The sequence below is a fragment of the Callithrix jacchus genome, chromosome 4, assembly GCF_049354715.1.
Source record: "Callithrix jacchus isolate 240 chromosome 4, calJac240_pri, whole genome shotgun sequence".
Classification (NCBI taxonomy): Eukaryota; Metazoa; Chordata; class Mammalia; order Primates; family Cebidae; genus Callithrix; species Callithrix jacchus.
In genome coordinates this window covers 116,782,197-117,065,427 of record NC_133505.1, presented here as the reverse complement: position 1 = coordinate 117,065,427, position 283,231 = coordinate 116,782,197, and the positions used below count along the sequence as shown (strand labels likewise).

At 40.5% G+C, this 283,231-nt stretch overlaps 2 protein-coding genes, 2 non-coding genes and 7 pseudogenes across 11 annotated transcripts; 6 read left to right on the top strand and 5 right to left on the bottom strand.

Annotated features, from left to right (window-relative positions):
* Positions 1-4,037: 4,037 nt before the first annotated feature.
* Positions 4,038-5,162, bottom strand: LOC144582272 (ribosomal biogenesis factor-like). The gene is given in 3 exon segments (XM_078370528.1): positions 4,038-4,599; positions 5,056-5,127; positions 5,130-5,162. Coding segments are annotated over 3 exon segments (186 nt in total). The 3' UTR covers positions 4,038-4,518.
* Positions 5,163-8,261: 3,099 nt separating this feature from the next.
* Positions 8,262-10,276, bottom strand: LOC100400859 (calponin-2 pseudogene; annotated as a pseudogene).
* A 2,915-nt stretch (positions 10,277-13,191) lies between these two features.
* Positions 13,192-13,350, bottom strand: LOC118153420 (U1 spliceosomal RNA). Its single transcript, XR_004742649.3, has one exon. It is a non-coding gene; the product is annotated as a U1 spliceosomal RNA (small nuclear RNA).
* A 1,095-nt stretch (positions 13,351-14,445) lies between these two features.
* Positions 14,446-15,020, top strand: LOC100400138 (small ribosomal subunit protein eS7 pseudogene; annotated as a pseudogene).
* A 2,577-nt stretch (positions 15,021-17,597) lies between these two features.
* Positions 17,598-17,704, top strand: LOC118153304 (U6 spliceosomal RNA). Its single transcript, XR_004742559.3, has one exon. It is a non-coding gene; the product is annotated as a U6 spliceosomal RNA (small nuclear RNA).
* A 6,547-nt stretch (positions 17,705-24,251) lies between these two features.
* LOC100399775 (ornithine aminotransferase, mitochondrial pseudogene) lies at positions 24,252-25,328 on the top strand (annotated as a pseudogene).
* A 15,282-nt stretch (positions 25,329-40,610) lies between these two features.
* Positions 40,611-41,027, top strand: LOC100399410 (ATP synthase F(0) complex subunit C2, mitochondrial pseudogene; annotated as a pseudogene).
* Positions 41,028-61,586: 20,559 nt separating this feature from the next.
* Positions 61,587-63,816, bottom strand: LOC100411042 (nucleophosmin pseudogene; annotated as a pseudogene).
* Positions 63,817-69,972: 6,156 nt separating this feature from the next.
* On the top strand, positions 69,973-281,239 carry CDK19 (cyclin dependent kinase 19). Of its 8 annotated transcripts, none has more exons than XM_054254330.2 (14): positions 69,973-70,024; positions 117,117-117,178; positions 145,811-145,886; positions 215,465-215,575; positions 218,380-218,520; positions 252,409-252,466; positions 258,778-258,909; positions 265,391-265,534; positions 265,686-265,755; positions 268,980-269,052; positions 269,433-269,530; positions 270,258-270,336; positions 271,037-271,303; positions 276,571-281,239. In XM_054254330.2, exons 3-14 carry the CDS (start codon positions 145,863-145,865, stop codon positions 276,700-276,702), a joined length of 1,329 nt encoding a protein of 442 aa, XP_054110305.1. In that variant the 5' UTR covers positions 69,973-70,024; positions 117,117-117,178; positions 145,811-145,862; the 3' UTR covers positions 276,703-281,239. The 8 variants fall into 8 exon arrangements, with proteins under 8 accessions (XP_054110305.1, XP_035152409.1, XP_054110304.1 ...); XM_035296520.3 differs by lacking the exon at positions 69,973-70,024 and adding an exon at positions 70,035-70,441; XM_035296518.3 differs by lacking the exon at positions 117,117-117,178.
* LOC108591277 (S-phase kinase-associated protein 2 pseudogene) lies at positions 111,590-112,899 on the bottom strand (annotated as a pseudogene).
* Positions 168,965-169,062, top strand: LOC118153305 (U6 spliceosomal RNA; annotated as a pseudogene).
* Positions 281,240-283,231: the final 1,992 nt, after the last annotated feature.

The following is a 283,231-nucleotide window of genomic DNA, read 5'->3' as shown; positions in this document are numbered from 1 at the left end:
GCAAAGACAAGAGGACTGCGTTAAGCCCAGGAGTTCTAGACCAGCCTGGGCAACATACCGAGACCACCATCTCTATTTAAAATAGAAGAAAGAAAAAGAAAACATGGTTTTCTCTAATGTCAGTGCAAGTTTTACTGCCCAAGGCTGTTGTGGGACTTCGGAGATTATAAGTGAGAAAAGTGTTTTAGAAATTGTAAAACACCATGTAAAGATATGGTATTGGTACTGCAAAATACAGAAGAAACAGAAGCAAAAGTAATGAAGAAACAACACTGTAATGCCTCAGATTACATTGAATTACATTAATTTAAGTTTTAAATTAAACTGTGAACAAAAGTGCCTATATATAACCTGTCCCAAAAGCTGTTTGTCTTCTTTGGTGTAACTAGTGTGGATAGAGGAGATATACCAGAAATGAAAATACAATTTTATTTGATATGACTCTCCTCAATGTTCAGTATTGTGTTTCAGTTTATCAGACATAGGTGAAAGACAAGTAACAGAGGAAAGTGAAACTAATAAGAGAGAATAAAAGGCTCAGAATATAACACACTTAATAATAATGTTTCCTAGGATGAATTAAATATTTAACAGCAGATATATGATTAAAAATGAGAAAAGACAGGCCAGGTGTGGTGGCTCACACCTGTAATCCCAGCAGTTTGAGAGACCAAGGCAGAATGGTCACTTGAGGCCAGGAAATCAAGGCCAGCCTGGTCAACATAGCCAGACCCCGTCTCTATAAACAAACAATAAATAAGAAAAGATGAACAATGAACCTAATGGAAATGGACAAGGCCATTTATAAGCAGTGTGGTTGATGATTGTCCTGGCAAAATATGCCAATGTAATTTTCCATCAGCAATTACTCATTTTCATCAGTAATTAAATATTCAGTAAGCAAAGAATTTGTAAGTGCTGTTTGCAAATTTTATGTGGTTCATGAACACTTTCATTATTTCAACTTTAAAGTATTTAACCAGACAACCTCTATGAATGTTTTTAAATTTATTTTTTCTTTTGAATTTTTAAAATTGTTTTGGGAATTTTGCTTTTGTACTTACATTTTTTTTTGAGTCAGAGTCTCACTCTGTTGCCCAGACTGGAGTGCAGTGGCACAACCTTGGCTCACTGCAATCTCTTCCTCCCGGGTTCAAGCGATTCTCTAGCTTCAGCCTCTGGAGTAGCTGGGACTACAGGCACCAGCCGACATGCCGGGCTAATTTTTGTATTTTTAGTAGAGATGGGGTTTTGCCATGTTGGCCAAGCTGGTCTTGAACTACTGACCTCAAGTGATCCTCCCTCTCAGCCTCCCAAAGTACTGGGATTACAGGCATGAGCCCCAACACCTAGCCTATATTTACTTTTTATGTTAAATCTCAACTATGCTTATTCTGTTAGTTAAATGATTCAAGAGTAATTGGGCTGGCACGGTGGCTCATCCCAGCTACTTGGGAAGCTGAGGCAGGAGGATTGCTCAGAACCCAGGAATTTGAGGTTACAGTGAGCTATGATTGAGCCACTGTACTCCAGCCTGTGTAAGAGAACTAGACTGTTTCTAAAAAAAGGAAAGCAAAGGCCGGGCGCGGTGGCTCAAGCCCTTAATCCCAGCACTTTGGGAGGCCGAGGCAGGTGGATCACGAGGTCAAGAGATCGAGACCATCCTGGTCAACATGGTGAAACCCCGTCTCTACTAAAAATACAAAAAATTAGCTGGGCATGGTGGCGCGTGCCTGTAATCCCAGCTACTCAGGAGGCTGAGGCAGGAGAATTGCCTGAACCGAGGAGGCTCACCGAGGTTGCGGTGAGTGGAGATCAAGCCATTGCACTCCAGCCTGGGTAACTAAAGGGAAAAAAAAAAAAAAAAAGGAAAGCAAAAAGTAATTGTTTAGAAAGTGTTGTCAGAGGCCGGGCATGGTGGCACACACCTACAATCCCAACACTTTGGGAGGCCGAGGCGGATGGATCACCTGAGTTCAGGAGTTCAACCTGACAAAAATGGTGAAACCCTATGTCTACTAAAAATACAAACAAATTAGCTGGGCATGGTGGCAGGGGCCTGTAATCCCAGCTACTTGGGAGGCTGAGGCAGGAAAATAGCTTGAACCCAGGAGGCGGAGGTTGCAGTGAGCTGAGATTGCATCATTACACTCCAGCCTGAGCGACAAGGGCAAAACTCCGTCTCAAAAAAAAAAAAAGAAAATGAAAATGAAAGTGTTGGAGCTCAGAAACCAATACCACCATATATGGCTTGGTGAACTGAGGAAGTCTCAGGTCTCTCTGATTTACACCTCTCCCTACCCCCACTCTCTGTAAAATTGGAGTTCCTTTATCTTCCTGAGATCTAGACCATCAAAAAAAAAATTTTTTTTTCTTTCCCTGGAAGACCAGGAATGTAACTACACCAGAAAAGAACTTTTCACAGGATAATATACAATTTAATCTCTGCTCCCTAATCCATTCATTCTTCCTAGTAACAGAGTTCTTCTCCCTACTTCCCCAACCTGTTTTGCTAGCATGGTCTATAAGCTTCTGAACTACAATGAGGGTGGGCAATCACTCTGCAATTTTCCTCTGGTGCTCATCATGTAATCGTTAAATACATTTGTATGCCTGTTCTATTAAACTGCCTTATGACAGTGATTTTCAGTAAACCTTCAGAAGGCCTAGTGGAAGCCCTCCCTTTTCCCCTACAGTATATAAATACGAATTAAAGAGAATGTAAAGTTACATTTTATATTACATTTACATAAAGTTACATATTATAAAATAATCATGGAATTATTTTTAGATTAACCTCGATGATTATCTATTAAAACTTTAAAACAAACAATAAATGAACTAACATTTTTTAATTTTTATTTCATTTTATTTTTTTTCTTTAAGTTCTGACACTCAGTCCATATTTTATTTTTTTAAGACGGGGTTTCACCATGTTGGTCAGGCTGGTCTTGAACTCCCGACCTCAGGTGATCCACCTGCCTTGGCTCCAAAGTGCTTGGATTATAGGCGTAAGCCACCATGCCCGGCCATGAACTAAAGTTTAGTAACAAAACTTAAAATTAAAATTTTGTAGATAAGGCTAAAATTTTTTAATTTAATTTTTGAAAATGTAATGAAAACTAGGCATGACAGCTCACACCTATAATCCTAGCACTTTGGGAAGCCAAGGTGGACAGATCACCTGAGGTCAGGAGTTCAAGACCAGCCTAGCCAACATGGTGAAACATCATCTCTACTGAAAATACAAAAATTAGCTGGGCATGGTGGCAGGCGCCTGTAATCCCAATTACTCAGGGGGCTGAGGCAGGAAAATAGTTTTAACCCAGGAGGGAGAGGTTGCAGTGAGCCGAGATCATGCCACTACACTCCAACCTGGGCAACAGAGGAAGACTCAAAAAAAAAAAATCTGCAATTCTAACATTCCATGTCCCTTTTGCTACAAATGTAAAGAATCAGTATCACACTTTATTACATCTATACAAACATTTAAGAATAATATAAAAGTGCTCAGTTTTGCAAAATGTTCCTCAGCTACCCATCTGAAATTTCACCCTAATTTGAGTATGTCTGGTGTCCTAAGAGAAGCAAGAAAATGCTTGACACTAGGAAAAGATACCCTGTTAGGCTGAAAGCTATTGCATTCACACTGAGAGGAAGAATTTATTTGACAAGCGAATTATTTTGTCTTTTCTCTTATCTAACTGTTTCTGCTGTTCAGAAGCCTCCTCACATTCCAAAGCAAGGTCTTTCTCTTACTTCGACAGCAGCAGAAACCATTAAGCTTTATGGCATTTGTATTCGGTTGCCTTTTGTTTTGTAGACATAGAGCAAGTGATGTGAAGTGTTTCCCTGGGGTCTGGAATGGATATTTAAGTTTGTAAGTCACACAATGCTAGCCTGTATGCTGAATTCTAAGTAACAAAGGTGTCTGTGTGTTATTTAATAAATGCATTTTGGGGTCTGTGACATGCTGGGTTAAGGGCAGGGGCCCCTCTTGCTGGGTTTACAGGTCATGCTAGTTAGAGCTTACAAAATTATTTATTGACTATAGCTTCTTTTTTTTTTTTTTTTGAAGACGGGGTTTCACCATGTTGGTCAGGCTGGTCTTGAACTCCTGACCTCAGGTGATCACCTGCCTTGGCCTCCAAAGTGCTTGGATTACAGGCGTGAGCCACCACACCCAGCCTGACTATAGCTTCTAACAGCTTTTTATAGCTGTAGCTCGAAGTCCCCAAAACTCCCAATACTTCCCTAGTCTTTCTAGACCACTAAAAGACAAAGGTAGAAAGTTAAGAGGTCCCACTAATCACTATCATTGGGGTCCCACCTCATGATTGGGGTCTCATCAATCACTATCTCAAAACATAGGTCAAATTAAAATCTAAAAGCCCATGTTTTCTGAGGACAGATATTTATACAAATTCAGTTACTGAGTTTATTGCTCATGGTAAGTTTTTCAATAAAACATTTATAATTTATTGGTCTTATGGGGGAATTAGAGGCATCACCACTGTATTACAACTGAGCCATTAATTTTGTAGCTTTGTTGACACTAACTGGTTTACTTTCATGACACTGCTGAGGAATCAGTTCTTTCTGCAGAGGCTAAAACAAAGCCTTTTGAGAACTGTGCAAGTTCCTTTTGTATATTTACAAAAGCTTTATGTAGTCTGCTAATTTTTTCATCATTTACAATGTTCATCTTCTTAAAATTAGTGGTAACTCAGGCTGGGCGTGGTGGCTCAGCCCTATAATCCCAGCACTTTGGGAGGCCAATTTGGGCAGATCATCTGAGGTCAGGAGTTCAAGACCAACCTGGCCACCATGGTGAAACCTCATCTCTGTTAAAAATACAAAATTAGATAGGCATGGTAGTGCAAACCTATTCCTAACTACTTGGGAGGCTGAGGCAAGAGAATCGCTTGAACCCGGGAGGCAGAGGTTGCAGTAAGCCAAAATTACGCCATTGCACTCTAGCCTGGGTAACAAGAGTGAAACAACATCTCAAAAAAAAAAAAAAAAAAAAAAAAAAATATATATATATATATATACATTAGTGGTAACTGGTTTTGCTTTGTTTTTGGCCTTAACATTTTTTTGGCTGGTTGTATGAAACACATTCCTGGGGACTTCTGCCCTCTTCATTTGTTCTTGGCCATTGTCTCTCACCAGGCCTTCAATGAGCTTCTGACGCTCCAGGTTACACCATCTGCCTCGTGGTAAGTTTTTTTTTTTTTTGAGACAAAGTCTCACTCTGTTGCCAGGCTGGAGTGCAGTGGTGCAATTTCAGCTCACTGCAACCTCCGCCTCCCGGGTTCAAGCGATTCTCCTACCTTAGCTAGGACTATAGGCGCGCCATCGTGCCTGGCTAATTTTTGTATTTTTAGTAGAGATGGGTTTCACCATGTTGGCCAGAATGATCTCCATCTCTTAACCTGTGATCTGCCTGCCTTGGCCTCCGAAGTGCTGCATGGTAAGTTTTTAAGTCAAGAGTTATGGGAAGTAAGTTATTTAGAGTGTGTAATTTATAAATTCTTGGATAAATCAGCCCTATACACCCTACCTTCTCAAAATCTAATGTGTAACTACAGAAAACAGAATCAGGTCGGGCGTGGTGGCTCACGCCTGTAATCCCAGCATTTGGAGAGGCCGAGGCAAGCAAATCACCTGAGGTCTAGAGTTCAAGACCAGCTTGGCCAACTTGGTGAAACCCCATCTCTACTAAAAATACAAAAATTAACTAGGCATGGTGTCAAGCACCTGTAATCCCAGCTACTCGGGAGGCTGAGGCAGAAGAACTGCTTGAGCTCTGGAGGTGGAGGTTGCAGTGAACCGAGATGGCACCACTGCACTCCAGTTTGGGCAACAGAGACTCATTCTCAAAAAAAAAAAAAAAAAAAAAAGAGAAATCGAAGTAAATAGACCAAGTGCAGTGGCTCACGCCTGTATGTAATCCCAGCACTTTGGGAGGCCAAGGTGGGCAGATCACTTGAGGCCAGCCTGGCCGATATGATGAAACCCCATCTCTACTAAAAATACAAAAATTAGCCAGGCATGGTGGTACGTGCTAGTAATCCCAGCTACTCCGGAGGCTGAGGCAGGAGAATTGCTTGAACCAGGAGGTGGAGGTTGCAGTGAGCTGAAATCTCATCACTGCCCTCCAGTCTGGGCAACAAAGCAAGACTCTGTCTCAAAAACAAAAAAAAGTAAATAGGCAAAAAAAGAAACCAGAGGAAACAGAAATAATGCAGGAAGTAGACATAAACTTCCAAAGATAAAAGATAGCCATACTTCATCCAAATAAGAGAAAACACTCTATCCATAAAAACCAAACAGAACAATCACACAAAACCAGAACACTATGAATAAGGAGAATTCAAAGAACAAAAAAGAGTGCTAGGAAATTAAAGCTAGGATTGCTGAGATTTTTTAAAAATTGGAGACTGGCCAACATAATGAGACTCTCTCTCTACAAAATTACAAAAAAATTAGCAGATCATGGTGGCACCTGTGGGTAGTCCCAGCTACTCCAAAGGCTGAGGAGAGAAGATTGCTTGAATCTACAAGTTTGAGGCTGTGGTGAGTCATGATCACACCACTACACTCCAGCCTGGGTGACAGATCAAGACTGTCTCAAAAAAACCCCAGAAAATTTAAAGTGAGAGATAAATTTAAAGAACTTTCCAAGAAAGTTGGATAAGTCAGAGATGAAAAACAGGAGAAAAATGAAAGGAAAATTAGTCAACGAGTCCCCATATCCAGATAATAAGAGTTCAAGAAATGAAAAGAAAGGAAGTAATTTTCAAAGAAATAATACAATAAAAATTTCAGGCTGGGCGCGGTGGCTCACGCCTGTAATCCCAGCACTTTGGGAGGCCGAGGCGGGTGGATCACGAGGTCAAGAGATCGAGACCAGCCTGGTCACCAAGATGAAACCCCATCTCTACTAAAAATACAAAAATTAGCTGGGCAGGGTGGTGCGCTCCTGTAGTCCCAGCTACTTGGGAGGCTGAGGCAGGAGAATTGCTTGAACCCAGAAGGCGGAGGTTGCGGTGAGCCAAGATCGTGCCATTGCACTCCTGTCTGGGTAACAACAGCGAAACTCCGTCTCAAAAAAAAAAAAATTCAGAACAGAAGAACATAAGTTTCTGGCCAGGTACAGTGGCTCATACCTGTAATCCCAGCACTTTGAGAGGCTGAGGCAGGCAGATCACCTGAGGTCAGGAGTTCGAGACTAGCCTGGCCAGCATTGTGAAACCCATCTCTACTAAAAATACAAAAATTAGCAACAAAGTGAGACTCCGTCTTAAAAAACATTTTTTAAAAATTTTTAATAGGTCACAATAAAAGGATAAAGAATCAGAATGCATCGAACTTCTCAACAGCAACATTGGAAGCTTAAAGACAATGGAGCAACACCTTTAACATTTTGAGTAAAAATTTTTTTTATTTTTCAGTTAATTAAATTAATTTATTATTATTATTATTTTGCAATGGAGTCTTACTTTGTTGCAAGAGCAAGAGGCTGAAATGCAGTAGCATGATCTTGGCTCACCACAACTTCAGCCTCCCAGGTTCAAGTGATTCTCCTGACTCAGCCTCCCAAGTAGCTGGGATCACAGGCATGTACCAACACCATGCCTGGCTAATTTTTGTAATTTTAGTAAAGACGGGGTTTCACCATGTTGCTCTGGCTGGTCTCGAACTCCTTATCTCAGGTAATCCACCCACCCTGGCCTCCCAAAGTGATGGGATTACAGGCGTGAGCCACTGTACCTGGCCTATTTTATTTTATTTTGTGAGATGGAGTCTCACTCTGTTGCCCAGGCCGGAGTGCAATGGAGCGATCTTGGCTCACTGCAAGCTCCGCCTCCCAGGTTCAAGCGATTCTATTGCCTCAGCCTCCCAAGTAGCTGGAACTTATGGGTACATGCTGCCATGCCTGGCTCATTTTTGTATTTTTAGTAGAGACGGGGTTTCACCACGTTGGCCACACTGGTCTCAAACTCCTGACCTCAAGTGATTTGCTCCCAAAGTGCTGTGTTTTTTTAATCACGTAGAATGATATTGTTATTAGGGTAATAGAATGAAAATATTAAATAATTAGTTAACTTCTATTCATGGCTTATTCTACACTCATTTGAGAAGGAGAAAAACTGGAATAATTAGAACAATAAACTATGACTATAAATATATTTTCTCTGAGGATATTGGTTTTCTCCTTCTTACAAACAGGTTTTATTGGGTTTCGTCCGCAATTGTATTTCACATTATCTCATGGAGCAGGGACTCTGGGTGGGTGTCCCTGTGCAGTACTTGGCAGGGCATGTGGCCAGGAGAGACAGAGCAGTATAGCTAGTCAGGCCCAGAAGGGGAGAAGGCGGGCTGGGGGCTTCTTAAAACCTACTGAGGGGCTGGACGCAGTGTCTCACACCTGTAATTCCAGCACTTGGGGAGGCCAAGGCCAGAAGATCACCTGAGGACAGGAGTTTGAGACCAGCCTGACCAACATGGTGAAACCCCATCTCTACTAAAAATGCAAAACTTAGCCAGGCATGGTAGAGCACCTGTAGTCCCAGCTACTTGGGAGGCTGAGGCAGGAGAGTTGCTTGAGCCCAGGAGGTGGAGGCCAAGATCGGCCACTGCACTCTAGCCTGGACAACAACAACAAAAACCTACTGAGGCCACAGTTGGGGTTGGGGGTAGGAGGGCGTTAGAGTGGAGAAGGTCAGGCTTAGCCCCAACAACTCAGAATTCCACTTCCTTCCTTGTACATGCCTCACTTTCCCCACCCGGCCCGGGGCAGGTTGGAGGGTCTGAGGTCTGTTGGTCGGAGGGTCCTAGGGAAACCCAGCCACTTGGGAGCCTATTTAGCATCGTGTCCAGGTCCCCTTTCCCATGGGCCTCATTTCCCAGCACCGTCTCCACTGTCCCTGCCTCGTTCTTCGGGGAAAAAAATATATATTTTTCTTGTGTTAATACTTCCTGAAACTTTTGCGGATACAGAAACCACAAACTGATCAGCTGACAAAAGGGGGAAGAGGCAGGCAACCGGAAACCTTTGGGGACCAGTTCCCTCCAAGCCCAGGTTTCTTCTCCCCAGCACAGCTCGGCCCACAACGAGGACATGCCAGCAGAGACCCTTACCCTACACGTAACCGGATATGCCCTCGACCCCTTCCCGTACAGCCCTGAGTCCTGCGAAGGACCAAGGCAAGGGGAGCAAAGCTGCCACTCACAGACAGGTTGATTGGCAGCACTGAACAAGGTTAAGAAAAAAAAAAGATGAAAACACAGATAAACCCACAAACCCCGACGGGGAGACGATGTGCGGAGAGAGCGTGCTGGGAGCCTCAGTAACCCGCCTCCTCCTGGTAGTAAGGGGGATATTCAGGGACCTCCCGTAGTTGCTGGAGGGGGCCCAGCCAGCCACTGTGCCTTGCAGTCAGTACTTGGGATCATATACCTGCCAGCCCAGGCCAAGGACCTGACCGTTCTGGTTGGCACCCTGCATGTAGCCCATCTGCAAGGGACATGGAGGAGTTGTCACACTTGTTGGTTCCCAGCTTGGTGTTGTGGATGTGCCCCTGGGTCTCGGGAGCCATCATGCCTACCTGACTGGCACACTTGTTTGTATCCTTCCGGAGGCTGATGGTCCAGTGGTCCATGGGGACGGGTCGTAGAGATGCCTCCTTGCGTGGTAGGCGGTAGGAGGTCATGCCTGACTGGCTGGTGCATTTGTTGGTGTCCATCTGGAGCCCAGTGACTCGCTGGCCAGCCTTAAAGGCGGCTTCGTGGAAGTTTCGCTCCTGCTTCTCCGGGTACTTGATGCCAATGTCCACCCCGCGCTGCAGATCCTGAGTCTTGGCCTTCCCTCTCAGGGCGAGAAGAGACACCAGCACCTGTGTCGGGTTCCCACTCTCCAACAGGTTGCTGGCCTCGAATGGGTCCATGGGGTTCTTGCCGTAGTTGACCAGGGCCTTGATGAAGTTGGAGAGGTTTTCTAGCTGGCGCCAGTTCTGCATGGAGCAGTTGATCCTGGGGACTGAGCCCGGCTGTAGCTTGTTCATGAGCGTGCATAAGATAATTACGTCCTTCAGGCCCTTCCGGAAGTCGGGGCCGATGGAGAAGCTGGCAAGTTCCTCTATCCAGCTGCGAAGCTCTGCCTCCTTCTGGGGGTCATATTTGGACAGGAGCAGTTCTTGACCTCAGCCAACAGCTGGTACCAGCGGTCCTTGTTGAGCTGCGTGGAGCTTATGGCTGGGGAGCGCATCGGCGGGATGGGACCACCAGGCGGGCATGGGGCTGGGATGCGCTCCTCTCAGGAGATAGATAGATATACAGATATATATGGGGGCGGGAGAGAGAAGGGTTGTCACTCTGTCGCCCAGGCTGGAGTGGAGTGGCGTGATCTCGGCTCACTGCAACTTCTGACTTCCGGGTTCAAGTGATTCTCCTGCCTCAGCCTCCTGAATAGCTGGGATTACAGGCAGGCGATGCACAGCTAATATTTGTATTTTAGTAGAGTCGGGGTTTCACCATGTTGTTCCAGCTGGTCTCGAACATCTGACCTCAGGATCCGCCCGCCTCGGCCTTCCAAAGTGCTGGGATTACAGGCGTGAACCACTGCACTGGGCCCTTTCAGGATATTTTTATGTATTCTGGGCATGGTGGTTCACTGCTGTAATCCCAGCACTTTGGGATGCCAAGATGGGAGGATCACTTGAGTCCAGGAGTTTGAGACCAGCCTGGGCAACATAGCAAAACCAAGTCTCTACTAAAAAGAAAAAAAAAATTATTGGAGCATGGTGGCAAGCTCTTGTAATTCCAGCTACTTGGGAGGATGAGGCTGATGGATAGCTTGAGTACAGAAGTTCCACGCTATAGTGAGCTATGATCAGTCTACTGCGTTCCAGTCAGGGTGACAGAGTGAGAACCTATCTTTAACTCTATCTATCTATCTATCTATCTATCTATCTAGTATTTTTATGTGGAGCTTAAGAAGGTTTTCTGTTATCTGGTCACAGGTTTTAGTTGGTACTTAAAACTACCAATCATTCTAGAAGCTACAGGGGTAGTTGGGAACACTTAGCACCCACCCCAATTTTTTTTTCTACCAATGCACTGATCTAGGACCATTCCTTTTTTTTTTTCTTTCTTTCTTTTTTTTTTTTTTAAAGACAATCTCACTTTGTTGCCCAGGCTGGAATGCAGTGGCAGGCAATCTCAGCTCACTGCAACCTTCGCCTCCTGGCTTCAAGTAATTCTTCTGCTTCAGCCTCCTGAGTAGCTGCGACTACAGGCGTGTGCCACCATGCCCAACTAATTTTTGTATTTTTAGTAGAGACAGGGTTTCACCATGTTGGCCAGGATGGTCTTCATCTCTTGACCTCATGATCCACTCGCCTTGGCCTCCGACAGTGCTGGAATTAAAGGTGTGAGCCACCATGCAGGGCCATTTTTGTATTTTTAGTCGAGATAGGGTTTCACCGTGTTGGGCCAGGTTGGTCTTGAACTCCTCGCCTCAAGTGATCCACTCGCCTCAGCCTCCCAAAGTGTTGGGATTACAGGCGTGAGCCACTGAACTGGCCTAATCACATCATTCTTAAACTACCTGACCTTTTGGAACTAACAACTGCGGCTAGGAATTTTCTATTTTGCCTCTCTATCCACAATACTGCATTATCTACATAAAATTGCAGCTCTTCCATTATATTGTGGAATGGCTGTAAAGTAGCTCAAGTGTCATCTGATACCCCATAGCACAACTAAACCCATGTCACTTAGCAACATTTCCCTTCTCTGCTCTCCCAGCTCCTGTCGGGAAGCCTGCTCTGAAACTGTGGAACTTGGGAGGGGTGAAGGAAAATCCAGGAATTTTCAAAGGCGGTAGATGGCTTTTGGTTTTGAAGAGTGGTTTTTGTTTTTCTTTCTTCCTCTTTTTCTTTATTAATGGATTAGAATGTATAAATTAGTTTACTGCACAATGGAAGATTCAGAACACAAACACGTTTAACTAGAATAGTATCCTTTAGCACTGGTGGTGCCGCACCTTTATTGCTAAAGACTTGCTGTTGGGAAATGCGGATACTTCCCTTCTTACACTTCGGGTTACAGCCCTGTCCAGTTAAGCAATATGCTACTGCACACTGGAGACCTGAATTTAAATGAGTTACAACTAACTTTTATATAGGGCAGCAAGGTCCATGAAAAGAAAAATAAATGAGTACAAATGATAAAAGAATCACTCCTTTCTTTTTTTTTCTTTTTTTCTTGAGATGGAGTCTCACTCTGTCACCTAGGCTGGAATGCAGTGGTGCAATCTCTACTCACTGCTACCTCCACCTCCTGGGTTCAAGTGATTCTCTTGCTTCAGCCTCCTGAGTAGCTGAGATTACAGACACCCACCATTATCCCTGGCTAATTGTTGTATTTTTGTAGAGACAGGATTTCACCATCTTGGCCAGGCCGGTCTTGAATGCCTGACTTCAGGTGATCCACCCATCTCAGCCTTCCAAAGTGCTGGGATTACAGGTATGAGCCATGGTGCCCGGCTCTTTCTTTCTTTTTTGAGTCAGAGTCTCGGTCTTTCACTCAGACTGGAGTGAAGTGGGGCCATCTCGGTTCACTGCAACCTCCACCTCCCTAGTTCAAGAGAGCATCTCCTTTCTGTATAACATCTGGTATAATTATAATTCTGAGGGGATAAAGCAAATAAACACCAGCCTATTTGGACAAAGCTAAGCTAAAATTACTGCAACACCTTGTTCTCATAACTGAGTTCTTTAAAAAATTAAGCTATAAAATATCTGTTGGTTAATAATTAAAATAGAAATTATAACAAATAGTCATATGTAATTAAATTCATAGTAAAATACTTGAATTTTTTTTTTGAGACAGAGTCTCTCTCTGGTTGCCCAGGCTGGAGTGCAATGGCGTGATCTCAGCTCACCGCAACCTCCACTTCCTGGGTTCAAGTGACTCTCCTGAGTAGCTGAGATTATAGGTGCCTGCCACCACACCTGGCTAATTTCTGTGTTTTAGTAGAGATGGGTTTCACCATGTTGGTCAGGCTGGTCTCACACTGCTGACCTCAAGTGATCAGTCTATCTCGGCCTCCCAAAGTGTTGGGATTACAGGTGCGAGCCACTGCACCTGGCCGATACTTGAATTTTTTTTTTTTAATTCAGGGGAAAGCGAGAATGCAGTCCACACTACCACATGTTGTGCAGTCTAGTTTCCCACATTTGAAGTAATCGCGGGGGTCAACACATTGGAGTACAATGGATAAGCCTCGCCCTGGGAAAACCACTTTGTGATCACGGTATCTCCCTACCAGGTAACAATACTTGAATTTTTAACTGCTAAAGGCAGAAATGATTTATTTCCTTTTATCCAAAATGATTTTTATTTTTCATTTACCTTTTTTCAAAAGTATTTAATAATTGCAAACAGTGTTGGAAATAGATGCTCAGTGCCACAAAGAAAAATTAGCACTGAGAGGAAGGATCTTTCTGCAGTGGAATTCTTACTTCCTGGATGGCAGGAAGGGGACTCTCACTAGCCATCTTGCCGCAAGAGTACAAAGAACAAAAGGAATACACACAAACTTATTCCTTACCCATTTGGGGTCGTCTTTACTGTTGTGTCTGCTCTCCGTCAGCTGGAGTCAAACCTCACAATCTAAATTAAAATCCAATTAACTAACAACTTAAAACCTTTCTTTTTCTTTTTTTTTTTTTTTGAGATGGAGTTTGGCTCTTTTCACCCAGGCTGGAGTGCAATGGCACGATCTCGGCTCACCGCAACCTCTGCCTCCTGGGTTCAGGCAATTCTCCTGCCTCAGCCTCCTGAGTACCTGGGATTACAGGCACGCGCCACCATGCCCAGATAATTTTTTGTATTTTTAGTAGAGACGAGGTTTCACCATGTTGACCAGGATGATCTCGATCTCTTGACCTCGTGATCCACCCGCCTCGGCCTCCCAAAGTGCTGGGATTACAGGCTTGAGCCACCGTGCCTGGCCTTTAAAACTTTTCTAAACAGGTAAAAGCAATGGAGAGCTGGGACATATCTGCGAGCATGTCCAGCACAGATCTCTTGGTTAAAGTACAAGAACATAGAGTGTACTATGTACCGGTAAGCACAGCATGTCTAACAGCTACATAGGATAGGGCTTAACAAAGTTATTAGCATACTTATTATTTAACAAGAAAGAAAACTTTAAAAAGGAACTTTGCTACTTCTCACAACAGTATAGCCAATATCTATAAATAAATGCATGTTTTTATGATGTCAGGATGGATTTCAACATCATATTTTCTTTTTTCATACCTCCTTCACAGAAGAAAGTCATTTTTTAAAAAGCTACTTTAGGGATTTTGACGTGCTCTCGTGAGATTTGGGTCTTTTCCTAAGTTGGCGCTCACCAAGGAGAAAGCCATGTTCCGTTTGAGCACCAAGATCGTGAAACCCAATGGCGAGAAGCCAGACGAGTTCGAGTCCGGCATCTCCCAGGCTCTTCAGGAGCTGGAGATGAACTTGGACCTCAAGGCTCAGCCCAGGGAGCTGAATATTACAGCAGCCAAGGAAATTGAAGTGGGTGGTGGCTGGAAAGCTATCATAATCTTTGTTCCTGTTCTCAACTAAAATCTTTCCAGAAAATCCAAGTCCGGCTAATACACGAATTGGAGAAAAAGTTCAGTGGGAAGCATGTTGCCTTTATCACACAGAGGAGAATTCTGCCGAAGCCAACTCGAAAAAGCCGTATAAAAAATAAGCAAAAGCGTCCCAGGAGCCATACACTGACAGTCGTGCACGATGCAATCCTTGAGGACCTGGTCTTCCCAAGTGAAACTGGATGGCAGCTGGCTCAAAAGTGCTTCATTTGGACAAAGCACAGCATAACAATGTGGAACACAAGGTTGAAACTTTTTCTGGTGTCTGTAAGAAACTCACGGGCAAGGATGTTAATTTTGAATTCCCAGAGTTTCAATTGTAAACAGAATGACTAAATAAAAAATATATTCACAGGATAAAAAAAAAAAAAAAAAAAAAGGCTGGGCGCAGTGCCTCATGCCTGTAATCCTAGCACTTTGGGAGGCCGAGGTGGGTGGATCACCTGAGGTCAGGAGTTCAAGACCAGCCTGGCCATCATGGTGAAACCCCATCTTTAAAACGAAAAAAAAGCTGCTTTAAAAGTATATGTGTTGTGGCCGGGTGTGGTGGCTCATGCTGGTAATCCCAGCACTTTGGGAGGCTGAGGTGGATGTATCACCTGAGGTGAGAAGTTTGAGACCAGCCAGACCAACAAGGTAAAATCCTATCTCTACTAAAATAAAAAAATTAGCTGGGCATGGTGGCAGGTACCTGTAATCCCAGCAATTCTGGAGGCTGAAGCAGGAAAATCGCTTGAACCTGGGATGCAGGAGTTGCAGTGAGCCAAGATCATGCCATTGCACTCCAGCCAGGGCGATAGAGCAAGACTGTCTCGGAAAATAAAGTATGTGTTGTAATATGACCAGATACCAAAGTACCCACAATTTTCTGATATGTGCCCATTAAAAAAAGTTATCTTAGTGCTAAGGTATTGCCTAATTCCAGAAGAAAAAAAAGGTATCTACTTTTATACTGGTGACAATAGTGACATTCTCTTTAAATATTTGTAATTCTTGCATTCTGTGGAATAATACTCATTAGTTGAGTTTATATTGAAATGTAGAAATTCCTGTTTCAGAAATTTTACGTATTTAGTATTTGAAGGCTCCTGATTTTTGTGCTTTCTTATTACATCGTGTAAATACACAGTATATATGAGATTTTGCCAAGTTGAAAACTATAATTGTGGATTGCAAATAATGATAAACAAGTTAGGTGTAAAATGAGAAGGTTAGGTGTATTTATGAATATCTACTTGGGTAGATTCTGTTCACAGTCTCTAATTGCATGACTTAAAGTTCTCTCTCTCTCTCTCTTTTTTAATTGAGAAAAAGACAGGGCAGATGGGGGTATTACTATGTTGTCCAGGCTGTTCTTGAACTCCTGGCCTCAAGGGATCCTCCAGCCTTGGCCTCCCAAAGTGCTAGGACTACAAGCATGAGCTACCATGCCTGGCCTATGTCAGCTTTTTAAGAACCTTGAGATCAGGCCTGGCGTGGCGGCTCAAGCCTGTAATCCCAGCACTTTGGGAGGCTGAGGCAGGTGGATCACGAGGTCAAGAGATCGAGACCATCCTGGTCAACATGGTGAAACCCCATCTCTACTAAAAATACAAAAAATTAGCTGGGCATGGTGGTGTGTGCTTGTAATCCCAGGTACTCAGGAGGCTGAGGCAGGAGAATTGCCTGAACCCAGGAGGCGGAGGTTGTGATGAGCCGAGATCGCGCCATTGCACTCCAGCCTGGGTAACAAGAGCAAAACTCTGTCTCAAAATAAAAAAAGAAGCTTGAGATCAAAGAAATGAAAAATTTCTGAAAATTTTCATACTTAAATTGATGGTTAGAAACCTGCAACCAAGATTTAATAGCCTTGTTTTATAAAAATGTACCAAAACAATTAGAAAAACATATTTAACAGCTTTTAAACAAAACTTTCTCATAAATTATAGTTTAATATAATTATAAATTAATAAATGGCATTAAGTTACATAGATTATTCGTCACGTGACTGACCATCTGGTTTCTTCCAAAGGCTGCCACAACCGCTGCAGGCCAGGCTGAGGCGTGAAGAACCCCCGAATTCCTATATCTAGAAGGATTCGGTTGTCTCATCTAGGACATTTTAAGGAAACATATTCTCCCTATTTCCCTGCTCCTGACCAATTTACACAGATTGCAGGGAATCCATAGGATCTGGAGACTGAGAGAGAGGTGCTAAAAGGAAGAGTGACAAACATGGACTTTTAAAAACTGTTGAATCAGGTATTTTTTGGTTACAAGTAAAAGAAAGCTATCCTAACCCAATTTAAAAGGGGATGATCAGCCAGGGGCAGTGATGCATGCCTATAATTTCAACACTTTGAGAGGCCAAGGAGGGTGCATCACTTGAGTTCAGGAGTTGGAGACCAGGCCTGGCAACATAGCAAGACCCCAACTCCAAAAAAATTTAAAAATTAGTCAAGTGTGATAGTGCACACCCGTAGTCCCAGCTACTCTGGTGACTGAGGTAGAAGGATCATTTGAGCCTGGGAGGTTGATTACACTGAGCCATGATTACACCACTGCACTCCAGTCTGGGCCACAGAGCAAGACCTTGTCTCAAAAAATAAATAAAAATTAATTAATTAATTAAAAGAGGGTGGTAAGAAGTCCAGCGTGGAAGCTCACAGATCCCAAGTAGAAGTCTTAAATGTCAAAGTTGTCAGCTCACTACTCTCTCCACCTTTCTCTGGGATTGCATGGTTTTTGCATCTGTTGGCACATCCAGGCTATGGCTTATCTCTGATGACTGAATTTCTCCATTTACGAGCATATATACCAAAAAATGGCTGCCCCTCCTCACACTACCTGACTCTCCAGTTCTAGTGTCCTCCACTGAGCTACTGACTCAAAGTCGAAGTCTCTAGGTTCAAATTAGCAAGCAAAAGAATCGGATTGGTGTTCACGTAAGCAGCACATATACTAAAATTGGACCAATATGGAGAAGATTAACATAGTCACTGTGCAAGGATGACACCCAAATTTGTAAGGCATCCCATGTGAAGGGGGAAAAGCATCTGAATAGATTAGGTGTTCTTCTGTGATCAATCAGCTGTGGCTATGGAGACAAGGTCTAATGGTGGGTAGCATAACTGTCTCTGCCAGGGACTCTGTGATAGGACAAATTTTCTGAGATGGGGAAGTGGGTAGGGATAAGACATTTAGTATCTCAAATTCCTAGACATCAGATAAGTTGAAATGGACTTTCTGAGTTGGACTTTTTCAGGCTCTATTTCTCGAGTTGGAGGTTCACGCTCTGGAGGGAAGAAGGGTCAAACCACATCAGTTTATTCTCCTTATTCCAAAAAAAAAAAGGCGGGATTTTGGAGTGTGGCACATACAGCTTGGTTTATTAAAAATTAAAGTGGTCGCTGGGTGCAGTGGCTCACTCCTGTAATCCCAACAGTTTGGGAGGCCAAGGCAGGCAGATAATGAGGTTAGGAGTTCAAGACCAGCCTGGCCAACATAGTGAAACCCAGTCTCTACTAAAAATACAAAAAATTATCCAGGAATGGTGAGGCAGGAGAATTGCTTGAACCTGGGAGGTGGAGGTTGCAGTGAGCCAAGATCGAGCCATTGCACTCCATCCCAGGCGACAGAGCGAGACTCACTCACAAAAAAAAAAAAAAAATTGGAGTGATCTGGCCAGGCATGGTGGCTCATGCCTGTAATCTCAGCACTCTGGAGGGCCAAGGCAGGTGGATCACTTGAGGTCAGGAGTTCAAGAGCAGCCTGGCCAATATGGTGAAATCCCATCTGTACTAAAAATATAAAAATTAGCAGGGCATGGTGGGAGCACACATGTAATCCCAGCTACTCAGGAGGCTGAGGCAGGAGAAATGCTTGAACTCAGGAGGTGGAGGTTGCAGTGAGCCGAGATTGCGCCACTGCACTCCAGCCTGGTGACAGAGCGAGACTCCATCTTAAAACAAAACAAAACCAAAAATTAGCTGAATGTGGTGGTGCATGCCTCCTGTTTTCAAGCAGGAGAATTGCTTGAACCTGGGAGGTGGAGGTTGCAGTGAGTTGAGATCATACCACTGCACTCGAGCTTGGGTTGCAGAGTGAGACTGTCTCGAGAAAAACAAAAAAGAAAAGGAAAAATAGAAATGCTGTTATATACAAGCATACCTCTAATATATTGCAGATTCAATTTCAGACCACCCCACAATAAAGTGAATATTGCAATAAAGTGAATCAGACACACACTTAAAAAAAAAAAAAAAAAGATGTGCTTAATTAGCCAGCGATGCAAGTTCAAAAAAAGAGAAAGACTGATAAGGTTACTTATATCTGAATTTTTCTCGTTAGTCCCAACCACACCCCAGAATAAGCTTAGGTTTAGAACTAATTAATTAATTAATTAGTTAAAACATTTGCTCATTCAAAAAATATTCATTGAGAAATTATAAGGCAGAGTGTTAGGTCAAAGTATGAAAATCAACTCTTACACTGACATGAAATTTGCATAAGAAGTTTGGTGTAAAAATGAAAAAGTATGGAGATCAAAGCCAGCAATTCTTTGTATTTATTATTATTTTATTTTATTTCTAAGATAAGGCAAGAGAATGAGCCTTTATTTGATATGACTATGGGTTCCAAAACCGATATTTCCCAGTTGTTGAAGGAGGTGACCAGGAAGTCTAAACATGAGTAACTATGCAATACATATTAAAAATTCATTATGGGCCGGACATGGTGGCTCACGTCTGTAATCCCAGCACTTTGGGAGGCCGAGGTGGGTGGATCATGAGGTCAGGAGTTCAAGACCAGCCTGGCGAAGATGGTGAAACCCTGACTCTACTAAAAATACACACAAAAAATTAGACAGGCTGGGCGCGGTGGCACACGCCTGTAATCCCAGCACTTTGGGAGGCCGAGGCGGGTGGATCACAAAGTCGAGAGATCGAGACCATCCTGGTCAACATGGTGAAACCCTGTCTCTACTAAAAATACAAAAAAATTAGCTGGGCACGGTGGCGCGTGTCTGTAATCCCAGCCACTCAGGAGGCTGAGGCAGGAGAATTGCCTGAACCCAGGAGGTGAGGTTGCGGTGAGCCGTGATCGCGCCATTGCACTCCAGCCTGGGTAATGAGCGAAATTCCGCCTCAAAAAAAAAAAAAAAAAAAAAAAATCAGCCCTGTGTGGTGGCAGGCACCTGTAATCCCAGCTACTTAGGAGGCTGAGACAGAGAATTGCTTCAACCCCAGAGGTCGAGGTTGCACTGAGCTGAGATCGAGCCACTGAACTCCAGCCTGGTAGACAGAGCCAGACTCCCTCTCAAAACAACAACAACAAAAATCATTATGGGTCATGCCTGTAATCCCAGCACTTTGGCAGGCCAAGGTGGGCTGAGTTCTAGATAGCTAGAACTCAGAAGTTCAAGACCAGCCTGGGCAACATGGAGAGAGCACATCTCTGCCCAAATTATAAAAATTAGTCAGGCATAGGCCGAGCGTGGTGGCTTACACCTGTAATCCTAGCACTTTGGGAGGCAGAGGCGGGCGGATCTCCTGAAACTCTGACTCTAGAAAGATACAAAAAATTAGCCAGGATTTGTGGCATGTGCCTGTAGTCCCAGCAACTCAGGAGGCTGAGGCAGAATTGCTTGAACCCTGGAGGCGAAGGTTGTGGTGAGCCTAGATGGCGCCACTGCACTCCAGCCTGGGTGACAGAGTGAGACAGAGTGAGACTGGGCAACAGAGTGAGACTCCATCTCCAAAAACAAAAACGAATTAGCTAGGCCTAGTGGCACAGGCCTGTAGTCGGTAGGGAGGATCATCTGAGCCTGTAGGAGGTTGAGGATGCAGTGAGCCATGTTCCTGAAACTGCACTCCAGCCTGGGTAACAAGAGAGACCCTGTCTCAAAAAAAAAATCATTATATTATAGAAGATTGCAGGCCAGGTGCAGTGGCTCATGCCTGTAATCCCAACACTTTGGGAGGCCAAGGTGGGCAAATCACTTGAGGTCAAGAGTTCCAGACCAGCTGGCCAACATGGTGAACCCTTACTCTATTAAAAATGCAAAAATTATAAGAACTCTAAGAAGAAAAAAAACCAAAAACTCTAAGTAAAAAAAAAAAAGCAAAAATTACCTGGATATGGTGGTGGGTACCTGTAATCCCAGCTACTAGGGTGGTTGAGGCACAATAACCACTTGAACCCAGAGGAGGAGGTTGCAATGAGCTGAGATTGTGCCACTGCACTCCAGGGAACAAACAAAATCAGACTTCTAGAAAGGCACAGGGGCTCAAGCCTGCAATCTTAACATTTTGGGAGGCCAAGGTGAAAGAACTGCTTGAGGCAGGAGTTTGAGACCAGCCTGGGCAACAGAGTGAGATCCTGTTCTACAAAAATTATAAAATTAGCCAGGCATGACGACATGCTCCCTGATCCCTATTACTCAGGAGGATGAGACTGGAGGAGTTCGAGACTGCAGGGAGCTATGGTTGCACCACTGCACAATCCCAGCACTCTGGGAGGCCGAGGCGGGTGGATCACGAGGTCAAGAGATCGAGACCATCCTGGTCAACATGGTGAAACCTCGTCTGTACTAAAAATACAAAAAATTAGCTGGGCATGGTGGTATACGCCTGTAATCCCAGCTACTCAGGAGGTTGAGGCAGGAGAATTGCTTGAACCGTGGAGGCAGAGGTTGTGGTGAGCTGAGATCACGCCATTGCACTCCAGCCTGGGTAACAAGAGCAAAACTCCGTCTCAAAAAATAAATAAACAAACAAACAAATAAATAAATAAATAAAACTATCAAACGTCTCTCTATTGGATGAGGATGCAGGCAGACTAAGGAAGGGCTGCCTGCCTCCCCCTGATAGGGTATGAGAAGAGCCTGATTGATGCCTGTAGCAGTTTCTTCAGGCTGCTGTCACAAATTGCCACAAACTGGGTGGCTTATAACAACAGGAACTGATTAGCTCACAGTCCTGGAGGCCAGATGTCTGAAATCAAGATGTCTGGAGGCCGTGATCTCTCTGCAGCCCACAGGGGAGAATCCTTCTGTGCAGATTCCAGGTTCTGGTGTTGCCTGAAGGCCTCGGCAGTCCTTGCTTTATGGCAGCATGACTCAAATCTCTGTCTCCACATGACCGTCTTCCCTCTGCATCTGTGTAAACAAACTTCTGTCTTATTCCACAGACACTAGTCATAATGGATTTAGGGTCCACCCTAGTCCAGCATAACCTCATTTTAACTTGAGTACATTTGCAAATAGCCTATTCCAAAAACAGTCACATTCACAGGTTCCAGCTAAACATAAATGTTATGGGGACAGCATTTAACCCAGTGCTATGTCCAAACTTTGACTCTGTCACTGAATGAGGGTCCATCCTGAAAATGCCATTCAGTGGGAGTTGGAGGACATCTTTGATATCCATGGACAGGACTTACTTATTAATATTTTTCTTTCTTTGTTTAGCTTTTTTTTTTTTTTCTGAGACAGAGTCTGTACTCACAAGACGGAGTATAGTGGTATGATCTGGCTCACTGCAGCCTCCACCTTCTGGATTCAAGTGCTTTATTGTGCCTCAGCCTCCTGAGTAGCTGAGACTACAGGTGTGCACCACCACACCTGGCTATTTTTTGTATTTTTAATAGAGACGAGGTTTCCCATGTTTGGTCAGGCTGGTCTCGAACTTCTGGCCTCAAGTTATTTGCCCACCTTGGCCTCTCAATGTGCTGAGATTTCAGGTGTGAGCCACCAAACCCAGCCAATTTTTATCTTTTTTTTTTTTAAGACAGGAGTTTCCCTGTGTTGCCCTGGTCTCTAACTCCTGGGGTCAAGCATTTCTCCTGCTTCAGTTTCCCAAAGTGCTAAGATTATAGGCATGAGTCACTGTACCTTGCTCATGTTTTCTTTCTGCAAAGGAGGGTCTAACTACAAAAATGTTACTAGAACACTCCCTCTCCATCTTTTAGTGGTATCACTCTAATAACAAAAATATGTCATGGTAGAAAAATTTCAATCTTTAAAATAAGGCTAGTGTTTTCTGTTGACAAATTACAAGACTTTTTTATCGTCATTTTTAGTAGATCCTCTGTGGGAAAATATTGGATATCTTTAAAAAGATAATAAATACAATGTGCTACAAAACAAAAACAAAGTTGATTAGTCCCACTATCAAGCTGATGCTTATTTCACAATTTTCATTCAGAAAAGATATTATGTTTTTGTTTGAGAGTCTTGCCCTGTTGCCCAGGATGGAGTGCAGTGGCACAATCTCGGCTCACTGCAACCTTGCCTCCCATGTTCAAGTGATTCTCCTGCCTCAGCCTCCCGAGTAGCTTACACTACAGGCTCCTGCCACTATGCTGGCTAATTTGTATTTTTAGTAGGGAAGGGGTTTCACCATGTTGGTCAGGCTGGCCTTGAACTCCTGACCTCAAGTGATCCACCTGCCTTGTCCTCCCAAAGTGCTGGAATTACAAGTGTGAGCCACCATGCCCGGCCAGAAAAGAAATTTTGAAATGAAATATAAGATGATTAAAAAAAAGAGAGGCTGCCAGGTGTATTGGCTCATGCCTGTGATCTAAGCCCTTTGGGAGGCCAAGGCAGGAGGATTGCTTAAGCTCAGGAGTTCAAGACCAGCCTGGCCAACATGGTGAAATCCTGTCTCTACTAAAAACACAAAAATTAGCCGGGTGTGGTTAGGATGCTGAGGCAAGATAATCCCTTGAACCCTGGAGGCCAAGGTTGCAGTGAGCCAAGATGGGGCCATTGCACTTCAGCCTGGGCATCAGAGACTTCGTGTCCATAAAAAAAAAAAAAAAAGAACCAACTTTGGGCTGGACACGGTGGCTGATGCTTGTAATCTCAGCACTTTGGGAGGGTGTGGTGGACAAACCACTTGAGGTCAGGAGTTTGAGACAAGCCTGGCCAACATGGTGAAACTCTATCTCTACTAAAAATACAAAAATTAGCCAGGCGTGGTGGCACACGCCTGTAGTCCCAGCTACTCAGAAGGCTAAGGCAAGAGAATTGCTTGAATCCAAGAGGCAGATGTTGCAATGAGCTAAAATGCATTCCAGCCTTGGTGAAAGAGCAAAACCTTGTCTCAAAAACAAACAAACAAACAAAAGAACCAACTTTGAAATAAGAAAAAAACCAGGCTGTGCTTTGTAGCCGCCGTGTGTCCTGGGTGGTCAGGTGCTGTCATGAGATTTTGTACTCTCTGAAGACTGTCCCTGGATCTTGGGTTAAAAATCTGTATTCTAGGCCAGGCGCAGTGGCTCACATCTGTAATCTCAGCATTTTGGGAGGCCCAGGCAGGCAGATCACCTGATGTCAGGAGTCTGAGACCAACCTGACCAACATGAAGAAATCCTGTCTCTGCTAAAAATACAGAATTAGCTGGGCGTGGTGGCTCATGCCTGTAATCCCAGCTGCTCAGGAGAACCGCTTGAGTCTGGGAGGCAGAAGTTGCAGTGAGCGGAGATCGTGTCATTGTACTCTATCCTGGGCAACAAGAGAGAAACTCAGTCTCAAAAAAAAAAATCTGTATTCTAGTCTGAACTGTGGGAAGAAAAAATAGTCTTTACTTATGAGATGTAGAAGGCAGAAAATATTTTGACTTCCCAAGTTCTTACAGTGCTGTCAGCCGAGGGCATTGTTACCCCAAGATTGTGAATGCTCTAAAGAATCAAGTGGACAAACTGACCTTAACCTCTAGAGCTTTCTATAATAACATGCTTGGTGAATACGAAGAGAGTATTACTAAACTTTTCAAGTACCACACAGTTCTTCCTATGAATACAGGCATGGAAGCTGCAGAGACTGCCTGTAAACTAGCTCGTAGGTGGGGCTATACCATGAAGAGTATTTAGAAATACAAAGCAAAGGTTATTTTTGCAGTTGGAAACTTTTGGGGTAGGACGTTATTTGCTACGTCCAGTTTCACGGAGCTGACCAATTACGATGGTTTTGGACCGTTTATGCTGGGATTTGGCACCATTCCCCATACTGATCTGCCTGCCCTGGAGTGTCCTTTTCAGGTCCAATTCAGGGTGAAGCAAGTATTGTTGTTCCGGATCCAGGTTACCTAGTAGGGGTGCGAGAGCTCCATACCAGGCACCAGGTTCTGTTTATTGCCGATGAAATACTGATGAAATTGGCCGGAACTGGTAGGTGGCTGGCTGTTGGTCATGAAAATGTCGGACCTGATATAGTCTTCCTTGGAAAGGCCCTTCCTCGGGGCTTATCCCCTGTGTCTGCGGTGCTGTGTGATGATGACAATGCTGACCATTAAGCCAGGGGAACATGGGTCCACTTACGGTGGCAACTAACTAGGCCCTCGAGTGGCTATTGGAGCCCTTGAGATTTTGGAAGAAGAAAACTTTGCTGAAAATGCAGAAAAAATGGATATTGAGAAATGAACTCATGAAGCTACCTTCTGATTTTGTGAGTGCTGTAAGAGGAAAAGGATTATTAAATGCTATTGTTAAAGAAACCAAACCAAGATTGTGATGCTTGGAAGGTGTCTATGACTTTGAGATAATGGACTTCTGGCCAAGCCAACCCATGGCAGCATCACCAGCTTTGTGGCTCTGCTGTTGATCAAGGGCGATGAGATTCATGAGTCCACTGAAATCATTAACAAGACCATCTTGTCTTTCTGAGGGTAGCAGCTGTTTTCAGTAGTTCCGGGAGCCGGCTGGAGACAGGCAGTCCTATAAAAGCTCTGCTCTTAATGCGGGCACATTCTATTCCGGTGTGCCTTCAAAGACTTTTTTTTTGGGATATATATTTTTTTCAGTGGATATATAATAGGACAATGTTTATGAACCTACTGTTTACTTTGTAACTAAGAGAATGTAATGGCATCTATGTTCAGTGAAAATGTTTTGATGTGCATGTGTGCTTTCTTTTCTTTTTTGGAACAGTCTCTCTCTAGCTCAGGCTGGAGTGCAATGGCGTGATCTAGGTCACTGCAACCTCCGCCTCCCGGGTTCAAGCGATTCTCCTGCCTCAGCCTCCCAAGTAGCTGAGATTACAGGCATGCGCCATCATGCCCAGCTAATTTTGTATTTTTAGTAGAGATGGGGTTTCTCCATGTTGGTCAGGCTGGTCTCGAACTCCTGACCTCAGGTGATCTGTCTGTCTCAGCCTCCCAAAGTTCTGGGATTACAGACATGAGCCACCACACCAACTACATTACTTTTTAAGGACAAAATGAATAATTTCATATATCAGAATATAAAAGTGAGTTTGATTCTTTGGTTTTAATCTGTTTTCAACACCATGAAGTGAAATTAAATTTCACCTATATTTTTGCTGTGGTTTGAATGTGTCCCCCAAAGTTGTGTGTTGGAAACTTGTGGGGAGAAGGCCCCATAAGTGCTGAGGCAGGAGTCAGAAGCCTCAGCCCTTTCTTGAGGGAATGTGTTCTCTTTCCGGGTCCACGACAGGGCATAGATTTAAGGGCAAGAACTTTCTAGCACCACGCCCCGCTCCCATCTCTCTCCATCCGGGAGATTTAATGGTTTATGTTTGAATTTTGGGCGCGCAGGAAGAAACCAAGAGTCAATCACCCCAGGGAAAGTTTAAAGGAACCCCTTTCATCGGCCAGGGGTCTTAGAGAAGGTGGGGGGTTCCTCCCAGGTTAAAAGTCCCTTTCTTCCACACCCCTTCGGACTCCATGTTTGGATCCTCTTCCAGGAACACTCTCGTGGAAACTGTTTTTCTCTCTCCTGGATTTTCCCTCTGGAGTCCCCTTCCACACTCTCTTGTGGAAGCCTGTCTTCCTCTTCTGAACCCCAATATAGCATTTCCTCTCCTGGATTCTTTCTGGATTCTCTCACTCAGTGTGAGAGTTTTCCTTCTCTGGTTTTCCCTCTCTGGGAACCCTTTTCACTTAATGTGAGAGCGGCTTTTCTTGCTCTCACTCAGTGTGAGAGTTAGCTGTTTCTTTTTCTCTCCTTCTCTGGTTCTCTCTCTCTAAATAAATAAAATCACTTTTTATAACACTTCTTAAGTCCAGTATTTATTGCGCACTGCGCTGTGGTCTCCTCACCCATTCTAGGGGAGTGATTGACCAAGAACCTGGAGAAAAGTCCTCTCAGGGGAACTGAGGGGGCCTGAACTCCAATATTACATTCTCACATAAATAATGAAGAAGAAAATAACTAGAGATATAACCATAGTAGTTATTCATAGGTCATCTTATTCATATGTGATCTTAGTTACTCCTAGGTGATCTTAGTTCTTTTACTAATGCCTTTCAGGTCTCGAAGTGTGAACCTGGGGTGACATTGTGAAAGGAATGATCCTAAGGCAAGACACTTTAAGTCCTCTGCCACACCTGTGTAAGGGCTGCTGGAGGGCGCCTCGGCTGTGCAGCAGCACCAGTGCTGGGAAAGCCCCCGCTGTTTAGCCAGCCAGGGAAGGAGAAGTCCAAGATGGCTGAGACGTCGCCTTCCTAGGGGGAGTTGGGAGAAAACTCTGTTCCTCCAAGCTCTCACGATAAGCCTGACGGCTGTCAGGGACACCCACAGACACCCGGGGGCTTAATTGCCTCTATGCGACGCTGTGCTTCAGTGGTCGCGTTCCATGTCCACTCTCAGGTTCTGCTTCTGCACCTTGTTCCTTTTTTCTTAAAAGAGATAATCAGTAAAAGTAATACAAATCTTAATGTCTTTGGTCTTTCTTGACAAGTATGGAAAAGTGCTGATGCATTATGCTCCTTACCTCATCTCGGCTACTAGAAAGCCTTGGCCTCTACCTATATGCCACATGATGTACTTGACCCTACCGCTGACCACCAATGCCACGCCCTACCTACCCTGCTCCCAGTTCTGTACTCAATGAAAGTCAGAGTGTGCAGATACTCAGGGCCACTGCTGGACTCCAAGCTTTTGTTGGCAGTGGACCCCTGGGCCCAAACTCTCTTTTCTCTATCTCTGTGTCTTGTGTCTTTTATTTCTATAGTTTCTCTTCTCCACACCAGCAGAGAGGGGCTCAAAGGACCCTGTAGGGCTGAACCCTACAACTTTATGCCCCAAATCAATGCTGTTGGGAGGTTCACCTTCATGGGAAGTATTTGGGTCATAAGGGCACCACACTCAAGAATGGATTAATGCCGCTACTGTGGGAGTGGGTTCCTTATTATTTAAAAAATTTTTTTTTACCTCCTTCTCTCTGTCTCTCTCTTTCTCTCTCTCTCTCTGTCCCTCCCTCTCCCTCTCCCTGAGTCTCTCTCTCTCCCTCCCTCTCTCCCTCTCCCTGAGTCTCTCTCTCTCTCTCTCCCTCTCTCCCTCTCCGAGTCTCTCTCTCTCTCCCTCCCTCTCTCACTCTCCCTGAGTCTCTCTCTCCCTCCCTCTCTCCCTCTCCCTGAGTCTCTCTCTCTCCCTCTCCCTGAGTCTCTCTCTCTCTCTCTCTCTCTCCCCTACCTCTCCGAGTGTGGAAAAACTCAAATTGTTTTTTCTGTGTTCTCACACCACAACAATCATCAACACAGAAGACTTTTGTGATCAAATATGTGGAGGTTTTTTCCCACACATCAAGTAAGCAATCACGTTTGCAGCAGACACCATCTGGGTGTCCTCCGATTCAATTCGGATACTATCTGCTTGGAGATAGTTCAGATCCCACAAGTGAGGGCTCAGTCCCCAAGACTTCCCCCACTTCAGACACCCGTCACTAGCCTGGGCCTCCAGAACTTCTGACTGACCAGCTCTGGGCTCCCACAGCCCTCTCTTTGGGCATGATTAATCTGCTACAATGGCTCTCAGGACTCAGGGAGACACTTATGCTTACCAGTTTATTATAAAGAATATTACAAAGAATACAGACGGAGAGACACATGGATTGAGGTATTGGGGAAGGCGCACAGAGCCTCTGTCCCCTCCCTGAGTGCACTGCCCTCCAGGAACCTCTGTGTGTTCAGCTTTCCGGAAGCTCCGCGAACCCTGTCCTCTTGGACCTTTGTGGAAACTTCATTGGATAGCCATGATTGGCCACCATTTGGAAATGTGACTGGACAAAAAGTGTATGATCTAATGCTAACAGACTGAGGGACACTCAGCAAGGCCTGCCTGTTCAGATTCATCTTGCGGTCCCTGTGCAGCATTCCTTCCTCCAGGGTATGGAGCAGAACCCCTTCTGAACTGAGGGTATTATGACCTACAGGCAGACCAGGTAGGTCTGATAATTTCTTGACCAGCTTCAAGATAGAAAGGCAAGAGAAGAGTTCTGGCTTGGGGGGAGAAAGAAGTAAGTGAATGGAGGGCAACAGAAGGTGAGAGAGAGAGTGAGAGAGAGAGAGAGAGATTGATTCTGTTTTTGGAGGCCCAAAGTGCCTCAACATAATAACAAGAGTTATGGGAGTTATGAGCCAGGAGCTTTGTATGTATACCTATCTATTAATATATATAATATTACACTCCCACTCTTGCCCTTCCACTATGGAATGATGGAGCAGGAAACCTCTTGCCAAATGCCAGCCCCTCAATCTTGTACTTCCCAGCATCAGGGCTGTGGGCCAATAGATTTGTGTCCATGATGGGTTACCCAGTCTGTGGTATTATATTACAAGCAGCATAAAATATACCTTTTTTTTTTTTTTTTAAGAGATGGGGTTTCACTATGTTGCCTAGGTTGGAGTGCAGTGGCTATTCACAGGCTCGATCCCACTACTGATCAACACAGGAGTTTTGACCTGCTCCGTTTCCAACCTAGGCCGGTTCACCCCTCCTTAGGCAACCTGGTGATCCCCTACTCCCAGGAGGTCACCATACTGATGCAGAACTTAGTGCGGACACCTGATTGGCATAGCGCACTACAGCCCAGAACTCCTGGGCTCAAGTGATCCACGAGCCTCAGCCTCCCGAGTAGCTGGGACTACAGGCACGCGCCACCACACCCGGCAAAATATACTGTTAAACTTCCTTTTGTGAGTGGATTTTTCAGAGGGCAAAGGGAAAGTTTTCTGTTAGCCCCTACACAAGTCTCTCTTGAACCCCTGATAATAGACTTGTTTACCTTGATACCAAGAAGGTTGGGAAAGCACCAAAATCCACATGTGGCATGTGCCCAGGCTGACTTCCAGGGGCTCATAAAAGAACCTACAGTTCTTATGAGATTGTCTAAAACAAAAAGATGTAAGGAGGGCCAATGGTGGTTCCATGTGTGCTAAATGTCTAGTACAGGATCCAGCTTGTGTTCCTTATCAAGAAGCAGAAAATCATGAAGGTGTTGAGAGCACAGCACAGAGTTAGAAAGCTAAATTTAAAAAGCAAAGTTTTTTGAGTAATAAATCAAAAGGCTAAAAAAAATTATCAAACTTGTTCTAGCACAGTGAGAGATAAATCAACAATACCCATTATTCTTTTTTTTTTTTTTTGAGTCGGAGTCTCACTCTGTTGCCCAGGCTGTAGTGCAGTGGGATGATCTTGGCTCTCTACAACCTCTGCCTCCTGGGTTCAAGTGATTCTCATGCCGCAGCCTCCTGAGTAGCTGAGACTACAGGTGCACACCACCATGTCCAGCTTTTTTTTTTTTAGTAGTAACCAGGATGGTCTCCATCTCCTGACCTTGTGATCCACCCACCCTGGACTCCCAAAGTGCTGGGATTATAGGCATGAACCACTGCACCTGGCCAATATCCATTATTCTTTATACTCTTTTGTAATTAAAAAAGATTTATCAGCTAGGCAGACCCCTGTAATCCTAGCACTTTGGGAGGCTGAGGTGGGCAGATCACCTGAGGTCAGGAGATCAGGACCAGCCTGGCCAACATCGCAAAAGTCTGTCTCTACTAAAAATACAAAAAAATTAGCCGGGAGTGTTGTTGGGCACCTGTGATCCCAGCTACTTAGAGAGGCTGAGGCAAGAGAATCACTTGAACCTGGACGGTGGAGGTTGCAGAGGGCCAAGATTGTGCCACTGTACTCCAGCCTGGGTGACAGAACAAGACCCCGTCTCAAGAGAAAAAAAAAAAAAGATTTCTCAAAAAAGTACTTATGGCTTGGTATGGTGGTTCACACCTGTAATCCCAATATTTTGGGAGGCCAAGGCTGGACAATTGCTTGAACCCAGGAGTTTGAGACCTTCTTGGGCAACACAATGAGACCCCGTCTCTATTAAAAAAGAAAAGAAAATGCCTGGGCATGGTGGCTCATGTCTGTAATCCCAGCACTTTGGGAGGCTGAGGCAGCTGGATCACCTGAGGTCAGGAGTTCAAGATCAGCCTGGGCAACATGCTGAAATCCCGTCTCTACTAAAAAATACAATAATTAGCTGGGCATGGTGGTGGGCGCCTGTAATCCCAGCTACTTGGGAGGCTGAGGCAGGAGAATTGCTTGAATCTGAGAGGTGGAGGTTGCAGTAAATTAAGATCACATTACTGCACTCCAGCCTGGACAACAGAACTAGACTCCATCTCAAAAAATAAAGTATCTTCTAAATATGATATAACCTTGTATTATTTATAATGATCATATATTATGTCTGTATTTCAAAAATCATTTCTGAATATTTAAAAATTAATCTCAAGTAGAACTAGAACCAAGATGCCTTCTTTCCAAGTAATCACCACGCTCAATCCTCAGTCTAGGTTTCTGTGAACTAATCAAGCAAATACTTAGAGCCATCTCCAGCGGCTCCAGTTTGAACCTTAAACTCAGGATCTTTAGTCAAAGCCTTGTACTGGTAAAATTTGCCAGTCAGTGTTACATTGCATATTCCTTTAACAGTTCAATGCATTCCCACAAGTTTCCCGGGTTCCTGTTAATACCGACTTGCAAGATTTGGCAATTATTTTGGTATGTAAAGCCTTATCTATTTGGAACACATGTTTTAATTTTCTCCCCAGGGCACTCGGGGAGTGCACTGGTTTATGGAGGCAGGCAGGGATAGACTTCAGGAGAACAGGCGTCCCCTTGCAAGGATACGGCCTTGAGAGAGGTTTAAACAGGGAAACCAGTTTCCTGTGACAGTGAGGGAGTTCTGTTTCCACTGGCAAGGGAGGGTCAGAGGAACTTGGGGATATAAGATTCCCAGCTTCGCCTGAGTCCACGCAAATATCCCCAACCCACATCTAAGAGTTTACTTCCTTCCTGATACCCTCATCTTGACATGAAAGATTTGATGAAGTTGTGTGTTGTGTTGTAATTCTATAATCTGCAAAATTAAATTTGGAGCTTCGTCTGCCAGGCAGTTGGAAGAGAGCAGTTCTTCTTTTTTTTTTTTTAGTTTAATTTTATTGTAAATTAATGTTTTATGGTTGTATATATGAACAGATCAGTCCTTTTATGGTTATTGTGGAACTTCTCTGGGTCTCTATTCTTTGTGAGTTCAATTCACTGTCATTTTCTCCTCCTCCTCCTCCTCCTTCATCCTCCTCCTCCTCTTCCTCCTTCCTCCTCCTCCTTCCTCCTCCTCCTTCATCCTCCTCCTCCTCTTCCTCCTTCCTCCTCCTCCTTCCTCCTCCTCCTTCCTCCTCCTCCTTCCTCCTTCTCCTTCCTCCTCCTCCTCCTTCTTCTTTTGACAGTATTTTGCTCTGTCACCAGGCTAGAGTGTGGTGGCATGATCATGGGTCAGTCAACCTCAATCTCTCAGGCTCAAGCAATCCCCCCCACCTCAGTATCCCAAGTAGCTGGGACTACAGGTGAACCACTATGCCTGGCTAATATTTTAAATTTTTTGTAGAGATGGGGTCTTGCCATGTTTCCCAGGCTGGTCTTAAGCTCATGGGCTCAAGCAATCTTCTTGCCTTGGCCTCCCAACGTGCTAGGATTACAGGCATTAACCACAATGCTTGGCAGCATTTTCTTATTCTTACTGAAATAGTCTTCTATTCTCCAGTGCTACTAGAAGAAATCATCTTGTCTTTTTTTTTTTTTTTTTGAGACAGAGTCTCACTCTGTAGCCCAAGCTGGAGGGCAGTGGCACGATTTTGGCCCACTGCAACCTCTGCCTTCCGGGTTCAAGTGATTCTCCTGCCTCAGCATTCCAAGTAGCTAAGATTACAGGTGCTTGCCACCATGCCTGGCTAATTTTTGAATTTGTAGTAGAGGCAAGGACTTGCCATTTTGACCAGACTGGTCTCGAACCCCTGACCTCATAATCCACCCACCTCAGTCTCCAAGAGTGCCGGGTTACAGGCATCAGCCACTGCACCCAGCTGAAATCATCTTGTCTTTGGCTATCTTTATTATCACATCAGGCAAGTTCTTGAATTTTCAAAGCCTTGCCCTTTTCAAGCTCTTCATCCCAAACAACATAGCTCATATTTTCAGGAATCATAATGTCATCATCCTGTGCTGTAATGGTTAATTGTGTTGACTTCCTGAGCCTATAGTACCCAGTTTAATCAAACACTAATTTAGGTGTTGCTAGAAAAAAAATTGCTGAGGAGTTTTGTAGACAGGATAAGCATCTACAGTTGACTTCAAGTAAAGGTGATTATCATCCATTAATTATCTGGGTGGACTTTATTCAATTAGTTGAATGGCCTAAGAGCAAAATGGAAGTTTCTCTAAGGAAGGAGAAATTCTAACCTTGGGCTACAGTTTTAGCTTTTGCCTGAGTTTCCAGACTAAGCGCCTGCTCAAGGTTTCAGACTTGCTTAACCAGCCCCCACAATTATGAAAGGTAACAAACAATTCCTTGCAATAAATTTATAAACTTACACACCACACACACACACACACACACACACACACACACACACACACACACTACTGGTTCTTTTTCTGGTAGAATCCTGCTTGGTATGCATGCCATGCATTCAGAGATAGCTACATAATTTGCTTGGTGCATACAAAGTGAAAATGTAAGGATTGGCTGGGCAAGGTGGCTCATGCCTGTAATCCCAGCACTTTGGGAGGCTGAGGCGAGTGGATCACCTGAGGTCAGGAGTTTGAGACCAGCCTGGACAACACAATGAAAACCCATCTCTACTAAAAATACAAAAATTAGCTGGGCGTGGTGGCATGTGCCTGTAGTTTCAGCTATTCAGGAAGCTGAGTCAGGAGAATCGTTTAAACTTGGGAGGCAGAGGTTGCAGTGAGCCAAGATAGCACCACTGCACTCCAGCCTGACTGACCTGAGTGAGACTCCATCGAAAAAAAAAGAAAGAAAAGAAAATTTAAAAAAAACAGAAAAAAGAAAAGAAAATGTAAGGACTTTGTACAAAAAGCAATTTTTCTTTCTCTTTTCTTTTTTTTTGTTGAGACAGAGTCTCGTTTTATCACCCAGGCCGGAGTACAGTGGCATGATCTCGGCTCATTGAAACCTCTGCCTCTGAGTTCAAGCAATTCTCCTGCCTCAGTCTCCTGAGTAGCTGGGACTACAGGCACGCACCACCATGCCCAGCTAATTTTTGTATTTTTAGTAGAGACAGGGTTTCACCATGTTGGCCAGGCTGGTCTTGAACCCCTGACCTTGTGATTCACCCACCTCAGCCTCCCAAAGTGCTGGGATTATAGGTGTGAGCCGCCACGCCTGGCCAGCATTTTCTTTAAAAGTATTTTATTACTTATAAAACATAACCGGATAATTATGTGATAATTATACCTGACAAAAAATAAAAATTTATTGCAAAAACATATTTGGTGTCATAATTTTATAGAATAACAACAAATAATACTTTATTAATGTGATACCTTGATGTGATCATAAGATTTTTCTGGCTTGCTTTTCTTCAAATTCGCTCGTTAGGTCATCAAAATGTTTACTTTTAGCAACTTTAGTTTCAATCAATGTAATTGAAAGCAACCTCAACTCCAGCAAATGCAAGACTGTGAATAATTTTTAATAATTTTTATTTTATTTTATTTGTGAGATGGAGTCTCACTCTGTTGCCCAGGCTGGAGTACAGAGGCATAATCTTGGATCACTGCAATCTCCGCCTCCCGGTTCAAGCAATTTTCCTGCCTCAGCTTCCTGAGTAGCTGGGATTACAGGTACCAGCCTATGCCCAGCTAATTTTTTGTATTTTTAGTAGACACAGGGTTTCACTATGTTGGGCAGGTTAGTCTTGAACTCCTGACCTCAGGTGATTCACCAGCCTTGGCCTCCCAAAGTGCTGGGATTACAGGTGTGAGCCACCTCACCTGGCCATAATTTCTCTTTTTTTAAAAAATAATTTATTTATTTATTTTTTGAGACAGGGACTTACTCTGTTGCCCAGGGTGGAGTGCATTGGCACAATTATGGCTCACTGTAACCTCAACTTCCTGTGCTCAAGTGATCCTCCCACCTCAGCCTCCTGCCTTGTTGGGACTAAAGGCGAGCACCAGCAAGCCTGGCTAATTTTCGTATTTTTTGTAGAGACTAGGTTTCACCATGCTGCCCAGGCTGGTCTCAAACTCCTGGGCTTATGAGATCCTTCTACTTTGGACTCCCAAATTGCTGGGATTACAGGCATGAATCTCCGAGCCCACCGAAGTAGCCTTCACCTAGATATCATAAAAATACTAAACGTGGCTGGGCCATGTTGGCCTGGCTGGTCAGGAGTTTGAGACCAGCCAGGCCAACATGGCAAAACCACATCTCTACTAAAAATACACAGAATAGCTGGGCATAGTGGCACATGCCTGTAATCCTAGCTACTCAGTCTGAAAAAAAAAAAAAAAAAAAAGACTGTGTTTTTTTTTTTCTTTCTTTTTTTTAAGTAGAGACAGGGTCTGGCTATGTTGCCTAGACCAGTCTCAACCTCCTGGGCTCAAGTGATCCTCCCACCTCGGCCTCCCAAAGTGCTGGGATTACAGGCATGAGCCACTGCACCTGGGATTCTTGTATAGGTGGATTACTGCTTGTAGGAGGCAGAATAATGGACCCTCAAATATATCAATGTCCTAATCTTCAGAACCTGTAAATGTTGTGTTACACAGCTAAGGAGGATTTAGATTGCAGATGGAACTAAGAATGCTAATCAGCTGAATTTAGAGGGATTATTCTAGATTATCTGGGGAGGCCCTATATAATCACACAGGTTCTTAAAAGTGGAACAGGGGCCAGGAGCGGTGGCTCACACCTGTAATCGCAGCACTTTGGGAGGCCGAGGCAGGCAGACTGCTTGAGCTCATAAGTTTGAGACCAGTATGGGCCACATAGTGAGACCCCCATCGCTACAAAAAAAATACAAAAATTAGCCAGGTGTGGTGGTGCGCTCCTGTAGTCCGATACTCCGGAGGCTGAAGTGGAAGGATCCACCTGAGCCCGGTAGGTGGAAGCTACAGTGAGCTGAGATGGAGCTACTGCACTCCAGCCTGGGTGACAGAGAAACCTTATCTCAAAATGAATAAATAAATGTATTAAACATATTTATTTTATATTCTGTCTAAAATTCTCGTATCTGAAGTTTTTGAAACTGCTTCTAATTCATAGTACTTTATTTCCTTGTGTGCTTTTTTTTTTTCGAGATGGAGTTTCACTCTTGTTGCCCAGGCTGGAGTGCAGTGTGCCATCTCAGCTCACTGCAACCTCCGCCTCCTGGGTTCAAGCGATTCTCCTGCTTTAGCCTCCTGAGTAGCTGGGATTATAGGCCTGCACTACTAGGCCTCGCTAAGTTTTTTAGTAAAGACTGGGTTTCACCATGTCGGCAGGCTAGTCTTCAACTCCTGACCTCACAGGTCCACCTGACTTGGCCTTCCAAAGTGCTGTGATTACAGGCATGAGCCACTGTGCCCCAGCTGTTTTTTGACTTTTGGCTAAAAGTTTTGGTTCACTGGAATTGTTTGAGGTCTAGATTGAAGGGTGTTCTTCCAGAGAGGATTTTCTTTTCCTTATACTGGCTGTCTAGGGCACTACCAACCTAAGACCAACTTAATTTTCATCATAAAGTGTTTGGGACCACACAGACATTAAGAACTATGAAGAATCTGAGATTCTACTTTGGCAGAGTTAGCCTGCCACGTTGCTTGGATGTTGGCGGAAAACATGCTATTCTTTGGTCAGAGACAAAAGACAGTTTATTACTCAAAGCAATAGCAGTAGTCAGAGTGTCAGTGCTTGTGTTGGTTCCCCAAGTCCCAAATACAAAGTGGAGCAGGTGACATCTGCATATGCAGAGGGTTGCATTACAGGAAAGGATCCCCAAATTTAGGGAACGTGAATGTTTTATAATGGGCATTAAGTCTGCTGCCTTTTTCTCCCCAGCAGAGGTAACCATTATCCCTATCTTCCAATGCTATGAGCATATCTGCTCTCTGGTCTGGAGGTATATACCATCTTTATCTTCCAAGCCTGCTTACTACACAAATTGGTAAAAAGATAGTGTGGAGCAAAGGCAGTTAGTGCTGCTGCTCACCAGATGGGCAGAAACATGCGAGACTCCTGAACAGTTGTTTCCGATCAACAGGTAGTTTGAGTCTGGACCAGGAACCCAGGCTTGTATTTAAGCAAATGTTTTGCCAGGCTAGGTGGCTCATGCATATAATCCCAGCACTTTGGGAGGCTGAGGGTGGGCAGATCACTTGAGGTCAGAATGTCGAGACCAGCCTGGCCAATATGGTGAAAACCTGTCTTTACTAAAAATACAAAAATTAGCCAGGCATGTGGTGCACACCTGTAGTCCCAGCTACTTGGGAGGCTGAGGCAGGAGAACTGCTCCAGGCCGGGAGGCAGAGTTTGCAGTGAGTTGAGATCATGCCACTGTGCTACAGCCTAGATGACAGTGAGTCTCCATCTCAAAAAAAGTAAATAAAATAAATAAACAAATATTTTATGTAATATATCCAGCATTTTAGTTTTCTTTTTTTTTTAGTGGGGGCATGGGAAGTTTATTTCTTGTATCTAATCTGCCATGTTGCCAGAGTGGCCAAAATGAAGGAAGGCAATTATAATTGGAGCTTAGGGTATCCTGAGCCACCTGAATAAATGCTGAAGGCTGTTCAACCTTTTGTTCTTTATCAAGCAGGCTGTCAGGTTTGGAAAAGAATGTACTTAGCCAGCATGGCTGGGAAATGATATTTTTTTCAGTTAACTGGAACTTTTCCCTAAAAATTGGCTTGCTGTGGGATTAATATCACCCCACATAAGGCTACTATACACAGGAAGTAAGTCCTCAGGATTCTCTCTCTCTGTCTTTTTTTTTTTTTTTTTTTGAGACAGAGTTTTGCTCCTGTTGCTTAGGCTGGAATGCAATGTGTGATCCTGGCTCACTGCAACCTCCATCTCCTGGGTTCAAGTGATTCTCCTGCCTCAGCCTCCCGAGTAGCTGGGATTATAGGCATGCACCATCATGCCTGGCTAATTTTTTTTATTTAGTAGAGATGGGGTTTCACTGTGTTAGTCAGGCTGGTCTTGAACTCCTGACTTCATGTGATCCACCAGCGTCGGCCTTCCAAAGTGCTAGGAATACAGGCGTGTGCCACCACAATGAGCCGTTCTCAGGATTCTCTAAGTTGTTCATAGTTACACAGTTACATCGTTTTTTTCTTGGCAATTTTATTTATTTATTTGAAACAGGGTCTCAGTCTGTCACCCATCCTGGAGTGTAGTGGCATGATCATAGTTCACCACAGCATTGAACTCCTGGGCTGAAGTATTCCTCCCACCTCAGCCTCCTGAGTAGCTGGGACTACGGGTGTGCACCACCACGACTGGCTATGCTGGCAATCTCAGAAATGCTGCACATTTCCAATTTAATCACTAACACAGTAACTACCTGGATTCCTGCAGTTTAAAACTTGCTCATGGGCCCACAGTGTGGCCTATGGTCAGCAGTAGCAGCAGCACCTGGGTGCAGTTAGAAACGTATTCTACGGGCTGGGGCTGTGGTTCACACCTGTAATCCCAGCACTTTGGGAGGCCAAGGCAGGCAGATCACTTGAGGTCAATAGTTTGAGACCAGCGGGGCTAACATGGTGAAACCCTGTCTCTACTAAAAATATGAAAGTTAGCTGGGTGTGGTAGTGCATGCCAATAATCCCAGCTACTCAGGGGGCTGAGGCAGGAGAACAGTTTGAACCTGGGATGCAGGGATTGTAGTGAGCTGAAATCATACCTCTGCACTCCAGCCTGGGCTATGAAAAGAGACTGTGTCTCAAAAAATATATATATGCAGATGTCTGAATACTATTTCAATTGACCAGTGTTAGGTTTTTTTGTTTGTCTGTTTGTTTTTAGGTGGAATTTTACTCTTTTTGCCCAGGCTGGAGTGCAATGCAGCGATCTTGGCTCACTGCAACCTCTGCCTCCTGGGTTCAAGCGATTCTCCTGCCTCAGCCTCCCAAGTAGCTGAGATTATAGGCATGTGCCACCACACCTAGCTAATTTTTTTTTTGTAGTTTTAGTAGAGATGGGGTTTCTCCATGTTGGTCAGGCTGGTCTCGAACTCCTGACCTCAGGTGATCTGCCCACCTCAACCTCCCAAAGTGCTGGGATTACATGGGTGAGCCACTGCGCCTGGCCTCTTAGGTTTTACAATAGTGATGCTATCCATAGAGGCGATTGGGGAAGCTACAAAATCTCGTGCCCTCTGAAACAGTGGCTGAATTCTGCCTACATTTTAGCAGAATTCAGGATACTTTTGAATCTGCCATTGTGAAATTATAATGGAGCTGACCTAACCAACTCCATCTTGCTTGTAACCTCCAAACCGTCCTTGTTCATTCCTGCGCTTAGGTTGAACTAACTTTGGGAGGAACTTAGTTTATAGTTTAAAACGAAGATAATAACAGCCCTTTCCCAAAACAAACCTCCTTCTTGACTGGGAACTAGACTGCCTTTGTAGGACTAACAAATTAGCCACAAGATTAGAAGTTATGGTTTAGGAATCATGCAGCTGGAGCCTACAAGATTCTGACCCTCTCTTAACTGCTCCTAAGATCAGTGCTTGAGGTATTTTGCAGACCTTACACTTGATGTATCAAGTGGCACCACCCAGATGGATAAAATGGCTCATCTGATCTTGTGGCCAGAAACTGACTCAGAGCAATTCCCTACCTAACTAACTTCATCTCCTACCTAACCAATCAGCACTCCTGGCTCATTAGTTTCCACCCACCCACCAGGTGTCCTTAAAAACTCTGATCCCAGAATGCTCAGGGAGACTGATTTGAGTAATAATAAAACTCCTCCTGTCTCCCACACAGCCAGCACTGCATGAATTACTCTTTCTCTATTGCAATTCCCCTGTCTTGATAAATTGGCTCTGTTTAGGCAGCAGGCTCATAATCCTAATCTTGTGGCCTTTCACTAGTATTACAAAGGTGGTTTCAGTCCTTGAGCAAGGAGGGGGTTCATTATAGAGAGGGACTATTATCATCCTTGCTTCCAAGGTAAACTGTAAGCTAACCTCCTCCCATGGTTAGTTTGGCCTATGGGCAGGAATGAGTAGCCTATGAGTTAGAGGCAAGATGGAGTTAGCCATGCTAGTTTCTTCTCACTGTCCTAATCTTTGCAAAGGTGGTTTCAAAATCACATTTTGTTTTGTTTTTTTTTTGAGACAGAGTCCTGTTCTGTTGCCCAGGTTGGAGTGCAGTGGTATGATCGCAACTCACTGCAACCTCTGCCTCCCGGGTTCAAGCGATTTTCCTGCCTTGGGCTCCTGAGTAGCTGGGACTACAGGCATGCCACCACCATGCCCGGCTAATTTTTTGTATTTTCAGTAGAGACAGCGTTTCACTGTGTTAGCCAGGATGGTCTCAATCTCCTGACCTTGTGATCTGCCTGCCTCATCCTCCCAAAGTGCTGGGATTACAGGTGTGAACCACTGCCCCCAGCCCAAAATCATGGTTTTAAGAATCAGAATCTGAGGTCCACTCCTAAAAACAATGTGACCTTCAACAAGTCACTTTAACATTTCCAAACGTAGGATTCTTATTTTTCAAGATCGTTAAGGGAATAAAAGGAGACCTTATAAAAGAGTGCCTATGGATTCCAGCTGCTCCACCCCTCTCCATCTTCTCTGCACTGGGAGCAGTTCTCCTGCCATAGCCCCTCACTCTCTGAAAATGTTTGCCTTCTCCAAGTTAGTCTCCACTCCCTTCTTGGTCAAGAGCACCTCATGGCTGCTGAGCCGTCCGCTATCTGCAGTGGTGCTGAAACCACCAGAGACACTGACAGATGAGAGCCTCAGCAGCTTGGCAGTCTCACGCCCCCTTACCTCACCTGTCTCTAGCCACAGCTTCCAAGCCAGTGCCATTTCAAAGGACATCAACACGGCAGCCAAGTTCATTGGGGCTGGGGCTGCCACAGTTGGAGTGGTTGGCTCTGGGCTGGGATTGGGATTGGGACTGTGTTTGGGAATCATTGGTTACACTGGGAACCCTTCTCTGAAGCAGCAACTCTTCTGCGCCCTTCTGGGCATTGCGCTCTCAGAGGCCATGGGGCTCTTTTGCCTGATGGTGGCTAATTTTTTGTATTTTTAGCAGAGACAAGGTTTCACCATGTTGGCCAGGCTGGTCTTGAATCTCTGACCTCAGGTGATTTGCCCATCTTGGCCTCCCAAAGTGCTGGGATTATAGGCATGAGCCACTGTGTCTGGCCAGGAATATTTTATGTATCAGTTATGAACCTGGTAAAACTTTAGCCAGAATTATTGTAACCTGTATAGAAAGCATGTAGACAACTAGAAGAAAAAATATATATATATATATTTTTAAGTTTTAAATAGAGATGGGACTCTCACTTTGTTGCCCAGGCTGATTTCGAACTCCTGGGCTCATGTAATCTTCCCACCTCGACCTCCCAAAGTGCTAGAATGACAGGTATGAGGCTTTTTTCTTTTTTGGGGGGACAGTTTCTCAGACTGTAGCATAGTGGTGGTATTACAGCTCACTGTAGCATCAAACTCCTGGGCTCAAGCAATCTTACCGTCTCAGCTTCCCAGGTAGTTAGGACTACAGGCACTTGCCACCACATCCGGCCAAGTTTTTAGAAAAATTTTTGTAGAGACAAGGTCTTATTATGCTGCCCAGGCTGGTCTCGAACTCTTGAGCTCAAACCATCTTCCCTTCTCAGCATCTCAAAACATTGGGATTACAGGTGTGAGTCAAGGTGCCTAACCCGAGAACACTGTTTCATGTCTATCAACAGAGACCAACTCTTCACCAGCCTATAAATAATCTCAACTTGCTATTCCCACTAGGTTCATTTCCAGTAAAATAAATACAAGCATATTTAAAAACAAAACAAAGCAAACAACCTTGGTCAGGACAGAAAAAAGTACAAAAAGATTTTCTTAACTAAAAAAAAAAACAATTGAAAAACAAAAAAAAACCCCACAAAACTTAAGCCAATTGATGTCTTATGTTTTACTATGATTTTAGAAAGAAAATGTTAGCATTGAAGTTTCCTGTGAATTTCCTAAGAGCTTGAAACAAAAATAAACGATAAGAAATGTTTTGGAAATATTCTAAATGAAAATCTTTTGTCAAATTTTTTATACTCCAGTATTTAGTGATGCTATTATTTCTATACTATTCTGTAGTATTTTTTTAACTTCATAATATAAATGAACATCTTTCTCCATTGACACAAACTAGATGTACAACATTCTGTTACATGGTTCCAGTATAGTCCACTGAAAAGTTATATTATTATTTATTTAACCAATATTTAAATTGTTTCTATTTTTTGTGATAAAACAGTCATAGCCCACATCATACATATATATATTTTTAACATCTCCAAAAATGAGCATGGATTTTTTTGTTGTTGTTTATTATCTTTCCATGCTTGTCTAGTTACTTTAAGACTTCTAAAAAGTGGAATTGTTAGGCCAAAAGGGATACTTTTGGATTCCTATTGCCAGATTGCCTTCAGGAAAGATTACATTGGCTTATCTTCTGTTGAGAATGTATAACATTGTCCAATTTCCCAGTCTTTAGTGAAAACTGAGCTAGCTTCAGTGATTTTTTTTTGAGTCAGGGTCTTGGTCTTCTGCCCTGGCTGGAGTGCAGTGGCGTAATCACGGCTCACTGCAGCCTTGGCCTTCCTGGGCTCAAGTGATCCTCCTGCCTCAGCCTCCCAACTAGCTGGGACGGATTTTTTAAATAATAGAATTTGCCAAGATTTGGAAGATCTGCATAACTCAATGAAACAATATTTTCCAATGACAAATGTCTGATGCTACAAATTAAGAAAAAGATCCCCCGGGCACGGTGACTCAAGCCTGTAATCCCAGCACTTTGGGAGGATGAGGCGGGTGGATCATGAGGTCAAGAGATCGAGACCCACCTCGATCATGAAACCCTGTCAACATGAAACCCCGTCTCTACTAAAAATACAAAAAATTAGCTGGGCATGGTGGTGTGTGCCTGTAATCCCAGCTACTCGGGAGGCTGAGGCGGGAGAATTGCTTGAACCCAGGAGGCGGAGGTTGTGGTGAGCCGAGATCACGCCATTGCACTCCAGCCTGGGTAACAAGAGCGAAACTCCGTCTCAAATAAAGAAAAAAGAAAAGGAAAAAGATCCATTCAAAGTGCCAGATAGACCAATGGATTTTAAGGTAACTAAACATAAAAACTTCATTACTATAGTTTCAGATGCCACAATATAACTAACTTTTAGTAAACATACCACTTGTTGAGTTTTGAGGTAGTATCATATAATAGTATACACATAATTATCTGAAAAGGCTATTTAAATGCCCTTCCCTTTTTTAACTATATACTATGTAATGCCAGATTTTTTTCTTTTTTTTGTAGATATGGGGGTCTCACTGTGTTGCCCAGACTGATCTTGAACTCCTGAGCTCAAGCAGTCTTCCTGCCTTGGCCTTCCAAAGTGCTAGGAATAGAGGCATGAGCCCCCACACTCAGTGAGATTTAAAATATATATATACATACTTAACCAAAATGACATATTGCAATAGAATGATTGCAGAAACAGACAGGGAAATCTACCTGCAGTCTATAAATACAGAGATTTACAAACTGCAAAACGATGACATGCGTCTCATATTTTTATTTTTGTTTTGGAAAGCACAATTATTTTCATATAAACATGCTAGAATTATTATTTTTTTTAGGAGATGAGGTTTTACTCTGTCACTCAGGCTGGAGTGCAGTGGCATGATCATAGCTCACTGCAGCCTGGGACACCTGGGCACAAGTGATTCTCCCACCTCAGCCTCGCAATGTGCTGAGATTACAGGCATGAGTTACCATGTTTGGCTTTGTTATTTCTGAATAATTAATAATTAACCACAAAATTATCAACCAGCCTAGACAACAAAGTGAGACTTTGTCTCCTCAAAATAATCAAACAAATTAGCCAGGCATGGTCGCTGGTACCTATGGTCCCAGGTACACAGGAGGCTGAGGCAGGAGAATTACTTGAGCCCAGGAAGTTCAGGCTGTAGTGAGCCATGTTCACACCACTGCACTCTAGCCTGGGTGACAGTCTCAAAAAAAAAAAAAAAATTAATTGTTATTCTTCATACACAAAGTATTGATAACTATTACCCACATAAGCAAGAGTTCTTATGTTCCTCAACTCTTATTTATTTTATTTTAATTTTATTATTATTATTTTTATAGAGACAGGATCTCAGTATGTTGCCCAGGCTGGTCTTGAACTCCTGAACTCAAACAATCCTCCTCCCTCAGCCTCTCAAAGTGCTGGAATTATAGGCCTGAGCCTCTGTGCCCAGCTTTTGTTCTTCAATTTTTAAGAGGGTAAACAAATGCAAAGTCCAAAGAGTTTGCGAGGAGTTAGTATACTACATGAGTTTTGTTTTCAAAAATAATTTTAATCAAATTAATTTTTTTCTTCTTTAAAAAAAATTAGTTCTTTTTTCTTTATTTTATATGGAAGGATTGTTAGAAACTAAAATGAACTTTTATAAAAGTATATAGGTGTATATGCTAAGTTCTACTTATAGAGAAATAAATTATAAAGTCACTGAGAAGATTTTAAACTAAACTATTCCTGAGTATATTTAATAGGCACATTGCAGTTCTTTCTCCAGATTTACTTACTAACCACAGCTCTTAGTTTCTATTTCGGTTTAATTGGTTCTTGGAATTAGGCTACCTGAAGTGTTCTTTTTTTTCCCCTGGTACATACAATCATTTTTGTTTAATTTTTCTGGATGTATTTGCATCATCAAAACTAGTGCTATATCCCAATTCTATCATCACATTCTCTTCGCCATTGTAGAAGGTAAATCAGAGGAGAAAAATACTCTGGACAACTGAAGCATTCTTTTATTTCACAAATTATGAATTTCTATGGAGTACTATAAACTGCTAGGCACTATGCATTTCTTGGTGAATTAAATAGATACAGCCTTTGCCTTTATACTATGATTCTTGCTTCTGTTTAAAAATAGGTGAATTGGCCAGGCACAGTGACTCATGCCTATAATCCCAGCACTTTCGGAGGCTGAGGCAGGTGGATCACTTAGGCCAGGAGTTTGAGATTAGCCTAGCCAACATGGTGAAAACCCATCTCTACTGAAAATATAAAAATTAGCTGGGCGTGGTGGTGGATGCCTGTAATCCCAGTTACTTTGGAGGCTGAGGCAGGAGAATCACTTGAACCTGGGAGGCAGAGGTTGCAATGAGCCGAGATTGTGCCATTGCACTCCAGCCTGGGTGACAGAGTGAGACTCTGTCTCAAAAATCCCCAAAAACAGAAACAAAAAAAACCACCAGAAAACAAAAAGTGGATAGAACAAACACATCCTGTGTTTCTTAAGATATCACTGAAATAGATTCAGAAGTACAAAGAGGGGTAACCTAAGAGTGAGAACACTAGAGGATGAGATTTTAAAATATTACTGTTCTTATCAGTGATAAGTTAAAATTTAAAAAGTACATAAAAATAAAGAGAAATTATGTCTATAACACTGCTGATAGGTTTGTAATAGAGTATAGGCAGCTATAGGACTTGTCTACAAGGTTGGAGAGAGGCAGGTGGTTTGTCACAGACCCCTGAGAAGTTCTGGGGCTACCAGAGTTGACACAGGAGGGAGTGCAGCAATAGACTTCAAAGCTGGGATATCAATTGAAGAATTGCATATAGGCCAGGCATGGTGGCTCACGCCTATGATCTCAGCACGATGGGAGGCTGGGAGGCTGAGGTGGGAGGATTACTTGAGTCCAGGAGTTAGAGACCAGCCTTAGAAACATAATGAGACCTCATCTCTATAAAAAATTAGCCAGGCACGGGCCAAGCGCCATGGCTCATGCCTGTAATCCCAGAACTTTGAGAGGCTGAAGTGGGCAGATCATGGGGTCAGGAGTGAGAGACCAGCCTGGCCAATATGGTAAAACCCATCTCTGCTAAAAATACAAAAAAAATAGTCAGCTATGTGGTGTGCCTGTAGTCCCAGCTACTCAGGAGGCTGAGGCGGGAGAATCACTTGAACCAGGAGATGGAGGTTGAAGTGAGCTGAGATAGCACCACTTCACTCCAGCCTGGGCGACAGAGTGAGACTTCATCTCAAAATAACAATAAAAAAAAATTAGCCAGGCATGGTGGCTCATACCCGTAGTCTCAGCTACTTGGGAGGCTGAGATGGGAGGATCACTTGAGCCTGGGAGTTTGAGGCTGCAGTGAGCTGTGATCATGCCACTGCAATCCAACCTGGGTGACAAAGTGTACCCTGTCTAAAAAAAAAAATTAAATTAAAAAAATTGCATATAAAACAGTTGATTTTCTCTTATCCACTCCATTTCCCTTATGGGAAAAGTGTTGTCAAAGCAAAGCCATTAGACATTTAGCATCAGGCTGAAAACAGGAGTGGTGTTGTAAGACAAAAATGCTAAGGTTTCCAATGTAAACATTAGCTCCTGAGAGGAAAGTGAAAGATGAAATTGACAAGAGGCCTTAAGAATCAAAGAAGACCAACCTTTGACTAATGAGAGTCCTCAAGGCTGGGTATGGTGGTTCATGCCTATAATCTCAGCACTTTGGAAGGTGGAGGTGGGAGGATTGCTTGAGCCCAAGAGTTAGAGACCAGTCTGGGCAATGTAGTGAGACCCTGTGTCTATAAACAAAAAATAATAAAAATACATTTCAAAATAAAAACGGGAGTCCTTAAAAGAGTTGCAAAATTGAGTGGCAAAGTAATGATAATGGAGAGAAAGAAAGTAAATATCAGAGAAAATAACAGAGCAAAATGAATTAAAAATACCTGCACCCAGATGCATGCTTGTGAAACCTCCAAGATTAAAGAATAGATTAAAGATTAAATATTTAATTAAATCTCTAAGATTAAAGAATAGATCTTCAGTCTGGGCAACATAGTAAAACACCATCTCTACAAAAAAATTAAAAATAAAAATTAGCCAGGCATGGTAGTATGTGTCTGTAGTCTCAGCTACTGGGGAGGCTGAGTTGGGAGGATTGCTTGAGCCCAGGAGGTCAAGGCTGCAATGAACTACCATCAGGCAATGGTGATATAGAGCAGATGAGCCCCAAACGGGTGCTTAGCCTGGGAGGGTTCTTATCTTTGCCCAGGAAAGAATTCAAGGGCAAGCTGGTGGTGTTAGATGGCAACTTTTACTGAAGCAGCAACAAAAGTACTGCTCCTTGCAGAACAGGGCTACCCCATAGACAGTGCGCCTAGAATAGCAGCTCAGGGGCCGTTTTGCAGTCATATTTATACCTAGTTTTAATCACATGCAAATTAAGAAGCAGGTTTATTTAGAAATTTTCAGAAAAGTAACGGCAATGGTAAACTGCCATGGTGCTGGTGGGCATGTCTTATAGAGAAGTGCTGTTGGTACCTCTTCCCTGTTTCAGCTAGTCTTCCATCTGGACTGGAGTTGAGTCCTGACTCCAATCTCAATGGCACTCCAGCCTGAGCAGCAGAGTGAGATCCTGTCTCAAAACAAAGAAACAAAAATTTATCCTAAACTTTTTTTTTTTTTTTGAGACAGAGTTTCACTCTTGTTACCCAGGCTGGAGTGCAATGGCGTGATCTCGGCTCACCGCAACCTCTGCCTCCTGGGTTCAGGCAATTCTCCTGTCTCAGCCTCCCGAGTAGCTGGGACTACAGGCATGCACCACCATGCCCAGCTAATTTTTTATATTTTTAGTAGAGATGGTGTTTCACCATGTTGACCAGGATGGCCTCGATCTCTTGACCTCATGATCCGCCCGCCTTGGCCTCCCAAAGTGCTGGGATTACAGGCGTGAGCCACTGTGCCCGGCCTATCCTAAACATTTTTATGGGAAAAATAGGACACTTAAAAAGGACAATAAACAGATTTACAACACATCTGAACCACCGAATGTTAGAAAATACTGGAGTTAATGCCTTTAGGGTTCTGAGAAAAATTCTTTTTTTTTTTTGGTGCCATGACTCAGATGTTTTTTTTTTTAATTTTTTTTTTGAGACAGGGTCTCACTCTGTCATGCAGGCTAGAGTGCAGTGGCACAATAATAGCTCACTGTAGCCTCAACCTCCCAGGCTCAAGCCATTCTCCTGCCTCAGCCTCTCAAGTAGCTAGGACTACAGGCCCGCACCACCATGCCTGGTTAATTTTTGAGGTTTTTTCTTTTTTTTTTTTTTTGTTAAAGAGAGAGTTTTTCCACGTTGCCCAGGTTGGTTTCAAAGTTCTGGGCTCAAGGGATCAGCCCGCCTTGGCCTCCCAAAGTGTTGGGATTGCAGGTGTGAGCCACTGTGCTCAGCCGAAAATTCATTTTTAACTTAGAATTCTATACACAGTGCCAGGTGCTGTAGCTCATGCCTGTAATCGCAACACTCTGGGAGGCCGAGGTGGGTGGATCACGAGGTCAGGAGTTTGAGACCAGTCTAGCCAATCTGGTGAAACCCCGTCTCTACTAAAAATAAAAAAAATTAGCCAGGTGTGGTGGTGCATGTCTGTAGTCCCAGCTAATCAAGAGGCTAAGGCAGGATAATTGCTTGAACCCGGGAGGCAGAGGTTGCAGTAAGCCAAGATCAAGCTATTGCACTCCAGCCAGGGTGACAGAATGAGACTCTGTCTCAAAAAAAAAAGAATTCTATTCATAGGCCAGGCACAAGTGTAAAGAGATCAGTACAGGGTTTTAACAGCAGAATGGATAAAAGGCATTCAACCTAGTTGAGGAGAGGTAAGAGAAGACCTCCCGAAGGAGATGATCCTGGGTTAACCTTAAACCATGAGCAAACAGCTTGGTAAATCTCTTCAGTAAATTTCCCTGACCTATATTAGAATGTGGTAAGAGAAATTTTACCTCCAGATTCAAATTTGACTTCCAGATAGCTCATATACTTATCATGATGAAGGGCATAATCATTTAAAAATAGTCATCATTTTGCTTACCATTCCCATCACATATGCAGGGAACCTGACTTGGAAGATTTGCAGCTCAGTTCTCCTCATGACTAATCCATTGATGCTGGGCACACCCACCTTTCTTTTTAACTTGGAAAAACTGTTAAAAACATCACATTTTTCTTTAATTGCAGGTTTTCTTTCTTTTTCTGTTTTTTTTTTTGTTTGTTTGTTTGTTTTTTGTTTTTTTTGAGACGGGGTTTTGCTCTTGTCGCCCAGGCTGGAGTGCAATGGTGCGATCTCAGCTCACTGCAATCTCTTGTCTCCTGGGTTGAAGCAATTCTCCTGCCTCAGCCTCCTGAGTAGCTGGAATTACAGGTGCCTGCCACTATCCCCAGTTAATCTTTGTATTTTTAGCAGAGACAGGGTTTTGCTATGTTGGCCGGGCTGATCTTGAACTGCTGTCCTCAAGTGATCTGCCTGCCGTGGCCTCCCAAAGTATTGGAATTACAGATGTGAGCCACTACGCCTGCCCAGCCTCTCTTTTTAAAAATCATCCCATAGCCGGGCGCGGTGGCTCAAGCCTGTAATCCCAGCACTTTGGGAGGCCGAGGTGGGTGGATCATGAGGTCAAGAGATCGAGACCATCCTGGTCAACATGGTGAAACACCGTCTCTACTAAAAATATAAAAAATTAGCTGGGCATGGTGGCGCGTGCCTGTAATCCCAGCTACTCAGGAAGCTGAGGTAGGAGAATTGCCTGAACCCAGGAGGCGGAGGTTGCAGTGAGCCGAGATCACGCCATTGCACTCCAGACTGGGTAATAAGAGGGAAACTCCGTCTCAAAAAAAAAAAAAAACAAACAAAATCCCATAGTTCACATCAAAATCTCTTTTCTGAATGAAATTAAAATGTTCCACTCTGTGAAATAAGCATCAGCTTGACAGTGGGTTAATCAACTTTGATTTTGTTTTGTAGCACATTGTGTTTATTACATATTTGAAGACATCCAATGTTTTTTCACACAGAATCTACTAAAATATGACAATAAAAACAACAAAAGGTCTTGTAATCTGTTGACAGAAAACACTAGCTTAATGCTTAAGAATTAAATTTGTCTACCATCATATGTTTTTACCATCGGAGTAAAGCACTAAAAGATGGAGAAGGTGCGTTTTAGTAATATTCTTGCAGGTTTTTTTTTTTTTTTTGAGACAGTTTTGTTCTTGTCGCCCAGGCTGTAGCACAGTGGTATGATCTTGGCTCGCTATAACCTCCTTCTCCGAGGTTCATTCGATTCTCCTGCCTCAGCCTCCCAAAAAGCTGGGACTACAGGTGCCCACCACCTTGCCTGCCTAATTTCTGTATTTTTAATAGAGATGGGAGTTCACCATGTTGGCCAGGCTGGTCTTGAACTCCAGACCTCAGGTGATCCACCAACCTCAGCCTCCCAAAGTGTTGGAATTACAGGCATGAGCCACCCCACCCGGCCTCTGTAGTTAGACTCTCCTTTACAGAAAGAAAACATGAGGTCCAGGTACAGTGGCTTATGCCTGTAATCTTAGCACTTTGGAGGGCTGAAGTGGGAGGATTGCTTGAGCCCAGGAGTTAAGAGACAAGCTTGAGCAACGTGGTGAAACCCATCTTAAAAAACAAAAACAAACAAAAAAATCTGAAAAAGAAAAAAAGAAAAATATAAATAAGAATGTCCCGTTCATGGATATCAAAGATGCCCTCCAACTCCCACTGAATGGCATTTTCAGGATGGACCCTCATTCAGTGACAGAGTCAAAGTTTGGACATAGCACTGGGTTAAATGCTGTCCCCATAACATTTACATTTACCTGGAATCTGTGAATGTGACCTTTTTGGAATAGGCTATTTGCAAATGTACTCAAGTTAAAATGAGGTTATGCTGGACTAGGGTGGACCCTAAATCCATTATGACTAGTGTCTGTGGAATAAGACAGAAGTTTGTTTACACAGATGCAGAGGGAAGACGGTCATGTGGAGACAGAGATTTGAGTCATGCTGCCATAAAGCAAGGACTGCCGAGGCCTTCAGGCAACACCAGAACCTGAAATCTGCACAGAAGGATTCTCCCCTGTGGGCTGCAGAGAGATCACGGCCTCCAGACATCTTGATTTCAGACATCTGGCCTCCAGGACTGTGAGCTAATCAGTTCCTGTTGTTATAAGCCACCCAGTTTGTGGCAATTTGTGACAGCAGCCTGAAGAAACTGCTACAGGCATCAATCAGGCTCTTCTCATATCCTATCAGGGGGAGGCAGGCAGCCCTTCCTTAGTCTGCCTGCATCCTCATCCAATAGAGAGAAGTTTGATTTTTTGTTTTTTTTAAATGAGACAAGATGGGGATGGGTAGGGGGTGAAAAAAAATGAGACAAGGTCTTTGTTGCCCAGGCTGGAGTGCAGTAGTGCAATCATAGCTCCCTACAGCCTCTAACTCTTAGGCTAAAGTGATCCTCATGCCCTATCTTCCTGGGTAATAGGGATCGGGGGCATGTCACCATGCCTGGCTAATTTTATAGTTTTTTCGTAAAGACAGGGTCTTACTTGTTGCCCAGGCTTGTTACCCAGGTTTTGTTGCCCAGGGTCTTACTTGTTGCCCAGGTTTTGAACTCCTGTCTCAAGCAATTCTTACACGCTGGCCTCCCAAAATGTTGGGATTATAGGTGTGAGCCACTGTGCCTGGCTAGATATCTGATTCTTAATCCCACTGCCTCCCAGTCCTACCTCCTCAGCTGTCCTGACATCAGCTCTGTACTAAGTAGACCAGATCTGTTTTCTGAACACTCTTCAGGCCTAAATCATCCTTATTTAAGGAAGCTTTATTCTCAGACTTTTAGTCAATGTTTAAGTGGTCAGAATATCACTCCTAGAAGAGTAACAGGTTTTTTTTTGTTTTTGTTTTTTTTTTCTTATTTTTTTATTGCATTTTAGGTTTTGGGGTACATGTGCAGAGCATGCAATACAGTTGCATAGGTACATACATGGCAGTGTGTTCTGTTTGCTTTCACCCCTTCACCCACATTTGGCGTTTCTCCCCAGGCTATCCGTCCCCACCTCCCCCTCCCACTGGCCCTCCCCTTTTCCCCCCAATAGACCCCAGTGTTTAGTACTCCCCTCTCTGTGTCCATGTGTTCTCATTTTTCATCACCCGCCTATGAGTGAGAATATGCGGTGTTTCATTTTCTGTTCTTGTGTCAGTTTGCTGAGGATGATGTTCTCCAGATTCATCCATGTCCCTACAAACGACACAAACTCATCATTTCTGATTGCTGCATAATATTCCATGGTGTATATGTGCCACATTTTCCCAATCCAGTCTATCATCAATGGGCATTTGGGTTGATTCCAGGTCTTTGCTATTGTAAACAGTGCTGCAATAAACATTCATGTGCATGTGTCCTTATAGTAGAATGATTTATAGTCCTTTGGGTATATACCCAGTAATGGGATTGCTGGGTCAAATGGAATTTCTATTTCTAAGGCCTTGAGGAATCACCACACTGTCTTCCACAATGGTTGAACTAATTTACACTCCCACCAACAGTGTAAAAGTGTTCCTTTTTCTCCACATCCTCTCCAGCATCTGTTGTCTCCAGATTTTTTAATGATCGCCATTCTAACTGGCGTGAGATGGTATCTCAATGTGGTTTTGATTTGCATCTCTCTGATGACCAGTGACGATGAGCATTTTTTCATATGATTGTTGGCCTCATATATGTCTTCTTTCGTAAAGTGTCTGTTCATATCCTTTGCCCACTTTTGAATGGGCTTGTTTGTTTTTTTCCTGTAAATCTGTTTGAGTTCTTTGTAAATTCTGGATATCAGCCCTTTGTCAGATGGGTAAACTGCAAAAATTTTTTCCCATTCTGTTGGTTGCCGATGCACTCTAGTGACTGTTTCTTTTGCCGTGCAGAAGCTGTGGAGTTTGATTAGGTCCCATTTGTCTATTTTGGCTTTTGTTGCCAATGCTTTTGGTGTTTTGTTTATGAAGTCCTTGCCTACTCCTATGTCCTGGATGGTTTTGCCTAGATTTCCTTCTAGGGTTTTTATGGTGCCAGGTCTTATGTTTAAGTCTTTAATCCATCTGGAGTGAATTTTAGTGTAAGGTGTCAGGAAGGGGTCCAGTTTCTGCTTTCTGCACATGGCTAGCCAGTTTTCCCAACACCATTTGTTAAATAGGGAATCCTTTCCCCATTGCTTGTTTTTGTCAGGTTTATCAAAGATTGTATAGTTGTAGATAGGTTGTGTTGCCTCCGGTGCCTCTGTTTTGTTCCATTGGTCTATATCTCTGTTTTGGTACCAGTACCATGCTGTTTTGATTGCTGTAGCCTTGTAGTATAGTTTGAAATCTGGTAGTGTGATGCCCCCGGCTGTGTTCTTTTTGCTTAGAATTGATTTGGCTATGCGGGCTCTCTTTTGGTTCCATATGAAGTTCATGGTGGTTTTTTCCAGTTCTGTGAAGAAAGTCAATGGTAGCTTGATGGGGATAGCGTTGATTCTGTAAATTACTTTGGGCAGTATAGCCATTTTCACGATATTAATTCTTCCTAACCATGAACATGGAATGTTTCTCCACCACAGACTCCACAGAAATTCAAACCATCATCAGAAAATATTACAAACAACTCTATGCACATAAACTAGTAAACCTGGAAGAAATGGATAAATTCCTGGACTCCTGTGTCCTCCCAAGCCTAAACCAGGAGGAAGCTGAAACTATGAATAGACCAATAACAAGGTCAGAAGTCGAGGCAGCAATTAAGAGCCTACCACACAAAAAAAGCCCAGGTCCAGATGGGTTCACAGCCAAATTCTACCAGACACACAAAGAGGAGCTGGTACCATTCCTTCTAAAACTATTCCAAATAATCCAAAAAGAGGGAATCCTTCCCAAATCATTTTATGAGACCAACATCATCCTGATACCAAAACCCGGTAGAGACCCAACAAGAAAAGAAAGCTTCCGGCCAATATCCATGATGAATATAGATGCAAAAATCTTCAATAAAATATTGGCAAGCCGATTGCAACAGCAAATCAAAAAACGTATTCATCACGATCAAGTAGGATTCATCCCGGGGATGCAAGGCTGGTTCAACATACACAAGTCTATATACGTAATTCACCACATAAACAGAACCAAAAACAAAAGCCACATGATTATCTCAATTGACGCAGAGAAGGCATTTGACAAAATACAACAGCCCTTTATGCTAAAAACCCTCAATAAACTTGGTATCGATGAAACATATCTCAAAGTAATAAAAGCTATTTATGACAAACCAACAGCCAATATCATACTGAATGGGCAAAAACTGGAAGCATTCCCTTTGAAATCCGGCACTAGACAAGGATGCCCTCTCTCACCACTCCTATTCAATATAGTACTGGAAGTTCTAGCCAGAGCAATCAGGCAAGAAAAAGACATAAAGGGTATTCAAATAGGAAAGGTGGAAGCCAAATTGTCTATTTGCAGACGACATGATAGTATACCTAGAAGACGCCATCGCCTCAGCCCAAAAACTCCTGAAACTGATAAGCAACTTCAGCAAAGTCTCAGGATATAAAATCAATGTGCAAAAATCACAAGCATTCGTCTACACCAATAACAGACTTAAAGAAAGCCAAATCAAGAACGAACTGCCATTCACAATTGCTACAAAAAGAATAAAATACCTTGGAATACAACTCACAAGGAACGTAAGAGACCTCTTCAAGGAGAACTATAAGCCACTGCTCAACGAAATCAGAGAGGACACAAACAGATGGAGTAACAGGTTTTTACTTGGCAGCAAATTCTCTGAAATCTGATTGGCTAGATAACTGTTACTGGCAGAGTGGAAAGCACAAAGGCAAGGAAGGCTTCTTATACTTACTGAGGCAATGAACATGTCAATGGCAGTGGCAGTGGTACCTACACATTCTCTGCATTTCATAAGCCCCATGACTCTTGCATACACGGAGAAGGAGTAAAAATGACTATCAATCAAATATGGAAACAAAAGAACAGAGGTGGTAATTTTAACATATACAAAGTAAGATTTAAGACAAAGAGGAAAGAATATTTCAGTGGGATCATTTGACCTTGATAAATGGCAAAATTGATACAGTAGTCTCCTCTTATCCACAGTTTCGATTTCCATGGTTTCAATTATTCATGATACAGAATAGTAAGATGTTGAGAGAGAGAGAGAGATGAAGAAAGCGAGGACCACATTCATATAATTTCTCTTACAGAACATTGTGATAATTGTATTTTATTATCAGTTACTGTTATCTCTTTACCTAATTTATCAATTAAACCTTATTATCATAGGTATGTATGTATAGGAAAAAGCAGTGCGTGTGTATGTATTTGAAGTTCAGTACTATCTGGGCTTCAGGGGGCCTTGGAGGGTATTCCCCAAGGACCAGGGCATTGCAGTCTTTGTCCTCAATAGTCATACAGACCTGGGGTTAAATCCTATCATGGTCTAACTGTAAAACTACACAAATTTTCCTCCTGGAGCCTCAGTTTTCATATAGGCAAAAAGGAGATAAAATATACCTTCCTCACGGGGCAGCTATGAGGCTTATATTAGCTAAAGTATGCCTAGAATTCAGTGAAAGCTGTCATGTTCATTCTACTTACTTTCCAGGAAACATGCCAAAACCACTGTTTCTTTCCTCAAGCCCTCTGCCCTTATGTTCAGTATGCTTCTTTTTGTAACCAAAAACTTTATGCTCTTTTTTTTTTTTTAAGACGGGAGTTTCGCTGTTGTTATCCCGGCTGGAGTGCAATGGCGCGATCTCGGCTCACCGCAACCTCCGCCTTCTGGGTTCAAGCAATTCTCCTGCCTCAGCCTCCCGAGTAGCTGGGACTACAGGCGCGCACCACCATGCCCAGCTAATTTTTTTTTTTGTATTTTTAGTAGAGACGAGGTTTCACCTTGTTGACCAGGATGGTCTCCATCTCTCGACCTCGTGATCCACCCGCCTCGGCCTCCCAAAGTGCTGGGATTATAGGCGTGAGCCACCGCGCCCAGCCTATGCTCTTTTCACAAAATTTATTTTTTTGCCTGAAGCTATGACATTTGAATGTTACCAAAAACTTTAAATCCACCATTTATTGAAATGAATTTTGTTACATTAAATAACTTTTTAAAAAATATATATTTTTAAAATTTCAATAGTTTTTAGGATCCAAGTGGCTTTTGGTTACATGCATGAACAGTGTAGTGGAGACGTTTAAGGCTTTTGGTTACATGCGTGAATAGCGTAGGGGAGATGTTTAAGGCTTTTGGTTACATGCGTGAATAGCGTAGCGGAGATGTTTAAGGCTTTTGGTTACATGCGTGAATAGCGTAGTGGAGATGTTTAAGGCTTTTGGTTACATGCGTGAATAGCGTAGCGGAGATGTTTAAGGCTTTTGGTTACATGCGTGAATAGCGTAGCGGAGATGTTTAAGGCTTTTGGTTACATGCGTGAATAGTGTAGTGGAGATGTTTAAGGCTTTAGTGTGATAGTCACCCAAGTAGTATCCATTGTACCCAATATGTAGTTTTTTATCTCTTAATCCTCTCCCACCCTCCCCCTTCTGAGTCTCCAGTGTCCATTATACCACTCTGTATGCCTTTGTGGTGTACCCATAGCTTAGCTTCACTTTCAAGTGGGAATATACAGCATTTTGGTTTTCCATTCCTGAGTTACTTCACTTAGAATAATGGGCCCCAGTCCCATCCAAGTTTCTGCAAAAGACAGTATTTCAGGCTGAGAGCGGTGGCTCCCTCCTGTAATCCCAGAACTTTGGGAGGCTGAGGCAGGTGGATCATCTGAGGTCAGGAGTTCCAGATAGCCTGGCCGACATAGTGAAACCCCATCTCTACTAAAAAAACAGAAAATTAGCTGGGTGTGGTGGCACATGCCTGCAATCCCAGCTACTTGGGAGGCTGAGGCAGGAGAATCGCTTGAACTCAGAAGGTGGAGGTTGCAGTGAACCAAGATTACACCTTTGCACTCCAGCCTGGGCAACAAGAGCAAAACTTTGTTTCAGAAAAAAAAAAAAACAAAAAAAAAAACAAAAAAGAAGACAGTATTTTCTGACTGAGTGGTATTCCACAGAATATATATACCACCTTTTCTTATTCCATTCATTGGTTTGTTGATGGGCACTTTGGTTGATTCCATATCTTTGCAGTTGTGAATTGTGTTGGGATAAACATGGGCATGCAGGTGTCTTTTTGATATGCAGTAGAGGAATTGCTGGATTGAATGGTAGATTTACTTTTAGTTCTTTGAGGATTCTCCACACTTTTCCACAGAGGTTGTACTAATTTACATTCCCACAAGCAGTGTATAAACATTCCCTTTTCACCACATCATTTTCATTATCTTGATTCTTCTAATCCATGAACATGAGATATATTTCCATTTGTTGGGGTCATCTATGATTTATTTCAGCAGTGTTCTGTAGTTCTTTTGTTAGGATCTCTCACTTCCTTGGTTAAATATATTCCTATTTTATTTTTTTTAAATCAGGTATTGTAAAAGGGATTGAGTTCTTCTAGGAAAGAACTCAATAGGGAAAAGACACCCTATTAAATAGTTTAGGCATTGAATCCTTTTCTAAAACTCATCTCTAGCTCTCAAGGAACTAGAGATTCAAGAATAAACCAAACCCAAAGGTAACAAGAAAATTCTTTTCCTTGAGTTCTTGATTTGTTCTCAGCTTGATCATTGTTGCTGTATAGCAGTGGTACTGATTTGTGTACACTGATTTTGTAATTCATTTATCAAATCTAGGAGTCTTTTGGAGTTTTCTAGGTATACAATCAGATCAACAGCAAAGAGAGATAGTCTGACTTTCTGTTTTCCAATTTGGATACCCCTTATTTCTTTCTCTTGCCTGATGGATCTGGTTAGCACTTTTAGTACAATTGAGTTGGAGTAGAAGAGTATAATTGAGGAGAGTTGAGTAGAGTAGAAGTGAAAGTGGGCATTCGTGTCTTGTTTCAGCTCTCAGGGGAAATGCTTTCAACTCTTCCCCATTCGGTATGATGTTGGCTGTGGGTTTATCATATATGGCTTTATCTTTTAATTTTTATTATTATTTTTTTGAGATGGAGTTTTGCTCTTGTTGCCTAGGCTGGAGTGCAATGGTGCGATATCAGCTCATTCCACAACCTCTGCCTCCTGGGTTCAAGCAATTCTGCCTCAGCATCCAGAGTAGCTGGGATTACACGCATGTACTACCATGCCTGGCTAATTTTGTATTTTTAGTAGAGATGGGGGTTTCTCCATGTTGGTCAGGCTGGTCTGGAACTCCTGACTTCTGGTGATCTGCCCACCTTGGCCTTCCAAAGTGCTAGGATTACAGGCATAAGCCACTGTGTCCGGCACATCTATGGCATTTATTATTTTGCAGTATGTTCCTTCTATGCCTAGTTTGTTGCGGGTTTTTATCAAAAAGGAATGCTGGATTTTTTTTTTTTTTTAGATGAAATCTCACTCTGTCACCAGGCTGGAGTTCAGTGGCACCATCTCAGCTTACTGCAACCTCCATCTCTTGGGTTCAAGCGATTCTCCTGCCTCAGCCTCCTGAGTAGCTGGGATTACAGGTGCATGCCACTATGCCCAGGTAATTTTTGTGTTTTCAGTAGAGACAGGGTTTCACCATGTTGGCCAGGATGGTCTTGACTTCTTGACCTTGTGATCCACCTGCCTTGACCTCCCAAAGTGCTGGGATTACAGGCATGAGCCACCACGCCTGGCCAGGTGTTGGATTTTATAAAATGCTTTTTCTGCATCTTCTGAGATAATTGTATGGTTTTTGTTTTTAGTTCTGTTTATGCGGTGAATCACATTTATTGACTTGTGTATGTTGAACCATCCCAGCATCCCTGGGATGACACCCACTTGGTCATGAAGAATTATCTTTCTGATGTGCTGTTAGATTCAGTTTGCTATATGTTGTTGAGGATTTTTGCATCTAGTTTCATCAGGGACATTTGTATATAGATTTCTTTTTTTGTTATGTCCTTTCCTGGCTTCATAGAATGAGTTAGGGAGGATTCCTTTTTTCACAATCTTTTGGAATTGGTTCAGCAGAATTGGTATCAATTTTTCTTTGAATGTCTGCTAGAATTTGGCTGTGAATCCTCTGGCCTGGGTTTTTTTTTTTGTTGTTGTTGTTGTTTTTGCAATCTCACTGTTTGTTATTGGTCTGTTCAGGATTTCTATTTCTTTCTCATTCAAGGGGTTGTATAGTTCCAGGAATTTATCTATTGCCCCTATCTTTTCTAGTTTGTGTGCATAGAAGTGTTCATAGTAGTCTCAAATGATCTTTTGTATTTCCATGGTGTTGGTTGTAATGTCTCCATTTTCATTTCTAATTGAACTTATTTGAATCATTTATCTTCTTGGTTAATCTAGCTAATGGAATATCGATTTTGTTTATCTTTTCAAGGGACCACCTTTTTGTTTCATTGATCTTTTGTATTTTTCTTTTAATTTCATTTAGTTCTGCTGTGATCTTTGCTATCTCTTCTCTTCTATTAGCTTCGGGTTTGGCTTCTTCTTATTATTATTTTATTTTATTTTTTTATTTTTTTGAGATGGAGTTTCACTCTGTTGCCCAGGCTGGAGTGCAATGGCGTGATCTCAATTCACTGCAACCACTACCACCTGGGTTCAAGAGATTCTCCTGCCTCAGCCTCCCCAGTAGCTGGGATTACAGGCATGCGCCACTATGCCTGGCTAATTTTGTATTTTTAGTAGAGATGGGGTTTCTCCATGTTGGTCAGGCTGCTCTCAAACTCCTGACCTCAGATGATCTGCCCATCTTGGCCTCCCAAAGTGCTGGGATTACAGGTGTGGGCCACTGTGCCTGGCTGGTTTATTCTCGTAGTTCCTGAAGGTATGATGTTGTCAATTTGTGAGCTTTCAGACTTTTTGATGTAGGCATTTAGCACTAAAAACTTTCCTCTTAGAACTGTTTTTTGCCGTATCCCAAAGGTTTTGATAACTTGTGTAACTATTATCATTCATTTCAAATAATTTTATTTTGAGACAAGGTCTCACTTCATCGCCCACATCCACCTTTCCTATTTTCTTCTTCTTCTTTTTTTCTTTTTTTTTTGAGATAGAGTTTCACTCTTCTCGCCCATGCCAAGAATGCAATGGCATGATCTTGCTCACTGCAACCTCTGCCTCTTGGGTTAGAATGATTCTCCTGCCTCAGCCTCTTGAGAAGCTGGAATTACAGGCCCATGCCATAATGCCCAGCTACTTTATATATATATATTTGAGACATAGTCTTGCTCTGCTGCCCAGGCTGGAGTGCAGTGGCATGATCTTGGCTCACTTCATCATCTGCCTCCTGTGTTCAAGCAATTCTCCAGCCTCAGCCTCCTGAGTATCTGGGATTAAAGCCGCACACCACCATGCCCAGATAGTTTTTGTATTTATAGTAGAGATGGGGTTTTACCATGCTGGTCATGCTGGTCTGGAACTCCTAACCTCAAGTGATCTGCCCACCATGGCCTCCCAAAATGCTGGAATTATAGGTATGAGCTACTGTACCCAAGCCCTGGCTTCAAGTGATCTCCCCATCTTGGCCTCCAAAAGTATTGGGATTACACTGTGCCCAGCCTCTGTCTCTCTCTCTCTCTCTTTTTTTGGATGGAGTGCAGTGTTGCCCAGGCTGGAGTGCAATGGCACAATCTTGGCTCACCACAACCTCCATCTCCCCAGTTCAAGCAATTCTCCTGCCTTGGCCTCCTAAGTAGCTGGGACTACGGGCATGCACCACCATGCCTGGCTAATTTTTGTATTTTTAATACAGACGGGGTTTCACTATGTTGGCCATGCTACTCTCGAACTCCTGAACTCATGATCTGTGGACTTTGGCCTCCTAAAGTGCTGGGATTACTGGCAAGAGCCACTGTGCCCAGCCTTTTTTTCTTTTCTTTTCTTTTTTTTTTTTTTTTAAGATGGAGTCTCTCCCCATTACCCAGGCTGGAGTATAGTAGTGTGATCTCAGCTTACTGCAACCTTTGCCTCCTGGGTTCAAGCTATTCTCTTGCCCCAGCCTCCCAAGTAGCTGAGATTACCGGCACCTGGTATCATGCCCAGCCAATTTTTGGTAGAGATGGGGTTTCACCATGTTGACCAGGCTGGTCTCAAACTCCTGATCTCAGGTGATCTGCCTGCCTTAGGCTCCTAAAGTGCTGGGATTACAGGCATGAGCCACTGCATATGGCCAAAAAATTAAAAAATTTTAAAAAGAAAAAGTTTCAGGCTGGGCGAGGAGCAGGAAAAAAAGTTTCAGGCTGATGGGGAGTCCTTGAGCACAGTTGCCCATTAGAAGAATCCTGCATCTTACAGGAATGCGCCTTCCTAATATCTTGCTATGCTCAGTCATGGGCTAGGAACAGCTCATTGGAAGTGTCAACACAGCAGTGGATTCAGAGCTCAGCAGCTTCTCTCTGAAGGAGGAGAACTGAGAGGCTATTTTCACAGCCTTTATATTATTTTTAGGGCTGCATAATAATTAATTGATGGAAGTATCATACTTTATTTATTCAGTCCCCTCCCAATGAACATTATTGTTATTTCAAGTCCTTTCCTATTACAAATAAGGCTTACTGAATAACTTTGTTTTACATCATCTTGCATATTTGGAGAGAGTACCACAACTTGGGCTCCTGGGGAAGCGGACTCTGAGATGAAGATGAACATATAATTTTTTTTAACTTTATTAAAATACTGAGTTTTATTTCACATGTATATTTTTGTCTCCCCACCATTTCCATGTCTGACCACCGCTACTACTATGTCCTATCATAACGTTCCATACATACTTAAAACCAAGCAAGGGGTGGAATTCTATCTTTAAAAACTATAGGCATTTTGGACAACACATTCTTGGCAATGGAACCTGGACAATATTTATCAAACACGGTAGGGAAAGTTCTCACTCTACATTATAAAAAGGACAGCCAGATATCAACTGTTAGAGAAATGAAATAAGACAGAAAACTTTTAACAAATCGTTTAAACTATTTTCTTAAAGAGACTTCCTCCACTGCCAGAGATCTTGAATAGCCTGGTCAGTAATCCGGAAGCAATTCTTCACATAATTGATGAACCTGGCTTCCACTTTGAGAAGAGAACCACCTTTTTCTATACTTTCTTGCATTTTTGCTTTAATGTATTGTACAGAACTAGGTCCTTTTGGTGTTTTAGGAGTTTTTTCCTGTTTTTGTGAAGGATTTTTGTTCTTTTGATCGTGGTGTTGATGATGGTTTTGAGTCTTTTCCATTCTGATTTGACTTTTGTGCATTTTTAGCTGGAGTACTGCATATAGATTTCTTCACTGGTAGTTTTTCTTCAGTTTCCTCATCATCAAAATCATCATCATCATCTTCTTCATCAGCAGCAAGTTTTACTTTTTTCTGTGGAATCTTGCTACCACCTCCAGGGGCAGACCGCTTTCCAGATATGCTTAAGAGTTTCACATCCTCCTCCTCTTCGTCTTCTGACTCTGCATCTTCCTCCACAGCTACTAAGTGGTGTCCACTAGTATGTACTGACCCTGAACCACACTTCAAATGTAAGACCACTGGTGGTGTTATTTCAAAGCCCCCAAGGGAAATCGTAGGCTGTACAGACATTTTCAAAGTTGCCAGTGTTACTTTAATTGGACTGCCTTCGTAATTCATTGCCTTTGCTTCAACAATGTGCAATTCATCCTTTGCACCAGCCCCTAAACTGATCATTCTTAAAGATAACTGGTGCTCGTTTTCATCATTATCCACCTTGAAGTGATCATCTTTGTCGGCCTTTAGTTCACAACCAAAAAGATAGTTCTGGGGCCTCAGGGGGCTCATGTCCATGTCCATCGAATCTTCCATCGGGTGGTGGAACGCACTTAGGTAGAAGAGAAGGCGGGCAGAGATAAACGACCACTGCTCAAAAGAACAGCCGTGCAGGATGGAATCACACCAGGATAATCAGTTTATTAGGGTGTGTCCTTCAATATCTACTGAAGGGAAAGGAGGAAGGCAGGATTGGGGAGACTGAGAAATTGGTCTGCAACTTAATGATGGGCTCAATTAACCCCACAGGTCATTTGTAACCTAGTATCCCGTTTTTAAGCTTTGTTTGTTTTTTCCCCTGTTTTCCTTCTTTGGCCCTTTGTATTACTTTTCAGTAATGAAATAGTAACCTTTATACTCCTTCTTTCCACTAGGTACCCTTCACACTTATTTCAGACTAGTGTATTTACTATGTTTGCTTAAAAGTTCCAGAGACTAAATCTTGAAACAATACAGGCTTGGCCGGGCGCGGTGGCTCACGCCTATAATCCCAGCACTTTGGGAGGCCAAGGCGGGTGGATCACGAGGTCAAGAGATCGAGACCATCCTGGTCAATGAGGTGAAACCCGTCTCTACTAAAAATACAAAAATTAGCTGGGCATGGTGGCACATGCCTGTAATCCCAGCTACTCAGGAGGCTGAGGCAGAAGAATTGTCTGAACCGAGGAGGCGGAGGTTGCAGTGAGCCGAGATTGTGCCATTGCACTCCAGTCTGGGTAACAATAGCGAAACTCCATCTCAAAAAAATAAAATAAAATAAAATACAGGCAACTATGGAAATCGCCCCCACCAGGAAATTGCTTCATGGCTACTGGAGCCTAAGATGGCGCCTACCCATTCACCAGATAGAGAAATAACTCAAGTCAAGTCATGGGAACAAGTCACACTGACTTGCACTGCCTCTGACCCCTTGCATACCCTCCATGCCAAAACCTTCCCTTCCTAAACCCTTGCATTTCACTTGGAAATTTGAAGTGGTTTCACTGAGACAATAACCTGGATTGTATTCCCCACTGCTGGCTTTGGTTTATAATAAAGTCACTCACCTTCTACCATATCTTGATCTTGCTAATTTGTTTTTGTTTTTGAGACAGGGTCTTGCTCTATCTCCCAGGCTGGAATACACTGATGCAATTATGGATCACTGCAGCCTGGACTTCCTGGGCTCAACTGATCCTCTTGCCTCAGCCTCCCAAGTAGCTGGAACTACAGATGCATGCCATGCCTAGGGAATTTTTCTATTATTTGTAGACATGGAGTATCACTATATTGCCTAGGCTAGTCTCAAACTCCTTCAAGCAATCCTTCTGCCTTGGCCTCCCAAAGTGTTGATTACAGGTGTGAGCCACAGTGCCTGGCCAATCTTGTTGATTGGTTTTGCAAGCAGCAAGTGGCCAAACCCACATTTGGTAACAATTTCAGTCCAGAAATGGGGTGAGAAATCTGGGGTTTTATACCCTGCAGTGATCAGTCATTGGATATAGGTTGCTTTGGGGAAATGGCATGACCTTAGGTGAGGTGCCACTTTAGCCAGGCAATTCCTGAAGAGGGCTGACAGCTGAAAGGTGTCTATAGCAACACTCCCAGCAACATCTTGGGAGAATAATTTCTTCCTCCCCTTCCCCTTCCTTTCCCCCTTCTCTTCTCTCTTTCCCTTCTTTCTCCCCCCTTCCTGCTTTTTTCCTTCTTTTGGAGTCTTGCTATGTTGCTCAGGGTGGTCTTGAACATCCAGTCTCAAGCAATCCTCCTGCCTCAGCCTACCAAAGTGTTAGGATTATAGACATGAGCCACCCTGCCTGGCCTGAGAATACATTTTTCAGTCTTGAAGAGGGATCTGGGAGGCAAGTCATGGCACAAGGGGCATAATAGTAGAATAAATTCCTAGATGGTCTAGTAGGATAATAGGATAAATTCTTAGATGCTGGGTCTTAGCATATCTACATTTGTGAATTTAAAAGGTGTTGTCAAAATAAAAATATAATGTATATACTGTGTATATTTTTCCAATATATACTTCCATAGGCAATGCAGAAAAATATCTGTTTCCTCTTGCCCTTGGCCAAGATGTTCTCAATCTCCTGACCTTGTGATCTATCCGCTTCAGCCTCCCAAAGGGCTGGGATTACAGGTGTTATCCACCGTGCCCGGGCCACTTTTCCACTTCCTATTTACCCCCCAAGTACATATTCTTTAAACCCTGACTCTGCAATTTACTAGCTGACTCAGTGTGTTTACATGTGAAATGGGAAAAATAGAACATGTTGGGTCTCAGAAAACAATACTCCAAAATATAGCACTTTGGCATGGTGAACTAAAGCAGCCTCCAGCTGCTGCCTCCCTGCCGCCACCATTTCTCAATCCTCTGTCACTGTAATCTCAGTAGCTGGGATTACAGGCAAGCACCACCATGCCCTGATAATTTGTGTATTTTTAGTAGAGATAGGGTTTCAGGATGTTGGCCAGGCTGGTCTCGAACTCCTGACCCCAAGTGATCAGCTCACCTAGGCCTCCCAAAGTGCTGGGATTACAAGTGTGAGCCACTACACTTGGACCATTTAGTTTCTAATGAGAATCATTTACTAACCATTTTGTGAGCATTGGCCCACTCATTTCGCCTAAAAACTATTTACTACCTCTCAAAATTGTCGCATTTTCCCCATCTTCCTCTCTCCAATGAAGAAAGGTATTTTGAACCTGATTTGATTGTTGGGTAATCATTCTCCAGCAATTCCCCTTGTTTAGGCTCATAAGACAAATTTATATAGCCTTTTCTCCTATTAATCTGCCTACTGTCAGTACATTTTCAGGAAACCTTCAGAGGGCAGAGAAGCTTTCCCTCCACCCCTACAACATACCTTATACAAATATTTTGTCGCCAGGCACAGTGGCTCATGCTTGTAATCCCAGCACTTTGGGAGCACGAGGCAGGAGGATGCCAAGGTCAGGAGTTTGAGACCAGACTGACCAACATGGTGACATCCCATCTCTACTAAAAATACAAAAATTAGCTGGGTGTGGTGGTGGGCACCTGTAAACCCAGCTACTGAGGAGGCCGAAGCAGGAGAATTGCTTGAACCCAGGAGGTGGGGGTTGCAGTGAGCCAAGACCGTGCCACTGCACTCCAGCCTGAATGACAGAGTGAGACTCCATCTCAAAAAAAAAAAAAAAAAAAAAAAAAATTGGGAGTTTGATGACATAAAAATGCAAAACCCCATATTTATAAATAGCAGGCAACTAAAAATATTCTCCATATCTTACCATCATACACTGATGACTTCTAAATTTGTACATTTAGGCCAAATTTCTTATTGGCAAGTAAAAATATTCATCTGTTTACTGGTTATGTTACTGTAAAGAGGTTGCGATCCAAACCCCCAGAGAAGGTTCTTGGAGCTCACTCAAGAAAGAACTTGGGCAGGGCGTGGTGGCGCATGCCTGTAGTCCCAGCTACTCAGGAGGCTGGAGGATCTCTTGTGTCCAGGGGTTCTGGGCTGTAGTGTGCTATGCCAATCGGGTGTCTGCACTAAGTTCGGCATCAATATGGTGACTTCCCAAGAGTGGGGGACTACCAGGTTGCCTAAGGAGGGGTGAACCGGCCCAGGTCAGAAATGGAACAGGTCAAAACTCCCGTGCTGATCAGTAGTGGGATTGCACCTGTGAATAGCCACTGCACTCCAGCCTGGGCAATATAGCGAGACCCTGTCTTAAAAAAAAGAAAGAAAGAAAGAATTTGGGGCAGGATGTGGTGGCTCACGCCTGTAATCCCAGCATTTTGGGAGGCTGAGGCAGACAGATCACTTGAAGTCGGGGGTTCAAGACCAGCCTGACCAACATGGAGAAACCCTGTGTCTACCAAATAGATAAAAGTTAGCCAGGTGTGGTGGGGTGTGTATGTAATCCCAGCTTCTTGGGAGGCTGAGGCAGGAGAATTGCTTGAACCCGGGAGACAGAGATTGCAGTGAGCTGAGATTACACCATTGTACTCCAGCCTGGGCAACAAGAGTGAAACTCCACTTCAAAAAAAGAAAAAATTTGGGTGAGTCCATAAAGTGAAAGCAAGTTTACTGGAGAAGTAAACAAAAGAATGGTTGCTCCATAGGCAGAACAGAGATATGGGCTGCTCCACTGAGTATACTTATAGTTATTTCTTGATTACGTGATAAACAAGGGGTGGATTATTCACAAGTTGTCTGGGAAAGAGGTGAGGATTTCCTGGAAGAGCTCCTCCTCTTTTTAAACTTTATAGGGTAACTTCTGAAGTTACCATGGCATTTGTAAACCATCATCGCGCTGGTGGGAGTGTCTTTTAGCATGCTAATACATTATAACTAACATACAATGGGCAGCCAGGAGTGCAGAGGTCAGTGAGTAGACCAGAGGTCGGCATCCTGGTTTTGGTGGGTTTTGGCCAGCTTCTTTTTTTTTTTTTTTTTTTTTTTTTAATTTTTTATTGGATTGTAGGTTTTGGGGTACATGAGCAGAGCATGCAAGACAGTTGCGTAGGTACACACATGGCAGTGTGCTTTGCTTTTCTTGCATCTGGTTTTATCAGTGGAGTCTTTGTGATCTGTATCTTATGCTGGCTTCCTATCTCATCCTGTGACTAAGAATGCCTAACCTCCTGGGAATGCAGCCTAGCAGGTATCAGCCTTATTCTACCCTATTCAAGATGGAGTTGCTGTAGTTCAAATACCTGACAGTTATTTCTATCCTGATGCCCCTGTAGGCACTTTGAATTCAATATGCCCCAGCCAAGCTTATCTTTCTCTCAAAAATTGCTCCCATCCCTGAGTTTCCTAACTTTCCAATATTTCTACCTTATTGAGGTAAAATTTCTCAAAGTTATCTTGGATTCTTCCCTCTCTTTTAATCCAACATTTAATTAGTAATTACTAAGTCCTGTTAAATTTTATTCCTAAATAATTCTAGCATGTGCCTTTTTTCTCATAGTCAGCACTGTTCTTCTGTGGTTCAGATCCTTGTTTCCACCATACTATTGCAATAGCTTCTTTACTAGTCTCGCTTTCCTCTAATTGATCCTAAACACTTTTGTCACAGAATTTGTTTAATACACAAGGCTTATTATAGTTCTCCTTAGCTCAAAAGTCTTGAATAGCTCCCTCCCTCTAGTTTTCCAGCTTCTTTCTAAACCTAGCAGGCAATTCACTATTAACTTTCTTTATCTACCACTTCCTGTAGAATTGAGCTTTCCCAGCCAGGTGTGGTGGCTTGCGCCTGTAATCCCAGCACTTTGGGAGGCTGAGGCAGGTGGATCACAAGATCAGGAGTTTGAGACCAGCCTAGCCAATATGGTGAAACTCCCATCTCTACTAATAATAAAAAAAATTGCTGGCCGTGGCAGCGGGCACCTGTAGTCCCAGCTACTCGGGAGGCTGAGGCAGGAGAATCACTTGAACCCAGGAGGCGGAGGTTGCAGTGAGCCCACATCACGCCATTGCACTACACAGCCTGGGCAACAGCGCAAAACTCTGTCTTAAAAAAAAAAAAAAAAATTGACCTTTCCCATCTTTGTTCTCCTAATGAATGTGTTATGTCCTATCCTAGCACGAATCCTGTTTAAGTGTGTATCCCAAGCACTTGAGACACTAGGCCCACCACTACAGGGGAGGAAACCCTTCTAGATGCTTCAATATCTTGAAGAATCACAGTTAATTGATATGAGTCAAGTTACCAGAAGAAAAACAATTTTAATTACATATGTTTGCACAAGAGTCCCACAAAATGTGGGACTCAAAGAAGGGCCAGATGTTTGACACTTACATTACATCCTGACCTCAGGAAGTGGGACCCTGCATGGTGGCACAAACCTGTAATGCCTGCTACTCAGGAGTTTGAGGCAGGAGGATCCTTGAGCCCAGGAGCTGGAGGCCAGCCTGGGCAACAAGGCAAGGCCAGTCTCTCTTCAAAATAAAAGTAAGGCTTGGGGCTTTCAGGGGTGGTGGAGACAAGTTAAGGGAGAATAAGATGAGAAAATAGAAGGTGAATAAAGGTTGACGTTTATGCAGATAAAAGTACTCCAGATGATAAAAGTAAACTAGGAGCAGCTCTCTTTCTGGTACAGATTCCTTTAATTATGAAAATTTCCTTTAGAAATGTAAATTTCTCTTCACAAAAGGAGAGTTTTGTCCTTTATTTTGGGCAGTAGAGGGAAAAGTGAAGCATTTTCCTGTGTGGCTGGATCTTCATTTATTTTTGCTTAAAGAAATCAATATGCCCTAGTGGCATATTGTGGGGTGCATATTCTGGACTCCTTCAGTTATAATTTGGGGTGGTGTGTCCTGAGACCCAATATAATGAAATCAATCAACGTTCACCCTAACTAAAGGAGCGCTCTTAAACATTCTAGGAGAACCTCAGCATCATGCATAGGCTGGAAAAAATCCTTTACAAGTCAACCCAAAGGATCGTTTTAAAACGTGCTTCCTCCAGGCACTTTCAATTATTCTTAAACAGATGGCCAAAGCCTGGCTTCGGGAACCGCATATGCTAAGAGAAAATTGACTAGAGCTCCAAAAAAATGATGATTGGCTGCCGGGGCTCAGAAGTTGCAGGTTCTCCTCTGGTCAAGGCAGGAACTAAGAAACTGCTGAAGCTTCAGTTTTTGAAATACGGTTTTTGCATCGTAAAGAAAAAAGATCAACCTATCAGGAAGAACCGAGCACATCCAATCACCAATCAAGAGCGGGAAAGAAGCCAAAGCTTGGGGATACCCACGCACCAACCAGGACGTCATTCTCCATCCCCCGACAATGAGCAGCGGGATCGAAGGCGGGGCAGTAGGCGGACCCATTGCCCTAGACAACAAACAAGCTGCGGTACAACTGTCCTGACCAGCCCTCCCCTCCCAAGCCACTGCAGCCAACCCCGTAGCAAGGTGGCGATTTAATGCTTTCCATTCTCTACGCGTGGGGATAGTTACAGTGAAGTATCCCCTTCTCACTAGAGTAAGGCACTGCTTTCCGGTGCCTTTCCGAAATCCGCAGCCTTCCCGAAATCCGCAGCAAGCACACTAGAACTTTGAGCTTTCTGCCTTCACAGGAACCGGGATCCCGGCGCCACCTGAGGGGGGCGGGGGTGGGTGGGTAGCTGCTGCGCAGGCGCATATGCCTTGTAGGGGCGAGGCTGTGGCGGCCCGAGGTAACCTGGGAGCTGTATTTCTTAGGCTGATAAAACCGCCCGGGTCGCCGCGGCCTTCGAGACTACGTTTCCCAGGAGCCTCCGCAACCATAGGGCGGGCCGGCGGGTTCGTTAATGAGCTCGAGGAAGCCACGGCGCGGCCCACCAGGTTCCAAAACAAGGAAATGAAGGGGGGAGGCGGGACTGGGGGTGCCTGCGGGAGCCGCTGCCGCCGCCGTCGCGGAGGAGGAGGAGGAAGAGGTGGAGGAGGCGGCTGCCTCGGCCGCCGAGGAGTTCCTTGCTGAAGGCGGACCGCGGAGCGGCGGGCGGCGGGCGGCGCGCGCGCGCGCCCGAGAGGCGGCTGTTGGAGAAGTGGAGCGGCGGTCGCGGGGGGAGGAGGAGGAGGGACTGAGCGGCAGCGGCCCCCGCGTCCCGTGCCTCTATGGGGGAAGCAGACAATGGATTATGATTTCAAGGCGAAGCTGGCGGCGGAGCGGGAGCGGGTGGAGGATTTGTTTGAGTACGAAGGGTGCAAAGTGGGACGCGGCACCTACGGGCACGTCTACAAGGCGAGGCGGAAAGATGGGTAAGAGCAGGGTCGGGAGGAGTAGGCTCGCTCGGGTCCTCGCCCTGCCCGCCACCGGGCGGGATGGGTGGGTCGGAGCCCTGTCGGCCGTGCGCGAGGGGCGAGGCGGAGGGGGTCGCGAGGCGGCGTCCGGAGATGGACTCCGAGGGGCGCCGGTTCCGCCCGCCTCCCCCGCGCGGCCCCGTTGCGCCCCTCGAACTCCTGCGGCGCAGCGGGGTCCGAGGCGTCGGTCCCGTCCCAGAGGGGCGCCCTCCAAGTGGTCGGAGACGGCGGCGGGACTCGAGTTAGGACCACGGTGGAGGAGGAGTTTGTGGGGTCTGGCCTCGGGGGAACGCAGCGGGCAGTGAGAGCTCTGCCGCGGAGTTACCTCTCCGGCCCTGGGTAGTGACGGTCGTTGTGGAACTTCCAATCGGCTGAGCGCCTCGCGGGGGCGGCGGTTTGAAACCTCGCTTGGGAGGCCGCCTTGGGAACACGGCCTGGGGTCCTCGCCAGCCCCGCGACTCTGACTCGGGCACCGCCGCCCCGAGCCGCGATCTCCGACCCTGGGGCTGGCCGGCCAGTTGGCCCCTCGGTGCAGTCCTCCTATCCCTGTTGTTTGCCCGGCGGATTTCTTATTCTCACATTCTGAATTGCGTATCTTCCCCCTCAAAGGAGACCTCCTCTCGGGCCAGCTGCGTTTCGCACGCGGTAACTTAAGAGTTGGCTCAGTTCTCTGCTACCCACCCTGTACCCCGTAGCCCCTTGGGTATCTTGGGAATTTTGTCCTCTACTCCATCCTCTGCGAGATGACTGCGGGCTGGAACTTATCGAGTACCTAGATTATCTAGAAGGGAATGAGTGGCAGCTGGCCCTGAACCTGTGTTTTTCCAGGAATTGAGGGAGAACTGTAAGAACACCTTGGGAAGCTTTTACTGATTGTCCTTTTAGGATAAGAAGAGCTGGATAAGGTATTGAGAATGCATATCCTTCCTTGATCCTGGAGGGCAGACAGCAGCTACTGCAGGACTGGTGGAACCAGCTCCTTGGCAGGAATTACCCTCCTCCAAGGTTAGGGACCCAGGAAGATAACCCTGTCCAGCATAGACTTTAAAGGGAGTCAAACTGTCTACGGAAGAGAATTGTAACGGAACATTTCTGAATAAACTGATCAGCCACAATGACGTTAGTAACATTTGAAGTGCCGCTTATCTTTGTGCACGCTGTTATAATTTGATGTGGTTGGTATATGAACTCTAGGACTAAAGTAGGTTATGTGCGTATGCACTAATTTCATAAAACAAAGCTCTATAAAGTGCTTTATCATAAGGTATCGTGAAAATTGCAAAGTACTATCCAAGTATAAAGGATTATTATTGCGGAGTTTTTTTATCTTGTAATAACTGAACAGGCTTCAAGGTATCAATTGTTTCTCATAATTCCTTTAATTACCAGGTGTCCTTGAATGCTTATTATGGAATGTGAGGTACTGTAATTAACATATTTTGGTTTTGGAATATCCACTCTACCTGTTATACTAGTGTTCTTGGAGAAATCTTATCAGATATATTTGGGGAAAGCACATCAGTTTTCCTGTTTGGACATTGTTAATCAACCTGAGGTCGGTTTTTCCCATACTCCTCATGCTAACTTTGTAATATACTTTAGGTTTAAAAAAATGTTTCTTAGTGGGTTTTTATTTTGGGTTTTGTTAAAGTAGCTTTCTTTTATTAGGGAACTTTTGAGAAGTTAAAAATTCTGCTTCCGAATTGTATTTGAATAGTATGGGCTTAAAACAAAAAACAGATAATACCTGCTTCTATTCTTTTTGAATATTCTCCCCTCTAATAAAGTATTTGATGTGAATGCACTTCCTTTTTGAGTGAAATTTGTTAATTAGAATTAATAAAGCTTCTTTAGTAGAGTAAGATTAGTTTGTGTGTCTTCAAAATATAATGCTCTTTTTTCTAAAAAAAAAAATCTTAGGATCTGAAAGCATTAGTTAAAATCACTATGTAACATGTAAAAAAAAAATACCATAATAAAGGCTTTTTTCCTGGATGACAAATTTGGTTGAGATTTGCAACTTTACAGTAAACACCCACATCTCTTGTGGGTTGGTAGTGGGATTAGTTTTATGTTCATTGATACCAGTAATTTGAAAGAACATCTGTGTCCTGTGGGTTCATGTATTAAAAAAAACAACTTTTTAAAAATTGTTTTAGATTGAGACAGATTTGCATAGTAAAGGATTTTACACTCTGATCATGGTAGATTACAGTTTAGCTCTTTCCAGATTTTATTTTGGTTAACTCAGAAAATGCATACTGCTATTTAAGGGAGCTAGAAATCACACAGGTTACATTAAAGAGAAATGATTCTGGTGTATTTAATGTATATAACCAAAGCGTTGTTCAGGTCTTGAGAAGAAATATTGGAAGAAATAACTTGACATAAAATATAATTGTTTAATACAGTTTACAAAATCTCAAATGTTATTCCCTTGAAGTATGACTTTAATTTAGGCAATGTTAATTATTATTATTTTTTGAGATGGCATCTTACTCTCGCCGAGGCTGGAGTGCAGTGGCCCAATCGGCTCACTGTAACCTCTGCCTCTTAGGTTTAAGCTATTCTTCTGCCTCAGCCTTCTGAGTAGCTGAGACTACAGGAGCCCGCCACCATGCCCAGCTAATTTGTATTTTTAGTAGAGATGGAGTTGTACCATATTGGCCAGGCTGGTCTCAAACTCCTGATCTCGTGATCTGCTCACCTCAGCCGTCCAAAGTGCTGGGATTGCAGGCGTGAGCCACTGCGCCTGGCCCTATGCAGTGTTAATTATATTACATAAATTTATAACAAGCTGGAAATGCAAGATTTGTCTGAGTTTTTTACCTTTAATTAAAGATGTTCTTTGTTCACCTTTTTGTTTTGAAAGAGAAGCTTTTGACCCAACTCTCCTTTTTATTTAGTATTTATACTTTTGAATATTTTTTAGTGGAGACAGTGTCTTGCTGTGTTGCGTGAGCTGGTCTTGAACTCCTGGACTCAAGTGATCCTCTTGCCTCAGCCTCCCAAAGTGCTGGGATTACAAGCATGAGCCACTGTGCTGGACCTCCAACTCTTTTTCTTAAAAAAAAAAAAAAAATCCAGCTTAAAAGTTGTTCTTATTTGTTTTTTGTTGTGTAGAGACAGGGTCTTGCTGTGTTGTTCAGGTTGAACTCCTGGCCTCCCAAAGTGCTGGCACTACAGGCTCATGCCACCACACCTGGCCAAATGTTATACTTGAGGAGAAACAAGTTCAGAATATTTCTGAACTTTTTAATACAAGCAAGAATTCATAAAATAATTTTTATTCATTATTAATAAGTCACACATGACAATTTATGGTTACAGATTTCAAGACTGCATTTCTCCAGTTTGAAACATTTAAAAATTTGATTGATAAAGGAATATTGTTAAAAAGTTCTTTTATCGGCTGTGCCCTGTGACTCAAGCCTATAATCCCAGCACTTTGGGAAGCTGAGGAGGGTGGATCACATGAGACTGGGAGACCAGCCTCAGCAACAAGACGAAACCCCATCGCTACTAAAAATACAAAAATAAGCTGAGCGTGGTGGCATGTGTGGCTGACACAGCTTGTAGAGTTTGTTTCTTCAGGGTTTCAAATGAGTGGTTGATGACTACATAATGTATGTCATGAAATTATTCACAAATAATAAGTATATGTAGATGCATATAGGTAAACCGATAGTATTTGCCTTTGATGGGTTTTTCACAACCGGTTTGTAATTAAATTAGATTATTTTATTTGCATTTTAATTGGACACTTACAGAACATTGAAGATTTATCAGTATGATTAGAGTATTAGAACTTTACAAAGTTTAAGATCATCTAGTTCAATTTCCTCTTTTTACAAATGAGAAACCTAGAGCTTTGAGAGGTTAATTGTCATGCTCACAGTCTCACAGCAGAGATAGCCACATCTAACTCAGCCTTCTTGCATTTTCCTTCCTGATACCATGGGAGAGAAAACAAAAAAAGATCATCTTACCTCCAGTCTTGATAACTTAATAAACTTTTTTCCATGCCAAAATTGCATTTATACCAAAAAATATGAAAAAGGGAAATTATCACATATAAAGGACATTTACAAAGTGGGAGTGCAGGAGTGTAGATTGTACTGCATGTAGCTGCTGCTTTTCATCTGCTTTTTTCTTCATCTTCACTGTCAACACTTTTGGCCATTATTTCTGATTTGGATAGTAGCTGATTGGTCTTTCACTATAGTCCAAGATCCAAATTGCTGCTAGTGTCATTTTCCTATAAAATCCTGTCATATCTCTTTTTGGAAAACTCTTACGTTTGCTATGGCTTATACTATCACATCCAATCTCTAATCTTTCTCTCCTCTTTCTCCTTGCATGAATCGTACTTGAGACTTAGATCCAATCTTAGTTCCTTAGTTTGGCATGTACGGACATTTGCATTCAGACCTTGAAGTCTGTAGTCTTGATACCTGCCGCCGTTTCTTTTTTTCCAGTGCATTCAAGCTGTATACTTCTGTAGCATTGAACTCATATTATCTGGCACTTAAGTCCTTTTATGTCTCATTTTCTTTGTTCTACATTCAGTCTAGAATGGTGTAGCTGTGCCATTCCTTCTTCCCTGTTTTACCTTACTCTTACAACCCTGTCAAACTGCTCATACTTCAATACCCAACTCAAATAGCTTTCCCCCTCAAAGCCTTCTCTTACTCAGTGTACTCCTTAGCTGTGTTTCCACCCCTTTGTTCTTACCTATATAAAGTCACTATAGGTGATTCTCATATGCCTCATAGATTGCTAGCTGCAAAAGGATCATTATTCTATTTCTAGTGCTTTGTAAAGAGTTGGGCACATAATACTCAAAATTATATTCAATTAAAAATGCTCTTCATTGGTAGATATGTTTCACTGATCTTAAAAGCAGACCAAATTCCTTTAAAAATGTAAGTTTATTTGCTTTTCTTAAAAAGCAGTGTTTTCGGTAATTGTTTTGAAAGCCTGAAAGAGTGATGTTACTTAGTTGGGTAGATGTAAATATTTCTAGTGTATTTTTTCTAAGAAATGTGCTGCTTTTCCAAACAGGTGATAAATTTCTTTTTTCTTTTCTCTTGAGATGGTCTTACTCTGTCACCAAGGCTGGAGTGCAGTCATGCAGTCCTAGTTGACTGTAGCCTTGAACTCCTGGGCTCAAGTGATTCTCCTGCCTCAGCCTGCTGAGTGGCTAGGACCACAGGTGCACATGCTGGCTAATTTTGTTGTTCTGCAGAGATGACGTCTCACTGCGTTGCCCAAGCTGGTCTCAAACTCCTGGGCTCCAGTGATCCTCCTGCTTTAGCCGCCAGAAGTGCTGGGATTACAAACATGAGCCACTGTGCCTAGCCCATTTGAAAAAAATAGATACTGCTAAGAAAAATAGGCATATTTTTGGGAAATAGTAAGCATTATTTTCTCTTAGCCAGCTCTTTTAGAATTGCTAGACTAGTAATCTGTTTTCTGTGCTTCTACTAGCTATTTTATAGAGAAGCTTAGAAAGTATCAGTATTTAAATACATTTTAGGAAATCTTTTGGTTTTATGGATTTATGGTAAAAAAGTATCTTTAACACTTAGCAAATGAAGTGGACATTGGTTTATGTTTAACTGATTTGTTATTTTTGCAATGCAAGCCTTCAAAAACTTCTTGAGGCCCAAGGGAAATTAATGTTTTCTTTTTCGGCTGGGTGCAGTGGCTCACACCTGTAATCCCAGCATTTTGGGAGGCTGAGGCTGGCTGATCACAAGGTCAGGAGTTCAAGACCAGACTGGCCAACATGGTGAAACCCCCATCTCTACTAAAAAATAAAAAAAAAAATTAGCTGGGCATGGTGGCTTGTGCCTGTAATCCCAGCTACTTGGAGGCTGAGGTAGGAGAATGCTTTCTTTTTCAATGAAATTTGATAATCTAGAGCAGTGGTAGGCAAACCTTTTCTGTAAAGAAACAGATTCTAAATATTCTGGGCCTTTTGGGCCATACTGTCTCTGTTGCAATTACTTAACTCTATTGTAGTGCCAAAGCATCCACAGATAGTACATAAACCCATATGGAAAGGATGGCTGTGTTCCAATAGACCTTTATTTGCACAAATAAATGGTTGGCTGAATTTGGTCTGCAGGTTGTAGTTTGCTGACCCCTGGTGTAGAGCACTGATGTTCAATAGAACTTTCTGCAGTGATCTGAAAATGTTCTGCATCCGTGCTGTCCATTATGCTAGCCGCAAGCCACACCCGGGTATTGATTACTGGAATGTAGTTAGTGTGATTGAGAAATGAATTAGTAGCTATTACATTGGACTGTGTAGGTTTAGAGTCTTTGGATGAGTGGCTTAGTAACAAATAATTCTCTGATCCATCAAGTGACCTTTCAATAAAAATGTACAAACGAGGATATGGATGAATAGGAAAACTATTATCTCTTCTCTCAAATTATAGGAGAAATATTAAGACTGAAATAGCTTGATAGAGCAAACCAGTACTTGAAGAGCTATCAATTTATGAATGGAATCAAGGACATTTTATTAGTGTTTCAAAAAAGTATTTTATGGCTGGATGAGGTGGGAGAAATTCTTGAGCTCAGGAGTTTGAGGCTATAATGTGCTATGGTGATGCCACTGCACTTCAGCATGGGCAACAGAATGAGACTGTTAAAAAGATATAAAAAAACATGTTTGTGGCTGGGTGCAGTGGCTAATGCCTGTAATCCCAGCACTTTGGGAGGCTGAGGTGGGCAGATGATGAGGTCAGGACTTTGAGACCAGCCTGGCTAACTTGGTGAAACGTTGTCTCAACTAAAAATACAAAAATTAGCCGGGTGTGGTGATGGGCACCTGTAATCCCAGCTAGTTGGGAGTCTGAGGCAGGAGAATCACTTGAACCCGGGAGGCAGAGGTTGCAGTGAGCCGAAACTGCGCCATTGCACTCCAGCCTGGGCGACAGAGCAAGATTCCATCCCAAAAAACAAAAGTTTGTAAATAGTATATATGTGTAAAAATATGCAATGTGGCTGGATGCGGTGGCTCATGCCTATAATCCCAGCACTTTGGGAGGCCGAGGTAAGATCACTTGAGGCAAGGAGATCAAGGCCAGCCCTGCCAACAACAAAAACCCCATCTGTACTAAAAACACAAAAAATTAGCCAGGTGTGGTATTACGTACCTGTAATCCCACTAAGGTACAACAATTGCTTGAACGCAGGAGGCAGAATATTGCATCACTGTACTCCATAGTGGGTGAGGGTGAGACACTGTCTCAAAAAAACAAAAACAAACCACCAGTGTAAGATAAGTCATTCCTTTCCCAGCTATCGTTTCCCTTTTTTAGAGGCAGCCATTCTTGGTTATCCTTTCAGAGGGATTTTCTTCTGGGGTATGTGCATGTGTGTTAACTTAAAGGTGTCATTAAATATGACATGCTAGTGTGCTGCACACTTCTCTGTTTTTAGATCATGGCTCACTGTAGCTTTGACTGCTTGGGCTCAAGCAATTCTGTCGCTTGGGCTCAAGCAGTTGTTACCTCAACCTCCTAAGTAGCTGGAACTACAAATGTGGGCCATGCCCAGCTGTTTTGTTTGTTTTCATTTTTTTCAAATTATCTGTAGAGATAAGGTCTTGCTATGTCTCCCAGGAACTCCTGCCTTCCCAAAGTGCTGGGGTTATAGGCATAAGGCATTATACTTGGCCCTATTTTAATTTTAATTTTTTTGTTTATTTTTGAGATGGAATTTTGCTCTTGTTGCCCAGGCTGGAGTGCAATGGTGCAATCTTGGCTCATCGCAACTTCTGCCTCCCAGGTTCAATGGATTCTCCTGCCTTAGACTCCAGAGTAGCTGGGATTACAGGTATGCGCCACCATGCCCGGCTAATTTTGCATTTTTTTTTTTTGAGACAGAATCTTGCTCTGTCACCAGGCTAGAGTCATGTAGCAATCTCACCTCGCTGCAACCTCTGTCTTCCTGGTTCAAACAATTCTGTCTCAGCCTCCTGGATAGTAGGGACTACAGGCGCATGTCATCAAGCCCAGCTAATTTTTGCATTTTTAGTAGAGACTGTGTTTCACCATGTTGACCAGGATGATCTCCATCTCTTGACCTTGTGATCCACCAGCCTTGGCCTCCCAAAGTGCTGGGATTACAGGTGTGAGCCACTGTGCCTGTCCTATTTTTATTTTTTATATTTTTTTGAGACGGAGTTTCGTTCTTGTTACCCAGGCTGGAGTGCAGTGGTGCGATCTCGGCTCACCGCAACCTCCGCCTCCTGGGTTTAGGCAATTCTCCTGCCTCAGCCTCCTGAGGCATACGCCACTGTGCCCTGCTAATTTTTTGTATTTTTAGTAGAGATGGGGTTTCACCATATTGACCAGGATGGTCTTGATCTCTTGACCTCGTGATCCACCCGCCTCAGCTTCCCAAAGTGCTGGGATTACAGGCGTGAGCCACCGCGCCCGGCCCTTGGCCTATTTTTACTTTTAATTATTTATTGAGATGGAGTCTTGCTCTGTAACCCAGGCTAGAGTGCAGTGTCAAGATCTTGGCTCACTGCCACCTCCATCTCCCAGGTTCAAGCAATTTTCCTGCCTTAGCCTCCCAGATAGCTGGGACTACAGGCACACACTAGCACACCCAGCTAATTTTTTGTATTTTTAGTAGAGACAGGGTTTCACCATGTTGGCCAGGCTGGTCTCAAACTCTTGACCTCAAGTGATCCATCTGCCTCGGCCTCCCAAAGTGCTGGGATTGCAGGCGTGAGCCACCATGCCTGGCCCATATTTTTAATCTTAAACATTACTTAAATATCATGACATATCTATGTAGAGATACCTTGTTTCTCTGAATAGTTTTGTTACATCCAGTTATATTGACTGACGTCATTGGGTCTCTCCAGTCTTTCGCTTGTTCTAACACTGAAGTGAATATCCTAGTAAGCACAGCATTTTGTACCCATTAATGTGTTAAATTCCTAGAAGCTGTTTATCTTTGGAAATAATGGCTTGGAATGGTTTACTAATATGGTGATGTATAAGATATAAATATCTAAAGACTGGAGATGGGGGGTTGGCTAAGAATAAAGAAGTGAAATGTTAAGACTAATAATTTTTTTTTTGAGATCTTTTTGCCCAGGCTGGAGTGCAGTGGCACGATCTTGGCTCACTGCAACCTCTGCCTCCCAGGTTCAAGTGATTCTTCTGTCTCAGCCTCCCAAGTAGCTGGGATTACAGGAATGTGCCACCATGCCCGGCTAATTTTGTATTTTTTAGTAGAGGTGGGGTTTCACCATATTGGCGAGGCTGCTCTCGAATTCATGACCTCAGGTAATCTGCCCACCTCGGCCTCCCAAAGTGCTGGGATTACAGGTATGAGCCACTGCACCCGGCTGACAATAATAATTAAAACATCCGCATGTAGGCAACCATGTAAAAGAAAAAAAAAATAATTAAAATGTGAAAATGAGCTACAAATAATTTGTTAAGGGAAGCACAACTTTTTGTTTTTTTTTTTTGAGACAGAGTTTCATTTTGTTGTACAGTCAGGGGTGCAGTGGTATGATCTTGGCTCACTTGCAACCTCCACCTCCAGGTTCAAGCTACTTTCTTAAGCTACTGTTTTAGCAGCATGAGAAAGGTGTGTCTCTGAGTTTTACATAGGAAGAGTAGCTCCATGGAAAGGTTTTAATGCAATCTATGCCAATGTTGATGAATTGTTTTTATTTTTGAAGTATATAAAATATTTTGTACTCTATTTTTGAACTTGATATGCTAGACAAGTAAGTTAACATGTGGTGTAAATTATGTACAGTTGACCCTTGAACAGCAGGAGTTTGAACTGCCTGGGTCCACTTACACACGGACTTGTGAAACCTGCCTATATGAGGGCTGACTTTTTGTATAGGCGGGTTCTCCAGGGCCAACTGCAGGACCTGAGTGTGTGTGTATTTTTGTATATGCAGAGGTCCTGGAACCAACCCTCCAGCTATACTGCGGGACAACTATTTGTTTTGAAACATTACTCTATAGTGCAGGGTTAGATGACAGTATAGAAGATTTTAAAGCAATGTATTATAATTTGCAATTTTCTTGGTGGTAAATGAGTAGAGTGACAGTGTTTGGGTGTTTAAAATTTTTTTTTTTTAAATTAACAATGTTTTGACTATATAATACTAGTACTATTTTGATTCTAAAACAAAGGGACAAACTTTTTTTACTTGTACATTTTAATATTTTGAGTAACTAGCATGGCAATTTCTTAAAACCAGATAGTATCTAGAATCATAAAGGAGTAACAGATAAAGCTATTTGAAGATTTTTGTTCATTTATAAATAGCTGATAGTACAACACTTCCTGTAATAGCTGTTTTGAGCATGCATTGTACAGGATAAAAGAGAGTCTCAAGAGAGAAGACAGGATGTAATTCAGGATACAAGTGTGCAGCAGTAGTTATTTATTGAGGGTTTGAGTTTTTATCCAGAAGTGAGTGATAGATCAAAGAGAAATAAAAACCTGTAAAGTCCTCAAATACAGGTGTCCTTATAAAATATCTTTAACTTGGCTGGGGGCGATGGCTCACACCTGTAATCCCAGCACTTTGGGAGGCTGAGATGGGTGGTTCACGAGGTCAGGAGTTCGAGACCAGCCTGGCTAATATGGTGAAACCCCCGTCTCTACTAAAAAATACAAAAATTAGCTTGATGTGATGACACGCCCCTTTAGTCCCAGCTACTCCGGAGGCTGAGGCAGGAGAATCGCTTTAACTTGGGAGGCAGAGGTTGCAGGGAGCTGAGATCGTGCCACTGCACTCCACCCTGGGCGACAGAGTGAGGCTCCATCACAAAAAAAAAAAAAAAAAAAACTTGAACTATAATAAGTCTTGCTAAAGGAAAAATACACCCCTTCTTACAGAGGCTTTAAAACTGTTGTGTATTTTCTATTTAAAAACATTTTTTTTCAGTGTGGCTTTGTGGTGGATGATCTCAGTTACTAAGCTGGATGTGATTAGGGAATGGATTTTTTACCAAATAGGCCAGTTACCTTTGTTTTGTTCTGTAGTTACAGAACAACACCTATTCATGGCAAAGTGTTTTGCAGATATTTGTAGATACTTTAATTTGGACAGAAAGGTAAGTCCATGGTTGTGGGAAAACTCCTAGCCTCCATCCTTGTGTCCTTCCCTTCCTCCCTCCTTTTCTTTCTCTCTATCTTTTCTTTTTTTTTTTCCTGCATTTTCTTTTTTTCCTCTCTTTTCTTGAGACAGGGTCTTGCTCTGTCACCCAGGCTGAAGTGAAAGTGGTGCAATCGCAGCTCACTGTAGCCTTGACTTCCTGTGCTCAGATGGTCCTCCCATCTCAGCCTCCTGAGTAGCTGGGACTACAGGCATGTACCATCATACCCGATTAATTTTTGCATTTCTTGTAGAGCCATTGGGATTTTCCATGTTGCCCAGGCTGATCCCGAACAACTGGGCTCAAGCTGTCTACCCACTTTGGCCTCCCAAAGTGTTGGGATTACGGGTGTGAGCCACTGCACCCAGCCTCAATGTAGTTATTGTAATTGCATTTTAATAGTGATTTAAACTTGAGTAAATCACATTATTTTAGGATTTAGGTGCAATTTTTTTTTTTTTTAAAGGGGGCTTTTTTTTTTTTCCCCTAAAAGGTTTTATGTAATTTGATCTTGTCTTACTTTAAAAAACCAGAATTCTTTTACTAATTTTTCAACAATTTGTTGATCTTTGTTGTATATTTGTATCAAAGTGGAAATAATTTTATGCTACTAAAATTACGAATTAATGGTTGTGCATGGTAAGAAACTTAAACAGTATAGTTGTATATAAAATGAAAAGTAAAAGCCTTTCTTCTTACTGTCCATGCCAGAGACTGTCCTTGTCACATCTCAGAGGTAACCAGTGTTAACCATTTTCCTTATAATTTTTGCTGTTGCTTACCATGATAACTTTAAATAATATGCATATAATTCTGCTTCTCGATTTTATCAACTTTAGGCAGTTTTTTGTTAAGTTTCCATTAGAGAAGCTGAGCAATTTTGTGAAATCCCACTACCCCCTTCTATATTCCCTTTTCTCATCCTAACCTTCAAATTTATTGCTTCCATTTTAATTTGTTTCTAGTAAATATTTCTATGGCTTTAGATTATAAACTTAAATTTTTTTTCATTATATATCAATTTAGACATTATCTCTGATCTTTTCAATGTGAATTGTTTTTCTTCTTTTAAATTTTAGATTTGAAGATACACGTGCAGATTTGTTACATGGGTATATTGCATAATGCTCAGGTTCAGGCTTTTATTGAACCCATCACCCACATAGTGAGCATGGTACCCAGTAGGTAGTTTTTCAACCCTTTCCCCTCTGGTTTTCCCCCTTTTGGAGTCCCTAGTGTCTATTGTTCCCATCTTTATGTCTGTGTGTACCCACAGTTTAGCTCCCACTTAGAAGTGAGGACATGGGGTATTTTATTTTCAGACTTACTTCATTTAGGATAATGGCCTCCAATCCCATCCATGTCGCTGCAGAGGACATGATTTCATTCTTTTTTATGGCTGCATAGTATTCCATGCTGTACATACACCACTTTTTCTTTTTAACTGTTGATAGACACCAAGGAGGATTCCATGACTCTGCTATTGTGAATAGTACTGTGATAAACTTATGAGTGCAGGTCTCTTTTTGGTAGAATGATTTCTTTTCCTCTGGGTAGATACCTAGTAATGGGATTGCTGGGTCAAATGGTAATTCTATTTTTGGTTCTTTGAGGAATCTCCAAACTGCTTTCCACAGGGGCTGAACTAATTTATATTCCTGCCAACAGTATATAAACATTCGCTTTTCTCCTCAACCTTGCTAACATCTTTTATTTTTTGTTTTTGATGATATTCATTCTGACTGGTGTGAGATAGTATCTCACTGTGATTTTACTTTGTGTTTCTCTGATGACTAGTGATGAGCATTTTCTCCCATTTTTTTTGGGCTGCTTGTATTTCTTCTTTTCATAAGTGTCCATTCATGTCCTTCACCTACTTTTTAATAGGGTTGTCTTTTTCTTACTTTAAAAAATTTAAAATCACTTTTATAGCTGGGCATCATGGCACACGCCTGTGGTCCCAGCTACTCGGGATGCTGAGGCAGGAGAATTGCTTGAACCTGGGAAGTGGAGGTTGCAGTGAGCTGAGATCACGCCACTGCACTCCAGCCTGGCAGCTAGCAACAGAGCGAGACTCTGTTACCAAAAAAAAAAAAAATATTTATTTTATCTTATTTTTTTGAGACAGAGTCTTGCTCTGCCACTGAGGCTGGAGTGCAGTTTCATGATCATGGCTCAGTGCAGCCTCAATCTCCTGGGCCTAAGCAATTCCTCCATTGCAGCCTCTTGAGTAGCTGGGACCACAGGTGTATACCACTAAGCCTGGCTAATTTCTAAATTTTTATAGAGGCAGGGTCTCACTATGTTGGCAAGGCTGGTCTTGAACTCCTGGGCTCAAGCAATCCTCTTGTCTTGGCATCCCAAAGTGCTGCTATTACAGGTGTGAGCCAGCCCCCTCCCCTAGCCCCCAGTCAAGATTGCATTCTTCATTTGTTTCTCAGCTTGAATGTTATTGGTGTGTAGATATGCTGTTGGTTTTGACCAGGAATGGTGGCTCATGCCTGTAATCGCAGCACTTTGGGAGGCCGAGGTGGGTGAATCACCTGAGGTCAGGAGTTTGAGACCAGTCTGACCAACATGGAGAAACTCCTGTCTCTACTAAAAATACAAAATTAGCCAGAGGTGGTGATGCATGCCTGTAATCCCAGCTACTTGGGAGGCTGAGGCAGGAGAATCACTTGAACCTGGGTGGCAGAGTTTGCGGTGGGCTGAGATCATGCCATTGCACCCAGCCTGGGCAACAAGAGCAAAACTCTGTTTAAAAAAAAAAAAAAGAAGATATGCTATTATGCTATTGATTTTGTGTCCTGAAACTGTACTGAAGTAGTTTATCAGATCTTGGAGTCTCTTGAAGGAATCTTTAGGGTTTTCTAGGTATAGGATCATATTATCAGTCAGTAGATAATTTGGCTTTCTCTTTCCCTATTTGGATGCCTTTAATTTCTCTCTCTTGCCTGATTGCTCTGGCTAGAGCTTCCAGTACTGTATTGAATAGTGGTGGTGAGAGTGGTTATCCTTGTCTTGTTCCAGTTCTTAAGGGGAAGGCATCCAGCTTTTACTGTTTCAGTATGATGTTGGTGTGGGTTTGTCATAGATGGCTCTTTTTTTTTTTTTTTTTTGAGACAGAGTCTCACTTCATCACCTCAGCCTCCCGAGTAGCTGGGACTGCAGGTGCTCACCACCACACCCAGCTAATTTTTGTATTTTTAGTAGAGATGGGTTTCACCATGTTGGCCAAGATGGTCTCGATCTCTTGACCTCATGATCTGCCCGCCTCGGCCTCCCAAAGTGCTGAGATTACAGGCCAAGATGGCTCTTATTATTTTGAGCTGTGTTCCTTCAGTGCCTAGTTCATTGGGAATTTTTGTCATGAAGGGATGTTGGATTTGTCACGTTTTTTCTGTGCCTATTGAGATCATATGGTTTTTGTTTTTATTTCTGTTTATGTGGTGAATCACATTTATTGATTTCCCTATGTTGAACCATCCTTGCATCCCAGGAATAAAGCCCGCTTGATCATGGTGAATTATCTTTTTGATGTGCTGCTGGATTTGGTTTATATTTTGTTAAGAATTTTTACGTCTCTGTTCATCAAGGATACTGGCCTGTAGTTTTCTTTGTTTATTGTGTCTTTGCCAAATTTTATTACCAGGATAATACTGGTTTCGTGGAATAAATTAGGGAGGAATCCTCCCTCCTTGATTTTTTGGAATAGTTTTAGTAGGATTGGTACCAGCTTTTCTTTTTTTTTTTTTTTTTTTTTTTTTTTTTTTTTTGAGGCGGGGTTTTGCTCTTGTTTCCCAGGCTGGAGTGCAATGGCACGATCTTGGCTCACCGCAACCTCCGCCTCCTGGGTTCAGGCAATTCTCCTGCCTCAGCCTCCTGAGTAGCTGGGATTACAGGCACGCGCCACCATGCCCAGCTAATTTTTTGTATCTTTAGTAGAGACGGGGTTTCACCATGTTCACCTGGATGGTCTCGATCTGTTGACCTCGTGATCCACCCGCCTCGGCCTCCCAAAGTGCTGGGATTACAGGCTTGAGCCACCGCGCCCGGCCATGGTACCAGCTTTTCTTTGTACAGCCCTGGACCAGACCGAATTCAGCTGTGAATCCGGTCTGGTCCAGGGCTATTTTTGGTTGGTAGGCTTTTAATTACTGATCCCATTTCGTAAGTTGTCATTGGTCTGTTCAGGGTTTCAGTTTCTTCCTGGTTTAATATTTAGAGGTTGTATCTTTCTGACATGAATGTTAAAGGAAGTAATATATCTTTCCCACTCTTTATTGCTACTTCTCAATTTTTAAAGTATAATGTTTATAGTGTTTTGGTATATTCAGCACTCTTTTGTCCATGGGTTGATTCTAAAAAGAGAACATTGTAAAGCATTCAACAGCATTAAAATACTATGATTTTAAAATTTATTTACTGCTGAGTAGATTAATATGTTGAGACTCATGGAGAAGGAAATGTAGTCTTGAGTACAGTCATTCCTCTGTGTCTATGGATTCTGCATCCACAGATTCAGTCAACCTTATATTAAAAATATTCAAGGTCAGGTGCTTTGGCTCACACCTATAATTATAGCACTTTGGGAGGCAAGGTGGGTGGATTACTTCAGCTCAGGAGTTTAAGGCCAGCCTGAGCTACATAGTGAGACTTTGTCTCTACAAAAAAATAAACAAAAAAAACTAGCTGGGTGCAGTGGTGGATGCCTGTGGTCCCAGCTAACTTGGGGGCTGAGGTGGGAGGATTACTTGAGCGGGGGATGTTGAGGCTGCAGTGAGCCGAGATTGTGCCATTGCACTCCAGAATGGGCAACAGAGTGAGACCCTGTCTCAAAAAAAAAAAAAAAAAATAGAAAAAACTCCAAAACAATAAAAAATAACGCACCCCCGGCATAACTATTCATAAAGTATTAACATTGTATTAAATATTGTAAGTAATAGATGATTTAAAGTATTTATTTAAGAGATACGTGTAGGTTATATGCATATTCTGTGCCTATTTATATAAGGGACTTGAGCATCCTTGGATTTTGGTTTGGAAGGAACTGAAACTAGCCTCATGCTCCACATACTCCTCTCCACTCCATATTGAGGGATGACTGTATAAAATAAGTGCTGCTTGAAACAGTGTTCCAGGTATTAAGGCCTAATGATTGGTGTTAATTTATTTTGCCATTTCTTCAAGTCTTCTGGGTCATACTTGGCTTTATAGTTTTTCTTTATATCCTATGTGTGGTTTTCTTTTCTTTCCTTTTTTTTTTTGAGACGGAGTTTCGCTCTTGTTACCCAGGCTGGAGTGCAATGACGCGATCTCGGCTCACCGCAACCTCCGCCTCTTGGGTTTGGGCAATTCTCCTGCCTCAGCCTCCTGAGTAGCTGGGATTACAGGCACGCGCCACCATGCCCAGCTAATTTTTTGTATTTTTAGTAGAGACGGGGTTTCACCATGTTGACCAGGATGGTCTCGATCTCTTGACTTCGTGATCCACCCGCCTCGGCCTCCCAAAGTGCTGGAATTACAGGCTTGAGCCACCATGCCTGGCCCATGTGTGGTTTTCTTGGAATCTTTTTGTGGTTGTTTTTAGATGAGGATATCTTTTTTTTTTTTTTTTTAAAGACAGAATCTCACTCTATTACCCAGGCTGGAGTGCAGTGGCATGATCACACCTCACTGCAACCATGACTTCCTGGCTCAGGTGATCCTCCCACCACAGCCTCCTGAGTAGCTAGGTTTCCCACCACCACACCTGGCTACTTTTTATATATTTTTTTGTAGAGACCGGGTTTCACCATGTTGCCCAGGCTGGTCTCGAACTCTTGGGCTTAGGTGATCTGCCTATCTCTAGTACTCTCAAAGTACTAGAATTATAGGTGTGAGCCACTGTGCCTGGCTGAGTATGTCTTCTTAAGTAGTATTTTTCTATAGGATATATAGATTTTCTGAGTTCTTGCATGTCTGATAATGTATTTTGTTCTCATATTTGATTGGTAGTTTGGCTGAATTAATACTTAAGAATAATTTTTTTCTCAGAGTTCCAAACTCTTGCTTCAGGTCTTCTAGTATATTTTCTTGTTCCTGGGAAGTTTCTTTTCTTCTTTTTTTTGAGACAGAGTCTCATTCTTGTCGCCCAGGCAGTGGTGTGATCTTGGCTCACTGCAACCTCTGTCTCTTGGGTTCAAGCAATTCTCCCAAGTAGCTGGGATTACAGGCACCTGCCACCATGCCTAGCTAATTTTTATATTTTTAGTAGAGATGGGGTTTTACCATGTTGACCAGGCTGATCTCAAACTCCTGACCTTGGGTGATCCACCCACCTTGGCCTCCCAAAGTGCTGGGATTACAGGTGTGAGCCTCTGTGAAATTACAGGCTGGTAATTTCATACTTAAATTTGTGAAGAAGTGACAAAATGTTTTCTACTGTGTTTGTTCCATTTTGTATTCCTACATTATATGAGCAGTCTTTTTCTCCACATCCTTGCCAACACTTTTTACTTTTTAAAAAATAAATTGTAGCTGCTCTGGTGGGTGTGAAGTAGTTTTCTCATTGTGGTTTTGATTTTTATTTTCTTAATGGTCTGTGATATTGAATGTCGTTTCATGTCCTTATTGACGATTTATGTATATTGAAGTCCTTAGTCATTTTTAAATTGGGTTATCTTTTGTTGTTATTTTGTAAGGAAATGAGTGATTATTCTTTTTAATTGGTTGTTTATGATGCCTTTTCACTACAGGTCACACCTTCTAAGTTGTGCACTGAGGTTCCCTGGGATGCCACAGCGAAGTCACCTGGGGGTACTATGGACCTTTTAGATTTTTGAGAGAGGGAAACAGACATCTGCCAGAACTATTAGCTTGAAGTAGTGTACAGTTACAGTATTAGGCTGTGTAAAGTTCCTTTTGATGATGCCATGTTTTGGGGAAGATAAATTTTTGAGATTACTGTGATAAAAAGTAATTACCATATAAAAAATATAAAGCAAGAAATGACAGTGGCAATGTTTGATTTGATTTCAAGATTTTAGAAGTTGTATGTTGTTCGTAGCTGGGCTTGGGGGCTCACGCCTGTAATCCCAGCACTTTGGGAGGCCTAGGCAGGTGGATCACCTGATCAGGAGATCGATACCATCCTGGCTAATATGGTGGATCCTGTCTCTACTAAAAATATAAAAAATTTTCTGGGCATGGTGGTACGTGCCTGTAGTCCCAGCTACTCGAGAGTCTGAGGCAGGAGAATTGCTTGAACCCAGGAGGCGGAGGTCACAGTGGGCCGAGATTATGCCATTGCACTCCACCTGGGCAACAGAGCAAGACACTGTCTCAAAAAGAAAAATAAGTTGTATGGTATTCAGCTAATGCACACATCCAAGTAATTGTTGTTATGTAAGAGTGAAACAAAAATCCAATTTTTTATTTCAATGTATATGTATTTTTTATTTGTTTTTGAGACAGAGTCTCGCTCTGTTGCCTGGGCTGGAGTGCGGTGGCATGAAATCGGTTCACTGCAACCTCTGCCTCCTGAATTGAAGCAATTCTCATGCCTCAGACTCCCGAGTAGCTGGGATTACAGGTACGTGCCACCACACCTGGCTAATTTTTTTGTATTTTTAGTAGAGATTGGGTTTCAATATGTTGGCCAGGCTGGTCTCAAAATCCTGACCTCAAATGATCCGCCTGCCTTGGCCTCCCAAAGTGCTGGGCTTACAGGCATTAGGCATCACACCTGGCTATTTTTTTTTCTTTACTTTTCTGTTTTCTTGTTTTGAGACATAGTCTCACTGTGTTGCCCAGACTGGAGTGCCGTGGTGCAATCATGGCTCACTGCATTCTCTACCTCCCTTGGTTCAGGTGATCCTTCTACCTCAGCTTCCTGAGTAGCTAGGACTACAGGCATGTGCCACTATGCCTGTCTGAGTTTTGTGTTTTTTGTAGAGATGGGGTTTTGCCTTGTAGTCCAAGCCGGTCTTGAACTCTGAAGCTCAAGTAATCTGCCTGCCTCCACCTTCCAAAGTGCTGGGATTATAGGTGTGAGCCACCATGCCCAGCCCTCTTCACTCTTTTTGATTTTACACTTAAAAAAAAATTTTTTTTATAATTTAAAAATTATTTTTTATTTTGTATTTATTGTTTTATAAATTAAAATATATATTTTTAATTGAGATGGAGTGTTGCCCTGTTGCCCAAGCTAGAGTGCAATGGTGCAATGATCTCAGCTCACTGCAACCTCTACCTTTTGTGTTCAGACGATTCTCCTGCCTCAGCCATCCAAGTAGCTGGGATTACAGGCACCTGCCACCATGCCCAGCTAATTTTTGTATTTTCAGTAGAGACGAAGTTTCATTCTGTTGGCTAGGCTGGTCTCGAACTCCTGACCTTGTGATCCTCCCAAAGTGCTGGGATTACAGGCGTGAGTCACTGCACCCTGCCACCTATTTATTTTTTCTCACAGCTGAGGCAAGGATTAATTTATGGTTGTGAATGTTCTTTTCACAATTTGACAGTTGAAATGGTTTCTGCTTTAGTGGATAGTAGTTAGAGCTGTTTTTTCCATGGTTTCTGAGCTAAAGATCTGACCAGCCTTACAATTTACATCTCTCTTAGCTCTTAGGACCTTTAGTTCCTGGTTGAGGTACCAGTCTTACTTCCAACCTCACTAGGCTTTATGCATTTTATAATTGGTAAGTGTTTTTGACTTATTAAAAAGCAGCAAGTTTAGGCTTGGCGTGGTAGCTCACATCTGTAATTCCAGCACTCTGGGAGGCCAAAGTGGGTAGATTGCTTGAGCCCAGGAGTTTGAGACCAGCCTGGGTAACATGGGAAAACCTCATTTCTACAAAAAATATAAAAATTAGCCAAGTGTGGTGACATGCACCTGTAGTCACAGCTACTAGGGAGGCCGAGGTGGGAGAAGCACCTGAGTCAGGGAAAGTTGAGGCTGTAGTAAGCCATGATCATACCACTGCACTCAAGCTTTGGTGACAGACTGAGATCCTGTCACAAAAACAAAACAAGACAGCAGCAAGTTTTCCTTGGAATACTGTATATTTATGTAATCTTGTCATCCACATTTTTCTACTTTTATATAAAAGATACATTCAGCAATATATATCTTAATTATATATCAACTAAGAAGTTTTGTAGTCATCTTAATTTCCTACTCTGATTTTTATTGGAATAATGGGTGATTTTTTTCACAGATATATATCATATTATTCTGAAAAGCAGTAAAGAATAAAGTTTCATGTTGTGTTTTGGTGTAGAAATTGTTAAAAGCATTTTAACAAATTTCTAACTACTGGACAGAGGAGAGTGCAGATCTAGCTGTCATTTAAAACTGGAAAGAACAGGCCAGGTGTGGTTGCTCACACCTGTGATCCCAGCACTTTGGAGGCTGAGGCGGGCGGATCACCTGAGGTTGGGAGTTCGAGACCAGCCTGACCAATAAGATGAAACCTTGTCTCTACTAAAAAATGCAAAAATTAGCCACGTGTGGTGGCGAGCACCTGTAGTCCCAGCTACTTGGGAGGCTGAGACAGGAGAATTACTTGAACTTGGTGGTGGAGGTTGCCGTGAGCTGAGATTGAGCTACTGCACTCCAGCTTGGGCAGCAGAGCAAGACTCCATCTCAAAACAAAATAAAACAAAAACTGGGAAGAACACAATCATTCTTGTTTCTTGTTTATTTTGTGTGGTGGATTTGTCATTTTGGCTTTGTGTAACAGAAAAACCAATCAGTATTGTACAAATAGGGTGTTTATTTTCCTCTTGTAATGAAAGGTCCAGGATGTAGGGCATGCTGGGCTGGTGTAGTTGTGCCAAGACGTTCACAAGTATTCACCTCCTTTCTTCTGTCTGTTCTATGGTTTTTGTACATGTGGTCCCAAATGATTGTTGTGCCTCCAGGTATTTCTTCCACATTCTAGGCAGGAAGAAGGGGAAGAGGCAAAGGCTGAAAGGTAAAAGAGACTGTGCCAAACAAATGGTAAGCAAGTGTCTTCTATGGATTAAAGGAACACAAGGGAAAACAGGTTATGAATTGCTGTGGGGAAGCCAGTCAGTAATAGTCTTTGCCATAGTGTGGAACAAAGAGTTCAGTGAAAGATGGGAAAGGGGAAAGAAATCTTTGAATTAATTTTAAGTGGTTAAAACCCACCTCCTTAATGATAAGTACAATTTATGAATTACCACTGTCTCCCACACTATGTAAAGACTTTTCACAATCAACTAAAACACATGTTGTTGACTTTCATGTCATAGAAGTATAAAGGCTTAAAATTTAGAAACGTTTTTTTAAGCAAAGCCATATGTGTTACATGGCTTTGCTTAAAAAAATTCCTATCACTTTTAGGTAATAGGAAAACACCAGAGAGAAATTTAGTGTTTATAATAATGAAGAGAACTGAGTCATACATATTAGAGTTTACCTTTGCTCTAGGCCAACTAGCTAAGACTCCTTGTTTAGTTTACTGTCACAAAGACATTTTCCTTTTCAGCATTTGAATAAACAGTATTTTTTGGGGGTCTAAATGACTTGAATAATGTTTATTCCCTCTAAACAAACTACTTGTATTTTCGTTTCTCAGGGAAGGATTTTTGCTCCTGATTCCCAGTAAATAGACATACAAAGGAAAACCAAACTGTGATGATGGAAACCTTTTGGAAACCTATTTCAAATCTCAGCTAATAAATACTGTCCAGCAGTGGGATTTTGGTAGTTAAATAATCTCTCTGTACCTCAGTTTCCCCATCTGTTGAGAGGGTTATTGAATCAAAATGTATAAAAGTCCCCAGCAAAGCGTTATTTATTTTCTAAATCTTTGTAAAAGGGTTTCAATGATAAATATCCCTGAAGGTTAAGTTAGCAAATAAAAAGGGTAGATATTGAGGAAAAATTACAGTCGATTTTTTAAGAGTGATGATTAACCTGGTTAAATTCAGCAGGAAGATAGAATTTTATCCACATCTATAAATAATTGTTACAAAAAAGTTTATTTGCCATGAATGTCAGTCCCTTCCCTGTCATGGCAGGGGGATCACCTGAGGTCAGGGGTTTGAGACTAGCCTGGCCAATATAGTGAAACCCCATCTCTACTAAAAATACAAAAATCAGGTCTGCCTGCTGGTGTGCGCCCGTAATCCAGCTACTTGGGAGGCTGAGGCAGGAGAATCGCTTGAAACTAGGAGGTAGAGGATGCAGTGAGTCAAGGTTGCGCAACTGCAGTGAGCTGAGATCAGGCCTTTGCACTCCAGCCTGGGCCACAGAGCAAGACAATGTCTCGAAAAAAAAAATTCCTTTATTATGTTAGGAAAGAAAAATTAGTTTCATAATGGGCTCTTTTATGTTAAGCCTTGAAAATAAAGAAAAATGGCAAAGGGGAAGACCTTATCTTTTCTCTAAATAAATAAATAAATAAGTAAGTAAACAAAGGGCTGGGAGTGGTGGCTCATGCCTGTAATCCCAGCACTTTGGGAGGCTGAGGTGGGTCAATCATGAAATCAAGAAATAGAGACCATCCTGGCCGACATGGTGAAACCCTGTCTCTACTAAAAATATAAAAATTAGTTGGGTGTGGTGGTGTGCACCTGTAATCCTAGCTACTCAGGAGGCTGAGGCAGGAGAATCACTTGAACCTGTGAGGCAGAGGTTGCAGTGAGCCAAGATCATGCCGTTGCACTCCAGTCTGGCAACAGAGCAAGACTCCATCTAAAAAAAAAAATGTGTTTAAGAAAAAAATTAGAAAACACGCTGGGTGGCTGGGCTTGGTGGCTCACACCTGTAATCCTAGCACTTTGGGAGGCAGAGGTGGGAGGATTGCTTGAGGTCAGAAGTACAAATCAGCCTGGGTAGCATAGACCCTATCTCTAAAAATAATAATAATAGTAATTATTTTTATTTAAAAAAACCAAGCTGGGCACAGTGTGTATGCTTATAGTCTCAGCTATTTAGAAGGCTGAGACAGGAGGATTGCCTGAACCCAGGAATTTGAATTCAGCCTGGGCGACATAGACCTTATCTTTACAAAAAAAGGAAAATTTAGGAAACAAAGATAAGCAAAAAGAAGTAAAGTTATACAAAGATGAGCGTCATAAATGCTGTGGTATGCTTTTCTACACTTTTCATAGCAAATACCTGCTTTTATTTTCTCCAAAATGTGATCGTATTCGACATACTTTTTGGTAACCTGTATTTTACATTTCACAATATTTTATGAGTATCCATTTTACTAAACCTTCTTTTCCTTGTTTAGTTTACTGTCACAAAGACATTTTCTTTGTGTTGTGTTCTGGCCTTTTTTTTTTCCTAAAGGAAACTGATACCGTTCATATCTATAACCCTTCCATCAATAATGTCTTTAATTATATGCAGTTATTCTCCCTCCCCTTTTTTTTGTATTCTATATATGCAATTATTCTTAAGGGTGTGGGTAAAAGTCTGCTTTCTAACCTTCTTTCCCCCAAAATCACTGTTCTACATTTTTCTTTTCTTTTACTTTTAAATTTTAATTCTATTTTTCTTCCTTTTTTCATGACAGATCAGAACCAATGTTCCACATTTTTAATAACTATAGTCCGTATATGTGTACCTTTATTTGTTTAACTAGTTACTCTGTTGATTAAGGCTGATTTATAACTTTATTATTATAAATAGCAGTATGATCAAAGATGTCCAGTTAAAACTTTGCCTTTCTGAGAGATTTTTCTAAAGTGAAAATATGTAGAGGGATAGGAAAGAGTATGTAAATCAAAATGTATTTAATTTTTGACTTTATAATGATTATTATAAAATTTCAAAGTGAATCAGTGGATCTCAGTATATCTTTTTTTTTTAATAGTTCTCAAGGAAAGTTTCTTTTTTTTTTTTTTTTTTGAGACGGAGTTTGGCTCTTGTTACCCAGGCTGGAGTGCAATGGCGCAATCTCGGCTCACCGCAACCTCCGCCCCCCGGGTTCAGGCAATTCTCCTGCCTCAGCCTCCTGAGTAGCTGGAATTACAGGCACGCGCCACCGTGCTAATTTTTTGTAATTTTTAGTAGAGACGGGGTTTCACCATGTTGACCAGGATGGTCTCGATCTGTTGACCTCGTGATCCACCCGCCTCGGCCTCCCAAAGTGCTGGGATTACAGGCTTGAGCCACCGTCAAGGAAAGTTTCTTATTACTATATTGATTTATATAAAGTAAGAGTTTTAAGAACCTATATAATTTATTTTTTACTTTCTATTTTACTATTATTTTTTGAGACAGAGTCTTGCTCTGTCACCCAGGCTGGAATGCAGTGGCATGATCTTGGCTCACTGCAACCTCTGCCTCCCAGGTTCAAGTGATTGTCTTGCCTAATCCTCCCCAGTAGCTGGGATTATGGTGCCTGCCACCATGCTGGGCTAATTTTCTATTTTTAATAGAGACGGGTTTTCTTCATGTTGGCCAGGCTGGTCTTGAACTCCAGACCTCATGTGGTTTACCTGCCTTTGCCTCCCAGAGTGCTGGGATTACCGGCGTAAGCCACCATGCCCAGGCCAAGAACCTATATAGTTTAATTAAAAACTTAAAAATCTCTTTGATGTCTTTATGGGTAGCAGCATAAGCCTTTAGAGCTATGTGGAATCTTATCTGATTCAAATTGCTTGCCTCAGAAGAAGTCTAGAAATAGAAAATGCCTTCCTTACTATCACATAATATGTTTCAGCATATGATATATTGGTGTGGAGTACATGAATAGCTATATATTGGTTTTTCTAACTCCTATCCCAACATTTAAGTATGAAACAGGATTTATAAAGATAATGAGAACTACAGTTCTCTTTTGAACAAAATTTGAATTGCGTAGGTCCATTTATACATGGATTCTTTTCAATAAATATATAGGAAATTTTTTTTGAGATTTGCAGCAATTTGAATAAACTTGTAGATGAATTGCATAGCCTAGAAATATGGAAAAAAATTAGATGTGTCATGAATGTATAAAATATATGTAGATACTAGTTGATTTTATTTACTACCATAAAATAGACACATGTCTATTATAAAAAGTTAAAATTTGGGCAGGCACAGTGGCTTATTCCTGTAATCCCAGCACTTTGGGATGCCAAGGTGGAGAATTCCTTAAGCTCAGGAGTTTGAGACCAGCCTGTGCAACACAGTGAGACCCTGTCTAAAAAAAAAAGTTAAAATTTGGCCAGGCATGTTGGCTCATGCCTGTAATCCCAGCACTTTGGGAGGCTGAGGTGGGCAAGTCACAAGGTTAGGAGTTTGAGACTAGCCTGACCAACATGGTGAAACCCCATCTCTTCTAAAAATGCAAAAATTAGCCAGGCGTGGTGGTGTATACTTGTAATCCCAGCTACTCAGGAGGCTGAGGCAGGAGAATCACTTGAAACCAGGAGGCAGAGGTTGCAGTGAGCTGAGATCACGCCACTGCAGTCCAGCCTGGGCAATAGAGCGAGACTCCCTTTTGGAAAAAACCAACAAAACCAAACCCCAAAAAACGCAATCTAGATAATGTAAATGCAGCAGATAAGTTCCCAGATGCCATAAAGAATATCATTGAATTATGGAAGCTCAAAACAGTACATTCCTGCCAGGTGTGGTGGCTCATGCTTTTAAATCCCAGCACTTTGGCAGGCCAAGGCAGGAGGATCAGTTGAGACCAGGAGTTCGAGACCAGCTTGGACAACATAATCAGACCCTGTCACTACAAAAAAAAATAAAAAAAGAATATATGTATGTATGTGTGTGTGTGTGTATATATATATATATGTATTTGTATATATGGTGTCATGTTACCTTTAGTCTCAGCTACTTTTGAGGCTGCGGTTGGAGAATCACAACACTAGGAGGTAGAGGCTACAATGAGCTGTGATTGTTCCATATCACTCCAGCCTGGTGACAGTGAGATCTTGTTTCCAAAAAAATAAAAAAAAATTGAGGAGAAAGGATATCTTTCTGAAGAGGTTTTTTTTTTGGTTTGTTTGTTTTTAGACAGAGTCTTGCCCTGTTGCCCAGGCTGGAGTGCGGTGGCTCAGTCTCCACTCACTGCAAAACTCCGCCTCCCGGGTTCAAATGATTCTCCTGCCTAGGCCTCCCGAATAGCTGGGATTATAATCATGCGCCACCAAGCCCAGCTAATTTTTATATTTTTAGTGAACACAGGGTTTTACCATGTTGGCTAAGGCTGGTCTCGAACTCCTGACCTCAACTGATCTGCCTGCCTTGACCTCTCAAAGTGCTGGAATTACAGGCATAAGCCACTGTGCCTGGCCCTGCATAGGTTTTTAATGTGGATAAGAGGGCCTTATTCTGGAAAAAAATGCCACAAAGAACATTAGTTAGTAATGAAGAGAAGCAAGCCCCAGGATTTAAGGCAAGAAGGGATAGAAGGATCGAATTCTACCATTGTGTGCAGATGCAGTTTGGGTTTATTATCAGGAACTGCCCTTATCTTTAAAGCTGCCAACCCCTGAGCCTTGGAAGGAAAAGATAAACACCAGCTGCCAGTCTTTTCATTTTACAAAAATGAAGTCTGAACAATGAGAACCCTTTTTCTTGCTTGGTTCCATCAATGCTTTGTTCCCTAAGTCAGAAAGTACCTTGCCATAAGGGGACTGCCTCTCAAAGTTCTTTTGATATTAGACAATGCTGTGACCCCTGAGCCCCATGAGTTAACACCAAAGGTGTTGAAGTAATCTACTTGCTGCCCCCAAACACATTTCTAATTCAGCCTCTAGATCAGTGGGTCATAAGACCTTTAAATTACATGTGGTACTCCATGGAAAGGATTGTCTACATTATGAAAGGGAACCCTAATAGAGAGAACATCATGAAAGTCTAGAAGGATTGCACCATTTAAGATGCCATTGTCGTTATAGCCACAAAAGCCATCAAGCTCAGGACAATACGTTCCTACTGGTGAAAACAGTGCCCAGATGTTGTGCATGACTTACACAAGGTTTGTGACAGAGCCAGTTAAGGAAATCATGAAAGAAATTGTGGATATGGAAAAAAGATGGGGGAGTGAAGGGTTTTATGATACAGATCTGAGAGAATTCAAGGCCTAATAGATGGCAACCGAAGGAATTAATAGAAGATGACTTGATGGAGATGAGTGCTTCCAAACTAGATGAGGAGGAAGAAGATACATAAGAAGCAGTATCAGGAAACAAACTGATGTTAGACAAGCTGGCAAAAAAGTTGATTATTTAGGCATTTTTGACTTATAACATAGACTCTTCTATGATACAGACAGAGGTGGCTCTGCCATCCTTGAGACAGCGAGACCAACTCCCCTCTTAGCCAGCTCAACGTGAAGACAGTAAGGATGAAGACCTTTATAATGTTCCACTTTCACTAATGAATAGTAAATATATTGTATTCTTAGCATTTTGTTTTCTCTAGCTTTATTGTAAGGACATAGTATATAATAAAAATAACATGCAAAGTATATGTTAGTTGTCTGTCTATGCTGTTGGTGAGGTTTCCAGTCAACAGCTATGAGTCGTTGTTTCAACTTAACTCTGAGTAGTTAAGTTTGTGGGAATCAGAAGTTGTATGTTGGTGTTTGACCGTATAGGGTAAACACCACTAAACCCTTGTTGAAGGATGAACTGTATTTGCCTGTGGAGCAAGCAGTGATCTCTAATGAAGGGAGATTACTTTTCTATAAACATTCTAGAATATTAATTGATTGATAAATTAGTGCATTTTCCATTAGTTTAATGTTTAGGGCCTTACAGGGAGGGTTTTTTTTTTTTTTTTTTTTTTACAATTCAATGTTTTTTAGCATATGGGTTGTATAATTATTACCATTATCTAATTTTAGAACATTTGTCACCACAAAAACTATACACACTAGCAGTCACTCCTCATTTCCCTTGTATCCTCTAATCAACTTTTTTGTGGCTTGTCTATGGATTTGTCTATTCTGGACAGTTTGTATAAATGAAATCATACTCTATGTGTTATTGTGTGTCTTCTTTTACTCAGCATAATCAAAGTTCATATTGGACCATGTATGGATATATCATTCTTTTAAGTGACTGTGTGGGTATATCACATTTTGTTTATCCATTTATCAATTGATGAACATTTGTTTGTTTCTACTTTTAGGCTATTATGAATAATGCTTATATGAATATTTTTGTAGAAGTCTTTGTTGGACTATATGTTTTTAGTTCTCCTGGGTATATAGGAGTGGAATTGCAGCATAATACGTTAGCTGTTAGGATGTTTAACCTTTGGAGGAACTACCAGACTCTTTTCCAAAGCAGCTGTACCATTTTACATTTCCACCTGAAATGTATGAGGGTTTCAGTTCTCTACATCCTTGTCAGCATATAGTATTGTCTGTCTGTCTGATTTTAGTCATCCTAGTGGGTGTGAAGTGGCGGCTCATTGTGGTTCTGATTTTTATTTCCCTAATAATGTATGATGTTGAACATCTTTTCATGTGCTTAGCAGCCATTGCGTATATTCTTTGGAGAAATGCCTACTTAAATTCTTCGCCCATTTTAAAATTGGGTTGTATTTTTAGTCTTGTAAGAGTTCTTTTTATATTCTTAATACTGTGCTCTTATGTGATGTATAATTTGCAAATATTTCTCTAGTTTTTGTGAGTTGCCTTTTTACTTTCTTTTTTTGAGATGAAGTCTTGCTCTGTCACTCAGGCTGGAATACAGTGGTGTAATTTTGGCTCACTGCAGCCTCTGCCTCCTTGGCTCAAGCAATTCTCCTGCTTTAGCCTCCTGAGTAGCCGGGATTACAGGCATGCACCACCATACCAGGCTAATTTTTTGTATTTTTAGTAGAAATGGGATTTCAACATGTTGGCCAGGCTGGTCTCCCAAAGTGCTGGGATAACAGGCGTGAGCCACCGTGCTCGGCCTGCCTTTTCACTTTCTTGATGATTCACTTTTTTTGTGTGATTGACTTTAAATCACAAAAGTTTTTAATTTTGATGAAGTCCCATCCATCCGTTTTTAAAATTTTGTTCCTTTTACTAAGAAACCACTGTCTTATCCAAGGTGAAGATTTACTCCTTTGTTTCCTTCTTAGAGTTTTGTGGTTTAAGCTCTTAGATTTAGGTCTGGAAGTTTTGTTTAGTTTGAGACAGAATCTCACACTGGAGACTACAGCCCAGGCTGGAGTGGAGTGGTGCGATATCACCTCACTGCAACCTCCACCTTCCGGGTTCAAGGGATTCTCTTGCGTCAGTTTTTGGAGTAGCTGGGATTACAGGTGTGTGCCATCATGCCTGGCTAAGTTTTGAATTTTTAGTAGAGGGGTTTTCACCATGTTGGCCACGCTGGTCTTGAACTCCTGACATCAAGTGATCTGCCCACCTCAGCCTCCCAAAGTGCTGGGATTACAGGTGTGAGCCACCAGCCTGGAAGTGCTTTTTTTTTTTAAGTGAAGGGCATGCTATAGGGTTCCAACCTTTATGGACTGTATAGTGTCTTTGGTCAAATAGAGTATACACAGGGAAAAGATAACTAGCAGTAATACCATTCATTCTGCCAGGCATGGTGGCTCTTACACCTGTAATCTCAGCACTTTAGGAGGCTGAGGTGAGCAGATCACCCGAGGCCAGGATTTCGAGACTAGCCTGGCCAACATGATGAAACCCAGTCTCTATTAAAAATACAAAATTAGCTGGGTGTGGTGGTGCGTGCCTGTTTTAAAAGAGTGTGGTACCTCTCCTCCGCCGCTCTCTCCATGTGACATGCCTGCTATCCCTTCGCCTTCCATCATGATTGTAAGCTTCCTGAGGCCCTTACCAGAAGCAGAAGCAGATGCCAGCATCATGCTTCCTGTACAGCCTACAGAACCATGAGCCAAGTAAGCCTCTTTTCTTTATAAATTACCCAGCCTCTGACATTACTTTTACAGCGTGCCTTTAATTTCAGCTACTTGGGAGGTTAAGGCAGGAAAATCACTTGAATTTGAGAGGTGGTGGTTGCAATGAGCCATGATTACACCACTGCACTCCAGCCTGGGCAACAAAGCAAAACTGTCTCAAAAAAAAAAAAAAAAAAAAAAAGAAGAAAAGTAATGTCAGAGACTGGGTAATTAATAAAAGAGGCTTACTTGGCTCATGGTTCTGTAGGCTGTACAGGAAGCATGATGCTGGCATCTGCTTCTGCTTCTGGTAAGGGCCTCAGGAAGCTTACAATCATGATGGAAGGTGAAGGGATAGCAGGCATGTCACATGGAGAGAGCGGTGGAGGGGAGGTACCACACTCTTTTAAACAATCTGATCTCATGTGAACTCAGGTTGATAACTCCTTATTACTGTGAGGATAGCACCAAGCTACCAAGCCATTCATGAAGGATCACCCCTCATGTCCCAAACACCTCCGGTCAGGCCCTACCTCCAACATGGGGGACTATATTTGAAATTCGAAGGGAACAAACATCTAAACGACATCACCAATGATCATTTATATATCCACTGTCTAGATCTAGACAATTTCTTTTTTCTATAAAGGGTCAGATATTTTCTGTATTTCTGTGAAGGGTCAGATATGGCTTTGGAGGCCATATTGTCTTTGTCACAGCGATTGAATTCAGCAGTTGTACTGGGAAAGCCATAGACAATAGGTGAATGAATGGGAATGTCAGTGTTTAATAACACTTCATTTCCAAAAGCAGATGACAGCTGGATTTGGTCTGCACTGGAATTTGCCATCCCCGATCCAGATTGAACATCAGGTTGTTATATTTGCTTTCTCTGTAAATGTGTGTAGATATAAATATATTTTTCAGAGCCAGTCAGAAATGAGTTGTTACCATCTTGGAACTATACTCTTTAATATCTCAGCATGTATCTCCTAAAAATATAAATACATTCTCCTGTATGATACCATTATTACAGCTAAAACATAATTTGTTTTTTAATAGATGAAGATTATATTATATTATATCTATGAAAATCCTTAGATTCATTCCTTAACAACTAACCTGTTGAACTGTCCCTATTTCTGTCCTTCTTTATCCTTTTCTTGAATTTATTTACTTAGGTAGAAATCTACATTGGGTAAAACTGTTGGCTGATTTCATTTGACCCACTTGTACAATCAAATGAAAAGAATGTTTTGATGTTCCTCATGTAGTATTTGGTTTGTATTTTTACTTCTGTATTTTGTTTCTGTATTTTATGTGAAATAGAAGATTTATGTAATTTTTAATCAGGAGATATGAAATTACATATAGTCTCAGTAGTTTCCATTTGATTGTTAAATAGTAGAAGAAACTGAGGTGAAGGCAAAGCTACTTGATGTGCTTTTAAAAAGCAGTCAACTATCACACTGCCTGACTTTAAACTAGACCTCAAGGCCATAGTAACCAAAACAGCATGGTGCTGGTAGAAAAACAGACAGATAGACCAATGGAACAGAATAGAGAACACAGAAATAATGCAGCACACCTGCAACCATCTGATTTTCAACAAAGTTGACAAAAACAGGCAATGAGGAAAGGACTTCCTATTCAATACACAGTGCTGGGATAACTAGTTTGCCATATTTAGGAGAATGAAACTGGGCCCCTTCCTCTCACCATGCACATAAATCAACTCCAGATAGATTAAAGACTTAAATGTAAAACCTAAAACTATAAAAACCATAGAAGAAAATGGGGGAAATATCATTCTGGACCTAAGCCCTGGCAAGGATTTCAGATGAAGACATCAAAAGCAATTGCAAGAAAAACAAAAATTGAGAAGTAGGACCTAATTTAACTATGGCTCCTGCACAGCAGAGAGACTATCAACAGAGTAAACAGTCAGTGGGAGAAAATATTTGCAAGCTATGCATTTAACAAAAGCCTAATATTTAGACTCTTAAGGAACTTAACAAAAAAAATCTCATTTAAAAATGGGCAAAGGACGTAAACAGACAAATCTCAAAAGAGGGCATACATGTGGTCAACAAGCATATGAAAAAATGCTCTCAAGGTGTAGGGGTGGAAAAAAATGCTTAACATCACTAATCATTAGAGAAATGCAAATTAAAACCACTCTGCCATACCATCTCACATCACTCAGAATGGCTATTATTATGTTTTTGAGATGGAGTCTCGCTCTGTTGCGCTGGAGTGCGGTGGCTCCATCTCAGCTCACTGCAAGCCCTGCCTCCTGGATTCAAGCAATTCTCCTGCCTCAGCCCCCTGATTAGCCGGTATTACAGGTTCATGCCACCATGCCTGGCTAACTTTTATATTTTTAGTAGAGGCTGGTCTCAACTCCTGAACTCAAGTAATCCACACACCTCAGCCTCTCAAAGTGCTGGGAATACAGACATGAGCCACACACCAGCAGAATGGCTATTAAAAAGTCAAAGAATGACAGATGCTAGTGAAGTTGTGGACAAAAGGTAATTCTTTTTTTTTTTTTTTTTTTTTGAGACGGAGTTTCGCTCTTGTTACCCAGGCTGGAGTGCAATGGCGCAATCTCGGCTCACCGCAACCTCCGCCACCTGGGTTCAGGCAATTCTCTTGCCTCAGCCTCCCGAGTAGCTGGGATTACAGGCACGCACCACCGTGCCCAGCTAATTTTTTGTATTTTTAGTAGAGACGGGGTTTCACCATGTTGACCAGGATGGTCCCGATCTGCTGACCTCGTGATCCACCCGCCTCGGCCTCCCAAAGTGCTGGGATTACAGGCTTGAGCCACCGCGCCCGGCCCAAAAGGTAATTCTTATACTCTGCTGGTGGGAATGTAAATTACTTCGGCTACTGTGGAAACCAGCTTGGAGATTTCTCAAAGAACTTAGAAATACCATTTGACCCAGCAATCCCATTAATGGGTATATACCCAAAAGAATAAAAATTGTTCTATAGGGACACATGCACACAGATTTTCATTGCCACGCTATTCACAATGACAAAGATATGGAATAAACCTAGAGGCCCATTAATGGTGGTAGATGAGCCTCTATCTTTCTGGGCGAAGAAAATATGGTACTTATATACTATGGAATACTACACAGCCATAATAAAAGAACAAAATCATGTCCTTTACAGCAACATCAATGGAGCTGGAGCCCATTATCCTAAACAAATTAACTCAGGAACAGAAAACCAAATATCATGTTCTTACTTAGAAGTGGGAGCTAAAGATTGAGTACACCTGGACACAAGGAAAGCAAAATAGACACTGGGGCCTTTTTGAAGGTGGAGGGTGGGAGGAGGGTGAAGATTGAAAAACTACCTGTCTTTTGAAGCATTGATTGTATGACATGCAGAAAAGAAAAACTATCAAGTACTATGCTTATTATCTGAGTGACAAAATAATCCATATGCCAGACCCCTGTGACATGCAATTTGCATATATAACAAACCTGCACATGTACCCTTTGAACCTAAAATAAGAAAAAAATGTGACCAACTTTTGAGTTTTCATGTAAAGAAGGGAGGGAAAGTGATAAAGATAATATTGGTATTTTCTTTTCTTTTTTGAGACGGAGTCTTGCTCTGTTGCCCAGGCTGGAGTGCAGTGGTGTGATCTTGGCTCACTGTAATCTCCACCTCCCAGGTTCAAGTGATTCTCCTGCTTCAGCCTCCTGAGTAGCTGGACTACAGGCATGCACCACCGTGCCTGACTAATTTTTCTATTTTTAGTAGAGACAGGGTTTAACCATGTTAGCCAGTTGGTCTCGAACCCCTGACCTCAAGTGACCTGCCTGTCTTGGCCTCCCAAAGTACTGTGATTATAGGTGTGAACCACCACACCCAGCTCAGATATTTTTAGTATTTTCTACTTTAACTTTATTGTGCTTTTACTTGATGCGGAAATTTGCAACACTTCAGGTAAAGCTATTACACTCTGAAAACTTGAGCAGCAAATTTAACTAGGGTTTTTGCCCTGTGTTTATCTGCTGTTCCTGCTCCTACCCAAAGTTAGTACTCTGCATTGTGCTGCCTCCTCCCATGTCATCTCTCAGGCTATGTATGCAAAGTGTCATTTTATTTTATCCTTTTAAAAACATCAGTTACCCTGATAAGGAAAGAATTTAGTATGTTGGTGCAATGGTGGGACTGTAGGCCACAGACTGTAGGAAGTGTGCTGCAGGTGAACAAGTGAGACTTCATTCTTCTTAGAGTAATACTTTATGATAACTATTATTAGGAGGTAGATTGCTTGTTTGGAACAGACTCAAGATTATTGTTATATCTTTGTAGTCTATGCAGAAGTAGCAAAATCTATAAAATTGTGAAGGAAAGAACAACAGCAAATCATTCAGTATGTCTAGAGCAAATTCTCAGGATGGAGGTTGGAAGTACATTTGAGAGAAAGGGAGAGCATGGTAATCTGTGCCAGGCTAAAGAATTTGGCCCTTAACCTGATGGAGAAAGGGAGTAATAGATCCAAGTGGAATAAATTCCTTTAGTTCCCAAAATGGAAATAGTGCTATTTTTTTTTCTGACTGTAAAGGGAATACATGTTTGTTGTAAAATGCAAACAAGTATTAAAAAAATGCAGGCAGTGAAAAGTCCCTATAATTTTATTCACTAGATATAACAACTGCTTGACAGTTTGCTGTATAGTTTTACAGAGGAGAACTTTATGATCAGTTTTGCAGCAGTGTGGATGGTGGAAAGGACAAAAGTTGAATGACATTGGAAGCAGATGGCTGTTAGGTCCAAATAGAAATGATGAGGACCTGTTGCCTAGTGGTAGCTGTGGGGGTAGAAAAGGTGCAGAATTGGGGAAAAGTTCAAGGGATTTTTTAGGAGCTAGGATTCAGTGACCAGTTTGGCAACTGGGGTGAAGAACAGATAAATGGCCAGGATGGGAGGGGATTTCCCAGAATCTGGAACCAAATTGTGGCATTTGGGCATAAAAAGGACAAATAGTTTTTACCAACAGCATAATTTCAGAGTGGAAAGTCTGTCCTTTTGTTCTTATTTTCCTCCTGTGTTTCTGAGTTTATTTAGAAGGGGAGGGTAAAAGTAAGAATTCAATTTTGTTTTGACAGATAAAAGCTATTCTATTATGACCTTTTCTCTTACTAATTATGTTTCTCTCTTATTAGTTGAGGATAGCAGGTTTCTTTGAGAATTTTCTTGTTTTGGTGTGTAATTGTAGCATTAGCTTTTAAACTTCACAAAGTTTATGTTGGAATCTTTAAATTTTTATTCTGGGGAATTGGGCTTGAGGTGGGATGAGGGAGCCACTTTGGCAAATTATTGGCAGAGTCTTTGATTCTTTGACTCTTTATTAAGAGCTTGATTGTATCCCTGAATAGGGTCTTTTTTTTTTTTTTGAGACAGTATCTCACTTTGTCACCCAGGTTGGAGTGCAGTGACATGATCTTGGTTCCCTACAGCCTTAACCTCCTGGGCTCAAGCAGTCCTCCCACCTCAGCCTCCTGAGTAGATGGGACTACTGGTATGTGTCACCACGACTGGCTAGTTTTTGTATTTTTTGTAGAAACGGGGTTTTACAATGTTGCCCAGACTGGTCTCGACTCCTGAGCTCAAGCCATCTGCCTGCCTTGGCCTCCCAAAAGTGCTAGTATTAGAGGTGTGAGCCACTGCATTCAGCCCAAATTGGGTCTTGCCTTCATTAGGTTCTGCTGTTTCTTACCATTGGGAACAGGCAACTGTCTGATACAGTTTGGATATTTGTCCCCTCTAAATCTCAGGTTGAACATTGACCTCCACTGTTGGAGGTGGGGCTGACTGGGAAATATTTGGGTCATAGGGGCAGATCCCTTATGACTGGCTTGGTGCTGTCCTGGGTAACGAGTGAGTTCCTAGGGAGATGTGGTTGTTCAAAAAGAATCTGGAATATCCCTCCTTTCTCTCTTGCTCCTTCTGTTGCAGTGTGACCCACTGGCTCCCCTTCCCCTTGTGCCATGATTGAAAGCTTCCTGAGGCCCTCACCAGAAGCAGATGCTGGTACCATGTTTCTTACATGGCTTGCAGAACCATGAGCCAAATAAACCTCTTTTCTTCATAAATTAGCCAGTTTGAGGTATTCCTTTCTAGCAATGCAAAATGGACTAATACACTAATATTGCACACATTTTCTTTCCTTACAACTTTTTGAATGGTTCGTCAAGATAATGTACATAAAGAACTACATAGTGCTATGTAGTGGACACTGAAAGACAATGGCTTATTCTGTCTTAAGAACAAACTTGAGATTATAAGAAAGAAAGTTAAAATCTCTTTCCTGCAAGTTTCATTTTTCCTGTAAAAAAATTTAAAAGTATATATCTAAATGCCACCTCCTCTGTGCTTTCTCATCTCTGGAAGATAGGATGATAAGAAATCTTCCAGAGATGAGAGATGCGCACGATACTCCTCCTGAGCACTCATAGTGCCCTGGAAGTTTCTTCTTTCAAATAGCTCATCATTCAGTATTTTAATTGTGTAGTACAATGCTTGGCACATAATTGATCCCAGTAAATATTTGTTGTAGAGGTATCTTGAAATGAGGTAAAGTGTTCTTCATTGCCTTCTCTTGAACACCTGAACAAGTATACTGAAAAAAATAGGTTTGTTTATCCACTCAGGAAGCTAGGTTTATTTTGGAAGAAAAATGGTATTTTATAGTTAAGGAAATTTAAGTATTACCAACTGTCTTAAGATAAATTCTGGTGTCTTCTGATATATACCTTGATAGGAGATTTTTTGTGTGTTGTGATTTGAAATGAAGGCAACAGTGTTTTTTTTTTTTGAGATGGAGTTTCGCTCTGTTGCCCAGGCTGGAATGCAGTGGTGCGATCAGTCCTAGCAGTGAGGAAGGCTGGGAAATGTACACTTTTACCTGGATACATGCCACCCAGAATAAAACCATGGTCTGTTCCTAAGGAAGAAAGGGAGAATGGGTGTATACTAGGCAGACAGTAGTGTTTACCACAAAGAGGATGGATAGCGGAGGTAGGGAAAACAATTTAGTACTATTTACCCAATCTCAGCTCACTGCAACCTCCACCTCCTGGGTTCAAGTGATTCTTGCCTCAGCCTCCTGAGCAGCTAGGATTACAGGTGCATGCCACCACACCCAGCTGATTTTTTTTTCAGGCTGGAGTGCAGTGGTGCAATCTTGGCTCACTGCAGCCTCTGCCTCCTGGGTTCAAGTGATTCTCTTGTCTCAGCTTCCTGAATAGCTGGGATTTCAGATGTGTGCCACCACACCCAGCTAATTTTTGTATTTTTAGTAGAAACGGGGTTTTGCCATGTTGGCCAGGCTGGTTTTGAATCCCTGACCTCAGGTGATCTGCCTGCCTCAGCCTCCCAAAGTGCTGGAATTACAGGCATGAGCCACCACCCAGCTTTATTTTTGTAGAGACAGGGTTTCACCATGTTGGCCAGGCTGGTCTCAAACTTCTGACCTCAAGTAATTTGCCTACCTCGGCCTCCCAGAGTGCTGGGATTATAGGCATGAAAACACAGTGCCTGGCCCCCTTTTTAAGTGCTTGAGAATGTGAGGTTTAAAAAATTTATTTATTTATTGTAGAGATGCGGGTCTCACTCTGTTGCCCAGGCTCAGAGTGAACTCCTGAGTTCAAGTGATCCTCTTGCCTCTGCCTTCCAAAGTGCTGGGATTACAGGCATGAGGCAGTGTGCCTAGCCGAGGTTTCTGAAGTACTTAAGAATGAATACTTCTCTGAACTTCATTTATTCATCTAACATTTGTTGAGTTCTTTATGCTCTAGTCTAGACCTTGTACTAAGGGCTATGGAAAGCCAAAGAATTACAAATGGTTTCCTATCCTCAAGGCCTTTCCCTTTGATGACAAAGGTAGACCAAAACACCCCCACATTACATTATAGCTGCATAGGAAAGGTAAACACAAAGGAACGTTTTGCATTCATATTTGGTGCATGAGTATGTTGTTCATGCCTGTGTATAGGGTGAGCTCCTCTTTGGAGGAGCTGAGACTTTAAAGATACATGGAGAAAGACTGGGGAAGGGCATTCATTTCAAGAAAAGTGTATATACACCTGTGCAAAGGCATGGTGGTATTAGAAGCCTATAATTGATTCTTTATGACTGGAGGTAAGGCTGCAGTTATAAGCAGAGGTCAAAGAAATCATGAAAGGTCCTGTGTGCCAAGATAAGGATTTTGACAATTCTGATTTGCATTTTAGAAAGGTCACTGTTACACCTGTGTAAAGGTGGGTATATTAGTTAGATTTAGGTTCACCTACAATACAAAACAGTTGGTCTCAACAACATCGAGGTATATTTCTCACACTGATGTCCAGTTTTGGCATGATGACTCTAGGATCATCACAGACCTGAGTTCCTTCTGTCTGGTTCACTGTCCCTTGGCACAGTTTCCATTACTCTTATTGTCCAGAATGACTGCTGGAGTGCCATCCACTGTATCCGAGCTACAGACACATTTCTAGCTAAGTTCCCTTTAAGTAGCTATCTTGGAAGTGTCCCATCCAATGACTTCCACTTCTAGTTTATTGACCAGTCCTAGCAGTGAGGAAGGCTGGGAAATGTACACTTTTACCTGGATACATGCCACCCAGAATAAAACCATGGTCTGTTCCTAAGGAAGAAAGGGAGAATGGGTGTATACTAGGCAGACAGTAGTGTTTACCACAAAGAGGATGGATAGCGGAGGTAGGGAAAACAATTTAGTACTATTTACCCAAGTAGTAATACATGTGATTGCCTACACAAGACCGATTTGGTTAATGAATATAAGAATTGAAACACTGTGGTAACTGTGAGTAAAAGCTATTCTCCTGGGAAACTTACAAGAATAAAGTGGTTATTTTGATAACTATTTTAGAGGGGCAAAAATTATACTTTGTTTTTACCTTTGAATTAAACGGTTTCCAATTAAGCTTTTAGGAAAATTAAATATTTCAGTACTAAAGAGGATTAACGTTTGTAAGAAAGACATTGATAGGAATTTCTTTTATTTTTTTTGAGACGGAGTCTAGCTCTATTGCCTCGGCTGGAGTACAGTGGCGTGATCTCAGCTCACTGCAACCTCAGCCTCCCGGGTTCAAGCAGTTCCCTGTCTCAGCTTCCCCAATAGCTGGGATTACAGGTGCTCATCTCCATGCCTGGCTAATTTTTATATTTTTAGTAGAGACAGGGTTTCATCATCTTGGCCAGACTGGTCTTGAACTCTTGATCTCATGATCCACCTCCTTGGCCTCCCAAAAACTATATGACGGTATACATTAAATGGGTTTACAGTGGTTTTCTGGGAGATGAAATAATTTTATTTTTCTTTTTTGCAATTCCCTTTTTAGATTTTCTGTACTTAGCACATGTTACTTTAAAAAAATTGTGATAAAATACACATACGAAATTTACCATCTTTTTTTAAGTACTCATTTTTATTAAAATGTGTTTTATTTCAAACCAAGTCTATAAAAGTAGAAATCACATACAAAAATACAGATTACTCTGACATGTTGGCAAAGTAGCTTATGGCTGGACTTGAGTTTGGAAGTTCTGTATGTTTGAGGGCATCTGGATGTCAGAGTCCAACTGAATCCTAATCCCAGCTCTTGTCACTAATCTGTAAACAATAATTTCAAGTAGTATTTAGCACTGTTTAATAAGAAATTTAAGCATAATCATTTCCTGTGTAACCCAACTTTAAAATCTTCCTTAGGTCTAAGCAGTTAGAGGTACTTCATACTATGTTTCTAACGTTAACAATTTTTGATTAAAAAAATAATACAAATGATGGGTTTTGGCTTTTCTTGGCATTACATTTTGAACATATGAAGAAGTCAATTTAAACTAGTTTTTTGTGATTTTTAAGAAGTAGAATTTAATCTTTTTGTTCCTATGTACCAGTTTAAAAATAAAATCACTTGATGGTATCAAAAGATCCCACATCTGAATTTTAACTCTTGTGTAGGTATAAGTAGTGCATCCTACTGAAACTGCATGAAACATATACCTACTTCCATTGTATATTTCTGATTGAAGGGAGTGCAGTTCCTCGGACTTTAGGTCCAATACCCTTATAAATAGTTTCAAACAATTATTGGTGAAAGATCATTTAAAAAAATGACAATTTAAAATACTTGATTTTAGAATATAAAACTAACCTTAAAAACTTCAGCGCTGAAGGAAAACAACAGGCAAGTTCAGAATTCTTCCATCCAAATGTTCAGGAATAGAGACTAGATTAATAGCACCTTTACAAAGCAAGTCATTTAAAAATCTTAAGGACCCATCTTCACATAATTTGATTATCAAGTTAGAAAACAATTATATTTCTCATCTAATTTAGAATTCTGGAAACAGAGTAACTTAATGAACATTACGAGATACTTCAAATTAACCTGTCGTAGAAAGCTGTCTCCTGGGCCTTCAATACCAATTCTATACCTCTGGTTTTTGTAATGTTTGGTCTTTTGTAAGTTTTAAGGTGAATTACGTGTGGCTACTAATTTCTATTAACCTAGTTGCAAATCTAAAGGCAAAATTAAAATGCATTTTTATCTTCCTCATTACCAGAAAAGATGGCCTCATATGCTACTATCCTATGATTCTCTTTTTGTTCAGCTTATAATACAAATAAGTTATTATTATTCTAAGCTGTCTTATAAAGCAATACTATAAAATTAAATAGATAAAAGTTATATAAGCTATGAAGATTGTTTGCTGGTGGTAATTTTTGAGCTTGACTCTTAATGGACTTAATAAGAAGGGCACTTGAAAAAGTTGGCTCAAATTTTGCTCTTTAAGGTATCTTGAAATTATAGGCTCACTCTCCCAAAATTTCGAAAGGCCTACAACTTTGGCTCTTAAGAGCAAAGCAGTGATAGAATCATTTCAAAAAGCAAGATTTCATAGTTTTCCCTCTCAAATGGTTCCCTAATATACTTGCAGAATGAAGGCAAAGGGAAAACCAAGAATAAAACTAGCTAAGTACTCCATCAATTGGGCTTCCTGCCTACTTTCCCTGTTCTAAAGAAGAGACACCATCCTGCAGTAACTGCTTCACAGACAACTGGGCTTTTGCTGGGTCAGTCGGCATTTGATGCCCCTCCTGGTTCTTTTGGTTGTCAATAGTTGGCCTGGCAATGGTGGTGAAATGGGAGCAATTAATCTGTAGATGAGGAAGGGCCTTCTTTAACAGTTGAAGGGTACCATCTGGCACAATTCCAAAAACTTGTAGTGTTTTTTAGTGTGGGAATTTCTCCGAGTTCAAGTAAAGTTTCAGGTATTATATCATAGCACCGACTGAGAGACAGGTGTTGTTGGAGTTAGTTGAGCTGGAAAAATTCCGGGAAGCAGTCATACTTTAGCATGATACTATCACTTAAGTCTAGGTGGACAAGATTGGAGCATCTTCTAACTAAAGTAGAAAGATGTGATTTCTGGAGATTCTTTCTGTAGCCGCTAAGATTCAGCGGGGTGATGGTCTCTGACACGTGCGCAACAGCCAACTACACATGCTTCTCAGTGAAATCAAAGTACCAGGAAAGGTTCAGCTCATCCAGTCTGGAACAGCCACTTAGCAAAGTCTGCAGGGCAAATTAAGAGAATCCAGAACACCTACAAAGGTTAAGTCGAACTAAATTCGAGTTTTGTACGAGATTATTGACAATGGGCTCTGACAGCCGCAGACCTTCCAGGCTTAGATTCTGCAACTTGGAACACTGAGACAGAATGCCCTGGAGGGTGGACACTTCAGTAACTGAGTTTGACAGGCCCATGTGCTGCACACGAAAAGGGCTGAAATGTTCAGCTAATGGTTGGTCTGTAAATGATCGTGGGCAGCGGAAGGCAGTCACCCCTTGAGACAGCAACGGACCAGTCACATCCAGGTGCAGACTTTTACCTGTGAGGTCTAAGGTTTGCCATAGAGACTCGTCAAACGCTAGGCGAAACCACCTCTTAAAAACACCAGAGACCTTTAGCAGCTCAGGGAGGCACAGACAGGAAAAGATCCCCAAAAGCAGCTCATCCGGAAGGGAATCCCATGAAACACCTGGAAAGTTCTCTCGATTTAGCTTAGGCCTGGGGATAACCACAAAGTCTTTGTCACTCCCTTTGCTCTTCAGCCGTTTCCTTGGGGGGCTCTGCTGGAGGCCCAGGTTTGAGAGCAGTTCCTGGGGGATATTCTCACTGTCGGGCTCCTCTTTCTCCGGGGCGGAGACCCCCATGCCTGAGAGCAGTTCAGAAGTCTTGCTGGAATCCCATCCCCACGTGAAGCTAGTGGCAACGTTGCTACTCAGGACTGGAATCTCCTGGAGGTGCTTCCTGTGCACAGCGTCCGCAGGTTCAGGAGTTTAAAATACGTGCATTAATTGCAGAGTTGCCCGCTTCCCGGATTCCCGCTTTGGCGCGCGACGGCTCCGAGCGTGCTGCTCAGGCCCTGAGCAGCTAGACCCGCTAAGTCTAGCCACGTTCCATCCCAGCAGTGCTGAAATTTACCATCATTTTTGGGTATACCGTTCAGTGGCATTGAGTACATTTGTATTGTTGTGCTCCCATCACCACCATCCATCCACAGACCTCTTTCATCTTACAAATCTGAAACTCTACCTATTAAAGAGTAAATCCCCATTCTTCCCTTCCCCCAGCCCATGGCAACCACCATTTTGCTTTCTGTCTCTGTGAATTTGACTACTGTAGGCACCTCATATACATGGGATCTATAGTGTTTGTCCTTTTGTGAGGGGTAATTTCACCTAGCATAATGCCTTAAAGCTTGTAGCATGTGTCAGAATTTCCCCCTTTTAGGGCTAATATTCTATTCTGTGTATATGCTACCAATTGTTTATCCACTCATCTGTTAAGGGAAGCTTGGATCGCTTCCATATTTTGGCTACTGTGAATAATGGTGCTACAAACATGGGTATAGAAATATCTCCTTGAGTCCCTGCTTTTAGCTCTTTTGACTCTGTACCTAGAAGTGGAACTGCTGGATCATATGGTAATTCTGTGTTTAATTTTTTCAGGAATCACCATACTATTTTCCATAGCAACTGCACCATTTTACACTCCCGCCAGCAGTACCCAAGGGTTCCAGCTTTTCCACATCCTCACCAACACTTGTTATTTTCTTTTTCTTTGATTTTAGTTTTTTGATAGTATCCATCATAAGGTATGAGGTGGTATCTTATTGTATTGAGATTTTAAAGTTTACAAAATGTTTGAGTTATATAATCAAATGGCAGCAAGCTTGAAAAACAGGAATACTCAGTCTTGCTACTCTTATACCAACATTATTTATTATTTGGATATATTGATTTAAAATGTTAAGGACTTTTCTTTTGAAAAGTTTTAATTTTTCTTTTAGTTTCATATCAAACATTTCTCACTTGGTTACCTATTTTATATGCCATCATTTTAATTTGAATTTTCTGAGAAAATGTTGCATATGCTGAGGAATATATAGCATGGTTGAATACTTAAGAACATGTCTAATTGTTTGGCTTCTTACATAGAGATAGATGCCTGGTTTTTATGATTTTAATTTCATAGGCTGAATGATGTGGTGATTAAGAACATGTTTCTAGAAGTGGTCTGGGTTTTTGCCACTTCTAGCTGCTTGCTTTTGGGCAAGTTTCTTAAATTCTCTGTACCTCATTTCTTCATCTTTAAAGTATAATAATAATACCTATGTCAGAGTTGTGAAGACCCAATGAGTTAGTGCTTGTAGAACTCTTAGAACTGTAGCTGGCACATCAAACATTCTATATAAGCCTTAGCTGCTATTATTGTTTCATTTGATAGGAATTTTTATCTCTGGTTTTTAAGATTACATGTAATATGCAATTAGTTTCTGTGTTTTAACATAGTATATCAAATGCACTTAATGTAGAATGTCACAAGCACTACTGTAGAGGAGGGTGCAGTCTAGAAGGCTGTTTTGGGAATTAAGAGAAGATACAGCTGGGGTTGGGCATATTGGTAAATTAGTAATTTGATATAATCATCTCTTGGGGACTGTGTTCTTCTGGCTGCCATTTAGCTATTCTAGGCTCTTTTGGCCAGCTCAAACTTTCGCTTTGCTTCTTGGGGCTTCCTTACCCAGCTCCCCAGATTCTCCTTTGGCTGGGCAAAGAATATTTTCTTTCTTTTTTTTTTTAAGATGGAGTTTCACTCTTGTTGCCCAGGTTGGAGTGCAGCGGCATGACCTCAGCTCACTGTAACCTCCACCTCCTGGGTTCAAGCGATTCTCCTGTCTCAGCCTCCTGAGCAGGGATTACAGGTGCCTGCCACTGCACCCAACTGATTTTTGCATTTTTAGTAGAGATGGGGTTTTTTGCCATGTTGGCCAGGCTGATCTTGAACTCCTGACCTCAGATGATCCACCCACCTCGGCCTCCCAAAGTGATGGGATTACAGGCGTTGACCCACTGCCTGGCTATTTTCTTTGGTTCTTAGTTAACAATTTTTGCTTAGTCACTAATTTAAATAGAATGCACTGGCTTAAATTTTTGCATAAAATAGCATTCTGTGATTTATAACATTTTTAAAAACCTCGTTTCGCTGATATTCAGTATAAATCTAAGAGATGGTGAAGGTGTCCTCCTTGAACAACTCTGGTTATACTGAGAGATTAAGTGCCTGATGTCACAAAGAAATTAAGTGAACTACCTTGGATTTGAACTCAAGTCACCTGGCTTCGGGGCCAGTGTTTTAAAATATTATTTTTTCCTTGACATGTCATCAGGTTTTAAGACAATACTTTGTTCCCTCTTTCCTAATTATTTGGTGATATTTTTAAAGATTTCTAAATATTCCATAAAGATAACATGCTTTTCTCTTTTAAATGTAACAGCTGATAAAATTTATCTCATTCATTTTTCTTATACATCAGCTGTATTTTATAGTCTTTTATCCCTATCACCAGAAAAGAGTGAAATAAAATCTGAGATCTAAATATTTTACTTGATTAAATTCTAATTTTTTTACATGAATGTTTTCTGAAAAGTCTTTCATATTTCATGATTATTTTTATTTTATAATACTAGAACGAGGTAGATTTCTCCCATCCTGCCTAGCATATGTAGTACCTTCCTTATTTCAGTATTGCTGTCAGAATTAAATGAAATCTTGCTACTAGAATAGCTTTACAGTCCTACTTTCCTCTTTCTTCTTTCACCTTGTCCTCTTCTAGGTCTGTTTTTAATTGTTTTTCTCTTATATTCCCAACAATTTCTGGTTCTAAGAAGAAAATGTACCTTGAGCTGCAGGGCCTGCCAGACTCCATTTTGTGAAGTAAATTTTTCTACCAAATTTCTTTTGAGACAGGGTCTTGCTCTGTCACTGAGGCTGGAGTGTAGTGGTATGATCAGGACTCACTGCAGCCTTAACCTTCTGGGCTCAGGTGATCCTCCCACCTCAGCCTCCCAAGTAGCTGGGACTACAGGTGTGCACTGCCACGTCCAGTTAGTTTTTGTATTTTTAGTAGAGACGGGGTTTCACCCTGTTGTCCACACTGGTCTTGAGTTCTTCAGCACAAGCAGTTGCTGGCCTTGGCTTCCCACAGTGCTGGGATTACAGGTGTGACCCACTGTGCCTAGCCTTTAATTTGTTTTATATTCTTTATACAGTAGTTCCCTTATCTGCAGTTTTGCTTTCTGCTGTTTTAGTTACTGACTTGCGGTCTGAAAATATTAAATGGAAAATTCCAGAAATAAAGAATTCATGTTTTAAATTATACCCATTTTGAGTAGCATGATGAAATCTTGTGCTGTCGAGCACTGTCCTGCTCTGTCCCTCTGAGGACATGAATCATCCTTTTGTCCAACGTATTCATGCTGTAGACACTACCTGTCACTTAGTTATTAGATAAAAAAAAAAGTTTATATCGGGTGTCTGGTACTATCCCAGGTTTCAGGCAGCTACTGGGGGTCTTGGAACATATCCCCCATGAATAAGGGGGGACTACTGCATATGTATTGGCTCTCACACAATTTAGAAAGTTGAATTGTTACATTCAGTGTATATAAATTCATACTTTATTGCTATATTAGTTTTTCAGTAGTGTAAATTGCTTATTTTGATAAGAATATAATTAGTTCCGGGTGCAGTGGCTCACGCCTGTAATCACAGCACTTTGGGAGATTGAGGTGGGTGGATCACGAGGTCAAGAGATCGAGACCATCCTGACCAACATGGTGAAATCCCATCTCTACTAAAAATACAAAAATTAGCTGGGCATGGTGGTGTGCATCTGTAATCCCAGCTTCTTGGGAAGCTGAGGCAGGAGAATCACTTGAACCCACTGCACGCCAGCCTGGGTGACAAAATGAGATTCCGTCTCAAAAAAAAAGAATATAATTAGTTTAGGCTCAACTTTTGTTTTTTTCATACAATAAGCTGCATTATATATAATGAACTATGACTGTTATATATAGATTTTTGATTTGCTCATTGTCAAATCTAAAATCTGATTTTCTTGGCAGATATGTAGACTTGTGATAGGCATTTGGCATTTTATGTTTTGGGCAGTGTAACTTTAAATCTACATAAACTTCTCTGCCTTTTGCCTCTGCTGTGTTCATAGATTCCAGGAGGGCTTCGTGTATGGACCTCAAGCGTTGGAGGTAGCAGACTTTTCAGCAGAAGGTAAAGCAGAGTATTGCCTTCTGGTGTCATTGTGTGTGTGTGCTGGGGTGGGCATGTGACAGGTGAGAGCTTTTTGCAAGTATAATCACTAAGTAACTTATAATGATGCATTAAATGATTCACTTTCATAAAATTTAAAACCAAGATAATACCTGTACAATTTTATTCAGTATTACTAAAATTCATTAAAAATAGTAAAATTTAGATAGAACTAAAGACTCTAAATTTCACTTTCGTTGCCAGTAAGAAATAGTAGGAGTGGAGTAAGAAACAGAGCATTAGTATAATGTATACTGTATAATTTTCTCAGACTTAGCTTCACTCGGATTTCTTCTTGGGAACTTGTCCAAATGATTATTCATATGCTGCTCCTTTTACTGAAAAATTGCTTAACAGTAGAGGGGCAGCCTAATCCATGACTCATGACTGGGAGATAGTTACTATAGGTTCCATGTGCCAGAAACGTTAGCTCGCAATATGCTAGTTTCCTGTTTCTTGAGAACTTACTTTTCTTTCATTTTTTTTTTTTTTGAGATGGGGTCTTGCTCTGATGCTAGGTTGGAGTGCAGCAGCACAATCTCAGTTCACTGCAACCTCTGCCTCCCGGGTTCAAGTGATTCTCCTTCCTCAGCCTCTCAAGTAGCTGGGACTACAGGCACATGCCACCATGCCAAGCTAATTTTTATATTTTTAGTAGAGACAGGGTTTCACCATATTGGCCAGGATGGTCTCGATCTCATGATCTCATTATCTGCCTGCAGTTAGTTGTTGTTTCAGTAAAGAAACAAATACATCCCACACACTTGTAAAATATGTTTTTATAGAGACCTTTTTTTTTTTTTTTTTTTAAGGGACAGGGTTTCCTCATGTTGCTCAGGCTGGTCTTGAGCCCCTGGGCTCAAGAGATCTGCCTACCTTAGCCTCCCAAAGGGCTAGGATTATAGGTATCAGCCACTACACCCTGCTATGGAGACCTTCTTAATGAGTCTTTTTTTTTTTTTTTTTTTTTTTTTAAAAGAGATGGGGTCTCCCTATGTTGTCCAAGCTGGAGTGCAGTGGCTATTCACAGGTGCAATCCCACTACTGATTAGCATAGGAATTTTGACCTACTCGGTTTCTGACCTGGGCCTGTTTATCCCTCCTTAGGCAACCTGGTGGTTCCCCGTTCCCAGGAGGTCACCATATTGATGCCAAACTTAGTGCGGACACCCGATTGGTATAGTACGCTACAGCCCAGAATTCCTGGGCTCAAGCTGTCCTCCAGCCTCAGCCTCCTGAGTAGCTGGGACTACAAGCACGCGCCACTGCACCCAGCATGAATCTTTTTTTTTTGTTGTTGGGGACAGTGACTCACTCTGTTGCCCATTTTTGAGTGCAGTGGTGCCATCACGACTCATTGTGGCTTTGACCTCCTAGGCCCAAGCAATCCTCCCACTTCAGCTTCCCAAGTAGCTGGGACCACATGCTCACAGCACCACACTTGACTAATTTTTAAGTTATTTGTTCAGACAAGGTCTTGCTTTATTGCCCAGGCTGGTCTGGAACTTGTGGCCTTAAACAACCCTCCTGCCTCAGCCTCCTGAAATGTTGGGATTACAGGTATGAGCCACTGTATCTGGTGAAATCACTTTCTATGATGTGACTAGAGATCAGAAATTCTGACATATGTACTTTACCTGGGTAATGCTCCTTAAAAAAAAAAAAAGGAAACATTTTGCTATTTACATGCCAGATATTATAGATGTTACTTTCTGTTAATGTAACCATTTATGAGCTTTCTTCACATGATACTTGAATAGAAGTTTTTTTTTTAAAGAAAGAGATCTATAGGAGCTAACAATGTACTTTTAGACGTAAAGTTAGTAATGTGGCTAGGTTTTAGATAGATTCTGAATGGGAACTAGAGGAATGGTTTTTTTATGGGCTTCTGGAAATTATAGTTGTTTAGATATCAAGTAAGTGTGATATGGTTTGGATCTGTGTCCACACCTATATCTTGTCTTGAATTGTACTCCCGTAATTCTCACATGTTATGGGAGGGACTCAGTGGGAGATAATTTGAATCATGGGGGCAGTTTCCCCCGCACTATTCTTGTGGTTGTAAGTAAATTTCATGAGATCTGATGGTTTTATCAGGGGTTTCCGCTTTTGCATCCTTCTCATTTTCTCTTGCCATTGACATGTAAGAAGTGCCTTTCACCTCCCCGTCATGATTCTGAGGCCTCCCCAGCCATGTGGAACTGTAAGTCCAATTAAACCTCTTTTTTCCCCCCAGTCTCAGGTGTGTCTTTATCAGCAGTGTGAAAATGGACTAATGCAGCAAATTGGTACGAATAGAGTGGGACGCTGCTTAAGAGATACCTGAAAATGTGGAAGCGACTTTGGAACTCGATTATAGGCAGAGGTTGGAACAGTTTGAAGGGCTCAGAAGAAGACAGGAAAATGTGGGAAAGTTTGGAACTTCCTAGAGACTTGTTGAATGGCTTTGCCCAAAATGCTGATAGTGATATGGACAATAAGGTCCAGTCTGAGGTACTCTCAGATGGAGATGAGGAACTTGTTGGGAACTGGAGCAAAGGTGACTCTTGTTATGTTTTAGCAAAGAGACTGGCAGCATTTTGCCCCTGTTCTAAAGATTTGTGGAACTTTGAACTTGAGAAAGATGATTTAGGTTATTTGGTGAAAGAAATTTCTAAGCAGCAAATCATTCAGGAGGTGACTTGGATGTTGTTAAAGGCGTTAGTTTTATAAGGGAAGCATAGCATGAAGGTTGGAAAATTTACAGCCTGGCAATATTATAGAAAAGAAAAACCCAGAAAATGGGAGCCAGCTGTAGAAATTTGCGTAAGTAACAAGGAGTGGAATATTAATGCCCCAGACAATGGGGAAAATGCCTTCAGGGCATGTCAGAGGTCTTCAAGGCAGCCTCTCCCATCACAGGCCTAGAGGCCTAGGAGAAAATGGTTTCATGGGCTGGGCCAAGGGTCCCTGTGCTGTGTGAAGTCTAGGGACTTGGTGCCCTGCATCCCAGCCACTCCAGCTGTGACTAAAATGGGCCAAGGTAGAGCTCTGTCTGTTGCTTCAAAGGGTGGAAGCCCCAACCTTTGGCAGGTTCCATGTGATGTTGAGCCTGTGGGTACACAGAAGTCAAGAATTGAGGTTTGGGAACCTCTGCCTAGATTTCAGATGTCTGAAAATGCCTGGATGCCCAGGCAAAAGTTTACTGCAGGGATGATGCTCTCATGGAAAACCTCTACTAGGGCAGTGTGAAAGGGAAATGTGGGTTTGGAGCCCCCACACAGTGTCCCTACTGGGGCACCATCTAGTGGAGCTGTGAAAAGAGGGCCACTGACCTCCAGACCCTAGAATGGTAGATCCACTGACAGCTTGCACCATACTCCTGGAAAAGCCACTGACACTCAATGCCAGCCCGTGAAAGCAGCCAGCAGGGCAGCTATACCCTGCAAAGCCACAGGGTGGGAGTTGACCAAGACCATGGGAACCCACTTCTCACATCAGGGTGACCTGGATGTAAGATCTCGAGTCAAAGATCATTTTGGAGCTTAAATTTTGACTGCTTCACTGGATTTTGGACTTGCATGGGCCCTGTAACCCTTTTGTTTTGGCCAATTTCTCCCTTTTGGAATAGCTAATATTTATCCAATACCTGTACCCTCATTGTATCTAGGAAGTAATTTGCTTGTTTTTAATTTTACAGGCTCATAGGCAGAAGGGAGTTGCTTTGTCTTGGATGAGACTTTGGACTGTGGACTTTGGTGTTAATGTTGAAATGAGTTAAGACTTTGGGGGACTGTTAGGAAGGCATGATTGGTTTTGAAATGTGAGGACATGAGATCTGGAGGGTCTGGGTGAATTGATATGGTTTAGCTCTGTGTCTCCACCCAAATCTCATCTTGAATTGTACTCCCATAATTCCCATGTGTTGCGGGATGGAGCCAGTGGATAATTTGAATCATGGAGGCAGTTTCCCCCATACTGTTCTTGTAGTGAATAAGTCTCATGAGATCTGATGGTTTTATCAGGGGCTTCCGCTTTAGCATCCTTCTCATTTTCTTTTGCTTCCACCATGTAAGAAGTGCCTTTTGCTTTGTGCCATGATTCTGAGGCCTCCCAGCCATGTGGAACTGTAAGTCCTATTAAACCTCTTTTTCTTCCCAGTCTTGGGTATGTCTTTTATTAGCAGCATGAAAATGGACTAATACAAAGTGGCTGCATATTATATCTTATATTTAGGATTCTACACTTTATGTGGAGTTGGTTAGTAAGTATTTATGAAATCTCTGCTCTGTGCCCAACACAGGAGCACACCATTTTACAATGAACCAAGTTTCACTATTCCTCCATTTCCTCCTATTCAGAGAAGCAATTTTTTTTTTTTAACTGGAAGAGATAGGTGAATTTCAGGCTGTTTTTTGAGGTAAGCTACAATTTTACTTCCCAAACCCTTTTGCCTTTATTTTACTTTTCTCAATGGCTATTTTGAGGATATTTTCTCTTTACCAATAATAGATTGGAAGCAATTTAAAGCCTTTTTATACATTTGCAGGGTAGTTGGCAATTTTCTTTCTTTTTTATTGAGATGGAGTTTTGCTATTGTTTCCCAGGCTGGAGTGCAGTGGCACGATCTCTGCTCTTCACAACCTCTGCCTTTTGAGTTCAAGTGATTCTCGTGCTTCAGCCTCCCGAGTAGCTGGGATTATAGGCATGTGCCACCATGCCAGGCTGATTTTTGTATTATTAGTAGAGGTAGGGTTTCTCCATGTTGGTCAGGCTGGTCTCGAACTGCTAGCCTCAAGTGATCCGCCCACCTTGGCCTCCCAAAGTGCTAGGATTATAGGAATAAGCCGCCTTTCCTGGCTTAGTTGACCATTTCCATCACTGTTTTATTATGCATTCTTGTATTTGTTTAGCTAATCTGACTGTGGTGTGTTTTGTTGCTAGTTGAGAATCTCAATAGATTATTCATACCAAGACATAGGAAGATTCCTCACCCAGTTCCCAACTCCACCTCAGTTTCTGTGAGAAAGATGAGATTAAATTGATGGTTATGAAAATATTTTAAAAATTAGTTGACTATTTTCTTGAGCAGTTTGAGGTTTACAGAAAACCTGGAGTAGAAAGTAGAGTGCCTGTATACCATACCTCCCCCTCCCCAGTTTTTCGTATTATTATCATAATTTTGAGACAGAGTCTCACTCTGTCACCCATGCTGGAGTGCAGTGGTACCATCTCAGCTCACTGCAACCCTTGCCTCCCAGGTTCAAGCAATTCTCCTACCTCAGCCTTCTGAGTAGCTGAGACTACAGGCACATGCCACCATGGCAGGCTAATTTTTTTGTATTTTTAGTAGAGATGGGGTTTCATCATGTTGGTCAGGCTGGTCTCAAACTCGTGATCTCAGGTGATCCACCTGTCTCAGCCTCCCAAAGTGCTGGGATTACAGGCTTAAGCCACCATGCCCAGCCTACATTAGGGTTTACTTATTATACATTAAGTACATTCTATGGGTTTTGATAAATAATGATATGAATTTCACCATCACAATATCATACAGAATAGCTCACTACCCTAAACATCCCCTCTGCTGCACCTTCTTATACCTGGTTCCCTCCCTGCAAGCTGTTGACAACAACTGATCTTTTTCTGTTTCCACAGTTTTGCCTTTTCCAAAATGGCCTTTGGTTGAGTATATAGCTTTTTTAGGTTGGCTTCTTTTATTTAGTAATATGCATTTAAGTAGTATTTAAGATTCCTCCATGTCTTTTCATGAGTTGATAGCTCATTTCATTTTAGTGCTGATGTTCTATTTCTGGATGTACCAGTTTATCCATTCACCTACTGAAGGGTATCTTGGTTACTGCACTCCCAAATTAAGAAAACAATGAATTGTGTTTTAGGATTGTATTTAGAAGGCATTGTAAATCCAAGATCATCTAGGTTTTCTTCTATGTTATCCTCTAAATAAATAAAAATTTATCCTCTAAGTATTTATTTATTTATTTTTGAGATGTCGCTCATGCTGGAGTACAGTGGCATGATCTTGGTGCACTGCACCCTCTGACTCCCGAGTTCAAGCAATTCTCCTGCCTCAGCCTCCGGAGTAGTTGGGATTTCAGGTGCCCACCACCACACCTAGCTAATTTTCATATTTTTAGTAGAGATGAGGTTTTCCCATGTTGGCCAAGGTGGTCTCAAACTCCTGACTTCAGGTGATCTGCTCACCTCAGCTTCTCAAAGTGCTGGGATGACAGACAGGTGTGAACCACCATGCCCAGCCTCTTATAAAAATTTTATAGTTTTCTGGTCTGGGTGCAGTGGCTTATGCCTGTAATTGCAACACGTTGGGAGGCCAAGGCGGGCGGATCATGAGGTCAGGAGATAAGACCATCCTCGCCAACATGGTGAGACCCCATCTCTGAAAAAAAAAGAATGAAAGTTTTCCATTTTATTTTAAGTCAACGTCCATTTTGAGTTAATTTTTGTGTAGATGTAAGGGCTCTGTCTAGATTATTTTTTTAGCATATGCTTGTCCAGGTGTTCTGGCACTGTATGTTGAAACAACTTCTTTCTCCATTGCTCTTCTTTGTTCCTTTGTCAGTCAACACATGAGTATATTTGTGTGAGTCTGTATCTGAGCTCTCTATTCTGTTCCATTGATCTGTTTGTCTTTTCTGTCACCAATATCACACTGTCTTGATTACTGTGGCTTTATAATAAGTCTTGAAGTTGGGTAGTATCAGTCTTCCAACTTTGTTCTTCAATATTGCATTGGTTATTCTGGGTCTTTTGTCTTTCTGCATGAGCTTCAGAATCAGTTTGTTGATGTTCACAAAACAATTGGCTGGGATTTTGATTGGGATTGTGTTGTATCTATAGATTAAGTTAGAAAGAATAGACCTCTTGACAGTCCTTCTTAGAGTTATATATGACACTCTACACTTAAAATTTGGATATTTTTGGATTTCTTTTATCAGAGTTCTGTAGTTTACATTTTCCTCATGTATATCTTATACTTTTGTTAGATTTAGGCCTAATATTTCTTTTTTGGCTTGCTAATGTGAATGGTATTGTGTTTGTCATTTCTTGTACCCTGCAGTCTTGCTATAATTGTTTATTAGTTCCAGGAGTCTTCTTTGTTGATTCTTTGGGATTTTCTTCACAGACAATCATGTCATCTGTGAACAAAGTTTTATTTCTTCCTTCACAATCTGCATACCTTTTATTTCTTTTTCTTGTCTTCTAATAGCCAAGACTTCCACTACTATGCTGATTAAGAGTGGTGAGAGCAGGCTGGGCACGATGGTTCACGCCTGTAATCCCAGCACTTTGGGAGGCCAAGGTGGGCAGATCACCCGAGTTCAGGAGTTCAGGACCGGTCTGACCAACAGGGAGAAACCCTGTCTCTACTGAAAATGCAAAATTAGCTGGGCATGGTGCTGTGTGCCTGCAGTTTCAGCGACTCAGGAGGCTGAGGCAGGAGAATTGCTTAAACCCAGGAGATGGAGGTTGTGGTGAGCCAAGATGGCCCTGTTGCACTCCAGCCTAGGCAACAAGAGTGAAACTTTGTGTAAAAAAAAAAAAGAAAAGTGTGGTGAGAGCAGTCATCTTTGCTTTGTTCCTGGTTTTATGGAGAACCCATTTAGTTTCTCTCTACAATTTCTCAATAGATTATCCTATATGGTAGTATAAAAAATGTAAAGTACTGCATATATCAGATATAGGAGGACTCCATTCTCCTCCCCTCCATTTCTTCACTTTGCCTTAACTTTTATGAGAAAGCTGGGATTAAATGGATGGTCATAAAAGTATTTTAAATGATGGGATTCAGGCAGTTTTAAAATATAATATTTTCTATTTTCTTTGGTTTCTCTACTCCTTTGTGAACTTCTGGAGGGCAAAGACCATACCTCAGTGTATTGTTGCAACCCTTGTAGTGCCCAGTATGTACAATGCACATAACTATTTGTTGAATGTAAAACCTAATTCTAGACTCTTGCTGTAAACTTCTATCTTACTTGAAAAGGCAGATAGCCAGTGAAGTCAGTCATCTAATCAATTAATCAATTCATCAAATATTTGATTGTTAGCACCAAGGTGTATAACATTGGCTGCAAAGATACACATGATAATGATACCTCCTCTCTGGGAATGTATTATTCATTTAAGAAATGTTAATTTCAAGTGCTGTGTTCCATTTTTACTGATATGTATTTGCCAAAAACTCATACTCCTGTATGTCTTCCTAAGTACTCTAATTGAAATGTCTATGTGTGAATTTCTTCCATAGTCCCTAAAAGGTTTACAGTTTTGTTGAAAGAACTGGCATTTAATGAGCCTGTAACAGGTGCCAGACACTGTGCTATGTGCTTTACGCATTCTTCTTTATCTTATTTATCTTCACAGCAGTTGAACAAGGGAAATATTCTTAATTTCCAGATGCAAAAACTGATAATATGAGGGTATAAGTAACCTATTCACCATGTGACTTAGTGGGATAGGTATATAAGTCCATAGCCCAAGATACTTATATCACACACTATGGAAAAGTTACCATACAAAGTGGTATACGATGAAGGCTACTGTATAGTGCATACCCGTGCTCGGTGAATGCAGGGAAGGGAGCTTTGACCTCAGGCTAGGGTGTTAACAAAATTTCTGGAAAGCTTAATCTTGTCTGATAGGAAGAATAGGAGGATAGAGAAATCAGGGAGGTCAGTCAGTGAGAGGAAGATGGAAGGCCAAGAACAGTGAATATTTTCTCATCGACAGTATACACATTTCTTCTGTGGCCATCAAATACAGTAGAACAAATTTTGTTTTTTATTTTAAATAAGGGCCCTTCTTCTCCATTTTTCTCTTAAACAAAATAATTTCTCCTTAACTTGCTTTTTGCATAACTCCAAAGTTATCAGTCCCCAAACTATCTTTTTCCATTGGATTAGCACAGTCTACAGCAGTAATTGAGGGAGGAAAAGCCTGGAGGGAAAAAGGAAGATCAAACAAATCCTAAGAAAAGGATTTTCCTACTGTCAAGTGTATTTTATTTATCCCTTGTTAAATACCTGACAGACACACAATATGTGAAAAGCTGTGGAGTTACAGAGGCTTATAGGAGGCATCATTGCTTTCAGTGAACTTATTGTTTAGTTGGAAAAAGATGAGTAAAGTAAAATAATTGGTAAACCACTGAGCAGTGGTAAGCACCAAATAATGTAGTATATGTTGTAAATATTGTAGGATCCTTTTCCTTAAATGATGTTTTTCAGGGTTCTGTCCTTTTTCCTAGTCTCACAACTTCACTTTTTTATACTTTCACATCTCTATCTCTAGCTCACATCTCCCATCTAAGCTATACATGTGTCTAGGCGCCTTTTGAACATCTTTGTTTAGACAATACCACAGTCTTCTCAACTTGAACTTATTTAAAACTTGGCCAATCTGTTCTTAACTCAGTGAACGGTACCAGCCTCACCCATTGCCCGAGCCATACACTGGGAATTAAGTTCTTGCAGTTCTTTGTTTCTTCACCACATGTTCTGTTGACACTGTTTCCTAATTATCTGTAAGATCTGTCCACTTCTTTTTATTCCCTCTGTTACTATCCTAATTTACACTATAGCCACCTCTCACTTAAATTATTGCAAAGTCCTCTTAACTAGTTCCCTGTGCTATCTTCACACCTGCAGGACTACAAAAAACACAGATTGTGTGCTGGGCGTGTACCTGTAATTCCTGCTACTCTGGAGGGTAAAGCAGGAGGATGACTTGAGCCAAGCCATTTGAGACCAGCCTGAGCAACAAAATGAGACCCCCATATCAAAAAACAAACAAACGAAAACACCAACCCAGATTGCTTTAAATCCTTACCTGTGTTCCTACTTGTTCTGCTTCATCTGGCCCTGCTTGCTTCTCCAGCTTTAACTTGCTTTCCCCTATGTGAAACTAGCCTTACTGAACTTCAGACATGTCATGCTGTCTTGCCAGTGAGACTTGACACATGCTATTCTCTCTTCTCAGAAGGGGAATATGGAGAAATGAAAATAATCACTATAGCAATTAAAGCACAGACTCTGTAGCCAGACTACTCAAGTGTGAATTCTGGATTTGCTACTTAATGAGCTTTGTGATATAGAATGAGTTACTTAACCTACCTGCTTTCAGTGTCCTCATCTGTATAATGGGGATGGTTAATAGTACCTGCTTCAGAGCATGTTGTAGGGATTAGAAGAGTATTGTTTGTGTTGAGACAAGGTCTGGCCCTGTCGCCCAGGCTGGAGTGCAGTGGTATGATCATAGCTCACGGTAGCCTTGACCTCTCAGTTCAAGCTGTTCTCCCACCTCAGCCTCCGGAGTCACTGGGACTACAGGCATGTGTCACCATGCCCAACTCCTTTTTGTTTTTTTTTTTGTAGTGACAGGGTCACACTATGTTGCCCAGGCTGGTCTTGAACTCTTGGGCTCAAGTAATCCTCCAGCCTCAGCCTCTTAAAGTTTTGGAATTACAGTGCCCAACCTAAAATCGTTAATACAGTTGAGGCCTTTTTTTTTTTTTTTGAGGCAGAGCCTTGTTCTGCGGCCCAGGCTGGAATGTGGTGACACAATCTCAGCTCACTGCAACTTCCACCTCTTGGGTTCAAGCGATTTTTGCGCCTCAGCCTCCTAAGTAGCTGGGGACTATAGGCATGTGCCACCATGCCGGGCTAATTTTTGTATTTTTAGTAGAGACAGGGTTTCACTGTGTTGGTCAGGCTGGTCTCGAATTCCTGGCCTCAAGTGATCTGCTTGCCTCGGCCTCCCAAAGTGCTGGGATTACAGGTGTGATGCACTGTGTCTGGCCTAGTTGAGGCTTTTAATTCGTCCCTGGCATATAGTAAGTACTATATAAGTATAGCTGTCATTATAAATCTTATTGTAAATATGTTGTATTGGATAGAATTTTTGTTTTAAGGTTGATTTAATGATAAATGGAAAAACGCTGTTCCCCTCCATAAGTTCCCAGTTGATTGGCTCAGTATTGTTGGTATTTATTCTGCTTTGGCAGCTGCTTTCTTTTCCTAACTTCTTGTTTTTCAGCTTTTTAGTGACTAGAATTTGGTCTTGGGTTGACATTTCTATGAAACGGATCATTTGACAAGGTCAAATTAACCTGAGCTTTCATACAGACAAATTGAGGCCAATTTATATGGAAATTTTTTTTTTTTTTTTAATTTTTTACTGGATTATAGGTTTTGGGGTACATGAGCAGAGCATGCAAGACAGTTGCGTAGGTACACACATGGCAGTGTGCTTTGCTTTTCTTCTCCCCTTCACCCACATTTGGCATTTCTCCCCAGGCTATCCCTCCCCACCTCCCCCTCCCACTGGCCCTCCCCTTTTCCCCCCAATAGACCCCAGTGTTTAGTACTCCCCTCCCTGTGTCCATGTGTTCTCATTTTTCATCACCCACCTATGAGTGAGAATATGCGGTGTTTCATTTTCTGTTCTTGTGTCAGTTTGCTGAGGATGATGTTTTCCAGATTCATCCATGTCCCTACAAACGACACGAACTCATCATTTCTGATTGCTGCATAATATTCCATGGTGTATATGTGCCACATTTTTCCAATCCAGTCTATTATCAATGGGCATTTGGGTTGATTCCAGGTCTTTGCTATTGTAAACAGTGCTGCAATGAACATTCGTGTACATGTGTCCTTATAGTAGAACGATTTATAGTCTTTTGGATATATACCCAGTAATGGGATTGCTGGGTCAAATGGAATTTCTATTTCTAAGGCCTTGAGGAATCGCCACACTGTCTTCCACAATGGTTGAACTAATTTACACTCCCACCAACAGTGTAAAAGTGTTCCTTTTTCTCCACATCCTCTCCAGCATCTGTTGTCTCCAGATTTTTTGATGATCGCCATTCTAACTGGCGTGAGATGGTATCTCAATGTGGTTTTGATTTGCATCTCTCTGATGACCAGTGACGATGAGCATTTTTTCATATGATTGTTGGCCTCATATATGTCTTCTTTCGTAAAGTATCTGTTCATATCCTTTGCCCACTTTTGAATGGGCTTGTTTGTTTTTTTCCTGTAAATCTGCTTGAGTTCTTTGTAAATTCTGGATATCAGCCCTTTGTCAGATGGGTAGACTGCGAAAATTTTTTCCCATTCTGTTGGTTGCCGATCCACTCTAGTGACTGTTTCTTTTGCCGTGCAGAAGCTGTGGAGTTTCATTAGGTCCCATTTGTCTATTTTGGCTTTTGTTGCCAATGCTCTTGGTGTTTTGTTCATGAAGTCCTTGCCTACTCCTATGTCCTGGATAGTTTTGCCTAGATTTCCTTCTAGGGTTTTTATGGTGCCAGGTCTTATGTTTAAGTCTTTAATCCATCTGGAGTTAATTTTAGTGTAAGGTGTCAGGAAGGGGTCCAGTTTCTGCTTTCTGCACATGGCTAGCCAGTTTTCCCGACACCATTTGTTAAACATGGAATCCTTGCCCCATTGCTTGTTTTTGTCAGGTTTATCAAAGATTGTATAGTTGTATGTATGTTGTGTTGCCTCCGGTGCCTCTGTTTTGTTCCATTGGTCTATAGGAAATTTTTTTTTTTTGAGACGGAGTTTCGCTCTTGTTATCCAGGCTGGAGTGCAATGGTGTGATCTGGCTCACCGCAACCTCCACCTCCACCTCCTCCTAAAGTTTCAGGCAATTCTCCTGCCTCAGCCTCCTGAGTAGCTGGGATTACAGGCACGTGCTACCATGCCCAGCTAATTTTTTGTATTTTTAGTAGAGACAGGGTTTCACCATGTTGACCAGGATGGTCTTGATCTCTTGACCTTGTGATCCACCTGCCTTGGCCTCCCAAAGTGCTGGGATTACAGGCGTGAGCCACTGTGCCCAGTCTATATGGAAATTTTTAAAAGAAAATGATTATTATACAAGTAGTTAATATTCATTATAGAAAAATCAGAAAGTATGGATAAGCACAAAGAAGGAAATAAAATTCTAGTGTTAATATTTTATTTATTTATTTTTTAGATGGGGTTTTGCTATAATGCCCAGGTTGGCCTTGAACTCCTGGGCTCAAGCGAGTTTTCCATCTCAGCCTCTGGAGTAGCTAGGACTACAGGCAGGCACCACTGTGCCAGGCTTCCATGGTTAATATTTCAGCGCATACATAATATACTTATTTCCTTACAGAAAAGAGTACATGGTTTTATAATTTGCCTTTAAAAATGTTACAAAAAATGCAGCATAATTCATTCAACATAATTTTTAATAGTTGATAGATGACATTTTAATTTGACTTATAATTTACATGCCATGTTGATTAAAGTTTCAACTAAAGTCTTCTAAAGGAATTTTTTTTTTCAAGTATATTTCAGAGATTGTAGATTATAAAGATTCAAATTGTGTGGGTTCTAGCAAGGATACTTATATTAGGAAAGAAACTCATTGTAACAATAGTAAAGTTCAACTACAAAAAACATGCAAAAACTACATTTTATCAAAAGAAGATTCCACAGTGGCCTGGAATTGGCAGCACCTTCAGTAGGATTGTGAAAACATATATATTTAAATTTTAAAAGTGTTGATTTTGATATCTTGACTAATAATTTTCTTTCTTTCTTCTTCTTTTTTTTTTTTCAGATAGGGTCTTGCTTTGTCACCCAGGCTAGAGTGCAATGATACGATCTTAGCTCACTGCAACTTTGAACTCCTAGGCTCCAGTGATCTTCCTGCTCCAGCCTTCTGAGTAGCTGGGACTACAGGCATGTGCCACTATGCCTGGCTAATTTTAAAAACATTTTAAAAGTTTTTGTAGAGACTTTGCTACACTGACCAGGCTGGTCTTGAACTCCTGGGGTCAAGCCATGCACCTCCCTAAGTGCTGGGATTACAGGCATAAGCCATTGCACCTGGCCCATCATTTTTTTTTTTTTTTTTAGTATTTATTTTTCATTGATACTTATGATTTGAGATGATTTCATGAAGACTAATATCTTAAAATGCACCTAAGGGACAAGCCTGACTAACATGGTGAAACCCCATCTCTACCTAAAATACAAAAATTAGCTAGGCACGGTGGCAAGTGCCTGTAATCCTAGCTACTTGGGAGACTGAGGCAGGAGAATTGCTTGAACCTGGGAGGCGGAGGTTACATTGAGCTGAGATCACACCACTGGACTCCAGCCTAGGCAACAGATTGAGACCCTGTCTCAAAAAAAAAAAAAATGCACCTAAGGGAGCAGATTGTTGATTCACTACTGTCTGATCTGATGATCTAGTTCTGTCTGATCTGACAGTTCTGGATTGAAGAATGGCCGAGTATTTATATTTTTCTCCTTCCCTCCAGAAGGAGGTACTTGCTTTATGGTGAATTTCTACATACAATTATTTTTCCAATAAAAATACTGAGGTTTGATCATCGCTGTCATTTTAATTTTATTTTCAGAATATAAATATATATTTATCTTTGGAATATAGTTTAAAGACAGTATTCTAGATTTTCTTATTACAATGAAAATATTTTTTTAAATGACCAAGACTAATGAAGAGGTTTATTTCAGTAACATATGTTTAGTTCCTCCTGTTTGCAAAGCACTTAGCTCCTAGAGAATATACAGAAATGAGCAAGATAATCTTTTTCCTTATTTGGGGATGGGATAAGGGAGATGAATCAATTCTAAGTAATTATAATAAAATATGGTAAGTCCCTTGAGAGAATATTGAACAAAGTACTTGCTCTACTAGTGATGCTCTCACAAATGTCATTAACTGTTAAATCCAATGAGCTCTTTTTCATTCTGTGCTATTTGACCTTGCTTCTATGTTTGATGCTTTTGCCCACCTACCCTTTAATGCTTGTTTCTTTGCTTCTGTACACCCTTTCTTATTGTTTTTCTCCTTAACTCCTCTTTGTGGGGGGAGCTGGGGACAGGTCTTGTTTTGTAGCTCAGGTTGAAATGTGGTGGTGCAAACATGACTCACTGCAGCCTCAACCTCTTGAACTCAAATGGTCTACACCTCAACATCCTGAGTAGCTGGGACCACAGGTGTGCACCACCGTGGTCAGCCAATTTTTAAATTTTTTTTAGAGATGGAGTCTTGCCACATTGCCCAAGCTGGTCTCAAAACTCCTGGCCTCAAGCAGTTCTCCCACCTTGGCCTCCTAAAGTGCTAGGATTACAGATTCGAGCCACCACACTCGGCCTTCTGTTGAACTCTTTAACTGCTGCTTTTTAGTTATTTCTGTCTTCAGGTTTTTTTTTTATTAAGAAAATTTTTGTAAAAACAGGTAAGTTTACTTTAGAACAGTGAACACCTACATTCAGCTGCCTTGAATGCCTAGATTCAATTGTTATTATCTTTCTATAATTGCTTTATCTCGCTCTGTGTGTGTGTGTGTGTGTGTGTGTGTATGAATGGTTTTTTTGGTGTATTTGAACAATCTGAAATTAATTTGCAGTTTTTATTACATGTCACCTCCAAATACTTGAACCTGCATCTCCTAAGAATAAGAACATTTGTTTGCATTACCATATCATTATCCTATATTTGACAGTTAATAAAATAATAAAATTAAGCATGCCATCATAATATTACATAAATTCTGGTTTATATTTAAATTTCCCCAGGTGTCTCACAAGTAAACTTTTATAGCTATTTTTATTTGAATCACAGTTTAGTCAAGTATTTCATGCATAGTATTTGCTTGTTATATGCTTTGAGTCTCTTTTAATCTAGGTTATCCCCACATTTTACCTTTTTTTATGGCTCCTCCCCTTTTCTAAGGGGAGGGGAGTTGAGCGAATTTGCTTAGAGTATCCCACATCTAGATTTGCCTACTATCAGGGAATTTTAATGGTTTCTGTTTCTGCAGCCTGTTGTAGGATGGTGTTTACCAAAGAAGTGCTCCTGTGGCATGGGTGCTGTGAATGGGTTGTGGGTCCTATTAATTAATCATCTAAATTCTTTGGCAGCCGGTGGGGTTTAGGGCAGTGGAAGCCCATGGGTCCCTTTATCTCTGCCCATGAGTATTTTGTCTGTTTACCCTGGTGTCCAGGGTAGAAAAAAATAGCACTATGTGGGTACCGTCATGTGAAAGAGGTTTGGTTGCACTGACCACCGTCTTTAGCATTTTCTTCTGTGTTCTTTCCCTTTGTGATCATAGTTGCTTCTGTGGTTTTAACAGTCACTTCTATGGAGATGTCCTCTTTTCTGAACTGCAGTTCTGTTATTTCCTTTCGTTCATATGCTGCTGCCTCTCCAGTTGCTACTTCAAAATCAACATGTCCAAAATGAATTCGTTTTCTACTTCCAAACTAGCCCATTGTCAATATTTTTTTTTCTTTTTTGTAAATTGTCTCACTGAGATGACACTGGCTAGAAATCTCAGTCACCTTCAGCTGTTTTACAGCTGTCTGCCCAAGAAACACACACACACACACACACACACACACACATGTGCACACATATGCATACATATTTATTCATTAAATATGTTTTGAATGTCTACAATGTACCAAAATATATTTGGCCACAGTAGATAATTTTTTTTTTTTTTTTTGAGACAGGGTCTTGTGCAGGCTGGAGTGCAATGGCATGATCTTGGCTCACACCAACCTTCATTTTCCTGGCTCAAGTGGTCTTGCAGCCTCAGCCTCCTGAGTAGCTGGAACCCATGGTCGAGCCACCATGCCCAGCTCATTTTTGTACTTTTTTTTTTTTTTGAGATGAACTCCTGCTCTGTTGTCCAGGCTGGAATACAGTGTTGCAATCTCGGCTAACTGCAACCTCTGCCTCCCGGGTTTAAGAGATTCTCGGGCCTCAGCTTCTTTAGTGGCTGGGACTGCAGATGCATGTCACCATTTTTGTATTTTTAGTAGAGACGGTGTTTCACTATGTTAGCTAGTCCGGTCTTGAACCTCTGACCTCAGGTCATCCAACTGCCTCAGCCTCCCAGAGTGCTGGGATTATAGGTGTGTGCCACGCCCAGCTAATTCTGTGTTTTTAGTAGAGACAAGGTTTCACCATGTAGCCCAGGCTTGGCTTGAACTCCTGATCTCCGTGATCCACCTGCCTTGGTCTTCAAAGTGTTGGGATTACAGGCCTGAGCCCCCGCATCTGGCTGTAATAGATAATTTTTTTCTCTGAAATGCCTCTTGAGTCCATTCCCTCCATTCTGACTACATTTACTCTAATTTTGGTCCTCACCAACCCTCCTCAAACTTCTACATTGGTCCGCCTGCCTGTGGCTTGAAATCTTCTGATCCACCCTGCATACTATCTACTTATTGAGAAGACCTATTTGATCACATTTTCAGCAGGAGTGCTGGAAAACCTCTGATGGCTTTCAGTTGTACAAGAAAAGTGCAAAACTATGCTGATTCTATCTGCTTTGCTCTTTTCACCTCTTATATTCTAGCTGTATTTGCCTTTAGCTAATTGCTTGGATATACCATGGATTTTAATCTTCAGACAAAGTCCACACATTCTGGTGCCTCTAAGGCCCTGTCCTTTCCTCCTTTGCTCAGTGAAATTCTGCTCATCTCTTGGGACCCACTCAGATGTTCCTTTGAAAAATATTTACCTGAAAGTCCTTGTCTGTCCCCTCCACCCGAACCAAACCCCTCTATTCACTCATTATCTGATGTTCTTTGCATGTTTCTCTGTTATAGCACTTATTAGATTGTACCCTTTGCTTGTATATCTCTGTATAAAGACTCACAAGGGGCTGGGCATGGTAGCTTGCACCTATAATCCCGGCACTTTGGGAGGTGAGGCAGGTGGATCACCTGAGGTCAAGGAGTTCGAGATCAGCCTGGCCAAAACAATGAAGCCCTAAAAATACAAAAATTAGCTGAGCATCGTGGTGCATGCCTGTAGTTGTAGCTACTTAGAAGGCTGAGGCAGCACAATAGCTTGAACCTGGGAAGCGAAAGTTGCCCTGAACTGAAATTGTGCCACTGCACTCTAGCCTGGGCAACAAGAACAAAAATCTGTCTCAAAATAAAAAGATTCACAAGGGAAAGGATCAGCTCTTTCTTCTTCCTGTTCCTGGAACCTAGCACAGTGCTTGACACATATTATGTGCTTAGTAAAATATTTCTGAAATAAATGCCTCACAATGCTTGTTATATTACCTTTTGTAGCAAGTGAGACTTAAGATTCATAAATTCTCAAAGTAAGATAATGTTTTCTATAAAACATTTAACTAAATATTTGCTAAGGATTATAGTCTTTATAAGACCCTAATTATTTATGTTTTAAGCCTAAGCCTTAAAAGGAAATGCCTGAATTCTTAAGCATTGCTGCAGATACATTTTTAAAAAACTCATGTCCCAGCAATAGGAATTTGCCATTTTTAGGCCAGGTGCAATGTCTCACGCCTGTAATCCCAGCACTTTGGGAGGCGTAGATGGGAGGATCGCTTGAGCCCAGGACTTTCAGACCAACCTGGGCAACATAGTGAGACGCTGTCTTAAAAAATAAAAAATAAATAATTAGCTGGGTGTGGTGATGTGTGCCTGTAGTCCCAGCTACTTGGGAGGCCGAGGCAGGAGGATTGCTTGAACCTGGCAGATTGAGACTGCAGTGAGCCATGATTGCACTAGTGCACTCTGATCTGGGTGACAGAGCATGACCCTGTCTAAAAAAAAAAAAAAGTTGCCAATTTTAGAAACAAATTAAGTGTTAAATATCGATGATATGTGGTAATATATTACCAATGCAACATTGAACTTGAGATTTTAGAAATGCACTGACAGTTTAAGTAGCTGTTGACTAAAAAGTAAGAAGCTTGGGTAAATATTATCAATATATCCTAATTAATAAGATTTGAAGTGTTAGTGGGCGACTGGTGAAGTTTATTGATGTGCAAATTCAATTCAGTGAATTGTTGTTTTTCATTAAAGCTCTCCAGTCAAGACATGGTTGCATATAAATGCCAACCAAATAAGAACACATTAAAAAGAAGAAATTATACAGTTAATCAATGAAAACATAAAGCATGATGGTTCACCCCTGTAATCCCAGCACTTTGGGTGGCCAAGGCAGGAGTATCTCATGAGCCTAGGAGTTTGAGACCAACCTGGTCAACATAGTGAGACCCCATCTCTACAAAAATAAAAAAAGTAGCTAGGCATGGTGATGCACACCTGTAGTCTTAGCTACTCTGGAGCCTGCAGTAAGAGGATTGCTTGAGTCTGGGAGGTGGACGCTTCATTGAGCCATGATCGTGCCACTGCACTCCAATCTGGGTGACAGAAACCTTGTCTTAAAAAAAAAAAATTATTCTAATTATGTTTTGAAACTTGTTTCTGCCAAACTAATAGGGATTTCTAAAATTTTATAATTTTAGAGTTTAAAAAATACTAAATGGTTATCTGACTTAGAATTCTAAATGAAGGAAATAGTATAAAATAAAGATTATTTTTTAGAGAAAGCTAACTAGCTAGGTGTTGTGGCTCAGGCCTGTAATTCTAGCACTTTGTGGGGCCAAAGTGCTTGAGACTGGGAATTCGAGACCAGCCTGGGCAACATGGCACAACCCTATTCCACAAAAAGTATAAAAAATTAGCCTGGCATGGTGGAGCATGCCTGTAATTCCAGCTATTTGGGAGGCTGAAGTGGGAGGATCATCTGAACCTGGGAGGTTGAGGCTGAAGTGAGCTGCCTTCCAGCCTGGGTGACAGAATGAGGCCCTGTCTTTAAAAAGAAAAAAAGAAACATAAACTAGTCAATCAGTTTATAAGAAAAAGGACTGGGCTAGTGGCTTACACTTGTAATTCCAGTACTTTGGGAGACCAAGGCAGGACGATCCCTTGAGGTCAGGAGTTTGGGACCAGCTTGGGCAATTTAGTGAGACCCTATCTCCTTACATATACAAAATGGGAGTAAATAAATTCGTTTGCTAAGGAGTGAAAGCAAAGAGATAATCAAACTGTTGTTACATTTTCACATTGTGAGGGAATCCTTAAGTTGAATAAAGAAGAATATTATTATATTTTGGTGATGTTTAGAGATTGAATAGATGAAATATTTGGTGGATGAAAGCATAATTTTTGAAGCACAATTTTGTTAGAAAAGAAAAGGAAAGCATAAAGAGGGTGCTAGTGTTATTTGACATCACTCATAAATAAGAATAATACAAAAGAACGGCAGTACCTTATGTTGGAAGATTTTAAATGTTTCACTTTAAAAGACTGTTATTCAAACTAGAAAAACTGTTGATATTGAAGTGTTATGACATTGAACTATTTATGAATGAAATGGAAAGATGTCTGGGATTTGTTTCAAAATAATTACGAAAAGTAGAGACAGAAATAAGGCTGTTCATGAGTTGATACTTGTGTGATGGATACATACAGTATTATTGCCATTTATTTTTGAAAAATTTAATTATACAAAATTTAAATATGTTATTATGTAATAAAGAATCATGTTTCCAAATAAGGGATCATTACTACTAGGCTGGCTGAATATTGGGCTCATGATGATACTGAATAATTCAGAATGATACCCGTATGAAACAAGATGATCTTTTTTGTTTTTTTTTATTTCAAATTTTTATTCCATATTGTTTTTTAAAAGTATTTTTCCATGTTGTGGAAGCTGCCTAATCTGCTAAGCCAAATCATCACATAATAAAGGAAAGGAATACAACATTGATTTATTTCATCATTCTTCTTGAAGAAAAAAAATAGTTGGCTCCAGTGTCATATAATTTGATGAATATCTTTTTTTTTTTTTTTAAACCTGACCAGTGGATTCACATCACATAGTTTAAAGAATGTCTTATTAGTAACACCTAGTTGTAAAAACTGGTAATACTAGAAATTAAAAAAAACAACTGATAATACTGTCTCATTTTAGATACTGTATTTCTGATGATTTCATGATATGAGTTCTACTCATAAGGTTTAGGAAAAGCAGCCTTGCATGGTGGCTCACACCTGTAATCCAGCATTTTGAGAGGCCAACACAGGTGTATCACCTGAGGTCAGGAGTTCAAGACTAGCCTGACCAACATGGAGGAACCCTGTCTCTACTAAAAATACAAAATTACTTGGATGTGGTGGCACATGCCTATAATCCCAGCTTCTTGGGAGGCCTCTGAGGCAGGAGAATCACTTGAACCCAGGAGGTAGAAGTTGTGGTGAGCCAAGATCATGCCCATTGCGCTCCAGCCTGGGCAACAAGACTGAAACTCCATCGCAAAAAAAAAAAAAAAAAAAGGAAGAAAAAGCAAACTTCAAAGAATTGTTTGTCTTCTAAGGCAGTGATCCCCAACCTTTTTGGCACCAGGGACTGGTTTTGTGGAAGACAGTTTTTCTACAGACTAATCAGGGTGAAGAAGATTTTGGGATGATTCAAGTGCATTACATTTATTGTGTACTTTTTTGTGTTATTATTACATTGTAGTATATAATGAAATACAGCTCATCATAATGTAGAATGAGTGGAAGCCCTGTGATTGTTTTCCTGCAACTAGATGGTCCCATCTGGGGGTGATGGGAGCCAGTGACAGATCATCAGGCATTAGATTCTCATAAGGAGCACACAGCCTAGATCCCTTGCACATGCAGTTCACAGTAGGTTTCAAGCTCCTATGAGAATCTAATGCTGCCACTGATCTGACAGGAGGTGGGGCTCAGGTGGTAATGCAGGTGATGGGGAGTAGCTGTACATACAGATAAAGCTTTGCTTGCTTGCCCACTACTCACCTCCAGCTGTTCAGTGCCCCATTCCTAACAGGCCACTGAGTGGTAGTGATCTGTGGCCAAGTGTTGGGGACTCTGTTCTAAGGGATATAAAAGAGAAGTATTGTGCTGGGTGTGGTGGCTCATGCTTGTAACCCAGCACTTTGGGAGTCTGAGGTGGGTGGATCACTTGAGGCTGGGAATTGAGACCAGCCAACATAATGAAACCCTGCCTCTACTAAAAATACAAAAGTTATCCGGGTGTAATCCCAGCTACTCTGGAGGCTGAGGTAGGAGAATTGCTTGAACCAGGAGGCAGAGGTTGAAGTAAAGCTGAGATTGCACCGTGGCACTCCAACCTGAGACTGTCTCAAAAAAAGTATCTTCAGAACTGTTTCCTTTCTCCCTCCAGTTCTTTCCTGGGCACTCAGAAGTCATCTTCTTATCTATGTGCTACTTCCTCTAGGCAATATGATCACATCTGTGGACTCAAACCTTTTAGTCTGAAACGTTACTATGGTAGGCCCTTAGTATTGTCAGGACCGTTCCTTTTTGAACTTCCCAGATATTTTCAATTTTGGTTGGGGTTTCTTTCTATGTAAAATAATCATTTATAAGCTAGGGAATCTTCTGAGATCTGATATGAACCTTGTTCTCAGTGGCATCATCCTTGTATCAACCAAGCTCAAAACCTCAGACTCATCTTTGATTTTTCCTTCTTAATCTTTTCTGTTCGTTTCGTTCTGCCAATTCCTCCTTTAAAATGACTATCACAGGGGTCCCTTCTTTTCTCCTGTCTTATTACCCCTCTGTCATGAAGAATTGGAAGAGCTAGTCTTAGCCCTGCCTCTAGCCGCTGGCCTAGTTTCTTCATCACTGAAGTGAAGCGATTATACAGGATTGTCTTAGATCCCTTTCAGAGCGAACATTCTGTTCTTCTAATCCAGGTTCTCACCTTCTCTCACTTACATTGAAGTAACTTGCTAATTGTTTTTCATCCCTTTAATCTTAGTCCTTTTTAATAAGGTTAACCTTCATATGTAATTTTTATCACTTTTAGGACAAAATCTTAGGTTTCCAGGTCTTCATTTAGGTCATGTCATCATTTCTCTGGTTAACAGTGTGGTCATTTGATTGGGAGTGGTGGCTCATGCCTGTAGTCCCAGCACTTTGGGAGGCCGAGTGGGTGGATCATGAGATCAGGAGTTTGAGACAAGCCTCACCAGTCTGGTGAAACCCTGTCTCTACTAAAAATACAAAAATTAGCTGAGCATGGTAGTATAGGCCTGTAGTCCCAGCTACTTGGGAGGCTGAGGCAGAAGAATCGCTTGAACCCGGGAGGTGGAGGTTGCAGTGAGCCAAGATCAAGCAATTGCACTCCAGCCTGTGCGACAGAGCGAGTCTCTTTCTGGAAAAAAAAAAAAAAAAAAAAAAAACCAAAAAACCAAAAAAACAAAAACAGTGTGGTCATTCATATAGACACCTTCTCCTTCACACAGAACAATTGGTTACCAAATTCTGTCAGTTCTAACTCAGAAATGTTTTTTGAACCTATTATTTCTTCTCTTCTGCTGATAATCTAATCTAGCCGTTCATCTTCTCTTATCTGGACATTTGACGCAACCTACCAAATGTTTGCTCTGCCACCTGTTTTTTTTCTGTAGTTAGCATTGTTATCTTTCTGAGCAAAGATCTGTTAATGCACCTTCCCTGTTCCAAAAACCTTTGACTCTACACTGTTTACGTGTCAAGTACAAGCTTGTTTGTAGGACTCACATGGTCTCTTTCTTTACTTTTCTAATCTCATTTCTTGCCCTGGTCATAATGCACCTAGCTGTCCATTTATATTGGATACCAGCTGTTTCTTGAATATGCTTTTGTTGTTTTTTTTATGCCATACTTCTACCTGGAATTCACTAATCTCTTTATCCCTTCTCTACCTGGGGAACCCCTCCCTCAAAGCCATGGCTTATGGAGTTACCTTCCTAAAAGCTTTGAATTAATTATTGGTTGCATTCTCTCTGGACTTACACGTATCTTTTGTGGGTGTGGAGCACATCAGGGTGACTGTTATATTTTCTACTTACTCAGAATCTCTTTCCCTGGGATTATAAACTTCCTGGTATCGATCTCTAATTTATTCACCCCAAGAGTTTGGTAGTATTGGGATACATAATATAAACTCAGTAATTGTTAGTTGATATAAAATAATAAGGCTTTTCTGTTTTTACTAGAAACAAAGCAAAAGGATTTCTGTTTGTTTGAATACTGTAAAATTTCTCCTTCAATCTTGCCTGATTTTGAGTTTTCTTATCTTTCTTTAAAAGATGCTTCTTCTAAATTTTTTGTCTCCTGTAGGTCTTTGGGATCAACATGGCCCAGAGCTGGTCTGGACACCCGGCCATATTATTGATAGGAGTCAAAGAGCCTTGGGCCAGTCTAATTGTGACTACAAAAATGGAACTTGGGTTAAACTCTTGTGTTTTTGCATGTAGGCTACTGAATTGTGCCTTAGCTTGCTACAGTTTGAGTGGAGGCTGGTCACCAAGTTTGGATGTTATTGAAAGGTATAAGACTCTCTTTTTCATTAAAACAGGTCCTAATATTTCACTTAAGAGATGTTCCTGCTAGGCTTGCTTCTCTAGACTTGAGAAATTCTTCTCTGAATTACATTTAAATTCTAACACTGAGCTTGATTTTTTATATGAGAGTAAGCTTTCATTTTAAGGTAATGATTTCTATTCTTTGCACAGCTATGTACTTTTTATATTTTCTACTATCTATAGAATTGTTCGCATCAAGAATTTTCCAGGCCCATGAGGGTGCAGTGGTGCAGGCCTGTAATCTCAGCACTTTGGGAGGCCGAGGTGGGTGAATCACTTGAGTTCAGGAGTTCGAGACCAGCCTGGCCAATAGGGCGAAACCCCGTCTTTACAAAAAATTACCTGGGCATGTGATGTGTGCCTTTAGTCCCAGCTACTTGGGAGAGTGAAGTGGGAGGATCACCCGAGGCCATGAAGTCAACAGTGCAGTGAGCCTAGATCATGCCACTGTACTTCAGCCTGGGGGACAGAGCTGTTTAAAAAAAAAAAGGAAGAAAAAAAAGAAAAGGAACATAGTGTCTCAGATGGAAGACCTAATAGAAGCAGTCTCTGTCAGATTTATTTTTTCTATTTTGTTACATAATATTCACATCAAACAATTGTTTTTCATTGTGACTGCTTGTGAAGTTTTAAATTTTTTTTTTTTTTTTTGAGACAGAGTCTTGCTTTGTAGCCCAGGCTGGAATGTAGTGGCGCAATCTTGGCTCACTGCAACCTCCACCTTCCGGTTTCAAGTGATTCCCCTGCCTCAGCTTCCTGAGTAGCTACAATTACAGGCACCCACCACAGCACCCAGCTAATTTTTAAATTTTTAGTAGAGACAGGGTTTCACCATGTTGGCCAGGCTGGTCTCGAACTCCTACCTCGTGATCCACCTGCCTTGGCCTCCCAAAGTGCTGGGATTATAGGCGTGAACCACCACGCCCAGCGAAGAGAGTGAAATTTTTATGGTGTTGCTACACATTATAGACATATAGAAGAAACATCTTGATATTTAAAAATTCTATATAGCATTTATCCATATTTATACTACAAATACATGTATTTTTAATTCTTCTGGATGCATTTAGTAAACTTACTAATTTCAATATGCAGTTGCTCTAATCATACTATCTAATATACATGAAAATGTAGAAAACAGTTTCTCTGAAGGCTTTGAAATTGCTTTGTCTATCTTTATGCATTTAGAAGTAAAAGTAATTTGGAAATGAAATCGTTTTAAGGAGGAACTATGCTGCCTCTAAAAGCCAGGTTATCATACCAGGGTAAGTTAGGCAGGTTCATCTGCTTTTCAGCCTTGTCATGGTGGCTCATGCTTGTAATCCCAGCACTTTGGGAGACCGATGCGGGTGGATCATGAGGTCAAGAGATTGAGACCATCCTGGCCAACATGGTGAAACGCTGTTTCTACTTAAAAATATAAAAATTAACTGGGCGTGGTGGTATGCGCCTGTAGTCCCAGCTACTCAGGAGGCTGAGGCAGGAGAATTGCTTGAACCCAGGAGGCAGAGATTGCAGTGAGCCAAGATTGCGCCACTGCACTCCAGCCTGGCGCCTGGTGACAGAGCTAGACTCTGTCTCGAAAAGAAAATTGTTCTTTTATGATATTTAATATTACATGTGTCTGAAACATCTAAGCTGTGAGGTGTGAATTCCTCTACTTGGGGCTACTCCTGGAGAGTGGTACTCACATGGGATGACAGCAATAAAGCCTCCCTGTCTCATGTGCCCAATCACTGAAGTATTTCTAGACATTGTGTTAAAGGATGCATATTTAGTCTTCAGACTAAGGTATTGGCATATGCCCAAAGATTGGCATTCACATAGTACAGTGCCAAGGAGTCCCATATGCCCTCTGGGACCTTGCAACTTCTTCATATGGTGAACCTTAGAGATGCTGCATCATCACTTACCATCTGACAGTTAGTTTACAATGAGAAATAGTAATGAAATGTGTACTTTCTTTCATTCTCAATTTAAATGTTGCAGATCTCAAAATTGTAGATTTTTGAGTATTTTATTGATTTAACAGATGGAAGTTATATTTAAACTTATTAAGTGAAGTAATTACTGGGTTTGTTTCTTGTTCCTGTCCATATAATTTAGAGTAAAAGGCCTATGCTCAGTCTCTTCTTTTCAAGCTTTCAAATTCCTTTGACAGCCTGGATGTGAAATTCAAAAGCCATTAATTTGATGTGTTAATTTTGCACTTTTTGACTTACTGCAAAGATCTTATAGTTTCCATAGCAACTATAACCTATCCAGATTGTGTAATATTCTTTACAGTATTAAAAATAAAACTATGCAATTACATGAGCTTCTGGACTACTTTGTCTATGGGAACTGAGAATTGAAATATTTCTGTTGAAAAAATTATGGTTTCATGTGAAAAAATTTTCAGAAAGCTTTTTTTTCCTACTCTTAGCAAAGATCTCATTATTTATTTACATAAAGCTTTTTTAATTTTGTTTCAAAAATACATCAAACTTAAATATTTAGCAATAGCTACCTGGTAGATAATTTAATTATTAAATGTATAAAATTTACATTATAAGCAATGTGTTGAGCTTCTCAGGCACATGTGCTCTCTACTCATGTACCCACAAATACATTTAAGGCATTGGAGGGACACTTGGTTTTGATTACATTCAGTCACCTGCAGCTTGTGCTTCTTAGTGGCTTCTGAGTGGTCTGAAAAAGTCTAGTTTTATGTTTGGGAAACAAACAGAATGGAGAAAAAGGAAAAAAAAAAGATCATTTAAGCTTTCCTTATTTTTTGATTTTGCTCTTGAAAACATGCCTAAGCTATCACTTTGAAAATACTAAAGATTGTTTTAGAAGGTATTTTCAGAGTATCAAATTATTTTGGCTTTTTTTCTTTTTACCACTAATTCTAATTTAAAAGGCAATATAATATTAGCACCAAAGTTAGTCGACGTAACTTCCTATATCTTAACATAACTATTTTCAATTTTTATATTACCTTCAACATATTTGTAGATGTATGTAGATTTTTATATAATTTGTGTATTTTCTCAGTAGCATATGGTAAACATTTTCCATGTTTCTAATGACCTTCTAGCTCTCATTTTAAAAATTGTGTCAGAGTCCATCTTATTGACATATCTAGTAATTTTCTGTTTGTCAAAATACTGTTTAATTATTTCCTGAATACTGTATGTTGGAAGAAAAATGGATATAATTTTCAAACTGATTGTGAAGGAAAGTAACCATAACTCAATTATTTGCTGGTAGATGATGGTGAAAATCTTCAAAAGGGATGTAAAGTAGTATTTTAAAATGCACATTTTGAATAACCTCCTAAACTGCTCTATCTGCAAGTAAACACAGAATGAAGAAAATTAGGAATAGCTAAGTAGATAGATGTGGCACTACTTTGGCGCTATATTTGACAAAAACATCATGACATGGTGCTACCTTACTGAGGCTCTAATCCAATCAAAAGACAAAACTTTGAAGGCATGGATTTAACTCCTGTTATAAGAACAACTCACAATATGAACTATAGTTATGTTCAGCTGGGACCTTTGTGTGGCTGGTTCTGGTGTCAGCACCCTTGAGGACACTTACTGTATTGCACTAGCCACTCATCTCATATTATTAATATTTTAACAGAATGTTTCACTGTTTTTTGAACTGCTATATTCTCTTGGTTAAGCAACTTAGTAACTATTGGGATTTCCCAGAATTCCTAATACTATGTCCATTGTTTAAAAAATCCAGTTTAAGTATTGGGTTCTTCCTAGAGTTCCTGGGAATGAGATGTTGGTGGCCAGAGCTTTGAAGTCTTTAAAAGGCTTTTGATTGAGGTCCTCAGGCTTTTGAATGTCTTCATCCTAGGTGAGAAACAGTGTGTTTCAGTGGGTTCTCATTCCTATAAAGGCTTATACTATGAAATTACTTTAAATGAATCTGGGAGTTTATGTCTGTTAGTTTTTTATAGTGAATGTCTATAGCAGAATGCTTTTGTAGATTCCAGATAATTAAGACAGGAGTGGAATTATCTTGCAATATGTTTGAGTTTATATTTATGCTTGTTTACTCTTTGAAACTAGTGTTGTGTTTAGTATCCTGTTCTGTTTCAATTTTGAATTTTGTGTTTTGGCTCTGTCTGATGTTTTCACTGTGACATGAATTTCTTATTTCTGTAGTTGAAATATTATCAAAAATAATAAACAATGCATGGCATAGTGAGAGTGTTCACTGGGATATTAAATTTATTTCCATTGTTTTTGTAGTTATAATTTTGAGTCTGAAAGTGATATATGGAAAAATAATGTTTTTTTGTTTATTTGCAGAAAAGATGAAAAGGAATATGCATTGAAGCAAATTGAAGGCACAGGAATATCCATGTCGGCTTGTAGAGAGATTGCAGTAAGTGGATACAAATACAGTTCTTTATTTTATTATTGATACTGGATGATGATTTATTTTAATATGAAAGTTTCATTAATATATACAGTGGAGGGTTATTTTACAGATGTTAGTTTAAGAATAGTTTATGTAGAATGAGAAAATTCGCATAAACTTTTTATTTTATTTTTAAATTTTGAGACAGGGTCTCATTTTGTTGCCCAGGCTGGAGTACCCAGGCTGGATCACAGTTCACTGCAGTCTGGACCTCCCAGGCTCAAGTGATCCTCCTGCCTTAGATTCCCAAGTAGCTGGGATTACAGGCGTGTGCCATCATACCCAGCTAATTTATACATTTTTTTATAGAGAAGAGACCTCCTTATGTTGCACAGGTTGGTCTCAAACTTCTGGGCTCATATGATCCTCTCTCCTTGGCCTCCCAAAGTGCTAGAATTACAGGCATTAGCCACCAGACATAGCCCATAAACTTTTTAGTTACTTGAAAGTTATCTTTGTTATCTCAGAAATACTGAATGAAATGATTTAGTTAATTACAATCATGATGGAATATTATTTAAATTAATAATTTAATGTTTGTTTTTCTGTAGCTTTAGGACTGATCAAGGTCTTTATAGAGAAAGGGGCCATACTATTAAATTTTATTTGTTTTAAATACTATTTCTGAAATATGTATTATAGTGAGATTTTACTAGTCACCAGAAAATAAGGCCATGATAATAATAAGATAATCCCTTAAAAAAACGGTTCCCTGTTTTGGTCTTTATGTGTCATACTGGTACATTTAAGAAATGATTATCCACAAGAATACCAAACATTTAATGAGTGTTTACTTGGGACCAGGCTTACCAAATGCTTTCAAGTATTCATTTAATTTTTACAACAGTATGTGAAATAAAATTTTAATATCCCCATTTTAAAGATTAAAAAACAGAGGCAAAACTGTAATTATAGCTCAGAAGGCTTACTATTGTATTACCTTATTTTAGTTCTTCAATAAAAGTTGCTAATTAGGACTTTACCATAATATCACATCTATTAGAGATGTTTGTTTCTAAACTGTTAGATATTTATTTAAATAATTGTTATTTAATAATTGTTAAATAATTACATTATCCATATCCATTAGGGATTTCTGTCTCTAATTTAATATTACATATATTGCCCATAGTTCCATGTTTCTGCTTCACCTATGTGGAAACACTCCTTCATCACCCTTAGTCCTAAGAAGCATGGTGCAAAGAACACATGGGGTGGGAAACCTTTAGACCTGGATGTCTGTCTTACCTCAGTAGCTAAGGAGTGATGAGTCCCAGTTTCCTTATCTGTTAAATAAGGGAACTATTAGGTCTCTTCTAATCATACCTTCTTTGATTCTAGAATGGGAGCCTCTCCCTGGACTGTGCATACTTTGAGGGGTAGACCTTGTCTTTTTATCTCTAGTTCCTACCATAGTGTCTGACACAGCAAGTGTGCCATAAACATTTCTTGAATAAATAAATCAATGAACCAGAATAAAAAAAATTCTACCAGTGATCCATGTTTCTAAGTTTATGTTACTTTTATTTAAAAAATTTTTTTAGAGACAGGGTCTTGCTCTGTCACCCAGGCTGGAGTGTAGTGGCTTAATCATAGCTCACTATAACCTTGAACTCCTGTCCTCAAGCAGTCCTCCTGCGTTGGCCTCCCAAAGTCCTGGGATTGCAGGTGTGAGCTACCATGCTTGGCCCTAAGTTTGCTTTAGAATGCAAATTAATTATTTGAAAAAATTCTAATTTGGTCATTTTCCATTGATTATAAAGTGGTATTTGTGGCTGGGTGTGGTGGCTCACACCTGTAATCCCAGCACTTTGGGAGGCTGAGGTGGGTGGATCACCTGAGGTCAGGAGTTGGAGATCAGCCTGACCAATATGGTGAAACTCTGTCTCTACTGAAAATACAAAAATTAGCTGGGTGTGGTAGCATTCGCCTGTAGTCCCAGTTACTCGGGAGGCTGAGACAGAAGAATTGCTTGAACCAGGGAGATGGAGGTTGCAGTGAGCCAAGATTGTGCCACTGCACTCTAGCCTAGGTGACAGATACTCTAGCCTAGGGATACTCTGTCTCAAAAAAAAGGGAGGGGTGGGTATTTGTAGTGTTTTACCAGATAAACATTTGGTAAGTGGTTTTTCACATTTTAAAATCCTTACATGTTATTATGTCAACCAAGAAGAATATTATTGGTGTGCTATTTTTCTATGTCAGAGTACCGTAATTTAGAATAGCATTTTCAGCCTTACCTTCCATGAATTAATTGGTTAAATAGCTGAAATGTTAGGTATTGATTAATAGGAAATGATAACCTAATTGTAAATGTCCTTTTTGAAACAGAGACTTCTGTGTGCCAAGGAGTCCATGGGTGTGTGCGTTATAAATTTGGAATGTGATGGAGAAACTTAACTCATAAATCTGTTACAACCTTCATTTTTTTTTTCTTTTGGAGACAGAATCTTGCTCTGTCTCCCAGGCTGGAGTGCAGTAGCATAATTGCAGCTTACTGCAACTTCTCCCTTCTGGGTTCAAACAATTCTCCTGCCTCAGCCTCCCGAGTAACTGGGATTACAGGTGTGCACCACGATGTCTGGATAATTTTTGTATTTTTAGTAGAGATGGGCTTTCACCAGATTGGCCAGGGTGGTCTTGAACTCCTGACCTCAAGTGATCCACCCACCTCAGCTTCCCAAAGTGCTGCTATTACAGGCGTGAGTCACCGCTTCCACCCATAGCCTTCATATTTTTTTTTTTTTTTTTTTTTTGAGACGAAGTTTTGCTCTTGTTACCCAGGCTGGAGTGCAATGGCGCGATCTCAGCTCACCGCAACCTCCGCCTCCTGGGTTCAGGCAATTCTCCTCCCTTAGCCTCCTGAGTAGCTGGGATTACAGGCCACGCGCCCACCATGCCCAGCTAATTTTTTGAATTTTTTTTTTTTTTAGTAGAAACAGAGTTTCACTATGTTGACCAGGATGGTCTCGATCTCTTGACCTCGTGATCCACCCGCCTCGGCCTCCCAAAGTGCTGGGATTACAGGTGTGAGCCACCACGCCCAGCCCCAGCCTTCATATTCTTATTGAGAGTTTGCCTAATAGAACTTTAGAAAGTATACAGTTTCTAGATTGAATTAACCTCAACATAATAGGGATTTTCAGACAAGTTTAGTGTGGATGGTGCTGCACAGTGACTGTGCACATACATCTTATATATTAAGCCCACTAACACAATTTTATAATTAGTGTTTTATGCATTTGTCCTTTACATCATATTGAAGAACAGAGTTACAGACAAAAATACATTTGTGCTTTCTTTTCTCTTTGCCTGTGTAATTTTTACTGGTGGTCTTAATTTTTTGTGTGGATTTGAGCTACTGTGTAGAGAGTCCTTTCATTTTAGCTGAAAGCCTCCTGTTAGTATTTTTTGTAGATCAGGTATGCTAGCAATGAATTCTTCCAGTTTTTATATCTGGGAATGTCTTAATTCCTTTTCTGTCTTTACCCAGGTCTCCTCACTTTTTGCAGTATTAGTTTTGTTGGATGTAGAATTCTTGGTTGATAGTCTTTTTCTTTCACACTTTGACTGTGTCATCTCTGCATTCTGGCCTTCCTGGTTTCTGATGAGAAATCAATTGTTAATCTTGAGAATCCCTTGTCTATGAAGAGGTCCCTCCCACCCCCTTGCTGATTTCAAGATTCTGTTTTTGTCTTTGGCTTTGACAGTTTGACTATGATATGTCTTGGTGTGGATCTCTGAGCTATCTTACGTGGAATTTGTTGAGCTCCTTGGATGTGTAGATTAATGTTTTTCATCAAATTTGGGAAGTTTTCAGTCATCATTTAAAAATAGTTATTTTAATTTACTTTGTTTGAGATAGTATCTCACTCTGTTGCCCAGGCTGCAGTACAGTGGCATGATCATGCTCACTGCAGCCTTGACCTGCTGAGCTTAAGCAATCTTACCACCTTAGCCACCCAAGTAGCTGGGACTACATGCATGCACCACCATGCTCAGCTAATGTGTGTTTTTTTTTAAATTTTTTGTAAAAATGAGGTCTTACTATGTTGCCCAAGCTTGTCTCAAACTCCTGAGCTCAAGTGATCCTCCTTCCTCAGCCTTTAAAAGTGCTAGGATTACATGTGTGAGCCACTGCACTTCACCACAGCCATCATTTCTTCTCTTAATGTTTTTCTTTCCTTTTTTCTCTTCTCCTTTTGCAGCTCTCATTCAACATATGTTTATAAGCTTGATGGTATACCATCTGCTCCAAGGCTGTGTTCATTTTTCATTATTCTTTTTGTTGGTCCGACTGGATACTCTTAATTGTCTGTCTTTAAGTTTGCTGATTCTTTCTTCTGCTGTTGAGCCACTCTGGTGAAATTTTCATTTCACAAGACTAAACTATTTGTTTAGTTTTCCTGGTGATGGGGTGGAAGGACAGAGTATGTAAGGGAATTGAGAGTCAGAGAGGTGAAGAAGTACTGATAGATGGGAGAGACTGGAGACAACACCATAAAAGTAGACAGAGCTTGTTCTCTGTTGTCTTCCTTCTATAGACCATTAGCTAATGCCTAGTATTTTCTAGTTCACATAGGCACACATAGCTGAGAGGATTTTAAGGCGGGAATAATTAGGAGTGAACATTTCACTCATTACTTTAAAACATGGGACTATGACTGCAGAATAACTGTTGAGGATATAATTGGATGCTGGAACAATAAGCTAAAAGAGCTTATAATCATGGAACAAACTTGGAAGAAGTACAAGTGTGCAGAAAGTAAAAAAGTATAAGAATGAACTGTGTTATATTACCTCAAGTCTCACTAAAAGAGTATCACATCACATTTTAATTTCATTTGAACCTTATTGACCAAAAGCTAATTATTACCTCATACTTTTGTACAGTGCTTTACACTTTACATTTTGCCACAACAGGGAGTAATTCTGGATGATTAAAATACCAGGAACATGTGAACATCAGCAGTTTTTGCCTGGGATTATAGGGAAGTTCTAATATAAAGTCACAAATATTATATTTGTGGCCTCTGTAATCTTAAGGTTGGTAGGTTGAAAATGTGGTAAATACCATTAATTCAAATTCCAGTAATTTGTTTTGTGATTATGAGATTAAAATATATTTGTCATAAAATTAGCAGACAATATAAAAAAAGGCTGGTAAGCTGGGCATGGTGGCTCATACCTGTAATCCCAGCACTTTGGGAGGCTGAGGCAGGTGGATCACCTGAAGTTGGGAGTTTGAGACCAGCCTGACCAACATGGAGAAACCCCATCTTTACTAAAAATACAAAATTAGCCAGGCATGGTGGTACATGCCTGTAATCCCAGCTACTTGGGAGGCTGAGGCAGGAGAATTGCTTGAACCTCGGAGGTGGAGGGTGTGGTTAGCCAAGATCGCACCATTGCACTCCAGCCGGGGCAACTAGAGAGAAACTCTGTCTCAAAAAAGAAAAGAAAAAAAAAAAAAAGGCTGGTAAAAGCATCTGTTATGCCAACACTCAGAAGTAGTCATTATTACTGTTTTTTGTATATTCTTCTAGACTTTTTTTCTTTGCAAAAATACAGAGAATGCCCCCCCCACAAGACCAGAGAGTTCATTAATTTTCATGAAATATAATTTAATCTGGAATAATACAAATATAAATTTCAAATTTATTAATCATGCTAGGTTTTGTAGGATATAAAGATTATATTACTCTTGAGTCTAGGTGTGGTGGCTCCCACCTGTAATCCCAGCACTTTGAAAGACTGAGGTGGGATGATCACTTGAGGCTAAGAGTTTGAGACCAGCCTAGATAACATTGTGAGACCCTGTCTCTATAATAATAATAATTCGTGGGGCATAGTGGCACTCACCTGTAGTCCTAGCTACTTGGGAGGCTGAGGTGGGAGGATTGCTTGACCCCAGGCATTAGAGAGTACAGTGAGTTACTATTACACCACTGCACTTCAGCCTGGGTGACAGAGTGAGAATCTCAAAAAAATACATATATAATGCAATAAAAATATTACTCCTGAGTACTTCTAACAACATTGAAATGTTTCCAAATGAAGTGAAGAGCAGCTGAAAGGAAAATTAAGGGGGAGGTAGGGTGAAGGGCATAGGTTGAGGAGATGTCTTAATCTGTTTGGGCTGCGATAACAAAAAAACCACAGACACCTATTTCTAACAATTCTGGAGGTTGGGAAGTCCAAGATCAAGGCCCATTCAGTGTCTGGGGCTCTTCGCGATTCACAGATGGACAGCCAACTTCTCCCTATGTTTCCACATGGTGGAAAGGCAACCGTCTCTCGGCTCTCTTTTATAGGGGAACTAATTCAATTCATGAGGGCTCTATCCTCATGACCCAGTCACCTCCCAGAGGCCTCATGTCCTAATGTCATCACTTTGGTTGGGGGTTGGGATTTCAACATATGAATTTGGGAGGGCAAGGGGCATAAACATTCAGTTCATTGAGGAGGGAAGAGAAATAGGGAAATACCGACTTCCTATAGACTGCTGCCTCCCTCAGCTCTGGCTTGGCTTGCCGATTAGCCCCATTTCCCTCATTCACCTCTGCTCAATTCTTTCTCAGTGTATATATCCATCAACATCCTAGCACTGATGCTTCTATGGTGAGAGGCAGGATCGGCTGAAAGGGAGTGTTATCTGCATTTCTTCCACATCGTGCCCAGGCGGCAGGGTGGAGTGGAGCGGCAGGTAGAGAACTTGCCACTCTTTCTTTTCTTCTCTTGCCACCATGGTGATGTAGCAGGCTGCTTTGTAAACTTTGGTGGAATGCTTGGAACTTTCCTCTTGGCATAAAGGAATAAACCTTTGCTTTTTCAGATTTATGAAGTGGATTTGATAGAATGTATGTTTGCCGAGGATTCCTCTGAGAAAAACTCTAAAATGTGTATTAGCCAAGGCTCTAATTCTCATTAATTTAATTTCACCAACCTTAGAATTATTTTATTATTTTATTTATTTTTTTTTTTGAGACAGAATTTTGCTCCATCGCCAGGCGCCAGGCTGGAGTGCAGTGGCTTGATCTTGGCTCACTGCAACCTCTGCCTCTCGGGTTCAAGCAATTCTCCTGCCTCAGCCTCCCGAGTAGCCGGGACTACAGGCGCACAACACCACGCCCAGCTAATTTTTGTATATATTTTTTGTCTTTCTGTTTTTTTTCCTTTTTGGGGAGAATGGGGTCTTGCTATATTGCCCAGGCAGGTCTCGAACTCCTGGGCTCAAGCTATCCTCCCGCCTCTGCCTCCCTAAGAGCTGGGATTACAGGTGTGAGCCACAGCGCCTGGCCAAATTTTTGTATTTTTAGTAGAGATGGGGTTTCACCATATTGGCCAGGATGGTCTCGATATCTTGACTTTGTGATCCACTCACGTTGGCCTTCCAAAGTGCTGGGATTACAGGCATGAGCCACCACGCAATTTGTGAGCCAAATTGCAATACATATTGAGAAATAGCTATTTAGTTTATTAAAAGTATTTAATTACATTATCTCAGTTGTTTTTATGTTTTATTTATGAGATAGTCTCGCTCTGTCACCCAGGCTGGAGTGCAGTGGCCTGATCTTGGTTCACTAAAACTTTCACCTGCCAGGTTAAAGAGACTCTCCTGCCTCAGCCTCCTGAGTAGCTGGGATTATAGGCATGTTTTTTTTGGTATTTTTAGTAGAGATGGGGTTTCACCGTGTTCCCCAGGCTGGTCTCAAACTCCTGACCTCATGTGGTCTGGCCACCTTGGCCTTCCAAAGTGCTGTGATTATAGATGTCAGCTACCACTCAGCTTGTTTTTATGTTTTACACTGAGTGTAAGTTTCTTTTTCTTTAAAATATGCATCCAAGCCAGGCATGGTGGTTCATGCCTGTAATCCCAGCACTTTGGGAGGCTGAGGCGGTGGGCAGATCACCTGGGGTTTGGAGTTCAAGACTAGCCTGACCAACAGGGAGAAACCCCATCTCTACTAAAAATACAAAAAATTAGTTGGGTGTGGTGGCGCATGCCTATAATCTCAGCTACTTGGGAGGCTGAGGCAGGAGAATCGCTTAAACCTGGGAGGCGGAGGTTGTGGTGAGCTGAGCTCTTGCCATTGCATTTCAGACTGGACAACAAGAGCAAAACTCTGTCTCAAAAAAAAAATGCTCCCAACTTTATGAAGGTATAGATGAGTGGAAATTGATGTATGAATCAAGTATTTTACCTTTTCTGTGAAAGGAACAATCTTTAGTATTGAGTTTTTTTAAAAAACACTCAAAGTAGAAAAAGAAGTTGTTGTTGTTTTTTTGCAGACTTAAATTGATGTTTTGTAACAATTATTTTCTTTGAAAGTTTGGCATGATTTTTAAGAGAATAGAACTAAGTAAATTATATGTGAAATTGCCCTTGAGCTAGATCTGTTCTTTGATGTAATCCTTATGTTTTCCTTACAAACAAACACAAATTTTACTTTTCAAGTTGAAGACTTAGCATGGATATTTCCTTATGAAAAATGTGAGTTTTTTCTTTGCAATATATGATGATAGTTAATATTTTTCTCAAATATATGTTTAGCTTCCTTGGGAAAATAAAGACTTTCTGCCAACTCCTATAGTTAAAAATGAAATCTTGTAAGAGTTTTGGATTGAAGTTTGCTGTTATTGTAGGAGGATTCTGAGAAACTAATTCAAGGTCAGTGCATAGGGCAGAACTACACTGTAGCATTTTTAATTTCCTTTTAAGACCTGCAAGGAACCAGCCAGCAAGTAGAACCTCCAGTCCTATGGTATATTTGTCTGTTGTCTGCTCTACTATGTCTGTTAAGCCATGAGTCTACTGAAAGGTGTGTGTGTGTGTGTGTGTGTGTGTGTACACCTATTGGGCTATATTTCAAGCTACTGTATGTTTCCTGTGAGAAGACTAAGTGACAGATCTTCATATTGTCAGAAGGTGATTTAAACACCCATTGTTGCCAGTAGTAGAAAAGAGGTGGGCCATACACGTTTATGGGGTCTTGTTCCTTCTCGCTTTCATGTTACTCACTTTTGTGAGAAGGAACACTTCGAAAGAAGATACCAGCTTTGCTCATCAGTTTCTGATGTGTGTGTGTATTTGTGTGTGTGTTATGTAAGGGAATACGGGATGGTGTGGTAACACAAGTCATAAATGTAGCTGAAAACTTTTCCATTTCTTCCACTCTAGGGGATAGACTAGTTAGCTGTTAGCACAACCTTTCGGCTCTTGTGGTAGCTGCAACTGCCTGCCTTCCATGAAGAATTGGTGGGTTATGATGGAAGAGCTGGCTTTCTGCTGTGTCAGTATCTCTCTACTAAGTAGACAGATCTTAGATCTTAGGGAGATGTAACATCTTCTTATTTTTACTTCTTTTATATCTTTAGTTTTCCTAAAACTATAAAAATTATCAGTTTAATATTTCTGCTCTAAGCAGTTAGGTTTAATTGGCTATTAATTCCCTATTTTTAGTTATTATTTTTTTCTTGAATAATATTAAAGCAAAGTTGTGCTAGTGATATAAATGCAGAGTGAAAGACTGAAAATAATTCTGATATTGGTATGTGAGGGGCTTGGCTCAGAGCCTGAATGTAAATGTACAGTAAATGGTGCTGGTTCTTGCTTTTGGTAATATTATTGGTCATAACTTTTTCCTATTTAAACTCTAAGCAAAGAAAATATCTCAACTTGTTTTCACTGTGGTCAAAAATAAATTATTCTTAAGACCATAAATTTCATTTTAGAATGTGTTCTTATAGAAGATACTAAACAATAAAATTTAACATAAACTTAGTAATCCTAGATTAAATATAGGAGATTGAAGTGGTAAAAGAAAAAAATATTTAAATATGGCTTTGGCTTCAGATTGTAAGGTGGGAAAGAACTGGAACTTTGGATTCAGATAGACTTGGGGTTCTACCTGGATTCCACTATTATTCCTGGACATCTTTGGCGAGTTACTGTTTGTACCTGGACCTATTTACTAGGTAGCAATAGAGATGAAGATTTTAAAGGGGAATCAGGTATGTTTTGATTTGCTAGTAAGGCTGGCACTGCTGAGGGAGCAGGCCGTGCAGCAGTTCACAGGTTCCTCAGATTCTCACAATCTCTTTCCTTGCTAAAGTTCCGGGTCATTCTCAGCTCCACCCTATAACCATAATATCAACTGAATCTCATGAAATGTTTTGGCAAAGCATTTCTTTCCAAAAATGTTTAAAAATCTTCTGAGTTACTAAGAGGAAGTGGTTGCCTGTGAGGGCAGAGTCTTCCTCTTGCATATATTTTAGTGATATATACTATATATAAACTCTTGGATTACAATATGGATGAGTTCTACTTTTATTCTAGTTTGTTCTTCAGGCTACTTATTCCACTTAATTTAGTTTTGGAATTAAATATCTTTCTCAGTCTGTGCAATCTGTTTTTTAGTTTCTTGATTTAAAAGAATTATTAATCCCATAAACAACTATCAATAGAATTTAATTTCTGTGAATCTTAGTTTCTTCATGTTTCAAATGAAGGGGGATTTTTGGCATAGTTTCACTGTGACTTCATGAAGTTTAGCTCAGAGTTTGTATCTAATATATTCACTATTGAATCCTTGGAATCTGTATAGTGCTTGGAACAAAGTGGGCTTTTTTTTTTTTTTTTTTTTTGAGATGGAGTTTCACTCTTGTTGCCCAGGTTGGAGGGCAATGGCACAATCTAGGCTCACTGCAAGCAATTCTCCTGCCTCATCCTCCCGAGTAATGGGGATTGCAGGCATGCACTACCATGCCCGGCTAATTTTGTATTTTTAGTAGAGATGGGGTTTCTCCCTGTTGGTCAGGCTGGTCCCAAACTCCTGACCTCAGGTGATCCACCCATCTCAGCCTCCCAGAGTGCTGGGATTACAGGCGCGAGTCGCTGTGCTCGGCCTCAAAGTGGGCTCTTTTTTTTTTTTTTGGGGGTGAGATGGAGTCTCGCTCTGTTGCCTGGCTGGAGTGCGGTGGTGCAATCTCGGCAACCTCTGCCTCCGGGGTTCAAGCGATTCTTCTGCCTCAACCCCCCGAGTAGGGACTGCAGGTGTCTGCCACCATGTCTGGCTAATTTTTTTGTATTTTTAGTAGAGACGGGGTTTCACTATGTTGGCCAGGCAGGTCTTGAACTCTTGACCTTGAGATCCACTCACCTTGGCCTCCCAAAGTGCTGAGATTACAGGCGTGAGCCACTGCACCTGGCCAAAGTAGGCTCTTAATAAATTATTAAATAAATGCAAGAGTTTATTTGAAATTGTTATTTTAACAATATTAGTAGCATTATAGGACTGTTATATTCTGATAAAGTTTTTTTTTATAGTAGAAGATTTTAAATCTTCTGTTCAGGCATATTCTTATTTGAAATATAAAATTAAATTTTGTCTGCTGGGTGTGGTGGCTCATGCCTGTAAACCCAGCAGTTTGGGAGGCTGAGGCAGGAGGATCACTTGAGCTCAGGAGTTTGAGACCAGCCTGGGCAAAATAGCAAGACCCAGTCTCATAAAAGAAAACATTAAAAAATAAATTTTGTGGACTCTGTATTATTTAAAATTTTTGATCCATTCTGATTTTCCATTTCATAACCATTTATGATTTAATGAATAAGGGGTGGAAAATAATCATTTGAATATAAATTACTTGAATAGGAATTTGAGGCCATTACTATTCAAGTAATTACTTGAATAGTATTTACTATTGTACAAATTACAGTGTAAGTTTCCATATTTAATTTTAATGGCCAGTCATGTAGTATTGAAATAACCAGTATTCTCTTCCATGAGAGAGACTGATAAAGGTCCAGTGCTATGCTATTTTTCTTTTCTAAAAATTGAGATATAATTCACATATCATCAAATTGTTCATTTTAAAGTATATAATCCATTGGGTTTTAGTGTTTTCACATGTTGTGCAACTATCACCGTCTTCATTTTAGAACATTTTCATCATCCCACAAAGAAACTCTGTACCCAGTAGTAGTCATTTCCCATTACCCTTCCCTTCCCCACCTCAGCCCTTGGCAACCAGTAATCTAAATCTACTTTCTGCCTCTATGGATTTGCCGATTCAGTATTCTCTTTCAATTAGCCTGTTTCCAGCATAATCACAGCCAGTGATCCCACACTGAAGGTATGAAGGTTGTTTCTCCTTGAGTCATTCTATAATCCAGTGATTTTCAGATTTTATGGCCCTGTTAATCACCTGGGGATCTTGTTAAAATGCAGATTCTGGCCGGGTGCGGTGGCTCACACCTGTAATTCCAGCACTTTGGGAGGTCGAGGCGGGTGGATCACGAGGTCAAGAGATCGAGACCATCCTGGCCAACATGGTGAAACCCCGTCTCTACTAATAATGCAAAAAAAAAATTAGCTGAGTGTGCTGACCAGCGCCTGTAGTCCCAGCTACTCGGGAGACCGAGGCAGGAAAATTGCTTGACCTCAGGAGGCAGAGGTTAAAGTGAGCCGAGGTCGTGCCACTGCACTCCAGCCTGGCGCCTGGTAACGGAGTGAGACTGTCTCAAAAAAAAAAAATGCAGATTCTCATTCAGTAGGCTTGTGGAAGAGCCTGATATTCTAAATTTCTTTCTTTTTTTGTTGAGACGGAGTTTCACTCTTGTCGCCCAAGCTGGAGTGCAGTGGCGTCATCTCGGCTCACTGCAGCTTCCACCTCCTAGGTTCAAGTAATTCTCCTACCTAGCTGGGATTACAGGTGCCCGCCACCATGCCTGCCTGGTTAATTTTTGTATTTTTAGTAGATACAGGGTTTCACCATGTTGGCCAGGCTGGCCCTCGAACTCGTGACCTCAGGTAATAAGCCTGCCTCAGCCTCCCAAAGTGTTGGGATTACAGGCATGAGTCACTGCACCCAGCTGATATTCTAAATTTCTAGTAAGTTCTTCAGTAATGCTAATGCTGCTGGTCCAAAGATGACACTTTGGTTACTGAGGTTCGAAGACGCCCCAGAAGCAGAAGAAATTTATTACAAACATACATGAATTGTTGAGTAGCAGCTGGTACTAACCTAGAGGAAATTATTCCAATCCATTGAGTTTGTTTAATAGTGTTTCTTTGTTAATTACCTTTCAAAGTGATTATTTCTCCCCTACATCCTAACCATCTACATGTTATGGGACAGTTTATGGTCTTATTTGTATCTATACTTAGGTTAGTGAAATCAAATAGTAAAGAAAGCTGAGTTAGAACTTGTTCCACAAGTATAACTTTGTTGTTTAAACATCTTCTGATATTCAGCTCTAATTACTTTTTGAAAGAAACTTTTCTACAGACTTTGTATTAGTAGATTACTGGTAGTCTCAAATGAGTTCTTTAACCATCCAATTCTTCATGGCTTCCTGGTATTGTCTTTGGGTTGATTAAGATTGCCAGGAAATAAAATAACCACTATAGCTACTTTCTTTTTAAAGTCGTTGAAGTTAAGCTTAATGTAGAAAACCTTTGTGAGATTTCATTAAAATTTATCCCTACCCTCCAATTAGAGTACAATAAATCCAATCAAGTTAGGCTCTGAATTTGGCTGTTATGAAGGCAGAAATGGGGACATAGTTACCTACAGCAAGGATTATGTTATATACCAGTACAGAGCCTTGCTTATATCAATGGAGGTATGTTTTCCTAGCTATTTAGTCTTAGTCTTAGGCCATCTACTGTTTTCAGTCTGGGACCCAGTTATACAACATACAAATGAATTAATTTGGAAATATTAATTCATTTCCAAATTAAATAAAACTGAGTTGGGTGCAGTATTATGCTCCTGTAGTCCCAGCTACTTGGGAGGCTGAGGCAGGAGGATTGCTTGCGCCCAGGAGTTTGAGGCTGTAGTATGCTACATTTGTGCTTGTGAATAGACACTGCACTCCAGCCTGGGCAACAGAGCAAGACCTAGTCTCAAAAAATAAAAATAAAGCCTGGGCGCTGTGGCTTACAACTGTAATCTCAGCACTTTAAGAGGCCAAGGCAGATGGAATCACTTGAGGTCAGGAGTTCAAGCCAGTCTGGCCAACATAGTAAAACCCCGTCTCTACTTGAAAAAATACACAAATGGCCTGGCATGGTGGGTCATGCCTGTAATTCCAGCACTTTGAGAGGCCAAGGTGGGCTGATTGCCTGAGCTCAGGAGTTCAAGACCAGCTTGGCCAATATAGTGAAACCTCGTCTCTACTAAAATACAAAAAAGCTGGACATGGTGGTGTGTGCCTGTAATCCCAGCTACTTGGGAGGCTGAGGCAGGAGAATCATTTGAACCTGGGAAGTGGTGGTTGCAGTGAGCTGAGATAGTGCCAGCCTGGGCAGCAGACTGAGACTCCACCTAAAAAAATAAATAAATAAAATTAGCTGGGCATGGTGGCATGTGCCTGTAGTCCTAGCTACTCAGTCTGGGACCCAGTTATACAACATACAAATGTTATATGAGGAGGCTGAGGCATGAGAATCACTTGAACCCAGGAGGCAGAGGTTGCAGCGAGATTGCGCCATTGTACTATACCCTGGGTTGACAGGGTGATACTCTGTCTCAAAAATAAATAAATAAGTAAACAATAAAATAAAATAAACTCTGGTGATTTTTTTCCATTGTTCTTTATCTTAGTTTAAAAATATCTTAATATTTATAAAAATATGAGTACACAGTTTTTTTTGTAACCTCTTGTCCAACAGAGGGTAGACATTTTAAATAATCAACAAATATTTATTTAGTTCTACAAGCAATGGTTTGAGGGAGCAAATTCAATTAAAGGTTTTTTTAACAAGTGTGGGTTTTGTGCCTGACAGGTTTAGGATCCTGTCCTAGCTCTTTGATGTACTAGGTCTGTGATCTTAAATAAATTACTAATCCTTTTTACCTGTAAAAATAGGGAGAATAATATTAATTACCTGTGGAAAGCACTTAGCATAGTGCCTGGCATATAGGATTCATTAAATATTAGATTCTGTTATTAATCATCCGGTAGGTATATATTGCCTATTCTGTGTGCTATGCACTGTAAGTCTTTCAGAAGAGATTGTTAATGAGTAAATATTCACACGAATATTTACACAATATGGTAAGAGCTAAGGAAAAACATAGTATCATGGCAGGATAACAAGAGAAATATTATCTAACTTTAGGGCATCAAGGAGGATTTCCCCAAGAAAGTAACATTTGTGCAGAGATTTGAAGGATGAGTGGGAGCTAATTAAGCAGAGTAAAGGGAACATTGTGATAAGCATGAAGCAGCATGCCACATTTGAGAATATAAGATGCTGGTGTGCCTGGAGTGATGAGTGAGGGTAAAGTGACCTGAGAGAGGAAGACCCCCTAACAGGGCCAGGTCACATGCAGCTGTGTGGGCTGTGTTAATGATCTTGGGTGTTAGCAGGGAAATGACACAGTCAAATTAGTTTTTTTTACCACTCTGACCATTTCTGCAATGGTTTTCTAACTACACTCCAAAGATGGAGGAGAAGATGTAGGGAGTGTAGTTAGAAAACCATTGCAGGAATCAGGCTAGGGAAGATAGACAGAAGTGGAAAAAAAATTTAGAGATTTTTCCTAAGGACAGATGGATAGAAACTGATGGATTGGATATGGGCAGCAAGAGGTGGCAAACATTTCTATTTTTCTCTGGCTTTGGCAATTAATTTGACTGCTAATAGATAGCGTGTGCTCCCCACCTCTCTTTTTGAGACAGTCTTGCTCTGTCACCCAGGCTGGAGTGTAATGGCACGATCTCAGCTCACTGCAACCTCTGCTTCCCAGTTTCAAGTGATTCTGCTGCCTTAGTCTCCTGAGTAGCTGGGATTCTAGGCACGTGCCACCATGCCCAGCTAATTTTTGTATTTTTAGTAGAAACAGGGTTTTACCACGTTGCCAAGGCTGGTCTTGAATGCCTGACCTTGTGATCCACCCACCTCGGCCTCCCAAAGTGCTGGGATTACAGGTGTGAGCCACTGTGGCTGGCCTTTCTCATTTTATTATTTTTATTTTTAAATTTTTTTGAGATAGGGTCTATACCTGGGACTATAGGGATGTGCTGCTATGACTTGCTAATTTTTTTTTTTTAATTTTTGGTAGAGGCAAGGTCTCTCTATGTTGCCCAGGCTAGTCTCAAACTCCTGGGCCCAAGCAATCTGCTATGCTGCTCAGGCTGTTTTCGAACTTCTGGGCTCAAGTGCTCTGCTCACCTCAGCCTTCCAAAGTGCTGGGATTATAGATATGAGCCCCTGCACCTGACCCAGTCGCTCTTACTGCGAGAGGAATTCTAGAAGAGAACTAAGATGGAGAGGCAGACAGGTTTGCTTTTAAAAAAGACATCTTGAGTTTGAGATTCCATCGGAACATTTAAGAGGAGGAGGAGACAATTATGATATTAACAATGAAGAGGATTATACAAGAGCAATATGTGACATGGTTCTTTCCATCATGAAGCTTATATGCTGGTCCAGAAGATAAGATACATTTTTTAGTATAATGAATACCACAAGACTGTGATTGAAGGCATTCTGAAAGAGTGGTACAGTAAGTGGAGTGAGGCCACTTTGGTCATGGTAATCTCAAAGTTTCAGAGATAAGGAAATATTTAAGATGGACTTTAAAGGATAAGTAGTGTGGGAGGGAGGGAGAAGCATTCTAACAGTAAATGGAAAAATAGGTAGTGAGTCAAAGCGGTGTGGTGAGGGTCTGGGTGGTCAGTTACTAGTTGCAGGGCAGTTTAGTATTTATCACAGGTCAACCAAGAATCTTGTGTATATGATAATTTGACTTCTATAATGTGTTTTCATATATCTCATGAGAAATGATCTTATACAACTTAATTCTGTCTTATGTCTCTGCCTTTTCTACTTATTGAAAAGTTCATATTATTGAAACCCAGTATTCTATTGTTGACCTATAATAGAACTATAAATATTATTCTCTGAAAGAATGTTATGAAGATGTGCCACCGAGTAATAGTTGTTCTTTCCAGTTTGATTATCTTAGGGGAAAAATGGCATGTGATTTAATTTTTGTGAGAGTACCTAGTAGACTTTATGGGATTATGAAAATGCAAAGTGTTCCCCCCCCAAAAAAATGAAAATGCAAAGTGTTATTAATCCTTTCATATATTCCATGTTACTCTTCAGAACCTAGAAGTAAATATTTTTTGCTCTGTAGCAAAGTGACTGCAATCAGTGGACTTTTCCTAGCAACTGTGTCTAAATCTGGAGTCTGAAAAGCCCAGCTCTCTTAGGCCAGGTTCATTTTTGGAAGTGTGTAGTGATCCTTCTTTCCCACTCAGTTGTGGTTTTGTTTGCTATTAACAAAAATATGTTTTTTAAAAAAATAAACACAGATATAATAAACCTAAATCACTAATTCAAAATATTTTTCTGAATTACCCAATTAAGATTCAAGATCCCTCCCCACCCCATTCACTTAGTTATCTATAACTGGGGACATTTTCTAAATGGAACATTTTCAGGCATTACTTGTATATCAATTATTACTTAATCAGTGCCCCTTCCCCTATTTTCTTTAGGCTCGAGTTTAAAGAACACATATTTGAATCAAATGGCTTTGTAGGACTATGAATAGAGATGGTATTTCAGAGTTTCATCACATATCAGAGTCCTTTCCTTTCTTAATTCTTGGGACAAGGAGCTGGTAACATCTGTTTATTCTTACTCAAAATGCTTGCATTAATTTACCTTTACTAATTATCTCTTTAAGTATTCCCTAATACTCTCCTTCCCAAGTACAGAAAAAGTATGTGAAGTACTTTTGATGCATGATTATAACATGATTATAATAGTTGCATTGTGATATACTAGGAATTTCATTTTTTCCCCAATCAGATAAGAGTCATTTCCCTTCTTTTTTCTTTACCTCATTGTTCTTTGCAGCTACTGGTGTTTTAAAAATGGTATGAAAATGTTGTTTCCATAGCAACACCCTGCTAGTTTCTTATGGAAAACGTGGCATCTTTTACAAGTTGGACTGAAAAAAAAAGAAATGCTTTTCGAAAGAGTTTATTTATAAAATCAAGCCAATAGAAGAACATAACTGTTTATTTCTTTTAGAAGCACTGTTAAGCAGAACGTAACAAAGGATTTTACACTTTGATGCAAATAAAGTGAGCTTCCTAGTGTTTTCTTGCTTATATAAAAGTTTATCTTTGAATTTGAATTGTCAACATTTCACATCTCATAATTAGGCTTGAACAATTTAAAAAACTTAAGTACTGCCAGATTTTAGTGAAATAATTCCTAGGTTCTATTTAAAGGTGCTCATTATCTATACCCAGAAGCTGACTGGCTGCTTATGAGACTGTTAGTGCAATGCCCATATTACCCCTGTGATGATTTCTCAGCCTCTTAGGCTGCACGAGGGATGATAGATTTTGTTCAGCATCTGTTTCTTTATCTCTCTCTCTCTCTCTTTCTCTCTTTCTCTGTCTGTCTACTCATTTTGTAAAATCAATGCTAAGATATTTTAGATCTTTTTACATTTAAATTGTATAAATTGTTATCCATTTTATGCTGTTTCTTTCTTTCTTTCTTTCTTTCTTTCTTTCTTTCTTTCTTTCTTTCTTTCTTTCTTTCTTTCATGTATCTATCTAAATCATTATAACCAGGCTCAAAGACATCTTTATTAATCAAAACAGAAACCATTAGAATCAACACATTTTTGCTAATGAGAAATAAGTTTGTTTATTCCTGTGGTGTAAAAATCCTTGCTTTGGGATTTGTTGAACTCTTAGGAAGCATTTTCTGCATGTTGCTGGTTATGGAAGCGTTTTCCTTGCAGAATGTTGTCAAGATGTTTGAAGAAGTGGTAGTTGGTTGGCGAGAGGTCAGGTGAATATGGCAGATGAGGCAAAACTTCGTAGCCCAATTCGTTCAACTGTCGAAGTGTTGGTTATACAATGTGCAGTTGGGCATTGTCGTGGAGAATTGGGCCCTTTCTTGTTGACCAACGCTGGCCGCAGGCGTTGCAGTTTTTGTGTATCTCATCGACGTGCTGAGCATACTTCTTAGATGTAATGGTTTCGCCATGAGTCAGAAAGCTGTAGTGGGTCAGACTAACAGCAGACCACCAAACTGTGACCATGATCTTTTTTTTGTTGCAAGTTTGGCTTTGGGAAGGGCTTTGGAGCTGCTTCTCAGCCTAACCACTGAGCTGGTCATTGTTGTATAAAATTTATTTTTTATTGCATGTCAAAATCCGATCAAGAAATGGTTTGTTGTTGTGTAGAATAAGAGAAGATGACATTTCTAACTAATGTGTTTTTTTTTTTTTCTGCTCAGCTCATGAGGCACTCACTTATCGAGCTATTTCTCCTTTCCAATTTGCTTCAAATGCCAAACGACCTAGAATGGTCAACCTTGAGTTCTTCAGCAACTTCTCATGTAGCTGTAAGAGATCAGCTTTGATGATTGCTCTCAGTTGGTCATTGTCAACTTCTGATGGCCTGGCACTAAGCTCCTCATCTTTAAGGCTCTGTGTCCTTTGCAAGACTTCTTGAATCACCACTGCAATATGTGTTCGTTAGCAGCTCCTGTGCCAAAGGCATTGTTGTAAGCGAGTTGTCTCCACTGCTTTAAAACCCATTTTGAACTCAGATAAGAAAATAGCTCAAATTTGCTATTTCTCTAACATCATTTCCATAGTTTTTTTTTGAGATGGAGTCTTACTCTGTCACCCAGGCTGGAGTGCAGAGTCCTGGCTGGAGTGTGATCTCAGCTCACTGCAACCTCTGTCTCCCAGGTTCAAGCTGCAAGGCTCTGTCCCTCACTATTATTTGTTTGAACCCCGAGAGCACACCAACAAACAACACAAGGCAGTGTGGAGCAGCACGCCATGCCTGGGTGCAACTGGCCTAAGGCCTAAAATCAGCCCTATTTATATTTAGTAATATTCAATTTCATCTCAACATTTGAGTCATTATTTTTCTGAGCGGGTTTAGGGAAGATATTATATTTATAATTAAAATTATTAATCCCATGTTTCCCTCTTCTGTTTGCTTAGTTCTCTCTTGCTAAATTTAGTTTAATTTCTATTAACTCAGTCTTTTGGGATTTTTCAACATCCAAAAGCAGGACCTATTCCATATTCTAGTTTGGCTACCGTTCTCTATCCTTTGTTGCTATGGTTTTTGAAAGCCACAGATCTGTTAAGACATCCTGTGAAACTAACATAAATTATATTTTATGGAGATTAGATTTAATGTACTTTAATTATTTCCTCATTCAACAAATTTAGATACTGAAGATAAAATAGTGAAAAATGCATACAATAATAATTCTGTACTATTGGAACTCACACAGTAGGTATCAGTTAAAGACACTTTGATTTTGCTCACTTGGCTGTATTCATTTCTGCATTCATAGTACTATTTTGAAAGACTCCAATAGCTGGTACCCTTCCCATAACTGTACAATTTAGAATTCTGAGTACTTTTGTATATTTCATTTTCCACCTAGGGGTTTATATATTAATACTTCTGGTATTGCACTGTAGTTTTAGACATACTTAATTCCAGCACAGAAACAATAAAAAAAGATCTTATCTAGCTATCTAATAAATTTAGAAGATATCTCTTATGAAATAGTTGAAGATTCACCCTACTTGATTGCCAAGTCTTCTCAATTTTTTCTTTCAAAAAGCTTTTCAACTTTAGCTTTTTCATTTTTACTCTTAGTGTGCCTTTATTATCTTGTTATGCCTAAACTTTAGCAATAGTGTCTGTTCTGCTTGCCTCTCTGCCACCCGATCCTAAACAAAGCCACTGGACTGATCTCAAATTTTAGATCAATTGTATCACTCTTCTGCTCCAGAATCTTCCCGGGGAGACTCAGAACCATACAGTAAAATTTTGGGGCTGGGGGGAGATTGGACAGCCTATCTTGGTGTCCCTAAGGATCAGTGGGGCATTGTGGTCAGTTGTACTCCTTCACCCCTTACCACATTTTGCACTTGTTTTGTTGATATGTATTTTTTTCTTTCTCTGTTTTTCTTTTCAGATATTGAAGAGATAGAGGGAACATTTTGAATAGTAAAGCTAAAGAGGTTATTTTGGATTTAGTTTCTATTGCCTTGAGTCAGGATTGTAATTTAGTAGAGTTATATGTACTTTGTTGCATTTGTAATGGCTAAGTTTTAAAATTACTTTCTTTTTGAGACACAGTCTTGCTCTATCACCCAGGCTGGAGTTCAGTGGTGTAATCGTGGCTCACTGCAACCTCTGTCTCCCGGGTTCAAGCAATTCTGCTGCAGCCTCCTGAATAGCTGAGATTACAGGCTCCTACCACCATGCCTGGCTAATTTTTGTATTTTTAGTAGAGATGGGGTTTCACCATGTTGACCAACTGATCTCAAACTCCTGACCTTGTGATCCACCTGCCTTGGCCTCCCAAAGTGCTGGGATTATAGGTGTGAGCCACCGTGCTCAGAATAAAATTACTTTCTTTTAAACTAATTTTTAAAAATTAGAATGTTAGTATGTTTTACAGTCTCAGCTTGTGCAGTAAATGATTATTATCAATTGTAGACTGCATATAAAAGATGCATTGAGTGTTACCAGTTTTTGGTAATAATTTCTTTCTACATAATGGAAAGAGAATGTTCTAATAGCAAGGGAAGAAACATTACAATTTATAATAACATTTAGCTACCTAGCATTTGAGCTTGTGGGCATGGCTTTGTCCACATAATTTCTGTGAGACTTATTCAAGAGCTAAAGTATAAAAAGGCCTTTAATTGTCATTCGTGAAAATCAGGAGTGATTAGTATAAGTTTGTTTTATTTAGAACTTTCGGTGGTGGACAGAAGAGAAAATCCATATGCAATTTTATTGCACTTACCTTTGTCAGTATTTTGCAGGTCAGGAGTCTACCATTGTTTAGACTAAAAGATATCCAGTTGTAGAGATGGGGTTAACTTTTTTCCCCTAATATACTTATTATTGTTAATACTGCTGTTTAACACCTATTCCAAAATTTAGTGATGTGAAACACTCTTTTTATTATACACATCGATTCTGCAATTTGTGCTCTCTGAAAGGGCACTGTCGGGATGGATTTTCTCAGCCCTGTGGTGACTGGGATCTCATTTGGGAAGACTGGAAAGTTGAGATGGACACATTTGACTCCTGGGGACCAAAATAATTAGATGGCTTGTTAACCGACATGTCTGGTACCTAGACTAGGACTGTTGATCAGAGTGCGTATATGTAGCCTTGCTTCTGTATAACCTGGTGGCCTCAAGTGTTACAGTGAACAAGGACAAACCTGCTTTTTTTTTGACAAAGCCTTGAAAGCTGAGCATTGTCATTTCCACAGCATTCTGTTGGTTATAAGTGCACACCTCTTGCTGAGGAAGTTGACAAGGTTTTTGGAAGAGCGTGTGGTGCAGAGATACTGCTGTGACCAACTTTGGAAAAGACATTCTGTCACAATATTTAAGTCTAACAGTTGTCACTGTTGTTTGTTTTGAATCTGTATTTTATAACATTAGAGATAAAAGATCAGGAATCCTTTTTTCTTTTTTTTGAGACAGGGTCTCACCCAGGCTGTAGTGTGTTGGCATGATCATGGCTCACTGCCGCTGCAGCCTCCTCAACTCAGGTGGTCCTCCCACCTCAGCATCCTGAGTAGCTGGGACCTCAGGCATGTGCCACCATGCCTGGCTAATTTTTTGTAGAGACTGGGTCTCCTTATGTTGCCTAGGCTAGGAATTCTTTATCTTATTCTAGGACTTTGAGGAGGGGTCTGTAAACTGAAAGTTGACAGCATTATTTTAGAAAGTATTTTTAAATATATTTTTCTATTAATTTGAAAATTAAATTTTTAAAACTTTTTTTTTTTTTTTTTTAAACAGGGATGAGATCTCACTATGTTGCCCAGGCTGGTTTCAAACTCCTCAGTTCAAGTGATCCTCCTGCCTTGGCCTCCCAAAGTGCTAGGATTACAGGTGTGAGCCACTGTACCCGGCCAAAACTTTTTTTTTTAAGTCAAAATTGCTTAGGAATTTGCTTCTCATCCTTTACTTTAAATAAGTACAGGGTGCTCGCTTTGGTAGCACTAAAATTGGAATGATACAGAGATCAGCGTGGCCCCTGTGCAAAGACGACATGCAAATTTGTGAAGTGTTCCATGTTTTAAAAAAATAATCAAATTAAAAAAACCCAAAAGTGTAGGGTATTGTGGATTGCTAGCGTATCCATTTAGATTATGTGCAATTTTAATTATTGCTACATGTGAAAACCATATTAAATAGTTTCCTATTGAGAGGAATCAATTAAAATTTGCCATGCCATATTTATGGAGGTTATAGTTTAAAAAATTCCTACACACATACAGACAAGAGAAATTATAAGAAGAAAAAGAAAGTAGGATAAACCTTGTGTGTTGATCTTACTTTTAAGAATGAATGTGCAAGGAAACACAAGTCATGTTTTTCTTACCTGGCAAGGGTCTTGTTAATGGAAAGCAAGAATGGTCTTGTTAATGGAAGCCAGAAAAGCTGAAGAAACCGTTTGTATGTACCTAGCCGGAAAACATTGGAGTTTGGGAATCCTTTTTGATAAGAAAGTGGCTTAATTTGAAAAGACTGGGAACCTTACCTAAATTTGAATTAAAGCCTTATCTTAGAAAATCTTGCAAGCAAAATAAGTGATATGATTGGAGAGGCCTTGGTGAAGTTCTCCAAACTCTGGTAAGTTTGTGGTTGTGTGCAGGGGAACAGTGAAGGCTTCCTACATATGATATTACTCCTTAGAATTGTTGTTGTTGTTTTTTTTCCTTGTAGTCTCTCAAATCAAGTTCTTAAAGGAATTGGCAACAGTGCCATTTAGCATGTATAGCATGTAACGAAACATTTTTTTCTTTTATTTTTTGAGACAGAGTCTTGCGCTGTCGTTCAGTCTGGAGTGCAGTGGCACGATCTTAGCTCACTGCAGTCTCGGCTTCCCAGGTTCAAGCTATTCTCCTATCTTAGCCTCCCGAATAGCTGGGACTACAGGTACATACCTCCATGCCCTGCTAAGTTTTGTATTTTTAGTAGAGACAAGGTTTCACCATGTTGGCCAGGCTGGTCTTGAACTCCTGAACTCAGGTAATCTGCCCACCTTGGCCTCGCAGAATATTGGGATTATAGGCATGAGCCACTGTGCCTGGCCCAAATGAAATTCTGATGTATCTTAGTGAAGCTAGCTTTAAGAGCATGCTGATGCCATCAAAGAATTCTTGTTTTGTGAATGCATTTTGGAAAGTGGAAAGACCATTGAGATATAAAACAGTGAAAAGTGGCTTGCCAGCAAAACTGATTGAGTACCTGGCAGCACATCTGGTTTTGCTGCTTTGGTGAAGGAAGAAGATCCACAAGTTGCTATGAATCATTGCTTTTACATTGGCATCAAAGCCTCTGCCAAAGATCGTGAAAGAAGTCTTGTCGAAGGTCTCTAAAGTCACACTTGAACCTAGCCAGGGCTTTGAATCACTGCCTTGTCAAGAATGTCTCTTGAGAAATGGGAGATGAATATGAGATTATTTTCTATTGCAGAGAAGTTCATTGATTCTGTAAAGAACAAGTCTCAAAGCACTGGGAATTCTGGTTCTATTTGCTGCTACACAACTTCATGAATCAGGGTTTTCAGAACACTTGGGCAATCTATTGGATTGTTAAAACCACTGTGATGGCTGGGAGCGGTGGCTCACACCTGTAATCCCAGCACTTTGGGAGGCTGAGGTGGGCAGATCACAAGGTCAGGAGTTCGAGACCAGCCTGACCAACATGGTGAAGCCCTGTCTCTACTAAAAGTATAAAAAATACAAAAATTAGCCTGGCGTGCCTGCAATCCCAGCTACTCAAAAGGCTGAGGCAGGAGATCACTTGAACGCAGGAGGCGGAGGTTGCAGTGAGCTGAGATTGTACCACTGCACTCCAGCCTAGGCGACAGAGTGAGACACTGTCTCAAAAAAAAAAAAACAGAAACAAAAACACAAACCATACTATTCTAGCTCTTTATTCAAGAGAAACAGTAGCAGCTTAATAACTGAAATAGACTTTTGTGAAATCTATTTTTATTTTTATTTATTTATTTTTTTCTTTTCTTTTCTTTTCTTGGTTCCACATCCTGGCTGCATATTTTTCCCCACCAATGTCTGTTCCTGCTGATTACCCCCTCCCCCAGGGCCCTGGCCCACCTGTGGCTGTCAGTGGGCCCGACTCTGTAGGGCCTTTAGGAGGGCAGTTAGCACCTGGCTCCCCACTGCTGTGAGCCTGTCAGAGGGGCTGCTCTCAGAAGGACGCATCCTGGGGACCTCGGTTCTGGCCCCTGCGTGGTGGATGACCCATGTGTTCACTGAGTGAGCCAATAAATCTGTATCTGAATTAAAAAAAAAAAAAAATTAAAAATTAGTCACCATGCCTGACTATTTTTAAAACTTTTTGTAGAGACAGGATCCCATTGTGTTGCCCAGGCTGATCTCAAATTCCTGGGCTCAAGTGATCCTCCCACCTCAGCCTCCCAAAGTGTTGGGATTGCAGGAATGGGCTACCACACCTGACCTAGAATTATTTTTGCTATCTTCTTGTGATTTTATCTCATGCTTCCCCCTCCCACTTCTTTTCTGACTTGTATAATAATACTTGAATTTTTCTTATTTCTTTTTTCTACCTGGACTTACGGTTTGAAAATGATTTATACTCTTTCTTTTTTTTTTTTGAGATGGAGTTTTGCTTGTGTTACCCAGGCTGGAGTGCAATGGCGCGATCTCGGCTCACTGCAACCTCTGCCTCCCGGATTCAGGCAATTCTCCTGCCTCAGCCTCCTGAGTAACTGGGATTACAGGAACGCGCCACCATGCCCAGCTAATTTTTTGTATTTTTAGTAGAGACGGGGTTTCACCATGTTGACCAGGATGGTCTCGATCTCTTGACCTTGTGATCCACCCGCCTCGGCCTCCCAAAGTGCTGGGATTACAGGCGTGAGCCACCGCGCCCAGCCCGATTTATACTCTTTCTAATTCAGTAGTTACACTTACATTTTTACATACATATTTGACTTAAATATTTGAGTCCTCCCAGCTTCTGCCAGAGTAGTACAAGGACTTTAGAACACTTTACCTCAGATCTCTCCCTCCTGCTATTTCTATTATTTTAGCTCTACCTTGTTTTCACTTAACTACTCCACTCCCTACCCCAACTTCATGTATTTTAGTTCCTTTACAGTCAGGGCTTGTTTGGATTGACTTATATGACTTTGCTTTTTTGTATATACTCCTTATTTAGGTGTATCTTTTAGTAATTCAGCAACAATATGTGAATGGCAAATTTTATCAGTTGTTGCCTGAAAATTAAAAAATTTTTTTATTTTGCCCTCACTTAAAAAATATAATTTGGCTTGATATAGAATTAGAAGGTTTTTTTGTTGTTTGTGTTTTGTTTTTTTGGTACTTTGAAGATTTCTCCATGGTTCTCTGGCTTTGGTTGTTGCTGATGTGATATCAGCCATCAGTGTAATTGTCTTGCCTTTCTAGGGTAATATTTTCTCTCTGTGTGTGATTTTAAGGTTTTCTCTTTGCTTTTGTTCTACACACTATGCACAACACAAGCCCAGGACATATAACAAGCTTCCTTACTGCCTCCCCAGGCCAGGCCAGTTGATAGTTTTCCTAGTCTTGTTTTCACTGACATGGTAGCTGTTCCTAGGGCCCTGGACTCTGCAGGAGGCTAATTCCACACCTCAAATATATACACTTAAGGGTTCATCTTCTGTTTTTGAATGGGAGTTTAGAACCCTAGCTCCTAGGGTCTATATCCAAATTTCAAATCCTCCTGGACATTATACATCAGACCGTTGCATTCTTTTGGCTTTCATTTGTTCCTGGCACCTGGTGTCTTAGTCCATTTGGGCTGTTCCAACAAAACACCTTGGACTGGGTAGCTTATAGGCAACAGAAATTTGGGGTCAAGATCAAGGCGCCAGCAGATTGGGTGTCTGCTGAGGGCTTGCTCTCTGCTTCATAGATGGAGCCTTCTAATGGTGGCCTCACATGGCAGAAGGGACAAACAGGCTCATGTAGGCCTCCTTTACAAGGCACTAATCTCATTCATGAGAATGCCACCCTCTGAATTTAATCACCCCCAAAAGGCCCCACCCCTTAATAAAACCATAGTACTTGGGGATTTTCCTTTCTGACTTTTCAAATGTACTATTTAAAATGTGTTTAATGAGAGAAATAAAGAAAATGAGACAGTTTTGAAAAGATGAGTCTGCCTGTAATCCCAGCTATTCAGGAGGCTGAGGCAGGAGAATTGCCTGAACCCAGGAGGCGGAGGTTGCGGTGAGCCGAGATCACGCCATTGCACTCCAGCCTGGGTAACAAGAGCGAAACTCCGTCTCAAAAAAAAAAAAGAAAGAAACATGGAGAATTTATTTCTCCATTTCATGAGATTTCTAGAGCATTAGTGTAAATGTCAGTTGAAGTGTATAATATGTCCATAGCTCTAAGTTCTCATTGATTGACTGATTGTCTGCTTTATTCCATAAAAAGATTTAAAGTATATGCAAGGGCCCAAGTATTTCATTCATAAAGGATATATACATATGTATGTATATATCTATATTGCTACTGTTATGTTATATATCATATAAGCACTCCTGTATAAAAAAATAAAGCCTAGCACTTTGGGAGGCCGAAGGGGGTGGATCACCTGAGGTCAGGAGTTCAAGACCAGCCTGGCCATCATGGTGAAACCCCATCTTTAAAAAAAAAAAAAAAATTAAAAAAAGAAAAAATAATAAAATAAAACAAGCCACAAAACTCATACTTTCTATTTATTAAAAGTATCAATCCCTGGACCAGTGGATCACTGGACTGATATATAACAATCAATATACATAGAGATACACATAGATCTCTCTCTCTCTCTCTCTGCTCTCTCTATATCTATATATCCCTTATGAAATTATGTACTTGGGCCCCTGTTTCATGTTTAATTTGAGGAATTTGTTGGAGCCTGAGACTATTCTAGGTATGTTCAGATAATGTAAAGATTTTAGAAAGATTATTTAATACTTCTATAATCTTTCTGTAGAAAGATTCTTTGCCATGATCTAAGGTAGTGGTTTTGAAAGTGTGGTTCCTGAGTCTTCAGCATTAGCACCACCTGGGATCATACAGTGTGTACTGTTCATAAGTCATTGTTAGGCTTTTTTCTTTGTTAGGATTTTTCAGTTAAGGTTTGATAAAATATTTGAACTCATAGGTGGTCCATTGATTGATACTTTTAATAAATAGAAAGTATGAGTTTTGTGGCTTGCTTTTTTTTTATATAGGCGTGCGTATTAATTCCATAGTGTAATATGCTAAATACTCTAATAAAAATGATGTATGTGTTTGTGTATTTATGCTTCCCTTATACTTGAGCATCGTTCATTTTTAAAGGAATATTTTTAAAAGTTAAATGTTAGATATGGAATTAAATATTTTATATCTTTAATTATCTTATTTTAAAAATAATCTGCCTACCCTAAGCTCAGAAGAGAAATGATAATATTAGTTAGCCTCATGGTTTTAAAACATAATTAACATTGTTACACTTCCTTCCAGACAGAAAATGCATGCTTCCTTGGTAAATGTAGTATCCTTTTGTTCATGAAGAATGTCATTAAGTAGTGCCAAACTATTTAGGGTGCTAAAATAAAAATATTTACAACTCAAAAATAATTTAAAACTATTCTTAGAAGGATGTTCCATTTTTTTTCTATTACTTAAATCATATAAAAATGTTTAGAAATGCAAACTGCTTGACGTTTTGGGATTCAGAGACTTTGATGATCATTTACAAAAGTTTCTGCCAAAGATGGCCAGGTGTGATGGCTCATGCCTGTAATCCCAGCACTTTGGGAGGCCAAGGCGGGTGGATCATATGAGGTCAGGAGTTCGAGACCAGCCTTGCCAATATGACAAAAACCTGTCTCTACTAAAAATACACAAATTAGCCAGGCATGGTGGCGCATGCCTATAATCTCAACTACTTGGGAGGCTGAGGCAGGAGAATCGCTTGAACCTGGGAGGCGGAGGTTGCAGTGAGCCAAGATGTGCCATTGCACTCCAGCCTGGGCAACAGAGCACTAGTCTAAAAAAAAAGTTTCTGCCAAAGAACTGAATATGCAAAATGAATGACGGAGTAGTTAGTACCATTGTAAAGACATTAAAGACTCATTTTCTACCAGGTTCTTAAGTATTTAAACAAAGCCCCATACAGCGCCTTGAATATAGGAGTGTTCAGCAATTGTTGGTTGAGTTTAAGTGACCAAGTTATTTTTGACCCTAAGTCTATTAGCATAATGTTGTCTTTTTCAATTAATGATTAAGCTACCGTTAGATATGTTAGGTATAATGAGCTGGTCCTCAGTGTCCTTGAGAGTAAAATCAGAGGAGGATAAGGAAAATGTTAAAGGAAATAGTTAACATTCTACAAAAATATGGCTAACACCAGTCTACAGACTGGAAGAATTCAAGAAAAGGTGATTGCCTAATAGATTTAAAAATGAATATTCATGGCTGGGCGCCGGGGCTTACAGCTGTAATCCCAGCACTTTGGGAGGGTGAGGGTGGATCACCAGGTCAAGAGATCCTGACCGACTTGGTGAAACGCTGCCTCTACTAAAAATACAAAAATTAGCTGGGTGTGGTGGCAGGCACCTGTAATCCCAGCTACTTGGGAGGCTGAGGCAGGAGAATCGCTTGAACCAGGGAGGCAGAGGTTGCAGTGAGCTGAGATTGTGCCACTGTACTCCAGTCTGGGTAACAGTGAGACTCAGTCTTAAAAAAAAATAAATATTCACAAAAAAGAAACCACATTAAAAAATAGGCATGGTACTTGGAAATATTTTTTGGCTGGGTGTGGTGGCTCATGCCTGTAATCCCAGCACTTTGGGAGCACTTAGGGTGGATCACCTAAGGTCAGGAGTTCAAGATCAGCTTGGACAACATGGTGAAACCCCGTTTCTACTAAAAATACAAAACTTAACTAAGTAAGCGTGGTGGCATACGCCTGTAATCCCAGCTGCTGGGGAGGCTGAGGCAGGAGAATTGTTTGTATGTGGGAGACGGAGGTTGCAGTGAGCCGAGATTGTGCCACTGTGTTTCAGCCGGGGCGACAGAGTGAGACTCTGTCTCAAAAAAGAAAAGAAAAGAAAAAGCATTTTTCCAAAGAAGATATACAAATCTCCCTTAAGTACATGAAAAGATGCTCAACGTCATTAATTATTAGAAAAAGAAATACAAATCAAAGCCACAAGGTACCACTTCACACCCACTAGAGTGGTAATAACAAAAGGGAAATAACAATTATTGGTGAGGATATAGAGATATTGGACCCCTCATCCATTGCTGGTGGGAATGTAAAATGGTACAGCCACTGTAGAAAACATTTTGGTGTTTCCTCAGAAAGTTGCCATATGACCCAGCAGTTCCACTTCTAGGTGTATACCCAAGAGAATCGAAACAGATGTTGAAACAAAAATGTACGTGAGTGTTTCTAGTTTCACAATAACAAAAAATTAGAAATAACTGTTATGTCCATCAGCTGATGAATAGATAAACAAAATGTGCTATATCCATATAAGGGAATATTATTCAGTCATATAAAGGAGTGAAGTACTGATACTTGCCATACATGGATGAACCTTGAAAAAAGCTATATTTGTATAATTTCATTTATATGAAATGTCCAGAGTAGGCAAATCCATACACATAGCAGATTATTGGTTGCCAGGGGCTGGGATAAAGAGAGAATGGGGAGTTGTTGACTAATGGATATGCTATTTCTTTTTGGGTTGATAAAAATATTCTGGAATTATGTAATTGTGATTGTTACACAACATTGGGAATATATTGGAAGTCACTGAATTTCATACTTGAAAATGGTGAAGTGTATGTTATATGAATTTTACCTCAAAAAATAAAAAGAATACTCAGTAAGGTTATAATTGTTTTAACTTTTTTTTTAAGTTTAAAACATTTAAAAAATGTTTCTTAATTTATTTTTTTATTGCATTTTAGGTTTTGGGGTACATGTGCAGAACGTGCAAGATAGTTGCATAGGTACACACATGGCAGTGTGTTTTGCCGCCTTCCTCCCCTTCACCCACAATTGGCATTTCTCCCCAGGCTATACCTCCCCAGCTCCCCCCCGGCTGTCCCTCCCCTGTTCCCCCCAATAGACCCCAGTGTGTAGTACCCGCTTCCCTGTGTCCATGTGTTTTCATTTTTTCTCACCCGCCTATGAGTGAGAATATGCAGTATTTCATTTTCTGTTCATGTGTCAGTTTGCTGAGAATGATGTTCTCCAGATTCATCCATGTCCCTACAAAGGACATGAACTCATCATTTTTGATTGCTGCATAATATTCCATGGTGTGTATGTCCACATTTTCCCAGTGCAGTTTATCATCGATGGGCATTTCGGTTGGTTCCAGGTCTTTGCTATTGTAAACAGTGCTGCAGTGAACATTCGTGTGCATGTGTCCTTATAGTAGAACAATTTATAGTCCTTTGGATATATACCCAGTAATGGGTTTGCTGGGTCAAATGGAATTTCTATTTCTAACGCCTTGAGGAATCGTGACACTGTCTTCCACAATGGTTGAACTAATTTACACTCCCACCAGCAGTGTAGAAGTGTTCCTATTTCTCCACATCCTCTCCAGCATCTGTTGTCTCCAGATTTTTTAATGATCGTCATTCTAACTGGTGTGAGATGCATTTGATTTGCATTTCTCTAATGACCAGTGATGATGAGCATTTTTTCATATGTTTGTTGGCCTCATGTATGTCTTCTTTTGTAAAGTGTCTGTTCATATCCTTTGCCTATTTTTGAATGTGCTTGTTTTTTTCCTGTAAATCTGTTTGAGTTCTTTGTAAATTCTGGATATCAGCCCTTTGTCAGATGGGTAAACTGCAAAAATTTTTTCCCATTCTGTTGGTTGCCGATTCACTCTAGTGACTGTTTCTTTTGCTGTGCAGAAGCTGTGGAGTTTGATTAGGTCCCATTTGTCTATTTTGGCTTTTGTTGCCAATGCTTTTGGTGTTTTGTTCATGAAGTCCTTGCCTACTCCTATGTCCTGAATGGTTTGGCCTAGATTTTCTTCTAGGGTTTTTTTGGCTTTAGGTCTTATGTTTAAGTCTTTAATCCATCTGGAGTTAATTTTAGTGTAAGGTGTCAGAAAGGGGTCTAGTTTCTGCTTTCTGCACATGGCTAGCCAGTTTTCCCAACACCATTTATTAAACAGGGAATTCATTCCCCATGGCTTGTTTTTGTCAGGTTTATCAAAGATTGTATAGTTGTAGATATGTTGTGTTGCCTCCGAGCCTCTGTTCTGTTCCATTGGTCTATATCTCTGTTTTGGTACCAGTACCATGCTGTTTTGATTACTGTTACCTTGTAGTATAGTTTGAAGTCTGGTAGTGTGATGCCTCCCGCTGTGTTCTTCTTGCTTAGAATTGACTTGGCTATGCGGGCTCTCTTTTGGTTCCATATGAAGTTCATGGTGGTTTTTTCCAGTTCTGTGAAGAATTTCAATGGTAGCTTGATAGGGATAGCGTTGATTCTGTAAACTACAATACAGCCATTTTCACGATATTGATTCTTCCTAACCATGAACATGGAATGTTTCTCCATCTGTTTGTGTCCTCTCTTATTTCGTTGAGCAGTGGTTTGTAGTTTTCCTTGAAGAGGTCCCTTACGTTCCTTGTAAGTTGTATTCCTAGGTATTTTATTCTTTTTGTAGCAATTGTGAATGGCAGTTTGTTCTTGATTTAGCTCTCTTTAAGTCTGTTATTGGTGTAGTGGAATGCCTGTGATTTTTGCACATTGATTTTATATCCTGAGACTTTGCTGAAGTTGCTTATCAGTTTCAGGAGTTTTTGGGCTGAGGCGATGGGGTCTTCTAGGTATACTATCATGTAGTCTGCAAATAGAGACAATTTGGCTTCCACCTTTCCTATGTGAATACTCTTTATTTCTTTTTCTTGCCTGATTGCTCTGGCTAGAAATTCCAGTACTATGTTGAATAGGAGTGGTGAGAGAGGGCATCCTTGTCTAGTGCCAGATTTCAAAGGGAATGCTTCCAGTTTTTGCCCATTCAGTATGATACTGACTGCTGGTTGTTGTAAATAGCTTTTATTACTTTGAGATACGTTCCATCAATACCGAGTTTATTGAGGGTTTTTAGCATAAAGGGCTGTTGAATTTGTCAAATGCCTTCTCTGCATCTATTGAGATAATCATGTGGTTTTTGTTTTTGGTTCTGTTTATGTGGGGAATTATGTTTATAGACTTGTGTATGTTGAACCAGCCTTGCATACCCGGGATGAATCCTACTTGATCGTGGTGGATAAGTTTTTTGATGTGCTGTTGCAATCGGTTTGCCAGTATTTTATTGAAGATTTTTGCATCTATGTTCATCATGGATATTGGCCTGAAGTTTTCTTTTCATGTTGAGTCTCTGCTGGGTTTTGGTATCAGGATGATGTTGGTCTCATAAAATGATTTGGGAAGGATTCCCTCTTTTTGGATTATTTGGAATAGTTTCAGAAGGAATGGTACCAGCTCCTCTTTGTGTGTCTGGTAGAATTCGGCTGTGAACCCATCTGGACCCAGGCTTTTTTTGTGTGGTAGGCTCTTAATTGCTGCCTCGACTTCAGACCTTGTTATTGGTCTATTCATATTTTCGGCTTTCTCCTGGTTTAGGCTTGGGAGGACACAGGTGTCCAGGAATTTATTCATTTCTTCCAGGTTTACTAGTTTATGTGCATAGAGTTGTTTATAGTATTCTCTGATGATGGTTTGAATTTCTGTGGAATCTGTGGTGATTTCCCCTTTATTGTTTTTTATTGCATCTATTTGGTTGTTCTCTCTTTTCTTTTTTATTAATCTGGCTAGTGGTCTGTCTATTTTGTTGATCTTTTCAAAAAACCAGCTCTTGGATTTATTGATTTTTTGAAGGGTTTTTTGTGTCTCTATCTCCTTCAGTTCTGCCCTGATCTTAGTTATTTCTTGTCTTCTGCTAGGTTTTTGTGTTTTTTTGATCTTGCTCCTCTAGCTCTTTCAATTTGGATGATAGGGTGTCAATTTTGGATCTCTCCACTCTTCTCATATGGGCACTTATTGCTATATATTTTCCTCTGGAGTCTGCTTTAAATGTGTCCCAGAGATTCTGGTATGTTGTGTCTTCATTCTCATTGGTTTGAAGAACTTCTTTATTTCTGCCTTCATTTCATTGTTTATCCAGTCAACATTCAAGAGTCAGTTGTTCAGTTTCCATGAAGCTGTGCGGTTCTGAGTTAGTTTCTGAATTCTGAGTTCTAACTTGATTGCACTATGGTCTGAGAGACTGTTATGATTTCAGTTGTTTTGCATTTGCTGAGGAGTACATTACTTCCAATTATGTGGTCAATTTTAGAGTAGATGTGATGTGGTGCCAAGAAGAATGTATATTCTGTGGATTTGGGGTGGAGAGTTCTGTAAATGCCTATCAGGTTTGCTTGTTCCAGGTCTGAGTCAAGCCCTGGATATCCTTGTTAATTTTCTGTCTGGTTGATCTGTCTAATATTGACAATGGAGTGTTAAAGTCTCCCACTATTATTGTGTGGGAGTCTAAGTCTCTTTGTAAGTCGCTAAGAACTTGCCTTATATATTTGGGTGCTTCTGTATTGGGTCCATATATATTTAGGATCGTTAGCTCTTCTTGTATCGATCCTTTTACCATTATGTAATGCCCTTCTTTGTCTCTTTTGATCTTTGTTGCTTTAAAGTCTATTTTATCAGAGATGAGAATTGCAACTCCTGCTGTTTTTTGCTCTCCATTTGCTTGTTAAATCTTCCTCCATCCCTTTATTTTGAGCCTTTGTGTATCCTTGCATGTGAGATGGGTTTCCTGGATACAGCACACTGATCGGTTTTGGATTTTTATCCAATTTGCCAGTTTGTGTCTTTTGATTGGTGCATTTAGTCCATTTACATTTAGGGTTAATATTGTTATGTGTGAATTTGGTACTGCCATTTTGATGCTAGCCGGCTGTTTTGCCCATTAGTTGATGCAGATTCTTTATTTTGTTGATGCTCTTTAGCATTTGGTATGTTTTTAGAATGGCTGGTACTGATTGTTCCGTTCTATGTGTAGTGCCTCTTTCAGGAGCTCTTGTAAAGCAGGCCTGGTGGTGACAAAATCTCTGAGTACTTGCTTGTTTGCAAAGGATTTTATTTTTCCTTCACTTATGAAGCTCAGTTTGGCTGGATCTGAAATTCTGGGTTGAAAGTTCTTTTCTTTAAGGATGTTGAATATTGGCCCCCACTCTCTTCTGGCTTGTAGAGTTTCTGCTGAGAGATCTGCTGTGAGTCTGATGGGCTTCCCTTTGTGGGTGACCCGACCTTTCTCTCTGGCTGCCCTTAGCATTTTCTCCTTCATTTCAACCCTGGTGAATCTGACAATTATGTGCCTTGGGGTTGCTCTTCTTGAGGAATATCTTTGTGGTGTTCTCTGTATTTCCTGGACTTGAGTATTGGCCTGCCTTGCTAGGTTGGGGAAATTTTCCTGTATAATATCCTGAAGAGTATTTTCCAGCTTGGATTAATTCTCTTTGTCACATTCTGGTATACCTATCAAACGTAGGTTAGGTCTCTTCACATAGTCCCACATTTCTTGGAGACTTTGTTCATTCCTTTTTGCGCTTTTTTCTCTAATCTTGGTTTCTCGTTTTATTTCATTGAGTTGATCTTCGACTTCTGATATTCTTTCTTCTGCTTGGTCAATTCGGCTGTTGAAACTTGTGCATGCTTCACGAAGTTCTCGTGTTGTGTTTTTCAGCTCCTTCAATTCATTCATATGCCTCTCTAAGTTGTCCATTCTTGTTATCATTTCCTCGAATCTTTTTTCAAGGTTCTTGGTTTCTTTGCATTGATTTAGAACATGTTCTTTTAGCTCATGGAAGTTTCTCATTATCCACCTTCTGAAGTCTAATTCTGTCATTTCGTCACAGTCATTCTCCGTCCAGCTTTGTTCCCTTGCTGGTGAGGAGTTTTGGTCCTTTGTTAGAGGCGAGGTGTTTTGGTTTTGGGTGTTTTCCTCCTTTTTGCGCTGGTTTCTTCCCATCTTTGTGGATTTATCCACCTGTCGTCTCAGTAGTTGCTGACTTTTCGATTTGGTCTCTGAGTGGACACCCAGATTGTTGATGATGAAGTATTTCTGTGACTTAGTTTTCCTTCTACCAGTCTAGCCCCTCTGCTGTACGACTGCTGAGGTCCACTCCAGGCCCTGCTTGTCTGGGGTATAGCTGTAGCAGCTGCGTAACAGTGAGGGATGGGACCAGTTTCTTCTTCTGCTATCTTTGTCCCAGAATGATGCGCACCAAATGTCAGTCTAATCAGTCCTTTTTGAGGTGACTCTTTGGATATACAGGGGTCAGGGAGCTGCTTGAGGAGACGGTCTGTACTTTATAGGAGCTCAAGTGCTGAGCTGTGAGCTCCGTTGTTCATTCAGAGCTGTTAGGCAGGTGTGTTTAGGTCTGCTGCAGCAGAACTTATAAAACCCCTTTTTTTACTCAGATGCTCTGTCTCAGGGAGTTAGGGCTTTCTTTATGAGTATCCATTGCACTGTCCTGCCCAGCTAGGAGGCAGTCTAGTCACTATTTGCCTGCCGAGGCTCCGCCCTGCTATCGCGGGGTCTGCCCTGTTGCTGTGGGCTCTGCCCTGCTGCTGTGGATTCCACCCTGCTGCTGTGGGCTCCACCCTGTTGGCTGCGGGCTCCGCCCTGTTGGCACAGTCTCTCTGTTATGGCGGGTTGCCTCAGCAATGGCAGGCTGCGTCAGCAATGGGAATGTACCTCAGTAGGGGCAGGATGCCTCGGTAATGGTGGACGCCCCTCCCCCACCAAGCTGCACCATCCTGGATTCAGCTGTGCCTGCAGTGAAACTCTCAACCCCGAGCATTTCGAATCGCCATTTTGCTTGTCCCTGTGGGGTCGGACCCACTGAGCCTGATCACCTGGCTCCCTGCCTCAGAGCCCTTTTTTTCTTTCTCTTTTTTTTTTTTTCTTTTTTAAGTTGAACAGTTGACTCTCTCCCAGGTGTTTCAGTCACCCGCTGATAGGGCACTGGGATCTGTGTGATTTCCCTTGCAGCGACCCACTGCGCCAGCTCAAATGTCACTTCCTGGGAATCTCCTGGTCTGGCTCATTGTCCAAGTCCCGTTTATTCAGATGGATATGTTAATCTGTCCTCCCAAATCTCAGATTGCCGGTTTAACAGGCACCCAGACCAGTGCATTTTGTGCAGGGTGCTGCTGTGCTGCGGCGCTGGCCGATAAGGCCCCGCCAGCTGAAAGGAGTGCGCTGGCATCCCGTGTCTCTCCTACTCCTGGGAATTTCCCCATTCTGTGGGCAACAAAGATCCATCTGGAAATGCAGCTCAGACTCACCCTCTGCATCTTCACTGAGAGCTGCAATCCTGAGTTGTTCCTATCGTGCCATCTTTGACCAAAATTTTTTGTAGAGATGGCATCTTGCCATGTTGTCCAGGCTGGTCTTGAACTCCTGACCTCAAACAATCCTCCTGCCTCAACTTCCTAAATGCTAGGATTATAGGCATGAGTACCTGGCCTATAGTTATTTTCTTAGTAAGGTATTACTGAAGTAAAAAATTTAAAACCAAAGGGAACTTTATTTCAGTATTGTTTTGGGCTTAGAGAAATTACAAAAAATGTGTGTTGAAAATATATAGAAGCCAGTCTGGGCAACATAGCGAGACCTCATCTCTACAAAAAATGAAAAGATTAACCAGGAGTGGTAGTAGTCCTAGCTACTCAGGAGTATGAGACAAGAGAATCACTTGAGCCCAGGAATTTGAGGTTGCAGTGAGCCGTGATTGTGCCACTGCTTTTCAGCCTGGGCAATATAGTGAGACCCTGTCTCAAAAAAAAAAAACAAAAAGAAAAAGAAAAGAAAATATATAGATGTCAAATAAAAACTCTTTAGAGCAGACTTCAATAGAAAGTATGTCTGTTTTAGGCCTCATTCAGAGGAATTTTTTGTTTTTGTTTTGTTTTCTGAGATGGTGGTCTTGCTGTGTTGCCTAGGCTGGCCTTGAAATGCTGTGCCCAAGGTGATCCTCCCACCTCTGCCTCCCAAGTAGCTGGGTCTACAGGCATGCAACATCATACCTTCCTAGGAGTTTTGCTAGTTACAAAGAACCTGAGCATAAATTACCACAAGGCAATCCCATGTAGGGTATTTTATTGTGCCTTGTGTGTTGTTTTTTAACTGTGATGAGCAGTATGTCTCAAACTGTTTACATTTTCCCTGCCATCTTATTCTGAATCTGCTTAACTTCTTAATATTGTTTGTTTCACACATGCCTTTCCAACCTGAAACTTTAATTTTTGACTCCCTTTAGCTAACCTACTCCTTTAATGACACAGTTTCTAGCCATTGGATAAACATCCCGTTTATCCTGCTTCTCCGCACTCCTGCGGGCCTCCCTAGATCTTTTTATGTTTCAGCATGCCTGCTTCCTCTGCCTTGGAAACATGGACAGCAATAACCACAAAGACAAGAGTGAAGTGGGATGGGGAATAAGAATGAGAACTAATTAAGGCAAAGGCCCAGTCTTCTTGGGTGAAGTCTGTTGGAATGAGAAATTTTCCATAGCAGTTAGTATTATAGTTCCACAGAGGCCTGCTATTTCTTTTCTTTTCTTTTTTGAGACAAGTTTCGCTTTTATTGTCCAGTCTGGAGTGCAATGGTGTGATCTTGGCTTACCACAACCTCTGCCTCCTAGGTTCAAGTGATTCTCCTGCCTCAGCCTCCGAAGTGGCTGGGATTACAGGCATGTATCATCATGTCCCGCTAATTTTTTTAAATTGTATTTTTAGTAGAGACCCGGTTTCTCCATGTTGGTCAGGCTGGTTTTGAACTCCCACCTCAGCTGATCCGCCCACCTCAGCCTCCCAAAGTGCTGGGATTACAGGCGTGAGCCACTGTGCCGGGCTGAGATCTGCTATTTCTAAAGATCAAACATTATTTAATGTTGATTCAGTATCTTTATTTAATAAATTTACGTTTCTGTTCAACATAGAATATAGACTATCTTGAGGGTAGCGTTTCTTACCCAAACTATGTTTCGTAGGATATTAGTACCTTGAAATGCGAAAAGAAGCTCTTCTTTGGAAGAGAGAAGATTCTGTGGTCAAATATATTTAGCAAAGGTTGCTTACCTGTTCTTGGAGGTCCATAACACCTTAGCCTTTTAAGTGCTGTATGACATTCTCAGTCAAGAAACCTGTTTGATTCAGCATTTCCCAAAGCCTTATTTGAGCTCAGAACATTTTTTTACGGGGGAGCAGCATGTCTATTAATAGCCTACATAACATCATTTGGGGAGATACTGTCCTAGAGCATTGTAAATTTGTGTCACTGCAGTTAAAAAAAAAGAAGTAGTTACTTTTACCAGCTAGTACCAAAAACTACCTGAAGTTCATTGTAATCTATTTATTTATTTTTTGAGACAGAGTCTTGCTGTTTCACCCAGGCTGGAATGAAGTGGTGCAACCTTGGCTCACTGCAACCTGTGTCCCCCAGGTTCATGCAGTTCTCCTGCCTTAGCCTCCAGAGTAGCTTGGACTACAGATGCCCATGACTACACCTGACAATTTTGTATTTTTAGTAGAGATGGGGTTTTGTCATGTTGGCCAGGCTGGTCTCCAACTCCTGATCTCAGCCTCCCAAAGTGTTGGGATTACAGGCGTGAGCCACTGCGCCCAGCCCATTAAAATCTATTTAAGATGCATGTTAAATATATTTAGTTCATATATAAATTGTCCATGAAGGGTAGACCTCATTTTTTCCTTTTACTTACAAGTGTCATTGTTGTCTTCCAGTGATTTTTTTTTTCTTTTGCTATACAAAATTATTTCTTCAGGTTTGAATAAAGCACTAGGACATTCCTGGTTTTAATTGATAAGTAAGTTTGTCTACCTCTTTTCTTTTTTTTAATGAGGTGGAGTTTCACTCTTGTTACCCAGGCTGGAGTGCAATGGCTCGATCTTGGCTCACCGCAACCTATGCCTCCCGGGTTCAAGCGATTCTCCTACCTCAGCCTCCCAAATAGCTGGTACTACAAGCACACACCACCATGCCCCGCTAATTTTTGTATTTTTAGTAGAGACGGGTTTTCACCATGTTGACCAGGATGGTCCCGATTTGAACCTTGTGATCCACCCGCCTCATCCTCCCAAAGTGCTGGGATTACAGGCGTGAGCTACCATGCCCAGCCTGTCTACCTCTTTTAAACATGTAGTATGTAAGAGTACATTTGTTGATCCTTGTATAAAATGTAGGACTTAGATAATTCAAATACCCCTTTGAAATCCAAATGTCTTAAGGCAAGCTCTTCTTTAAGAAAGTGATTAGCTTTAAATGTTGAAGGTATAATTAATAAATAATCACAATTTATTATTTTGTTAACCCCTCTCTACAGAAAATATCTGACATTCAGTGTCTAGCCATTCTTTTTTTTTCTTTTTGAAGATGGTAAAACCCAGTCTAGCCATTCTTAACATAGAAATATGTAGACATTGATATTTTAAATCACGGTATATTCCTAAGAAATCTATTGTAGGTATCATTTCTCTTTTCATTAGGTTTAATTAGTGTAGAATTCTGGCTTTTTCATGTACTTGAATTTTTTTCTCTATAAAATAACTCATTTATTACATTGCTTTTCTTGCTTTTGAGAACTTTATAGTTAATGGATGTTTCTAATATTCATAAAGGACTGTAAGCTCTTACAGACAATATAAGATTAGATCAGTTGTGGCTAAGCCTTCTGCCCCTTTTGTTGTTTTTTTACATGCAATACATGAATCCAATGAGGAAATGAAGTCTGTAGCCTTGTAGATTAGATTCCCCTTGTGTCTTCTGGGAGTGCCATGGTCTGAATGTTTGTGTCCCTCCAAAATTAATTTGTTGATATCTTAAGCCTTCAAGGTGATGATATTAGGAGGTGAAGCCTTTGGGAGATGATTAAGTCACTACAGCTGCACACTCATGAATGAGATTAGTGCCCTTATGAACAGAACCACAGAAAGACCCCTTTCCCCTTCCACCATGTGAGGTTACAGTAAGAAGATAGTGGTCTCAGGAAGTGGGCCCTTACCAGACACCGAATCTGTCGGTGTCTTGATCTTGGACTTCCTTGTCTACAGAAATGTGAGAAATAAATTTCTTTTCTTTATAAGCCAACCCTTCTATGATAATTTGCTATAGCAGCCCAAACAGACTGAGACAAGGGGTATTTTTATATTTCCATTTAGGCTTGCTATGTCTTTTGATTGATGATCCCAGGTTCTTTCATAGTTGTTTCTATGTGGTTGGCTCCTGATCCTTTAGACAAGTCAGCCAATTCTGGCAGTGATAGAACGTAGTGGTTTCAGAGCCTCTCCCAGATAAGACAAAAATGATTCCCGGGTGAGTTGCTGAAGATCCAGAACAGATCTTTTCTCACAGGGGTCTTGACTCTTTGACAAAGCATGAAGTGAAGGCTCATTTAACAAAAATTGGTTGAGTTGGCTTCAAGATTAGTTTGTTATGAATGACTTTTTCTATTGTTTTTACTTTTTCTAGTCACAAGCCTTCTTTCTTTTTAAATGGTGTTTACTACTTTGTATTGTTTTATGTGATCTACCACTTATATATCTTATTTTTTTCTTTGAGACGGAGTCTTGCTCTGTTGCTGGGCTGGAGTGCAGTGGCGCCATCTCGGCTCACTGCAACCTCCACTTTCTGGGTTCAGGCAGTTCTTCTGCCTCAGCCTCCCGAGTAGCTGAGATCTTGCTCAACTGCAGGTAAAGAACTTGGGAGTCATTCGCTTAGAGAAGAGATTGGAAGCATTGTAAGGGAGCAAATGGGAAGGGCATTTAGTAGACAGCTTTTTTGGAAAGTAAAAACATTAAAGCATCTGAAAAAAGACACAGGGTTACACAGACTCAGAAGATATGTTTACAGAAGCAAAGCGTCCTCTCAGGAGAGGATATTGTTAACAAAACCAAGAGAGATTTCCTTCCTCCCAGAAGGGGAAAAACAATTTCAGGTATTAAGAGAAATATCTGTTAGATTTGTAGACCTCTATTGAAGATACTTAGGAAGTATAAAAAGGATGGTTCTCTCCACTGAAACTGTAAGTTTCATGAAAACAGATATCATGTATGTCTTGCTCATTGGTTATTTACTGCACTGAGAACAAGGCTATCCATGCATATGGGCATTTAACATAACTTTTGAATTAAACTGAAAGTGGAGACAAAGCCAGATTGCAACAAAAGCTAGGCTGCCTTTGATGGTTAAGGGAGAGAGGAAACCACCTGGCTATGAATGGAGAGGCACTTAATGCTTTTACTTTTTCTAGTCATAAGCCTTCTTATTGCATTCTTTTTAATGGCTATATAATATTCCATTGTAGGGATGGACTTTAATTTCTTCAACCAGTTCTTACTGATACCATCTAGATAATACTAAGCCTTAAAATTTTTCCCAGTCTGATCAACGAAAAATATATCTCCATTGCTTGAATTTGCATTCTTAAATTGAGATCGTCATATTATTAGATAATGTTGGATTATTTTATATTTATTTTTTTGAAATGTCTGTCCATATTCTCTACCCATTGGACTATGAAAGGGTTTTCTGTTTTTCTTATTTTTTTAAATAACTGGTAATTAATTTATTAAAATAGTTGACTTAAACATCTGTACTGGTGACTTCAGAGTCAACTCCTGGCATAATACTGATGGAAATAATCTGCTTGACAGTCTTGGAAGGACTGTGCAAGTCAGTGAATCACTTTTGGATTCTCATCTGAAAACCACCCAATGCCTTAGAACTTTCACCACAAGGAGTTTTTTTTCTCTCTCTCTCTCTCTTTCTTTCTTTCTTTCTTTCTTTCTTTCTTTCTTTCTTTCTTTCTTTCTTTCTTTCTTTCTTTCTCTTTCTTTCTTTCTAACTATTGTCCTCTATCAGTTTTTTTTTAAAAGAGAGAAAAAAAGAAAAGAAAGAAAGAAAGAAAGAAAAAGAATGAAAGAGAAGAAAGAGGAAGAGAAAGAGGGAGAGAGAACAGGAGTGTTGCTTTATTGCCCAGGCTAGAATGCAGTCTAAAAATGGGTATTGAAAACCTCTTTTATGCCTTTAATTGTGTTTGACAATGGAGACAGGAAGGAATAAGGGAGGAAAATAACAAACAAGCAGCCAACCAATATTTCATTTAAACCTGTGAAATGCTATGCAATTACTGAGGAGTGATTTACTTCCAATTATGTAGTCACTTTTAGAGTAGGTGTAATGTGGTACTGACAAGAAGGTATGTTTTGTATATTTGGGGTGGAGAGTTCTATAAATTTTTATTAAGTTTACTTGTTCCGGGTCTGAGTTCAAGTCCTGGATATCCTTGTTAATATTCTGTCTCGTTGATCTGTCTAATATTGACAGTGTGATGTTAAAGTCTCCCACTATTATTGTGTGGGACTCTAAGTCTCTTGACAAGTCATTAAGAACTTGTCTTATGTATCTGGGTGCTCCTGTATTGGGTGAGGAGTTTTTCTTGTAGTGATTTCCAGAGTTGGTAGGCATAAAAACTGGTCCTTTTACTGTGAGATTTTTAAACTTTTCATCCGTGATGAAGTCAGCACACACCTTTTCCAGGGGTTTTATTCTAATTCCATGAACCACCACCCCTGGCTCCACAGCTGTTTTTCTGGTATCTTTAAAGGCCATGGATGCGGCTTCCTTACTGACCTGTTCCTCAGCAAGAGTGAACAGCATTGAATCATGAGCAGGAGTGGCAGAACAGAGCTCCCCAGCACTTGTGACCACATCTTCCTCAAAAAAACCTGAATTTTATAATCTCTATAAATAGTTAGCAGTCCCCAACCTTTTTGGCACCAGGGACTGGTCTTGTGGAGACAACTTTTTCACAGACCAGGGTTGGGGGCTGGTTTCTGGATGATTCGAGCACATTACATTTATTATGGACTTTATTTCTGTTCAGAGTTTCTCTTTCTTCCTGATTTAATCTAGGTGGGTTGTATATTTTCAGGAATTTATCCATCTCCTCTGGGTTTTCTGCTTCGAGGATTTTTGCATGTATGTTCATCAGGGATATTGGTTTGTAGTTTTCTTTTTTCAATATGTCCTTTTCTGGTTTTGATATTAGGGTGATACAGGCTTCATAGAATGATTTAGGGGCAGATTTCCTCTGTCTGTCTTTTGGAATAGTTTCAGTAAGATTGGTACGAATTCTTCTTTGAATGTCTGATAGAATTCAGCTGTGAATCCATCTGGTCATGGAGTTTTTTTGTTGGTAATTTTTTTTTTTAAGTTACCATTTTAATCTCACTACTTGTTATTGGTCTGTTCAGAGTATTTCTTCCTGATTTAATCTAGATGGGTTGTATATGTTCAGGAATTTATCCATCTCCTCTAGATTTTCTACTTTGTGTGCATAAAGGCGTTCATACTAGCCTTGAATAATCTTTTGTATTTCGGTGGTATCCACTATAATATCTCCAGTTTCATTTGTAATTGAGCTTATTTGGATATTCTCTCTTCTTTTCTTGGTTAATCTTGCTAATGGTTTATCAGTTTTGTTTATCTTTTCAAAGAGCCAGTTATTTGTTTCATTGATCTATTGTGATTTTTTTGTTTCAATTTTATTTAGTTCCGTTCTAATCTTTATTTGTTTTCTTCCCCTAACTTTGCTTTTAGTTTGTCTCTGTTTCTCTAGCTCCTTGAGGTGTGACTTTAGGTTGTCAGTTTGTGATTTTTCAGACATTTTGATGTAGGCATTTAATGCTGTGAACTTTCCTCTTAGCAGTGCTTTTTCTGTATCCCAGAGATTTTACTATGTTGTGGTCACTGTTATCGTTCAGTTGAAAGAATTTTTAAATTTCCATCTTGATTTCATTGTTGACCCAAAGATCATCAGGAGCAGATTATTTAATTTCCATGTATTTGTATAGGTTTGAGGCTTCCTTTTGTAGTTAATTTCCAATTAAATTAAATTTATTTATTTATCTATCTATTTATTTATTTAAGAGTGAGTCTCACTTTGTCACCCAGGCTGGAGTGCAGTGGTACGATCTTACATCACTGCAACCTCCACCTCCTGGGTTCAAGCGATTCTTCTGCCCCAACCTCCTGCGTGGCTGGGATTACAGGTGCCCACCACTGCGCCTGACTAATTTTTGTATTTTTAGTAGAGACAGAGTTTCACCATGTTGGCCAGGCTGGTCTCAAACTCCTGACCTCAGGTGATCTGCCTGCCATGGCCTCCCAAAGTTCTGGGATTATTGGCCAATTTCCAATTTTATTTCACTGTGGTCTGAGAGCGTGCTTGATATAATTTGATTTTCTTAAATTTACTGACACTTTTTTTGTGGCCTATCATATGATCTGTCTTGGAGAATGTTCCATGTGCTAATGAAAAGAATGTATACTCTGCATCTGTTGGGTAGAATATTCTGTAAATATCTGTTAAGTCTATTTGTTCTAGGAAATAGTTTAAGTCCCTTGTTTCTTTGTTGACTTTCTGTCTTGATGTACTGTCTGGTGCTGTCAGTGGAGAATTGAGGTCTCCCACTATTACTGTGTTGTCATCTATCTCATTTCTTAGGTCTAGTAGTAATTGTGTGATAAATTTGGGAGCTCCAGTGTTAGGTGCTTATATATTTAGGATTGTGATACTTTTCAGCTGGACTAATCTTTTATCATTATATAATATCCTTCTTTGTCTTTTTAAACTGTTGTTGCTTTAAGGTCTTTGTTGTCTGATATAAGAATAGCTATTCTTGCTGACTTCCAGTTTCCTTTTGCATGGAAACATAGTTTCCGTTTGCATATCTTTTTCTACTTCTTTACCTAAAGTTTATGTGAGTCCTTACCTGTTAGGTGAGTCTCTTGAAGACAGCAGATACTTGGTTGGTGGATTTTTATGCATTCTGTCATCCTGTATCTTTTAAGTGGAGCATTTCAGCCATTTACATTCAACATTAGTATTGAGATGTAAGTTACTGTTTCACTCATTGTGCTAGTTGTTGCCTGAATACCTTGTTTTTGTTTTTTTCCATTATGTTATTGTTTTTTAGGCCGTGAGATTTATGCTATAAGGAACTTCTTTTTTGGTGTATTTTGAGGTTTTGTTTCAAGATTTAGAACTCCTATGAGCATTTCTTGTAGTGCTAGCTTCATAGTGGCGAATTCATTCAGCAGTTGTCTGGAAAAGACTTTCTCTCTCCTTCATTTATGAAGCTTAGTTTCACTGTATACAAAATTTTTGGTTGATGATTATTTTGTTTAAGAAGTCTAAAGATAAGATGCCAGTCCCTTTGTCTTATAGAGTTTCTACTGAGAAATCTGTTAATCTGATAGGTTTTTCTTTATCTTTTACCTGATATTTTTATCTCACAGTTCTTAAGACTTTTTCCTTCATTTTTTCTTTCATTGCTTCTTTTTTTTTTTAGATCACATCATTGCTCTGTTATATGTTACCTGATACTTTTATCTCACAGCTCTTAAGATTCTTTCCTTCTTTTTTTGAGACAGAGTGTCACTCCGTTGCCCAGGCTGGAATGCAATGGTGTGATATCAGCTCACTGCAAGCTCTGCTGCTCAGGTTCCAGTTATTCTCCTGCCTTAGCTTCCTGAATAGCTGGGATTACAGGCACCCACCACCATACCCAGCTAATTTTTGTAATTTTAGTAGAGACAGGGTTTCAACATCTTGGCCAGGCTGGTCTTGAACTCCTGACCTTGTGATCTACCCGTCTTGGGCTCCCAAAGTGCTGGGATTACAGGCATGAGCCATTATGCCTGACTTTTTTTTTTTTAGATGAAGTCTTACTCTGTCACCCTGGCTGGAGTGCAATGGTGCCTTCTTGGCTCACTGCAACCTCTGCATCCCAGCACAAGTGATTCTCTTGCTTCAGCCTCCTGAGTAGCTGGGACTACAAAGCACGCACCATCACACCTGGCTAATTTATGTATTTTTAGTAGAGACGGGGTTTTACCATGTTGGCCAGGCTAGTCTCAAACCGCTGGCCTCAGGTGATCTGTCTGCCTTGGCCTCCCAAAATGCCAGGATTACAGGTGTGAGCCACCATGCTCAGCACTTTACTTCATTTTGACTTTATTTATTTATTTACTTATTTATTTATTAATGAGAGAGTCTCACTCTGTGGCCCAGGCTGGAGTACAGTGGTATGATCTCAGCTCACTGCAACCTCTGCCTCCTGGGTTTAAGCGATTCTCCTGCCTCAGCCTTCCAAGTAGGTGGGACTAAAGGCACCCACCACCATGCCTGGCTAATTTTTGTATTTTTAGTAGAGGCAGAGTTTTATCAGGTTGGCTAGGTTGATCTTGAACTCCTGACCTCAAATGATCTACCCACCTTGGCTTCCCAAAGTGCTGGGATTACAGGCATGAGCCACTGCCCCCAGCCACTTCATCTTGACTTTAGATAACCTGATGACTGTGTGCTTAGTGGTGATCTTTTTGCAGTGAATTTCCCAGGAGTACGTTGACATTCTTGTATTTGGATGTCTAGATTTCTAACAAGGCCAGGGAAGTTTTTCTTGCTTATTCCCTCAAATAAGTTTTCCAAACTTAATGATTCCTTTTTTACCTCAAGAACACCAGCTATTCTTAGTGTTAAGCGCACTCTGAAGGAAGAGACCCCCTAAACAGGCTTTGTGCGAGCAACATGGCTGTTTATTCACTCGGGTGTGGGCGGGCTGAGTCTGAAAAGAGAGTCAGTGGCAGGCGGTGGAATAGGAGTTGGTTTTATAGGTTTGGAGTAGGCAGTGGAAAGTTATAGAAGTTATAATTCGGGGTGATTTTTGCAAGTGGAGGTGGTGTTGGAGGTGTTGAGGGGGGTGTCACAAGTTCCAAGGTACAGTGTCACAAGGTTGGCTTATCAGTTAAGCCAGAACAATGATGGAATGTTGCAGGGTTGGTTAATCGGGCACTGCAGGAGCTAGCTATTCTTCTTTTGTTGCCAGAGGGGTGTCACCAGGTCCAAGGTCCAGTGTTACAAGATTGGCTTATCAGTTAAGGCAGGAACGATTGAGGCAGGAACAATGGCAGAGCTAGCCATTTTTCTTTTCTGGAGATGTATGTTCGGATCACAGGGGTCCTCATGGCTCGACTAGGGTCCAGCCTATGGTACAGCCAGTTCAAAGAGCCTTGCACTTAGGTTTGGTCATTTAACGTGATCCCAATTTTCTTGGAGGCATTGTTCATTTTTAAAATTCTTTTTGTCTTTGTCAGATTGGGTTATTCAAAAGCCCTGTCTTCAAACTCTGAAATGCTTTTTCTACTTGTTCTGGTCTATTTTCGAAACTTTTCAGTGTATTTTGCATTTCTCTAAATGTGTCTTTTATTTCCAGAAGTTGTGGTTGTTTTTTCTTTATGATATTTATTTATCTGGAGACTTTTTCACCCATATCCTATATTGTATTTTTAATTTCTTTAAGTTGGTTTTCACCTTTCTCTGGTACCTCCTTGAGTAGCTTAATAATCAACCTTCTGAATTCTTTATCTGGCAGTTCACAGATTTCTTGGTTTGGATCCATTGCTAGAGAGCTTGTGTGACCTTTTGGAGGTGTTAGAGTTTTGTCATATTACCAGAATTACCAGAATTACTAGTTTTGTCATATTACCAGAATTACTTTTTTGGTTCCTTCTTATTTGGGTAGACTGTTTCAGTGGAAAGATTGGAACTCAAGGGCTGTTGTTTGGATTCTTTTGTCCCATGGGATGATCCCTTGATGTGGTACTCTCCACCTTTCCCTAAGGATAGGGCTTCCTGAGAGCACCAGACTGCAGTGATGGTTATTTCCCTTCTGGGTCTAGTCACCCAGCAGAGCTACCGGGCTTTGGGCTGGTGCTAGGCAATGTCTACAGAGTCCTGTAATGTGATCCATCTTCAGGTCTCCCAGCCTTGGATGCCAGCACCTGCTCTGGTGGAGGTGGCAGGGGTGTCAGGTGGACTCTGTGAGAATCCTTCCTTGTAGTTTTGTTTAGGGCACTGATTTTCTCAAATGCTGGTTATGCTAGCAGTGAAGTTGTCATGTGGACTTGGGATCTCTGGTTAGCCAGGATGTTGCAGGTGGTGGAATTAGCTCTTGTTTTCTCCTTCTTTGGAGCCAGGGTTGTTTTGTTCTGAGTTGCTGTAATGGCTTTACTTGGTTAGCCTTAAACCAGGAGATAGTACTTTCAAGAGAGCTCTAGCTCTGGTAGCAGAAGGGAGATATAAGCTTGCCCTAAATTGGTTAGGATAAATATTCAGGTTTCTCAGGTGATGGGTGGAGCCATTGAGCTCCCAAGCATTTATGTCTTGTCTTCAGCTGCCTGTGCAGGTAGAGAAAAACCATCTGGTGAGGGCAGGGTTAGGTGGGTCTGACCTCAGGGCAGGGCTTGTTATGGCCAGTATGGGGATGGGGTGCTTCTCAGGCCAATGGGATTATGTTCAAGGGGAATTATGGCTGCCTCTGTTGTGTCATACAGGTCACCAGGGAAGTGGGGGAGAGCCCACAATAACGGCCTCACCCAGCTCCCACACAGCTAGCAAGGCCAGCCTCACTCCTGTTGTGCCCCACTAATAGCACCAAGTTTATATCCAGGCAGCCAGCCTACAGGGCTGCACTCTTGTCCCAGGGTATAAGCCTCTCCATTAAGAAAGCAAGCAGGGCTTTCTGGCCTCACCCCTTCCCAGCAGGATGGGGAATGCCTGCAGGGTTCTTCCCATTGCTGCTTTTACTTTTATATTTTGCTTAGCTCCCTAAATTCATTTCAGCTCTAGGTAAAGTTAAATCCTTCTACCGTGATCAGGATTTTCAGGTTCCCCAGTGGGGATATGTGTTTGGAGGCTGACTTTTCCCCTTCTCACACTTTGAGAACTGTAGTGGCACGCTGCTTCTTTAAAAGGGTCTGTGAATTCTTTCGGTTTTCCTGGTGTGTTCTTGCAGTGGTTCTTGGAGCAAAAGTTCACAATGTGAGTCTCCACACACTGTTCTGTCTGTCCAAGTGGTAGTTCCACATTAGTCCTGTCTCCTATCTGTTAGATTTTAAATCTCTTGCTCACTTTTACTTTACATTTGCTTGGAATATCTTTTTTCACCCCTTTACCTTGGGTTTATATGACTCATTTTGTGTTAGATGAGTCTCTTGGAAACAGCAATATTCCATTCATGAGTTGATTTTTTTTTTAATCAATTTTTTAATTGCGACAATCAATATCTTTTAAGTGGAGCATTTAGGTCATTTATGTTAACATTACTATTGAGATGTGAGGTATGGCTTCATTCATCATATTAATTGTTCCCTAGATACTTTGTTTTTTTTCTTGTGTTATTGTTTTATAGGCCCTGAGTTTTATGCTTTCAAGAGGTTCTATTTGGTATATATTGAGCTTTTGTTTCAAGATTTAGAACTCCTTTTAGCATTTCTTGTAGGGTTGGTTTGATAGTGAAAAATTCCCTCAGCAATTATTTGTCTGAAAGTGACTATTTTTCCCTTACTTTTGAAACTTAGTTTTGCTGGATATAAAGTTCTTGGCTGACAGTTATTATGTTTAAAGAGACTAAAGATAGGACCCCAATCCCTTCTGGCTTGTATGGCAGGAACTCTGCTGAGAGTTCCTGCTGCTTTAGTGTCACTCCTCTTAGAATTGTTTCATATTAACTTTATTATTGTTGTTATTATTTTTTGAGATGGAGTCTGGCTCTGTTGCCCAGGCTGGAGTGCAGTGCACAATCTTGGCTCACTGCAACCTCTGCCTCCTGGGTTCAAGTGATTCTCCTGCCTCAGCCTCCCAAGTAGCTGGGATTACAGGAGCCCACCAACATGCCCAGCTAATGTTTGTATTTTTAGTAGAGACAGGGCTTTGCTATGATAACCAGGCTGGTCTTGAACTCCTGACCTCAGATGACCCACCCACTTTGGCCTCTGACAGTGCTGGGATTATAGGTATGAGCCATTGTGCCTGGCCTCATGTTAACTTTAGATAGCCTGTTGGCTGACTGTATGCCTTTATGATGACCTTTTTGCAATGAATCTTCTAGGAGTTCTTTGTGCTTCTTATATTTGTATATATCTAAATCTCTAGCAAGGCCTGGAAGTTTTCCTCAATTATTTCCTTACATAAGCTTTCCAAACTTTTTCCTTTCTCTTCTCCCTCAGGAACACCAATTATTCTTAGCTTTGCCTATTTTATATAATCTCATATTTCATGGAGACTTTGTTTCATTTTTCAAATTCTTTTTTTTTTTTCCCTCGATTGGGTTCGTTCAAAAGCCTTGTCTTCAAGCTCTGAAATTCTTTCTTCTACTTGTTCTAGTCTACTGTTAAAACTTTTCACTACATTTTGTAATTCCCTAAATGTGTCCTTCATTTCCAGAAGTTCTGATCTTTCTTTCTTTCTTTCTTTCCTTCTTCTTTCTTTCTTTCTTTCCTTCTTTCTTCCCTCCCTCCCTTCCTTCCTTCCTTCCTTCCTTCCTTCCTTCCTCCCTCCCTCCCTCCCTCCCTCCCTCCCTCCCTCCCTCCCTTCCTTCCTTCCTTCCTTCCTTCCTTCCTTCTTCTTTCTTTTCTTTTCTTTTCTTTCTTACAGGGTTTTCCCATGTTGCTCAGGTTGGTCTTGAACTCCTGAGCTCAGGTAAATGGCCTGCCTCCACTTCCCAAAGTCCTGGGATTACAGTTGCAAGCCACTTCACCTGGCCTGGTTTTTCTTATCTATTTCTTAGAAAATGTTTCTTTATATCCTGGAATTTTTAAAAAAAATCCTTTATGTTGGTTTTCACATTTCTCTGGAATCTCCTTGAGTAGCTTAATAATAAGCCTTTGGGATGCTTTTTCTGGTATTTCAAATATTTCATCTTGATTTAGATCCATTGCTGGAGGACTAGTGTAATCTTCTGTGGCTATTGTAGAGCTGTTTTATCATATTACCAGAATTATTTTTCTGGTTCCTTCTCATTTGGGTAGACTATCTTTCCTAATTATTCTTGAATTTATTTTTTATTTGACTTTTTATAAAATTTCTTTTTCCCTTTCTTAAGGATGTGATTTTAATGTTTATAGTTTATTGCAGCCTAATTTGGCTCTTGGTGATTTCAGGGGTGATGACTCTATATGAGTTCCTTGGTTATAGAGAGTCTTTGATAACTGTCTCTGATGCTGGTTGTAGTAGCAGTGTGCTCAATGTGTGAGCACATTCATTGTCTCCTATAGGGTTGGAATCTCTTAAAGCTTATCTTATTCCTTTGTGGTATGCATTCATTCATTTATTCCCCACTATTTTATTTACTAGGTTGACTATTTTAAGCTTCAGGCCAGTAGGGTAGGTATCCTGGGATAGAAACCTGTTGTGGCTAAAGCAGTTGGGTAAATGCAATAGCTAATGGTGGGCAGAGGTCACAGCCTTGACATAGGTGGCTGGGGAAGCTCTCAGTAGAATGCACTGAGGTCTTACCAGGGGGAAGGGTGTGAGCCATCTCAGCTCCCTTGCCAGTTCAGCAGGGAAGCTATCTCTCCAGACTCATTTGTGACCCAGTGATCCAGCTCTTTATCAGACGGGCATTTCTTTATCTGCAGGAATGTTGATGTTCTGAGTAGAGAAGAGTTGTGACTCTACCTCTTATGCAAGCCTGAACCTGGCAGACCTCCTGTGGGAATGCAGTCACTATGAAGTGTTCCAGAAAGGCTGCACACATGCTGAGCTCCTGTGGGAGAAGGCCTAACTGTCTGCAGTGGTGAACGAGGGGGAAAAGAAGTCCCCTTCTCCAAGACCCTTTATGAGCACCAGGGCTGCCTGACTATTGGCGTAGAGCTGCAGATTTTCCCCACTGAGCCCAGCACTGCAACTGCGCCTCTGCTAAAAGAAATTTCCCACTAGTGGAAAGATCTGGGACTCAAGGCCTGCTTGTCCCAATTCTTTATCTTAGGGGGTGTTCCTTTGATATGGTGCACTTCCCCTTCCCCTAGGAGTAGCCGTCCCTGAAAGGCAGATTACTGTGAATGCTGTTGCTCCTCTGGGTCTGGCTACCCAGTGGGACTGCCTCACTTCAGACTGGTGCTGGAGAATGTCTGCAAAGAATCAGTGATGTGACATGACCTCAGGTCTTTCAGTAGTGGGTGCCAGCACTAGCTCTGATGGGGATGGCCGGGGAGTGACGTAAACTCTATTAAGATTGCTTGGATATAGATAGCCTTAGTATGTTAGCTTTCTCAAATGCGAATTGTAATAGTAATGAACCTGTCATATGGACAGATTCAGGACCTCCTGGATAGCCAGAGTGGCACAGGCAGTGGTGATGTACAAGGTTTTTCCTTCCTGGGCACAATGTTGTTTTACCTGGAGATGCTGTAATGGACTGTTGTTGATTGGCCTCCAGCCAGGAAGTGATGCTTACAAGAGAGCACCAGCTGTGGTAGTAGTGGGATTTTTGCTTGCCTTATGTTACCCAGGGAAGGTACTCTGGTTTCTCAGGTGATGGGTGGGGCCAAAAAGCTCCCCAAAAGTTTTGTCTTTTGTGTTAAGCTACCAGTGTGGGTGGAGAGGCAAAGCCAGGTGGGGGCTCAGTCAGGTAGGTCTGTGCTCTGACTCCCTACATGCAGGGGAAGTGGTGGCCCTTGTGGGAGTCAGGAGGTGGTTCTCTGGCCTCGGGGGTAATGTTCCAGAGAGGAACGCAGCTCCCTCTGCCACACAGAACAGTCATGCAGGGAGTGGGGAGTAGTAGGTAGCAGTAAGCCCTACCCAGCTCCCACGCTCTTGGTAAGGCAGATCTTACAGCTCGGAACTCAGAACTGCCCCAGGATATAAGCCTTCCCCATGGAGACAGCAACTGCCCTTCCCAGTCTGTGGGCAAAGCCAGGGCGCCTAGCTCCTGCACTCATGGCTGCAGTACACTTCCCACTCGTTACCTAGTTCTGGTCAAGGGATTTTTTCCCCCCTTGAGGTTATATCATGAAACTCAGTTGAGGGCTTAATTCTGCAGCCACTGCCTGAGTTAGCTGGCAGACTTCCATGAGGTCCCCTGTGGGGCAGAATGTCTTTCCTCAGTCTACCTTGGAGACTGGGAATGCATGCAATGCTCTTCCCAATGCTGCTCCTGCTTTTGTATTCCTCACCACTCCCTAAATCAGTTTCTGTGCTGGGTGGGATTAAGGCCTTTCTCTATGGCCTGGATTTCCAGGTTCCCTGGTGGGGATGTATATCTTGGAGGCAGTCTCTCTCCCTCTCACACTTGGGGGACTTAAAGTTTTTTGCCTGGTTCATGGGGTAGGCTTCAGCCTGCCACTTCTTTTAAAGGGTCTGTTGATTTTTGAGGTTTCCTAAGTTCCTGTGTTGCTTCTTTGGAAAAAAAGTTCCCAGAATGAGTCTTTACACATTATTTTGTCTTTCCTAGTGGGAGAGGCATGGTAACACTGCCTCCAGTCTGCCATCTTGGAAAAAAAACTTCCCTGCATACATATATATATTTTATATGTGTATGTGTGTGTGTGTGGGGGGGGTATGTGTATGTATGTGTGTGTGTGTCTGTGTGTGTGTGTGTATTTGTATATGAAGTCTCGCTCTTTCACGTAGGCTGGAGTGCCATGATCTTGGCTCACTGCAACCTCCAGCTCCCGGGTTCAAGTGATTCTCCTGCCTCAGCCTCAGCCTCCAGAATAGCTGGGACTACAGGTGCCTGCCACCACGCCTGGCTAATTTTTTTATATTTTCAGTAGAGACAGGGTTTCACCTTGTTAGCCAGGATGGTCTTGATGTCCTGACCTCGTGATCCACCTGCCTTGGCCTCCCAAAGTGCTGGGATTACAGGCATGAGCCACCACACTCAGCCATATGAATTTAGATTTTTAGACTTTTTTCCCTATTGCTATCTGCTGGGTATTTTTCATTATCCTCCTGCCTCATTTCCATGTCCCAGGGCAAGGCTTCATGGGAGGTAGTGGGCAGAATTCTGTGCAGTGGCAACTTAGAAGCCAATTCATGATGACTGCATGTGGAACATCCTGAAGGGAAAGGCCATACATATGCCAATTATGATACTACCTTTTGCAGGAGAAAGCCCACTTGTCCTTAACTTAGATCTTAGTCACTTGCCATATTTTCGGTTAAAATCTTTACAGTATAGTTTTAGCTTGAGCCTTAGGCCCTCCAGAATAAATTATTTATAGGAAAAATAGTTTTAACCTTTGGGGTGAATAGTTTTCAATGTTCTACTTAGGAGTTTTAACTTTAAAGCCATTTAAAATTTCAAAGTAGGAGAGTTAACATTTATTAGACTTTTTATCTTAGGAAGATATTCTGATGTCAATGCATAGAGTAAATTAGAAGAGATAGGAGTTAGATTATCATTTACTCAGCCAACATTTGTTGAAAATGTACATGTGTTTGGCTTGTGTAAGACAATGGAAATGTATAGATGGAAAACGTAGTCCCTGCATCTTACAGTCAGTTAGGGGGAGACAGACAATTATACTATGTCATAATTTTATTTAATTAGCAGTGTGTTAAAAGTAATATACTTTGGATGGAAACACAGAAGAAACACTTCAGAATTATTTCAGGGAAGCCTTCTTAGAGTAAGTGATAAATGAGTTCTTTCTAAAAAGCAAGTAGGCATTAATCAGGCAAAGAAGATAGGAAATATTTTTATGTACCTTTCTAGGCAGAGAGAAGAGCACTTCTGTATATACTAGTTAAGGGTTTAATTTAATTATCAAGGTGAGAATTAATGAGTGATATTTAAGAAGTAGAGTGTGTAGCACTTGGTGACTGAACACTGATTTTAAGGTTTTCTTTCTTTCTTTTTTTTTTTTTTTTTGAGATGGAGTCTCACTTTGTCACTCAGGCTGGAGGGCAGTGGTGCAATCTTGGCTCACTGCAACCTCTGCCTCCCAGGTTCAAGTGATTCTCCTGCCTCAGCCTCCTGAGTAGCTGGGATTACAGGCACAAGCCACCACACCTGGCTGATTTTTGTACTTTTAGTAGAGATGGGGTTTCACCATGCTGGCCAGCTCAGTCTCTAGGTGACCCATCTGCCTCAGCCTGCCAAAGGGCTAGGATTATAGGTGTGAGCCACTGTGCCTGGCTGATTATAAGGTTTTCAGCCTGCCTTGATGATTGGGAAATATTGCCGTCATAGCAGGTATAGTGAACACTAAGGAGGTAGAGTTGGGCAAGTGATACTCAGTTTTGGATCTGTGGATTTTGAGGTACAGTGTGGGTTATTCTTGTGGGTGTGTTATATTATGCATCTTGGGAAATTGATGTCAGTTTATAAGTGACGTTAGGGCTAGAGATTGAGATTTGGGATTCTCCATCCATACAAGGAGCAGCTAAAATTCAAGTCCATGGGTAAGATGTCAAGAAAAACTGTGGAATGGAGAAGGACAAGAGAACTAGGGAAAGAATTTGGAGAATAAGTTGATAACTGTTTTCTTTTAAGCTAGAATCTAAATAAGGAATTTTAGGTTAGTTCCACCCATTCCCCTTTACCCCCCACTCCCTCCCCTCCCCACCAGCATTCTATTTCAAGGAGAGAAAAGGATAAATAAGAAGGAAATAAACATTTGTTAGGAGTTGATTATTGAAATCCCAAGGCACTGGAAGACTGCCTAGGGTCTTATAGCAACGCAAAATCAACAACAACACAAAGAGTCAAATGTAAATTTCATTTTGTTTAATTGTCAAGATAGGAAGATTTTTAGCAGGAGGATTGCAAGCAAAAGTTTAATGAATTAGTAAATTAGTTAGAATGCCCCTCAGAACTCCAGGTAATTAAGACTTTACTTTGTAAACTTTTGGTTTTAGTTTGTATCTGTTTCATTTTTCATATGTAAATTATGTATATTCAGAGTGCCCTTGATTTGTAAGAAGTATATCCAATTTTCTCATGTGGAATATGTTACATAAAAGATTAAGTCTGGGCATGGTGGCTCATGCCTGTAATCTCAGCACTTTGGGAGGCTGAGGTGGCTGGATGACCTGAGGTCACGAATTTGAGACCAGCCTGGCCAACATGGTGAAACCCCATCTCTACTGAAAAAAAAAAAAAAAAAAAAAAAAATCAGCTAGACATGGTGGCATGTATCTGTAATCCCAGCTACTAGGGAGACTGAGGCAGGAGAATTGCTTGAACCCAGAAAGTGGAGGTTGCATTGAGCTGAGATCATGGCACTGCACTCCAGCCCAGTAACAGAGTGAGATTCTGTTTAAAAAAAAAAAAAAAAAAAAAGAAAGATTAAAGATTAAATACTTCTACTAAAAAAAGAACAGATAGGCTATCATAGTCAAGGAGATGTGAATTTCTTATTTTTTAGAGACCTCACTTGATTTCAGATCTCTTAGACCAAGTACATGCAGAATTTAGAAGTCAGAGAGAAAAAGAAACCAAACTGCTAAAAAATGGGAAGGGAAATAACTATATAGCCATTTTATTATTATAGAAACTACTAAATGGGTGTTTCGTGGACTGTGGTAAGGAAATGCTATGGCATTTTCCAACTCAGCCTTACTCTCTAAGTATCTCTTATTTCAAAGCTAACCACTTCGGTTAGCTTTGAAATTTTCACTTAAGTACAGCAACAACAACAACAACAGCTATTGTTTATCAAGAACAATGCCAGGCATTCTACATAGATTATCTAATTTACTCTTCATAACATTCTTGCAAATAGTGGTGGTTAAAAATGATCATAAAAGCTGTAATTTGTCAAATGCTTAATATGTTCCAAGCATTGCCCCAAGCATCGCATTATGTACTTTTTGCTTTTTGTTGTTGTTTTGTTTTGTTTTTTCTTTTTTTGAGACAGAGTCTTGCTCTGTTGCCCAGACTAAAGTGCAGTGGCATCATCTCGGCTCACTGCAACTTCTGCATCCTGGGTTCAGGCAGTTCTCCTGCCTCAGCCTCCTGAGTGGCTGGAACTACAGCTGCCTACTATCGCACCTGACTAATTTTTGTATTTTTAGTAGAGACAGGGTTTCACCATATTGGCCAGGCTGGTCTTGAACTCCTGACCACAGGTGATCCACCTGCCTCTGCCTCCCAGAGTGCTAGGATTAGAGGCATGAGCCACCACGCCCAGCCCATTGTGCTATGTATTTAATCTACTCGTATTAATTTATTCTTTATAGAAACTGTGTTTTTGTTTGTAAGTAGACATCTTTTTCTTCTATGAGATTCAGAAGAGTTAAGCAACTTGCCTTATGTCTAAACTGCTGCTAGCAAGACAGGATTTAAACTTAGCCTTTGATTCTAAGACCTGTATTTTTTGCATTTTACTTGCTGCTTCACTGTCATTTCAACTGGGTGGCAATGGGGAACATTGACCTCCCTGGAGCTTATGACTGGTAACCAAGCAGTGTCACTAAAGTAACATGAAGCAAAAAATTTAGGGCCACCTTGAACCAGAGCTGTCTCAGTCTGTACAGACCCCTTTTCAGAGTATGAGTGCCACCTGCTGGAAGGTTATAATGAATCTGATGTGCTTATAAAGAGCAGCTTCCAAAAGGCCTGTCATAGATATGAAAGTGTCAACTTCCAAATACTAATTCTTAAATTACAGTTTTAGGTGTACTGGAACATTTTGGAATTAGGCAAATCTCCTATTTGCCATAAAACACAGTACTTCATTTACCTTCAGTTCTTTGGAAAGGGGGAAGAGGTGTTATACATTTTAAAAAATGGTAGTGCTTTCTAAAATAAAGTCGGTGATACTGTTCTCACCAAGGGGAAAGATTGATGTTCAAATGAATCACACTATTACTTAAAAGAGATCAAACAAGAATAGAACGATTGTTTTACTTTGAGACAGTGAGTTATTGAAGTATGAGAGGACCTTTCCATTCAGAATACTCTTGAAAAAGAAGTCAGGGACCCATGGGGGCATCATAGACTTGGAGAACAGAAAGTGAAAAGGGAAGAAAGATATGTAGATAAAAATACAAATGGATTCTGGAATTTTTAATTTAGCACAGACCCTTAAATTGAGTCAGGATCTAGAGAAAGTTTAGAATTCGAACTGTAGATTATTTTGTTTAGGACAGTGAAAGGTGGACACTTTAACTACTTATATGCCTTGAAAGGGGATCACATAAAATATTGGCATGTTCATTGAAATTCTTCCATTAGGCTCCAGTGGGATCATGTTACTAGGCTGTGAGTATCTGGCACGGAAGATGTTACCATGTAATATGAGACACAGGAAAATCATGGTCTGCTTAACTGCTGTTGAAATATGATTACACATATTTGTAGTTGCATGATGTCATGGTGAACAAATATTTGTTAGATGAGAGATTAAAGTCTGTTGGTAAAATCTGATCTTACCAAGAGATAGGGAAAGTACAAGTATGGCCATCTCCTTCTTTCACTGTGTCCCTTTTCAGATAACCACATAAAAAGAAGCTGAGGTAGTATGATAGTGTCTTGTTTTGGTAGGTGAATTTCTGGAAAGCTGCCTTTTGGTGTGTGTATGTATTGGTTTTTAAATTATAAGAGTAATGCTCATTGTAGAAAACTTGTAAAATAGAAAAAATAGAAAGAAATATAAATTACACATAATCTCACACCCAGAAATAACTATTGTTAATGTTTTGGCATATTTTTGTTTTTTTGTTTTGTCTTGTTTTGAGACAATCTCAGTCAGGCACCCATGCTGAAGTGCAGTGGTAAGATCTTGGCTCACTGCAACTTCTGCCTCACAGGTTCAAGTGATTCACCTGCCTTAGCCTCTCTAGTAGCTGAGACTACAGGTGTATGGTACCATGCTCAGCTAATTTTTGTATTTTTAGTAGAGACGAGTTTTGCCATGTTGACTAGGCTGATCTTGAACTCCTGACCTCAAGTGATCTGCCCACTTTGGCCTCCCAAAGTGCTGGGATTATAGGTGTGAGCCACCATACCCAGCCTATTTTCTGTTTTATAAATATATCTCATTTATTTATTTGTTTATTTAGAGACAGAGTCTTGCTTCGTTGCCCAGGCCAGAGTGCAGTAGCACAATCTGTGCTCACTGCAACTCTGCCTCCCAGGTTCAAGCAATTCTCTTGCCTCAGCCTCCTGATAAACTGGGATTACAGGCATGCACCACCACACTTGGCTAATTTTTGTATTTTTTTTTTTGAGACGGAGTTTCGCTCTTGTTACCCAGGCTGGAGTGCAATGGTGCAATCTCGGCTCACCGCAACTTCCACCTCCTGGATTCAGGCAATTCTCCTGCCTCAGCCTCCTGAGTAGCTGGGATTACAGGCATGCGTCACCGTGCCCAGCTAATTTTTTGTATCTTTAGTAGAGACGGGATTTCACCATGTTGACCAGGATGGTCTCGATCTCTTGACCTTGTGATCCACCCGCCTTGGCCTCCCAAAGTGCTGGGATTACAGGCTTGAGCCACTGCACCTGGCCAAATTTTTGTGTTTTTAGTAGAGACAGAGTTTCACCACGTTGTCCAGGCTGGTCTTGAACTCTTGGCTTCAAGTGATCTGTCTACCTCGGCCTCTCAAAGTGCTGGGATTATAGGCATGAGCCACTGCACCTGGCTGCCACCTTCTTCTTTTTTTTTTTGGTAAGAGCCAGAGTCTCACTCTGTCACCCAGGCTGGAGGACAGTGGTGTGATCATAACTCACTGCAGCCTTGAACTCCTGGGCTCAAGCAGTCCTCCCACTTCAGCCTCCCTAGTAGCTGCTCCACCACACCTGGATAACGTAATTTAATTTAATTTTTGTAGAGACAAGGCTCTTGCTGTGTGACCAGACTAGTCTCAAACTCCTGGCCTTAAGTGATTCTCCTGCCTTGGCCTCCCAGAGTGCTGGGATTTACAGGTGTGAGCCACTACATTCAGCTTATTTAACTTTTTGAATGAAGGAACCAAGCTAATATTATAGCCCATTCAAAGGAGAAACTTTAAAACAGATACACGTACAGATCAGAAATATTGACGGCAAAACCAGCTTCTTCCACTACTGGGGAGGCAAGTCAGTGAACTTCTACCAGACAGCACAGAATTTGTATGGCTATAGGTGAGAATTACTCTGCATTGTTAACAGTTATCTGTAATGCACAGAGTTGTAAAATAGCTTCTATAGAATCAAAGTCAGATAACTGAAAGGATGTGCCCTTAACGATGCATTTTTTTCCATTGGATTACAAACCATTTTTCTACCTGGGTTACTAGAAAGCTTTCGGTTTTCTACAGTTTCTTTAGAATTGTAGACAAGGGATACATAGTTATAGTATGTTTGAAAGTGTTATTACTTGCCGAAAGGTAAAGGTGCAGAATGGTGGTTACGATTTTAAATAGAAAGGCTAGAGAAGACTCACTGAGGAGGAGATGTTTGAGAAGAGTTAAAGTAGATGAGGGTTTGCCTGAGTAATTGAATGATGGAGTTGCTATTAACTGAGGTGGGGGAAGAGCCGTTGGCATAGAGGGTACTGGAGGTCCTGGAATGGAGGGCAGTGGAGGTAGAGAGCACCCCCTCAGTTTTTGCCTTTAGGCATTCAAATGGAGCTGTTGAGGCAGCTGGATATGCACAGCTGGAGTTCAGGGGAGATGAGTGGACTAGAGGTAAACATTTGGGAGTTAATACATATGGGTGACATTTAAGGCCCCCAGACCAGATGAGATCACTTAAAAGAGCTCTTTCAGTGCGTCAGGCATTATGCTAGTCCCTAGGAATATAGAAATAAATTTAAAAGATGGCTCACACCTGGAATCCTAACATGTTGGGAGGCCAAGGCAGGAGGATCAGTTGAAGCCAGAAGCTCAAGACCAGCCTACGCAACAAAGTGAGACCCCATTTCTACAAAAAAATTAAAATATTAGCTGGGTGTGGTTGCTTGTACCTGTAGTCTTAGCTGCTAAGGAGGCTAAGGAAGAAGGATTACTTGAGCCCAGGAGTTTGAGGCTGCAGTGAGCTGTGATTGTGTCACTGTACTCCAGCCTGGGAGACAAAGTGAGATCTTGTCTCAGAATAAGTAAGTAAAAATTGTCTTTGTCTTCAAGAACCTTATGGTCTAATGCCGAAGGAGTGCAGGGGAGAGATGCAAACAGTTGAAACATTGTAAGATACACTAATATAATTCAGTGAGGCCAAATCTGAGAGTCATGAAACATGTACAGAAGGTAGTCAAAGTGTGGTACCTTTTCTAACAGCTGGCTTTTCTACTGACCATTTACCCTAGCATCTTGCCAGTGATACTAGAGAACCTCACTGGGGACACTTACGCATAGCTTACAAGACTCCTTTTCTATGGTCTTTGCCTCGTCTCTTGCTTTGATTCCTTAAACCTGTTCATAGTGACAGGTGATCTATTAAGGAATTTTGGTGTATCACTCCTAGCTGTAGAGTGAAAGGTGAATTAGAAGAAGGAACAGAATAGATGCAGGTAACATTAATTTGCTATTTCTTTGCCTTGGTCTGCCTTCATGTTGATATTTAGTGACTCATAGAAACTTGTAGGGTAAAAAAGCATAAGAGGTACACAGAAATAGAAAGTGCAGATTGATGCTCTAGAAAATGCAAATTTGGGAATTAGGAAAGAATTTCTAGTAAATTCATGTAGTTGTAAACTTTATACTCTTCCCTTTTATACAGGCAGACCTTGGAGATATTCCAGGTTTGGTTCCAGACCACTGCAGTAAAGCAAATATTGTAATAAAGCAAGCCACTCATTTTTTTTGGTTTCCCAGTAAAGTCATATTTATTATACTGTGGTTTATAGTACAAATATACACTACTATAAGGGTATAATAGCATTATGTATAAAAATGTATATATCTTAATTAAAACATACATTATTGCTTTAAAAATGCTAATGATTATCTGAGCCTTCAGTGAGTCATAATCTTTTTGCTGGTGGATGGTCTTGCCACAGCGTGGATGGCTGCTAACTGATCAGAGTGGTGGTTGCTGAAGCTTGGGGTAGCAATATTTTTTTATTTTGGGACGAAGTCTCACACTGTCTCATGGGCTGGAGTACAATGGCGTGATCTTGGCTCGCTGCAACCTCCATCTCCTGGGTTCATGTGATTCTCCTGCCTCAGCCTCCCGAGTAGCTGGGATTACTGGCAGATACCACCACACTCAGCTAATTTTTTGTATTTTTAGTAGAGACGGGATTTCAGTGTGTGGCCAGACTGGTCTTGAACTGCTGACCTCACGATCCACTTGCCTCAGCCTCCCAAGGTGTTGGGATTACAGACATGAGCCACCGTACCCAGTGGCAATTTCTTAAAATAAGACAACAATGCAATTTTCTGCATCAATGAACTCTTCTTTCCTTGAAAGATTTCTCTGTAACATGCAATGCTGTTTGATAGCATTTTACCCATAGTAGAACTTTCAGAATTTGAATCAGTACTCTCAAACCCTGCCATTGCTTTATCAACTAAGTTTATGTAATATTCTAAATTCTTTGTTGTTATTTCAGCAGTGCTCACAGCATCTTCACCAGGAGTAGGTTCTGCCTTAAGAAATCACTTTCTTTGCTTGTCCATAAGAAGCAGCTCCTCATCCATTCAGGTTTGGTCATGAGATGGCAGCAATTCAATTAATATCCAAACTCTACTTCTAATTGTTATTCTCTTGTTTTTTCTGTCATATCCCATTTGCTTCCTCCTCAAAATCTTGATATCTTGAACCCCTCAAAATTATTCATGAGGGTTGGAATCAACTTTTTCCACATTCCTGTTAATGATGCTTTGATCTCATTGAAGGAATCATCACTGTTCTTCATGGCATTTAGAATGGTGAATCCGCTCTGCAAGGTTTTCCATTTACTTTGCCCAGATCCATCAGAGGAATCAAAACCTATGGCAGCTATAGCTTTATGAAATGTATTTGTTAAATAATAAGACTTGGAAGTCAGAATGACTTATTGGTTCATGGGCGCAGAATGGATGGTATGTTAGCAAACATGAAAATAACATTAATCTCTTTGTACATCTTCATCAGAGCTTTTGGGTGACCAAGTGCATTATTATTGGGCAGTAATCTTTTGAAAGGAGTCTTTTTTCTAAGTAGTCGGTCTCAACAGTGGGCTTAAATGTTTGGTAAGCCATGCTGTCAACAGATGTGCTGTTATCTAGCACATGTGGAGTAGAGTTAGCATAATTCTTAAGGATCCTAGGATTTTCAGAATGGTAAATGAGCATTGGCTTCAACTTCAGATCACCAGCTGCATTAAACTCTAGTAAGATAGCCTGTGCTTTGAAGCTTTGAAACCAGGCATTGACTTCTCTGTAGCTGTGAAAGTCCTACATGGCATCTGTTTCCAATAGAATTCTCTTTTGTCCACATTGAACATCTGTTGTTTAGTGTAGCCGCCTTCATCAGTGATCTTAGCTACATATTTTGAATGACTTGATGGATCACCTTGCACTTTTATGTCATAGAGGCAACTTCTTTTTTTTTTTTTTTATTTTTTTTTTATTTTTTATTGGATTTTAGGTTTTGGGGTACATGAGCAGAGCATGCAAGACAGTTGCGTAGGAACACACATGGCAGTGTGCTTTTCTTTCCTTCTCCCCTTCACCCGAGGAAACTTCTTTTCTTAAGTCTCATGAACCAACCTCTGTTAACTTCAGCCTTTTCTTCTGCAGCTTCCTCACCTCTCTCAGCCTTCCCAGATTGAAGAGAGGTAGGGCCTGGCTCTGGATTAGGCTTTGTTTGAAGGTAATGTTGCAGCTAGTTTGATCTTCTATCCAGACCACTAAAACTTTCTCCATATCCGCAATAAGGCTGTTTGCTATTTTATCATTTGTGTGTTCAACAGAATAGAACTTTTAAATTCCTTCAAGAACTTTTTCTTTGCATTCACAACTTGGCTAACTGGTGCAAGAGGCCTAGCTTTCAGCTCATTTTAACTTTTGGCATGCCTTCTTCAGTAAGCTCAATCAGTCTAGCTTTCGATTTAAATCAAGAGATATGTGAGATTCTTCCTTTCACTTAAACGGTTAGAGGCCATTGTGGTTTTCTTAATAGGCCTGATTTGAATATTGTTGTTTCTCACACAATTGAGAGGCCTGAAGAGAGGGAGAAAGATGGGGGAACAGCTGGTGGGTGAGGCAGTCAGAACACACACACAACATTTATAGGTTAAGTTTGCTGTCTTATGTGGGTATGATTTGTGGTGCTCCAAAACAATTACAGTAGTGACATCAAAGATCACTGATCACAGATCACTGTAACAGATGTACCAATACTGAAAAAGTTTTAAATGTTGTATGAATTACCAAAATGTGACACAGAGACATTAAGTGAGCTTCATGCTGTTGGAAAGATGGTGCCAGTAGACTTGGTTGATGCAGGGTTGCCACAAAACCTTCTACTCCTGAAAAACACAGTATTTGTGAAGCAATGAAATAACTATTTTTATGACATATTGAAAGGTGACCTAGGCCAGGTGCAGTGGCTTACCCCTCTAATCCCAGCACTTTGGGAGGATTGCTTAAGGCCAAGAGTTCGAGACCAGCCTGGACAACGTAGTGAGACTCTATCTCTACAAAAAAAGTTTTTGTTTGTTTGTTTTACAAAAGTGACGTATATAGTGGTTCCTCAAAAAATTAAACATAGAATTACCATAGGATCTGGGTATATGAATAAAGGAATTGAAAGTAGGGACTCAAATGGTTATTTATACACCAATATTTAAGGGAACATTATTCATAATAACCAAATGGTAGAAACAACCTAAATGTTTATTGAGGGACAAATGGACAAGCGAAATGTGGTCTATACATACAATGTAATAGTATTCAGCTTTCAATAGGAATGAATTTCTCGTACATGCTACAAACATAGATGAACCTTGAAGACATTATATTATGTGATAAAAGGCAGACACGAAAAGGCAGATACATACCAAGAACATTCAAATTCATAGAGTCATAAATTAGGATAATGGTTATCAGGAGCTGGGGAGAGGGGGCAACCTGGAGATATTGTTTAATGGTATAGATTTTCATTTTGGGTTGATGAAAATGTTCTGGAAATATACAGTATGATGATGGTTGTACTTAATCCTGCTCAACTAGTATAAGTAGTGTGATTAAGTAAGTATACTAAGTATATTTAGTATACTTAGAAATGGTTGAAATAGTAAATTTTGCATTGTGGATATATTTTACCACAATAAAAAAGGTGATCTAGAAATACCATGCTACTATAAAAAAAGATTATTTTTATTTTTTTCTTTAATTTTTTTTGTTGCTCAATCACTTCTTACCTGAAAGAAGTATTTCTAATATTGATATTATCCTAATATTGAGAGATTTCCAAGATAGAGTAAGGGTAATTTTAAAAAAAAAAAGTGAAGAGCAGTGTGTATATTATGCTACCTTTTGTGTAAACAATGGAGGATAAAATATATATTCATATTTTTATTTGCAGTAAGAAACATTACAAGGATAAATAAGCAATTAATAAAAGTTGTTACCTCCAGGGAGGCAAGGGGAGTTGTAGTGAGACATTTCAGTATATATCCTTGTGTGTACTTTTGATTTTTGAACCATATAAATGTACTATCTAGTTAAAGTAGTTTTTTAGCAGAGGAGTTAAAATGAATTTATTCTAGAGGGGTCAACAATTGGAAGTCACAGAGAATGTAGTTTTTTTAAAGGTGTTGATTAAATATTGCTACTGTGACATCCACTTTCCCAGACAAGCGAGGTCCAGGAGTCAGGGATCTGTGTGCCACTGTTGGGTGTTTCAAAAGCCTGGTTTAGATGCAGAAGTGAAGTTCTACTTTCCCATCTACTTCAGGCTGCAAAGAGAATGTATTTTGTGTAAGGAATAAAGGCAAACTCTAAGTTCATCAACATCGAGGAGTCAGAAAGGACACGGTCATTGTGCCCAGGGTGAGGTCTCATACTAGGGTCTAAGTGCTTTTAAAGGCTGGCCGTGGCAATGGGGTCATTAAAAACAGTACTTGCCAGAGCCAGAGAGCCGGAAGTGTTCAAAATGGTAAATTCTCTAGATATAGCCCTATATCCCCACAAAATACAGCTTTCTCTTATCCCATCATTAATTAGGAGCATATTATGTCTAACACTTACATCTGAAGCAAGAAGCAGGCTGTATTATATTTCTTAGGCAATAGCAAGAGACAGCAGCTGCGTACTGCCTAATTGCTCTTCCCACAAAAAGGAGTAGGACTGTTTTATCTTCCCTGATCATTTTCCTTCTGGCTTTTCCTTTCCCACCTAAACCCAACAGGAAATACCGATAGATCCCTGAGGTAGGCTGCAAAAAGTAGAAGGCCAGTTAGGGCCAGCCCAGCCTAGCCCAGCCCAGCCTAGCCCAGCCCAGCCCAGCCCATCCTAGCTCCTAATTTCTTAGCTATGTTCCAGGGCATATAGGTTAGAGGCAGAATCCAGGGAGTCACATCCTAGAATGAACATAGATGACCAGAAAGAGCTGAGGTACAGAGCCAAAATAAGAGGATTGAAGAACTAGGACATCTGTAATCGAAAATAGTAAAGAAACAGGAAACTGAAAAGTAGGCTAGAAAAATCCCAGAGTTGAAATTCAGATGATTTTTACATGATTTCAGCACAGGCACTCAAGGTGCATTTTACTTACTTAAGTTTATTAAAATTGGCTGGGCACAGTGGCTCACACCTGTAATCTCAGCACTTTGGGAGGCCAAGGTGGGCGGATCACCTGAGGTCAGCAGTTCAAGACCAGCCTGGCCAACATTGAGAAACTCCGTCTCTGCTAAAAATACAAAAATTATCTGGGTGTGGTGGCGCACACCTGTAATCCCAGCTACTCGGGAGGCTAAGGTAGGAGAATTGCTTGAATCTTGGAGGCAGAGGTTGCAATGAGCTGAGATTGCACTCTAGCCTGGGCAACAGAGCAAGACTCTGTCTCAAAAAAAAAAAAAAAAAAAAGTTACTAAAGTTACTAGAATGGGTAAGCGGTTTATTTTTCTCTGCCTCATTGTTCTATTTATAGGTCTGTCTTCCTTACCACACTGTGGGAATTGAAGACATGAATTTTAGCTGTAGTGGAAAAAGCATGGACTTTGCGATCAGGCGGATCTATTTAAGTACAAACCCCTTCTCTTTCTAGCTGTTTGACTTTGGTCAGGTTATTTTTATCACATGTAGCCTTGGGTTCTGTGTGCATCATAAAATTGTTCTAAGGATTAGGTGAGAGAAAAACATTTGTATGTAATCATCTTGCACATAGAAAATACTCAAGGGAAGTTTTCTGTTTCCCTTTTTGTATCTTCCACAGAGCTTTACATTTAAAAGGCATTCAAAATATTTATTAAATTGAGTATGTTTCTCTTTACATATGAAATCTGAACCCTGGTTAAGGACAGCCTGAGGCAGGCATATTTCTAAGGCTTTTACCTTGAGCAATAATGTCATTGTTGCTAAATATTTTATCAGGCAGCTGTCTGTTATGTGCAAAGTGCTTGCTGCTCTGGTCTCTCTTTCCTCCACATCGTCAGAGTCCAGCTTAAAGCTTTTACTTTGTTAAGGCCTATTCCTTTTTTTCTATTTACAAGACCTATTCTTAACTTCAATGTTTATAAGTGGGCATGACATCATTCCCTTATACTCACTACTCTTTAAAAAACCCTCAACTACACACTCTAGGGACGGATAAGTATAGGGATTGTTAAATATCTTTCCTTGTTTTGTCACATATTTCTTGAGTACTAATACTGTGCTAGGGTAGATATAAGCAGTATTAATATGTAATTCCTGCTTCTCAAGGAACAATTTCTCTAGTAAAAAAAAGATGCATGTACAAAAATGTAATTAATTATTTAATGGTATGATTGACTTTTGTTTACTGTTTTACATTATACCATTTAAAACCCTATTTTTTAAAAACACATTCCTGCTTACAGTCTCTGACAAGAAAGTAAAACAAAACAAAACAAAGCAAAGCAAAACAAAACAAAACAAATACACCCATACGCATAGAAAAAGGATTGGAGGCCGGATATCATGGGTCATGCCTGTAATCCTAGCACTTTGGGAGGCCAAGGAGGGAGGATCAAAAGGTCAGGAGATTGAGACCATCTTCCATCTTGGCTAACATGGTGAAACTCCATCTCTACTAAAAATACAAAAAATTAGAAGGGTGTGGTGGCATTCGGTGGTAGTCCCAGCTACTTGGGAGGCTGAGGCAGGAGAATCGCTTGAATCCAGGTGGCGGAGGTTGCAGTGAGCTGAGATCACGCCATTGCACTCCAGCTTGGACAACAGAGTGAGACTGTCTCAAGAAAAAGAAAAAGGAAAAGGATTGGAAAGATTTTGACAGAGCTTATCCCTGAGTAGAGGTATTTGGGGGGGGTGTTTTTTCTTTCATTTTGCTTACCTGTATTCTCTAAATTTTCAGAAATTTCATTTTGAAGTTATAAGGCATTCATCATTTCCCCCTTCTTGCTAACATGATAGTGACCCCTCTCTTTCTCTTGCATTCAGCTTTTGCGAGAATTGAAGCACCCTAATGTGATCGCATTGCAGAAGGTGTTCCTTTCTCACAGTGACAGGAAGGTATGGCTGCTGTTTGATTATGCAGAGCATGACTTGTGGGTAAGTATACTCTCACTGTATTTATATATATATATATATATATATAAAACATATATACCTATATATTTTATATAGGTATGGAGCATATTTATATACAATATATATTGTTAATGCACAGAAAGGAAAGCTTGCTCTGTTAGCTGTATTTCAAAATAAATATAAACATAAATGTTGAATTTGAAGAATTTAAGCAATAAACTAACATTTTACTGAGAAGATGGTATTTGTACTATTTAGAAATTTTACTTCAGAAAATTTTAATGAATGGGAGACTATACTTTCATGCAAGTAATTAATGGCAATTTACTAATATGTATAGTGAAAATTACTTTATTTTGTGATGATTATGGTAGTTCAGATTTAACCAGGTATGTACCTGTAAAGTTTCTCTTCCCAAGTTAAGATCAACCTCTTGAAGCTTTTGCCATTTAAAAATGGCTGCATCAAACAGAAGTACATGTATGGCTTTGCAAATTTTAAGGATGTTTTATCAGTGTATGAAAGAAGCAAAAAATTCTTAATTTCTATCTTTTCAAATTAGGACTCAGAATATTTAAACACTTTATCTGAGGAACTGCTCAAAGTAACAAAATTCAAATCCAGCAATAAGTTCAAATTATGGATAATTAATTTAGCATCACTACACTTGGCTGATTTTTCAAAGTTTTTTTATAGAGACAAGGTCTTGCCATATTGCCCAGGCTGGTCTTGAATTCCTGGGCTCAAGCGATCATCCTACTTTGGCCTCTCAAAGTGTTGAGATAACAGGCATGACCCATCGCACCCAGCCTGTTTTGTTTGCTTGTTTGAAACAGGGTCTCACTCTATCTCCCAGGCTGGAATGCAATGGCACAATTATGGTTCACTGCAGCTTTGACCTCCTGGGCTCAAGTGATCTTCCTGCCTCAGCCTCCCAAGTAGCTAGGACCACAGGTGCTTGACCACAGCTGGCTAGTGAATTTTGATTCAATATAATGTGGTTTATCATCTATATAAGATAAATATGGTGAAACATAACTTTACACAGAATCAGGTCTTAAAGAAACTTTCAGAGTGTATGCCCTTATAGCAGATATGGACAAGAAGTTCTAGTGTGTTTTTCTCAGTTCTTTTCGTGGATATTCATAGACGTTGTATTTTCCTCATTTTTCTCTATTTCCCTGTGTGTCAACCAAAGCTTACTTGATAGTGTAGGTACTTTACTTTGAACATCAGTGGCATTATGAAAGAAGATGTAGAACATTGGACTAGTCAGGTCCTGTAGAACTGTACTGTCCAACACCATATTTTAAAATAAATATAATCATAAATGTTGATTTTAAATAATTTAAGGAATAAACTGACATTTTTCTGAGAAGTTACTATTTGTAATATTTAAAAATTTCACTTCAGAAGTATCTGAAGTGCACATATTGATTTTACCTTTCTTTTTTTTTTTTTTTTGAGATGGAGTATTGCCCAGGCTGGAGTGCAATGGCACAATCTCAGCTCACTGCAACCTCTGCCTCCTGGGTTCAAGTGATTCTCCTGCCTCAGTCTCCTGAATAGCTGGGATTACAGGCATATGCCACCACGCCCAGCTAGTTTTGTATTTTTAGTAAAGATGGAATTTTCTTTATGTTGATCTTGAACTCCTAATCTCAGGTGATTCGCCTGTCTTGGCCTCCCAAAGTGCTGGGATTACAGGTGTTAGCCACCACACCTGGTCTCTCTTTTTTTTTTTAAATACAGCTGTTAAAAAGTTGAAAGTTATACATGTGGCTCCCAGTGTATTTCTACTAGAAATCACTGCTATAGTATAAACTCTAATTTTCTATTATTTCTTAAATCAATGTTATTACTAAACAGTTTAAAACAAAATAAGAAAGCTGTATAAATAGCTTAATCATTTTATATACCATTTGGTCTTTTTTTTTTTTTGAGATGGAGTCTCGCTCTATCACCCAGGTTGGAATGCACTGGTGTGATCTTGGCCTCAGCTCACTGCAGCCTCTGCAAGCCACTGTGGCAGCCAGCACCATTTGGTCATTTTAAAGTTATTGGAGCACTGTTGACAACTTCATCAGTATTGCTTGCGGAGAGTTTTGATGGCCCTCAGTGTCCATTTTGTGTCTTGGACAGAGGCAGGAGTAGGGTAGGGATGGAGGTGGTGGAGGTGGGAACACAGGGGAGGCAAGTAGCATTTTTTTCCATTTAGTACAGTGTTTTTATAACCCACAATATAACATATGGATATAAAAATTTGAATGTGACGATCCAGTTGTAGGTATTTCAGTGGGATTGAATTTCCCATTTTTTCTCTCTCCTCCTTTTTAGCAATTTCATATTTATATTAATTCCCAGGAATATATTCAAATTTATTCTGTACCAAACTAAGATGGAACTTTTCCAATAATTAAAATATACACCTGATCAGTGATGTTATCCAAATGAGCTAAGTGCTTTTTATAGAAAAGATTTACAGTTTTCCTTTCTTTTTTTAATCTTTCATTCTATGAGTAAGAAATATAAATACTTTTTGTAGGCAGCTGTTTCAGTATCAGTCCTTCTTATGTTTCAGTCCTATTTAATGAAAATCTTAATAGTTTCAGTTAATTTAGTCATTATAACCCCTCTCTAACACAGTCACATTCACCCTCAAAATAGATTCAGTTTTCGTTGAACTTATTCAAATTTTTTTCTTGGTGTCATTATTGGCCTTTAATAAGTAATTTTAAAATATAGAGCATTTTTTATAGCATTGATTGTGTTTTATTGGCAAAGATATTATCAAAGACTATATTATGTTTTTTTTTAATTTTTAGCATATTATTAAGTTTCACCGTGCATCAAAAGCAAATAAAAAGCCCATGCAGTTGCCAAGATCTATGGTTAAATCATTACTTTACCAGATTCTTGATGGTATTCATTACCTCCATGCAAATTGGGTGCTTCACAGAGATTTGGTAAGTATTTTTCTTTTAAATTAGTCAATATGTTTTTCCCTCCTCTTTTAAAAAATATATTTTCTTCTTGGTACCATTATACTAAAACATTAATTATAGAAAAACTTGAAGATATACATAAGCAAAAAAGAAGATAAAAATCACCCATAAACCTATAATCAAAAGATTAACGCTAGTAATATTTGGTGTATATTATTCCATTATATTTACACATAGCTGTAAAATATCAGTGTGAATTTTTTTTTAAATTTTTATTTTATTTTAGGTTTTGGGGTACATGTGCAGAACATGCAAGACAGTTGCATAGGTACACACATGGTAGTGTGTTTTGCTTCCTTTCTCCCCTTCACCCACATTTGGTGTTTCTCCCCAGGCTATCCCTCCTCAGCTCCCCCCCCCCGCTGGCCCTCGCCCTTTCCCCCCAATAGACCCCGGTGTTTAGTACTCCCCTCCCTGTGTCCATGTGTTCTCATTTTTCATCACCCACCTATGAGTGAGAATATGCGGTATTTCATTTTCTGTTTTTGTGTCAGTTTGCTGAGAATGATGTTCTCCAGATTCATCCATGTCCCTACAAATGACACAAACTCATCATTTCTGATTGCTGCATGATATTCCATGGTGTATATGTGCCACATTTTCCCAATCCAATCTATCATCAGTGGGCATTTGGGTTGATTCCAGGTCTTTGCTCTTGTAAACAGTGCTGCAATGAACATTCGTGTGCATGTGTCCTTATAGTAGAACGATTTATAGTCCTTTGGATATATACCCAGTAATGGGATTGCTGGGTCAAATGGAATTTCTATTTCTAAGGCCTTGAGGAATCGCCACACTATCTTCCACAATGGTTGAACTAATTTACACTCCCACCAACAGTGTAAAAGTGTTCCTTTTTCTCCACATCCTCTCCAGCATCTGTTGTCTCCAGATTTTTTAATGATCGCCATTCTAACTGGCGTGAGATGGTATCTCAATGTGGTTTTGATTTGCATCTCTCTGATGACCAGTGATGATGAGCATTTTTTCATATGATTGTTGGCCTCATATATGTCTTCTTTCGTAAAGTGTCTGTTCATATCCTTTGCCCAATTTTGAATGGGCTTGTTTGTTTTTTTCCTATAAATCTGTTTGAGTTCTTTGTAAATTCTGGATATCAGCCCTTTGTCAGATGGGTAAATTGCAAAAATTTTTTCCCATTCTGTTGGTTGCCGATTCACTCTAGTGACTGTTTCTTTTGCCGTGCAGAAGCTGTGGAGTTTGATTAGGTCCCATTTGTCTATTTTGGCTTTTGTTGCCAATGCTTTTGGTGTTTTGTTCATGAAGTCCTTGCCTACTCCTATGTCCTGGATAGTTTTGCCTAGATTTCCTTCTAGGGTTTTTATGGTGCCAGGTCTTATGTTTAAGTCTTTAATCCATCTGGAGTTAATTTTAGTGTAAGGTGTCAGGAAGGGGTCCAGTTTCTGCTTTCTGCACATGGCTAGCCAGTTTTCCCAACACCATTTGTTAAACAGGAAATCCTTTCCCCATTGCTTGTTTTTGTCAGGTTTATCAAAGATTGTATGGTTGTAGATATGTTGTGTTGCCTCCAATGCCTCTGTTTTGTTCCATTGGTCTATATCTCTGTTTTGGTACCAGTACCATGCCGTTATGATTACTGTAGCCTTGTAGTATAGTTTGAAATCCAGTAGTGTGATGCCCCCCGCTGTGTTCTTTTTGCTTAGAATTGACTTGGCTATGCGGGCTCTCTTTTGGTTCCATATGAAGTTCATGGTGGTTTTTTCCAGTTCTGTGAAGAAAGTCAATGGTAGCTTGATGGGGATAGCGTTGATTCTGTAAATTACTTTGGGCAGTATAGCCATTTTCATGACATTAATTCTTCCTAACCATGAACATGGAATGTTTCTCCATCTGTTTGTGTCCTCTCTTATTTCGTTGAGCAGTGGTTTGTAGTTTTCCTTGAAGATGTCCCTTACGTTCCTTGTGATTTGTATTCCTAGGTATTTTATTCTTTTTGTAGCAATTGTGAATGGCAGTTTGTTCTTGATTTGGCTCTCTTTAAGTCTATTATTGGTGTAGAGGAATGCTTGTGATTTTTGCACATTGATTTTGTATCCTGAGACTTTGCTGAAGTTGCTTATCAGTTTCAGGAGTTTTTGGGCTGAGGCAACGGGGTCTTCTAGATATACTATCATGTCGTCTGCAAATAGAGACAATTTGGCTTCCACCTTTCCTATGTGAATACCCTTTATTTCTTTTTCTTGCCTGATTGCTCTGGCTAGAACTTCCAGTACTATATTGAATAGGAGTGGTGACAGAGGGCATCCTTGTCTAGTGCCGAATTTCAAAGGGAATGCTTCCAGTTTTTGCCCATTCAGTATGATATTGGCTGTTGGTTTGTCATAAATAGCTTTTATTACTTTGAGATACGTTCCATCGATACCGAGTTTATTGAGGGTTTTTAGCATAAAGGGCTGTTGAATTTTGTCGAATGCCTTCTCTGCGTCAATTGAGATAATCATGTGGTTATCAGTGTGATTTTTAACAGATGATTACAGTTTTGATGGAGTAGTCACATGTGAAACAAATACATTTTAATTCAAGTTTTTCTTCATATTATTGCTCATCATTAGTAAAAACATAATTAATATTGAGTTCTCATTTTTTTTTCTTTATGATCTAAACTGAAATAATGACATTGTACCTGGTAAAACGAATGTTATGAATATTAATAAACAGATGAATAAATAAACATAACAGGTTGAATATGCTTATTAGGCAAATTGGCTGCAATTTATCATTTTATTTTACTTTTTCACTATACATTTAACAAACATTTACTGATATCAAATTATATTGCTGAATATTCATCTTCACACTGTTGTCATTTTAGTTTATGTTGATGAAGTTTCTTTTGTTTGTTCTTAAGATATGGTTATGAAATAGCTGCAATCCTCATTTTTCTCTTCAGTTTATCATTGGAGGTTTTATTTTGCCCCCAGAAAGTGATTTCATGATCTTTTGTTTCTTAGGCTTTTGAGAATTCTCAGGATATGGTAGGGATACATCTAGGTAAATTTTATTTTATTAACTGATGAGAGGTGTTTATTGTCAACAGGTTCTAGTTAGTATCCTCTGGGACCTTGTCAGTCAAGGCTACTCATCTGACTTGACCATGTCTTGCTATGACATTGTATAAATTGGGGTCAAATGATAGTGGCCATAAAGATGTATTTACCATATTAATGGAAGCATGTCTCCTTATAATTTTTAACTAAGATTCTTTGAGGCTTCCAAATGTCCACTTTACTATTAACTATGAATCAGCATGTTTTAAAGTGATTATTGGGCTGGGTGTGGTGCTCATGCCTGTAGTCCCAGCACTTTGGAAGGCTGAGGTGGGTGGATCACTTGAGCTCAGGACTTCAACACCAGCCCGGGCAACATGGTAAAACCCCATCACTACAAACAGTACAAAAATTAGCAGGGCATGGTGGTGCACTCCTGCAGTCCCAGCTATTTGGAAGGCTGAGGTGGGAAGATGGTTTGAGCCTGGGCAACTGAACCAGACCCTATCTCAAAAAAAAAAAAAAGATTATTGGGTACATGATGTTGTTCTAGATCATGAGAAGACCTCCTTCATAAATGGGCTTTTAGATTTTAATCTGCGGTGCATTTAATGAAACTTATGCAGGTTATATTTTTGAGGTTGTGTTCATGTTTGAATGATTGATAAGAATCTTTTATTAAAGATTAATTTATCTGAGCTCCTATCTCTTGTTTCTTAAAATTCTATATTTTGTTCTAAATAGCGTAGCTTAACACATTTTATTCGTGACATTGTCACCTGAATGTCTACTGATACTTAAATTTAGTATGCGCAGGACTCCGTTTTCTCCTACTCAGATTTGCTGCTGCTTTACTGTCCTCTCTTTTGGTTATGGCACCACCCTCTTCCTGGCTTAGAAACTTCTTTTACCTCTTTGCAGACCCTTCTTTGCACTCCACATCTAGAACTTGTCAAGTTCTTTCAGTGTCATTTCTAAAATCTGCCTTGCATTCATCTATTTTCATCTCTAGTCCTCATTCCTAGTTCAGGCTTTTATTATCTCTTTCTTGCATTGTGATACTACTCTCTATACTTGTCTGTTGTCAACAATCTCTTTCCCTTCCAATCCACTTTGGGCCCTCTGACCAGTTCCTCAGGTCCTGTTCAAGAACTTTGAAATAGTTCCTAGTTGCTTACAGACTAAATCTCTACTTCCTTATTTGGCTTTCAGAGTTTTACCAAATAAAGCTTTAACTGCCTTTAAAATTTTTCTCTATCCCTGTCATCTTTCATGTATACTTTACTATTGAACTATGGATTGTTCCCTGTCTCCTCCTGGGATTTCCTGCCTTAATGGCTTTTATTTCCCCTATCTTAAAACCCCTTAACCCTGTCTTGACATATTCAAATACGATCTGTCTTTCAGGGTCCAACACAAATGCTAATGAAAACTTAACCTCATATCCATGTCTACTTGGAACGAATCTCTCCTTGTTTTGGTTCCTGCTGTATTGCATCTTTACTTATGGCATTTATCTATTAGTATTATAGCAGGTTTAGAGAACTCTTAGAACATCTCCTAGCCTGTAAACTTTTGAGAGAGCACGGTCTATGTCTCTTTTTGTACGCTACTTCCCCTGTACACAGTAGGTGTTGAGGAAATCTTTCCTCAGTGAGTGAGTATCAGGGAGAATAGTACTGTGACATTTTGGGTATCAGGTATTCAAATACACTATCCTCAATGAACATTTTTTGTTTTCTTGTATGTGTAAAGTACAGAGGGATGGGAACAATACAAATATGAGTGCATCAAAGACCTTCTTCACAAGGAGCCTTGAAGAAATACAACATACACACTAACAATTATACTGTAAGATAGATGAGAGAGAATTGATTGTAGCTACATGGGAACCACAGACTAAATCTATGCAAGGTCGGAAGAGCTTGTGAGTGGGGGATGAGGGAAAGTTTCAAAGAGCAGGTTGCATTTGAGCTGGACTTTGAAAGATGAGTAGAATTTAAATAGAGACTTTGTTGATGAGGGTAACCTAAGGGGGTTTGGGATGTAAAAATTGTGAGGTAATAAAGCACTTAGATTATCTCAGAAAGGATATGCAGTTCTGGCTGGCTCAAATATGGATGAGCTCAATTGTGGTAGTGTGAGGTTGGACTCGGAAGATATGGTTTGGAGCCTGCTTGACCTAGAGAGTTTTAGGGGTCTTTTTGTTTAAGTATTGACAGTTTGTGAGCCACAGAATGAATTTTTTTACCCCATTGGAAAAGCTGATGATTATTACCTCATCAATGGCATGAACAGTGTTGAAAATGCGTTCTGAATATGGTTCTTACATAGTATAGCACTGGTTTATATTTTACCTGCATACTTATTGAATGGCCCCAACTCCACAAGTGAGTAATAATATTTGAAATTTTGAACTGACTGGGTGTGGTGGCTCATGTTTGTAATTTCGGCACTTTCAGAGGCCAAGGCAGGAGGAGTGATTGAGCCCAGGAGTTCAAAAGCAGCCTGAGCAACATAAGCAACATAGTGAGATCCCCATCTCTACAAAAAATAAAAAATTAACTGAGCATTAACAGTGCATGCCTGTTGTTTCAGCTATCAGGAAACTGAAGTGGGAGGACTGCTTTAGCCCAGGAGGTCAAGGCTGCAGTGAGCCATGATTGTGCCACTGCACTCCACTCCAGCCTTGGGCAACAAATTGAGACCATGTATTAAGAAAAAGATAAAGAAACTTTGAACCAACAGGAATCTAGTCTGTGATAGTCTCTTCAGTTCTTGATTCACTAATCTTGAGTCCTGATATCTGTTCCATATTGTCGTGGTTTTGCCAAAGTACTTTGAGAAGTAGATTTAAACCATATGCTTACTTCATAAATATATTCTGTAGTAGATACAGGAATAAAAGTATATCAAATATGAATATGCCCTTTAAAAGAGGATGATGGAGACATTTGCAAAATTATTTTTTGTGAGCTTAAGAGTAGTGTTGCTGTTGTAGTCAATGACTAGTTTTGTTTTTCCTTTTTTTTTTTTTTTGGAGACTGAGTTTCGCTCTTGTTACCCAGGCTGGAGTGCAATGGCGCGATCTCGGCTCACCGCAACCTCCGCCTCCCAAGTTCAGGCAATTCTCCTGCCTCAGCCTCCTGAGTAGCTGGGATTACAGGCACGCACCACCATGCCCAGCTAATTTTTTGTATTTTTAGTAGAGACGGGATTTCACCATGCTGACCAGGATGGTCTCGATCTCTTGACCTCGTGATCCACCTGCCTCAGCTTCCCAAAGTGCTGGGATTACAGGCTTGAACCACTGCGCCCTGCCTAGTTTTGTTTTTCTTAATGCTTCATTTTCTGTTGCTTTAGGAAATTTGGCTTTACACTATTTGTTAGTCACAGCTGACTGCTAATCATCTCTGAATTTCATTTGATGTGAGAAACCTGGAAAATCCATACAATTAAATGTGTTAGAGTAAATATAAATTTACAGTATGAAATAAAAAATTTAAACAAAAGCCAGTGTTTTAGACATCATACGCAGAGGCATTGCATCATCATAAGGGTTGGTGTTTTTCATTACGATTGATTTTATATCCGAATCAGTATTTTAATTCGAATGACATACATTCGAATCCTAGAATTTATGCAGAAATAGAGAATTTAAATAAAGTCACAAAAAATAACTTAAAATGAGGAATTGCTTTAAAAGGAAAAGAGAAAGAGAGCTAAATATATTCATCTTGGCCGAGAGACAGTGAAGTAGAGATATAAGTCTATAAATACTTGGAACTTGTAAACACCAAGGGAGAAAAGATGTATTTTAATTTTATAGCAGGATATAGCTAAGAGTAAGAAAATGAAATATAGGATGACTCATTTTTATGGAATTACTATTTTGGTAGATTGGAAGGATGCCAAGATTTAGTTTATCTCTTTTTCCAAATTATGAGCTTCTTGAGAGCAAGGTTCATATCTCACTAATTTTTGTAGTCCCAGCATTGGTGTATTGTTTATGCTCAAAAGTTATTTGAATTGAATTTCAGCAAGGCATATAGCAATTTTACATTATTCTTTAGCAATGATAGACAAATGCTGGCTAAATGATAATATTAAGTGGATTTATGACTCCTTCATTTCAGAATCTTGCTACTAGCTCAGTGACATAAATTGAACCGTCAGTTAGAATATTTCATTTTTCATTATCATGTCCCAGAACCTAGTACACAATAAGCACTAAGTCTTTATTGAATGAAGGATTTGAATGAATGCTTCAGGGCGCCAACCCTAGCTCTGTCTTTTAAAAAATATGTGTGGAGATCGGGTGCAGTGGCTCATGCCTGTAATCCCAGCACTTTGAGAGGCCAAGGCGGGCAGATCACCTGAGGTCAGGAGATCCAGACCAGCCTGGCCAACATACTGAAATCCTGTCTCTACTAAAAATACAAAAATTAGCTGGGTGTGGTGGCGGCTACCTGGAATCCCAGCTACTTGGGAGACTGAGTCAGGAGAATCGCTTGAACCTGGGAGGCAGAGATTGCAGTGAGCTAAGATCAGGCCACTGCACTCCAGCCTGGACAACAGAGTGAGACTCAGTCCCCCAAAAATAAAAAATAAAAATAAATTAAAAATATGTGTGGAGTTTCCATCTCAAGGCTCTTTTCACATTAGTGGGTGGATTTGCAGTCTTTTGAAGTCTGTGGGCACAAATAACTATGTGGTCTGCAAACATCGTACAGTATATCAAAATTTTGTGAGATCCACTTGAGAGAGAAAATAATTTTGTATCCAGAAATCTTTTGGCTTTTGTTGTTAATTAACAGCTACTAAACATTTTAGTAGCTATGAGCTACTATTCTACCTAAAAACTTCTATTAGAGGTCTATCAGAATAGTAGTAATAACAAAAAACCTTGCCAGTACTTTGAGTCAGATATGATTTCATTTGATTAAAGAATGTGATGCAAGCTGGGTAAGGTGGCACATACCTGTAGTTCCAGTTACTCTGAAGGCTGAGGTAGGAGGATTGATTGAGGACAGTGGTACAACACTGTAGTATGCTATGTTTGTATGTGTGAATAGCCACTACACTCCTGTCTGACAATGTAGTGAGACTCCATCTCTAAATAAATAAATAAGGAGGGGGACTCAAGATGGCGCTGTGAGAACAACCCAGGATTGGAGTTCTCGTTGTGTCTGCGGAGAGGTGAGTCTGAGCTGCATTTCCAGACTGATCTTTGTTGCTCACGGAACGGGGAAATTCCCAAGTGAAGAGGAGACGCGGGACGCCAGGCAGATATTACGCTTGGCGAAGCCGGCAGCCGGGGTGGCGGCGGCCGGCCCTACCCAGCGCTCCCCACAGGGCGCACTTGTCCGGGTGCCCCGTTGAACCAGCAACTGGAGACGTGAGAGGGCTGGACTTGAGACTGAGCTAGACTTGAACAGTGGGCCAGCCCAGGGGATTGCAGGAACAGAGCGTTAGGATTGGCCCAGTGGGACGAACAAAACCGCGATTTCAAACAAGCCCCGTGCAGACGGCCCCAGACGCTCTGAGGGGGAGGGGCGGCCACCATTACCGAGGTAACCCGCCCCAACTGAGATACACGCCCATTGCTGACGCAGCCAGCCGTTGCCGAGGCAACCCGTCCCTACTGAGATACACGCCCACTGCTGACGCAGCCAGCCGTTGCCGAGGCAACCCGTCCCTACTGAGATACACCCCACTGCTGACGCAGCCTGCTGTCGCCGAGGCAACCCGCTACAACAGAGAGACTCCGCCGCAGGGTGTGGCGGAGAACAGCAGAACAGCGGAGCCAGGGCGAGCCTCACATCAGCAGGGCGGAGCCTCGGCAGGCAAACAGTGGCTAGTCTGCATCCTAGCTGGGCAGGACCTCAACGGACATCCAAAAATAAAGCCCAAACCCCTCAACACAGCATTTGAGAAAAAAAAGGGTTTTTTTAATGAGCTCTGTTGCAGCAGAATCAAACATAGCAGCCTAACAGCCCTGAATGAACAACACAGCTCACAGCTCAGCAATTAAACCCCTATAAAGTACAAACTGTCTCCTCAAGCAGCTCCCTGACCCCTCTATATCCAAAAGACTGACATTAGGCAGGCACCATCCTGGGACAAAGATAGCAGAAAAAGAAACTGGTAGCATCCCTCGCTGTGCCACAGCTGCTAGAGGTGCACCCCAGACAAGCAGGGTCTGGAGCGGACCTCAGCAGTCGTACAGCGAAGGGGCTAGACTGGTAGAAGGAAAACCAAGCAACAGAAATACTTCATCATCAACATTCAGGGTGTCCACTCAGAGACCCAATCGAAAAGTCAGCAACTATGCAGACGACCAGCGGACAAATCCTCAAAGATGGGAAGAAACCAGCGCAAAAAGGAGGAAAACACCCCCCGAAACCAGAACACCTCGCCTCCTAGAAAGGACCAAAACTCCTCACCAGCAAGGGAACAAAGCTGGACGGAGAATGACTGTGACGAAATGACGGAATTAGACTTCAGAAGATGGATAATGAGAAACTTTTGTGAGCTAAAAGATCATGTATTAAATCAATGCAAAGAAACTAAGAACCTTGAGAAAAGATTTGAAAAAAGATTTGAGGAAATGATAACAAGAATGGATAACTTAGGAATATGAATGAATTAAAGGAGCTGAGAAACACAATACGAGAACTTCGCGAAGCATGCACAAGTTTCAATAGCCGAATTGACCAAGCAGAAGAAAGAATATCTGAAGTCGAAGACCAACTCAATGAAATAAAACGAGAAATGAAGATTAGAGAAAAAAACGCAAAAAGGAATGAACAAAGTCTCCAAGAAATGTGGGACTATGTGAAAAGACCTAACCTACGTTTGATAGGTGTACCAGAAGGGGACGAAGAGAATGATTCCAAGCTGGAAAATACTCTTCAGGACATCATCCAGGAAAATTTCCCCCACCTAGCAAGACAGGCCAACACTCAATTGCAGGAAATTCAGAGAACACTACAAAGATATTCTGCAAGAAGAGCAACCCCAAGGCACATAATCGTCAGATTCAATAGGGTTGAAATAAAGGAGAGAATACTAAGGGCAGCCAGAGAGAAAGGTCGGGTCACCCACAAAGGGAAGCCCATCAGACTCACAGCAGATCTCTCGGCAGAAACACTACAAGCCAGAAGAGAGTGGGGGCCAATATTCAACATTCTTAAAGAAAAGAACTTTCAACCCAGAATTTCATATCCAGCCAAACTGAGCTTCAGAAGTGAAGGAAAAATAAAATCCTTTGCGAACAAGCAAGTACTCAGAGATTTTGTCACCACCAGGCCTGCTTTACAAGAGCTCCTAAAAGAGGCACTACACATAGAAAGGATCAACCAGTACCAGCCATTCCAAAATCACACTGAATGCTAAAGAGCATCAACATAATGAAGAATCTACAACAACTAACAGGCAAAACAGCCACTTAGCATCAAAATGGCAGTGTCAAATTCACACATAGCAATATTAACCCTAAATGTAAATGGACTAAATGCACCAATCAAAAGACACAGACTGGCAAATTGGATAAAAAGCCAAAACCCATCAGTGTGCTGTATCCAGGAAACCCATCTCACATGCAAGGATACACAAAGGCTCAAAATAAAGGGATGGAGGAAGATTTACCAAGCAAATGGAAAGCAAAAAAAAGCAGGAGTTGCAATTCTCATCTCCGATAAAATAGACTTTAAAGCAACAAAGATCAAAAGAGACAAAGAAGGCCATTACATAATGGTAAAAGAATCGATACAACAAGAAGAGCTAACGATCCTAAACATATATGGACCCAATGCAGGAGCACCCAGATACATAAGGCAAGTTCTTAAGGACTTACAAAAGGACTTAGACTCTCACACAATAATAGTGGGAGACTTTAACACTCCACTGTCAATACTAGACAGATCTAACATCATCCTCAGCAAACTGACACAAGAACAGAAAATGAAACACTGCATATTCTCACTCATAGGTGGGTGATGAAAAATGAGAACACATGGACACAGAAAGGGGAGTACTAAACACTGGGGTCTATTGGGGGGACAAGGGGAGGGCCAGTGGGAGGGGGAGGTGGGGAGGGATAGCCTGGGGAGAAAAGCCAAATGTGGGTAAAGGGGAGAAGAAAAGAAAGCACACTGCCATGTGTGTACCTACGCAACTGTCTTGCATGCTCTGCTCATGTACCCCAAAACCTATAATCCAATAAAAAATTAAAATAAAAATAAATAAATAAATAAATAAAATAAAAAAGAAATGTTGCAATAGATATTCTAGTTGCAGAGGAAAGTACAGATATTTCCCAATTTTTGATAGAGTTACATCTCAATAGACCCATCATAAGTTGAAATATTATAAGGCAAAGTACCTTTTTAACTTATAATTTATATCTTCAACATACAGTGGGCTTATCCAGAAGTAGCCTCTTTGTAAGTTAAGGAGCTTACTGAATGTGTATTGCTTTTGCACCATCCTGAAGTTGAAAGATCAATACGTAGATCCATTATAAGTTGGGAACTATATATATTATATGACTTTGGATATTTTTTTTCTTTCGTGGATATATTTTCATACTAATTGACAGCAAATTTTAGTTTTGGTTTGTTAACTTTGCTTTTTTGTGACATCTGCTTATTCACTAAATACTTACTGGATTTTCAACAGCATTCTAGGTTATGACACATTGGCTATATATATTTTAATGCTGTGTCAGTTATCTGTTGCTGTGTAACAGGTTAACCCCAAACTTAGTGGCTTAAACAACATTTATTATTTCACAGTTTCTGTGGGTCAGGAATCCATGTGTGGTTTATCTGGGTCCTTTGTTTCAAGGTCTTTTAAAAGGAAATTCTACCCAGAATTAGTTATCACAAAGTTTGACTGGAAAGAATCCCTTTCCTAGCTGACTCATTTGGTTGTTGGGAGGATTCATTTCCTTGTGAACTGATGGGTGAAAACCTTCATCCATCAGCTCATGAGGTGAAGTTCCGTGCCACATGAGCCTCTTTATAGATATCTCACAAGGTGGCAGTTTGCTCACCAGAGTGAGCAAGCAAGAAGGCAAGAGAGAGAAAGTAAATTTTCTATAATCTAATTATGGAAGTGACATCCCATTAATTTTGTTTTATTCTCTTCGCTAGAAGCAAGTCATTAGGTATAGTCCACACTCAAGGAGAGGAGTTTACACAACAGTGTGTATACCAGGAGATGGCAACTATTGGAAACCATGTCTGAAGCTACCTACTGATAGAGACAGGAGGCAGGGAAATTCTGGGTAGAAGAGGGTGGGTCTCTGGCGAGGTTCCCACCCTCAAGCCAAAAACCCTGATACCATTGCCCAAGGTGAGAACTTACATCTTGTTTTCCCATTTGAATGTTGCCTTTTCCAAAACCATCCATGGCTTGCCCTGCTCCCATCCTGTGCCCATAAAAACCTCAGGCTCACATGGCAGAGAGGAGGAGAAGCAGCTGGATGTTGGAGACTATGGTTGGATGTCGGAGAAAAGCAGCTTGACTTCAGAAGGACAGCTCGATGGTGTAGCTTTTGAGAAGAGTCTAGCTGGGGATGGCTGGACTTCAGGGGAAGATTACCTTCCTGCTCCATCCCCTTTCCTACTCTCCTTCCTTCTGAGAGCCACTATTATTGGGAATAAAGTCCCCCGCATTTACCATCTTCAGTTTGCTAGGGTGACCTCATTCCTCCTGGATGCTGAATAAGAACTTGGGTGTCATGGGTGTGGGTTCAAAAGGCTGTCACACTGACCCTCCACTGAGCTGTTAACACTTAATGTGTCCACAGAGGGCAAAGCTAAAAGGGCACTGTACCATTCCTTCTGGGGCTTCAGAGGTCGCAGACACCCCCCTTAGATGCTGCCAGAGGACTTGCACAGAGTTTTGCTCCTGCTGGCACCCAAAAGGGCTTGCACCGGCTCCTGCACCCACTCACCTGCATGCTCCCCATCCTGTGAGCAAGTTGAGTGAGTGGAGTTCGCCCCTGCTGGTGCCCATGCATTCCAATTCCAGCATGCGAAGGGGTCAGGGAAATATCCTGCTTCACTATCAGAGCTGAGGAAGCTTTTAAATGATATTTGGGACTAGTTGTGATGACACATACCTGTAGTCCCAGCTACTCAAGAGGATAAGGTGGGAAGATACCTTGAGCCCAGGAGTTTGAGTCTAATTTGAGCAACATAGACCCTGACTCTAAAAAACGAAACAGAGCAAAAGTTAAATGACAAATAGATCCTGTTATTGTCATTTTTTATTCAGTGGAAATACAATAAAGAAAATGCAGGCTGGGCTTGGTGGCTCACACCTGTAGTCCCAGCACTTTGGGAGGCCAAGGTGGGCAGATCACCCGAGGTCAGGAGTTGAAGACCAGCCTGACCAACATGGAGAAACCCCATCTCTACTGAAAATATAAAATTAGCTGGGCGTGGTGGCACATGCCTGTAATCCCAGCTACTTGGAAGGCTGAGGCAGGAGAATCGCTTGAATCTGGGAGGTGGAGGTTGCAGTGAGCATAGATTGTGCCATTGCACTCCAGCCTGAGCTACAAGAGGGACACTTCATCTCAAAAAAAAAAAAAAAAAAAAAGAGAGAGAGAAAATGCAAAAGTCCTTTTTTTATGTGTAAAAGTAACATGGATGATAGGATTTGGGGGCAGTTCTGGTTGGAAAGAGCTAAAAAATTGTTACAATGTACTAATTATCTCTTCTCTTTAAGAAACATTGTTCAGTGATTTTCAGAATTCAAAATATGTTTTCTAATTTTCCCCTCCTCTCCTCTTCCTCCCTCTTCCTCCTCTCCCTGCTGTTGAACCACAGGTTTAATCTACTTAAGTTCAGATGATGCGTTCAATTGAGGTCCAGAATTTATCACTTTGAACATACCTAGACATTTCCATCTTTTTATGCAGTCTGAGGCCTGTGCTTATCACTAGTATTGGTACTTTCATATTTCTATATTCTACTCTTTTGTGTAAAGCAGAGGCAAAAATGTGAAGAAAATTTTAAATAATGGCAAAACATTGTTTTCCAAGGCTGGTATTTCTGCTGAATTGTAACCGCTAGCCCAGAGGCATTGAAAGGACACCATGCAGAAAGATGAAAAAGACCTTTAGCTAAAGAGAATAAAGACTTCTCTGTATGAAAGTCTAATACCATGTATGTAAAAGTCAAAGACCCCCCTCTGTATTCACTCAGCTGTAAGAAAAATGCTGTACTGTTCATCTTTGTGAACATTTGATTAAGTGCTCAGAAATCTCTACATGCAGCATAGCTTCTCTTCATAAATTGTCTGACAAGGAGATACAGTAGGTCTTTAATTTCATCTCTGCTAAATAGGGCTCTATAAGGCAAACCCCCTAAAATCGTACTGTAACCATCATGCCAGCATTTTTCAGGCATTTAATATTGTTCTGGAGTTTTAGCCTTACTTAGTCCTTAAGATATGGAAACTTGGAGAACCTACACTTTAAAAAATTCTGATTTTGATCCTTAAGCCTCAGTTTACTCATCTGTAAAATGGGGAATACTGAGAAGTAATTTATATGGTGGTTGATCCTCAGTTCCACCAAAGTTTCTGAATGTAGCTTCAGAGTTCCTAAATATCTCATTTTCTTTCTGTAGAAGCTTGTGTACATTCTGTTTTGATCCTGTCAGTAAACCAAAGATACCCTTTCTTTATTTAACCTCCTTTTTTCTCAGAGTGCCTGTAGTCTCATACTCTTCCTAGCCCCTTCAGCTTTACAAAGCAGAGAGCTAATATAAATATGTGAAACATGCCTCCTGGTGTTAAAAAAAAAAAGTAGGATATGTTTTACCCTGTTTATATTTAAATATTGCAAATATTTTTGCCAAGTCTTCATATTTAAAATAAGGAAGTTTTTAAAAGCTTGATAAAATGAGATCATAATTAGCAACTGCTTCAAATATACTTTTCATTCTTCCTTCTTGAATGAGATATTACTAAGAGAGGCTTTGGAGGTAACAATTCCATGCTAGCCAAATTACTTAATTATTTGTTATTTTTTATTTGATATATCAGTTAACCTTCTACTTAAAGAGGATTATGGTAAGAAGTAGTATTTCTTTTAATATGACTTAATCATTCTAATTTCTTTTAAAATAAAGAGTTGGCCGGGCGCGGTGGCTCATGCCTGCCATCCCAGCATTTTGGGAGGCTGAGGTGGGTGAATCACCAGAGGTTGGGGGTTCTTGACCAGCCTGAACAACATGGAGAAACCCTGTCTCTACTAAAAATACAAAATTAGCCAGGCATGGTGGTTCATGCCTGTAATCCCAGCTACTTGGGAGGCTGAGGCAGGAGAATCACGTGAACCTGGGAGGTGAAGGTTGCAGTGAGCTGAGATCACACCATGCACTCCAGCCTGGGCAATGAGAGCGAAACTCCGTCTCAGAGTTAGTAGTCAAAAAGCGAAGTATGGCCTGGATATCTTCTGACCTGCTACTTTAGGCGATTTTGGACAATTACAAATCTTGTCATGCTGAAGAATCGTGTTTCTATAGTGATCTCTGGTTCCTAAGAAGTTCCTTAAAGCTGCGTCCTTGATAGTCTGTGGCTTAGCCATTCACGTCTGCATTCTGGAGGCCTTTGATGATAATAATGCCATCTATGCTCCTGTCTTGCTGCCTCTACACAGGCCTTGTGTAGATCAGACGCAGTGTTTCTTACAGTGCTCTGGATACGGTGACACACACCTTACATATATAAGAAGGTAATATTAATGTGTTTTATAGACATGGGCTATAATTTGTTGTTGTTGTTTTTGGCATGACAGTTTTATCATCTGGGCTCATAGCCTGGTAGTTGGTGCTTTCAACAGAGTCCTGCACATGTACCTGTCAGTTTGCTTTAATGTACTACCAGTTACTCTGTAGGCAGAGGGTACATACCAAGAATCCTACTCCAAGAGGGCCAGCTTTCAAGAAGCCATGATTTGAGTCACAGTGACATATGAAGCCTCTTAAGGTTTAACTTAGGGACAGAGCTCATTTGCTGATCACTGACTTAAACGTAAAGTTTTAGTGGCCTGTGCTGACAAACACATGTATGAAGAAGACTGTTTACCAAAGAAACTTCAAGGTCACTACGAAAGTCTAATTAAGATGCATCGCACATTGATCGTAATGGCAGAACTAGTTGAGAATCAAAGACTATAGACAGAGCCCCAGGATTTTGAGCCCTTTGGCTATTACTGAAGAATCAATTTAGGCATGCTATTTTATTAAATTAATTTTACTTAGGTGGAATTTATATACAATAAGGTGTACCCTTTAAAAATTTTTTTATTATGCTTTAAGTTCTGGGGTACATGTGCAGATTGTGCAGGTTTGTTACATAGGTATACATGTGCCATGGTGGTGGTTTGCTGCATCCATCGCCTGTCATCTACATTAGGTATTTCTCCTAATGCTATCCCTCCCAATCCCCCCACCACCTGCTATTCCTCTCCTAGTCCCCCCACCCCCCAGACCCCAGTGTATGATGTTCCCCTCCCTGTGTCTGTGTGTTCTCATTGTTCAACACCTACTTATCAGTGAGAATATGCAGTGTTTGGTTTTCTGTTCTTGTGTCAGTTTGCTGAGAATGATGGTTTCCGGTTTCATCCATGGCCCTGCGATAGACGTGAACTCATCCTTTTTAATGGTTACATAGTATTCCATGGTGTATATGTGCCACATTTTCTTTATCCAGTCTATCATTGATGGGCATTTGGGTTGGTTCCAGGTCTTTGCTATTGTGAACAGTGCTGCAATAAACATGTGTGCATGTGTCTTTATACTTGAATGATTTATAATCCTTTGAGTATATACTCAGTAATGGGGTTACTGGGTCAAATGGTATTTCTATTTCTAGATCCTTGAAGAATTGCCACACTGTCTTCCACAATGGTTGAACTAATTTACACTCCTACCAACAGTGTAAAAGCATTTCTATTTCTCCACATCCTCTCCAGCATCTGTTGTCTCCTGATATTTTAATGATCACCATTCTAACTGGCATGAGATGGTATCTCAGTGTGGTTTTGATTTGCATTTCTCTAATGACCAGTGATGATGAGCTTTTTTTCATATGTTTGTTGGCTGTAAATTTGTTTAAGTTCTCGGTAGATTCCAGATACTAGCCCTTTGTCAGATGGGTAGATTGCAAAAAATTTTTCCCATTCTGTTGGTTGCCAGTTTACTCTATTGATACTTTCTTTTGCTGAAGGTGCACCTATTTTAATTACAAATTGATGAGTTTTGATAAATGTATACCTGGGTAATTAACACCACAGGTATTCTGTTAGACTAGCAACGTAGATAGATACCTTATAAGAATGAGGGACTCTTGCATGCAAGGACCGATGATTCATTTTATCAGGAGATTACATATGATGATTACTTTGTGGTATCATATTCTCACCTAGAAGTCTTCTATAGGGAAGGCCATAATTGGTTAAGTACTGTTCATTTTCCCAGGGTGCTGTTGCTCTCACAAGTCTGGCTTGGAGTGAATCTCTGAGAGAACTGGGTTTTCATCTGGATCTGCTTCTCTCTGCACAGAGTGAACTTGGTCAAGTTGTAGGTCTTTCACTTCTCTGGGCCTCTGTTTCTTCATCAGTAAAGCAGGAGGACTGAGTCTGAGAATTTCTATCTCTGACATTCTTAATTTCTCATGATAATAAGACCAAATTATTTGATTCAGATGTGGGTGTTCCAAACGTAAATAGAAAACTACTCTCTGACAGTGTTGCTTCTCTAAGGATGAATTGTACTTGTTAATGAACAGGAATAAATCGGAATACCTTTGTAGCATTATTCTTGCCATAGATGTTAATGTGGAATATGTCTTGAAAGTTAGTTAGGTAAATAGCCTTCTACATACACATATTTGTCTTGCATTGAGCTTTTTTATAATGGTTGCTTTTTATTGGCTCTTGTTACAGAAAAGAAAACCTTATCTCTGTTGTTCAGGTGGGTAACTACTCCTAAAAGACAAAGAAACGCATTGTTAACTGTTGGCATTGCTGGGTTGGCAGGCATTGTTTACTATGAATTCTAAAGTTTGATTAACACAGGGGTTATATTACAGATACTGTTAGATCAGTTTAAGGCAAAATGAAATTGATCACAGAATTTAATATTACAGGTTTCTCTTAACTTACAGGTAGCCTACATTTTAGTTCTAAATACATAATTTTAAACTAGAAAGCCATTTTCATTTAGAAATCACATTTTAAACAGTAGTTAGAGTCTCTGAATACAAAGACCTATTTAGCTTACAGTGTACCTAAAGTTATGACACTAATATCATTATGGAACCTAATTGTCATTTTTAACTAGATTACTTATTTATAACTGGACTTCTGTGGGGGGAAGTGCTGGTTTATAGACTTAGAATATTTGCATTACAAACATATTTGGCTTCTTAACATGTACCAGACCGTATGCTCAGCACTGGGAATACAGAGTTAATAAATACAGTCCCTTTGCCCAGTGAGTACATGGTGGGGAAGATTCAACAAACATAATCATAAAGCAACAACGTTTACAAAAGAAATTATGAGGTACATTCAAGGATCACCTAAGCATACTGCACTGAGTACAGAATAACACCTAACCAGCTGGGATGGGGACTGTCTTGGGTGATTCATACTGAGTTGAATTGGAAAGGATTCATAAAAATTTGTAAGATGAAAAGAGGTGGATGGGAGGAGCATTCCAGGCAGAGGAGTATGAATAAGGGCATAGAGAAGAAACTTCAAGTACTTTCTATTACTGGGACAAGGAAAGAGTAGTAAAAGAAGAGGCAGAAGAAAGACGTAGGGACCAGATTACAGTGGATCTTAGTTGTCCTATTTAGAAGTGTGGATTTTTCTTGTGTCCAGCTTCCTGAGCTGGTCAGGTTTTTGTTAAAGATAGACCACTCAGACACGGCTCTGGAGAGTTGGTTTGAGGGCACAGGGATAGCAGCCTTATCAGGTGGTTGTAGTCAGCTGGTGGAGAAATAAGGAAGGGCTGAACTATGAGAAGTGAGAATAGGGGAGATAGTCAACAAATATTTAGGATGTAAATCGTCAGATCTGAGGATTGGTTACATTTGAGGGAGAAAGGAGAGCATCAATGCAAGTTCAAATTTCTGCTTTTGTTGATTTTGTGATGGAGAAAGGATTAACCAAAAAAAGAGGCAGTTTTGACAGGGAAAAGTAAAAATTTAGTTTGGACAAGTTGAGTTTGAGGTTACTGTGGTGATGGCCAACATGCAGTCGACATATCTCTTAAGATATGTGGAAGATTAGAGACCTAGAGGTATAGATTTGGGGGCCATTAGCATATAGAGGATTTTATTTTATTTTTTGAGATGGAGTCTCACTCTGTTGCCCAGGCTGAAATGCAGTGGCAAGATCTCAGCTCACCACAACCTCCACCTCCTGGGTTCAAGCCATTCTCTTGCCTCAGCCTCCTGAGTAGCTGAGACTATAGGTGCGTGCCACCATGCCTAGCTAATTTTTGTATTTTTAGTAGAGATGGGGTTTCACTATGTTGGCCAGGCTGATCTTGAACTCCTGACCTTATGATCTGCCCACCTTGGCCTCCCAAAGTGCTGGGATTACAGGCGTGAGCCACCTCGGCCAGCCTATAGAGAATTTTGAAACTGCAGAATAAATTAAAATAATATTTTTTAAAACCCCTTATTCAGAGGTGAGTTTTGGGGTATTTATTCTAGTTTCCTTCAACTTCTTTGCAAATTGGGAACTTGCCTCTCTCAAAGGACACTCATACCTTAAGCCATAACTGGATAGATTATGATTACAAACCATTGGCAAGTTATTAGCTCATTCACTTATTTGTTTACTCATTCAAAAAATATTTATTAAACACAGTATATACCTAGTTCTCAGCAGATGTATGAAGTCGTGACAGAATGACTCTCCTTGCCCTCTAGGAAGTTGCAATCACAATGATCAGATTCTCTATATTTTAAATCATCCATTGTCTAATCAATGAAGTTGTTTTAAGTTATAATAGACTAGTGCTATTAGCAAATGACTGTTTGCTTAAGAAGAAAAAAAAAGAAAAAGGCATAGATTTTACTCTTAGGTTGTTCCTTGCCCTATTTGTTACAACGCAGAATCATATTTGTTCATGGTAAACAATGAAGAACAGTGTAAAGAAAGGAGCATGAACTGAGGCTTTTTTCCTGGGAATGTATGTTTGCATCAGATGTGAGGAGAGCTGTGTCACCACTAACTATATTTAAATAAAAGTACAGGTATAGCCATTAATATCAAGCCTGCACTGTTCATTGTTTCAAAAACTAGTCCGATTGATATTCGCATTGTCTCTGTTCCGACTATTCAGGATTGTAGACAATTGTGTTTGTGTTTTTCTCTCTTTATTGGTGCTGGTAAGAGTCCTATTATGAGTTTCATATTTTTGTCCCAAATGTCCTGGGGTGGGGAGAAAGCAAATGTAGTAGTAAGATTGTATATCTTTAGGCTACTCATGATGTGCCAATTAACTGAAATATATTTAACTCTGTCAAAACATCGATTCTATAGAAGGAAAAAGCAAATCTGGAGTACATTTAAAGTATCATGAATATGAATTCAAGCATTAACTCAATTCTCCTAACATGCAGTTATTTCAGGAATAGCTTCTGAGTAATTATATTACTTATCACATTATTTCCCTGACTTTTGCCTTTAAAATACAATTTAACTAAAACGAACCCTGGGCATTGGTTTATCTATCTGATTTTATTGTCGATAACTTAAATGCAAGGCATCCAGCTCTTGCCATTTCTGCTGTTTCTATGGTAACCGAAGTGTGCAAACCCAGCAGTATCGCTTGCTTTCACAGCTGGCATTTTGTGTTCACCGTAAGAAGAGGAGTTTTAGTAAAGCATATTCTGTGTTAATTGGGAAGTAACTAGGTCAGAACAATTTTGGTATCCTTTCTTCATCCTTTTAGTTTTTTATGTGGGTGAAGGTATGCATGCCTGCACTGCAGTTTTCTTTCATTTTTTTTTTTCTTGAAGCATATACTTTCACTAAAATTAATCACTGCTAAAGTTAGTCTTGAAAAATAAGCATAACATCTGCAAACACAACTAAGTATAGAATCTTGGGGATTGATTGGAGTTGCCCTGAGACTTGACCCATATAGCCTTGTGTACCCTTGAATATTTCCATTAAGAAAGATGAAATGATGGATGTGAAAATGCTTTGAAAAATTAAACACACTTTAATGGTGATTCATTTTGTTATCGTTTATATTTTGAAACATCAAGTATCTTAAGACCTTAACATTTATTTACTTGTTCTGAAGGGAACAGGCAATCCCAGTTAAGAAATGCACATTTAAAAATGACTTCCCTCTGCAATTCCAGGTCTTAACTTGACTGCAGGAGCCCTTCTCTGTGGTTACTGCCCAAACTCTAGGTTCTGTTCTCAAACTGTACAAAAGAGCTCATAAGCCGCTACTGCTCTAAATGACGTCACTGCCTCTGCCCTCATCTCAGGCTTTACATGGAGAGCCTACACTTAGAGCTTCCATAGGCTTTAAGTATGTTATATCAAAGGTATTCTCTACTAACTTCAATACTAGAAAAGAGCATTCCTCTTATCACTCTCTTTGTGTCCTCATTCTATTGTGGTGCTCATATTCTCTGTTTCAACATAGCGTGACTGCAAGAACTTCTATCAAGAGATAGCTGAGTGTAAAACCACCTTCCTGTACTAGAATTCAGCAGCTTATAATCTACTTTCATTTCTTACATGAAGAAATTTTTGCTCTTAGATCTTATATTTTGTAGTGTTGTGTTTTTATCTTACTGTCTTTATTTTTAAAGGGCTTAAACTCAAACTTAAGGAATGGAAAATAAAAAATAAAGTGGCTTTTTTGATAATTTTACAATTAAAAAAATTGTTATGTCCCCCAGAGATTCCATTCTCACTAAATCTTTCAAAAGTGTACTCTAAAATCTGCCTTTACGTTTTCGGCATTTATTTGGATCTCATTTACTGTGTCTGGCTTCTGTAAATGCACAGAAATTATTTTTTCTGAATCACCTATGACCTAATTGTCCATTCCAAAGGCCCCTTCTCAGCTTTCATAGTGTTGCACTTGATGGCTGCTTCTTCCTCTTTAGGTGCCCTCAGCTTCGAGAACCCTGTGCTATCTAGGTTTTTTTTACCTTTGTTTTCTTTCATTTTTAGCTTATTTATTTATTTATTTTTTACTTTTTTGGTTTTCTTATCTTTGATATTCCTTAAAGGATCTTTCTCTTCTTTCTTTCTTCCTTTTCTCTTTCCTTTCTTTTCTTGTCTTTTTTTTTTTTTTTTTTTTTTTGAGACAGTCTCAGTCTGTCACCCAGGTTGGAGTATGCAGTGCATGATCTCAGCCCACTGCAACCTCTGCATCCCGGGTTCAAGTGATTTTCCCTTCACAGATTCTTTCATTGACTCTTGTTCCTCCAGCCTCCCTTTATTCCTCTTTGCTTGCTTACTTTATTTATTATTTCTTTTGAGACTGAAGAAGCTAAGAAATGCTAAGTAAACTAAAATTGTAGTTAAAAATCTTTCTGAGAAAACATCAACCCCAGATGATCTTAGAGGCAAGTTCTCAAAATTTTCAACAGATTGTTTTGATATTATTTAAACATTGTCAAATAATAGAGTAAGAGGGAATGCTCCAAACATATTCTAGAAAGCCAGTATAATCTTGATAGCAAAACCAGACAAAGCATGAAAAAGGAATTTCATCCTAACCTCACCTATGAGAATCATTGTAAAAATTAAAAAAAAAAAATACTAGTAAACCAAGTCCAGGAATATGAATGTATTTTTTGTAGAGATGGGGTTTTCGCCATGTTGCCCAGGCTGATCTCAAACTGCTGAGCGCAAGCAATCTGCCCTCCTTGCCCCCCCACAGTACTGGGATTACAGATGTATCCCATCATGCCAGGCCTATTTTTTATTATATGATTTAAAATGCCATTTCTCTAATCGTAAGCAATACCAAAATAGACAAAATCAAACATTATAGAAATATTTAGTGTACTAGAAGTGAAGTCTTTTCAAATCCCCTGCCATCAGAGATTGGGCAGAAGATAGATAGGTAGGTAGGTAGGTAGGTAGGTAGATAGATAGATAGATAGATAGATAGATAGATAGATAGATAGATAATAGATAGATAGTAGAACTGTTTCAACTATTTAAAAATTATGGGTAAGACAGAAAAATAATATAACAAGTGATGCTAATTCTAGTTATGTCAAACCTGAAGTCTCTCCAAGTTCTTTTGTGATTTTGTAGGACTGACAACCCCCTTCCCAACTCTTTGCCTGACCTCTCTACTTCTCCTGGTACTTACTCTCCTCTTCTCACATTGACCTCTTTGCTCTTTCTCTCATTAGCCAGTCTGCTAGCTCACCCAGGTTTTTCCTAACTGCTCTAAACACCATGACCTTGCCCTTGCCCTCCTGCAAACCTTGTAGTGGTAGCAGTCCTCCCCAGCTGCCAAAGCACAGGCCAGAAAGTGCTCCAGAACCTGTCCAATTCTGGTACTAAAATGACTTGGACAAAAACAGAACCGTTTGAAACAGCAAGCAAGCCCTTCCTTGGGTTTCCTCTCTTTATAATTACCATTGCTGTATCACTGTTTTTCCTGACCCCTCCTATTCTCCTTAGTCTTGTCTCCAGTTCACCAGATATCCCCCACTTTGCCTCGGGCCTTCCAGCTTGCTCCTCCCTCTGCCAGGATTGCCCTTCCCTTAGATACCCAGCTGACTCGGGTCTTACCCCAATTGTTACCTTCTCAAAGACTCTTTCTCTGAAGAACCTAAAATAAGGCTTAAATAATGTTGACCATTACACCCTCCCAAATGACTCCCAACATTGCCTGTCCCCATGCCTTGCTTTATTTTTTGTCTTTGTTATCTTCTTAATATACGATACATAGAAAAGAATATTTGGAATATTTATGGATGTTACAGAGCATAAAAACACAGTGAACTATTGAGAACCTATCACTTTACCCGGTACGTGGGAGGTTACCAGTAGCTTATGTTTATGTTTCCCCCATCCTATATCTTCTGTCCTCCTCCCAAGAGGTAACAAACATCCTGGATTTTGAATCTCTTGCTCTCTTCTATTGAAAAGTAGATTTATGACATTTTTTATATATGTCTAAACAGTATATTCTCTAGCTTTGTCTGGTTTTAAGCTTTATGAAATGGCATCCTTTTCTATATAGTCTTAAATCTTGCTTTTTTTCACCTAACATAATGCTTCCAAGATTTGAACATGTTTTTACATTCATTTGTAATTCAGTGACTTTTTTTTTATTGCTGTTTTAAAATTCATTGTATGACTCTACCACCATTTTTTAAAAATTACAGTCTGGCATTTTAAAAAATGTAATTACTAATTCAAAGGGTATATACAGTTGTTCCTTTCACAAGGTCATGCCAAATTGTTTTCCAAAGAAGTTGTACCAACAATTATTCTGCCACCAGCTATGTACTGGAATTCTGACTGACCTTCCTATTCCGTAGTTCTAAATTTTTAACCCATCTAGTAGGTATAAAATGGTATCTCAGGCTGGGTACGATGGCTCATGTCTGTAATCCCAGCACTTTGGGAGGCTGAGGAGGATCAAACACCTGAGGTCGGGAGTTCGAGACCAGCCTGACCAACATGGAGAAAGCCGGTCTCTACTAAAAATACAGAATTAGCTGGGCGTGGTGCCTCATGCCTGTAATCACAGCTACTCGGGAGGCTAAGGCCGGAGAATTGCTTGAACCCAGGAGGTGGAGTTTACAGTGAGCTGAGATTGCCTCATTGTACTGCAGCCTGGGCAACAAGAGTGAAACTCTGTCTTTAAAAAAAAGGTATCTCACTGTGATCTTAATTTATATATCCCTCATTATTGATGAGGTTGAACATCTTTTTTATATATGTATTGGTTAAAACTTTCTGTGCTTAAATGCCTGTTTGGACATTTTGCCCATTTTTCTGTTTTGTTTGTCATATTGACTTGTAGGAGTTCTTTGTTTTGGATACTAAATCTTAGTTGCTTATACGTGTTGCATATATTTCAGGCAGTTTGTGCTTTGTCATTTATTTTGTTTATCTTTTGATAATTAGAAGTTATTTTAATAATAGCCAAATTTTTCAGTCTTTTATGATTCCTGTTTTTTTGTATCTTGTTTAAGAAATTCTTCCCTAACTTAGGATCAAAAAGATGTTCTATATTTTTTCCAAAAGTTTTAAAGTTTTGCTTTTCACATTTATGTTTTTAATCTGCCTAAAATTGATGTGTTTATAGCATGAGGTGAAAATTCATTTAATTTTTTCCACATTTGGATAACCTGTTGTACCAACATCATTCATTGAATAGATGCTCTTTACTCTACTGATCTCAGGTTTCTCTTCTCTCTGTCATGATTTCATTGAGGGTTTCTGCTCTATCCCATTGATCAGTTTGTTCCATAGGAACAAAATCCCTGATGGGATTTTGATTGAAATTACTGTAAATGGAATTTACAGATAAGTATGGGGAGAATTTTTTTTAAACTATATTGAATCTTCTTATGTAAATACATGGGTTAATTTATTTAAGACTTTTAAAATGTCATTTAAGATAAGGTTTCATGGTATTCTACATACAAATCTTGTACATTCTTCGATATATTTATTCCTAAGCATTGTATGGTTTTTCTTGCTATAGAAGTGTTACCTTTGGAAAATTGTATTTCCTAGCTCTTTTTTTCTGGTATATAGAAATACAGTTGACTTTTTCATATTATTCAATTAGCCAGGTATTCTGCTAAGCTCACTTACTATTGCCAGCAATTTGTCTGTAAATACTTTGAGTTTTCTATGTAGATAATTATACATCAAATAATGATAGTTTTGTTTCTGCCCTTCATTCTGTATGCCTTTAATTATTGTTTTATAGCACTGGCTTTATACTACAATATTGATTTTAGAAGTGGTGATAGTAGACATCCTTCTATTATTTCTGATTTTAAAGGGAATACTTCTGATGTTTCCTTTTTAGTTTTTGGTATGTGCCCATTGTCAGGTTAAGGTAGGTTTTTTTTAGTCTAACTTTCTGAAAATTTTTATCATGAATAGGTGTTAAATTCTATCAACAGTTTTTTTGTTTTTGTTTTTGGTTTTTTTTTTGCAGCATCTATCAAGATGATTTTTTCATTTTCTTCTTTAGTCTGTTCATATGGGAATGGACTCTCTCATATTAAGCCATCTAGATGCGTTTAGTTTATTATATTTTGTTTAATGTTTTTACAACTATACTCATGAGTAAAATTGTCCTGAATTTTTTTTTCATGCTTTGGTTTTGCTACCAACATTACATTAACCTTCTAGCATATGTTTGGAGCATTTCATCTTTTTCTGTTACTTGACAGTGTTTGAATAATATTGAAAGAATCTGTTGAAAATTTTGAGAACTTGCCTCTAAGATCATCTGTGGTTGGTGTTTTCTCAGAAAGATTTTTAACTACAGTTTTCGTTTATTTAGCATTCTTAGTTTCTTCAGTTTTTCTAATTCATTGTGAATCAATTTTTAGGTTACTTTTTTTTAACTTTATTTACATTTTCAAATTAATAGATACAAAGTTATTCATGGGATTTTAAAATTTTTCTGTCCTCTACTGGATCTAATGTAGTTTATTTGCACTTTGTCTCTTCTTGCTCCAGTTGTCCCAAGGCTTCATAATTCTCTCTGGTTTGTGGATTTCTACCCTTTATCTTTTTACTTCTACTTTCTTCTGGTTATCCTATTAAACTTTTCTCTTTCTCTATTTTTTAAACCTCTTTAGCACCTAACTCATTATTTTCAGCCTTTCTCTCTTACCAACATAAATATTTAAGGCTATACATTTTCCTTATAAGTACTGCATTAGATGTATTCCACAAGTTTTGGTAGGTAGTATTTTTATTATTTCAGTTCAGAGTATTTTAAATTTTTTATGGTTTCTAATTTTACTGTGAGTAATTTAGAAATATTTTAAAATTTTCAAATATTTAGAGTTTTAAATTTATAGTTTTGTAATAGACTTTACCTTAATTATATTGTGGTCTGAGAACATAATCTGTTTGATAAAAAATTCCTTGAAATTTCTTGAGACCTGCTAATATATGATCAGTATTTGTAAACGTTCTGTGTGTGCTTGAGAAAAATGTGTTCTCTGTAACTATTGGGTAGAAAGTTGTCTGTATGTCCACTAGTTCATCCTAGTTAATTGTATTCTTTGGAGAGTCTATATTTTACTAATCTTTTGTCTGTTTGACATATGAGTAATTGAGAAAAGTATGTTATCATTGGCCTTTTTACTCCCTGAAGTTTTATTAATTTTTGCTTCACATATATTTGTAAGTATATAACAGGTTTAGGATTATTATCTCTTCCTGGTGAATTGAACTTTGTGTCATGATATAGTGACCATTTCTAGCCCTAATTAAAAAAAATTTAAATGGGTTACATGAGATATTTTGATAAAGGCATGCAATGTGTAATAATCACATGAGGGTAAATGGGGCGCCTGTCACCTCAAGCGTTTATCCTTTGTGTTACAACCCATTATACTCTGAGTTATTTTAAAAGTACAATTAAATTAGTATTGACTGTAGTCACTCTGTTGTGCTATCAAATACTACTTTTTATTCTTTCTATTTTTTGTGCCCATTACATCCCTAGTTCCTCCTCCCTCCTGCCCCTACTACCTTTCCCAGTATCTGGTAACTATATTTCCATTCTCTATCTCTGTAAAGTCAGTTGTTTTAATTGTCTCCCCTCCCACTCACAAAGTCTTGCTCTTTCACCCAGGCTGGAGTGCTGTGGCAGGATCCTGGCTCACTGCAACCTCCGCCTCCTGGGGGGGTTCAAGCAATTCTCCTGCCTCTGCCTTTCGAGTAGCTGGGATTACAGGCACAGGCCACCATGCCAGGCTAATTTTTGTATTTTTAGTAGAGACCGTGTTTCACCATGTTGGCCAGGCTGGTCTCAAACTCCTGACTTCGTGATCTGCCTGCCTCAGCCTCTCAAAGTGCTGGGATTACAGGTGTGAGCCACCACACCTGGCCAATCATTTTAATTTTTTTTTTTTTTTCGGAGTTTCACTCTGGTTGCCCAGGCTGGAGTGCAATGGTGCGATCTCGGCTCAATGCAGGCTCTAACTCCTGGGTTCAAGCAGTTCTCCTACCTCATCCTCCCTAGAAGCTGGGATTACAGGCATGTGCCACCACGCTCGGCTAATTTTGTATTTTTTAGTAAAGATGGAGTTTCTCCATGTTGGTCAGGCTGGTCTCAAACTCCTGATCTCAGGTGATCCACCCACCTTGACCTCCCAAAATGCTGGGATTACAGGTGTGAGCCACTGCTCCCGGCTTGTTTTAATTTTCCAAAAAAAAATTTTGTAGAAATGGGGTCTCACTGTGTTGCCCAGGCTTAGATGATCCTCTTATCTCAGCTTTGCGAAGTGCTGGGATCACTGTCCTGTCTTGGCTTTGCCTATAGAATAAATTCCAATTTCTTTAATGTGGTATTTTATTCCCAATATAGTTTTTCGGTTGTATTTCTACTCCAAACATTCAGTGCTCTTACCGTATCAAAATACATATAGACTCTCAGTATGCTATGTCTGTTTTTATGTAACTGTGTCCTTACCTGTAGGATTCTATGAGCCCGAAAACTTCGTTGTTGTTTATCCTTATCAAAATCTTAGTTATCCTTTCTTATAACTCCCAAATCTTAGTATCTCTTATTTATTTATTGAGCCACTTCACCCAGCCAATTGTTTTAATTTTTAGCTCCCACAAGTAAGTGAGAACACACACAGTTTGTCTTTCTGTGCCTCTTTGCTTTCACTTAATGTAATGATCACCAGTTCTATCCTAATAATGTTTTTGTTTTAAAAGCTATTTTGTCTGATGTTACCATAGTTGACCCAGCTTTCTTTTGGCAGTTTGCCTAATAAATCTTTTAACATCCTTTTACTTTCAGCTTTTATGGTTCTACCTTTAGGTGGGCCTCTTGTAAATGGCGTGGATTTTGTTTTTAATCCAGTATGGAAATACCTATGTCTTTTAGCTGGAAAATGTATTACCTTACTCGTCAGGCCTAAGTTAGTGTTTCCTCCAGAAAGGGTTTGCTTTGGCTTCTACTGGTAGCATCTAGGTTTCCTTTAGTGCCCTTGAAGGTCTTGGTGATTGTGGGGTAGCAGGCTCAGCTTCCTCACCTTGCTGGTGGCCCAAGGTTCAGTGTCCTTGCTGAAGTGCATTATTGGCAGCTGCTCTCAGGCCTACCTTGCCTTTCCCTAACTCTCCAGCCACAAGGATACCTTATTTGAGTGAGGGTGAAGTTTTTATCTCTTGGGCGATAAGGGATGCTTCAAGGAATATTTCCTTGCTTTTTCCATTTCTTCTCCTTCTCTGCTGTCCCTCTCCCTCTCCCTCTCCCTCTTCCCCCTTTCCTTCTCCCTTCTCCCCCTTCCCCTCTTCTTCTCCCCTCCTTTCCCCTCCCTGCCTCCTTTCCTCTCCTATCCAACACAAGGTTTCTCACTATGTTGCCCAGGCTGGCCTTGAACTACTGGGCTCAGGCAATCCTCCCCTCCGCCTCTGGAGTAACTGAGATTACAAGTGTGCACCACTGTGCCTGGTTTGTTTCTTATATAGCATATAGCTGTTCTGTTAAGGGAAGGGTCCCTCAGAGCCATAATATGACCTAATCAGCCATAATAGCACATGTGACAATCTTTTGTATTCCCTTTGTTTTGTTTTCTTTTCCATGGTACTTATCAGTATATGATATGTTGTAGACTTATTTATTGTCTTTCTCTTCTCACTAGAATGTAAACTCCATGAGGGCAAAGATTTTTCCCGTTTTTGTTTTCTGCTGCTTCTGTAGAATCTAAATCACTGCCTGTTACTTAGCATGTGATCAAACAATATTAGTTGAACGAATGAGGGTTGAGAAGATGATGTGAAAAGGCAATGCCGAGTCTTGAACTCTTACCTTCAAATGCTTTTGTGTTCCACTATGACCATTTTCACAGGTTAGGATGCCCTTACTTTTCCCTAGACTATTTTAGCCCACTTTAACTGGTCTCTTGTCTGTGTTTTTGTGGTTCATCCATTCTTTCCAATCCATCCTTCATGTGGCTACCAGACTTTCTTCCTAAATATAGAGATGATTATCTCACTGCCCTGTCTTGGCTTTGCCTATAAAATAAATTCCAATTTCTCTCTCTTTTTTTTTCTTTTTTTTTGAGACGGAGTTTCGCTCTTATTGCCCAGGCTGGAGTGCAGTGACGCAATCTTGGCTCACTGCAACCTCTGCCTCCCCGGGTCAAGTGATTCTCCTGCCTCAGCCTCCCAAGTAGCTGGGATTACAGGTGTGTGCCACCATGCCTGGCTAAATTTTTTTGTCTTTTAAGTAGAGATGGGGTTTTACCATGTTGGGCAGGCTGGTCTTGAACTCCTGACCTCAAGTGATCCACCCACCTCAGCCTCCCAAAGTGCTGGGATTATAGGCATGAGCCACTGCGCCCAGCCTCCAGTTTTTTTTTTTTAATGTGGTATTTTATTCCCAGTGTAGTTTTCCAGTTCCATTTCTGTACCAAACATTCACTGCTCTTGTCACATCAAAATATGTATAGGCTGTCAGTATGCCATGTCTGTGTTTTTATATGACCATGTCCTTATCTGTAGGATTCCATGAGTCTGAAAACTATTCTTGTTGTTGTTGTTGTTTATGCTTATCAAAATCTTAGTTATCCTTACTTAAAGTCATCCAGAGTCATCTTCCTAAAGACTATCCTGATGTTCAATGAAGAGAATCGTTCATTCCATGACATTTTTCTTTCTGTATTGGTACTTCTCATAATCTACCATCTGCCTTGTATTCTTTCTTTTTCCTTTTTCCTTTTTTTGAGACGGAGTCTCCTCTCTTGCCCAGGCTAGAATGCAGTGGCGTGATCTTGGCTTACTGCAACATCTACCTCCTGGGTTTAAGCAATTCTCCTGCCTCAGCCTCCTGAGTAGCTGGGAGCACAGGTGCACACCACCATGCCAGCTAATTTTTGTATTTTTAGTAGAGATGGAGTTTCACCATGTTGATAAGGCTGGTCTCCAACACCTGACCTCATGTGTTCTATCCACCTCAGCCTTCCAAAGTGCCTAGGATTACAGGTATGAGCCACCATACCCGGCCTCTGCCTTGTATTCTTAAAAGCTGTCTGTCATTTCCTACTGGATTTAAGCTCCTTAAAGTCAAGAGCTTCATGTTTTATTTCTTGTTGTTTCCTAAAGGTCTGAAGTATAACACTTTATGCCTAATGGATCTCTGGTAGTTTTTACTTTCTAGTATGGTGAACCAATCCCATCTCATGTTTTCATGTATCACACCCTCATGATAATAACTTTCAAATCCAAATCTTCCTCTTCTAACTCCTGTGGCTAGTATGACTTAGGCATCATACATTTCTCAAACTCTTTCATTTTATTTATTATTTTTTGAGACGGGGTCTCACTCTATTGCCCAGGCTCGAGTGTAGTGGCACGATCACAGCTCACTGTAGCCTTGACCTCCTGGGCTCAAGCAGTCCTCCCACCTCAGCCTCCCAAGTAGCTGGGACCACAGCATGTGCCACCATGCTTGGCTATTTTTTTTTAATTTTTTTTTTTTTAATAGAGACAGGGTGTCTCCATGTTGCCTAGGCTGGTCTCAAACTCTTGGGCTTAAACAATCCTCCTGCTTTGACTTCCCAAAGTGCTGGGATTACAGGTTTCAGCCACCATGCCTAGCCATTTTTCAAACTCAGTATATTGTCTCCTCTTTATTATTCCCTATGTTTAAACCATTACCTTTTATAACTTTAACTTTCTCCTCTAAAATGCTTCTCAGTCCATACCTCCCTCATCATTTCTGCTGACAAGACATTGGGCAGAACTCTTACCACCTCACACCCAGTTCCACTCACTCCTCCTCTCCTGTAACTTCACTGACTGTAATATAAAGGTCCAATTACTTCACTTGGCATTTAAGACTATCCAGAGTCTAGATTCATTCTACTACCCTCAACATAAGCCCTTTTAGGAATTTTTTCTTTTTTTTTTTTTTTGGAGACAAGGTTTTGCTCTGTCACCCAGGCTGGAGTGCAGTGGTGTAATCATGGCTCATGGGAGTTGCCTGGTAGCCTCAATCTCCTGGACTCAAGCAATCCTTCCACCTCAGCCTCCTGAGTAGCTGGTACTCCAGGTGCATGCCACCATGGGCTATTTTAAAATTTATTTGTAGAGACAGAATCTCACTATTTTGTGTTTTGCCCAGCCTGGCCTTGAACTCCTAGACTCAGGTGATCCTCCTGCCTTGGTCTCCTCGATAGCAGGTGTGAGCCATTGCACCTGACCCAGGTCAGACTTCTGTGTCTTATGCATAGCTGGTCATATCCTTTTTCCACCTCCTATGGTGTCCTTGCCCTTCCTCTGCTCTGCCATGATGGTTCCTGTTCATTTTCATGATCTGTCTAAGGGACACCATTCCCACGTCCATCCCCAGTGAACATTTCTCTTAACAATGAAATCTTTAATTCATCACTTCCTCCTTTGAAGTAGTTTTTTTTTTAGTGCTTATTGTTCATTGAAGCATTTTTAACAATCAGCAAATTAAAAGGGATCTTAAAAGTAATCCATTTTAATCTTGAACCCAAGACCTCAGTCTTCTCTAGAACTCATACACAGCACTAGTTTCTAATATTACACAATGCTTCTTAATTTTCTTTCTCTTTATGTAGTGAGCATCTGGAGGTTAGGAACTTGTTTTTTTTTTTAAATTTATTTATTGTTCTGGGGTACATGTGCAGATCATATCGGATTGTTGCATAGGTACAAACATGGCAAGGTGGTTTGCTGCCTCCATCCTCCCATCACCTATATCTGTTTTTACTGTGCTTTTGTTTTCTGTCTTAAAGCTTAGCATGGTTTTTATCCTTAGAAGATACTAAAAATACATTTGTTGATTGAATAAATGGATCCAGTAAGTTAAAAACACATAAATTTTCTCTCCAAAGACTTTACAAAGGAGACTAACTCACTCCCCCTTCCAAAGTCTGTCTCAACAGTTCCTCTGTTTCCAGGTGTCTACAGATAAGGGTGACTGAAATATGAAACATTTTCCCAAAATAAGATTATCTGCCTACTCATTTCTTTTTGTAGTTCTGTATTAGCCTTGGTTTTTATTTTCCTACATCTTGAAATTATATTTGGAATTTCATTCTTTTGCATGTATGATAGCTGATGCATGAATTTTAATAGAGTTGTTGAATGCTGATCGTGTTTTCCTGTGGTAGTTTAGAAATATTTAGGAAGGAATATTCCATTTGACTTATTTACACGAAGGCAATGATGTTGTGGTTTGAAAGTTTATATAAAATTTTTCAACCACATAAACTCTGGGCAGGTTTAAAAAATATTATTAGTTATTTCTATGGAGTGAATAGAAATGATAGCTTTAATTGCTTTGTAATTATTTGTATGATGTAATTTTGAAAATAAGGTGTGTTTCCATAGCAAGGATGTTTATATAAAGTTAGTGCTGACTTCAAGTATGTCAAATGCTTTAACTATGTAGAGGGTGCTTAATGTTTGATTTAGTTTTGATGAAAATATAGAAATGATACTTTTATATGATAAGAACTTTTCTCCATTTTAGAGCATGTCAAAAGAATAAACATAGTAATTTGAATGCTCTATTTTTATTTCTAGAAACCAGCAAATATCCTAGTAATGGGAGAAGGTCCTGAGAGAGGGAGAGTCAAAATAGGTAGGTAATTATTCCTAAAATAATTTATTTAAAAACTGAAGTTAACTGCAAAGATGGTTTCCCTTTTTAATGCCCTTAGGTAGTTAATTTTAAAATAACTTCCTCATAATATTTTTAGAAAAGATATTGGAAAATGTAGATAGATAGTCTGTAAAACTTCTAGGCTTTTTCCCAAAATAAGATTATTTAGTTCTAAGTTGAGGCATCACTGGAAATTGACAAGCAAGTTCACAAAAGCATTCATTCCCGCTATACAATAACCCAAGCCTGTGTTTATGTCACCACCACTGTCCTGCACAGCTGCCTTAAGTATAATCCTCTAAATCTTACCTCTGTTTCAGGTTTACCAAATATTCTCTCCCTGGATATTTTCCTTACCACTCTGAGCAAATACATTTAAACCTTCACAGGTTCTCCCTACTTCACCACACTTGGCCTGCACATCTTGAGCCAAGTACTAACATATCTTTTCCACATGGATATATATATTTACAACCTCTCTTAGCTGCCTCTCTTAGATTGCGGCACTGGCAGGAATCTTATTGTATATTAAGATTTCCTTTGTAATCATGAATGTTCTGAAAAAATCAGCATCATTTATACATCACTATGACATATTTGGGGAGAAGATGACCTAAGAAATGCTTTATTCTAATTTTTTTGTTAATTATTATTAGTATTATTATTTTTTCTTTTTGCCAGATCTTACAGTGATTTTTTTTTTTTTTTTTGGGGGGGGGACAGAGTCTCACTCTGTTGTCCAGGTTGGAATGGAATCATGTGATCTTGGCTCACTGCAACCTCTGCCTCCTGAGTTCAAGCAATTCTCCCTGCCTCAGCCTCCCAAGTAACTGGGACTACGGGTGCCTGCCACCAGGCCCAGCTAATTTTTTTTGTTTCTAGTAGAGATGGGGTTTCACCATGTTGGTCAGGCTGGTCTTGAACTCCTGACCTCAGGTGATTTGCCTGTCTCGGCCTCCCAAAGTGCTGGGATTAGAAGCATGAGCCATCATGCCCAGCCTAACATGGTATATTCTAATAGCAAAGAAACTGGGCTGATGAACAAATTTTATTTTATCATATTTCTAAAAAGCATTCAAAATTCTTTTGAATGAGGAGGTTGCAGTGAGCCAAGATCGCATCACTGCATTCCAGCTAGTGAGAGAGTGAGACTCCATTTCAAAAAAAAAAAAAAAAAAAAAGTACTATGCTAAAGGTGATGCAAAATTGTGCTCAGGTGACCCACTACAAATTCATGCTGCCCTATTTCAAGCCTGCCCTGCTGTTTGGTTTTCTACTTCTTCAGTTAACTCCCTAGCCCGGTTCCTGAAGAAGCTGTTCTAAATCAACTTCCTTTTATTTAAACACCTCTATCCTGAGTTAGCTGAGATTCTGATTCATTCAGAAATTTGGTGATGTTAATTAATAGCTGGTAGCTTTCCTTCTTTTCTCCCCCACCACTTCTACCACAGTTTCTCACTTGTCTCTATTTTTATTTTACTCTTGTACTCCTTTTCTTAGAGGCATTTATTGAGTTCCTACTTTTCACCAAATACAGGTGAAAGGGAGGATGGTCCCTTCTGTGAGATACAGTAAAATGAACAGTTTACTATACATCGCAATAGATGCTTTCATATGATACCTCATTTATTTTATTATTATTTTATACAACCACCCTCTGAAGATAAGGAAGTCTTACAGAGGTTGTAGCTTGCTCTGCCTTTCAAAGCTAGAACTTGAATTCCAAGTCCTGAGGCTCTTTCCCTACAAACATCCCTTCCCAGTGATAGCAGAGCAGTCTGGTGTGATCTCACTGACCTCCAGTGTTTGGCTGTACAGCACTGCCCTTGAAACAGCCTCAGTGAAAGAGAGACTTTTCCTCCTTAAGTCCTATCTTCTAGTGCCCTTCCTAGCTGCTAAATATCTTGCTACCTTACTTAAGCTCCTCATAGTACAGTATTGTCATTCTTCCCTCTCTAGTTTCTCTTTTTCACCTTTAAACCTTCATTGTCCTCTTCCCAATTTAAAATAAGTCTTATATCCATCTTGTTTTCTTTAGCATTTGTTCTATTCATTTCCCCCTTTGTTCCTCTACTTTTAGAACACATGATGTTCACTTTTTGGTTCCACTTGCTCTAATTGGTCATAATCTGGCCTCTAATTCCATCATTCTATTAAAAGTGCTCTCTGAAAGGACACCTGTGATCTCTACCTTACCAAATCAAGTGGGCTGTAGTCACCATTCTCCTTTACTGCAGTAAACCATTTGTTCTTCTGACAGTCTGGGTTTGAGGCTGCCTTCTCCCTTGGTCTGTGTGATATACCATAATTCCATTTTTCCACCTCCCACTTTTGCTGTGACTCTGCATTTTATTCATCCTTGCCTCTTACTCCTACTAACCTATTGTTTCAAGGCACTGATTTAGGACATGGCCTCCCTCTAAAATTACTTCTTTAGGAAATTGATAAGTTGTAGCCTCAGAATCTTAGATTTAAGATCTTGATACCAGATTCTAATCTCTCACCCTAGCTGAAGTCTTTATTTCTGTTTGGATGTCTTGCTGGTAACTTACCCTCCATTGTCCCAAACCAAATTCATCATAATCATCTTATATTCCCCTTGTTTGAACCATTGATCACATTTCTCCCAGAACCCAAATCTAATGTCTTCTCTTAATACTCCTTAACATAAAATTCTGTACTCTGGCCAGGTCAGTTAGTTACTTTACTATTATGAGTTTTAAGATTGTAATTTTACCAACATTAGGGATAAAACCAGGGCTAAAAGTAAGCAATAATTAATGATAAAGATCTAGTGGACAATCAAGATAGTTTATTAGATGGCTTTTAAATTTTGTTTTAATAGCCACTATTTTTTTTAAACATTAGTAATACTGATGCCTTGCCTAATGCTTTGATGTAGTTCTTTTTTGGCTTAAAAGAAAAGGATAGTTGGGCCGGGCGCGGTGGCTCACGCCTGTAATCGCAGCACTTTGGGAGGTTGAGGCGGGTGGACCATGAGGTCAAGAGATCAAGACCATCCTGGCCAACATGGTGAAACCCTGCCTCTACCAAAAATACAAAAATTAGCTGGGCATCATGGCGTGCACCTGTTGGCTGAAGCAGGAGAATCGCTTGCCTGGGAGGCAGTGGTTTCAGTAAGCCACTCCAGTCTGGCAACAGAGCGAGACTCTGGGGTAGGGGTGGGGGAGGATGGATAGTTGAATGGAAAACGCATTGTGCCCTTTGCTGTATCTGTACCTTCCCATTCTCAGCAACCTAAAAACTTCCCAAATCTTACCAAAAATGCTTATTGCCTTCCTTTTTTGCTATTCAAAACAATTCATCCTTCAGGATCCAGCCCAAGTTCCACTTTCAATTTAGTCCACTTTTACAAATGTTTATTATACATTGTTCCAGGTAACATCATAAAGGAGAAATAGACCTTCCCCCATGGGACTCAGCTTCTAGTAGAAACCAGTAACAACTTCCTTTATTTTCACAGCAGTTATCACATTTTTGCCTTTATCTACTCTGTATATTTTGTTATCTTACCTTCAGGTAAGCTCCTTAGTGGTAAACCTTGTTTGTTGCTGCTTTTCATCATTTGATACTAATTAGCACCCACACCAGAATTTTGCTACCCTTATCCATGGACTGGAACAATTACATCTGTTAGTAAATTTAGAAAGTTAACTGTTAGAGTAATCTTTAAGCTAATTACCTTTTGTCTAAATTAGTAATTATTTGAAAAGTAGTTTGAAACTCTTTTAAAGTTCATACAAAAGACAGGAATTGTTTTTGAAAGTATTTGTTTTTTTCCTTCTGGCCTTGATTTCATCTGAAAGTGAATAGATGAGGTTCAGGTAAAACTAAGGAGGTAGAGAATAAGGGGAGAAATATCGGCTTTAGCTGACTTCACTTCAAAATGTTTTTCAGTGGATGAAACAGCATTCCATCATATTACTTTGTCATCAACAACAGTCAGCATCTATTAAATGTATAAAACAGTGCCTTGAATATTGTGTAATATTGTAGAATAATAGGTATAATATTGGTAGAATGAACTTAAATATTTTTGTTTGTTATAGGGAAATGTAGTTTAAAAAGAGTAGACATCAGCACATAGGCTTCCTTTAGATAGCTTTAGTTTTTAAGAGCTGGATACTCCAAAGCATTCTCCAAAAAATCTTACAAATTATTCAAAATCCAAAGAAACAAATCACTATAGGCCGGGTGCAGTGGCTCATGCCTGTAATCCCAGCACTTTGGGAGGCTGAGGCAGGCAGAACACTTGAGGTCAGGAGTTTGTGACCAGCATGGCCAACATGGTGAAATCCCGTCTCTGCTAAAAATACAAAAATTAGCCAGTAGTGGTGGCGCACCACCTGTAATCCCAGCTACTCAGGAGGCTGAGGCAGGAGAATTGCTTAAACCTGGGAGGTAGAGGTTGCAGTGAGCCAAGATCACGCCACGGCACTCTAGCCTGGGCAACAGAGTGAGACTCTATCTCAAACAAAACAAAACAAAACAAAAACCCAAATCACTATAAGTTAAAAAGACTTTTTGCCTATTCTGCTTATGTAAATGTAAAATTTTAATGTGTGTTATATCATAGCATATTAGTTTTAAGATTAAATGACACTCTCTGGTTGTAACTTTTATGTGCATTTATGCATTTTATAGTATATTGGGGCCCCTTATACAATCAAAATTTGCTATTATATCATGTATTCAAATTATAGAGGCTTATCATTCTTGTGAATTTGCCTTGGTGACTTGCATTTATCATATGTAAAATTTGTTGGATGTCAGATTTAGTAGTTAAGAAGGTAACTCCTAAATTACAACATGGTTTTTGTTTGCGTGCTGGCATCTTTATTTACTATCCCTGTGACCATAGGCAAGTCATTTAACTTCTTTGGACTTTAGATTCTTCATCTCTGAAATAGGGAGAAAAATACTGATTAAACCAGTGTTCTTATGAGGATTCAATGAGGTGAAATATGATGTATGTGAAAGCCATTTGTAAACTGCAAAGGACTTTCTAGATCAAAGGTGTTCGTTACTGATGATATCTTAAGAAAATTAGTTTCCAGGATCTTAGTGCAGTAGTAGTGGTTTTTTTTTTCTTTCTAATTTTGTATACCCATAATATTTCAATTGATTAGCTTTGGTTTAGACCTTTGTTAGATGCTGAATTACAGCCAGTTATCTTTTGTGTGTTCTGTGTATGTCCTTGAAAACATGCATGTGATGTGCTGATTACCATTCAGCACCTGGCTCTCTGGAGCAAGAAAAGTCCCAATTTGTTGCATTTGCTGCATGTTGTAGATACTCCTTCCATAGCCAATTCCAAATCACCAGTATGCTGTCATTGAATGCAGAATTGAGAAGAGATATGTACAAATGAGCTCTTGTGAGTTCGTTGGATCTGGCTGCAGCACATACTGAACTAAGACATAGTCAAGTTTTATGTCTTACTGAAGACATGAAAGCACACAGAGGGTGTATTAATCAGGGAGACTTTGGGACTATTTTTGTCATTTTTTAGATTTATAAGCACACAGAAGTCATTATTAATCAGGGAGATTTTTTGACTATTTTAGATCTCAAAAAACAAGAATGTTTTTGTAACTGTGTCTTAAAGCCAGGAATCTGAAGTCAGACCTGGATTCTAATTCTGACCCTGCACTTAGTAGCTCTGTGACCTTGGACAAATCAGAATATCTTTATTGGGGGACGGGGGACAGTGTCTCACTCTGTTGCCCAGGCTGGAGTGCAGTGGCACAATCTCGGCTCACTGCAACCTCTGCCTCCTGGATTCAAGTGATTCTTCTGCCTCAGCCTCCCAAGTAACTGGGAATACAGGCATGCACCACCATGCCTAGCTAATTTTTGTATTTTTTAGTAAAGGTGGGGTTTCACCATGATGGCCAGGCTGGTTTAGAACTCCTGACCTCAGGTGATCCTACCTTCGCCTCCCAAAGTGCTGGGATTACAGGCATGAGCCACTGCGCCAGCCCAGAATATCTTTAAGGTTCAATTTTTTCATCAGTAAAACAAGTGCAATAATAGTATCTACTTCTGAAGGTAGGTAATAAAGGTAAATGAAGCAATTCCTTTCTGGTACCTGGTATAGACCTTTTTTTAAAAAGGGAAGAAAAGGATTGCTTTATAAGGTCAGCAGCTATTGTTGTCAACCCTGCATGGTTCTAATAGCATGTCAAACTGAATTTTACACTTGGTCTTAGCCAAAAAGCTGAGAAACGATCAAACTGAATTTTATGTTAATTTATTTTATTTTTTAGCTGACATGGGTTTTGCCAGATTATTCAATTCTCCTCTAAAGCCACTAGCGGATTTGGATCCAGTAGTTGTGACATTTTGGTATCGGGCTCCAGAACTTTTGCTTGGTGCAAGGCATTATACAAAGGCCATTGGTAAGTTGGTCTAAAATAATTTACTATCTTGGCATCTAATGATCATAACTGTAAAATGGTGTAATAAAGCTACTTGATAAAAACCATTTTATACATTTTTGTAAAAGTCCTATTGTCTTCTATATTCCTAGATTTCTGGTAGATTTGGATTCTTAACTGTATAGGAGAATATGGTTATTTTAAAAGAAGAAAGCACTTTTTTTCAGATAATAGAGGTGTCAGTATTTGATCCTGTTGGGTTGCTATGGAAACAATAACATGCACATTTTACTTTGTACTTAGTAGCTATTGATCAGAAGAACTGGAGAGAAGTTTAGAGTTGTTTTCTTCACAACATGAAAAACAAAAACAGGAGTAGCACAGTATTGGAAAGAACTCCTTCTATTTGGGGAAAAGTTAGTCACATCCTTTCCTAAGCAAGAAGCAATATGACTAATCTTTCTCTCTTGCCATTACAGTTATGAGAATAGCAGTTTTTCCATTAAGGTAGGAAATAGAGTCTGGGTAGATTAGCTGTGCTCAGCATCTTGCCATCTCATCAAGTTAAAAAAAACTGAGTAAGAAAATCTGTTATAAACATATTCTCTGTAGGATTTAAAGTCTGCTTCAGAACAGTGGCTTCAGGGATTTGCTGAATACTGGTCACTGCAGTATCCTCAGAGGGCCCAGATGTGAATGGAGTCAGTAGGAGCTGGCCCTCCTCAAACCTAGATATTTCTTTAAAGGAAGGAAAAGGAGAGAGTAGGGGAGAGTACACTGTAGCTGTTAAAAGGGCTGGTTCTACAAGGTATCCAAATTTCCTAAGTATATTTCTTTAAATTTTCCTTTTATTGAATTTTCTGTTTACTGATATTAGCCTCATATCAGTTTTGGCTACCTTTAGCTGCTTTTGTTGGATTCTATTTAATAAAGGCACTGCATGTATAAAATTATTAAAAATAGACAAGCATAATCCTTTCTCTGCTAAAAAAGCTTATGAAAGCCAGGCGTGGTAGCTCACGCCTATAATCCCAGCACTTTGGGAAGCCGAGGTGGGTGGATTACAAGGTCAAGAGATCGAGACCATCCTGGTCAACAAGGTGAAACACCGTCTCTACTAAAAAATACAAAAATTAGCTGGGCATGGTGGTGCACGCCTGTAGTCCCAGCTACTCGGGAGGCTGAGGCAGGAGAATTGCTTGAACCCAGGAGGCGGAGGTTGTGGTGAGCCGAGATTGCGCCACTGCACTCCACCCTGGGTAGCAACAGGGAAACTCCGTCTCAAAAAAAAAAAAAATCTTATGAAAAACCTGGTGACCCCTCAAAAGCTACAAAGGAAATTCTCACCTTTGGAAAGATTAGACTGATAATTAGCCTACTCATGGGTTAAAAAAAAACAAACAAAAAATAGAGTAAGTCCTCATTCATCAAGACGTCTGCTTTCTGCAAAACTCAGACACCAGAACACATTTAGTTGTTGCTCAGGGACTAAGACTCCAGCCCAATGCTGGAATATTATAAATAATTGATAAATACTGCTGAATAGTTTTGTTAAATTAGTGAAAAAGCCTCTGCATAGACTGGTATGTGTTTGACAGTGGAGGAATGTGAGACTGACATCAGACCCTTACCTGTGCAGCTGGGCCTCTGGTAAGACAGCAGATCAGAGGTTGCCAAGGCCAGGCTGTCATCAGTGGACATGGCAGCTGTCTGCAAAGGGTGAGGAAAGAACTACAGACAGCAAATGGAAGGGATGGGTGACCCTGAGAGTGAGGAGCTAAAATCAGAGCCTGCCTGTTTACATTCCAGCCAGTGACTTTTACTACGGAGCTGTATTTTTGAGACTTTTAGAATTGTTAGTTTGTTTTTTCTGTTGTCTAGGTCTCTCCTTACCCACTATTGAAAAGAGTCAAGTCCCTTAGACAATCTCAGAAGGAACCAGAGGATAGGAAGAGACTGAAAGTAAGCCAGGGAAGGGGAGAGTGTTAGTTGAAGGGAACAGGTGGTGCCTTAGAATAGGTTAATGATGGATAACCCAGGGCACAAGGAAGGGAGACTAGGATGCAATCTCTGTAGAAATCCATATGCCTTAGGCTTAATCCAAACACTAGGACAGTCTATATCTAGAAGGAGATTTCCATTAGGAAAAGGCACATTCAGTCAAAACCTTCTGTTAAGCTAAATGACTCCCACCAATGTCTGTCCCTCTCTCAGGAATCTAACACAGCAGGTCCGTGCCATTAGGTAGGTGATTCTATGCGTGACCCGTATCATATTCTTTGAGAGCCCACACTTTGAGAAGCACAGTTTTATGAATATTTTCTGATTAAATTTCTCTTGTTTAAATGAAAATAGATATGGTTTTTTTTTTTTTTTGAAATAAATGTAATTGGGTATGAATTGAAAACCAATTATATTTCTTATTTCCTCAGGGTAAGGAAAAATGAAATTGAATTTCAACCAGCTTGTAACTTACTTGCTCAGTAAATGAAATTTGCCACTTAAAGATAAAAACATAATCACTGATTTCTAATTTTAGTCAATTCCCAGTTATTCATTCTGGATAGAAGGTAGGAGAAAGTTAAGACAGAGAGAAAGAATAATCCCCAAATCAGTTACCTTAGGGCTTCAAATATATTAATAGCAAATATTTATAAGTACATACTTATTCACTCTTTCATACTCTTCTCTATACATGGTCCACGTTAGAAGTGAGTACTTTGGTACTTTGGGCCGGGTGTGGTGGCTCATGCCTGTAATCCCAGCACTTTGGGAGGCCGAGGTGGGCAGATCACTTGAGGTCAGGAATTCAAGACCAGCCTGGCCAACATGGTGAATCCTGGTCTGTATTAAAAATACAAAAATTAGCCAGGTGTGGCTGTGCACACCTGTAATGCTAGCTACTCAGGAGGGTGATGTGAGAATTGCTTGAACGTGGGAGGCAGAGGTTGCAGTGAACCGAGATCGCACCATTGCACTCCAGCCTGGGCAACAGGGCAAGACTCTGTCTCAAAAAAAAAAAAAGGAAAGAAAGAAAGAAATGAGTACTTGGATTCAGAGCACAGAAAAAAGAGCATTTGATTATTTGCTAATCAGTGGAGGTTTATGGATTGACATTTAGTTGGGGAGGGGAGTGGCAGTGATGATGGCAGCAGTGTTGGGGGTATGTGTGTCAGGAGAATAAGCCATTGATAGAGGAAAGAGACCTGAAAAGTAGCTACAAATGCTGCAGGAGCCAGGTGGCCATTTGAAATTTTAGGCTAATAGGAGGCAGAAAACCCTCAAATTTACTGCCACCTACTATCTGAGTTTCTTATCTTAGCAGTTCACTGGGAATTCAAGACCCTGGCTCTTGTCCTTTGAATGGAAGACAAGCCAGGAATTGACATGACCAGGCACATGCAGTAGTAGTTCTGGTGGACTGCATAGTAGAGGCAGCAATGAGGAGGAGAGATGGGACCATCAGAGGCAGCCAGAGCAGGGAGAAGAGTGACAACCAACATGATGTGGGAGGGAGAGAAGAATTCAGAAGTGGACATTGAGCAGTATTATTACTCTACTCTGTAGTTAGTGATGGATGTTCATAATGATGATGACCTTGCTGCAGCATTAAGGAGGATTATGTTGTGTTTTAAAGCCTCTTTTGGTGGTGGGCGATGGTGTAATTAAAAGCATGGCTATTGAAGGAATATATTTCTATTATCCAGAAGGCTAAATTATGTGGAAGGAAACCGTACCTGAATATGGTCAAATAAGGCATTACTGTATGGATTTTCCCATTTGGCAGTTTGTTTTAGGAGAGAGCATTCTGATAAGTCTTCTAGCTAATGGATATACAGTAGTCCCCTCTTACCCACTGGGAATATGTTCCAAGACCCCCAGGGGATGCCTGAAACTGCAGATAGCACCGAACCCTGTGTTACTATGTTTTTTTCATCTTATAACCCAGACAGCCACTAAGTGACTAACTAGCAGCTAGTGAGTATACAGTGTGGATGAACAGAGGGATGATTCACATCCTGGGAAGATGAGAGGATGGCATGAGATTTCAGCACACTGCTTAGAATGGAACACAACTTAAAATTTATAAATTGTTTATTTCTGGAATTTTTCATTTAATATTTTCGAACTGCAGTGCTGGGTAACTGAAACTGGAGGGCGAAAACTTGGATGAAGAAGGACTATTGTAATTAACCTTTTTCCTTGTTTAGCTTATCGATGAATGTGTTTCCCATATTTAACAGGCTACTAAAACACGGTACTTTTTTATGCTATACCATAGGTTTTATTTTTGTTTTGTTTTTTCCCCGTGATGGTGTTTTGCTCTATCACCCAGGCTGGAGTGCAGTGGTACGTGATCTTGGCTCACTGCAACCTCCGACACCCAGGTTCAAGTGATTCTCCTGGTTCAGCCTCCCAAGTAACTGGGACTACAGGCTTGTGTCACCACACCTGGCTAATTTTTGTGGTTTTAGTAGAGATGGGGTTTCATCATATTGGCCAGGATGATCCCGAACTCCTGGCCTCAAGCAATCTACCCGCCTTGGCCTTCCAAAGTGCTGGGATTACAGGTGTGAGCCATTGTGCCTGGCCTATACCATAGTTTTTGAATTATTATATGCATACACACACACACACACACACACACACACACACACACACTTTAAGTTTTTTAATTTTTTTTTTTTTGAGATGGAGTTTCTTGTTGCCCAGGCTGGATTGCAGTGGCACAATCTCATCTCACTGCAACCTCTGCCTCTTGGGGTCAAGTGTTTCTCCTACCTCCTACCTCAGCCTCCCAAGTGGCTGGATTACAGGCATGTGCCACCACGCCCAACTAATTTTGTATTTTTAGTAGAGACGGGGTTTTACCATGTGGGTTAGGCTGGTCTGGAACTCCTGACCTCAAGTGATCCACCCACCTCGGCCTCCCAAAGTGTTGGGATTACAGGCGTGAGCCACTGTGCCTGGCCTGTCTTTTATTTTAAAAATATTTACTAAATGGCATTTAAGTAGGCAAGTATGAATATGCATTTCACAAAAGTTAATTCACTTATACATTTGGCAAAGCACTGTTAATATAATATTGAATCTCAGAATATAAGCTTCAGTCTTTCAATGTGTAAAACTTAATAGAATAATCTATAACTAGTGATTTAAAATAGTTAATAAAACTTCTAAAGGTGCCTAACTATCCTGAGGTGTGGGGTGGTTGTGGGGCAACATATAAGTGAATATATTTAAATAAGAGCTATGTCTGCTGGTGTCGTGCAGTGGTGTGTGTATATATATATATAATGTATGAGCTTCTATATAACATATATTAACATATAATATGACATGTATATTCTATTTTTATATATATTATTTATGAGGTTCTAGACCAATTTGGTGAAAAAACAAGCTGGTAGTCTTTGAGACAAAATTTTTTTCCCTCAATTCTTTTTATTTTATATATTTTTTGAGATGGAGTCTCACTCTATTGCCCAGGCTGGAGTACAGTGGCATGATCCCGGCTCACTGCAACCTCTGCCTCCCAGGTTCAAGCAATTCTCCAGCATCTGCCTCCTGAGTAGCTGGGACTACAGGCATGTGCCACCATGCATGGCTAATTTTTTGTATTTTTAGTAAAGACATGGTTTTACCATGTTGGTCAGACTGGTCTCGAACTCCTGACCTCAAGTGATCCACCCATCCCAGCCTCCCAAAGTGCTGGGATTACAGGTGTGAACCACTGCACCCAGCCTCCCTAATTCTTTTATGTGGTCTGTATTGTGTGTCTAGACTCAAAATATTCTGCTCTATCATTATATGTTGGATGGCTTTAAAAGAATTACATCACCATGTCTGATGATGATATTGTTTCGGTATATCAGATCTAAGTATTATGCCAGGTATTAGATTATCAATTGAATACTTTAATGATTAAATTATTCACAGTGGTTAGACATGGTGAGACCTTGTCTCTACAAAACAGTTAAAAAAAAAATTAGTCAGGTATGGTGGCACACATCAATAGTCTCAGCTACTCTGGAGGCTGAGGCAGGAGGATTGCACCCAGGAGGTCAAGGCTTCAGAGAGCCATGGTTACACCATGGTACTCTAGCCTGGGTGACAGAAACCCCAACAACAACAACAACAAGTGGTTAGAAAGACCTTTGCCTAAATCTAAAGAATTCATTGCTTGCTAAATTGACTTTTCCTATTTATCATCATCAGAAAATTTACAAATAAATGTAAATTTTTTTTTTTTTTTTGGCTTTCAATCTGTTACATGATGATATAGCTATTTCATATGTGTATAGATATACACACACACATACATATACATATACACATACATATATATGTCAGTATACAAAGTACAATAATGTTTTCTTAATGCACTTATTGTACTTTTATATTGATTTACTGAAAAGTATTTTTATAAGTAGGCTGGGGTTATATCTAGGAATTATAACCAAGGAAATATATACAAAATCTTGTTTATCTTCCTTCGTAGATATTTGGGCAATAGGTTGTATATTTGCTGAATTGTTGACTTCAGAACCTATTTTTCACTGTCGTCAGGAAGATATAAAAACAAGCAATCCCTTCCATCACGATCAACTGGATCGGATATTTAGTGTCATGGGATTTCCTGCAGGTAATTTATTTTCCTTTTTAAAGTCATATTTTGAGTCATACTTCAAAATCATTTCTTCTCATAAGCATATTTTAATGTATAGTTTTAAGCTAAAATAATTAGACTTTAAATTAACACATTTTTTTCTAAAATATTTCATTGTTTTTGTAAGACAAAGACTGGGAAGATATTAGAAAGATGCCAGAATATCCCACACTTCAAAAAGACTTTAGAAGAACAACGTGAGTAATTCCACATTATCTTAGTCTTTTTGTGCTGCTATAAAAAATACCTTAGGCTGTGTAATTTATAAACAACAGAAGTTTGTTTTTTCCCAGTTCTTAAGGCTGGGAAGTCCAAGATCAAGGCACCAGCATGTTTGGTATCTCTTGAGGGTTGTTTTCTGCTTCTAAGGTGGCTTCTTGTTGCTGTTTCCTCACGTGGTGGAAGGTCGAAGGGCAAAAAGGGGCAGATGCTGTGTGATGCCTCTTTTACAAGGCAATAATCCCACTCATGAAAGCAAAGCCCTCAATTTTGGAAGGACTCATCTTCTAATACTGTTAAATTGGGAATTAAGTTTCAACATGAATTTTGGAGGGGACATAAACATTAAAACCATAGTGCATGTTTGTTATAGGCAGGAATTTCAATGGGAATATTTAAATTAATCTTTTCAAAAAACAGATGTAGATTATTATTTAAACTAGAAACCAAGATTTTAGCATATTAATTATGCCTGTGATTTAAAGAAAATACTCCAGATACTGTTAACATATATATAGTTCAGGTTGAGGCTGCAGTATTAAAAACTTAAGAATTTAAGGATCAGTAGGTAGTTTATATCTGTTATGTTTTAGAATGAATAGAGGTCTCAATTCAAGGCCACAGCTGTGATTTCATCTTTATTTGAGTGATGGCTGGTGACTGACAGTCTGAACTAGGAAACCTGGAAGAACACATGCCTGGAATATGAGTAAAACAAACTGATGAAGGCATTTACTTTGAGCAAAAATGAGATTAAGGGTGATGGCAGGTGAGGAGTTTGTTATAAGTAGGCACCCCTGCGGAAAATGGTGGAGGAGGTTCTCTATGGGCAACTTACCAGGAAAATTTCAAGACACGATGGCTTATAGGAACAAAAGCAGACATCATAAAGAGAAGTAGAGAATGGCATTGATCATTTCTAGCCCCTTGTTCTCACAATCCTTGGTGGGGTTCTTTGCCTCTATCCATTTCTTAAGGATAGTGCTGATATCAGTGCTCTATCCTGGGCTCTCTTCTCACTCTAGAGATTTTCCCAGGCAGACTCCATGGTTTTGATGGCCACAATTTACCATCAATTATGTGGATAACTCCCATTATGTGTCTTACTCAGTTCAGTTCACTTTTCCAAGTTTCAAAATCATTTATCTAATTGCCTTGTGGAATTCCAAACTGAATGTTCTATAAATTCTTTAAATTAAACATCCAAAACCAAACTGGCTATTTTCATTTAACATTTTATTGTACCCTTGCCAGCAAGGTACAACCCATCAGGGTGGTGCCAGCAAGGGTACAATAAAATGGACATTCTGGCCAGGCACAGTGGCTCACTCACACCTGTAATCCCCACACTCTGAGAGGCTGAGGTGGAAGGATCCCTTGATCCCAGGAGTTTGATACCTGCCTGGGTAGCATAGTTAGATCCTATCTCTATTTTTATTTAAAAAAAATTATTACTCATATGCTACTGGTGAGGATGAGTACTTCTCAGACTTCATTGTACCTACGAATCACCTGGAGACCTTGTTAAAAATGTAGATTCTGAGTCAGAATCAGGGGTAAGGACTAAGAATCCTCATTTCTAATATAGGTTCTCAGGTGATGCTCAGATCGCTGGTAAGGGCTACATTTGTGTGGCGAGATTCTAGAGCACCTAAAAAGGGCTTTAAAATGTGCATGCCCTTTGACCTGATGATTCCTGGAATTTATCCTGTGGAAGTAATCAGAGTGGCCACAAATAGCTGAGTACTTATTATATACCAGGGTGGTGCTAAACACTTTACCTACATTTTTTCATATAATCTTCATAGCAAATCTATAGGGTAGGTATAATTACAATGTCCACTTTTCACATTCATAACCTAAGGCTTTGATAGAGGTGAACTAACTTGCACAAGATCACACAATTGGTAAATGACTGAGTCAGGGTCTAGTAGGGATCTGAGTCTCACCTGCTAGAATATCAGCTCCCTGCCATGCACATCAGGTTTAGCTACAAGGACTTGTATGCCATAGCTCTTAGAAACAAGTAATACCCGTACCAGTAGGAGATAGGCAGCCACTCAACAGTAAATTTGAAGAGTATTTGACAGGGCAGAATGTTTATGGAACAATATTAAAGAGAAAGCTAAGCCAATTTTTATAGTAGTATTCCAATTTTATGAAAAAAGCAAAACAATCTATGTTTATACCATGTATGTATAGGCGCACACACACACTCACACACACACACACACCACACCAAAGGGACATTATAAAAATTTTGTCAGTGGTTTCTTGTCACAGTGGCTTGTGAGTGATTCTAATTTTCTTCCTTATACTTTCTGTATTCTGTAATTCTTTTTATCATGAAACATGTTACCTATTTTTAGACCTTTTAATTTGAAATATTTCATATGTAGGAAAGAATATATAATGAAAAAAGACATAGTGTATTTAGAATAATAAAATGAATACCCTTTGCTCACCTCTGAACCTAAGAATTAGAGCATTACTAAGGTTACTGAAGTACCTGTATGCCCCACCTCCCTAGCCACATTCCTCCCAGAGGGTAGACTCTGAGTGTTCTGCATTTGGGTTTGTCATCCCACAATTTTTATGATAGTTCTAGTTCACATGTATGTATCTCTAAAAATTCCTCTTCAGTTTATTGTCCTTCGGCTTTTTATAAATGGTAACATAGTATGTACTTTCTTCTGCAACTTGCTCTTTCTCATCACTCAACCTTACATATTCATTTTTACTGTTGCGGAACATTCCATTCTGTGAGTATATAAAACTGTACCCATTCTTCAGTTAATGGTCATTTGGGTTATCTACATTTTTGTTTGTTTGTTAGTTTTTCTGCCATTACTAAAAGGCTGCTAAGAATATTCTTATCCATGTATCCTGATTTACATGTACAGAAGCATCTCTTAGGCTCAGCTATGTGCCTAGAAATGGAGTTGCTAGGTATAGGCTATACACATTTTCAACACTAATGCATAACTGTTTTCCAAAGGCATTGTATAAACTCTCATGTGTGTGTGACAGTTCCTACTTCTTCACACATTTGCTAATATTTGGCAATGTATTCCTCCTTAATTAGAAACAACAATGGCTTACACACATACCTTATAGGAAAACCCATCTTGAAGCTTATCATTAAAAAAATAGCAATTGGATGAGTGTTCCTAGTGATGTGTGACTGTGTGTGTCCTTGCAGGTATGCCAACAGTAGCCTCATAAAGTACATGGAGAAACACAAGGTCAAGCCTGACAGCAAAGTGTTCCTCTTGGTAGGTGCTTCTCTCCCAGACTGAAATCTGATCCTTGGTGCAACTCTTGCCTTCTCCAATTTACTTAGCTATTCCTCCTCTTTAGAAACTAAAGAAATTGGTGGATACTGGGGCAAAATTAAACATTTTTTTGTTATGATGTCACCCTTAACTTTCAGCATTAACTTTTTAAATGATTTATCAGCAGAAAATGAACTTTAAAATGGCTTTAATCCTGATGATTTCTGCCAGTTTTACATAAAAGTACGTAATATGTATAATCTGCAGTGAGCTATACAAAATATTTCATATTAATCCTGTTACACAGTAATACAAAAGACAAGGTGTTGACTTGTAAACAACCTTTTCGTGTGTTGTAAATTTCCTGTGTGTCACTCTAGCTTCAGAAACTCCTGACCATGGATCCAACCAAGAGAATTACCTCAGAGCAAGCTCTGCAGGATCCCTATTTTCAGGAGGACCCCTTGCCAACATTAGAGTATGTATCTCGTCTTTTCTGTGTCCTTTGCTCTAGGCTGAGGATGTCGCATGGTGGTTGAAAGCAAGGGAAGCACTTGCTACTGAAGTATTCAGCTTTTTTAGCAATACCACCTAAAGACTGCTTGAGACAAAGCTTCCACATTTTGAAACAGGCAAAGCTGTAGAGAGGTATGAATGAAAACAAGTGTTTTAGGAATGACCATTTGCAGTTTTACAGATGAAAACTAAAGCTGAGACTAGTTAAGATCTTTATAGACCATTTGGCCGGATCAGAAATTCAGCCAAACCAGCAGGTAACTGAGAAGTTAATCTGTCTTCCAGAGCATGTCCATTACGCTACAAAACCCCTGTACTTCATCCTTCTTACCCCCAAGTATATACTTTGTGTTTTCATCTACAAGAGGTGCAGTTATTCTTGTTAAAGCAAATACAAATTAGTTTTGGTGCTAATGAAGTTAGTATAGAGAAACTTCTATGTCCAATATGTTGACTAGCTAGCAGCAGTCAAGATTTGAAATTGAAAGTAGCAATTATTATAAAACTTCATACAATTGATTGTTCTTTTCTTATTGCTTAAGTTGTGATAGGAGGCACATAGCAAACACCAGCCACAGATGAAGAGTAGGAAATAAGTGAAGAAAAACAAATTGGAATTTTAAATTAACAAGGTATGATATTATAGATTTTAGATCATGATATTTTTTTTTCTTTTTAATGATTTTTAGTGTATTTGCTGGCTGCCAGATTCCATACCCCAAACGAGAATTCCTTAATGAAGATGAACCTGAAGAAAAAGGTGACAAGGTATAAACTGCATGCTATACTTTCATTTCCAAAGAGCGAGGGAGGCAAAAAGATAGCTTAGGTATCACTCCATAATTCCTGTATATTTAACGACCTTTTCTAATATTTAATTAAATTTTTATGTATCTTTCCGTGGAAGTTTGGGGATTGTAAAGGTGCCCTGAAGTTTGAAGTATGAGCAGCTCGCGGATACCTGAGCTTCCGGTGTGTGCCCCAGCCTGTTCCACTCCTGGAGTCCCCCTTCTTGCTCTTGCTGTTTGTTTGCTGTCACTGCCACCCCTTTATGCAGGCTGACTTTTGCAAGCATCACTCTATTCTTTCCTCTTAACTGGATATATTGGCTCACTCTCCAGACTGTTCTGCCTTTCCAGAGTCATGATTGAAAAGATTTCTTATAGCTTTTTGTGAGCTCTAAGAAGTCTATTTCTGATGTGCCTGTGGCCGTCTGTGACTGATTTGGAGGATCACTGTGCAATCTAAAGGAACTTCAGGGTAAGAGCCCTGTTTGGGGCTTGGCGCCCTGCCTTTTGGGAACACCGTGCTCCCTGGCTGCTCCATTCTCCTGTCCTCCCAGTCACTCTAGTGTTGCACATAGATTGCTCCCCCAGGTTGGTCAGCAGCCTCATGTGCATATCAAATAATTAAAGAAAGTTTTTGTTAATTTGGTTTCATACCAAGCTTGCTTCTTTCCCCTTAAAAGAATCAGCAACAGCAGCAGAACCAGCATCAGCAGCCCACAGCCCCTCCACAGCAGGCAGCAGCCCCTCCACAGGCGCCCCCACCCCAGCAGAACAGCACCCAGACCAACGGGACCGCTGGTGGGGCCGGGGCCGGGGTCGGGGGCACTGGAACAGGGTTGCAGCACAGCCAGGACTCCGGCCTGAACCAGGTGCCTCCGAACAAGAAGCCACGGCTAGGGCCTTCAGGCGCAAACTCAGGCGGGCCTGTGATGCCCTCGGATTATCAGGTACTCCCTGAATGTCTAATGTTCATATGCTTTATGAAGTGGGAATAGATTTATACTAGACCCTGTTAGAGTTAGGTAACACTTAACTCTTAGATTTGACTGTGCCACCTATACAATCCTATTTCTAGGGCATTCTTTGAAAGGGAAGATTTTCATCATATTTCATATAATTGTAAGCTATCTCATATTCTGCCTTATGTATCCTGAACCCCTTAGGAGAGGAAGGTAGGGAGGGGAGCGCCCCCCTCCTTAAAGAAAACTTCATCATTTTACCCTTACATCTGCCTTAGCAGTGCAGTCGAAAAGAGGAGGCGAGTGGTTGCTTATTATGGACAAAATTAATTGCATTCTTCAGAAAGATATGCTCTTCCTGGGAGAAAATAGCTACATAGATGAAGAAGAGAAGGGGGCTAAGACTGAGGCTTCTCTGAAATAACTGTTAAGTCTCAATAGAAATAATTTTGAGACTAGAAAATACTGTTATTCAGATAAAAAGAGAACACCAATTGCAGTACTAATTCCGGAAATTAACGGAACTAAGTTTAAGGATTGGTATTTGGAGAGAAAGGTAAAAATACCCATTGTGATAACTGTAGGAAATCTTGAAAAATAAAATTCTTTTCAAGGTAGTAACAAGTTAAGAAAACATCCAAGAAGAAGAGAAAACTTAATTTTTTTTTTTTTTTAAGTTTAGAACCACAGTCCCTCAGGGAACTCTTGGAGATGAGTACTTAGGATAGAGTTAATAGAAAACAAAACCTCTGGCAAGGGAGCCATAAACTCACTGATGAGGAACTGCAATAGAGAGAAACGGTAACAAGAAGGACGTAACAAATAGCTGCCTAAACTGCCTTTACATTTTGAATAGCTCCAAAACGAATGTGTTTCCACACAGCTACTTCTCTGAAAAACTTCTCTTCTGAAGATCCCTGCCAGCAGAAGGGTACATATTACTTCCACTTGGTTCCAATTAAACAAATTGAGGCTTCAGTTTGATCTGAAAACAGCTTGCTATCTGGGTAGTAGCACGAGCATATTTGAATTTTGTTATGAAATCTGTTCCCCACCCTGTTATCTGAGCAACAAATACTTCCTATATACTGGTTCATCTTTGTGTCTCTGATTAAATCATATTAACCTGTGTTAAAAAAATTTACATAAACACTTGTTAAAGTTGGTAAGGCAGACTTTATTCAAGGCAGGGCCATGGCAGTGCGTAAAAACACCACTGCAACAGGGGCTGGCAGCTGGGGAGGAAGACTGGACTCAGTTCCGACTCCCGCAATGGCAAGTGGAGATGTATAGCCAAAGAGCAGGGTGGGGTCAGTGGGTGGAAAGTTAGTTACCAAGAGGTAACATCCAGCATAAAGGGTTTCTGGCTAAACTGACCGTATAGCATTAGGCTGAAGGCAGGCCTGGGTGATAAGGGTGGGGATTTTTGCCAAGCCAACTTAGCAAGATTCTTGCTCTAACAGGATTCTCCAAGGACAGAGGAAAGCTTAAGTTCAGGCCTAGTCAAGCAGAAGACTCATGGCACGCAGCTCCCTCCAGCGCGACCCTGTAAAACTTCCCTCCGGCCCCTCCCTCTTTGCAGACAGTCCCTCCTCTGCTGTGCTGCTGGGGGCAGCAACGTTTCCATGCCTTCTGTAACAAACCTGCCTTTCTTTACCCATAACTGTCTTGGTAAAAACCTTGACCGTCTGAGAGGAGCCAGACTGCAGTTTTTGTCAAAGGAAAGAGTCTCTGTCACCCAATTACAGTCAATTATAGACAGATTACTGTATTTCTTTTTTTTCCAAATTAAAAAATTCTTTGAAATGCTTTTCTATGTCCATATTGTTCTGTTTACTTAAAAATAAACCTTTCGTAGCTGAGTCCTGATGTCTGTGGAAAAAAATAATAAACCTTCCAACATATCTATTAAATGAATAGATATCTCAGCTATTTAATTGAAGAGACTGGCAGGAGGGGCAGCCGGGTGTCCCATTACACAGAACTTGCAACATATACACCATCTAGGGGCCAAGGGAAAAACTTCCTCTTCACTCTCTGAAGGTTTGCTGAAAAATCAACTCTCAAAAGGCAGGTTAATTGGAGAAAATGCCATGGGTGTGACTAGCTAGGGCCAGTGTCTCAGGCAGTCAAGGTTTTACCAACACAGTTATGGGTAAAGAAAGGCAGATTTATTACAGAAGATATGAAAACATGTTGTTGCAACAGGCAGCACAGCAGCGAAGGGGCTGTCTGCAAAGAGCAGGGGCTGGAAGGAAGTTTTACAGGGTCCTGCGGGAGGGAGCTCCCTGCCAAATGAGGTCATTGTGCCCACCAGTTGTTTGTGACTTGCAGTGTCTCAGAACAATTGTTCATTGTTTTTCCCCACCTGGAGCCCCTTCCTCCTTGTTGCTTACTTATCATGACAGAAAGGCATACAAGTTTGACACCAGTGCGCTGAGGGAGGTCCCCAAATTCTGGTGGGACCTCGACCCCACCCTGTATCCAGGCTCTTAACACCATCAGGAGAAGGAATTAAAGGATGAGTAAGAAAATAGCAAAAGTACAGGGGTTTATTGTGAAGGGAAAAGTACACACTCAAGAAAGGAGAGTGCAGGTATACTCAAGAGAGAGTCTGGCCAGGCTCACGCTTGTAATCCCAACATTTTAGGAGGCCAAGGTAGGCGGATCACCAGAGTTCAGGGGTTTGAGACCAGCCTGGCTAACATGGCAAAACTTCATCTCTACTAAAAATATAAAAATTAGCCAGACATGGTTGTGCATGCCTGTAATCCCACCTACTTGGGAGGCTGAGGCAGGAGAATTGCTTGAACCCAGGAGGCAGAGGTTGCAGTGAATTGAGATCGTGCCACTGCACTCCAGCCTGGATGACAGAGTGAGACTCCATCTCAAAAAAAAAAAAAAACAACAACAGTCATTCAGTCTGGTGTAGGATTTTATCTTTATTGGTTTATTTAACCAAAGGGCGTAATATTCTTGAAAATTCCTGGAAAAAGGTGGAGATTTCTTGGAACTGTGGTGCTCCTCATTTTTATGCCATATATGGGTGATCTTGAAACTGTCATGGTGCTGGTGAGTGTGTGATTCAGTAAGTTAATGAGGATATAATGATGTCTTAGGTTTTTAATTAGAAATTCAAAGTGTCTTTCCTGTAGTTTGTTTTTTTTTTTTTTTTTTTTGAGACAGAGTCTTGCTCTGTCACCCAGGCTGGAGTGCAGTGACACAATGTGGGCTCACTATAACCTCCACTTCCTGGGTTCAAGTGATTCTCATGCCTTAGCCTCCTGCGTAGCTGGGATTACAGGCATGCAACACCATTCATGACTAAATTGTGTGTGTGTGTGTGTATTTTAGTAAAGACAGGGTTTTGCCATGTTGGTCAGGCTGGTCTCAAATTCCTGATCTCAAGTGATCCGCCCATTTCAGTCTCCTAAAGTATTGGGATTACAGACGTGAGCCACTGGACCAGCTAGAAATTGTCCGTTTTTATGCTTAAGTTCAACACAGTGTGGACACCCATGTAGAAATATGATTGGACAGAAAGGGTATGATCTGATGCTAATAGACTGACTGGGAAACCCAGTGTGGCCTGTCTAGATTCCTGTTGGCCTCTTTGAGCACACATTCCTGCCTCTGGGTGTGGGGCAGGACCCTCTCTGGAACAGGAATCTCGTGACCTATAGTCTGACAAAGCATGCCAGATCATTTCCTTATGGCCAGTTTTTATATAGAAAGGTTGGGGAAAAGTTAGAGTAATATTTTTAGGTTTCACAGCTGGCGTTGGGGAAGAGGGGTTCTGGTTTCTATGACCTGCCTTAGGGAAAGGGAATTCTGTGGCTGCCCTTGGGGAGAATGGGACTGTTAGGCAAGAGGGCATGAAAAGCTCAGAGAAAAACTTTTGCTCCTGAGGCTTTCATTTTGGGGTATTGGTTCCATTAATAGAGTTTCAAGGCTTTCGAGCTGCTTCATTGATGTATTGTAAGCAAGTACAGTTAGCACTTTGAAAAGCATGACATTGGCTTATTTTCTGTCAAAACAAACCCCTTGTCATTAAAAAAGCTATGGCACAGCACATTAGATTCTTACATGTTTACATTATATTTTATGGCAAAATTGCCACAAATAACTTAAAAGTTGAAAGAACATTTTTCATAATAAACTTCAAAACGAAACATGTAATTAAAATTTGGAATTTTTAAAGGCTTCTGTAACCAACATATCTAGTCTGTTACATAACTTAGAAAGGAGCAAAACTGAGTGTTTTTTTTTTTTGAAATGAAGTCTCACTTTGTTACCCAGGCTGATCTTCTGTAACCAACATATCTAGTCAGTTGTGTAACTTAGGAAGGAGCAAAACTGAGGTTTTTTTTGAAACAAAGTCTCACTCTGTTACCTGGGCTGGAGTGCCTAAACTTCTCCCAGAGTTAGCTTAGCCCATGCCCAGCAGTGACCAAGAGCAGTTTGGAGGTTAAAGGCAAGAGAGAATTGGTCGGTTAGATCAGATCTCTTTCACTGTCATAATTCACTTGCTGTTATTATTTTTGCTAAGGAAGTTTCCAAAGTTTTTCCTTAAATACTATGAAAATGAAGGTTTCATTTAGTGTAGTAAAAATGAACTGAAATGTATTTTTGTATTCTCTTGAGGACAATCATATGTGAAAATTGCTTTATTCTAAATGTTACCTGAAGTTTATAAAACCAACATGTTGCTGCCACGCCCCACCTGACCTTGCCTTACTTTGTCTTGTAGGTAGAATTCCTGATGCCCGTAGCTTTTACCTCTGGAAACCTGTTGCTCTAAAATAGTGATTTCTTAATCACAGCTTTGTTATTTATAATGAGAAAAAGAATAGCCTGTCAATGTACATTATGAATACTACTGATTTCAGTATGCCAAATTGATTATTCTTGTTTGCACATCCCAGTTATGCAAAGGATTAAGTTACACCCCAGAATTGGAATAAAAAGAAATGGGCCCCTGAAATCTCCCCTCTTGCTTTCTTTCCAGAGTAGCTTATCTCCCACCGAAATCCAGCCAGACTTTGTGCCTGCCAGAATGTGTGGTTACCGTGGTGGCAGGCTGTGATTTCAAATAAGCAAGATGTGTTAACAAACTAAGTTAGCTGTCAGCTATGTGGGTCTGAACCAGGAACTTAATGATGAAAATGGCTCATATCTCTATCCTACTGTGATTAGCATCTTGAGTCATCCTCTTCCTCCATCAGTAATTCCCTTTTCCTATTTCCTTCTCCTAGCACTCCAGTTCTCGCCTGAATTACCAAAGCAGCGTTCAGGGATCCTCTCAGTCCCAGAGCACACTTGGCTACTCTTCCTCGTCTCAGCAGAGCTCACAGTACCACCCATCTCACCAGGCCCACCGGTACTGACCAGCTCTCCTTGGGCCAGGCCAGCCCAGCCCAGAGCACAGACTCCAGCAATATGTCTGCATTGAAAAGAACCAAAAAAATGCAAACTATGATGCCATTTAAAACTCACACTCTCGGGAGGAAAACCTTATATACTGAGCATTTTGCAGGACTGATATCTCTTCTTTATTGACTTAAAGAAGATTCTTGTGAAGTTTCCCAGCACCCCTTCCCTGCATGTATTCCATTGTGACTTCTCTGATAAAGCGTCTGATCTAATCCCAGCACTTCTGTAACCTTCAGCATATTTTTAAGGATTTCCTGGTGCACCTTTCTCATGCTGTAGCAATCACTATGGTTTATCTTTTCAAAGCTCCTTTAATAGGATTTTAATGTTTTAGAAACAGGATTCCAGTGGTGTATAGTTTTATACTTCATGAACTGATTTAGCAACACAGGTAAAAATGCACCTTTTCAAGCACTACGTTTTCACAGACAATAACTGTTTTTGCTCATGGAAGTCTTAAACAGAAACTGTTACTGTCCCAAAGTACTTTACTATTAGGTTTTTATTTATCTAGTTTCAGGGAAGGTCTAATAAAAAGACAAGTGGTGGGACAGAGGGAACCTACAACCAAAAACTGCCTAGATCTTTGCAGTTACTATGCTTTATGCTATGAAGAACTGAAGTATGTGGTAATTTTTATATAATCATTCATATGGAACTGAGTTCCCAGCATCATCTTATTCTGAATAGCATTCAGTAATTAAGAATTATAATTTTAACCTGCAAGTAGCTAAGTCTACCTTAAAAAGGGTTTCAAGAGCTTTGATGAAATACAGTCTCTGATGACCCACACCAAATCAGCTGCACTAGGATTTCTTTAAGGAGTAATTTTGATCAAAAGATTTGGTACTTCCCTTTGAAGGAAAAGCTTTTAGTGTGTATTGTACATAAAGTTGGCTTCTCTAAAGTACCGCTGGTTTCTTCCCATCTGGGTCTGCGTGAGTAACTTTTTTACCTAATCAAGGGTACTCAAGTAGAAGCCTGCAAATTAATCTGCTTTTAAAATAAAGAGCAGTGTTCTCCATTAATATTTGCATTAGACATAGAGTGACTATTTTTAAAGCATGTTAAAAATTTAGGTTTTATTCATGTTTAAAGTATGTATTATGTATGCATAATTTTGCTGTTGTTAGTGAAACTTAATTCTACCAAGAATCTTTTCATTGCACTGAATGATTTCTTTTGCCCCTAGGAGAAAACTTAATAATTGTGCCTAAAAACTATGGGCAGATAGTATAAGACTATACCAGACGAAGTGAATATCTGCATTTCCATTATCTATGAATTAGAGGCGGAGTTCTTTCTTAGCTGCTTTAAGGAGCCCCTCACTCCCCAGAGTGGAAAGGAAGTGTAAAGACTTAGAGCTCCCATTGTAATGTAAGGGGCGAAAAAATTGTGTTCTTCTGAATGCTACTAGCAGCACCAGCCTTGTTTTAAGTGTTTTCTTGAGCTAGAAGAAATAGCTGATTGTTGTATATGCAAATTACATGCATTTTTAAAAACTATTCTTTGTGAACTTATCTACCTGGTTATGATACTCTGGGTCCATACACAAGTAAAATAAGATTAGACAGAAGCCAGTATACATTTTGCACTATTGATGTGATACTGTAGCCAGTCAGGACCTTACTGATCTCAGCATAATAATGCTCACTAATAATAATAAAATCTGCATAGTGATACTCATCAAGACTGAAGATGAAGCAGGTTACATGCTCCATTGGAAGGAGTTTCTGATGGTCTCCTGCTGTTTTACCCCTTCCATTTTTTAAAATAAGAAATTAGCAGCCCTCTGCATAATGTAGCTGCCTGTATGCAGTTTCATCTTGTGCCCTACAGCCTTGCTGTCCAGTGCTGTTGGTCATCAGATGCTCACTGCACCCTCACCGTGTGCCCAGTGCCCTGCTGGGTAGAGAACACAGAGCACAGGGCATACTTCTTGTCTTTAAGGACCTTGTGATTTGTTCTGTGACAGGAAGCCCTCCTGGGATGTCTGTGCCATGTGACTGACTTATAAATGAAACCATCTTATAATATGAAGGTCTTTTTGTTTACTTCTAAACCCACTTGGGTAGTTACTATCCCCAAGTCTGTTCTGTAAATAATATGGAAGGGTTTCTATGTCAGTCTACCTTAGAGAAAGCCAGTGATTAAATATCACAAAAGGCATCCACGCATCTTTGAAATGTCCACAGCAGAATTTTAACAGCAATTGGGTGGTCCCTTGTAGGCAGAACATACTCTACTAAGTGCTTGTAGGAAATTGCAAGGAAAATAGCAGCTCTGTTTCTGCTCTCAAGGGAGATTACCTTTAATAAAAGAAGACAAACCCAAATAGACATGTAAACCAAAATACTGTGCCCCAGAACACTTTATAAGCAGCTTTGTTAAATAGTCCTTACACTTATACATTCACAGGACTACCCTGCTTTCCTTGTATATAATAACTTTTACTGGCAGAACTGAAATGTAAACGGTAAGGGGATTTTGTCAGTTGCTCCCAGTATACAATATCCTTCGGGACATAGCCAGAACTCTCCATTCCACACATGACTGGGCTCCTGTCCCTGCACTGGTACTGGCTCTTTTCTCCTCTTTCCTTGCCTCAGGGTTAGTGCTACCCACTGATTCCCTTTATCCTTAGAAATAATTTTACATAATTTTCTTTCTCTTTAAAAGGAAACAAAGCTTTTTTTCTTGAGATGGAGTCTCATTCTGTTGCCCAGGCTGGAGTGCAGTGGCGTGATCTCAGCTTACTGCAACCTCTGCCTTCTGGGTTCAAGCGATTCTCCTGCCTCAGCCTCCTGAGTAGCTGGGACTACTGGCGTGCACCACCATGCCCAGCTAATTTTTCTATTTTTAGTGGAGACGAGGTTTTACCATATTGGTCAGGCTGGTCTTGAACTCCTGACCTCATGATCCCCCCCGCCTCAGCCTCCCAAAGTGCTGGGATTACAGGCGCAAGCCACTGTGCCCAGCCAGGAACAAAGCCTTTTTAACACATGTAAGAGCCCTCAAGCCAGACCTCTAAGAAGACCTGTGAAGCTTTTTGAGGGCAAAGTTTACCATTGTGGTCCCAAATGACTGCATTTCTCTTTGAAATGTATTGGACACTCTTATGCCCCCCAAGGGTACAGGAGGGCCATCCCTCAGCCTATGGGAACACCCAAAACAGGAAGGGATATTGACTGGAAGGAATGAATCCAAGTGAAGGCTTTCTGCTCTCCATATTATTGCAAACCAGTTTCAGAGTTAGCTTTCTGGTGAGGTGTGTGTTTGTGAAAAGGAATTCAAGTGTTTCAGGACAGATGAGCTCAAGATAAGGTAGCTTTGGCAGCCGGGCTGATGGTGAGGCTGAAACCTTGTGATGAAGTAAATCATGCAGTGACATACAAAGACCAAGGATTATGCATATTTTTGTATGTGTGTGGTTTTGAAATTTTAGAATTTTTGGCCTTCTGCACTACTCTTTTGCTCTTACAAACATAATGTACTCTTAGGAATGGAAAGGGAAGACATTTACCTATGTGTGCTGCCTCATTCCTGGTGAAGCAGTTGCTGCTTGTTTTCTATACCTCTGAAATGATGCTGTTTTCTCTGCTAAAGGTAAAAGAAAAGAAAAAAAATCGTTGGAGAATAAGACATGCAGCTTGATCTGCTTTTGAGTAAATTTATGCAGCAGAAACTATACAATGAAGGAGGAATTCTATGGAAATTACAAATCTAAAACACTATGGTGATGTCTTCCTAGGAAGTAGAGGAAGGCAGTGAAATGGCAGTTAGACTAACAGAGGCTTGACAGATTCAAGTACAAGTAATATTTCATATAAAACCTAGCAGTTTAGGTCCCCGTAATCCTTAAGAATAGTCACAAATATAAGAAAGTTCATTGTTTTAGGATTTTTTAAAAATGTGTTGTACCTAAGGCCATACTTACTATTCTATGCTATCACTGCAAAGGGGTGATATGTATGTATTATATGAAAAAAACCCTTAATGCACTGTTATCTCCTAAATATTTAGTAAATTAATACTATTTAATTTTTTTAAAGATTTGTCTGTGTAGACACTAAAAGTATTACACAAAATCTGGACTGAAGGTGTCCTTTTTAACAACAATTTAAAGTACTTTTTATATATGTTATGTAGTATATCCTTTCTAAACTGCCTAGTTTGTATATTCCTATAATTCCTATTTGTGAAGTGTACCTGTTCTTGTCTCTTTTTTCAGTCATTTTCTGCACGCATCCCCTTTGTATGATTATAGAGATGACTGTAGCTTTTCGTGCTCCACTGCGAGGTTTGTGCTCAGAGCTGCTGCGCCCCAGCAAGGCCTGCTCCATGGGGTGCAGGAGGAGCTGCTGCTCTGGAGCGAGGGTTTCCTGCTTTTGAGTTGTCCTGACTTCCTTCGTGAAATGACTGTTAAAACTAAAATAAATTACATTGCATTTATTTTCTATTCTTGGTTGAAATAAAATTTAATTGACTTTGTTTCTGTATGGATTTTTTAAGTGTAAAAAAACTCTTATAATAAGGTTTAGTGGCTCATGCCTGTAATTCCAGCACTTTGGGAGGCTGAGGTGGGAGGATTGCTTGAGGCCAGGAGTTTGAGACATGACTGGGCAACATAATGAGACCCCATCTGGTGTTAAAATTTTAGCTGTGTGCCTAGAAGCTTTTACAATTATACTTGTCTTGCAGAGATACGAAGTCTTTCTGGAGTTCCAATAGGTTATTTTGTTTAGGGTGCTATGATGTCATAATACTTCAAAGCAAGCAAGGCTTACAAATACCTCATAAGAAATTGCAGGTTTTTATACATCTTTACAAGAAACATCTTATTAAAAAATGTAAATTAGAATTATTTTTAGAAAAAGACTAATAAGCATTTTATGGATGGGTTAGATTGGAGTTTCTTGTTTTATAAGAGCACTCTGGTACCTGGCTGCTCCTTCTGTAATTTGTTTGATTAATCTTCTATGGTTGTTACTGCAGTATTCAAAGGCATCACAGAGTGAATTGAACAATGTTTAAGTGGCATGAATACAAGAGCTTTCATTTCTATTTAAAAGAATCACTGCACACATCCCACTTGGCTGCTTCTCTTTTTGACACTGATTTTATACTCAGTGCTGTGCTATTTGTAGGATAGATCTTCTCCTGGAAAAGTGTTCTTTGGCCTCAGCTGCCTTTCTCACCCGCCATCTGGGTAAGAGAAAGCAGACGACTGGACAAACCCTTTACCACTCCTGGGAGAACTTACCACTCCTGGAAAGGTCATGTCCATCACTTTAGCAGACTATAAATTCTTGTGGACAGGGCCTGGGTTTTATTCCCCTTTCACTCAGCAGCTGTCATGATGTTCAACACAGAGCAGGTGCTAATAAGATGCTTAATATGGTAAGTCATAGCATCACTTGTACACTTGCATAGAATTCCTGGATCATATAATGTTTGTATATGGCTAAGAATTAACATAATTTTGTTCTGTGAATAATAAAAATACTGGAAACGGGCATCACTACTTTCTTTCTTTTGTGTGTGTGTGAACAGACAGGGTCTGTGTTGTCCAGCTAGAGTGCAGTGGCTATTCACAGGTGTGATCATAACACTCTGTGGCCTCAAACTCCTGGCCTCACTGGATCCTCCTGCCTTAGCCTCCTAAGCACAGGCCACCATGCCTGGCTTAATTTTTTTCTTTTTTTTAGGCAGGGTCTTTTGCTCTGTCACCCAGGATGGAGTGCAGTGGCCTGATCATCTGTCACGGCAGCTTCCACCTCCAGGCTCAAGTGGAACCACACCTGGTTAATTTATTTCTAAAATTTTTTTATAGAGATGGGGTCTTCCTATGTTGCCTAGGCTAGTCTCAAACTCTAGGGCTCAAGCAATCCTCCCACCTCAGCCTCCCAAACTACTGGGATGCAGGTGTGAACCACTGTACCTGGCCTGGTTCACTTTCTTAAAATAGGTTTATTTCTATGTTTGGCTGCAGAGTCATAATAAAAATCACCCTAAAGGGACAAACTATTCAAATTCCATTTGAATAAAAGAAGGCCAGGTGTGGTGACGCATGCCATTTGTAATCCCAACACTTTGGAAAGCCAAGGTGGGAAGATCACTTGAGCCCAGGAGTTTGAGCTCAGCCTGGGCAACATTATGAGATCCTATCTCTACAAAAAAATTTTTTTTAATTAGGCAGGCGTGGTGGCATATACCTATAGTCCCAGCTACTTGGGAGCTAAGGTGAGAGAGTCACTTGAGCCTGGGAGGTTGAGGCCGCAGTAAGCTGTAATTGCACTACTGTACGCCAGCCTGGGTGACAAAATGAGGCCCTGTCAATCTTCTTTAGAAGCCATCTTCTTTTTGTTGTTTTTTTAGACAGAGTCTTGCTCTGTGGCCTAGGCTGGAGTGCAGTGGCACAGTCTCGGCTCACTGCAACCTCTGCCTCCTGGATTCAAGCAATTCTCCAGCCTCAGCCTCCTG

What these genes read in the sequence shown, in the direction of transcription:
- CDK19 (XM_002747012.6), top strand. Translation starts at nt 70,314, where the DNA reads ATGGATTATGATTTCAAGGCGAAGCTGGCGGCGGAGCGGGAGCGGGTG. An exon ending in CGGCTTGTAGAGAGATTGCA is followed by an intron (nt 145,887 to 215,464) that starts GTAAGTGGATAC and finishes TCTTGCATTCAG; the next exon opens with CTTTTGCGAGAATTGAAGCA. An exon ending in AAAGACTTTAGAAGAACAAC is followed by an intron (nt 265,756 to 268,979) that starts GTGAGTAATTCC and finishes GTGTCCTTGCAG; the next exon opens with GTATGCCAACAGTAGCCTCA.